We start from the raw sequence: 288,358 nt of genomic DNA on the forward strand, positions 1-288,358 counted from the left end.
CACTTTTAAAGAGGCCCTGCTGTGGAAGTATACCCACTTCTTTTTCAGTCAGCATTGAGTATGCCCACTTCTAAACTCCCTGCGATGCTGCAGGGATGGGATGATTGTAGGGATACAAACATCCCTACACATGTATCCACGTCAAGCAGCAGCTCAGCTAAGGTTACCTCTGCTACTCTGGAGCAGTTAGCCATCAGCTGCGTTAACGTCAGCCTAAACATAGACATAATAAACATTTATGTATATATGTATATGAGCCTGTCTCTCACCACTCTGTGTTCCAGTACTGGTTTAGTCATTTCATAACTCTTCCTCCCTGAAACCGAAGAGCAGAAATGATGTGACATGGAGGAAATATACTGATGTATTTTTTCGGGGTAAACTAAACGGAGTAGTTTTACATGTCACTTTTTCTGAAACAGCGGGTTTTTTAGGGCTGCTTTTTTCTGTTTATTAAAAAAAAGGGCGAAAAATTGAGAGTATACCCTCTTCTTGAGGGTCCACTACACCGCTGACTAAACTGAACTCAGCTCTCGAGGCCGCGTTTCACCAGGTGGCAGAGATGAACTGGAGGACAGTTCACAGATTCACTCACAGAAAGCATACACGCACACACACACACTCTCTGTTGCAGACACACTCTCCTGTTTTTCACCGTTTTTTCCGGACCTTGTCCCTCCCTTCACTCATGGACAGCGAGTTGGTTGGACGCGCCTTTCTCTGCTGCGAACTGACTGGCTGTGCTGGGAGATCCCACCCCGACCACGCCCTTCCATGTGTTTCCCTTATGTTGTGATTGCCTGAATATATGCTTTTTTCTGTTTTTGAGGGGTTTTTTTTTGTTGAATATCTAGAGTGCCCTGTGAGGGCGGTACAGAGAAACTTCTTTTTTCTGTTGTTTCTTTCCACTCTGCCAAAGGCGGCGCCGGATAAGGCTGCCTGAGAGGCCTAAGTACTGCCGGACGTGTGTTCTGTGTAAAAGTTGTAAGTTTGTCTGTAAAATCTTGGAAGGCTTGTATTTGAACCTTGAATTTCGCCTCGAGGATGAATAAATTATTCCTGTATCTTGTTGTAAAAACAAGCATTTTAGAAGGACAAATTAATTATTATCATCTATGTTTGAACCAGTAAGATGGTGTCTATTTATCTATCTCTGCTAATTATACAAGGCTGGGGATTGGGGTAGTAGTTCGAGCAGAGAAGCCTACACTTCTCTTTCCTCAGCCACTTCTTCCAGCTTATTTGTAGGAACCCTAAAGCATTCACTGGTCAATTGAAAGACATAGTCTCTCCAGTATGTCCTGGGTTTCCTCCCACTGGGATGTACCTGGAACCCGATGCCGCAGTCATCTGTTCTCGCAAGATGGTGTTGTATAAGTGTTGCATATGATTATTATTATTTCCATAAATACATGATCAACAATGCAAAGATTGGATCTGATACCCATATACTTCTTGACAAAAAATGCTTTATTTTTCTAGAATGAGCATTGCACAAACTGTCATACATGTAACTAAGAAATTTGGTGATTTTAAAAAGCAAGAAATAGTAGAACCAGATAAATATGTTCTCCATCTTTTGACCAAACATAAAGTCTGATTACTCAGGGTCAAAGTTCTGCGTCATGAGACACGTTGTGGGAAAAACAGATATTTTTTTCTGATGCCTTTGAAGCTTTCAGGGCTTCAGTTCACTCTCTTGCTGGCCTGGATCCACAATCTTCTGCCCCCAGAAAAGGGCTGCGATCCCTTTGGCATACTGAGACATACTGAGCAATTCCTGTCTATTCTTTTTGCTGGTTGGCACAGTTAACTGCCTCGTCATCTCCGCTTGGCAGCTCGACTCTGCCAAAGAAACAAGGATGAGCAGTGCTTTCTTTCTCTTTCTTTCTTTCTGTATTTGCGCAAATCTCCTCCCCAATGGGACATACTCATAATGCAGGAAGCATGTAAATTAGTGAATACATTTGTGTGTTAGTTTGTTTGAATGAAGCCCCCCCTTTAACCAATGAAAGCCCCTCTCTTCTCAGCTTGTCACTACACACACTATGCTGACAACATGCATGGAAAATAACTGACTCAGCTGTGCTGCTATTAAAAGACCTCAAATCCCAAAGTATTGCTGTGGCAGGCTGGCCGACTGTTATGTTGGAGGATCTCTGCTGAGGTGAGCAGCTACAGCTTCACCGGAGAGGATTCAAACCCGACTACCCGCAGAAGCCTGAGAAGCAGTAAGTGGTGGCTGCCAGTCCCTTCATTTTAAATGTCAAGGTTGAATCGTTTACTCATCCAGGAATAATCTCTTTTCTTTTCTTAAGCAGCAACTTATTTGAAATGCAAAAATGAAACAGTGAAAGTGATCATTTTCATGTTATATTCTGAGCATATAATGCAGAAGGGAATATAAAGTGCTGTGTTATTTCTTGGCTGTGCTGTGAAATAATGTGTTGAGTGCTCTGTGACACAGAGCTGCTGTTTCTATTTTAGTGGCAGTTTATATTTAGATGCCTCTTCTTTGACAAACAGCAGCTGTTTGACATGTAAGCCTAAACCAGAAGGTTATAGTTAGTTGGATGTTGGTGAGACACTTGGATTTTACAGTCAGATGGCAGAAAACTGGCACAGGACAGGAAGACTGTTGGAAGACTGACCCTGACCCTCAGACATGTAAACTGACCCCAATTATTATATATCAGCATCACCACATCAGTGAATGACTCTTTGTCAACGGGGGAGGGTGGTGCATTCCATGACAAAATGAAGCAACACCACATAGGTTTCCAACCCCCTCATGCTTCTGACGTTTTTTGATGGCACACTGTCTTTCATTCTGTACATTCCTTGAGCCTTGTACTGTCCCGAAGCTGAGAAACCACAGTTTACAACAACACTGCATGCTAGCAATTGGCTATCAACATACCTGGCATTTTTAATGCACACCATGGCTAATTCCGCAAAGAAACACAATGAAATGCAAACGGAGGTTACCACAGCACATGAGAAAAAGAAAGAAAATGACAAAGCAAGAGATAAAACAAGAGTCAACATCAGATTGACTTTTACTGGCTGGAGAGAGCTCATAGAGGAGAGAGGATACAAGATGGATGCTGAATGTTGGGGGAAACCCAACGTGGAAATTTGCCAATGTTCAGAGATGTTTCAAAGAGTTAAAAAATGGGTTTTCTACTCTGTTTAAACCTTTAATAACCTTCTCTACTGTTTGGTAGGCTATAATTTTATTAGATTTTTTTTTAAGTTAAACCTATTATAGAGTTAAATTTATTATATATATATATATATATATATATATATATATATATATATATATATATATATATATATATATATATATATAATACATATGTACATATATATATATATACATATGTACTCATGTATACACTCATAGCTGCACAGTGCAAACTGAATAGTCACAGGGAACATATCAGGAAAAATATGACCCTTGAGAGACCAAAGCCATTTAGTGACTATTTGTTGTTGCTTTGAGTATCATTTTAAGCCAAATTAGTCTTTTTCCTGTGTCCAGTCCTGAGGTTGAGGGTTCAATCAGTAGACTACATCCCCAAAAGACTGAGAAAAATGATAATCATAAAAAAAAAAATCATAAAAACAGTTTACAACTTACTAAAACATAAGCAGTGCTTTTGAGAATGCAAAAAGTTGCATCAATGAATATGTTTCAAATTAAAATGATCCCAGTGGGACATGAACTGGAGGAAGTAAGTAGATTTCATTATCTATATGTGTTTTGATTGTGTATGGATTCTGGTAAAGGAAGATGTTTAAAATGCCTTTTCTGTCTTTTGTTTCAGAACCATAAGAACTCATAGTTAGATATAGAAATGAATGTACAGGATGAGATGGAATCCAATGTAACAGAGCAGGAGAGCCCCCGGGTATGAGATACTTGTTCAGGAAAATCCAATGTTTGACATCTCATACCATCCCATGCCTTTGATGCAGATGGGGTATCATCTGCATTGTTAAAATTAAATAATTTCTCATTTTAAAAGGATGTTTACATCCTGAAACATGCTTTAACCCAACAACCTGTTGACTAACCTTGACTTTCATGAGAATATTGTCAACACTGACCATTTATCAATTATCATTTTAACTTCAGTAGTGTTTCGTAATTAAAAATGGGGACTTTTCTTTCTGGTGTCTGCAAAGCTTAACACAAAGACAAGAAGCAGCTAAAAATATTCCACGTAATACTTTATAAGCCATGTTTACATTAGCCTGTTTTTTTTTTTTTTTTTTTTTAAAGAAAGTTTAAGCTATTTGCCAGTCTTTATGTTAAACTAAGCTCAATTAAGCTCATTCAAACTATTCTAACTAGCTATGTATTGGCCTGTTTTCTCAAGAAAGTTTAAGCCAGGGGTGTCCAACTTCAGTCCTGGAGGGCCGGTATCCTGCATGTTTTTGTTGTCTCTGTGCTCCAACACACACCTGACCGACACTCAAACAGGTTGACAAGAAGCTGCTGGATCCATTGATTTGAATCAGCTGTGTTGGTGGAGGGAAACAACAAAAACCTGCCGGATTCCGGCCCTTGAGGACTGGATTCTGACACCCCTGGTTTAAGCTATGTAACTACCTATGTATAACGCTAAGCTCAGTTAATCAGCTATGTGTTTCTATCAACCCGTTTTCTAAAGAATGTCTGAACTGTTTCACCTTCTACAGTCTTTGTGTTAAGTAAAGCTAATTTTAAAAAAAGCAGATATATCTATTTGCTTGTTTTGTCAAGAAAGTCTGTTTGATTCTGTCTTCAATATTTGTTAAGCTAAGCTAAGCTAACTTAAGCTAAGCAAAGCTAACCATGACTGTCTTCAAATGTGCACCCTATTCCCTACATAGTGCCCTATATGGTACTCACAGCATTATGTAGGGCTGTCCGAATGTCCAAAGAGAAAAAAGTAGTGCATTTTAAAAAGTATCGATGGTCACTAAATGGGTCAATATAGACCACAATCCATTGCAGGCAGAAGCTCAAAATGGCGCAAGGGACTCGAACATCAAAGTAGGTTAAGAAAAAATGATAGATAATTAATTTTATAACCTTATTTGTTGAATAAATATGCAACAAATAAAGAATAAAATACAATATAAGAAAATAAAAATTTTTCACAAGTTTGGATTGAATTTGGAATGCTACGAGGTGGTTGCTATGGTGACAGGCCGTAGTCACGTAATCTGTGATGAGGCGTGTACAAATTGCCACTAGAATGAGTGCACTATTACTGTATAGAGTAGCCCTATGTAGTGAATGAGGGGTTAGAGGTGAGGATGGACATCCGGACACAGCCCATCTCTGTTTTTCATTAGTTTGTTTTCTCAAAAATGCTAAATTTTTCATTTAAAATTTTCATCGAGTATCACCAGGTTATCACCCCCTATCTTTATTTCTGTATATCAAAATGTAATAAAAGCTTTCTTCAACATATCATTCAGGCAATGGATCCCTCATGGACCACCACCGTCCTCCTGGTGCCCTGTGTGGTTGTCCTAACAGCTGGATTTTTCTATATCTATGGCAAAATTATGGGTCTGTTGTCCAAAACATCAGTACGCAACAAGGTGGTGGTCATAACTGATGCTCTGTCTGGGTTGGGAAAAGGTAGGTCACCTTTGGAAGAAAAAAAATTATGTTAGCCAACATAAATGTGATGCAATATTTTCACTACTGTGTCTCGTGAAGAATGTGCAGGCGTGTTTCATAAAGGAGGAGCAAGGCTGATCCTCTGTGGGAAAAGCTGGGAGAAACTTGAGGAGCTTGCTGATGATTTGGCGAATGTTTCCGATCCCACTGCAGTAAGTATACACCACCCAAAGCAAGATGAGAGAAGATATCAGCAACAAGGGCTCTGTGAAGTTGTGAGATAAAAATTACTACGTAACTTTAAAAAGAAGGGCTTGAGTCAAAATAATAAAAGTTGCAGGCCCCTCCTCTATCCCTCTCTGCTGTGCTTCAGCTCTGTGTGCGAAGCTCTTCCTTGAACAGGAGACGACCACCACTCCTCCTGGCTGTGCCTTATTCTTTTACTCATTGACAAATCTGGTTTAAATCAATCAATCAATCAATCAATCAACGTTTATAAATATAGCAATTTTCATACAAAAGTAGCCCAAAGGCCTTTACTAAATAAAAAGCAAAAATAAATCAAGGTTAAAAACACGCCTTCACATACAAAATTATAGAATTTACCCAAAGTCTAACACATATAGTCACTTTTCACACACACTCACATAGATAAAACACATAAAACACTCTCATCAAACCAGTCTTAAGGATCCACATTGGGACACTAATCATGACTATAAAGGCCACTGCCTAAAAAAAAACAAAACACAAAAAACAAACATAAAATTCAATAAGAAAGGTAAATAATTTAAATGACAATCATAAAAGAGTGTAAAAATAGAACTAACTAAAAGCCTGATTAAAAAGATGGGTCTTGAGCCGACTTTTAAAAACTTCAACAGTATCCACCATCCTCAGGTTCTTCAACAGACTGTTCCCCAAATTCATTCATTCATTCACTTTCCAAACCGCTTAATCCAATTTAGGGTTGCGGGGAAGCTGGAGCCTGTCCCAGCTGTCTTTTGGGCAAAAGGAGGGTACACCCTGGACAGCTCGCCAGTCCATCGCAGGGCCTGTTCCACAAATGTGGAGCATAAAAGCTCTAGATTGTCACAGCATGTTTGACAAGATATGAGAAACTGTTGTTTTTAACCAAGTTCTTAATAATCTAAGCCAGTCGCATCACTTCTGCTAGGAATCACTATAGCAACTGCATCCATTAAAAAATATTTAATCAGTGGCCTGTACAATCCCATGTCAAACTTATGTTTGACTTACTTACATCTCTTCACCTTCATTGTCTTGCTTTCTCAGACCTTTCCCCCTAAACTGGTGCTAGTGGACTTTGAAGATATGGACAGCATGCCTGAGGCCATCGCAGAGATCTTGGAGTGTTACGGCTGCTTGGATATCCTCATCTTCAATGGTAGCATGAAAGTCAAAGCTCCTGCACAGAGTCTTTCTCTGGAGATGGACAAGCTTCTGATGGATAACAACTACTTTGGTCCCATCACACTGGCTAAAGGTAAACAACTAGAACTCCTTCATACTTTTGACTGTGAAAATATGATCTCATTCTGGTATCTATTTAAGGTGTGCTGCCCTCTATGATCTTGAGGAGAAGTGGTCACTTGATACTGGTGAACAGCATCCAAGGGAAAATAGCTGTGCCTTTTCGCACTACATGTAAGTTCAGAAATTTATGAAAGAAATCACTCAAGAATTTTATTTTGGAAGCAAACAATCCCTTACAGAGAAGCCTGAGGTTTCATAGTAACTCCTAACCTGTTTTTTTCAGATGCAGCTTCCAAACATGCAGTTCAGGCTTTCTTTGATTGCCTGAGAGCTGAAGTGGAGGAGTACGGCATATCGGTCAGCACCATCAACCACACCTTCATCAGTTGCTCTGCTTCTGACATGCAAACTTCCAAATCCCTATGGTCATGTGAGTAAAACCTGAAGAAACAAGACACAAACATGGTTTTGTTTTACCCACACTGGCATTGACCAGCTCTCAATATCAGTCAGACCTTTTTTATTTTTAAAGTGGTCTTTAGAGGAAAGTCTGGTGTGCTTGTGAAAGGTACCATGTTTTACATTTTTACAACAATTGCATGTGGATGCATCCAACAATATGGTTTTCAAGGTGTTTTACCAAATTCAGCCTTGTTCTTTAATTTCAGTCATCGTAAAAATGCCTCTATGATCTCTACTGAGAACTGGCTGCTCCTGTATCCTTTAAATGTTAATGAGTTGTGTCTTTCCACACCCGTCAAGGGAAGGGGATGCAGCTTTTACTTGACATGTAAGCTGCTAGAGTTGATGCAAGGTCATGTGTTGTATGCATGAGTCGCATTATTGACATGCATGCTAGAAGCGCTCATGCGAACAACAGAGATCAGAGGTAAACACAATGGCAGATAGTTTTGAAGAGCTTCTCTCAGACCTCGTACTCCACCAAAAGTATCTTTATTACTTTTCGTCCTTGTTGCACAGTGACAAACATGACAGTTAGCAGCTGACTGGTTAAATGTTTACAAAATTACCCAGAAATAAAAATCTGACCAGCAGAACGGGCTTTTAACCATTTCGGAATTCTGTGTACTGCCCCCTGGTGTTGACCTCCAGTATTGAACCCTTTGAACAGCATCATTCTTCCATTGTTTGCTCCAAGAAGATAAAGAAACCTAGTGAAACATTTTGCAAATATTGAAGTATATCCCATCCGTAAGAGGGTTCATTTTAAGTGGTTCAGACAATTTGACTTTCAAGCTCTTAAAAATCTCTGGTTTTGTCCATATTTACTGTGTTTTCATTTAAAGGAAGGGGAAGAGATCCTGGAAAACTGGTTGGAGCAGGCTACATTTTGAAAACACACAATTCAAAAGTCCAAACCCCTTTCTTTAGACTTCCCTCTGTGGCCACACCAAAGCACATAAACACCCAATGCTTGCTCCTGAGCGGTGAGGGAGGAGGGACAAATGGCAGTTGAGTTTGATTGACACACCATTATCCAATCCATGAGAATGGGCCAGTTAAAATAATTGGATGGTGTTCTGTTTTTGTTTTGTTTTGTTTTTTCTGTGGAAGCTGCGTGTTCCACAGGCGATTAAATATTTATTTTTGTGTCGGAGCGTTTGATGAACTTGCGGCAGTCGTGTGAGAAAGGGATTACAAGGAGTATAGTTAAAAAAAAATACTCCAGAAAAACATCTCCTACCCCACCTTCACTGTTGCAGTTTTCAACCAATTGATGCAGCTTTTTCCAGTTTTTCTGACAATAAATAACTAAGAGCTTTCCCAGATGTGAAATGGTGTCTCCTCTCTCTGCAGTGTTGTACACTAAGAAACCACTTGGCGTTACTCCGGACGAGGCGGCCACTGAAATCGTAAAGACTTTAAACAACAAAAACAAAGAGGTGCTTATTGCACCGTCCCTCCCCAAGATGGCCATCTACGCCCGGTCCTTCTTCCCCAACGTGTTCTTCGCTGTGATGGCTGCAGGAGTGAAGAGCTCTACTTCTGCAGAGAAGATATAAAGATGCTGCTGATGCTGGGATATCATGAGAGCTGTAAAACAACTTTTTTCTTTAGTTATTATCAGACATTAAGGTCACAGAAAACTTTTTGCATCCATGCAAGAGGTCAAACCATTTTACTGATACTCTGTCAGGCTGCTTGAAGCTGCCAGTCTGGAAAAGTAGGACCCAAAAGCCCAGATGTCATTTTGGTCCTCAAAATCATGAGTTTGTTCGGAATTTGCTGCTCTGGATGTCAGCTTTGAAAAGACTTTCATCTGAAGTCACTGACTTTGTGGTTGAACATTATTTAAATGATTCTTGTTTGAGACATGTTGAATGAAAATGCTTCATGTGGACTGAAACTGCAGTTTGTCTTCATTTAGACCCCCTCAGCAGATTTATTTGGTTGATTAAACATAAAGTGGGAGAACTTTTGAAGTTGTTTTGGTTTCAGACAGTTTCCAGACATGAAGAGTAAGTTTCCAACTTGAAATTTGTCGGAATCGCAACAACACCTGGACTTCCAGAGGCTGAAGCTGCAAATGAGCCAAAAGCTTTGACTGGCTTAAACTCTGGGATGGTCCCACCTCTGAACCCAATGGACACAAACAATACTGAACATCAGAAAGGTTCCTCCTTCAGCCTGGAACCATCACTATGATAGTCTGCAGATGTGATCCAGACCTTCCCCTTGAATCCATCTGGAAAATAAGTTCCAGACATTGTGCACGGTTTGCAACTCATCTATCAACAAAGAAGAAGCAGAGAGCAGTAAAACAGTTCAGACCAGTCAGAACCAGTTTCATTCACACGTTGTCTAAGTAGGCGATCACTGACCATCTTCATGTGCAATATCACTGATGGCCTCTAGGGACTGCATGTTCCATTTCCCTCATAAAATCTGTCACTGTAAACCATAGACTGTATATAAAGAGATGGGCGGAGTCTCCATGACGTCACCCATAGGTTTCTGAAGAGCTGAATTGAAGCTCAGTGGGCGGTTCCTACCGTCGCCATGTTGGCAGCGTCATGCACGTAGTCTCGCACGGAAATTACAAATATGGGCAAAGAGGTGGAGCTGAGAGGGCAGACGTGAGCGTCATAGCGGATGATTGACATCGAGCGAACTCTGAGCTTTCTGTAGCTAAAAGCTAACCGAGCTAACCCCGAGATAACGGGAGCTAACCAGCTAATGGAGGTAAGCGGGCTAAAGCTAAGTCACGTTGTTAACCGGCTAAAAAACGCGGTTGTTCTATGTTCTTCTTACTTGAAGCCAGAGATTGGTACCTGTCAATCAAAAGGACACGCCCCTAAATTTGCTGAACTTCTAGATTAAATTACTTTTTAACAGGTGAGTTAGAAAAAAATTCACTCTCCCCCACAGTTGTCATGAAGGTAAACCTGACCTATAAACCTAAAATAGATTTTTGAACCAGGCTGTAAACATGTTTATTTCTGCTGTGAAGTTGGTCTTTTTAACATGGGAGTCTATGGGGATTTGCTCTGTTTTGCAGCCAGATGAAGGGGGACTGCAGTTTTATGCACTTCCGCATAGGCTTCACTTTTAACCACCGGAGGTTGCTGCTTGCTGTAAACTCGCCGAGGTGTCAAAGGTCGACTCATCATTGCAGTGCTCTCCGAGGCTGTGTGGAGTTAAAAGACAGCTGATCCCATAGTCCATTCCAGATGTAAAGACCAGATGTCTCTTAATAATCCGGTATCTTCCCTCATTGATGATGAGTTCTTCTTGATCAACAGGACCAGTCACAAGCTGCTACTCTACTGCCTCTTATATCTGGTTCTGATGTACTTACAATGTTGGCAGACCTTCCACAGGAGAAGAGCGGAGAACCCTGCAGCCTCCAGGTAGTCCAGGTAGATCAGTTCTTCAGCATAAACCTGATATTAAAGACAGATTTACCTGTTCGTCACCAGGATTATAGTTTCTACCTCCTGATGACAAACCCAGGACACATCTAACAGCTCTGTATGTATTTTCCGATCTTGGAGGCATTATATTCAACTATCCAGAAAGATTAAATTAAATACATTCAAATTGTTGAGTCGCATTTGTCATGATAAAACTATATTTTTGAGCCAATATCCTCCAATAAATGATACTCGAAGGCTAACCATGTTGCAAAGTTTAGTTCCCTTTTAAGATAAGCTTTTGATGTCAACTACTATGATAAAAACAAATCTGGCAAATCTTAAATAGGATCAAGACAGAGAAGACAGGACAGACTAGAAAGGTTAAATAAAATGCATTTTTAATTGCATTTGTTCACAGAAGTGCCTCTGCGAAGTTGTGGGCTCAGCCCCTAATGTTCCCAGGTCCAGGAAACACCCCTGGAATCACATGTTGTTGAAACACAGATGCTTCAGGATGTTCCCTGTAAGACTTGCACTTATTTTATTTATACATTTTTATTGATCTGATATTTGCTACATTTTAAAATGAAGTTTGAGACACACTGGTCCGTTTTCTTCTGGCTGAGCCTTCATTAATTATACCATCATCTTCCTCACTCTGTGACACAGTTAGACTATAATAACTGCGGGCAAATATTAATATGTGACATATGAAGTCATACTAATAAGTTTTTTTTTTCATAGATTTTGCTTTTAGGAAGGAAATGAACAACGCTTGGTTTTGTTTTCTGTCTGTCGGCACAAAACTCTCGAGGTTTTTCTTTTAGAGGTCAAAGTTACGGAAAATGAATTATTATGTCGCCCTCTAGCGGACAGAGTAGAAAACACCACCTCGTCCACATGCAGCTGCTTGTCGTGTTAAATGGCTTTTAAAATAACTTCGAGACTCTCTGAACTAACCCACCGGATAAAGTTCTCCCAGACCGCCTTCAGTTCGTTAAGCTGCGGAGGGAAACTGAAGGTGGAGCACGACCGACACAACCAGCGCTTCACCGTCGCTCCAGGCAGCGGCGCCGGTAAGCACAGAGCCGGGGTTGCTCGTCCGGGGGAGGGTGACTCTCCAAGAGAGCCCGGCGTCTTCTTGCGGCCTGATCAAACTGTTATTTCATTTTATATTATTTTATTTTAGCGTTTGATTGTCCAATTTCCATTTAGGACATTGAAATACTTTATGTTTTAGCTTTTTATATCCGTCTCAGCCATAATTAGAAATCCTCCCTGTTTGTCAGAACGATCAGCGGAATCCAATGTTAAAAATGAGTCATTTTTTACATTTCCTTAAATAAAGATCAAGTAGTCCTTAATACTTTTATTGACATACTTATTTAGAAATCTGACAACCTGATTAAGCATTAGGCATGCATTATATAAGCAGATATATCACATTTTAAGACATTTTTTGACAAAAATAATGAGGATAAAAGCAAGTAAGCCTATTTTTCTGGAGTTCGTATTTCCGTCAGATACAAGTTTAATGCGTAAAAGCTGGTGTTTAGCCTCTGATTTACTCCATTAATGACTGCTTTACAATAAGCAGCTATTTTACTTTTTTCTTTGTCATTTATAAGTTGTTTTAAAATAAATAATAAAAACAAAAGCTTAAGCGCAGCTTACATATTTAGGGTCCCTTTCATGTTAAAAATGATGTGAAGTGCTTTGGTCCTGTGTCCTGTGTCAGGGGCCCATGAATGTGCCGTGCTGCATTACAGATTCATCGGAGTGAAGGAGGTGGACCTGATGTCCACGTTTGTCCCAGAGACGTTTAGAGGCCAAGGTGTTGCAGCAGTGCTTTCACAGGTAAGAGCTGCAAGCATCAGTAAAGGCTTCTACGAAGTCATTAAGTTTATTAAATACATTTAATTCTCCTTTTACAGGCTGCCATGGACTTTTTGGTGGAGGAGAACCTGAAGGCTTATGTTTCCTGTTGGTACATAAAGAAATACATTGAAGAGCACCCTCAGCAGCTCTATAAAGACCTTGTTATCTCCTGACTGCTGTTTGCTTTTCCACAACAAGCCAGACGGCTACATCACAACCTGTAAAGGGACTTTAATAAAGTCCTAATATGTCAATAGATATATTTTAAGGATATTTCATATAATTGTTTTTTTTTTTTTTTTTTTTTTTTTTTTTATAATTAAAAATGTAATTAAAAGATGGCAAATATTTATTTTATTTACATGAAACTACAGATATAATTATTTTTGTTTCAGATTTGACTTTTTTAATGTCTCTATGTTAATTAAGTTTTAATTTATGAATATTGATGGCACTTTGATTTTTTTTATTTAATCAATAAAGCATTTAATTTGCTGTCAGAGTTTGATGTCTGTAGAAACAATATGTTAGATTCTGGCATTCCCTGGAAAAGACGCAGTTTTACACGTTGAAAGTAAGAACTGCACGCTTGTTAATGTTTAATTATTTTATGGGGATAATAAATTAACGTGGAAGGAGTGCAGTGACTCAGGTGGCAGAGCAGCTTGTCTTGTGACCTAATGGTCTGCGCTTCGACTCCTGCTCCCCTACGATGCGGCAGCTCTGAGGGGGAAATTATCGTTCCAAACCTGGATAAATGCAGAGGATTGTGTCAGGAAGGGCATGCGGTGTAAAACTTGCCAATTCACCCATGTGATGGTTTGCTGTGACGACCCCTTCAGAGGGACAAGCCGAAAGGGAAACATTATGTTAACATAAAATCTTCAAAACCACAAACTTTCTCCAGCAGTGAGATAACCTTAACAGTAAATGATAGGTTTGTCCGTTCGTATGAGGGTCAGGTAAATACATTGGAGGTGCCTGGGGAGTCTTTCATGAAGGGTGACAAACATCCTCACAAACAGAGACGGGCCTGATGGTGCTGATGTTTGCTCTTACCACATCTGGCTCCTGAGATGATGTTCCACTGTCCAGTAAATGTAGGCTGGGCTGCTGAAAATGCTCAAAAGAATAAAAACACACAGTTACAAATGCAGTTTTTGTTCATGTATTAATTAATCATCTTGTAGATTCATAAACGGACCACATTTACTTCAGTAAGTCTCGATCCTCCATATATGTAAAAATATCTGAAAGGGAAGTTATTTGTGAGTAAATGTCAAAATACATTAAATTTTATGACAATACATTCAACAACCAACCTTATTGCTTGTAGAAAATCCTGAAGATCACTGGAGGAAAGTTGGTTTTGCCTCTGGGCTTCATAAAGACCTGCCACATTTAAAGGTGCAGTGTTTGGGAATGACTGACATCTAGTGGTAAAGATGAGCATAGCAATAGTTGCATTTCCTTTACGGTTTTTACAAAATAAAAGCATTTTTGTAAAAGTTTTGACAAAATGATTTACAGGTGTTTAAACTAAGTGGCGTTTTAACTTATAAGCTGTAATTCTTGTAAAATCTCATCATGAGGACAAGATTTGCAGTTTATGCTAGGTAGCGGTTTTACTGAGTTTTCCACTTGCAACAACTTTTAAAAACACTTCTCACTCATTTCTGTTTCTAACTCCTTGTAAAATTCTGCATTTTGCTGTTTGAAATCAAATACGGTGTTCATGTTTTTGTCTTTAATTATTTATAAAAAGATTTCCATTTCCTCCTCCGTATGTACTGTGCTATCTTTACTTAAAATTAATATAGCCACATGACCCCCTACATGTCACAGTGGTGGAGGTGTGGACCCAAATGCAGGGACATAGGCAGACTGGTCAGTGGGTTCTGGAAAATCAAGCTTAATTAATTAAACTGAGGCAGATGACTAACCTTAGACACACAAAGCAAACACAATGAACCAGCAATGGGAACAGAAACCAAGGGTTAGAAATACAGGGACACAGAACGAGACACAGATGTCATGAATATGCTAATTAAGTCCAGGTGAACTTAATGAACAGGAAGGTAAAACAGGAAACATGAAATGAGGGAACTAAATAAGGAAAACTACAAAATAAAACAGGACATCAGAACTAAAGACATATAAAGTCCAAACCATGACAGTACATCTCATCTGGTGATGAGTAAATGTGAAGAAAGTCTTTCATCACACTCTTGCAATAAACTTCTGCACTGAGACATCTAAAAAAAAAACTCCTGACAAGAGTGCAGAAACATTTTAGCATATTTGGAAGCTTTTGGAAATTAAAAGCTTCCATTACCAGTTTTTATTGCGATATTCAGGCTTTGCAGAACTCTAGGAGAGACGGAAATGCAGGTAATGAATTCGAAAGCCAAGAATGGTTGGGACTCAACGGCAACTATCAATCACAAAATTACTTCCAGACATAAACATGTTTTTTTCTGTTTGTAGATCCATGTTTCTTAGTTGGAGGGATGACTGCACTACAGGAAACTACTGTCCTAAACAGTGCTCTAGCACCTTTTAAATGAAGGTGCTAGAGCACCTTTAAAGAAAGCCGAGTTTTCCATTCAGAGACACTGTAGTAAAAATGGTGGCACAAACATGGCAGCTGTCATGAATGTGGACCCACAGTGACAAGATATAAATGGCTCACATAGGACAAAAAAGAAAAGAGTATTTCTTTGAATAAAGTGATTATATGTTAAAAGTTTTAATAGAATGATTTTTTCTGTCACTGACCTTAAAAAAGAGAAAGAAAAAAGCAACTTCCAATGGAAATCTTGTATTTATTTCAATTTAACAACAACAAAGATGTTGAAAGTAATTGTTTTGAGAAGTTATCTTCCTGTTTTTCATACTGAAGATAGCAACACAATCCAGGTGAGTTGGACAAAAAGCAGCAGGACGATATCAATGGTGCACGGCAATAAAATAAGCACTGAATCAAACATACAGTGAGCAACACAAATTTCCAGCTTTAAAGTGGAAGGTATCATGCAAGCTGCTCTGTCTGATATTTTTCCTGGTCTTCCAGATCTTGCTTTAACTTCTACTGTTCCCAGGGACTGCCCTTTCTTGATTACATTTGGAACAGAGGATATTAGCATCTGAAAACACTTTGCTATTTTCTTACAACCTTCTCCCGCTTTGCGATCATCAACTATTTTCAGTTTCAGTGTTCTTGACAGCTGTTTAGAGGAACCCATAGTGCTGATTGTTGAGGCAAGGTCAGATGAGTCTGGGCATTAAAAACCTTTGACATTGACATCACCTGGTCTTTCCAGACACTAATTTGCAAACAATCCAGGACACTGTCAGGTGCTCAGCTGTCCAAATGTGGGAGTACAAGGTAACTCTGCAGGGTGCCCAAACTTTTACAGGCACCATTTTTTGTTTTCTATTATTTTGAAAGTTTATATGATGGAAATAAGATCAAACCTTTTTTGACATGTTAGAAGAATGTCTCATCTGTAATTTGATGCCTTTTGGAGATTTTCCATCTTTTGTTGGCTCCTTTTTTTTAAACATTAGAATAAATTTTTACCAGTGGTGCCCAAACTTTCAATCCCCACTGTATCTATGTGTGCCTTTTATATTTACGTTTTCCTATTTTTTTTTTTTTTTTATCCAAGCGGCTCCTCTAAATTTCTTGTGCCTGCATAATGACAATAAAGATCTTGAATTTAATTGAGTTCAAATAATTTTAAACAAACAGGCTGATATTTCAGCTAAAAAAATCCTGAAGTCCTAAAGCCTGTTCGAGTAAGAAAAGTATCGTGATTTGGGATAAAACACATTCCTTTTGCAATGTGACCTTCATTCCCATGGAAACCATTATTCATCACATATAGTTGCACTCATGACCACTAGAGGTCAGAAAAGATTAGAATGAAATCACGTCTCACCCGGACAGGGCTTGGAAGAATTACTGTTCACCTCAAATGTAGAAAAATTTGCTTTAATAAACTCAATTAGGAAATCTTTATAGTGATTAGTCAAAGGTTAACATAAAGAATATAACAAGCAGTACAGGTAATGTGGTTGATAAACTCTTGTCCCTAAAATCATAAAAAGATTAAAAGATTCTTGAGAAATCTTTGTACACATGGGGGGAAAAAAAACTACTAAAACTGATTAGAGTTTGTTCTGTGACCTCCGAAGTCTCATCAAACGATTACTCCTGGACCAGCAGGTCTTCCTGGTGGTAATAAGACTGGTTGCTATGGCAACATAACCAAAGTCTTTTAATCCTAATTATACATATTGGTTCATTTCCAAGTTTGATCTTGTAATCTGCTTGTTAACATGAATTTCTAATCAATCACTTGGCAGCAACTCAATATACAGTATATACTTATACCAATAGTAGTGATCTTAACCGTGAACCAGCTTTTTTCAGTGTACTTGAAATATCAAACTCAAAACAGCATCTAAGACTGACAGAAATCATGCAATGAAGCATAAAGTTTAGAGACATCAAATGTGTTATTTTTGATTAAACGAATAAATGAAAATCTTTTCTCCATCTTCCAAGTTTTATTGAAAAAACGAGTACATGTTTCATGAAATGCTGGATTGTCTCTCAGCAACATGCCCATCGTGAGTCTTGAATGAAAGATAAAAACAGAGAGCACCATGTAACTTGGACTGTCTCCACTGAACGGGATTAAATGTTTCCACCACACCATGGTTCACGTGCAGATGAGAAACAGCAGAATGGACGAACCAAAACAGAAACGTTTTGCTATCAATTCAGGCATTTTTATTGTTTTGTTTTTTTTTATTTCATTTTCAGTTTGAAGGCTGAATTGTTTGACAAGCTTACATTCATTTAATCAACATTATATCTCCAGTTACAGACTCACTGTGGGCAAACACAGCATCATGTCGCTGCTTGTTACCGGTTAACTGCATGTTAACAGCGTGTCAGCTTCTGTTACACCATTAACACCCCTCAAGTCAAACCCTTTCAGGCCAAACATTGCTTATGGATCTGTTGTTAAGTTGTGCTCAGTTTTAGCTCAAAACCCATTTTTTCTCTGATGTGGAGTGGAATGGACTTGCCAGGAGATGACAGACCCCCGGATGCATATGAAGCCCCCTGCCATGAGATGCTATAAGAGAAAAGTGACCAGCATTAAAACAGCTTATTGCTGTATTTTATGCTTAACCGCTGCAGGTTTGTGGGTGTTTTTGCACCTCTGTGTTTTTTTTTTTAAATCTTTCTATGGTTTGTTTGCATGACACTATGGTCATTTTTGGTCAGTTTGGGTTCATTTTATGACTTTATTTTTATTTTGTTCATCAATATTTAACATCACATTGAAGTCACTGTCAGAATGTTTTTGTTTGTTTTAGATCACTTAATGTATGTTTGGCTGTTTGTGTCTGTTTTGTGGCTCTGTTGGAGTTTCTATGTTGTCAGGATCATTTTGTCAGCACTTTTTCAGGCATTTTACACTCTTTCTGCAATACACATAGCTCATTTTTGTCTTTGCATTTATTGTTTTGAAACCAAATTTGAATTTTTACATCTTTTGGTTATTTTAGTTACATCTCTGGTCATTTTGATACTTTTTTGTCATGCTTTCCTATTTTTTTTAGATGGATTTGAGCTGCTTTTGCACGACTCAGGGTTATTTTTTTGTGTGTTTTTGATTGTCTTATCTTGCATTTTGTGCCTTTTCATGGTCATTTTGTCCTTTTTTAGGTTCCTTCATGCTCATCTCATCATTTCAGTAATTTCCTCAACACTTTGTTGGTCATTCTACGGACGTTTCGTGTTTTGTCATGGCTGTTTTGTTTCTTTACAGCGTTCCATGGTCAAGTGCATCCAGTTGCTTTAATACAGTCAGGTCTGAGGCCTGACCGTTAGGCTTGACCACGGTTCTGTAAGACATCTGTGATGGTACAACACAGTGAGATTGCATCCAAGTCTGCACTTCCTCTCACCGTGTTACTACCAAGAAATGTCCTCAAAATGAATTCTGATGCATTTTTGGATGAAAGAAGGCAGATTCGACTGAAGCCGAAGCAGAAGGATGTGTGCTGCAGCCTGTTCATCCTACAGTCTGCCTCAGCTTAGTGTGAAAATGCTGGAAACACAGCCCCCTTCTCTGTCACATGGAAAGACTTGATTAAAGCATGTCATATGAAAGCCGACCATGTTAGATTATTGCTATGAAAAGAATCTGGGTCCTGCCCTTGCAGATATAAATAAAATGTGAAGCAAGGAGGAAAATGTTCTCCTGATTCAGATATTTAAATCTAGAAGTCAAGCCAAGTCCAGAATAGGAATGCCTGGTTTATTTTTAACAATAGGCCTCAACGTGTTCCTCTGGTTCATCGTCCATTTCAACCACATACGGCGATCCTGTGGATGGCTTGTGGCCATTGACCAGCAGTTCTGGTGGGGTGTCTGGGTCAGCGGTCAGGTACATGTCCCACATCTGATCTGGGAGGTCCAGGTCTATCATCTTCTGCTTGATGATCAGATTCTTCTCGATGTTCCGCCGCTTGAATTTAAACTCTATGATAGTCTTTGTGTATCTGTTCAGCGCTGTCACCGCAGAGCCCATACAGGTGCCAAAGGAGCTCCACGCTAAGCTGAGAGAAGAAGGAAAAAACTGTTTTATCATAATATAATAACGGTTAAGTTCACCATGGCTGGAGATATAAGAAGTACGTACGCATAAGACCAGCTGTAATCCCAGGTCTTGGGCCGCCAGTCTTCTGGGCCTATAGAAACAGCCAGATGGAATACGGTGGTAAACATCATGTGGGCCACCATCCCACAAAGGCCTGCAATGAAGAAGAAATGTAGTGTTGTGCATTAAAATACATAGTTGCTGCAATTATCAAAACTTCTCAAATGCACCTTTATAAAAACAGAATAATCAGCAAGTACGCTTTAAACATCATAAGTTTTTCAGTCTAAATTGTATACGTAATGAAGTAATATTTTGATGTATTTTAATTGTTTGTTTTTTTCATGGATAATCTTAGTTGAATGATTGAAAATTTTTAAATGTTAACAGCTTAACACCATGTTTAAACATCTGGTAAGAGTTAATCTTAAACTATAAATGCATAACACTGTTGTAAAACAAGATGTTAATTACAACTTTTTATCAATTAGATACAGTAAAAACTGTTGCAGTCCCCTTGGACACTTGGAAAACCTGCAGGACACTAGTCCTCAAGGACCAGGATTGGGGATTCCTGCTCTGTACTGTGAACTGAATGAGTCGTCAACCTCAACAAAACCCAATTACCTCCGGCTCCAGCCTGGAGAATGGGTCGGGGCTGGATATTGGGCGTGGTTGGATGTCAAATGGGTGTGGTTAGATGGGCAATGGGTGTTAGGGGTTAGGGTTAAGGTTAGCAATGGCCACCAATCAAAACGTTAAGGGGGCAGGGTTTCAATATCCAGCCCTGCCTCATTCTCCAGTCTGCATCCAAGACCTTTTAAAAAACCTGCTTTATTGGTTAGCTTGCGCAACTTGCTAGTTAGCGAATTGAAAACCAGTGAAGCACGCAGCAACTTGAAACACACAGTATTTACTTCATAATTGTATAAACAAAAATATTTTTAGCTGACAGATTAGTAGTTTAGTTTTGGTCCAGTATTACTCATGCTAATGTTTCTTTTAGCAAGCTAGCCATGCTAGCATAACTTAAACATAACTTTTGCTATGCTTGTTCTTCAAATATCATTAGGTTTTAGTTGTACATAATTTGAGGATTGCCAAATTTCAGCTAACATCTCTCCATGTTTCAATTAACTGGTTTGAAGTGTATAAACTGGTTTGTATGGTGGAACCACAGGGTGATAGTACAGGCTACAGAATATGTTTTCTAGACCACAAACAAAGACATTTCACTTGTAGACTTCCTCTTTTACAACATCTAAAAAGATGTTGATTGGTGTTAGTCATATATAATTATTACACATAGTTATTTATATAGTTTTTTATATATATATATAAATATAAAAAAAAAAAAAATATATATATATATATATATATATATATATATATATATATATATATATATATATATATATATATATATATATATATGTATATATATATATATATATATATAGTTATAAATAGTTATTCACTTTTTCTCAGTCAAAAATGGTGATGCCCATGGACAAGAAGAAGTATGACTAGTTCTGGTGATTTTTTTTTTTTCTTTTACTTCAAATGCAAATGTTTTCTGCATTTTAGCTGGATAAAGACAAAAATGTAATACAAAGATGTTTAATGTGAAGGAAAATGAATTGTTTCTAGCAGCTTTTCATAGAAAAGGAATCACTAGCTGGGTATTGCCCTGAGACTGTTTTTATATGGGAACCCCCCCTCACATCACTATTACAAAACCATGGATTATATCTGCTATAGAGGCCGGGAATGTTACTTAATCTACAATGGGTGAAAGCAAAGTGAGACAGAGGTGAGGTGGGCTGATTCTGGCCCTCCCTCAGTCAACATTCAGCCTCAGTATTGCTGCTTGCGTTGGGATTAACTGGTAACAACAGAGGGGGATGGGAGGGAGCTCCTCTGGGCAGGTCTTGGCACATCCCAAAACCACTGCCCTGGTTCCAATCGGATTAGTCCAAAAACCAGCAAATCCTCCAAGGCAATGAGTGGGTAGAGTGCAGTTAGCTGCTCTGAATGCTTTGACTGTCATCCTCAGCCTCATGACCTGCTGCCCTGCTCAGACTCTCCAGCGCGGTGGGCACACGAGTGTAATAACACCGGGGAAAAAAACATAACTGATAGACTACATCCTCAATTTCCGACAACTTTGACCCGTTTCACTCATAGGTCTTACCCAACAGCCCTCTAAAAGAAAATCATTATTTAAAAGCTTTGTAACATGTAGATTATAATCAGAAAAGGATGTTGTCAAAGCTTAACATGGAAGCTACCTGAGAGGGCAGTGCACATGGCAGCGAAGGCACTGATTTTCAGTTTATTCATGATGCTAAAGCACGGACACTGCTCCAGAATCATCAGAACCCCGCCCATGAGGAGAAGGCTGAGGTACAGGCTCTCTCCCACAACGCATAACCACAGCACACCTGGGGACACACAAAACAGGACAAAAAAGAGACGGAAATTAGTTTTACTGTACCGAGTCACTGATGCGTAATCCCATTTGTTTTAAGGCAGACGTGGATCAGAGTAGGACAGGTCTGAATGAAGATGTTAGCTGAGAAAGGATCATCATTGCACAACCATTCATGAAGTCTTTAAAAAAAAAAAACTGAACCTTCATGAAATGTTTTAGAGAAGACTGGAGAAAGAATCTATCACACAGACATGAACATAAACAGATCATTGTTTGGAAACCTGAAAAAGATGTGTTTGTTTAGACTTTACCCCCATTTCCAATGAGTCTGGCTCTGGATGGGATGCTTTTGTGTTGTTTAGTTTGAAAAACTTTGATCAACTGTATGTTGTGTTTGCATAGTCTACCATGACATTAACTGGTTGGTTTATCAGCCAGATAGCGACAAATGCATCAACTACCTGATAGTGTGACATATAGGAGTGTGGTCCTCTCCTTATATTATGACAAAGAAGAACCTGAGACAAAAGCATAAGATGGGAATGGCAGCCATCCAGCTGCATATATTCTTTCCTCTTGGAAACAAAAAAAAATCCACAATATGGCACAGATAACACACCACTGTTCCTGCTTTGTTTTCATTGCAGAAGTTGCATGCAAAGTGATGATTCTTGCAGCGAGTCAAACTCCACTCATCATGGTCAGATTGGTATTTCTGGAACCCCAATCCAATGGAAGGGTCTCAAGAAAATAAGACAACTCAGATATTTTGGCACCCATCCTTTGTTTTTGCCTGTGGAACTGTGGATCTGTTAAAAAATACATCCTGTCTTGTCCTGAGCCTGACTGTCAGTGGGATTACAAGAAAACAATGCTGTTTAACTTTAACCCTTTGATGTTGTACATATCAAATTTGACACATGGATTTTCTGACACCTTTTGCATCCTTCTATGCTAAAAAAAACTATGCGGAACTATGCCTCAGTCTATAGTTCCGTAGCCTCAAAAAACAACAACAACAACAACAACAACAACAACAACAACAACAACAACAACAACAGGACAAGTGTATGTTTCATTTGGAAGATGTTAAAGTAGTTCCCAACCATTTAAAAAAAAAAAGAAAAAAAGATTGACCTTTATTTATCCCTCCTTGGGGAACTTGAGTATTGCTACATCATATATGACTGTAAATACACAGTAATCACAAAACCAAACTACAAACACACACACAGTCATCTGTATTTACATATACAAACAAAAGATAATCATGCAAATGAGCAAAAGAATACTTTTAAAACTGTGCAAGAAAATGACATGTGTGAAAGCATTGCAAAGTAACAGTTTCTGTCCAAATAAGTAAGTATGAATGCGAAAATATATATTTAAATTGCAGCCATATTTAAGGTGTCACACATTTTCTATATCCTGCAAACACACCTTGAGATGATTAGTGATACATTCACTGAAAACACATTTCTTCATGAAAAATCCAAGATGTTCCAGCACCCCCTGCTGATGTTTAATGCCAACAAGATGAGTTGCGAAAATATCACAATCAAATTAAAAACAGTCAAAATAATGCAGCTATTGTTAAGTTAAGCAGTGTCTATGATTGACGCTCAACAATTACATAAATAAAAAATATATTTTTTATGACTGTAAACTATACAGAGGAGGGTAGGGGGCTATTAGCCAACGCCGGTTCAAAACAGTCAAAATTGACCTTATTCTGGCTTAAATCTTTTTACAGACTCTGTAATGTTGTAGCCTTGAAATGTATCAGTATGAATATTTTGATGACCATTTAGCATGATTTTCCCATTCAAATCTCAAAAGTGGACAAAACTCAATCAGGAAGTCTTGCTCTGTTTTGGTTTTATATCTTTTTACTTTGGCTATATAGACATTTTACTTTGGTTTTATATCTTGCATGGTTTTTGTGGTGGTTTTAACTTTATGGGTAAGGACACTGATTAGCTGATTAGCCAGAGCTGGCATTCCCCCTCCCTGCCATGAGATTAGCTAGAATACAGAATAAAAGGGAGCAGGTGTGGAATTACAAGAGGGAACTGGTACTGGCCTCAAGTAAGGATGGCACTGAGACCGATGGGGACTACTCAAAAGAACAAGGACATGGAGAAGACTCGTTGTTGGACCGGGGAGGTGCAGCAGGGATCACCAGCCTAATACAATGCGACTTGAACAGCTCAGTAAAGGAAAGTTGATCCACCTAGCTGCTTTGAATGAGTGGGCTGGCTCCCCAAGATGGAAGTGTGTCTAAGCCCCTTCTGTGTTTTCCCAACAGCCAACGGCCGCACCGCTGAGACCAAGGAAAGCAGCGGCGAGACTACCGGGTCTCTACGAGGACGAAACGCCCCCAGGATCCCCCTCCAAGTACTTGAACACCTAAGGCTACCCCACTTCTTGGCCTGTGTATGGGATTTTTAAGTATGGAGATGAAGCAGAACGGCCATCTTTGTCCAAGGACTTTTAATAAAGAACTTTCCCCCCCTTTGACACTTGTCTGGCACTCTATGCCTTTAGCAGTGGGGATTAGCTGGAATCACAAGAACCTATGTGACACAAACACTGTATTTAAGTAAAAGTATACTTAAACAGGCAAAAATGTACGAGTAAAGGTACCACATTGACCTTTTACTTAAGTGGACTTAAGTAAGAACTTGTTTTTGATTATACTTGTATAATTGAATGTATTGGCTGATGCAATGGTGTATTATTACAAATGCTACTACTGGGAACACTGGAAAACCCTCTGTGACTCAGTTCACACTTGTCCTTTTAAGATGTAATCTGAAGAGGAACATGTAACTTACAAAGTCTCAAAGAAAACTGACTCCACTTTGGATGTTTTACTACCAGTCAGTGCAGCTACTGCTGGTTCTGATGGTGAGAATACCACTGCCCCATGACAGATGTGCCCAGCTGTTGTTGATGGAAGGTCTAACATTACCTGCCCGCTAGGATTGGTTTAGTAGACTAATCCCCAGTCACAAGGTTACTCACTCTGGTCCTATGAGAGCTGCAATCCAGCTGGTTTTCATGTATTCCTGCTTTAACACCCCGGATCTAATTAAAAAGACCTAACAGAATATCAAGTGCTGCACTATGTCTCTTTTATTTAAGTGTTGTAGCAGGAAAGCATGGAAAACCTGCCTGCCGGTGGTTTCTTGCAGGACTGGAGGGGGTTATTCTACCCTATCAGATACCCTGCAATGTGAAAGTAGCTGCGTTTGCACAACAAATTTTCACTAGAAATAACTAATATTTCTTCATATTTAAATAAATTACAAATGCAATTAGCTTGTTTTTCCATTAAATGGTGTTCAGAGCGTAAACTACAGTCCTCGTGAAGTAAACCTTTTTTTTTTTTTAACAAGAATTGCGTTTTTTGACACGTAGCCGTGTTTCGGGGTTGCTACTACTTGCTGTAGAGCAGAGGTAGGCAACTTCGGTCCTCGAGTGCCGCAGTCCTGCAAATGTCAGGAGTTTCCCTGCTGCAACACACTTGATACAAATCAATGGCTAATTAGCAGACTTGTGCATAGTTTGATGTCAAGCTCTGCACAAGTCTGCTAAAGAGATCTGATGTGTGCCAGGTGTGTTGCAGGGAGAAACTCCTAACATTTGCAGGACTGCGGCACTCGAGGACCAGAGTTGCCCCTGCTGTAGAGAATTTTTACGGGTTTTTTAAGCTCTTCTTCCTCATTTACCTTTCTAATTTCTTACAAAACTCTGCTTTTGGCTGTTCTTTGCTGTCAAGGATGACATTTATATTCGTCTTAAATAATTTGAACAAAATATTTACTTCCACTTCTCTGTCTATCGATACTGCACCATCTTTTCCTAAAATAAACTGGTCATGTGACCCCGTACGTCTGTCCTGGATGTGTAAATGCAAAAGAAGGGTTTCCATCACACTTTTGTGATGTACTTCTACATGGAAACATCTGAAAATGATATTTGAGAGGCTTTTCTAAATGTGGGTGTTCCCGTTACCAGTTTTTTGTTGCAATATTTAGGTTTTACGAGGTTGGAACGGAAACGAAGCTTGTGATACTTTGTAGAAATGCTGTTAAATAGAAAGAAGAGGTATTTAAAATGTAGCGAAGTAGGGCTTCAAGGTATCCACAGGTAGATCTACTTAAGTAAAGTAAAGATACTTGAAAAACATACTTAACCTTGAAACTAAACCCTTTTTCAGTAACTTTAATTAACTTGAAAAAATTGTGGAAATTAAGCTGCCTGAGCGTCTGTAACACTGGATTTGGGTATGTGATGCTAAAAATACATGTTTGTTATCCCATTAGAGTTTAAATGTTCACTCACTATTTCACTGTTGTTACTCTATCATTAACTGTTTTCTCAACCACCCCTTAAACAAAATTCAATAATAATATCATTGTCTAAAAGAAAAGAAAAAAAGCAGTGTAAACGTTGAAGTACAGCTACAAAGTACTTTGATTATTCGTGTTCAGACAGGTAGGGCACTGACCTCGCTCATGTTCAGGCGCAATCTCAGCAAAATGTCGACAGGTGAACCCTGTAGAAAGGAAGAAGCAGAATAAATTTCCTCCAAGAAAATGAGAATGTTTTGATTGTCCATCCATCCATCCATTTTCTAAACCGCTTAATCCAATTCAGGGTCGCGGGGAAGCTGGAGCCTATCCCAGCTGGCATTGGGCGACAGGCAGGGTACACCCTGGACAGCTTGCCAGTCCATCGCAGTGTTTTGATTGTAAATGTGTCAAATAACTTTTTAAAAAACAACCAATATTTTTTAATTACATTTTATGCAAATATCAGGTTGTAGGGACAGGTGTATTGATACTTTGAAATAAATCCATAAAATATCAGTTTCAACACTTTTTTTAAATAACAAAACATTGCATTTATGTTTGTTTCCGAGTTTTGCCACAGAAAGAAAAATACTTGAACACAGTAAAGTACAATTTCAAAATAAATCAATTCATAACAACAGAGATGAAAATTAGCATTACATGTATCATGTATAAATAATATATAAATTAGAATGAATAAAATCCATTGAATGAATAATAGAGAATAACTAGATATAAAAAACTACAATTTTAGTTAAGACTATGTCCTAAAGCAGGAAGTTATCTGACGCAATTTTGAGACATCAGATGTTAATGAAGGCATGAACGAATAAATGAGAGAATTAGTGAACTATATAGGACATGTAAAGGCAAATGAGTAACACACAGATATTACTGGGAGATAAACTAACTCACAGGTTGACTTAATATTTGGTCAGATGCCACAAAAAGCAGCCACTGCTGCGACACATAGAGAATCAGAGGGTTGACAAACTGAGATAACATTAAAAGATATGGACTTAGGCTTTTCAGTACCCTAAAAAATACAAATCAATTATCTATGAGTTACTTTATTGATATAAAACTGATAATGAGAGATGATGCAGTGATTCTACGGCATTATGTAATGCAGATTCATAATCTGGTTATATTAGTTAGAAATAAAAGTTTGTTGGATTATCGTTCAAGTTGATGCCAAGCAGGATGAGCGTAGCGACGCTTTGGAGTCATAAATTGTTTAAAATAACAGATTAGATCATTTTGTGATTATTTCGATATTACTGTATACAAAACATGTTTTGTTTGTTTGTTTCTCTTCTTTCCTTCTGGGAATTTTAAACAATACAATTATGTGTGAATCACAGCTACAGTTTATTCCTTCTGTCACATGATCATTACAACTTATTAGATGTCATGATGACGATGCTAGTACTAGTGAGTATGAGGTTTTATCCTGATGTTTTACTGGTTAAATGCAGTGCATGGTTTACGAACAGCTTTATTTAATTTATCCTGTTAATTCTACACATAATGTATATTTTCTATTTAAAAATTTGAATAATCTTATATCATCTGGTTTAAATTATGTTAAAATAATTTATTTTCTTTTTTTTTTCAAATTTATTTATCAGTTTACAATTTACTGTTCGTATCTTTTGTTGTCTGCAAAACCGGCAGTTCAGTCCAATGAGTGGTGAGTGCAGGTATTTGCTCCAACACATTTGCCTCATTGTCATTGTGCAAAACATTATAAGTCAGAGCTACTAAATTTAGTCTGACCTGCAAATTTTCAGTGTCGCCTGCTCCAACATACCTGACTCAGACTAAATGTCTCCAACAGCCTATTAAGTTCCGCACGATAACTAATCAATTTGTGTCAGGTGGGTTTGGACTAGGGAGACATTAAAAACCTGTAGGACTAATCTATCAACCTCCCTTTAACCTGTGTGTCTTGTGTTTCCTTGCTCCAACACATATGACTCAGTTTAATGAGTCATTGTACAGAAAATCATAGTCCAGGGCTTCTGAAATCGGCTCTACAGTGGCTGAGGTCCAGCAGATTTTCTATGTTTCCCTGCTCCAACATACCTGACTTAAATTAAAAAGATCCAAAAGCTCATGAAGTTCTGCACAATGACTCATTAATTTGAGCCAGTTATGTTGGAGCATGATAACATTGAAAACCTGCAGGACTAGCATAACTGTCTTTTCAACAACGTGACCAAAATGTTCAGCTGCATGATACATAGATTTTGGGACAAATTGTTGCAGGAGTCTGTATGACCAGACATATGCAGATAACATACTTCTGTTGTGGGAAATAAATTGTAAATACTTGTTTGCCTGTACAGTTAATTTATGCCATCTTGTTTAGTTTGGCTCTAAATCCTCTAAAATAATATTTAACAAACTTTCATCAGCAGCGCTTTCATCGGCTATCATTAACATTTGCTACAATAACCATCACAGATTTATATTTTTGTTTCTTTCCCCAACATCACTTGCTGCTGAACATTTCACCTTCGTCTTACCATTCATATCAGCAGCCTGTTCACAGGAGAAAAATATTCCCGTGTGAAACTTCCTCATGATAAACTTCTCCTCTCCCGTCTCAAAGATGTACTGCACCTGTCGGCTGTCGTTGAGGTTGGAGCTGTTGAAGCGGATGCAGAACCACTGCTTCACCTTCAACGGTGGCCCAGTACAGAAGGGCTTGGGTACCTTCCTGGTCCCTTCGCACCAGTAGCTGGTGCTCACTGCTGATATGGCAAAAGCAAATGCTATAAAGTTAAGGGTAATCGCCAGGGATGCCCGCTGCCCGCGCTCTAGCCTCATGATCGAGGCCAGGCCAGAGGAGAGGGAATGAAAAGGGCAACTAATCCTGGCTTTCAGTTTGTAGCCCCGATGTTTTGCCTCCCAGCAGATATGTCAAATCTTCATAATCTTGTTGCATTTGGGTCTCCTTTGGTGAGAATTGCGAACATCCATCCACCAGATCTTTGGAAGTGCTGCTACCTTGTTCATACGGCTCCTTCGCTGTACCTCTACAGAAACCCATGGCAGCCTTCGTCTTCCTCTGCTTCATTTGAACTCCTCCACTCTTTGGTCTGTGCTGTTTGTACAACCTCATTGCTCCTCCCCTTCGATAAATCTTTTCATGTAATATCATACATTACAAATGGCGAATTATGCTCCAGACTTCCGTTGAGAATACGGTGAAGTGGGATTAAAATTCCAAACACAGCTCTCGCTGCTTCCATTCCCCCGTTTTTCTCTGCGTTGGCAAATTGATTGCAGAAGATCAAGAGCCTGTTTTATTGAGACCAGTGACATAATGTTCAAAGGCTGATATGAAAATCCACCCATAATAGTGTGTATGTGTGTGCAGGACAAATCTCTTCATAGCTGTACGCGGCGGAGACGACTGATGTTCAGAGGAAACATCTGATCCATTTATCTACCAATTTTCTGCAGCTCCCATCTGTCACATTTAGTTTAAGCATTGGTAAACTGATAATTTTGAAACCTGAAACATAAATTAAATGCATAATCTTCCAAGCTGACTGACATCAGGTCAGTTTTATCTGAATTCTTTACACTGCAAAAAATCCAACTTGTATTGGTTGGCCTGAAACAGTCATTTAAGTAGGTAAGACTTGAAAATATGTATTAATGGCATTTAAAGCAATAATGTTAGTAATCACAACAAAACAAGCAAGTTGTTTGCCCCAAAACAATTAGGTGAGTCGTTAAAAATGATAACTTTAAGTTGGAGTTCAATACAAGGGACAACAGTTCTGCTAACTTTAATTTCTTTGTTGTAAAATGCAGGAAAACCAACTTTATGAGTTTGCTATTTTCACTTGAAGTCTCACTTGGCTGTGCTGCCTCGAGCTGGACTCCACGCCGGTAAGTTTTTATTTAAATTAAGTTTAAATGGTATGGGAAGTGGTGACTAGTGTTGTGTAGTATGTTGTAGATTTATGGTGGAGGCAACCTACACATTTTCAACATTTAAACACAAACAGCTTTTCACTCAGCAGCCGTTAGCAGAACGGCTGCATGAGTTAGCAGCTAGCTTATCTGGGCTGATACTGTTCAAACAGGACAAGACATGTTAGCTTCTGATGGTTAGTATTCAGTTAATTCATGCTCGACTACTAGCTGCAGCTAAGGGAGTAGCCATTAGAGTTTTAATGCTAACACATTAGCTGATATTTCATGTATTACGTATCAGGACAACATGGAGCAGTTTGTGTAACACTTTTTTGTAGTAACATTTACATCATTGTAAGTTCAATAAAACACTTCATGGTACTACCATTTAAATATTAGAATGATAAGATATAAGTCATGTCCGAGTTGATCAAATTATTATAGTGTAATGGTAGGAAAGGCCAATCTACCTATTTAAAATATTGTGTTGGTCATAATATTGGCCTGCCCTGAATTTACTACATTGCTTTTGATTAAAAAAAGGTTTAAATATTTGTCCTATGACCCACTGTGGGCTGCCAGGCCTGGATATATTTTCCCTCTGTTTAAAAACATTGAAATACATTTAATTGACTGCCCTGTTTTATACTGACTGCTGACTTTCTTAACCTAAACTGATGTAGGTGTTGGGTTTAGGTATAGATATAGGTTGATAACCTTAAATAATATATGTTATTTGTAATTAATGTTTACTGCAGCAAAATTTATTTAAAATAAAAACACTGAATGTGTACTCTGTTCAGCTCAAGGGTCTAGTCTAGTCTTTGCATTGTCATTAAATTTATAAAATGTTATGTGTAATGTATAACATTTCTGCTGACACCCTTAGTAATTCCCTGCAAATTGTCATCTTTGTTTTCCAGATTGAAATGAACGCAGTTCAAGTTCTGCAAGTTTACCAACGCCACTGAAGCTGTTCAGCTGAAACATTATCGGCCACATCACAGAGGTTCAACATGGCTTTGCAAACACAGGGACTGCTGCACTTTCAGAACCATCAGTGCTTTGAAATCACATCTTTCAAGCTTGCATAGGACTGTCCAACTGTCCTTTTTTTATGAGCACAAGTTGTCTCTCATTTTTCTTATATTGATAAAAGCACAAGCTGTTTTTTTATTTGCCTTTTTATTTGATTAAGTGCTGCTAGTTTAAATAAAACTAAGGTTTTGAGGATGAATGTTGCATCTGTAATTATTTATGAATTTGATTAGAAGTGATTGAAATTAAGTTATGAAGTTGAGTTACATTAACAGTGTGCAATTTTAAATTACTCTTAAATTATTCTGCTATTCTAACTTAATCAAATTCAAGTGGATTTTGTGAAAGAATGAGTTATTACAGTGTAAAATGATACATTATTACAACTTATGAAAAAGTTAGAGCAAGAAAGGATTGAAAGTTAGAACCATGTAGATTTTTAAATTAGTACAACTTGTGGAACAGTTACCAGAAGTAAAGATGAAAAGTTATTACAACATAAAATTATAATTTAGTGGAACTTACAATTGAGTTGTAAAAATCCTAATTTAGAGTTGAGCAAACTCAAAAGCTCACTTAAAATATTTAGTTTAGCTGTTCAACTTAAAATTTTATCGAAGTTTGTTGCCTTGAAATTTTAAGTTCACCCAACTTTTTCTTTTTTTACAGTGCACAGGACACTTAATTACAACATCAGATGTCATCACGTAACTTTATCAAGCATGTTGATTTGTAAAGATCAGTTTGAATCTACCTCCGGCGGTAAAAAGTGAAGCCCATGCGGAAGTGCATAAAACTGCAGTTCCCCCTTCATCCACTAGGGGCTGCAAAACAGAGCAAATCCCCATAGACTCCCATGTTAAAAAGACCAACTTCACGGCAGAAATAAACATGTTTACAGCCTGGTTCAAAAATCCATTTTCGGTTTATAGGTCAGGTTTACCTTCATGACAACTGTGGGGGGGATGAATTCTTTTCTAACTCGCCCATTTTAAAGTAATTTAATCTCGAAGTTTGGCAAATTTAGGGGCGTGTCCTTTTGATTGACAGGTTCCAATCTCCGGCTTCAAGTCAGAAGAACGTAGAACAATGGCACCTGCTTACCTCCGTTAGCGGGTTAGCTCCTGTTATCTCGGGGTTAGCTCGGTTAGCTCTTAGCTACAGAAAGCTCGGAGTTCGCTCGATGTCAATCATCCACTATGATGCTAACAGCCCCCCTCTCAGCTCCACCTCTTTGCCCATATTTGTATTTACCAGGCGAGACTACGCGCATGACGCTGCCAACATGGCGACGGTAGGAACCGCCCACCTAGCTTCAATTCAGCTCTTCAGAAACCTATGGATGACGTCACAGAGATTCTGTCCATCTCTTTATATACAGTCTATGGTTTGAATGTAGTGTTACTGAAATATAAAATGTATAGACCACTCTCAGTGACGTCACATTGTTTATTACGCCGCCATGTTGTGGTGGAAAAAAGCTGTCTGTCATTATCGAGTGACTGTTAATTTGCTAGCGCTCACAGATGGCGCTAACAGACTTCTAACTTCTAACAGATGCTTTTTTAAACCATGCTGTTGCAAAACTACAAATCTGAGTTAAAAATGAAGAATGAAAAAAGATGCTAAATCACAGAAGTCTTTCACTTTATAACTTACAGCTTTTTCTCAGTGAATGCCTTCAAGTGTTAAAGAACAGAATAGACAAATCCTCAGTAAAATCCCTTAGATTTTTATTTTACAAATATTCAGGGGTGACGCTAGGCAGTAGCTTGGGGTTGCTAGAGCAACACCCAGATTTGGCGAAGCAACTGCTAAGCAACCCCAATAATGTTATGAAAAAGATTGAGAAATTAAATCAAATAAATAAATGTGGTTGTTTAGAATAAGTATTATTTTGTTGGCATGAAGTATAAATAGAAAGTGCTAGCACTAAGCCTCACTCGTAAAGGCAGGAGTCGCTATCACGGCACTTAACTGATCTCATTCATTTAGTTCAGTTGTACCGCAGTGAACTTGTTAGAGTGGCTAGCAGTGCGCTTATGTGATCCGAAGCTTAAAATGGAGAAGTTTCTCATATATCAACAAAAACGACCGCGACTACCTATGGAAACAGATGAACCAGCTACACTTGACCTGGAAGTGGACCACAGCAAGGATCGTAGCAGCATTGAGGCTCAGCAGATCCATGCTAAGGACAACAAAGGGGATGGTGAAGGACAGGTGCCCACGCTGTGTGATGAGATGCAGCACAATCCTGAGCAGGACCCCAACCCTGTTGCTCCCCTCTCAGGCTGCAGTGGAGCTAGCAATGACTCCCGCCTTGCTTTATCTGATATCAGCCAGACCCCTTGTGAAGGACCACGTCGACCGGTATTGACTAAATACCGGGCTAAGAAGTGCTGATTGGAAATGCAGTCTTTCAACCGACGGTGGTACAAACAATATACAGTAGTTATACTGGAGTACTCGGTCACCAAGGACTGTGTGTTTTGCTTTACATGCAGACATTTTGTTCACGGAGGCCACCAATTTTGTAAAGAGACCGTGTTTACCCAGGATGGATTCAGCACATGGGTCAAAGCTGCGTAGTAATTCTGCCCACATGATGCAAGTGCTGTCCAATAATATGCAGTGGATGCATGGACTGAATTCAAGCTGAGGAAAGAGAGTGGTTCAAATATAAGTAATGCACTCAGTGAGGGACATTCTAAAATGGTACGTTAAAACCGGGAACATATGCGGGCAGTTGTGGAGGCATTACAATAAACTGCTTGTCAAACTATTGCACAGAGAGGACACAGGGAAACGGAAACATCAAACACAATCAATTTTTTTAAAACTTTTACATGTCATTGGGAAATTTGACAAAACTGTTGAAAAAAAAGATTGCCTCTAATCCCAAAAATGCCAAATACACTCATCATGACATACAAGATGAACGGATTGTCATTGTGGAAAACATGGTCAGGGAACAAATAAGTGGGAAGTACAGGAAGCCGGAGTGTTTGCACTGACAGTGGATAAGAGCAAAGATGTGCGTAAGAAGCAGCAGGTGTCTGTGGCAGTGCAATACTTACATAATGATGACATGTGTGAGGAGTTTCTTCACTTTACTCCAGCTGATGGCAGAGATGTCGACTCACTTCTGACAACCATCAAGCAGACTCTTAGTAAATGCAACATCGATCACAACACTTGCATTGGCCAGTGCTTTGGCGGTGCAGCTGTCATGTCAGGGTGTAACAATGGTGTCCAGGAGAAATTTAGATAGGAGGTCCCACAAGCTCTTTATTTTCATTATCATGCCCACCGTCTAAATCTGGTAATAGTGGACTGTGCCAGCAATGTTGAACCAGCTGGAGAATTCTTTAAAATTGTGCAGATGCTGTATAATTTTTTCTGGCTCTCTTGTGCGTCATATTTTAAGAAATATGACCCCTTAAGAAACAAAAGGAACTTCAATCTGCAGATAAACTGTTTGAACTGGAAAAAGTTGTCAGAAACTAGATGGGTTTCTGCAGTATTCTGCACTGTTGGCCATTCAGAAAACTGTGCCAACAATCTGTGCAACACTTGATGATGTGATGCTGCAGCCAAATGCCCGAAGGAAGACAGAAGCAAGGTCATTAAAGGCACTGATTGACTGTCAGTTTGTTGTGCTCTGTTTGAAGAATTCTTTTGTACAACCAAATTCTTGTCTGATCATCTGCAATCCCCAGATCTGCAACTTGCATCTGCTATAGATCTCGTTGAGTCCACAGTTACATCCTTCTATCAAAAGAGAAATGAAAAGTTCTGGTGTGAAATTTGGGACATAGCTCAAATCTTGGCAACCAAAGCTGGAATCCTTACCCAGTTGAGACCAGAGAGACGACATGTGCAAACTGCAGGGCACTTAGAAGGCTTCGTAGTTGATGCTCAAACAGGAAGGTGTCCAGCCCTCAACTTTCCTGATGCCATTCGACAGAACTGCCACTACCCTGTCATTGATAGACTTGTTAGTGAACTGAAAAGATGGTTTTCACCTGAGGCTTGTGTGGTTCTGCAAGGGGCACCTGCCTTGAATCCAAAACACCAGTGATTTCTTCAAATGGACCTCTTATCACCCATGGTTCAGCATTATGGGGTAACCAAAAACAACCTTTTTGCAGAACTGCACCAAGTTGGACGGCTATTTAACCAGAAAACACAGCAGGGACAAGCTGTGAGCACCACACAAGTTTTTTTCTCCCTTCTCCATCCATACAAAGATGCATTTATTGATCTGCACAGACTTGTGTGCATTTCACTCAGACTGCCCATCACATCGGCAACCTGCTTTTCTTGTTTACAATGCGTCGAAACATTCATGAGGAGCAACAGCGGGGACTCAAGAAACAGCAACCTGGCTTCCTTGTCAATCAATGCAGAGCGTGCAAGAGCCCTTGATGAGCAAGAGACCATCAATGCTTTTGCCATGAATCATCAACAACAGGTGCATTGTTCTGCTCTGACATAATCGGTGAGTAAGCTCCACCCTCTCTGACCACAGTGGAAATGTGTTTTTTGTGGGACACCAATTTCAGAGTTAATACAGTCAAAGTTTTTCACTGTGTAGTGAAATGACAATAACTGTCACATATGTGATATTCAATATAACAGTTTGAATAGTTTTTCCTGTGGCTTTCCTCCTTGGAAATGTAATTTGGTCTTTTATTTGAAAAACTTATTAGAAACCTCTTACAGTCATAAAGCTACTATTAAGGTACTGCAGAGAAAAAATCCTGGTGTCGCCCATGCAAATGTTTCTGTGTGGATTTGAGACATGTAATAGAGGACACAGTTGTGATTTGGAAAACCACACACTAATCTTGGTAACATGATTATTCTGACTCAATAAAAAAATAATTACATCAAATTTCAGGGGCAAAATCAACACATTTTAATGGGACTCTATTGATATGTCCCTTTTACCTGAAGCCATTTCTGCATCATTATTCTCATGAGCGTGTTCTGCATGCAAAACAAAACCTTCTAGTCATTTTTGGATGAGCATGGATTACTTTTTAACATGCACTGTAAATCCGAATAAAGTCCCCAATAACATCTCCTCAGTGTCTGCTCTCTGCAACAATAACCTTGTCAATCAAAACTGGATACAAGGGGTCAAACTCTCATAAATCACAACTAAGATAAAACAATCATTTGAGGATTATTTTGATTTAAGTCTCCAAAAAAACAGTGTTAAACTCATGTAGGCACAATTTGATTTTTGTGAGACAACTGTGCTCCAAAGGAGATTTAAAAGGTTGCAAACCCTCATAACATTGAAGAGGAACTTTATTTGCATGATATATTCCAGTTAAAGAAAACAACCGCTTAACCTTCTGTGTCTTCTGTACATGTTTTAAAAATGTTTTTAATTTAATTGAAATGAATTAGACTTTTGCAGAAACAGATGCAGACACGTTTTCCCTTTTACTCCAGTAAAACACACATTGCATCATAAATTTCTATTCAAACTTGGCTGTATGTGCACAAGTTGCTGCATCTGAGCAATTCCCATGAAAGTAAGGAGATTATTCTGAACATTAGCTTCCATGTAATAAAGGATATAAACACAAGATAAGTAAGTCCAGTGTTACATCTGATGAAGAATTAAGCCGGCTGCTTGGTGAATGTTACATAATGCTACCTACGGGGGTATACGACTGACAGATGTGAGGCTTGAATGACCGCCTTTACCTCCGAAATAGCAATGTTCAAAGTTTTGTGCTCGGAATTAGTAATCTTGAACGATTATGTAAAAGTACGTGATTGGGGTTTCTTAATTGGATTTTGTAAAGGTAGAAATGCAGGTTTGCAGGAAAATCCTGGCAGATTATGTACAACTGTTACGCAAACACAGAATTAGTTTCCTAGCTTTCATTTTTTGTAAAGAAAAATGAATTTGAATGGTATTTATTGTTCATTTAATCACCTAGCTGTTGGCTTTACTTGGCATTGGATGCTGCGGGATTATAACCAGCCGAGGGCCTCTTTGTTTACTGCTGTGTCAGACATGAGCAGCAACCTCTTGGTCCCTGACGCATACAGTAAAAGAGATTAACGTAGATTAATGTCCAAAACCTTACACAGTGCATCCAGATCTATATATCATATACTGATCAATGCATTCAAACAAACAAACAAACAAATTACATCATAGCTTTATGATCTTGTAGTTCATGGAAAGATTAGTTCTTTTAAAGTGAAGGAAATTCTCTGCATGGAAGTGAAACGTCATTTAAAGCAAAAGGTAAACTTTTTGGACTGACTAACACTTTAAAATCAGTTTAAAGTGATCTTTAAACTCATCACCCATCCCTCTGTTTTAAGAGGAATACCAAAATATTTCCCATCATTAAAATACCACAAGCTTACCATTGCCGATACTCATACTTCTTGCCACTTAAAAAAAAAAGCCAATTTTTCAATGTACAACTGCTTTTAGAATATAAATCAAACCCAACAACAACAATATTTAAAAGAAATGCTTTTAAAACAATAAGTATACTGATGAGCAAAATGGACAAAAATTAAATACAGGTTTTTAAAACTGTTACAATAATTAAACTACATACTAAAATATGATTATTCACATTTATTTTATGACAAAACATAAATAGGCTATTGCCCAGTAATGTCACGGTGTGGTGGAGGTGTGGACCCAAATGCATAAGAAATGCGTAAGAAGATGTGCGTAAGAAGCAGCAGGTGTCTGTGGCAGTGCCGTATTTACATAATGATGACATGTGTGAGGAGTTTCTTCACTTTACTCCAGCTGATGGCAGAGATGTCGACTCACTTCTGACAACCATCAAGCAGACTCTTAGTAAATGCAACATCGATCACAACACTTGCATTGGCCAGTGCTTTGGCGGTGCAGCTGTCATGTCAGGGTGTAACAGTGGTGTCCAGGAGAAATTTAGATAGGAGGTCCCACAAGCTCTTTATGTTCATTATCATCCCCACCGTCTAAATCTGGTAATAGTGGTCCAGTAATGTCATGGTGTGGTGGAGGTGTGGACCCAAATGCAGGATGGGAGGCAGGAATGCAGAATCATGATGTTTTACTCCAAACAATCAAGGCAGATGACTAACTCAAACACAGAAGACTGAGGAGCAACTAACATAGAGAAGCAAACTCACAATGAACCAGCCACAAATAACAGAAACCTAATCATATACACACAAACAGAAAAAGACACAGGTGGAATGACTTAACTAATGAGTCCAGGTAAATCTAATGAAAGTAAAAGTAAAACAGGAAACAAGACACATGGGAACAAAAGAAAGAAAACTACAAAATAAAACCCAAATTCGGAACTAAAAAGACAACAAAAGTCCACTACCTGCCAAGTAACCTGCATTAAATCAGTAAAATTTCAAAACAGAACCTCAAGATCACCAAAAGCTGTAGCATCATCATGACATCAGGACATCTAATTGGTTCCCATAATCATGTGACACAAGAGGAAAACCACTTGGCTTCACACGCAGCTACATTTCCTAAAACTCTCAGAAGAGAAATAGCCTGCAGAGTGGTATCTCCATACTAATATATATATATATATATATATATATATATATATATATATGTATATATATATATATATATATATATATATATATATATATATATATATATACACATATATATATATATATATATATATATATATATATATATGAGATATATATATATATATATATAAGATATTTTGACTGGCTGATATGGAAGTATTGATTTCAGAGTATTGATACGTAGAGCATAATAATATTCTCATGTTTACAGCTTGTTCAGAACATAACTGTCTTTGTAACTAGAAGTTACAAGTCCTGTTTGGAGAATCGGAAACAAACCAAAATTTAATTTTTTGCCTTTAAATATTTATGTTTTAGCTCACAAACAACAGCTGTGGAAGTAGATGCAGGTTTGTCACCCAGTATTCTGTGTAAACGGTGTGTAGACACTATTCTTTTGACGTAGTAACAGTGCAAACCTGTGATGATGTGACATTCCCATTGACTCTGCTGCAAAACCAGTTTATTACACATTTTATTTAAACAGGGGTCTATTTATAGATGTAACTACGTCTTTCATGTAAAATCATGTTCAAGGTTTTACAGTCTTTAACAGTTTATCCAGTTAGATTTGTGGTAAAACCTCTGAAAAAGACATGAAAGAATTCAGCAGAAATCTGCGTTTAAAGTCTAATCCTGTATCATATATGGAAGTAGGCCTGCCAGCTTTTCCCATCTTTATCCCGCCATTTTTTCCCCCAACAGTCAAACTCATCTGTCATCTTGTTTAATTAACTTTGCTCGCTTTGGATTTAGAACCAGCGCAACAGATGGTCTTGTCATCTGGCCAGAGATTATTACAGTGAAGATGCAGATAATCTCATCTCATTGTGTATGAGCAGTCATCGCTACGCGGTGCTGCACGACCCCCCAACCTCTGGTCAGTATCACCCCTCACCACCGTGTTGGCTCTGGCCAGTGTCCCAGTCTTCTTTTCAACGCATCGGTCTGCTGAATCTGGAAACCAAGTTATATTATTCTGTTAAATAACCCCGAACAACGTAATAGTTTTGCCTATGTTTAACTAAGTTAGCATTAGATATTAGCCATAAAACCCAAGATAACAATTAATTCTCTGACTCAGGTTGTTGTAGGACAATGTAGGACAAAATTATCCAGCTATGCTATTACTCTTGATGACATTAACTTGGCTTTGAGTACTACAGTTAGGTCCATTGGAGTTTTTTTTTTTTTACCACAGCTTGCTCTTTAGCTTGCAAACAAGTTAGCACCACCTTTTCTTTCTACTTATTATTGCTAAATAACATTATAAGCAAGTCTCTAGCTGATCCAAGATGCTGCAGCGAAGGTTCTGATGAGAAGAGATTATATTTTTCCTGTCCTTGCTTCTTTTCATCAGCTTCTTGTTAAATTCAGAACACGTTAAAATTTCTTCTTCTCGCATAATATAAAGCTCTCCATGATCAGAATCCGTTGAACATAAAAGATCTCCCTTTTTCGAGGGACTTACCTTGAAAGAAACTTGCTTGAAAACCAGGACTCTTGGTTCACTTGTGCAGTTCGCAGAAAGCAAACAGAAGATTAGTATGACACATTGAAGAGCAACATATCACTGCTGCTCGTACTGGACACATTCTGGTGAAAACCGCATTAGGCTTAGACACCAAATATAAAACAGAAAGTCCAAAGACTGATTCAATTGATTGTTGCTTTAATGTATACTTGCAATAAACAAACCGATTTTGGTTTGTTACTTAAGTAAATAAGCAAACAAATAATCAAAAATTTCTTCTTTGTAAATGGTTGTTTCTGGGAATATCACCCCCTAGTGAGCAGTTGTTGCAACTGCACGATGTTCAGCCAGTTTGTTCTGCTTAAAGATAAATTACAGAGCTTTTCAGACTTTCTCAGTGACATGCCCCCTGTTGTCGGACAACTCAGCATCCATCTTGCATCCTGCTGAGTACTCTCCAGCCAGTAAAAGGCAGTAATATCTTGACTCTGATCTAATTTCCTGCTTCCTGTTTTTTTTTTTACTTTCTTCCTCTGAAAATATCTTAATGTATTTCTTTGCTGAATCAGTGTTCAAAACAGCCAGTGTGTTTTTATCCGCTTGCTCTCTAAAAGACTTTAAAGTTTAGATACAAAGTGTTATTAAATTTCTACTTAAACCTTCTGCTTTTAAACATGTCTTTTAAAAAGGTGCCATAATACTGTGACAAGGTTATCCTCTTAAAGACAGCTGTCTGGATTTAGTTAGTGATGACCATAATCTCATTTAGCAGCGAGGCAGAGAATCGCCATCGAGCTCTGCAGAAGTTTATCCCTCAAACACAGGAGAGGAGAAGGAAGGGTAAAGGTTTCCACCTTTTTGAGCAGGATGGGGAATACAAAGAGCAGTGCTCTGTCAAAGGAGCTCCTGGAAGAACTCAAGTCCAACACCAAATACACTGAGGTGGAGCTCTGCACCTGGTACCAGTCATTCCTGAAAGAGTGCCCCACGGGGAAGATCACCAAGGAGCAGTTTGAGGGCATCTACGCCAGCTTTTTCCCAGGCGCAGACCCCACAGCGTATGCTCGGCATGTATTCAGGAGTTTTGACACCAATGCAGATGGCACTTTGGACTTTAAGGAGTACATCGTTGCACTGCATCTCACCTCTGGGGGAAAGACTCTGCAGAAGCTGGAGTGGGCCTTTGCTCTCTATGACGTCGACGGCAATGGAACCATCAGCAAAAATGAAATCCAAGAGATTGTCAGGGTATGCATCCTTTATTCTTAGTATTGGAGAAGTACATCTACTTCTTTAAACGTATATTTGACCAAAAATCCCATCTTTTGATCAATAATGATGGAATTTTTCGTCCCTCCATTGGGCCTTTATTCAAAACCCTTCCACAACAAGTCAAAGAAAAACTAAATGTGGTGCTTAAATTGGGTTGATCTGATGCTTAAGTTTGGGAAATCACTCATTTCCTGAAAAAATGGCTTTACCCCCTAAAAGGTTATCTGAAATGAAAGGAAAATGGCTGTCTTTGAGTTGTTGAACTGTCGTCATTACATGGAAGCTAAACAAAAAATCCAGCCGCTAATCATTTTGTCATATTTTTGCAAAGTGCTCATCTCAACTTTCCACTTTTGAAACTATTTAACAACCCAGAAGTTCACATCTTTAACAAATGCTGATACAAGACAAGAAAAAGCAAGTGGTTATCACATCTGAGCTGCTGGAACCAACACATGCCATACTTCATTCATTCCTTAAAAATTAAAATGTAGAATTTGATTGAGCACAACTGAAGGAATCTTAAAACCATACTCCTCTCCTGCAGTCAATATTCAACATGATTCCTGCTGAAGACCAGAAGAATCTCCCCGAAGATGAAAACACGCCAGAGAAAAGGGCCGAAAAGATCTGGACATTTTTTGGGAAGAAGGAAAATGGTACTTTCAGACAAATTCACAAGAGTTTGCAAAAAAAATGCTAAAGCAGCAGCATTTGTTCATGTATTTCTTCTTTTGTTATCTTTGCAGATAAAATCTCAGAGGGAGAATTCATTCAGGGTGTGATGGACAACAAGGACATCCTGCGCTTGATACAATACGACGAACCACAGAAAATTAAAGACAAACTGAAAGAGAAGAAGCAATAATACCTAAAAAAAAAAAAAAAACGCGACAAAATCTGTCTCTGCATGGTTCTAAGACTTTCATTTTTTGTTTACATTGTAACATCTGTTTGAGTTACATTTCTCTCCCTGGGATGCTGCCACAGCAGTGTTTTACTTGACTTTGTACCCAGAAGGCAACAGAACTGTCTGATGTGATGGTAGGACCTTTAAGATCTTTGGAGAATGTTTTTGTAGCTGCACAGTTTAGATGTTACACTTTGGGCTAGCTATGTTTGCTAGCTGTGTTTTTTTCTGAAATCTGTGACAGCGGTAAAATTCTTGCATCCTGATTCCTTCTTTGGCCACCACCAGCATTTGACCACCATTCTGGCAGCGTCCCAGCATGTTTTTTTTTCTACGTGGATTCACCCATTAGGTTAATTGAGAAAAAGTCATAACAAGAGCTTCTTATGAAGGGAATTAGGCTCAGATTAACAATCCACCTGAATCAGTCAATCCTCTTAGGAGCTGAAGGTCAGTTGAAACAAACAACTCCTTACTCGGGTATCCAGTTAGGGTAATAAGGGCTTGACACCGGAGACAATACACTGCTTGGATTTGCTCCATTAGCTCTGTGTAAATGTCACACAGTAAAACTCAAATCTTTTTCATTGCCACTTTTTTTTCATAGTGTAAACTGTTCTTAGGAAAATATCATGGAGAATGACTGTATCAGGACAACATGTTAAATGAAATATTCAAGCATAGAGTATGCAATGACAGTGCATATTCCTGAAATTTTTTTGCCTTCAGTGATGAGTAATAAATGACAAAGAATGAAAAATATAATACTTAAGTGTATTCTGATTATCTAGTTTTTAGAGAAACTTCAACATGATTTTGGATTCATTATCTTTACTTATACTTGTACTTTCTTCTAGTTTTATGTTCCCTTAATGCTAATATCTTGCCAAAAGTAGATTACCGCTCATAAATGGCTCTCAAACCCTGTTTGAAACTTCTTGTGGCTTAAAGAGTGTTTTAAAATTATTTTATTAGTTTAGTAAATTTTAGTCCAATTTCCTTTCCCATTTATTAATATTGAGCAAAACTTAGGAGGGAAGTTTGTAAACTTGAGAAATTTGAATGAATACAACTTACAAGCCCCTCCCACTCCCTCTGTGCTGTGCTACAGCTCACCTCCTCTCAAGCCCCTCCCACTCTTTCTCTGTTGCGCTACAGCCCTCCTCTTCTCAAGCCTCTCCCTTTAGATGGAAACCACAGAAATTGTAGATGTGGGGATGGGTGATACCAAAGATTTTCCTGTCAATACATAAACCTTTTCATAGATACTAGTTGCGTTTCCATTGCCACTAGTAGTGTGGAAAAGCCTAAACATCACAATGAAAAACGGGTCATGGAAACATCTACATTTAGAACATCACTAAACTTCTTTTATGCTGTCATGAGGTAGTTTTTCAGACATGTCAATATAGAAATTTATCACAAAAGTGGAATGGAATACTTTGGTCCAATTTTTCACATCACCGGATGTGGCGTAGGAGGTCACATGATGAGTTCATTTCAAGGGAAGATGGCATGGTATTTATTGATGGAGGAGAATTACAGCTCACGCACTAAACACCATTCAATGGAAACCCCTACAAATTGAAATTTTACTTTATTAAAATTTTGAAAAAATGCTTTTATTTTGAGGAAAACTACAATGGAAACGTTGCTAATGATACTTTTCACCACTTAAGGGAAAATCATGTGACTGTATTGTATGAATGAATATTTTCATTGTAAAGAGTGATATAAATATTAATAAAACTCATAAACATAAACACTTGAAAAATGCTTAAAATCATAAGATATATTTGTCAAAATTTAATAAAAATAATGGAAAGTAAATCTTTTAGAAATTATATCATTACAACACAAATTATTATATACTGATCAATAATATAAAGGGAACACTTAAACATAACAATGTAACTCCAAGTCAACCACACTTCTGTGAAATGGAACTGTCCACTTATGAAGCAACACTGATTGCCAATCAATATCACATGCTGTTGTGCAAATGGAATAGACAACCGGTGGAAATTATGAGCAACTGGCAAGACACACCCAATAAAGGAGTGGTTCTGCAGGTGGTGACCACAGACCACTTCTCAGTTCCGATGCTTTCTGGCTGATGTTTTGGTCACTTTTGAATGCTGGCGGTGCTTTCACTCTAGTGGTAGCATGAGACAGAGTCTACAACCCACACAAGTGGCTCAGGTAGTGCAGCTCATCCAGGATGGCACATCAATGCCAGCTGTGGTAAGAAGGTTTGCTGTGTCTGTCAGCGTAGTGTCCAGAGCATGGAGGCACTACCAGGAGACAGGCCAGTACATCAGGAGATGTGGAGGAGGCTGTGGGAGGGCAACAGCCCAGCAGCAGGACTGCTACCTCCTTCTTTGTGCAAGGAGGAACAGGAGGAGCAGATACATGCCACAAATGTGCATGTGTCTGCTCAAACAGTCAGAAACAGACTCCATGAGGTGGTATGAGGGCCCAACGTCCACAGGTGGGGGTTGTGCCTACAGCCCAACACCGTGCAGGATGTTTGGCATTTGACAGAGAACACCAAGATTGACAAATTCGCCACTGGCGCCCTGTGTTCTTCACAGATGAAAGCAGGTTCACACTGAGCACATGTGACAGACGTGACAGAGTCTGGAGTGGAGAACGTTCTGCTGCCTGCAACATCTTCCAGCATGACTGGTTTGGCAGTGGGTCAGTAATGGTGTGGGGTGGCATTTCTCTGGAGGGCCGCACAGCCCTCCATGTGCTCACCAGAGGTAGCCTGACTGCCATTTTGTACCAGATGAGATCCTCAGACCCCCTGTGGGACCATATGCTGTTGCAGTTGGCCCTGGGTTCCTCCTAATGCAAGACAATGCCAGACCTCATGTGGCTGGAGTGTGTCAGCAGTTCCTGCAACTCAAAGGCATTGATGTTATGGACTGGCCCGCCCGTTCCCCAGACCTGAATCCAACTGAGCACATCTGGGACATCCAAGTTACACTATAGACTGTCCAGGAGTTGGCGGATGCTTTAGTCCAGGTCTGGGAGGAGATCCCTCAGGAGAACATCCGCTGCCTCATCAGGAACATACCCAGGCGTTGTAGGGAGGTCATACAGGCACGCGGAGGCCACACACACTACTGAGCCTCATTTTGACTTGTTTAAAGGACATTATATCAAAGTTGGATCAGCCTGTAGTGTGTTTTTCCACTTTCATTTTGAGTATAACTCCAAATCCAGACCTCCATGGGTTGATACATTTAATTTTCATTGATAATTTTTGTGTGATTTTGTTGTCAGCACATTCAACAATGGAAAGAACAAAGTATTTAATAAAAAATATTTCATTCATTCATTTAGATCTACACTGTGTTATTATAGAGTTCCCTTTATTTTTTGAGCAGTGTATGATCTAACTTTCTGTGGGATACTCCACAGCTGGGTTTCACATGTAATTTTATTGCCTTAAACTCAATCACTTAAAGTTATTGATCTCTGATTGGTTATTTTCTTAGAGCTCTAACTTGTGTTCAAAAATCATTTAGAAAAATACCAATAAGTGATGCTGATGCATAGTTTTTAAGCCTGTCAATTAAACCCCACAGAAACAACAGTTAAAGTGAAATATTTACTTAATTGATTCTGATTAGAAAATTGGGTTAATTAGTGGTTAACCCCCGGGTGTGAATGGATGGGAGGGGTTAACCCTGCAGGTTCACGAATAAAAGTAGCAACTCGAGCCAATCAGTTTTCCCACCAGGCTGCGTTTCTCAGTGCTTCACCTCTGTCGCCACCAACGACTCGAACCCAGGTCCTTTACACTGCAGCAACCCCATGAGGCTTCCACTTCCTCATTTGACAAAGGTGTTTACCATTTCTTAGATTGCAAGATACAAGCAAGCAGACAGGTAGTTTACTCAGTGTTTGTTTTTTAACACATTATGTCAATGACTTCATGTCTATGGGGAGAAAAATAACATGCCGAATGGATTGTAGATAGGAAAATCCATAAAGGTACACCAAAGTAAGGATCAAATCCTTAGTTTTGGTACTAATTACTGCAATTAGACTGACAGATCTTCTCTGATTTTGACAAGCATCTACATCCATCCATCTCTGCATCAATCCATCAATCATCCATCCATGCATCCATCCAACTTCAAATTCAGTCACAGGCAGATTCAAGCTTCTTCCAGACGCTATCAGGCATTAACAATCTATTTAACAATAATTAGTTAAAGAGGAAAAGATCAAGTTATTGAAAGCTCTCTGTCATATTGATAAAAAGATGATCTGACTACCATCCAAATTAGTGAACATACAGAAAATGCGTAGCTGATCTCACGTCCTCTTGTTTGTTAATGCAATTCTTTAAGTCAAAAAAATAATTCTTATTTTTTTTAAATACTTTAGGAAACCAAAAAATTCCTCATGAATCATTTTCATGCAGATGCTGCAGAATGGAGGCTTCTGTCCATTCCTGACTTCAATGTAAATGCTCATTTTTATGGCACATTACTGCCACCTACTGTCAGTCCGTGGAACAGCTCAAACATCAACAGAGTTCATCTTTACTTGATTTATGACGTTCAAAGACTGAAAGTCTAGTTTGTTGTTACTCATATTATTTCATTTGTTTCATTAGTTTTATTTTATTTCATTTTTTAATTTTTAATTTTTTCCGACATAGCTTGTTTTTAATATCTTACAACACTTCAATGCAACTGTTTTAGTAACTGTGTACATATTTATTTTAACATTAGTCGGCTGTAATTTCACCTCACTTTGAATAAACCAACAACTGTCATCCCCAGGTGGTTGCACAACCATTCACAGCTTGAGTCTGGTTTGAAACATGTAGGTGAGTCAGGTGGGAGATGACCTGCACGACCCACAGAAGAATTCCGTCTGCACATTTACATAAAAAACACCAAAAATACACTTTATAAATGCATGTAAACAAGTCAGATCCAAAAACCAGGTGAGAAGAAATCCTGCACATACACACACAGGTACAGTAAGCTTAAATGAACCTGCATGCCTTGATCCAAAGTGCATCCAGACATACATGTTCTTTAGAAATTGTTGACTGGCTGTTTCTTAAAACAGTTGTTGCTTTACTAATGGTTTAAAATGTTTAAGGCTACGTACTGATTTGAAAAAGTCTGTCGGTTCTGACCCTTGTGCACACATAGCCAAGTTTATGTAAAACAGAATAACCCCCCTGCAAAAAAAACATGAGCCCCCACCACTTTGTCTTTTTAAAGAAATCTGTCCACACCTAAGGGCATCCATGCCGTTTCTGAGTGTAAACACAGGCTGTGAATGTGATGTGGAGCATTTTTTGTCGCAGGCAGAGACGTTTTGAAACCTAAAACCCTGGTTATGTACATCCACATACAGATGCACAACTGTAGTGGTTGGAAGTCTTCACCTGGGTTTGGGGTTTTTGAAAGATTTGCTTTTAATGGCGTAAATTTGACTTTTTGTGTTGACGGGTCAAATCATTAAAAAATATTTTCATTTTGTGAGACACCCTGCTCCGTGTGGACAAGGTCTTCATTTCTGGTTTTAGGAACTATTAAGAGGAACTTTTATTTTTTTTTATCTCAGTCCTTTGACAGAAGCAGCGATAATCAGGCTCTGCTAGGTAACCATCTGCTTCAAGGTTGGACATGTGAGTTCAGAGATGATGTTCTGTATATCTTGGTTGGAACCAAGTGGCAACCTCCGGCGGTTAAAAGTGAAGCCTTTGCGGAAATGCATAAAACTGCAGTTCCCCTTTCATCCACTAGGGGCTGTAAAACAGAGCAAATCCCCATAGACTCCCATGTTAAACAGACCAACTTCACGGCAGAAATAAATATGGTTACAGTCTGGTTCAAAAATCCATTTTCGGTTTATAGGTCAGGTTTACCTTCATGACAACTGTGGGGGGAGTGAATTCTTTTCTAACTCGCCCGTTTTAAAGTAATTTAATCTCGGAGTTTGCTAAATTTAAGGCCGTGTCCTTTTGACTGACAGGTACCAATCTCTGGCTTCAAGTAAGAACGTAGAACCGCGATTTTTAGCCGGTTAACAACGTGACTTAGCTTTAGCTCGCTTACCTCCGTTAGCTGGTCAGCTCCCGTTATCTCGGGGTTAGCTCGGTTAGCTCTTAGCTACAGAAAGCTCGCAGTTCACTCGATGTCAATCATCCACCATGACGCTCACGGCTCCGCTCTCAGCTCCACCTCTTTGCCCATATTTGTATTTTCCAGGTGAGACAACGCGCATGACGCTGCCAACATGGCGACGGTAGGAACCGCCCACCGAGCTTCAATTCAGCTCTTCAGAAACCTATGGGTGACGTCACAGAGACGACGTCCATCTCTTTATATATTTTATATATGGTTGGAACCAGTATTTCTATAATCTCAAACTAGTCTGACCATTCTCCTATGACCTCTGACATTCTGGTCCAGACGACGGCTGCTCGCTGGGTATCTTCTCTTCTTCAGACCTTGTCTGTAAAACTAGAGATGTGTGTGAAAATAAACACTCAAACATGCCACATTCAGTTTCTCTTTCCGTGCTCGTTTTGATGCTCAGTTTCAGCGTCAGCAAGTCGTCTTCACCATGTCGACATGACTAAATGCATCAAGATGCTGCCATATGATAGGCTGATGAGATATGTGTGACGAAGTTAAACAGGTGGATGTGAGAGAGTGGCTGGTGGGTGTTTACAGCTTTCTTATTGCAAGAATCCTGAAAACTTTGCAGGTTAATGCTCAGATCTTTAAAAGGATGCTTTTTAAAGAAAATAAAACATATCTTTTAAATCCTGTTGGAGGTTGCGAGGGGGAGGAGGGCTGGGAAGGGATCACATTACAGAAACAATCATGTATTTGAGGATAACATCCATATAAAAAAAAAAAACAACAGTAAATTAAAAGTAAATTGGAGTCTTACTTTAATTCTTTAAACCGAACATCCTGCAGCTGTAAGAAACAATCCCAACTTCCCAGTATAGTTACATAATGACACACAGTGACATTTCATTTTCAAAGAGGAGATTTATTTTGGATGCTGCATTCCCCAGTACACCGTCTGGACAGAGGTCACGCATGATCAAACATTCTTAAAACATCGGCGTTAATGGAAACGTTCACCACATGGAGGGGGGGATGTGAAAGGGCGTTCACCTCAACCGTTACGTCATCGGGACTTCTTACCAAGAGCATTTAGCTGGAACATAATGACACTTAATGCACCACATCGACACACCAATAAAACCTCTACAGATACACTACTTAATACGTGTGCATGAAGCAAGTTTGGGCTTAAAGCAAGAAAACTTCCTGCTGCATCTGTCATTCAGTTCTCAGTTTGGAAACCTGAACAGAACAGCAAGCGAAAGATAAACAAAAATCTGAGCACAAATAATTAGTAAAAAGACGACAGACAGACGGACGGACACACGTGTAAACACAGACACGGACTGTACATGCAGTCTCTGATCAAACTGACTTTTATCGGATTTTTTTCTTTTAAACAGGATTTTGCGAATCTTGGTGAATTTAGCTGCATGTCGACTCTTTTACCGAACACCACCGTAAAGATATTCCCTGCACGTTTACGAGTAAACAAACATAAACAACATCGTACAGTGCAAACACCTCGTCGGCCCCTACATCTGCGGCCTGTTAAAACGTTTCCACAGCAAAATACATCTAGCCGGTATGTACAAATGTACACTAATGCAGAGAAGAATATATCAAGGACATTCCAGGTATTTAACCGTTAGGCACTAAAAGGTGTTTCAGTGTAACTTGGACCACCTTTTCTTTCCAGACTGATCCAGAACAGACCCTGGCCTAAATCTGATCGACCACGCGTTGGGACTCGTGGCCTTCCAAAACACTGTTAACAATTGAGGTTACTGGAGATTAATGCTGTACATGTTTTTTTTTTTCCTGTGAGAAAGCTTCTAAACTAAAACGACAAGATACAGACGACCTTGTGCAAATTCAACAAAACAAACAGCCATCGTCGTTCCACAAACTGCACAGCTCTCCGTCTGGTAAAAGCAAAATATGCAAAACATGCAGTTCCACCAAAGAGCCAGCAAAATATGAAAATATATCATATTCACTCTGAAATCTCCATGAAAGCTTCAGTTTCTGTATCTAAAATAAAGATAATATCAATAATCTGCTTTCCTTTTTTTCACCGTTTGTGTTTCTCAAACTGGAAAAGTGTTTGATTGAAGCGAAACTAAAGAGTTAAAAATACAGAGAGGTTTTTTTTTTTTTTATATATATAATCTCAACTTTACAACAGGTAAACAGCATAGTACGTTAAATGGCATTCAAGAAGCTAATGTTGATTATGACAGGGTTAAAATTTCGAAGGAACATGCTGGTTCTTGGATCCATTTCTGCTTCCTGGACTTGGATTGTGGTTTTCCTCTGTATGATTCCAGCCAGAGAGGAGGATCAGACCCGGTGAGTCTGAACACGCAACGTCTGCGGATCAGTGGAATCAGAAATGTTCTGGGACTGTAGACGTGTCGTAATACTGAAAACAGGACGGCCGATCCCGGGTCTGGACGGCTTATATGTCCATGTCCACAGGCCGAACCTCGCTGGTCTTGTTCTCCTTCACCCACAGCTCTCTGTCTTTGGCTGGATCCACGTTCTGCAGCAGCTGGTCCACCGGCTCCGCTGTCTGGAAACACATCAACAATAATAAAACCTCATCAGGTTTTAGCGGTCGTGGGATGTCATGCAGGTCGCTTCAGGAACACAGGAAGAGCTGGAGAGATCAGATAAGGTCTGATTGACAAGATGTCATCAAATTTCATTGGTAATCATCTTATTTGAAACTATTTCTCTCAGGAGAGCGAGCTTGATGTTTCTTTTAGAAACATAATAAAGCTCCAGCTGAGTTCAGCCTCATATAAGCTCCCTGTACGTACGGAAATCAGCGCCACACATCACTGCTTGCATACTTCCATACATCCTTTATAGGGGATCCAAATGTATCCAGAATGTTGTTCCTGTTCTGGATGGTAGTATCCAGGATGCCTCCAGGAACCACATCTATCTTGGATTTCTAGTAAAACCTGTTTGGAACTTCTCCTGGATTTTCTCACCATTTATTCTGGAGTTGTATGCAGATATACTGAAAACGGTCCGATCTCACGGTGAAGAGGATTACTTCACAACATTCCTTCATCCAGATGCTGATCCGGATCACTCCCAACATTTAATGGAGTCTAAGTTAGACCCAGAACTGGTCTCAGAAACACATCATGAAAATTCTTCCAGTAGCTTTTGAGTGAATTTGCTGACAAACAAATGCTGGCAAAAAACACGACCACCTAAACTAAATTAAAAAAAAAAAAAAGGTGAAGAACCCGGTAATGACGTTTTCCTGATCAGACCGAAGGAAACTGACTCACACTCTGGTTGAACATGTCGGTTTCATGCCGCAGAGTCGTGTACTGACGTAGATGCTGCTGGATCCACTCGATCCGCTCAACCTCCAGTTTCTCCAGCTCCTGCAGGGAAACGGACGAAACAAGCATGAATTCACAGGAAAAAAAACCCTACAACTTCACCTAAAGTATATTTAATAAATAAAAGTAGCATTTTATAAGAGTTACAAGAATAATTTAAGATTTTATATGGATACAAAATGGAATCCCCACAGAAGATTTTAGATAAGTTTTACAGCTCAGATCCTGAGCAGAAGTAAACCAGCAAACAAACAGCAGCTTTACCATGCTGGTGGTGACCATTTCCTCAAACCACTTGGACTGGGTTTGATTGTAGAGGTCCACACATCGCATCAGGTCATCACCTGGAGAAAACACACACAGTTTAACAAGGGGTCAGCATTGAACAGAAGTGAGGCCCTGCTGTGCTCCAGGAGTTTCAAATGCTAATATCTTCCAGCTGTGCATGCAGCGCTCACACTGGCCACCAGAGGGCGCTCAGGAACCACCACTCTGTGTTTGCTGCATGCTGTGAAGTCAAACTATTTCCCATTTGTTTCACCATGAATTTTCATCAATATGTGTACTATTCTACTTTTGTTTTCTTTGTTTTTTTTAAATTTTAAGTCTGAAATACAAAGAGTTTTTTTTCTAACTCACATTGGACATATTTTAATCTTTATATGAGAATATATATGATTTTTTTGCATTTATCATGCATGTACATCTCTTTTTTTATCTTCTTTGTCTACTTTTGTGTTTGATGTATATAGAAACCGAATAAAGAGCTAATTATAATGAAGGTGAAGAGCTGCTTAACCCTTAAAAGTCCAAGCCATTTTGTCTGGCTGGTATATTTCATGTAAAACTGCATGTGGAACCTGTCAATCCCAGTCAACATCCAGATGTCATGTGTTCACGACAGCCTCAGTTGTCTGATTATGAGGCTAAAATTATGTTAAATCAATGTATCAGTAGATATAGCAGCATAAAGGCCAATCAGGACAGAATGTGTTCCTAACAGTACCTGGCAGAATTGACACAAAGATCAACAGTGACCACCTTTTCCTCATTTACAGGTATTTATGGGACTATTTACTGACTATCGTCACAAAACCACCTCCAGTTCAGGGTGTTTTCTGGGCAATGTGCATCAAAAGCATAATTTTGGCTTTATTCCTGCCATAAAAGACATTATTTTTCTTCTTTTCTGCTAACATATTGATCTTTGGCTGGTCCAGATTGAACATTACCATCAATTCAAGTTCTCTGATTGGTGAAAGTTTGACAGGAAGCGCCTTCATTATAATTTCTGAGTCAGACTGGAGGTTTCTTAGCAACATAGCTGCGATACTGATCTTACTTTAGGAAGAAAATGTGATAAATAATGGTGTTATCATGGATAGCTGCTTATTGGGGATTTACTACACAGAGTCTCTGAATAAATGGATTGTAAACCTCCTGGACAGGATTTAAATAGCTGGAAAACCTCTGTAGATCACTGGAAGGGTAAACTGTTCATCACAATTTATCCCACAGAGTTACACACTGCATGAACTGCATGTGAAGCTTTAAGGGTTAAAGTTTCTTTTCGTTTTCTTCTACAGGCGTCTCACAATGGAGCACGTTTACTTCCAAAAGATTTAACTTGAACAATCTGTCTCTGCTTCCAGGTCTCTGCTGCGCTCTGCTCCCTTCAACAGATACAGCCGCTTCCTGAACCTCATTCAGAGCAGATAAAACACACACCCGTCTTCGCCAGCGAGCCGCTCTGACACCTCGCCCAACCTGGAGGCGGCAGTGGCGCGGCGCTGACATCATCTAACCATGCCTTATGAGTGCGATTGATTAGCGTTGTGAAGTGTGACTAATCTACTGAGCGCAACAGAGAAAGATTAGTTCCTGCTGAGCTGGTCCTGAAACAGAGAACGATTAGACCGAGACTTTTCTGATTAAAATGTCAAATGTAGCGAAGGTCACGCAGGATTCTTTTTCCTTTTGAGCTTCTCTTTTAGTTTCTTTTCACCTTTATCAATAAAGTATCTGTAAAACCTTAATAGTCTTGTTGTGTTAATAAAATAGCGTCCACACAGTCAGAGGGGCGTCATAGGAAATGTCAAACAATTCCTTAAATAAACTTAATCTTGAGTTTTGTCTTTCCCGATGAGCTTCCATTCCTCGCTGACCGCCCGCTTTGACCTCTGACCTGCTTGTGTGGATTTCCGTCGGGCTTTTTTAATGTCCTCCTCCGTCTTGTTGCTGAGTTTGATCTCCAGCTGCTGAGTTTTCACCTCCAGGTCCTTCTGCCGGTCGGCCAGCGCTTTACGCGCCTGCAACAACACACACACACACACACACACACACACACACACACACACACACACACACACACACACAAAACAATGAGGCGCTTGTTGTAATCCTCAGATTTACTGTACCTTGGTCTGTTACAAGAGTCATTACAGCCTTTTCATGTCGGCTACTGGCATCTGCTCTGTTTCATCCTTTAATCTGGTTTTAATCCGTATCATTGAGTGTTTCCTCTGGTTTCACGCAGAGGCGCCTCTTCAAGGTTGTGTTATAATATAGTTTTAAGCTAAACATAGGTTTATTTCTCCAGATGATGATCTGCTTTAACAGAAAACTGAGAGCACAAGCTTCAGTATATTTGAGGTAAATATGATGATTTTAAGCCCAAATATGGTCATTTTTCCTTATCTAAACTCGTATTATACACAATTTATTCAAAGGTTTCCAGAATATTGAATATTCTGCTACATTTTGCCTTGTTTTCAGGCTTTTTCTTAAAAAAATAACATAACTCTGACAAATGCATAAAAAATATTACATGTAAATTTAATCTGCTGGTAACTGGTTGTGAAAACTGACATGAAATAGATAGATTTTGTTAAACCTTGAAATAAAAACCCATTCTTTTTGAATGGCAATTAGAGGCGGCAAGTTAAAAAAAAAATCCCTCAATACGACAATAGTGTTGCTTTTGCTTCTCTGCAGGGTTTGTCCATGTCTGCGATTGATCTATACTACAAAATCCACCATTTTTATATGAGCACGCACTGATGGAGATGGAAAAACCCTGGGTTTGATTGTTGAGTTGTTAACCAGCTTCATCATGCAGCTTATCCAGATCCTGAATGTGTGGCTGAGTCAACCCAGCTTACAGAGAGATTTCTGGGTTGTTAATGCCGCTTCCTTGTACAGGCCTCTGGTCTTCCAAGACACTTAGGACACATTTCTCTCCAGAAAGCGAATTAATGTAGAAATGTGTGTTGGACTACCTCTGAGGGCAGCACGAGAGATCACATCCAATCACTAGAAAATCTGTCCTGAGTGCATTCTCGTCTGTGTTCAGCGCTGCCACTTTGGATAGGATCACCCGGGACAGATGTTAACACCAGGTCTACAATCATCCCTGCTTCAGTCACAGCTGCTGGCAAAGAAACTGCTTTGCAATTTGCTTCTGTTGTGTTTCACGTGTGTGCTGCACATAGACCAGGGATGCCCAGCTCTTGTGCTCGAGGGCTGCAATCCTGCAGGTTCTTCTATATATCCCTGCTCCAACACACCTGACTCAAACTGATCAGTCTTTGCGAGGAACTAAATTGGCTGTTGGATCCATTTCATAGAAGCCAGGTGTGTTTGAACAGGGATACATGGAAAACCTGCAGGACAGCGGCCCTTGAGGACCGACTTTGGGCAACCCTGACGTAGACTGTGTGTGAAAAGATGGACGGAGCCACTGTGACGTCACTCGCAGGTTTCTGAAGAGCTGAACTAAAGCTCGGTGGGTGATTCCCACCGTTGTCATGGCAGCTTCAGGCATTGATGGGGGCTGTGAGCATGGGAGTGGATGACTGACACCCATCACACTCCGAGCTGCCTGTAGCAAAGAGCTAACCGAGATAACTGGAGCTAACTGGAGGTAACTGGAGCTAATGGGAGCTAACCAGCTAACGGAGGTAGCAATGCTACAGCTAGCAGCACGGTTAGCTTGCTAAAAACTGTGGTTGTGCTACATTTTCCCTTCTTGCAGCTAGATATCAGACACCTGTCAATCAAAAGGACATACCCCTAATTATGTTACATTTTTAGATTAAATTACTTCTAAACAGAGGACAAAATTCACTCCCCCCACAGTTGTCATGAAGGTAAACCTGACCTATTAAACCTAAAATGAATTTTGTATCCGGCTGTAAAGATGTTTATTTCTGCTGTATAGTTGGTCTTTTTAAAGGAGTCATCACCCGGAAATTGTACTTTTTTCGAGTTAAAACGTGCGTTTTAGTGTTGGGCGGAAGTGCTAACATCCCCGGAAGCCTTTCTGTTGAAGACGGACGGGTTTTTACGTCTGGATGCTTTATTCGCAGCAAAACTGGTCGCAACACTGAAGTCTCGCAAACGCATTTTTTTATTTAAAATTTAAGATATTTGCATTAACCAGCCCCTTTTCCACCCTAAATACACCTGCTGGACCTGCCTCAGTTGCTATTAGCAACAAGCTGTGTGAAGACGTGCGAGCAGCGATCATGTCAACTGCTCGGTTGTCTGTTAGCAAAACCAACATTGGAAGGTTTTTTTTCTCTCCCTTCATCAGTGGACCAAACTACCAGGGACAGATGGATTACATTATTTTTTACTGATAATGCACCTGCATCTCTGCTGACTGCGGCCTGTTTGTGCCAAACATTTTGCTAACATTTGGGAAAATACCAGGCGAAGACGGCAGCAACCCAGTTGGAAAGAGAGACAATTGCAACTTTAAGAGGCTCAGCATCAATGCACTAGGAAGTGTCACTACGACTATAAAGTTCTGCTTTGTTGCGATAATGCTAATGCTAACGGCTATGCTAACGGGAATGACTCCTTTCTGGAGCCTCTAGTATACGAGAGGAACTGCACTTTTGGGCACTTCTGCATAGGCTTCACCTTTACCCAGCAGAGGCTGCTGCTTGTTGCTGCAGCAGAAAAATGTTCAAGTTTTTCATCCTCACTGGATCTGAATTTCTTTCACTCTGTCCGAGGTGCAACGATCAGTTCAAGGATGTCCTGTTGTCATGAAATTAGATACATCTGATAAAACAGAATAAAATTAGACACAGTATTTACTTTCAAATTTCCCCAGAATACTTGGTGAAATTTCACTCAGGTTTCTTAGAAAATCTCAAATGAAAAATCCTCAGTTACTGTCATCGGTGCATAAAAAGCCATCACTCTCTACATCTACTTTCCCTTCTTCTCTTAGTGAAAATACAACATTCACATATTGCTGCCGCCCACCACAACATGTTACTCAAATAAAAGTGAAAAACAAAACCAACATGAGAGGACAGAGGCGGCATCCATTCATGAACTGATTCAGCAGGTGGGAGGCAGCAACAGAACACTGGGCCGTGATGGACCAAGCGGAGGAGTTTCTGGAGCTCTCATCATTATGTCATCTCTCTGATGCAAACAAGCACATAACACGTGTGTGTTATGTGTTGCTAGGTTCAGTTCTGGGAAGTTTTACACTCTTGAGAAACCTTAGTTTGTACCTTTTCCACACTGGCGAACCGGCTTGCCAGCTGCTTCCTGAGGTCAGCGATGTGGTGGTCATACTTCTTCAGGTCTTTCTTGAAGTTGTCGCCTCTGAATGTCAGCAAGGGTTTCTCTACCTCTGTGTGTAGCTATGGAAACAAAACATCCAGCTGCTGATTATTCTTGATTGATTGATTGAAACCCCCCAAAAGAGCAAAGCCAAAATGTGAAAAGGAGTGCGTGGAAGCTTGAGCTGATCGAATCCCTCTCCAGCAAATTGCTCTTTACTGCTCCTTCATCAGGAAGAGTAAGAAATGGTGGTCATGCTTTTTCCATAGAGGCTTCAAAACTTCGGAGAAATCATCCTAAAACAGTCAGACTTACCTTTCATAGATACCTTCAAGGCTAATTAAAAAAATATTGTTGGATCTTCTTCACCCTTTTACAAATTAATTTTTAAAAATATATTTGCAGTACCTGGTTTTGAAAATAATTTTGGTGTTGTTTTCTTCCGAAAACTTTTCAGCACTTTGGTAAACCCATTTGTGCACTTTTACGTACATAAATGAGGGCTACCATGCATCCTTTACATTGGTTAAGTCAGTGCATCCACTAGGGGGCAGTGCTGAGCTCAGAGTTCACGTCCACGTTTTGACACCAGTTGGTAGCGGTAATGAACCGCTATAAAGTTGTTTACAACCATCCAAAACACCACAAAAAGTAGAGGAATGAAAGCACAAAGACTTTTGCTATTATTCTAAATATCTGCATCTTTTTTGGCCTCAGGAATTCTCAGGCAGTACAATAGTTCAACATAGGAGGAACAAAAACATGGACTATTTTCTGTATTTTTCTGGGGATGTCTGTATTTTAGCAGTTTTATCTAGGTGGAAAAACACAAAACTGCTTGCATCAAGCATGAATGGCCTTGAGGCCATTTTAATGTCTATGCAAATAAATTTGATTTGATCCGTCTGACTGCCAACGTTTTGCTGAAACATGAGTCATAGAACAAGGATCCCAGTTTCAATAGTCCAGTCAAAGTCTGGACCTCAATCTGATTTAGATGCCGTGGTGGGGCTTTACGAGAGCTGTGCATTAATAAAAACATACGTGGTTTTGACTGATTATTCCTTTCCTCTGCATCTAAAGTTGCAGCATGGGAGCTGTCAGCGTTTTTGCAGATTGCAGTTTCTGTCTGTTGATGATAAACAGAAACTGTAAAGTGGAAATGCCAAATATGATTGAACAGCTTTTATTCTCACTGTGTTCTACAAGACGTCTGTATTTCTGATCTGAATTTATCTGAAAAGTTGCTCAAATTCTAGTTGGACTTCAACCAGGCAATGCTGGTTACAAACCCAGCTCCTTCGTTTTACTTCGGTTGCTTTTTCATTATTTGTTTGTGCTGCCACTTTGTTCAAAAATCAATACAGCTGGAAAAGTGGAGCTAAATAGTGTTTTACGATGACTAACAGTCCTGTTTCCTGTTGTGCAAAGACAGATGCATCATCATAGAGAAAACAATAACATCGTTAGTCACTGCTCCTCTTCATGCATTAGAGTGAAAAGGTGATTTTTTTCTTTATTTTGTTCAATAAATGCTCAAAAAGCCTGTCAGCAGAGTTGTTTCTTAACACAGAAACTTATTGTGTGCTGATGGCAAAGCTGAAATGCAGCTTTTATATATATATATATATATATATATATATATATATATATATATATATATATATATATATATATATATATATATATATATATAAAAGCTGCATTTCAGCTTTTATATGTGTATATATATATATATATATATATATATATATATATATATATATATATATATATATATATATATATATATAAAAGCTGCATTTCAGCTTTTATATGTGTATATATATATATATATATATATATATATACACATACATATACACACACACACACACACACACACACACACACACACACACACACACACACACATATATATATATATATATACACACACACACACATATGTATACACACACACATACATATATATATATATATATATATATATATATATATATATATATATATATATATATATATATATATATATATATATATATATATATATATATATATACATATATATACATATATATATATATATATATATATATATATATATATATATATATATAAAGCTCAAACCAAAAGGAGCTTCTGCAGGGTCAATAAGACTTCATTCCCCTGCGTGACCGTGGATTACCTCCACCTACGATAATGTGGCACACGGCCTGGTGGAGCAAGCCCATACTGCCCCGGGTGGGGGGTCATCAGAACACGGAGCTAATTAATTAGACAACAGAGGGCTATGAAAAGCTCTGAGGCTACCTCTACTTTTGAAGTTAGTGTGTGCTTTCTGCATCGCTGGTAATCAGAGGGTCAGGACGAAGCAGGAAAAGGTAAACAAGACCCACCACCTTAGGATGTGGAAGGATGGAGTATCTGTTACTCCAGCTGGCTAAGAGTACCGAGAACTGAAGCTCAAGGTGCAGAAAATATAGAGGCTCAGAAAATACTCCTCTAAAGTAACATTTAAAAGCCACCTGGGAAATTTTACCTGCAGTTTGATAAGTTGTTTTGTCTTTTATCATAATCCCCAAAACTTAAATAAATTAATTTTCCATTGGCATTGGGTTCTAGAAAAAGACAGAAAAAGAAATTACTTTGTTGGAGAACTTGAGGTGGACTTCAGCTTCATCGTGGAGACTCTTCTTTAGCTGAGTCCAGGCCTCTCCAAGAGTCCTGAGAAGTATGAAATAAATTCATCTTTTTGCACTCAGATGCTACAAGCAAATTCAGCAAGTCTGATGAAACTTTTGAAGTCTGTTGTGTTTTTTTTCCCTAGAGATGAAAAGTAAGCCAAACGTATTAAAAATACTCAGCAGTAAAGTAATTCAGGTGGGAAAAAGATTAATTATGTGAGTATGTAACAAATGTTGGCACAGGAAAACAAATAACGTACACAACCCATGTCTGGCTCCAACAGACTCCCAGTCAAAGTGCAAAGCTTCTCTCATGAAATAACAGTCTAATAAATGATCCCCCCAAAAAACTTATGATGTAATTTGCTAGGCTCCCTCCTTCTGATACACTTTTGGTCACTTTGAAAATGACTGCATCAAGCTGGTCCTCGTAGAGTTTTCAGGATTTCTGTTTTACTTTTTATTTTCTGTTCAGTGCTTTCAAATTTAATGTGTAATCTTAGGATTGGTTTGTTTTCACCTAACTTCCACCAAATAGAAATGATTGTAAGCAGGAAGGAAAAAGATGAACCTGAAAGTTAAACCTATCAAATGTTGAGGGGTCTATGTGACTGATCAAACAAAAGAATGAATAATATTGGCAAGGTTTATCTAATAAAACAAAACTCAAAACCAGAAAATCACTCAGACAGAAAAACATGACCTTTAAATGCTCGGTGAACTAAAGCAGCTAGCAGCTAGCAGCTAGCAGCTAGCAGCTAGCAACTAGCAACGCGTCGGCTAGCTAAAAATGAGATGCAGTTCATGAAAAGCTAGTTAAGCAAAAACAAATACTTTTATTAAGCACTATGAAACAAAAAGGTAAATAAAAATTATTTAGAATAAGCATTTGACACATTAAAATGTATAATCATTAAAAAAAATACAATAAATTATTCTTGGAGACGAAATTTTACTACATAGCGAGCTAAATTGGGAAGCTAATTAAACACTACAAAACCCGATTTTTGTATGAAACAAGTCATTTTAAATTGATCTAATCTGTAACATAAATATAAATTAAACAACGAGGTACTGTAAATTGTTTCATCGGATACATTTTACACATTAAAATGTATCAACAATACAATGAAAAAGAGAAATGCCTTAAAGGTTAAGTATTAAACCACTTAGCTAGCTAAATGGCAAGCTAATCACATAAAAACTCAAAAAAAGATTTTTGTTTTTACAATTTAATTTAGTGTATAAATATAAATGATTAAATAGTGAGGTCATTGAAATTGTTTTGAAGAAAACATTTAATACATTAAAATGTGTACAATAAGAGAAATACTAAGATTTAGCTTTGAACTTCTGAGCTAATTAGATATTAAGGAATAAAACTATCCATCAAAGCACCTAAAACAGCAAGCTAGATGCTTTAAAAAAGAAAGAAAAAATTAAAAAAATCTCATTCAGAGCTTATCCTTATAATGCTGAACAACATTTCGATGCCTTTTAAAAAGTTTTCAGTGGATTGTCAAACTATATGTTTCAAACCAAATATCAAACTCTCAGGTTATCATCTGTGGAATTCAGCAGACTTTTAATCAATCAGGCTGCTCTTCAGGTCATTTAACAGTCCACAATATGTTTTAAGGAATTCATGGAGATGTGGTTTATACATTTAATTTTAGCACTTAAAGCACTAGAAATGCTTTGAAAATTATATTTCAAGTCTAGAGCAAACACATCCTTCCTCTTCCCATTTACTCCCCTTTCTGTCTCCCAACTTCGAGGACTGTAAAAAAAAGATATTTGTGCTACTTTTCTGACAGGCAAACATGATGATCGGGTTGCTTTTTGAGAGCAGCATCACACAGTAAGAGAAGTTTGGGAATAAATCTATTTTAGAAAGGCCTATCTTTAGGATTTCTGGTAATTACTGACACCGTTTTGCAGAGGGAGCTTTTTGAGCTGTGCTCGCTGATTCATCCGCCGGCTTCTGTTTACAGCACTCACCCTTCCTCCTGCGCTGCCAGAGGGCTCAGAGACAACTTGGACAGGTTCTTAGCATATTCCTCTTCAATCTTTATCCTGAAACACAGAAATGTGAAGCAGTCAGTTGTCTTAGGGAGGAATGTGAATTAAAAGAAAAAGCTCCAAAAACCATCAATATAGTGACTTTCAACCTCCTGAACCATTCATCAGTAACGCTATTCCCCTCAGAATTTTATAGGCAGCTATTTTCGCCTCCATCTCCATTTTGGAGACAGAAATGAGACATGTGTTCACACATACCCTGAGGGACATTCAGCAGGGTTGCCATGTCTGTGCCCTCTGTGACATTCACTTTCTTCACCAGCCTCACATTTACCATCCACACCTGAGTAAATCTGCCACCTGAAGAAGGTCACAAGGCTCATTCTTTGACTTAATGTTCGGATTCTCGCTGGCACCAAACAACTTCATGAAACACAGCAGGAAAGGTCAGAGCTGAATAAAAAAAAAAAACTGCTTTAAGGGTCTGCAGAAGTTGAAGTATATTCAGAGGATGTTCTTTACCAACTTCCAGCGACTCAGAGAGGATTTTTAATAGAACTTTCCTCTTTTCTGTTCTATTATGGAGACAATTAAGAGGCATAAGATCGAATGTAAAAGTTAATTAGTGGCATTCTTGGCATTCTTCTGTGGATTAAGATAGAGTTTCTGTGCTTGATTTGAATCCAGGGTGCAGGGATAGAAAGGACAGGAAGGTTGGGCCACTTCTGCCAATTGTAATTACATGATACGTGCATGTCATGCCTCTTATCCTATAAGGTAGGAAGGTGACAAATTTGCAATCACCTTCTTCTCAACGTCTGGCATGTTTGCTATGAGTAGGTAAAATAAAATATATCCTGATTCTGAGTTGTGTGTGCTGTTGATGTGCCAGTGCTATTACTGTCCATGGAGTGAAGTTAAAACAGGGGCGGAGCTAGAGGGGTGGCCAGGGGGCCACTTTTTCAAATAATTGTCTGCAAATTAATAGAGTACATTTTGTCCCTGTTTTAAAACTATTGTTATGTAAGACTTAACTTAATGTTAGCATGAAGCTACAAAGCAGTGCTAAGCTAGTAGGGGTGTAACATTCCATCAATCTACATCGATCTATATCAATCATGTGGTCAATGACCCAATGACACTGATCCGAAATGCAAACATCATTCAAAAAGTGATACAAAAATCATTTATCAAACACACTTTTATTTTGAAAATTGTTATATTTTGAGTTTTCCACCCTTTACTAGTTTGTGTGCTTACAAGAACATTACTTTAAATATAATAAATTAATTTAAATATATTAGCTGAGATATAAAATGTTAAACAATATTCTAGTGGCTTTTTGTTTTATTGATGTGAACAGAAATGATTGTGTTCAAATGCCTTTTGTATAATTTCATATCAATCTGTGGATCCTAAATTGAATCCAGCCAAAATCAGATTATGACTTAATTTGAAATATTGGCAAACATTGAATCAGTAGCTCCATTTCCATTACAGTTTTTTGCAAAATACAAGGGATAGTTCTGAAATTTTGGACAAAGTACAATTGAAGTTTGCAGGTATTTCCAGTGGGGTCCAGTGTATCAGCCGCGAGGATTACGACTTATACCAGGTAGCTTGTTTCTGGGATTTCCACTGCTTTTTAAACCCTTCTGCCTCAATGTTGTTTGCTATCAAGGATAGCGGTCATGTTCTTTTCTTTAATTATTTGTAAAAAGATTTCCAGCCCCTCCTCTATCTGTACACAACGTGCCATCTCTACATAAAAATGACCATTTAGATTACGTGTAAATGTAAAAAAAGTGTTTCCATTACACTTCTGCGATATAGTTCGACATTAAAAAAAATCTGAAAAACCTCCTCATGAGAGCATAAAAACCATTAACAATATTTGAGAGGTTTGTGAAAATGTACAGTAGGTGGGTTTTTTGTGATATTTATGTTTTGTTGAAGTCTAAATCGAAAAATTGAAAATCAGGATTTTTTTGCTTCACAATTTTAAAATCGATTTTTTGTTAAAAAAAAAAAAAAAAAAAATTAATTTCAAATAAATAAATATAATCCATGATGAAATTTTAGTAATTTTTCTTGTTTTTACTGATCTTTTTACTCGTCTTCTTGGGCATTATAGCAGCAGAATGATGGTCTGGCCGCTGGGTAGTTTTTTCCTTTTTTTTGATTATTGAAGATTAAATATATATATATATACACACACATACATATATATATATATATATATATACATATATATATATATATATATATATATATATATATATATACATATATATATATATATATATATATATATATATATATATACATATATACATATATATATATATATATATATATATATACATATATACATATATATATATATATATATATATATATATATATATATATATATATATACATATATATATACATATATATATATATATATATATATATATATATATATACATATATATATACATATATATATATATATATATATATACATATATATATATATACATATATATATATATATATATATATATACATATATATATATATATACATATATATATATATATATATATATATATATATATATATATATATATATATATATATATATATATATATATATATATATATATATTTAATCTTCAATAATCAGCAATATCAAAGAATTTTGAGAAATGAATTTTAAATCGCATCAGTGCCCAAAAAATCTGAATAAAATTGAATCGGGACAAAAGCATTTTGTTACAGCCCTATAAATTTTGCATCTTTGTTGATGGGACTAACATCCGTGTTTTTATTTCTCAGGTTTATACTTTAAACATCTTTAGCTACAATTGATCTATCTCCACAAAGAGTTTAAAGCTCCCTGCTGAGAATAACAATCACCTTTACTCAGCCCTCCTGTTCTCCCCCCCCCCCACCATGATGCAATTTAGACAGGAATGTTGTAGTGGAAACTCGAGGCCATGCAACACACAGTAGGATGATGCAGCTAAAAAAAGCCCCAAATGAGTTGACTCAAAGAAACCTTTTGTGTCAAGGAAATCTAAGCTTTTGTTCAAAGAAGGTTTAATTTTCAAAGCTACTCATTCGCTACGGCTGCAGAAGTTTTCCACTTTTATGTTTTACTCTTCAGAAGTAATTTATCTTAGTGACAGCTGGTAACTTCAGTTTGTAGTTAATCTTACTCAAACAGAAGGAAATAATGCATTTCTCTGGGGACTATTTTCTGGATAAATTAGCATTCAGTGCTGCAGCAGAGAGGCCAGTGATGGAAATATGGGTTTCAGGTTTTATTAATCTTATTTTATGCTAATTCAACTCTTCCAGCTCAGTACAGGAAACAAAAACCTGCTTAACCCAGTTGTAATGATTTCATTTTTTGACCTGAAATCTATGTAAAATTGTGGATCAAACCTAGTTTTTCTTATTTTCCCTCCCATTAATCAGGATCTAGCCTGCTTGTAAATAAAACCATGAATAAAACAGTTGAATCTCGCTCCACTGCCAGCAGCTGGAACATTAGCATGCAGCTGGAACACTCATGTCTCAGTATAAATAACCTAAAACTTCCACATTTCATAACATATGAATCAAAGGGCCCAAACCAGAGCTTTGTTTCTATTATTATTATTATTGTGTTTTATCTGTTTTATTTATTGATTGTTGTTATTCTGATGTATGTTATTGTTATTCTGATGTATTTTTTATTAAGATGAATATTTTATGGTGGACTTTTGTCCCAACTCGTGTATTCTTATGCTGGAGTCTCTTGCAAACCTGAATATTTTCACCTCTGCTCAGAAACAAATCACAAAGCTCCACTTTGTTTTTAGTGGCGATAGAGTTCTACGATACATCAGAGTTTAAACACACATTTTTTTCAGCTACTCTTCGTACCAGTATCAGTGCACAGTATCCACAGTCACTATTGCTTTCAGATGCACATGGCACTCCTCTACTGCAGGGGGAAAATTAGAATAGTTTTGATGCTTTTACTCTACCTATAACATTAGGTATTAAAAGTATTTGGTTAAGTCAGGAAAATTGATTAGATGTGTTGAAAAAAAGTTGCCATTTTTAAAAATGAAACAGTGGTCCTGATGCTGTACTAAAAATATGCTTTTTAATCTGTAAACAACAACATTGTATTACCTAACCACCTATAATGTTGTTAAAATGAGTATTTTATTTTATTTCTTAAAAAATGGTGGGTCAACAGTTCAGACTGGTGCAGTTCAGGACCAGCTTGTTCTTCCACCACTGCGGTTTGCAGCTGACGAGATTCTACAGGGAAAAGTCTTCCACCTCGAAGACAGCTCTGCGTCGCCTTATTGGGAATCTGTATCTTTTTATATTAATCTCTGCCTGTGCATCAACAACCAGCACACTCTCCACCCCGTGTCCCGCCCAGACCTCGCACCCTCACACCTCCAGTTTCTGGAATTTGAAAAAACAATTTGGCATTGGTTGGAGTTACGCTAATAGAACGGATGTGTACGAGGGCTGTGACAATGTGCTTTTGTCCCAATTCGATTCTGATTTTTTGGGTGCCGATTCAATTTAAACTGCGATTCTCACAATTCTTTGACATTTTTTTTGTAGATTCAAAACAAAATAAATGTATAAAACTTTTTTTTTTGTTTTTTTTGCTCGTCATTTTTCTTGATTTCAATGAAGAAAAACAACACAATAAGCCAGACCATCATTCTGCTGCTATAAAGCCCAAGAAGAAAGTCAAAAGATCAATAAAAATTATAAAAATGACAAAAGTTTTATAATAGATTATTATTTATTTATTTTCAAGAGCAAGCTGAAGACTCAGCTCCTCAAGGAGCACATCAACACTTAGTATAGCTATACTTATTGGAAAGTTGGAAAACCTAGCCCAGCTCTTTGCAACAAACTTTATGGTATTATTTCTTTGTATTATAACATAGGTGACATTATGGGGTGGGAAGGGAGTAAACAAAACAAAACAAAACAAAACAAAAAAAAAAACACAAAAAAACACACACACACAAAAAAAGGTTTTAAAATTGTGAAGCAAAAAAATCTCGATTTATTGATTTTTCGATTCTCCCATCCCTAATGTGAACGTACACTCTCAGTGGCAGCTCAGGAAACACTGCATGTGCAAACACACACGCCTGACCACATGCAAGTAAAATACAGCACAAAAGCTAAATATAACGTCAAAACTCTGCAATATGTTGTTTTGAAAATGAGGTGTTGGTTCTGTGGATGTCTGCAAAATGCTAATCAATGGCACAGCATTGGGTTGCAACAGGACAAGCACAGAATATAATCACTTCTTTCCTTTAGGAGAGGAGGTAGTCGATCACCAAGCCTAATGACCCGCACTGCTTCATGCTACTTGTTTCTAAAGAAAAGTAATTTCCTTCTCATCTTGTGGAGGTTTTAATTCCTCCAGAGCAGCTCTGTGTCTGACACTTGAGTCAGTTAATTAAATCTGCCGGCAACAAACGGATTTCCTTGAGTGGAGCTTCTTCTTTAAGGCTTTTACCTCTCGTGGATGAACTCGGCCATCTCTTTCTGCATCTGTTTCCCCTTCAGCTGCTTCTGAAGGAGAACCTCGAAGCCGGCCACCGAGGTGGCCCCCTGCGGGTCCTTCTTGTCGGCCTGAGGAAGAGGAGCGCATGGTTCAGGTACACTGAGCAGAAAGTCGTGTTGTTTACATGTGAGGCTCTGCGGGGGTTTGTGAGAATGAGCTCATCGTCGTGAATCAGAAGCTTCATGGATGTATGAGTCAGCTGCTTGGAGTTCATGCGTCAATCACTGATGTGTGGACATGCGTATGTGTGTGTTTTCCAGCACATGAATGTCAAACATGGTTGGATCTTGGGTCTGACAGGAAGGGTGGGACAGAAGAGTTGGATTTGTGCAACACAGCAGCTTCCAGCGTGCTGGTCAACGACTGGCGGCGGTGCATGAGGAGGAAGCGTGGATCATATTTCAGGCAATTACAGAGACTGAAGAGCTTTTCGACGCTAATCTAATTTGGGATGGACGTGTATGGAAAATGAGAATTCCAGGAGCCACTGGGGAGACGTTAAACCAGACATTAAACGACATTAAACACCAAATCTTTGTGTTTACATGAATTAAAGTACATCAAGCGATTTTCCACTGCTGGTAATCCAACATAGACAGATTTTCCTGTAAAAACTTCTTCTGAACGTAAACACAAGCTGGAAATGTTTTGGTTCAGTTTGCAGCAAAGCATTTCCAGTTTTGCTCACGCTGATATAGATTTGATGTAAGAAGCTTGAGATGAGCTGCAGTCATTCATCAAGTTTTAAAAGATTTCATAAAAAAGAATTGTTTTGGTGACTTTTGAATAAAAATCAACTAGAAATGGGACGGTTCCAGGTTATGACCATTAAAAGGTCTTTTCTGGGTCTTCGATGATAAAATCAACACTTGTGGAAGAGTTTGTCAGCATGTCCTTACTGAATAGCATTTATTACAGTTATTTAGTAGCAAAAACAGGTCGTTGTCTGCCTCCCATCGTGTAGAAAAAACTGGAAAAGTCAGAGTGTTTTGTCCCTTTTAGGCTACTGTAGCCACATGATGACGCAACATAAAAAAAATGAGTCATGGCGACTTCGGGTATAGACTTCTTCCTTAAAAACTATCACAGTTAAACATGAATAAAAGAACAATAATGAATAATTTATTCCATCATTAATGCAAAGTTATAACTTTACTCTGCAGCATCTGCTTTGGGGGTTCCTAACGTGTTGCTAACGTGTGTTTACATGTTAAAGGTATCCTGCAGCTTTTCAAACTAAACTTTTGTCTTCTTTGAGTGCAAGGAAATGCTGCAATCAGTGTACGTCGGATACCAAACTTTAAATGATGTTGATTTTTACTTTTCTGTATTTCGTGAAAAAAAAAAAAAAAAACTAAACCCAAAGTTACTTTGTTTTGTTAGTCCTTCATTTATATTTTTTATTTATTTGATAGTTTTTATGTTTATTATATATTCAAAAGACTTTTAATTTGATGTTATTTTAAATATCATGCATTTTTATGTTTTAATTATTTTATTTATTCAATATTTTAATGCATTTTTATTTATTTTATTCAGATTAATTTTTATTTGACACTTTATGTATTTATTATTTATTCATATGCATGTCCTTTTTAACATTTTTTATTTATAGTTATGTAGTCAATATTTTAATGCATTCATATTTCTTTCTTTATTTACTTATTTATTTCTTTCATGTTTAATTTATTTTGTTGTATTTTATTATGATTTTAAATCTATCAGTAAAATTTAGGTAAAAATGGTCATAAACAATAAAATGTAAAATTTAATAAATGCAGTTTTCCATCCAGAATGACAACGTATCCTTTGTATAACAGGGTTTTGTTTTGTACTTTTTTTTTAAACAAAAAAATGAATCAGTCTACTCCTTTTGGCACAACCCTGGAAGCTGCTGCATCGTGGAGTTTCATATGAATGTCTCTGAGAGGACTGATGCTGTGTTTAAGTGAACTCACCCAGAAGTAATCGCAGTAGCTCCATTCGTCGGGCTTGAGGAGCTGCTGCTCTGGACCTTCTCCAGGAAGAGGGAAAGTCACACAGTTGATCTGAAGAAACAACAAATCAGAAGAAAGAATGGTAAATGTTAAAACTAGCAGGGCTGCAGGCCTCAGCTTTGTCTAGATCATGCAGATGAGAGCAAAAAGGTCGGATGTGAGTAAACACATGAATGTGGTGATGCAGAAGGTGACCCATGAGGCTTGAGGGGAGAGAAAGCAGCCAACACTGTCCACTCAGAAACAAAGACGAACCTTTTCACCATAATGTCCCTCAGATTAAACACATCACACGATGTGCTGCAGCAGATAAAGACCACCAGCACTCAGCCTGAATACAGACTCCACGCTCCGCGGCGTCTTCAATTGTTCCCATGGCCTCAATTATGTAATGTTCACCATCTGTGAGCCCTCCCTGTTGGCATGGCGAGGGCCCCTCTGTGCCATGTCATCTGCATGGGCATCCAGACTGGATGCTTCACCCACAAACACACAGAAGCTCTCTGACTCACAGTGTTTACAGCAGGAGCTGGGCACAGCGCTGCTGCCACAGAGACTGACGACAAACATCTACCAGCTGACTCAGCCGAGCTGCTTCTCTCACGTTTCAAATCAAAACAACACGGGGCGATTTTAAACATCTTACATCATCATTTACACCGAACAGCAAGAAGTTTGGGTGCTTTACTGGAAAACTGGCTGCAAATATGTGCTCACTTTAAACTCAAAGCATAAACAGGGAAATCATTTTTCCACTAATGTGTCAGTGAACAGGTCAAGTCCAAGCTGAAGGCATCATCTGCCCTGCAGAAACCCTCTCAGCCTGGAGAGAAATGCTCTTCTCTTCACACTACGTATAGATTTTACATTCAACACGTATTGATTCGCCTCAAGTCACTGTAGGGGCAACACATTGGCAAGCCAGCTCTGAAATAAACCATCATTTCTTCATTTGCAAATGATGTAAAACTTTACAAACACGATGCTGAACGTTTCTCCTCAGTCTGAATTTGGTGCAGGACTCTGCTTGGTGAGGGTTTATATTTAACTCAGGACTGTAAACGTTGCAGAGAGCAGCTACTGCAGCGCTGAAATACAACGTTTCTCATTGTTGCTTAAGAGTTGCAGCAGATCTTAGTTGTGTCGCATGTTTCATATTGCTTTAAATGTTTTCTCCAGGTTGCAGGTCTGGACTGCAGGCAGCTCGATTCAGCATCCATGCTGGTGCAGTACCTGCAGACCGAGGTTGGTCTTGTTTAAATAAGCAATGAATGAAAGAACATGTTGCTCCTAAACTGTTACATATTAAACAGCTTTAATGGTTCTTTCACAGAGAGTATATAAAAACACCGCTCTCTGAAATTTTGTAGATTTTATCTAATTTTGATGATTAAAATCCAGAACTTCTGAGAATTATTTTACATTTATGTACATAAAATAAAATAAAATAAAATAAAATAAAATTATTGGAAGTAAAATAAAGTAAAACCATATTTATGGTATGTTTTATTTAACATATTTAAAAGGTTTTCATGCCAAACTGACATTAAAAACAGGATGAAGAAAAACAAAAGTGATGATATATTGGTCTTTTTCTTTGTTTGGCATCCACCAGTTCTTGCATTAAAATTTATCTCTGATATGGATTTCCCATTTCTTCTTCTTTCTCTTTTGTTTATTAATTTTAGCGTGGGGTCGCTCTAAATGGTTAAAATCATTCAGGGCATTAAACAGCAGCTCACTCTGCAGGAAAAAGCTCTGAAAACAACCTCAAATGAGGCCACAAGAAGAAGAACTTTCCCCATCTAAAACAACTTAAATAAAAGTCTCAATGTAGGACCATAATATTGCATTAGGGATTTTTACACTTTATAATATGTGCATCAGACAGTTCCAAACACTGTGTCCATGCAGTGTGGTGCACACTGTTACACAGTGCTAGAAAACACACAGTTTGTTGCTCCCTTTGCCTCAGAATATGCAGCAACAACTAACTGATGAAATAAGGTGTAAAAATCCCACAGTATAACTGTCATTATCAGATTTTTGTTGATTTATTTGGCAGGAAATGAACTTTTCTCCTGTTCTGAGTGTTAGCTTAAGACCCCCAGGAGAATCCCCTCCCTGTTTCAAGACATGAGCACTCTGAAGGCTGTTTGCTGCATTTAAGACCCCTGGCGATGTATAAGTGCTTCATAAAAGCCCACTTAAAACACACACAAACAAAAAGAAATGCTGAGAAATGTACATCCCCCTGATTTGTTTATGGTTAAATGATGCTGTTTGTTGTGCGCAGATAGTTTAATATCATGCTACAAGCTAATTAGATTTCACACAAGCCTAGTTAAAACAGTAAATGTTACTGCATCCAGCACAAATGAACTGTGTTTGCTTCATCTAAAAGAATGTGTGCGCAGCAGCTCTGCAGGGATTCTCCCTTTGGCTTCTACGTCCCGCTTTGTGGAGCGTTAAACATCACTAACACTGGGCATGAATACTTCCAGTGGACGCTCGAGGCTGACCTCATCATCTTCCGCTCTGCTGCAGCAACGCTTCATCAGAACATCTTCAAAAGGCTCCTTCAAAAAACAGATGAGTAACACTTTTCTGTTGCATCAGAAGCCAGAAGAAGCCCGGCTAGCTGCGGGTAAAGTTCAGCGATAGCAAAGCATTTTGCACGGAGGACGCGTGCATTAAGCGAAAGCAGCATGTTGTAACCCGCAGTAGCGGCGGTGTGATTTACTCTGTGTCCTGACCAGTCACTTTGTTCATTTTCTGCCTCAGAGATCGCACTGATTGTCATGGGCACCAGATTTTCCATTACAGTGGCTTCACATCTATCATGACTGTTGTTTATCTGCCTCTCACATCCCGTGCGGAATGAGACCATTCATCTACAGGAAGCCTGTCTGGCGAACTTACTCCTCCTTTATGGCAATTTAGTGAGCTTCTCCAGGGTTGAGAATTAAATATTAATAGAGATTACCTTTGTGACACAGCATGGAATAAATCTCTCTCTGAGGGATCTGAGGCCATTCTGGGGAATGTCTGAAGTCGTGCCATCACACCCTGGATGCTGCAGGGCCTTTCAATGTTTGAAATGAGCACAAAAACAAAGCTGAGAGCAACATATAACAAGAAGATTTGTTGAGTGAATTGGGACATTTTGTCAACACTCAGCCTTCATAAACATTCCCCTCCTGCGGGTTTGTATCCAGGCTACAGCCGAGCGCTTATGTCATTACACATTTTGCTGTTTATATTTTCATTCTGCTCCGACTTCCATGCTGAATAAAAAAAAACCAAACAAACAAAAAAAAAAAACATGACACATTTGGAGATCAAACAGCTCATGAGAGATGCAAAAAATAATAGCTTGGCAGTCAAACAACCAACATCCATTTGTGAGCAGCATATTTCAGCAGATGAAACTGTAGGATGCTGTGCCACTGTTGCTAAGCAACAAATTACTTTTGCTGTAAAGAAGAAAAAGAACCCTCCTCCTCCCTTCCGCCACACATACACTTTGGAATGACAAAACAATCTCATACTTCCTCTTTATTCTCTTCATGCTTCCCTTCATGGACCAATGAAAACTCTCAACAACAAAGCCGGATGACGCTGCGCTGAGCGCACGCAGCATAGCAACAAGTCCGAGCCGCACGTGAGGTGCGTTTGATTAAAAAAAAAAAAGAAAAAAAAAAAGGGGGAAATTTGATCAGATTGGTCACGAACACACTGAAGCTGAAAACAAGGTTGTACAGCAGCTGTTTCCATCTGATGTGTGAAGAATCGGCATCCTGGATGGGTCCATTTTGCCTACAGTCATGGATACGTGCGTCTCCATGACAACTGTGGAGGGGTTGTGTAATGTAAGGTACACGGTGGATGAGACGCCGACGTCAGTCGCTCTCACCTGTGTTTTTCCAGCAGCAGGGAGGACGTTTGGTTGCTGTGTGGATCTTGTTTATGTTGCTGCAACTCAAAACTTCTCTGCAATCCAGTTTCCACATCTTAAAAACGCTAAAACTTCCTCAGATCTACAAGGGAATCAGTGGGTTCGAGTGAAGCCAAAGCATAACAACAGATCAATGAGTTGTGGAAACCGTTCAAAGGCAGGAAAAACCAAGAAATCCGCTCTTTTTTTGTTTGGCTGAGTGTTTTCAGAGAATATATGAATGGCTTTCCCCTTTCTCCAGTGGCTGTTTTCCATTTCAACACCCATTAATCAGTGCTATTGCCTTTGTCACCATGGAAACTGGACTTGCTGCATCTCTCCAGGTCTGGTGGGATTTTCTTTTAACAATAGCCGGACTGATGGCTCCCGTGGTTGCAGCAGGTCAGCGAGCCCACCGAGTGTGAGACACAAATGCGCTTCTGTTTGTCTTCCCCATCATCATCCCACCTCCAACCCTTCCAAGCCAGCCCCCCCCACAAAACCTTCCACACCTCCCACTGCCATCATTATGGTCTCAGAGGTTACATAGCCGCAGCTACTGTCTGGGCATCTTGACAGAAAGCTACAGTATATTTCACAGAGATGAAGCCGAGTGTATTCATCCTCCAGCTTCACGAGCAGATAGAAATCTGGGGGGGGGGGGACTCAAGCCCCAATTTCTGTTTGACCCGCGCTGCTCCAGCAGATTTCATCTTGAGGAGGAAAAACAAGGGAGATGCAGTTCCAGGCTGAACAACAACTGGATGACAGAAACACTCAGATCTCTCCATCTGACTGGCAGACGGTTCTAAAAATACCGACAGGAGTCTGCAGCTTCCAGATCTGCTCCTCAGAATTCAGTCACTTCCACCAAAGAAGCTTCTGAAAACATAAATTTGTCTGACAAGCGTTAATTCAATAGTATTGATGGAGACGTCAGGGAGACATAAATGAGTGCTGGATGGCTTTTTCATTCAGGATAATGTGGCAGCAGATATGCAGGGATACCCCCCCCCTCCCCATGCTACTCCACGAGGACCCATCATGACTTGAGCTGCAAGCTTGAACATTGTCAACAGATGGGAGAAGACAAAGAGGAAAAACAGGAGATTTGAGCTCCCGTCACTCGTTAGAAGAGAAGGAAGGAGAAAGAGGAAGATGACGATGAGGAGGAAGTTTTGGGGTACTCACAGTGGTTTTAGTCTCCTTGACCTCCTTGATCTGCCTTTTGGCTGGCGACACGGAGCCGGGGGGCTGCGGGGCGAGACAGGAGGGATCGTCAAAACTCTCCTCAGTGTCAAAGCTGGCTTCCATCATCATCCCTCTCACCTCCGCCTGCTGCTTCGCTATTCTGGGAAAGCCTCTCTCCTCTCTTTCCCTCCACACACTGAGGCTGCCTTCAGTCTGGCAAGCTGCGGCGTGAGTGGAGAGGAGTCGCGTTGCGGGAGGGGGAGGGAGGGAAGGTAGCGTAGGGGTGAGGAAGATGAAGAGGAGAAAGAGGAGGGAGGGGGGCGGGGTGCAGAGGGAAATCAGCGGTGGCTGTGGGAGCGTGACGAAGTCTAGCCTCCGGTTAAGCTGCTGTCATATGAGTTTAAAGGTTGGAGGCTGCGAGAAAGCCGGCTGCCCCCACAACCTCCATACCTTCACCCCCCTCCCCCCTCAGAGGCAGTAAGACCACTGAGCCAGCTGATGGGGGGGAGATACTGTAGGTTGTGATTGAAAACAAGTGGGGAAAAAAAAAAAGGACAGGTTTAAGAGTGAGTGAGAAGAAAAGGAGGGGGGGGGGGGGGGGATTTACATGAGGCTTGCCACACCTCCTTCCCCAGCGAGCAAGATAGTAAGGGAGGAGGGAGCAGCAGTGGTGTAGGTGTTGGGTGGGGGTTGGGTCACCATGAGAAGATCTTTAAAAAGACTAATTACAAAAACAATGCTGGAAAACGGGGGAGGAGGCAGCCAATCAGGTGCAACCTCTCAGATCGTTTGCATGTACGTGTAAAATGTGTCTCGAGGGAGCAGAAATTTACGCCATGGTGTTTACAACGGCATCGTCTTCCTCACGTGGCACCTTCACACATAACCATCAGGCAGAGCAGAGCGGTGACTTCACGTGATCAACTCACACCTTTTCACACCTGCGCTGGTCTGAAAACATCCCAGCCGGAACACGAAGGAGTGCACGAGTTCTCACCTTTGCTGTGCAAAACATGGCGGCGAGCAGCTCCAACCCCGACTATCCACCGTCCAGGTTTGGTGATCTTTCGCCCGGCGCTCCCCTGCGTGAGTTGTGACTTTTCTGGCCTCTTTTCTGACAAACTGACATGTGGAGTCGGAGCATCAGCCGCCAACATGGCCCACCTGTCCCTCCATCGATTCGCTCCTTTGTGATCATGACTCGGTTTGCTCTCATCCGACTCGTAACTAGTCACGTGGGTTGGCGAGGGACCGGTGTTGGCCCAGGTCCATCGGAGCTGCGGGAGCGGCCCTGCTTGCACTCAGAAGAGATGCTACTGTGATCTGAATGCTTGTGTTTAATGAAGCGCTGCTCTGATGGTTTTTACAACGCAGCAAAATGATTTTGGTTTCAAAGATTTTAGATTTACTTTTTTTCTTTTTTTAGATGAAATTCGTGGAAAAAAATTCTCCGAACAAATTTTTGCTTGTATGAATAGAAAACTTCTGTTCCACAAGTTTGTCCTCCATTGGTTGTTTGTTCATGCAAAACCTGAGACATCATCATGTTCAGAGTGTGAGACCAACTGCATGCCAAGTCTCAAACTGGCATCTTTTACTGGGTAGCATGGTACAAAGAATGTATTTTTGTCCTGACTGTGATGTTTTACCTTCAGCAAGTAATGTTATTACCTAAAGTCAACCAGGAGGCGACTGAATGTCTCCAAAAAGGCCCATTTACACAACAGAGTGACCTGCAAAAGCATCATAATGTATAACTCTTGCATTCAACCTTTGTCATCATTACTTTGTTACAAATCTTGCAGAGTATAATAACCTTCATGCTTGTGTGATTTACCAGGTTGTCTATAAACTGTGCGTCACCATTCTAGTCTTCCTTCCTCTGCACACGGATACTACCAGGAATTAAATCGAATTACTGAGGAAAGAAAGTGCAGTCCAACACGTACCAGCTTTAGTTTTGAGAGGACCAAAGATTTGGAGCTTGATTAGCAAGTAAAAATAGCCCGGTCAGGGTGTTTTATTTTGTAGTTTCTCACTGGTGTATTTGGTTTGTTCATTTTCATGCGATGGTTCATTGTCTGTAGTCCCCATGTCGTCCCTTCGTCTCACCATTCTACCTGCCTCATACTTTATGCCTTTTGTCTCCGGTCTGCGTTTGGGTCTTCACCTCCACCGCTTCTTGACAATCCTGTTCTATAAAAATGCAATTCCTATTATTGTAGAGCTGGGCTAATTATTGATTATATGAATAACTTTGCCTATTTGAGTTGATTTTTACCTTATTTCCATTTCAATCTGGGGATTTTTCTCATTGCATAAGTGTTTTATTATGTCTTAAACATTTAAATTTATCTGAATGTATTATTATTTGTCTGTTATGTTTGTTTTCATGCTTTTGTATGTTAAGAATAACTAACCCTTATTCTGTCCATTATCATTTTTATCTATAAAAAAACGTGGGTCACAAATAATAAGCTTTAACTATCTCCTTCTTTGGGTTACCTTTTCACACCCGTCACTATGAAAATACTTGCTGTAAATGTTGTATTTCTTTGGGTGTGTGACTAAACTGAAAAAAACTAAGTCTATATACAGAATTATATATAGTGCTTTCTGTGCCTGTTTCCATGCCTCTGCAGATACCAAACCAAATGGTGGAAACAGAACAGCAGCAGTGTTGCTGATGTGGGACCGGCAAAAGGAATAAAAAAGAAAGTGAGACTGATACATTTGATGGCTGCACAGACGGTGACGTTTGACAATGCTTGAAACAAAGGAAAGTAGAGAATAAATGAGCTTTAAGGTGTTTGATGTATCACCAAGACAACCATCAAAATGGCATCTACTGAGATGAATGTGGCCTTGCAGAAATAATGTATTTCAGCTCAAATCATTTTACTGCCACATCCAAGCAGGAGGTGAAGGAAACATACAGCTGTCAGATCTTTTAAAAAGAGTTTTGGGCATTGGTGGGCTTTTATTTGACTGTAGCTAGACAGGAAAGGAGATCAGAGAGAGCGGGGAACGACATGGCGAAACAAGCTCCAGACTGGGACTTAAACTGGGAACTGGGATGGGAAAGAAGTGGGCAATGACGGCTCCACGATAAATGTCACTGTGGCATTAAAACAAGTCAGAATGAAGGAGTTTTATATTGATAAAATTGTGTATTGTAACTTTAAAGGGAAGAGTTGTGAATGATGTTTACTACTCATACTGTTGCTGTTGTCCAGGCAGGGAGGAGCTGAGGTGGATAGATTGCTAAGTAAAACTGATCTTTATACTTTATTTCCACCAAACAACGTTTATCTACTTTTACTGCAACAACAGCCATTACCATGACAACTTCCTGCATCCTGGACTCCTGGCAGGACTAAAGGTAATGAACACTAGAATAAAATATGACAGTACGTTTAACATTAAGACTATTCAGCTAAATCATCACAGTCCACATGCTGTAACCTGCAGCCTGAAACAGCTAACAGAGGAGTAAACAGGAGTCTGTGGTGCTCAGAGGATGAAGAACGACGCTCATCGTTATAAATAACTAAATCAGATTTATGTCTGATGCTGAAGCATCTGCAGCCACCGGACATCACTGATGTCCAGGTCATTCATTTTAAGATGTTCTACAAGCCACTGCATGAGAGTTACACAGCAGGTGTCTGGTAAAGGGAATCTACAGGCACAATTAAACTCACCCGGACCGCGGCATAATTCTTATTCACCAGTTATGTAAACTTTACAAAACCAGAGCAGTTAATGGCTTAAACTCTGTAAGATGCACTGCTAAATCAGCAAGGATGATTATATATTACTTGCAGGCCTTTCAGGCATAACACATGATTAAAAACTGTTGTACTGAAGACAGAAAATGTTTATTTTCAATTACAATGATGACATAAGTTTCACTTATAAGCTCGTTTTAGGCTGCAGGGAGCACTAACCCCCCCTGAAAAACTCTTATCAAATCTTATCTTATCAAGTTAACATCCATCCATCTAGCCATCCATCCAGCCATCCATCCATCATCCATCCATCCGCCCATCCATCCGTCTGCTTTCCATCTATCCATCCATTTGTGCATCTATCCATCCATCCATCCATCCATCAATCCAACCATCTATCCCAGAGGTGTCCAGCTCCGGTCCTCGAGGGCCAGAATCCTGCAGGTTTTCTATGTATCCCTGCTCAGACACACCTGATTCAAATTAACTAGTAGTAGAGCTTAATCAGTTGTGCACATCATTGGCTGTTTGATCCATTTAGTGGAAGCTAGATGTGTTGGAACAGGAATACATGGGAAACCTGCAGGACAGCGGCCCTCGAGGACCGACTTTGGACACCCCTGATCTATCCTTTCATCAGTCCGTCCATCTGCCCATCCATCCGTCTGCTGTCCATCTATCCATCCATCCATTTGTCCATCTATTTATCCATCCATCCATCCATCCGTCCGTCCGTTCATCCATCCATCCGTCCGTCCATTTGTCCATCCATCCACCCATCCATCCGTCTGTCTATCCATCCACCCATCCATCCACTTGTCTGTCCGTCCGTCCGTTCATCCATCCACCCATCCATCCGTCTGTCTGTCTGTCTGTCTGTCTATCCATCCATCCATCCATCCATCTATTTGTCCATCTATCTATCCATCCATCCATTTGACAATGCATTTGTCCAGCCGTCCATCCATCCTCTGCCGGGTCATGGGGGCACAGGGCTAAAAAGGAAAGCCCAGACTTTCCTCTCCACACCCACATTTACCAGCTCGTTCTGGGCCCAGATGAACATATGTTGTGACTGAATTTTAAAGGTTTGACAGTTGTTGAACAAAAAGGATTAAAGGTTTCTTTTTTTGTGGCCTTAAAATGGAAACTGTGACAGCAAAACATAAAAATTTTCACTTTTCTTTTCACTTACCCGCTTGTACATTAAAGGTTTCCTCAGAGAAACTTTATCAGTCTCTGACGGCTGACTGGTTTTTGTGCTGCTGATGCATCCATTGGCTGCAAGAAAAAAAGACAATTAACCAAACGTTGCAGATGAAAATAACAGCTGGAGTCTTACTTTACAGCAGCAGCAGGAAAAGTGAGCAGATGGTGAGTTAATAAATGACAATAGAACATGTAAAAACTGCCCTATCACAAAAAAAGACTTGATAAAGTGTCAACATTACATTTAGAGATGAGACAGTTTGATCTTCTTGCTTTAAAAAAGTAAGTTTATCTTTAGATTATTCCATCTTTAACACCTTTTCTTACATATTTTAAAGCTACAAAGATTATTATTTGAAGCTCCTTCCTGCTTTGTCTGCATATCACAGCATTTTTATTGATTCGTCCATAATTCTATTACTTCTCAAACTTTCCTTGTTATGGATTCCTCCATTCATCACAGATTGGATATTCATGGAGCTAAATGAAGACTCATATGCAGATAAAAAAACCCCCAACATGTTTTATGCGTTAATTGGTCTTGTTATCTTGACAGGAAAGCATGTTTTATGAGAAAAACCTGTAACTGTGACCTATCAAGAGGTAACAACCTTTGTTTTTTTTTTAAGATCACAAAGTATTCAACAATCAAAAGATGTCTAATTTTATTACAGTTTTATGAACTTTAAAAAGCAGTGTGAGAGGTCAGACATCCGCCATGAAACTTATTTCCACCATCGAGTGATTTCCAGCCGATGTTATGGTCCTACATTCATTTTGTTTGGATCCACGATCAGATTCAAGTTCCATTGATAATACACAGTGTCTCGGCTATATTGTGGGTTTGTTTCAGGCTTGTTCTCTTGCAGTGATGAAAAGTTGGTGCTGTGCTACGTTGCCAGGATCCAGATCTATCTTTGATCTCTTGTAAAACCTGTTGGGGAACTTCTCCTGGATTTTTTTCAAGATTTATTGTGGAGATATTATGCAGATATACTGAAAATGGAAACAACAGTTTAGCACCAGTTTAAATAAAGGAAACCTTCATGTATATGTCCTGAGGGAAATTATGTGCAACAACGTAGATGTTCTCACCACATCTTGATTAATGGTAGGGTTCTTGTTCTCTTGTTGTGTCCTCTTTGGGAGGATTAGCGTCTAAAGGAGACCAAAACTGTGAGACGGAGTTGCCGTTTCTACCGCTACGCTGCTGTCATTCTGGGTTTTTTACAATGTACTTCCTGTCCTTACTTCCACATAACAGCCCATACTGAGAAATGTTATTAATAACCCTGACCCTCAAGGGTTCATAGCTCTGTGCTAACATCTCTGGCTCCATCCAACAGGCCTCTATAATGGTTCCTCATGGCCTGTGATTCATGAGCTGTCTGCTCCTTGCATATCAAACCGGCCCATCTTCAGCTGAAGGTAAACACGTGAGCCCAGCAGAGCGCGACCCCGAAGGCCACGCGTCCCAGCCGGGGACGCCTGTCGGAGCTCAAGCAGACCACTCCAAAAATAGATGATAGTTTCACTAACAGGAAGCATTAAGAAATTTATCACCCCTGTTAACCTCTGTCAACAGCACTGAATATTGATGGATTTCTGACACATGCAGTGAGATACTTCTGCAGAAAAGACGGAGGGAGGCCTACGGGGATCTCTGTTGTCAGCTTTGGGATGAAAATAGACCCTTTCAGGCTTTCTGGATTACCTGAAATGTGAATTTCTAACAAACTGGTTCGCTGAGCACAGCAGAAGTAAAACTTAGCAGCTTAGATCTGTCAATATATATATATATATATATATATATATATATATATATATATATATATATATATATATATATATATATATATATATATATACACACACATATATAAAATCAGAATCCCCCATTAAGATGGTGAAAACTCAGCATTTGTTTAGATGTTTTTGAAGGAAAACATCTGTTTTTCTACCTTTAAGGCCTGATTTCAGTCTCACAGTGTCAATTAAACATGTGCAATTATTTTTCTTGTAGGAATAAATTGATAAAGACTAATTAAGTCCCAATACAATCTGAATCATTCATTCATTTATTGATTTTCTGAACCACTTAGTGTAATTATGGGTTGTGGGATTCTATCCCAGCAATTATATGTCGAGAGGCAGGTACACCCTGAACATGTCGCCAGCTCATCACAGGGCCACACAGAGAGACAAACAACCATTCACAAATACTCCTACGGACAATTTAGAGTAACTAGTTAACATAACATGGATGTCTTTACATATGTACATATATTTCTAAAATCATGTTTGCAGCTTTATCAAAGAAATAAAAAGTTTTTAGTGGACAAGCTGTTGTGTGGTTTATTCTAAGCAAAGCCTTTGGGTTAATGAGGTTTATGGGTTATTATTAAACATTTATTCATTTATTTAGCTCCAAAGTGATATTAACAAAATTTCATGTGAGTTTAGGTCATTTTTTAGAGTTGTATATAAAAGTCTCCAGGAGAAATGGGGATGCAGTTGTAGAGAAAAACTTAGCTGCGCATATAACCTGCAAATACAAAGTAAAAAAGTGCAACACAGTTTAAAAGGCTGTTTTAGATCAGATCACTTGACTTCAGGGAACTGATCACCCCCTTCTCCTCTTACAAGAAAATAAAATAAAGTCTTTTCAGCCAAAGATGATGTTATTTTCCTGTCCTCTAATCTTTGTAACTAAGGATTATGTGTGTTTCAGTGGAGGAAACACCTAATAAAGAGGAAATATGAAAGATGTTGCTTTGGCAACAGCATCCGTCTCTTCACTGAGCATGTGTTTGGTCACAGATGCGACAAAGATCTTCAAAATATCTCAGCCTGGATTTTTATAATGAAAATGAATCTATGCTGTCGTGTTACCAGAAAAACTAGTCCATGTGTTTGTTACTTCCATGTTGGATTTCTGCAATTCTTTATTATCGTTCTGTCCTGAATCTGTCCTGAAAAGCTCCCAGCTGATCCAAAATGCTGCAGGGAGGGTTCTGAGAGTTAATTTTCCTGCAGGTTTAGCTGCTCTTCATCGGCTCCATGCTAAATCCAGAAGACCATTTAAACCTCTAAGGCACAGGTGTCAAGGGCCGGTATCCTGCAGGTTTTTGCTGTCTCCATGCTCCAACACACCTGACCGAAATTCACAAATAGATTGACAAGAAGCTGCTGGATCCATTTGATTTGAATCAGCTGTGTTGGTGCAGGGATCATCAAAAACCTGCTGGATATCAGCCCTCGAGGACTGGAGTTTGACACCCCTGCTCTAAGCCTTCCGGACTCATTTGGAAATTTAAATTTCTAATCAGAGAAAAAAGGTGTTTTTAAAATACTGAAGGATATTACAATATTTTAAAAGTTGGATATGTTTTTTTAAATAAAAATGTTTACAGTAATTAACCATCAATACAAACAGTTTTTTCAAATTTGACACGAAAGACAGATCTCAGTGATGTAGCTGGGACACCAACTGGAACAAAAACTGAACTAATGTGAATCATGATGGATTTTCCCGTCACGTGCTCCCTATCGACGGCCAATTTGGCATCCATCTTGCATCCAACCTGACCTGTTAGCTCTCTCCAGCCAGCAGAAGACGATCTTACGATTATTCTTTTTTGTCTCTTTCCATCTTTCAGTTTTCTTGCATTTCTTTGCTTAATCAGAGACGTTGTATCTTGAAAACAGTCAGTGTTTTTTCTAGCGTGAAACGTCATGCAGCATCCAGGATGTAAAAGCTGTAACGTGTCGGTTTCTCAGCCTCGGGACGCTGCAGCTACAGCTCCAGAAATACACATGATGGATGTCACTGTGTCGTCAAACAAGTCCGGGACACAAAGTTTTAAAATCAGAAAGTTATGTAATGTCTTTAAGACCTTTTTGTGAACTGACGTGGTACGAATGAAGCTGAATTGAAACAAATCAGCAGGAGTGAAACATATTAGCTACAGGATGTGAAATGCTTAGTGGTCGGCCATCTTGCCTGTTTCCTCTGACCTACATTCGCTGTGATAAAGAAGCGAATCAGATCTGTACTCCCAGGACCACTGGGGTCTTAACTGCTAAATAACAACAAGCAACTAAAATCAAAGAAAGAACAAGTTTATTTCTGGAGCTTGGTGTAACCGGACTCCATGACTCTGGAAAATGCCGTTTTGAAGGGAAAACAACAGGCAGTAAACAGACTTTAGCAGGTAAGCAGGCTGTTCCACCAGCAGCTGCATGTTTGTGCATCTCTGCTGTTACAGCATTTGCTCAGCAACTCAGTCCAACTGCGTCCACGTTCCTTCTGTCCCTACCAGCCGGTCAGATCCCACGTTTCCTGTTCGGAGGTTGAACCACGCATGCGGGCAGCTCTTGTCTGAACCTGGCCCACATCAAAACCTCTTCCTCTCTGAGGAGGACTGCACTTGTCTGGTTAAATGCTGACAAACCCCCTGCAGCTGACTGCCTCCCTGCTCATTCTTCCTCCAAGTGTGTTTGGGCCGCATGCCAGCAGGAAGAGGAAAACCATCTGCTATCTGCCTGGATGGCGACGAGTCAGTGAGGACGCTGGCAGTGATGAAGCATAATAAGCCTCTCATTAAGAAAGTAGGATTTCCTCCTTGGTAATTATGTAGCAGAGAAATGTATTAGGGGGGATTTGTGGAAGGTTTTGTTTGGGAAAACTGAGGTGAATCTCATGGAAATGCAGAATGAAGGCTGTTGTGTCACATTGAGCTGAAGGAAGCTGGTCGCAGCGTAATAAGCAGATTAGTGCTGATGATGAATGATTGCTATAAAAGCCTGAATCTGACTGACTGCATTAATGTGGAAAATTTAAGTCCTGGCTTGAAGCTCCAAAGAAAACAGCCGTCATGAATGGAAATACTTCTAAACTAACTGCAGAAATAACATAAAATAGCAGCGCTGCTGTTTTTTTTGTTTTTTCTTTAGTTATTCTTTATCTGAAAATCCCAATAAAACTGCTTTTCTTGCTCTTTTCATTTTGTGCATTTTTGTGTTGCTGTTTAGTTCACATTTCTGCCTCTGAAATCTGTGTCCAAAAATGGGCGGCTGAGAAGTAAGGCCGGGGTTTTACCATATGGTGAGGAGATGCGTGGTGCCAGCGGTCTCTGCGGGGCCTCGGCTGACGAGGAGGGACGCTGCCATGTTGTTTCTAGAAGGATATAAACAGGAATGATGACAGCAATAAAAGAAAATGTGGCAGACTTTCACAGAGCATCGGTAACAGATATACTGTAGCTGCGTGGGCAAGTTTTACATGCAGACTTTCATCTAAAATAAACTTAGACTAGAGATGGTTAACACTGGCTTTTTCTTTGTTTTTACAAATATTTGATGTATCAGTTTTGCCCATCTCTTAATTAACGATATGGATATCAACCAAGGCAGACATATGCCAAGTCCCCTATCAAAAGATAAATAAATAGAAAATTAACCACAAAATATTAATTATGTTATGAAACTAAGACATCAATGTTCTACGCCAGGTTGGACGTCTTGGTTCTTCTTCGTATATAACTGATTCACAGTCACTCCAAACGGCAAAATTTCATGTCTGGAGACATAATTAAGCAATTCCAAATCTCTTTCAATACCAACACTACAACACTAGTGCCCATGGAAAGCGTGTTTGTGTTGAAGGGTTTGAGTATGGCCCAAGAAAGCAGCAACCTCCGGCGGTAATAGGTGAAGCTTATGTGGAAGTGCCAAAATTGCAGTCCCCCCCCCCCCTCATCCACTAGGGGCTCCAAAACAGAGCAAATCCCCATAGAGTCCCATGTTAAAAAGACCAATTTTACAGTAGAAATAAACATGTTTACAACCTGGTACAAGAAACCATTTTAGGTTTAATAGGTCATGTTCATGACAACTGTGAGGGGAGTGAATTTTTTCTAACTCTTCTGCTTAGAAGTAATTTAATCTCAAAATTCAACATATTTAGGGGCGTGTCCTTTTGATTGACAGGTACCCGATCTCCCGCTTCAAGTAAGAAGATTGTAGAACAACCGCAGTTTTTAGCCGGTTAACAACATGACTTTAGCCTGCTAACCTCTGTTAGCTGGTTAGCTCCCATTATCTCCAGGTTAGCTCGGTTAGCTCTTAGCTACAGAAGGCTTGGAGTTCGCTCGATGTCAATCATCCACCATGATGCTCACAGCCGCCCTTTGTGCTCCACCTCTTTGCCCATATTTGTATTTCCGGGTGAGACGACACGCATGCCCCTACAAATATGGCGATGGTAGGAACCGCCCACCGAGCTTTAATTTATTTTTTTCAGAAACCCATGGGTGACGTCACGGAGGCTCCGTCTATCTCTTGTTATACAGTCTATACTGCATACATGTGGAAAAGACCATAGTAGGCATGTGCCTACAAAACACACAAAAGGTTTTTAATAATTTTGCTGTGTATCAGTAAACACACCATAGCAACGGTTTCTAGACTTCTCCCTTCTCGTTATTCAAAATCCCACTGTTGCATCTGCAGCTTCAACAGGATTAAGAACAAATATTTCTATCAGCTGCTTTTATGCACCTTCTCTGTTAAATAAAAGAAGCAGCTTTCTAATAAACACACTGATATCTTTATCCACCGCATGCACACGCTGAGCTGCAGCTTTTTGAAGCTCCGTACACTGACATGACACAACAACATGAAAAGTAACTGCTGCAGCATGTGGCTTCTGAATGTAAAAATAGCTCAGCGTGCGTTTGATGTGTTTGTGTTTCTGCTGTGAGGCAAAGTGTGATCAGTGCCAGAGTTGTTGTTGTTGTTGCAGCCTCGGTTCCTCTCATGGGAGTCTGTCCTTTCCTCTCCAGATTCCTTCTTAAATGAGGTGTAAAACACACACAGGCCGCAGCAGATGTTTGTAAAAGGTCGCCTGCCTTTGACGCTCTGCAGATATTCGAGGTCTTGTAAGAGAGCAGCGCATTAGAGCGCAGGATGAACAACAGAAACATCCCTCCACTGCTGAGGTGCCGGCAGAGCCGGTCGGCCCTCAAGTGCTTGCACATTTAAGATAATCAGATTAAAGTGGATCGAATCTACAGGCTTGATGAGACGCGATGATGGGGCAGGAATGATAATGAGTCCTCAGTTCAGTGTGCTAAGGTGCTGAGAGCTGAACGAATGCAGTAAACCAACCAAATCAGCACTTTGGAAATAAAGCCACTCAGAACAGCCCGGGGGCACAAGTAGTCTACTTTAACTAAACTGATTTTTACTGTGTTGACTAAAAACACTGTGTTCTGTCATATTTTGGACGTTTTACTGGAGATTGATTGTTGATTTTCATGGTTAGCTTTGTTCAGATGGAGATCCTGTTACCAGTCTGAAACACTCTGCTTCTAAATGGATCCTTCTGCGTTTATTCTGAGTCCCACTGAAACCGCAAGCTTAACGTTTAATACACCCCCGCCCCCCACTTTGCACAAACATAAGCTATAACCTCTCGACTCTGCCTCTTTAACTGGAACAACAATATAAAAACATAATTGGAGATAAACATCAGAGGTAAAACGTCTGGAGTGACGCTGAGGTGAGGACATCTCGGTAATCTCTCCACACCAGAAGTTGCCTCACCAAGGGCCACAGAGGGCGTAACCACAGGAACCGCCCAGATCAGGGCAGGCAGTAGTCCACACTACAGCCAGGGCTGCAGTGCAGGACCCCACCAACTGCGCCAAGTGGGACAATCCCGCAGAGGGAGCTATGCCGAAGAAGGTAACACTGCACTTAAAAAGTTTAAAAAAAAAAAAAAAAAAAAAAAAAAATTATATATATATATATATATATATATATATATATATATATATATATATATAATGTTCATAAAAAGTTCAGCCGTACGCTGCTTTTAGAAGACATTAACAGTAACTGCAGTCCTGAACTTCTCATGTAGTGGTGTAGTGGTGACTGAGGAGCAGGGCCCCCAGGTAGGGCAGCAAGGCTAAATAAAACTAAAAGCACCAATGAGAAATGATGATGTATCAACAAGAGAGACTTCAAGTAGTAAAAAAAAAAAAAAAGTAAAAAAAAGAGAGATGAACATATGATGGAGCATTTTTGCCCTTGCTTGACCAGGTAATGGTACATCATCAGTGTTGTATACCAGGTTCATTGGGTGTTTCGGGTCTCACAACAGACACCGTTGCTGAGGTGACCCAACCAGGGTTGATCAAACCCAAGCTGTGTCTAAGTAGCCTGTAACCACGGGTCCCCCCGCTTCATACACAGTCCTCTCGATGCTTTCTCTGCTGCATCTGTGATGTTTTCGATGGCTTTCCCCTTTTAAAGCCCATTTACTCCTAACATCTTAAGGGCCCTCATGAGGAACAGGCCAGCAAACCCTCTGTACCCAACCTCGATGGGATTACGCCAGCTCTCCCATTCCCCACTCTGGCATTCGCTTGCCAGCTCCTCATATTAGTCACAAGGTTCTGTGCTCTTTACCAAAGATGATGGTGAAGTCATGGCTTTTTTAAGGAGGTTTGTGGTTTCTCCTCCACAGTGCAGTAATATATACAGTGACCCAGCCAAATATGTATATTATATACAATATATACAATGTTATGCCACCAATGGTTTTCTAAATACCAGCTTTGCAATCTCAATCCAACTCCTACTCTCCACATTGTTTAGCTCAGAATGAGTTCCTTATAAATCTAAAGCTCCTCCCACTACAGGAAGCTTCCCAATTACCCTGGATAATAGGGTATTTTTAAGTTCCATTTGTCCATCCATTCATTCATTCATCCATCCATCCATACATCAATCCATCTTCTGCCGGGTTGCGGGAGCAGCAGCCTAAGCTGGGAAGCCCGGACTTCCCTTTCCCCGAGATATACAATCCCTCCAGCATGTCCTGGGTCTTCCCCGGGGTCTCCTTCCAGAGGGACGTGCCTGGAACACCTCACCAGGGAGGTCCAGGAGGCATCCTGACCAGATGCCCGAGCCACCTCAACTAGTTCCTCTCGATGCGGAGGAGCAGCGGCTCTACTCTGAGCCCCTCCAGATGACCAAGCTCCTCACCTTATCTCTAAGGGCGAGCCCTGCCACCCTGCGGAGGAAACTCATATCAGCCGATACATCCCATAAATTATGTACATTTAAACAAACCCAACATCATAATATTCTGCATTTCACAGGAAAAAATAAACAGGATAATTAGAAGGGATGCAGCATTCCATAACGTCCCATGACATCACTGCAGCATTGTGACACACATCTGTGCCTTAAGCGCGACATGAACGTTGCCTCGGTTTACCCCAACTACCAAAGGACATTGCGACACATGGTAAGAAAGCAACCTATTCTTTATATTGGTAGGAAGACGACTAAGTGTGCACCCCTAATAATCTGCTAGCAATGGGTAGAATGTGGGGATGGGGCTGCTAGCGTTATTGTGGGTGTGTTGTGGGTGGCGTGCTGGTCCTGGAGGCAGCAGTCAGGTAAGCACAGAGGTGTGTACGTGGGAGCATATGTGAGGCGTTGGTCAGCAGTGTGCGTGAAAGGGCCCTCTGTCACAGCTCTCTTCCTCTCAAAGGCTTCTACCATCCTGTTTCCAAAGGTACAGTCAGCTTCAGCAGGACCACTTCCTTTGTTGTTTTAGACACCAGAACTATGTCTGGCCTGAGTGTGTTCTCAGTGATGTTCTCTGGGAACTTAAGCTGTCTCTCCAGGTTGATCGTCAGCTGCCAGTCCCGAGCTGATGCCAGCAGTCCCCCTGATTGGCTCCAGTACTGCTGTGGCTTCTCCCCAGCCCTAACAAAGGCAATGACTTGCTTGTTGGGTGTTGGCGTTTGCTGGTGGAAATACCTGCACTGATGACCTCAGTTGGCCAGCGGTATCGCCCCTCTCCAAGAGCTCGTGGGCAACAGCACAGAAGTCAAGTAAGAATAATAATCAATGGTGGGTAATGAAGAGACCACAGTGTGTTTTATGAATGAAAATATCATCATCTAATTTTGTAAAGTATGAAGCCAAACAAGTTACAAACGCCCTTTGTAGAGTTTTCATCCTGAACAAAAAAAAAACCCTGTTGGCTGCTTTAGAAATAAACTACCCAACTATCACATATAGATATAGAAATGCTTTACCAAAGCAGCATCTGTCTCATTAAAAAGTTGGCTCACCTGAAGTAGTTAGCAAAGATTCCTGGTTTAAAACGTTTCACACTAAAACAGAAGGGATAATAATACTGACTGGATTTTAACTGTAGTTACCTACAATGCAGCCAATAAACTAATGTTGCTTTTCTTAGGACACATTCAAATCCACCTTTTTTTATTCAAATTAAAGTCTGTTTGGTTGGAAAGTCCGCTTCGTTTGGGGAAATGCAAATGCGCCAAACAAATTCTGATTTGGACTCAGTCCGCCAACAAACACAGATCTCATTCTGCTGCAAGAGGACCAAATGCAGGAAGTGGATGACAAAAAAGGTCACTTCCTGCATTTGACGTAGCATTGCATTGTGGGTATATATTAACAACCCTCTGCCTCGTCTGTTGTTCACACTGCATCCATTGTTGCAGTGTATTTCTGCAGTATACCGTGGCGGTGAAGGTGTGGACCCAAACACAGAGATGGGAAAACTGGGATGCAGATTTAAGACTGATTTAATATGAACAGAAGAACACAGGGGACTAACGCAATAATCTAGCAACTCAAGACAAAAACTGAGGTGTATAAATACACAGAACACAATGAGTCACAGGTGAAACAGGTTAACTGAACGAACCCAGGTGAACTACTGAACACAGACAAAGGCAAAACAGGAACAACAAAAAAAAAACAAAAAAAAAAAACAGGAAACCAGGAACAAAGGACACAGGAAAAATGTGCAATTAAGAGATGACATGTTTTACTATAGAGGAACATACTGAAAAGTATTTATCTTCTCATCTAATATGAACACCAGCAGTGAGCCTCACCTTTACTGGAGCTGTTGACGTAGTACTTCAGACCCTCAGGGGAGGTGTAGCTGCTCCATCCCGAGGGAAGAGGAGGCCCATCAGTTTCCTCCGTGGGTTTAGGAGAGCTCACAGCTGCTGGCTTCTGTCATTAGAAGAATATGAAAATATCATTTGTATATAAATTGGTATCCATCACAGACATCGTGTCCAATGGTTTCCTGAGATATATACCTGTGTATTAAACATGTGGAGAACTACTCAGCTTTACTTTTGTAGCTTTCAGACGCATTCCAGAATAAAATTGGGCTCCAATCCTCTTGCAAAGACTTATCTATCATGGCTATGGTGAATGAGCCTTGTGATGAAGAGGTCAAAAAAAAGTCTTGGATTTTACAAAAATTCTTTATTTTCCTTATGATCAGTGCTGTTTGTCCTCACAGCTCACTGCATCTCCAACCTGTTAATTTCACAAAGTTCGTGATTAATAGTTTCGCACTTTCTCTAAAGTGTGATAACGCTATCAGAGCCCTGTAAGGATGTTGCATGGCAACAATCTGTTATCAGTGATTCAGCCACAGCACATGGAGCTACATCCATTTGGGGTAAAGATAGAGAGATAAACAGTTGAGGATCCAAAAGACTGAGCGAAGTGAGAGCTTTGTTTCTCCTTGATAAAGGGAACACTGAGTAGAGAGGTCTATAATAAGATATTGCTGCAGTGTCATTAAAGTTTATATAAAGCCAGAGCAGCTCCACAAGTTTGCAGATCCAGTAATATATCAATAATGTAAATCCTGGATTCATGACGGCTCATGCAGGAGGGAACGCTATTGCCATCAAATTCTCATTTTGCTTTTCAGCAGTTCTCACCTCCCAAATAATGGTGTTATTCATCTGGTGAAATATGATCTACTAAATGGATAAATACAGATAAATGCTCACTCCACCTTATCAGCAAACCCCAGGAGCCTCCACCACTATAAAACCATTTAATTCAGGCACTGCTCTGAGCACACAAATGACTGCAGTGTGCTTTACAAGGGAAAAGTCGTTTTTAATCTGCAGGGATCGCTGGCTGTTCATCTTTAGATGCAGCAGAGCGTAGCCTGCTCACATCTGCAGGCTTGAATCTGACAGAAGGATTGTCAAACTCGTGGACGGTGCTCTCCAATCACACATCTGAGGGGCGGAGGGCGGGTAGGACGGGACAGATATATAAAAGGGGAGATTATTGGCAGAATGATAAAAGAGTCGTATCATGTTCCAGTGCATCAGGGCAGAGTGGGTGGAAAGAGGCGATTGATGTGGAACATTAAAGGGGCTCGCTGCTTCTTTGCTATCTCTGCTCCTGACTCCGGTTTGCAGCAAGAGCAGCAGAAGCTGCAGTGGTGGTTTTCTGCAGGATGTTTACTGCACAGACAAGATATGACTCTCTTGACAGTTGACCCGTGTATTGTAGACACTGCCGTCTTCTATAAACCACCAGCAGAGGTCAATTTGTTCTGCGATTTATTACCGCTCCTGTTTACAAATTTATTACCAAGTAACCTCCTGCAGTCATGTAAGACATAAACATACAGCACTGGCCCAGAAGTAATATATGCTTACAGTCAACATTACCCAACAGTGCCTGCAGTGCTCATTAGAGGTGCATAAGAAGTTAGGTGTTGTTATGAAAGACTGGGTGTACTGGCCACTTTGGGGTGCATGCACAGCCTTGTTTCTTGTTCAGCAGCCCCATGACTGAGACTCTTATAGCCAGCTGGCTTCCTTGACCTGCAGAACTCGTCACAGGGTTAAAGTAAAACCATTCTCATGATCTAGAAGGTCATTTGACATTTATGATGTTCAAGAAAACATGATGGTGTACAAGAGACCCTAAGTCCGTACTGCGAGTTAATGGGGGCGGATGGATACCCCAGTTAAACCAAACCGTAACCAGAACCTTTTATTTTCAGTCTCTTGCTGCTGTAACACTTTTATGATTTATATCATGAGGTAGTTAAATTTGTTAACTTGATTTGTGCTCAACACAACGAACAGGCCGCAGTTGTGCCACTTGCTGTAAAAATGAATCATTACTTCTGTCAGACGGTTATCGCCTCAGTGAAGCAACTTATTGTTCTTGTTTAAACCAAATTCAATTTTTTCTTGAATCAAAGTAGTTTCATGGTCAAAGCGGTTTCTTTACCAGCAAACACAAGCTGGACATGCCACATTTGCTGTAGTTGTCTTATAAGTAGAGATGCTGCTACATGATGCGTGTTGTTTTATATCAAAGTGTAAATGAAGAAAAAAACATTACTGATTCCAACATTCTGTAAAAGACCATTGAACATGTTTTTGGCATCAAGAAAGCTGCATTAGACTGGTTTAAGTTATATTTATCTGATAGATTTAAGGGTGGTAATGAAAAGAAATCCACTTTACTCACCAGAGTAAGTCATGGAGTTGCTCAGGGTTCTGTACTTGGACCAAGTCTTTTTACTGTACATGCTTCCTTCAGGTTGTGTGTGTGTGTGTGTGTGTGTGTGTGTGTGTGTGTGTGTGTGTGTGTGTGTGTGTGTGTATGGGGGGGGGGGGGGGGGGGGGGGGGTAAACTCTGGTCCTGGGGAGCCGCAGTCCTGCAAGTGTTTGGAGTTTCCCTGCTGCTCCCTGCTTGCCTGCTGGAATTAATTAGCAGACTGGTGCAGAGCTTGACATTCAACTCTGTGCTAGCTAGATGCTAATTAGCCATCGATTTGAGTCAGGTGTGTTGCAGCAGGCAAACTCCAAACACCTGCAGGATTTAGACCAGGGGTGTCAAACTCCAGTCCTGGAGGGCCGGTATCCAGCAGATTTTTGTTGTTTCCCTCTTTCAACACAGCTGATTCAAATCAAATGGACCCAGCAGCTTCTTGTCAACATAATTATGAACTTGTGAGGTGTGTTGGAGCATGGAGACAACAAAAACCTGCAGGATACTGGCCCTCGAGGACTGGAGTTTGACACCTGTGATTTAGACCCTCACAGTTGCCCACCCATGTTTAAATCAAATCAAATCAAAGATACTTTATTTATCTCCGAGGGGAAACTCAGAGTTCCAGAAACAACCCGCCCCAGGTTTTTTAAAGACGTACAGAGAATATTGAAAACACAGGTCATTAACTGAGGCCCCGCTGCCGGCTTTATCTGGCGCCGTCTTTAACAGAGGAGAACAGAGGTACTTTAGAGTTGAGGGTGAAGGGCAAAAAACAGGTATGACCAGACTGTACCTCATGGGGGCGCAGTCTGGAGAGACAAAAAAACACCTCACATACATATAAGCACAAATTCAGACAATAGGCACAAAGTGGGAGTGGGAGGGGTGGGGTCTCCCAGACAGCCAGGTGAGGTCACAGTCAGCCCAGCAGCGCGTCCATCCAACTCGCCATCCGTGAGTGGAGGGAGGGGCAAGGTCCGGAGAAGGCGGTGAAAGATAGAAGAGTGTGTCTGTAACAGTGAGTGTGAGTGTGTGTAAGTGTGTGCGTTCAGTGAGTGTGTGAACTTTCCCCAGTTCATCTCTGCCACCCGATGTAAACGTGGCCTTGAGAGCTGAGTTCAGCTTAAGGTAACATCATTACACATATTATGACATGAACTTTCATTGCTGTGTGAATTATACTCTGATTCATTAAGCCTGATGAAACCAATCAGCTTTTCATTTTACAAAGATGTCTTTAAGGCACCTGACAGAATTTTCACAGATTTTGTCATTGATTTAGCTTCCACCGAGCATCCTACCTGTACTCTGAGCTTTCCACAGCCAGTAAAATAGTGTTATCTTGACTCTCTCTGTATTCCTCTGCAACTTTCTCTTTTTAGTTTCCTCTCTTCCTCTGATCATGTTAGCTTGTTTTTTTTTTTTTGTTTTGTTTTTTTTTGTTATTGGAACATCTAAAACAGCGCCCTGCGATGGACTGGCGAGCTGTCCAGGGTGTACCCTGCCCAGCTTCCCCGCGACCCTGAATTGGAATAAGCGGTTTGGAAAATGAATGAATGAATGAATTTAAAACAGCCAGTGCGCAAAATGAAACTTGGATGCAATATCTCACAGGGTCTCAGAAAAAAAAGTTGTGTGGTGTGAAACTGTTGGGCAGCAAATAATCCCAAAATGTCCAACCTGTTACCCTGCCATTCCTGATAATGCCACTTTTATGAAAGCTCCAGAAATCGAACATGCACAAAGTGCCTCTTGGCTTATAAGCAGGGGTGATTCTAGAGTCTTTTGGGATTCTTGGGCAAATTTTACAGCCCCCCCCCCCCAAGTAGTGTTCTTCACCATTGTGTTATGTTGTATATTTACAAAAATAACAGGTAAATAATACAGTCTTTAAAGGATTTAATGTTGTCAAAATAAATTACTCAAATGTAAGTTTTAGATGTTTCTTTTTGGCAACTTTCACTATTTTCCTAACTAGTTATATTTCATTTTTCCTATTTTCATTAAACAGGAGGCGATATGAATTGGCATGGTTATCAAACAGAAGTGAGAGGACAAAATATTGTTAAACATTCTCTCCAATCTTCAACTGATTTAAAAATGTATGATGGGATGGGAGTTGTCTGAAAAATAAGAAACATACAAAGCTAAGGACACTAACCATGTGCAACTCCTTCAAAAATGAATGGAAATGCTTTTTCAATTTACTCTCATCTTTATCATTAATTTACTTTTCTTTATTTGTGCTCTTAGTATATTAGACATGTAAACTCAGATTTATATCTAAGCCCATCTCTAACATGTTGGTGTTGTGTTTACAGCTTTGCTTCATTGCCCACGGGAAGCCAAAAGATATCTAATGATGCTGCTGTGACTGTCTGCAGCCAGAAGCTACAGCATGGTTGATTTTATAGTGAAGACCATTAGCTGATGCCTTTCAGTCATTTATCAGTACTGCCTAAAAAATATGAGTATTTGAGGTGTTTACTTTGGACTGTGGGCTGCTATAGTGGATATCATTTTCATCTTCTTATGGATTTTACAATGAACCAGTTTCTGAAAATGCATGTATTGACTTTTGGACAATGAATGTAGCAATTATCTGAAGCCTCCTGATGTATTCTCATGTTTAGACAACTTGACCCTCCTTGGAAGGTAAAAAAAAACCAAAAAAAACCAAACAAACTATGTGGTCATGGTAAACATTGTTTATTTGAAAATATTTTATATTAAAAAATTCAGCAGCAGCAGTCTGATCAACTTCAGGCTCAATGTTGATGAGAAAAACTCAAGAAATGTTTGAAAAATTCTCACTGAGTCTCCATCACAGCGGAGTAGTGGAAGCTATTTGTTATCCAGTGAAGTAACCATGAAAACTGGAATCAAACTGCAGACAGGGTTTCACTATATATGCTACAAAATGGATGTACACACACTGGCTGTTTTTTTTTATCCACACCGTTGGTGATTCACCAAAGAAATACAAGAAGAGTGAAAGGGACAAAGCAGTAATCATTGTAATATTGTCTTTCGCTGGCTGGAAGAACTCACAGTACAGCCAGGATGCAAGATGGATGCTAAATTAGCTGTTGATAAGGGGTGTGTCACTGGGGAAATGGCACATGTTCAGCTCTGCCAGGTAAGATAGCGCATCATGAGTAAAACTATGCAGGGAAGTGAGAGAAAAGTATCCAACAGAAAGTCAATCTACTAATTAGAAGTAGGTGGTTAGCGTTAACACCTATCATCATCGTAGATAGCAGACATGTTTGTGCTGAATCTTTTGGTACTTATAGTTCAGTTACAGCACTGGAAAGTTTGTGTGGGCCAAAATTGGACTAGATGTGAATTTCCAGCCTGGCTTAGATAATAGTGAGTCTCTTGTGGGCCACATGTGGTCCAGATATCAGTTGTGAGCGTGGACGTGGTTTCTGGCAAATATTTTCTGGGCCAGAAGTAGTTCTGATATAGAAAGCCATCTTGATGGTCATGTGATTGAGTTTTGGCAGCTATACTCACATTTAGGGCCCATTGTTGCTTGACACAGAGGAAGGATACTGCTTTTCTGATGTGAAGAACAAATAGTGGAAATAAACTCTTAATAATCACAATAATCACACAGTGATTATCTAAAAATCAAAGCCTCCTGTCAGAGGAAGGTGAAGGTTTTTAAAGTTTGATGGAACCTGAATTTACAGTCCCCTCAAGAAAAACCATCAACACTGACGAAACTAACACTGTTGGTGAGCTAGCTGAGTTAGCAAGTGTTGAAAAGCAGTCATACACATTCAAGAGCCACGCTAACAATGAAGCCATAACCGTCCCTTGTCATCATGTATTCAACTGTGAAATGCTAAATCAAATAATTCTGAATATCCTTTCCATTGCTGCAGATCATTTGGGCACTAAATGGAAAGGTAGGTACACATCACAATGCTAACAACATAGTAGCTGCGATTCCATTACATTTTTCACAAAATAAAAGCTATATTTGTCAGTTTCGATAAACAACAATTACGATTTGCACCCCCCACATTATGTCAGGTGACACATAAATGCAAAAAAAGTGTTTCCATAACACTTTTGTGATATATTTCTCAAAACTTCTGAAAAACCACCTCATGAGCGCGTAAAAACTTTTCAGCGATATTTCAGTCTTTTTTCTAAATGTAGGTGTTTCAGTGAGCTTTTTTTTTTATTGCAATATTTCATTTTTGCACAATTCTAGGTGTAATGGAAAAGCACCTAATGGTTGCTTGTTTAATACATCATGTTTAAACAGTAAACACATTCATGCCCCCGTACGTTGTGCATGTTGCAGAATGTAAAGAAAACTCTTGTATTTGTCTGAAAAGAGGTATGATACGATTTCATTTTTCATTGAAAAGACAAAAAAGTGGAAGCTATAAAATAAAAAGTGTGACCGTACAGGCGAGCCAAAGCAGAAAATTCCAGTTCTGTAGCTGAATGATCTCAACATGGAAGGATAAGATCTTATCTTGAGATTTTAATCATAAATTTCCTCCAAGCAATGATTTCATACATCCTCTGGCTTGAGAGGAGAAGCCCAATAACTTCCTAATTTTTCATGGAAACTCTTACACACACAGATCTGTAGGAAATTCCTGACCAAACCTTAAAATCCTCCTGGGTGCTGCTCTCACTGCAATCCTCAAATCAGGTTCTGTGATCTGCTCTTTTTAGCTCTGTAAACTCTGCAATAGATGTCTTGCTGCTCTCGAGAGCTTCAGCCAAGCAGCAACCTCTGGCAATTAATAGTGGAAAAATTGTAGTTCTTCCCTCATCCACTTGGGGCTCCAAAACAGGGCAAATCCCTATAGGCTCCCATGTTAAAAAGACCAACTTCACAGCAAAAATAAACATTTACAGCCTGGTACAAAAAAAAAAAAAAATGTTAGCTTTAATAGCTCAGGCTTACCTTCTTGACATCTGTGGGGGATGTGAATTTTTTTTAATAACTTATCTGTTTAGACATTATTTCCCGTTATAAGTCTGCATAATATTTTTTGATTGACAGGTAGATGATATCCCACTGCAAGAAGGCAGGATGTAAAGCAACCACAGTTTTTAGCCGGTTCCTTGCATGATTTAGCTTTAGCCCACCTATCCCCATTAGCTGGCTAGCTTCTGTTAGCTCAGTTAGCGCTTACCTACGGGCTGATCGGAGTTTAATAGGTGTCAATCATCCACCCCACCCTCACACCCCCCTCTCTCAGCTCTAACTCTCAGGTAGAGACAACACACGTTATGCTGCCAAGAGGGCGACTGTGGGAACCGCCCAACAAGCTTCAGTTCACGTTTTTAGAAACCTACAGGTCACATCACAGACCGTCCATCCATCTTTTAAATACAGTCTATGGCTTCAGCTGGTTCTTGAGGACTTACAGAGAAAGAAGGAATTCAGATTCTCTAAATGGCAAACAGGATTCAATGACATCATAATCTGAAACTTGGGATTTCACCTTGTATATCATTTCTTTTTAAAAATAGACTGTAAAAAGCAGCTACATTTGGAAAACCTCCCAATTCTTTGTAATTTCCTCATCCAGTTTGATTCTTTAACCAAGCTTAAATCATCAATGGGGAAAAGTGCCTGACAAAAGCTAAGAACACAATTTCTCACATGGTTTGTTTCAGTGCCCCGAGGCAGAAACCGAGAGTTCAAAACAGCAGCAATTACAAAAAACAAGAGGAAGCCTCTGAGAGGAACGCACAACCACTCCACACAGGATGTTGATGTTGAGGGGCATGGGAAAAGAGAATGAGCCCTTTATTTTCTCTGGGCTAAATATATATAGCCATGCAGGTTGGCTTTTGCTCCGGCTTGACCGAGGAAGCTGCAGCTGATCATCTGGCCTCTTCAAAGTGAAACGGTTGCAGTTTAACTGAGGCTGCAGCGTTTTATAAGCAAAGGAGAAATGTTAGATTAAAATATTATCACACATAGTGTGGCTTCCCATTTCTTAGGGGAACATTTTCACCACTTGACACTTACCCCTCTACTGGGGGGCCGAGGGATAGGACTAGGGCTAGGGCTAGGGGTAAAAGATAGAATTGAGACTTAGCCAAAGTCTTACCATGGCGTGCACCCAAAATGCTGAGACAGGAGCCAGAAATGCAGAAACTAGAAGTTTTATTCCAAAAGGTAACTTTACTGGAGGCAAGCAGACACAGGAGGCTAACAGTAAACACAATGGACCAGCCAACAGAAGTGAAACCGAGGGGGATAAATACAGACAAAAACCAAACACGGTGTAATGAACAAACTAACAAAACCAGGTGAAACTAACTAACAGGAGCAAAGGCTACACAGGAAACAACACAAGGGAGCTAAACAGGGAAAAACTACAAAAGAAAACAGGAATCTGGAACAGACAACACATGAAACAAGACATGACACAAAGATTAATGTTTGCAGCTTTGTGATGCTGTTTTTAGGCTCAAAGGTTCTTTAAGCTAAAGGCTAGTCGTGCTTCTTCAGTTAGTGCAAGTGCATCTGACCAATGAGTAAATAGGCTTGTTGTTTGTCGAGTTGTGACAGTCATTTGGCCAAACCTATAAACTCCACCAACATGTGCTAGCTCAAAATGGCACATTTATTACTTATTTTGAACATCTTTTTTTTTTTTTTTTTGGTAAATTCATTATTAAAAGCACAGCCTTTGGTCAAAGAAAGAGAATTTCCCCTTAACCAGACTTTTTATCTTTCTATTCTACTACTACTCTTCCTCTATGGAATTTGTGTTACTGCTTCAGTCTTCTACACTCGGGATGGGCGATTCCAAAATGTTTCCCATCAACACAATACCATTAGTCTATAGTAATATTTCAGCAATATTGATACCGATATTGATATTAGTACGTTTTGCCCTTAAAGGAAAAATTTGTTTGTAAAGTGTAAATTAATATCTTTAGTGCAAGGGCAGTATAGAATATAAATAAAACTCAAGAACATCCAGACGTGAAAGAAATACTTTTAAAACAAATTATACTGATGAGTACATTTTAAAAAACATTTTGAAATGGTCAAAATAATTAAACTACAAATTAATATAAGATAACTCACATTTTATCAATGGAAACTTTTAGAATCTTATGTACATATAGTACAATAAATATAACATAATATGGAATAACTTGCATTAAACCAGTAAAATATCAAAACAAAAATCTCATCATCATTAATAGTGTCATTATGACATTGTAGTCATGGTTACAGTCATGTGGTAGCTGAGATTCTGGTGCAATTTATTGCCTAAAACTCTCAGAGTAAAACAAATTTACATGTTTTAGAGTTGTATGTAAATACTGAAAAGTTCTGAATTTAATATTTTGACAGGCAAGTATCCAAGTATCAACTTCAGAGTATCGATACAGCCATCTCTATCCTATGATATTTCAATTGAGAATATAACTGCTTCTGTAACTGCACCAATCATTGTCCCATTTGGAAACTTCTCTGAATTGACCTGACAATCTACCGCCAGGCTGCTGGCGGTAGATTCTTGGCAGCCTTGTTTCTCCCAGAATTCACTTCTTATAACACTGTGGTGAATGAACAGCAGTTCGCTACATTTTACTTGATTTGTACAACTTAAATGTGACAAAGCCAAATACATTGATGACATTGAAATTGTGAAATATTTGATATTTGCAGATTTTATTTGGCTAATAAAGTCTCTACCAGCTAGAAAGTAATGTTTTTAGTTTCATGGAACAGTTATATTTTTGGCTCCATTTAGGTTTCAAAACACAAATTTAACTAAATCTTTAGAAGAATTGAAATGAATTGATTGTTGAGCTTTTGACAACTCTTCAGTTGCTAGGCAACAGGGATGTTGGAGCACAATGGGATAGCTAGGTAGGTTGGTAGCTCATCAGAGCCAGGCTGAGATTAGAGTGAAGGAACTAAATGCAGTCCAGATCGCAAAGGTGGACCTTAAATCCAAGATGGAGGTCAGAAATACATAAGAGATGTGGGCAAAATGAAAAGCCTGTCTGTATTTTTGTTTCCTCAAACAGGGAATTTTTTTAAAATTTATTTTATTTAAAATTTAAACTTGGTTCTTGAAATTGAAATGATTTTTTATATATTGTAAATTTATTTTCAAAATATAATTTGTTCTTAGATTTTGAAATGTGTTTTTTGACATTTTTTTTTTGTTTTGTACTTCCCAGCCACCGTACTTTTCCCTAAAATCCTGGAGAAAAGTTTATAGAATGAATAAAACACAGATGGGCCATTTTGCAACAGAAAACCAAAGATTTAACAGTGATAAACACAGCCAGTTAAACCAGTAAACCCAGTTCAACCAGTTACCCCCCCTTCTATTGTTAATGCGTAACATTACAGTTACAGTTACAAAAAGCTACATAAATACAGAAAAAACAGATAGAAATAACAACAATGAAATATTATGTACAATTAAAAATTCCAATAAATGCAGATAAATAATAAATGATGTATAACTAAATAAATTAAATAAAAAGTGAATAAAGCAAATCAATAAAATAAATGTAAATAAATACATAAATGCAAATAAATAGAATGGATGAAGACTAGGAGTGGTTTCAGAAACAACTGGCATTAAAGAGTTAAACATAACACATTCAGACTGAAGATCAGGTCAAAGTAGAGGCTGAAAAAATAAAATATATTGCATTTAATCTTTGCTTTTCTTTATTGGAATTTTCTGAAATGTATCCAGCAATGAAGCATGCTTCTTTATTAATATTTACTCATAAGCATGAAACCCAAATAAGCAGCACCAATCACTTTCTTTTCATTCATTTAAAGTCTATCTGGAAAAAAAGAAGCCCCCTTCCTTCCTCTCAGTCCCTTCTAACACACGAGGAAATTAAAATAAAGTTCCTACCATGTTGTTACGCCGAGAAGCTACTGGAAGCGTGAACCAGAAGACAGACAGGATCATAAAATCTCATTACTTTCCACAATGATCCAACGCCTGGAGTCACATGTGAGGACAGAGAGAAACTGGATATGTGTCTGTCTGAGTGCATTTTGTCTCACTTGCAGCAGTAAAATGTCTGACGGGGGGGCTGTGCTGCAATTTTGATCAATGCAAGACTTTTCTATGAGGCTTTGTTTGGCAGAAAAGTCCAGCGGTTATCAGTCTGTGTGGGGGAAAAACACAAAACAGACACTGTCAGGCAGAGCATTAGCATACCGGGACACAACAAGGACTTTTCTGTTCTGCCAGCTTGTCGTGTTCTGTTAATCCAATTGACTGTGCATATACTGAGTGTCAGCCTCTCATACTCAGTGTAGACAGATGAGGTTTGTCCCTGGAGAATGGAGACACTTGTGGCTGAAGCAGATGTGACTGAAGCACATGTTTTCTATGCAAAAAGTCAAAGTTAAACATGATCAAACATGAGATCTGAAGGCTTAAATTTACAGCAACTGATTGGAGACAGCGGAAACAGATCGTTCATGCTGTTATTTTATGTGTCGTATCTTTTGTTAATGTCATTTTATTGCAGATTGCAAATTTCCCGTTAAAGCCTCATCTTTAGGCCTGTCAGTCATTCAGAATATTTATGATTGTGATTAATTGCATGAGTGTCCTGAATTAATTTGCTCTCAATGTCAAGAAAATATCCTTCCCACACAGTAGCAGCCTGAAGCGTTGACCAACGGCAGGATGGATCCATGTTGTCATGATGTTTCCAGCAGATTCTGATCCTACCATGTGAATGTGGAGCTGAACTGGAGACTCATCAGACCAGCTACGTTTCTCCAACTTCTATTGTCCAGTTCTGGTGAGTCTGTGTGAATTGTAGCCTCAGTTCCCTGTTCTCAGCTGACAGGAGGGAACCCGCTGTGGTCTTCTGCTGCTGGAGAAGGTTGGACATGTTGGAATTGGTGCATATTTGACTTCCTGTTGCTTTTTAGTCCATTTCCTCTGATCTATGGCATCATGTTGGTCCAGAAAACTGCTGCCTCTCTTCTTCTGAAACCCTAGAGATGGTTGTGTGTAAAAATCCCAGTAAATACTCAGACCAACAACATGCCATGCAGTCAGTAAACGGGGCAACAAACAGAAATTTAAAATGTCTGGATTGAAGGCATTAAAAAAGTCCTTATGCTGGGAACTAGAGGTGTAATTTCATCTGGATTATCGCATGATGTTTCAAACCGTGTTTATCAGCCAGTCTGGCCATGTGTTCACGTGAATCGCCACCTCCCTCTCCATAAAAAGCTCCGGGAAGCAACCATAAGATAACCACAATCTGACATTACCTGTGAACACAGCTACAGTTGTTGGTGAGGAAGTTGTCGAACGAAGAAAGGGACAGAACCAGATCAACACTGGTCTTGTGTTTCCAGTGCCAGAACTAGAAATCTACAGGTTGACTTGGAGCTAGCAGCTCTTTTACTCTAAGTAAAAGCATAAATGTTATAAGTTACTTCAAGATGTCCCACAAAAAGCAGATATTGTGTTTGTACTTTGTAAAGGAGGTGTTGCTCATGAAACACTTGTTTTAGTTTAGCGAAAAACAGCAAACCTGCAGTGAAACGATTTCACTTATTGCCCCTTTAAATCTTCCTCATTCTGATCCTCAGTTTGACCTTCAGCAAGTTGTCTTCACCATGACTAAAAGCACCGAGATGCTGCCATGTGATTGGCTGATTAGATACTTGTGTTGAAAATCAGTGGACCTTATGAAGGGACTGGTGAGTATCACGCTAACTTTGTAGCTCATATTTTTTTTTTACAATTACTCCCAAAATATCATCGCACTGCTCTGTAACAAAAGGAAGTTCACTCACACAAACAACTTAACACACACACACACACACACACACTCAGAGGGTCACCATAGCTTTACAAAATGACTGATAACTGCTTAATCCTACTACTGTGGAGGAGATACCAAAACAACGCAGAGGGGAATCAAGTAGAATCAAATGGTAGAACTATTTTTTTTTTTCTTTTTTTGTAAGAACAATAAAATTTTGACTTTTTTAGTTTTTAATTTAGCACATTTTGGGACGTTTTGGCAATGAGAGGTCCTCGTCATCTGATGAGTAATCCAAGACGCACAACTCTGATCAACTGTCTTTAAAATCATCTGAAGAACATACTCTTTGTGTAGCATTTCTTTGGGAATGTCATGGTTATGAAAATGGGTGAAAACATTGCAAACAGTGTTGAATCGATGCATATGTTAATCCCTGCATCATCATGGAAATACAGAGTATGCTCCCTGCAAGTCTCTACCGACCAATCTGAACAATCGACCCATTTTTCTTTTAATTGTGACATCTGATATAAATACACAGATGTCACTATGTTCACAGCACTCTGAGGTTTCAAGTCCCATTTTTGCTCCCTAATGCGGGCGTTTGTTTCAAATGTTGTCGTGCATTACCGCCCTCATACTTCTAAGCTTCTTCTACGCTGCCATAAATGTTAAATCAGTTCATCCTCTAGTGCTGAGTTCAGAGTTTACTTCCACATTTTGACACTACTTGGTAGCGGTAATGCACAAACATAAAGTTGTTTACAACTGTCCAAAAAAGAAAGTAGAAGAATAAAACTACAAAGTTTTTTGCTATTATCAGCTTCTCCATCTTCTTCTGGTGTTTTTTATTCGGCGGTTTATGCGGCGTCCTGTTCGTCTTTCTCTCATTCGCTGGTTGTTCTTTTTGCTGGCTGTGTGTCAGCTATATAACTCAAAACTCCCCCCTGGTATTGCTCCATTTTCTGCTTCAAGCTAAGCCTCTTGACAATGGACCAAATTACGTGCATAACCGACGCAGAAGATGGAAAATACGGTCAGTCTTTTGAGCAAAAAATGGGCCTGAAGGCCTGAAGAGATCAGCTCAGACTTTAAAAATTTAATGAGTGACCTATCTGTTTTTATTCTCATCCAAACTGAATACAAACCTACCTCTTTTTGTACTGATCTCTACCTGTACAAGTATGCAACAGTCTGCTCTCAGATCTTTAAGGAATGGACTAAATTGACTAAAGAAAGTCAAAATGTCTTTATTTTTCCTTTGCAAACCATCTTTCTCTGCACACCATGTAATATAATCACAGTGGTCTGTTTTGGCACGTAAAAACCAGGATTAAAGAAAGGATTTCAACTCATAAAGTGTTCCATTAAGACATCTCATGTCAGATCTCACATCCTTTAAATAGCTTATAATGACCACAAAGCAAAGCAGAAAGAATAGAAGTTCACTCACTCGACCTTCTTTACTGTCACCTCAAAAATTCCTGAATAAAGCATCCATACAGGATGTTTTAACAAATCTAAACCAGTTGAAGATTTGTTTGTGACGTATAAAAGTATTATTTAGACTGAAATCTGACTGTTATCAGCTGATATCAACGCCAGTGTAAGGAAAATTAAACCAGACACTAAAGTCCCGTCCCTTACTTCACCTTGCTGTGACATTACAGCTACAGGACTCAACCAACAAAAGCTTCCCTTGAAACGTTAGCCACCAACAACTGACAGGGTCATTCCCTGCCAGCTGTGATTGGTCGGTTCTTAAGCTCACCGAGCGCCCTCCCAAAGCCGGCGATGCACAATGCTGTCCTCACGCTGCACTGTTTGCTTTGGACCGCTGCCTCAGTCTCATTGTTAAAACAACTGTATCCCACTCAGGCTTTGATGGCCTTTATTTCCGCAGCAGCTGCCAGCAATAATCCTCTAAAAGGAATATAATCAATCCTCTTCAAATCCACTTTTAAAGGTTGTCTGCCCATTCGTGTCCGGGCAGTAATCGCCTCCGTCTGCTATGAACATGCTGCTCAATCAAGACGAATACTTAGTTTATTTCTCATAAATAACCTGCAGCTTCGTGTCAGCTCTGCTGCTTACTCTGCGGTGGTGACGGAGCTGCTTTAAGTTGTGGCATGTGGCTGAAAATAGGCCTTCATTCATGTTTACGTGTGAATAGAAGATGCGAGTTGTAGAAGGACGTGGTGAAACATGCTAATTTTAAAATATGAAATTTCTTAATGAGCTCGCAGGACTTATCCTAATTTTTTTCAAAGTTTTGCAATATAATTAAATTCAATTTATAATTTTAATAATTTATTATTATAAATGATGTAAGTAGAAGCATTAAGAGAACGCAGAACTCCACCAAGTCATTGTCTTTTTGTTGGTGATTGTTGGCACCATTTTATAGTTTGAAGCTCTAATTGCAAAAATCTTCCCTATCTTGCCATGGGAATGCTTAAAACTACGCCAAAACCAGGTGGTCATGTGACCATAATGAACAGCTCCATAGTGAAAACAAACCCAACATCAAACTAGCATTCTTGTTGAAATGCACAACTTTTCTCATGGTTTAAGTGTTTTCCACCAGTTTTTGATGAAAATGATCCATAATGTCATACTGTTAGAGTGATCCCCTCAGTATTAATCTTTAATTACTCCTTAATTAACCCTTAATTAATTAATCCTTAGGGATTAATAAAGTATTTTTAATTTCATTTCATTTAATTTCATTAAGGCTACAAAAAATAACATGAGGCGAAGTGGGTGGCAGGAGGACTGAATGAATGTCTTCACGTCCAGCTAGCAGGAAAGATGGTGAACCAACATTGTTATTGTTACTGTAAGCAGACATTTCATGGTATTTTTGGCATCTATACAAAATCAGAAGTTTTAAAACATTACATAATAAGTAGCTTACTCATAAGTCACAAAATTAACTGAACAAATTGTCAAATATTTTAAAGGGCTTCAAGGTGTCTCACCAGCACTGACATGCCTTATAGCCAGTTATCACATTTTCCTGGGATTTTGTGTCTTCTCTGTAGTTCGAAGAACATTTCCTGAAAATGTAACGAAATTTGTCCATAACTTCATGAGTTATGTTGCTAACAGACAGACGGATAAACCATCACCCCCAAAAAGTGGAGGTGACAATAATATTTTTTAAAATACGATAATTTTACAAATTGTTTAGAAAATGTTTCTTTTTTTTCTCGACACGAAAACATTTCAGAAAATTTCCTTATAAGGCACAGAAATGGTTCTTAAACGGGGCCAGAAGGTGGCGAAACTTTGCCGGGAAGATTATATACTCACGAAAATGTTATGTTTTCTCCCCAACACACACTCGCATTGCCATACGATGAATAATCAGGAACCCTCCTAAAAAATGTACTTTAAACTGGTAAAGTGATGCTTTGTCCAGTCAGATATCAGAGGTGGGCAGGGCCACCCCAGTCACCTCTTCAGCTCCGCCCCTGGTTTAACCTCACATTAGATTTTCCATCATAGCTACTCCACATTTTATTGTTTTTTTCTTTTAAATAAGAACTCTTTTCACATTAATTGAAATTAACATCATTTTTCAGTTGTATTTTTTTTTTTATATTTGACATTTTAAGATGTCCCAATCTAAATATAACAGGGCCACATCTTGTGCTTAATCCATAATCCATCCTTGTTGGTGCCAAGCAGCAGGTTCCTGTAACTCTACCGGTGCATGTCCATGTAAAGAAGGAAGGCTTTCTCCAAGGACAATGGACGGATATATAAGGGGGCAACAGGTTTGTTGGGGCAGGGTGATGATCCTGCAGCGTGGAACGGCTACAGAGCAGAGTTTCTGGAAAACTTTTGGCATTTTGTACTCGTTCTCTTAAAAAAAAAAAAGATAAAACTCCTCTTTTTGTTCTGGTGCAGTGAAGTGGGTGAGTATAATGTTGCTTTTTATGCCTTTCAACAAATATGGAAGAAGTATTGTGATGCTGATGGAGCTCTGTCTCTGATTTAGAAGCAGAAAATGAGTGCTGATGGGGAAATGGCAGTTTTTGGGCAGGCAGCCCAGTTCCTCCGTAAGTCTGAGAAGGAAAGAGTCGAGGCTCAGAACCGCCCTTTTGACAGCAAGACGGCGTGCTTTGTCAGTGATGATAAAGAGCTCTATGTCAAGGCTGAGATCCAGGACCGGGCAGACGGCAAAGTCACTGTGAAGACCATAGATGACAGAGTGGGTGGACTGAAGGGTTGAAAATGGAATATATTATGTCTGAGACCCATAAGAACCCAAACAAATACATATATGATACATACAGTTTCAGAAATATTTGGCATCACCTTATGGTACAAAATTTGCTCAAAATCCTTTGGAACAACATCAAATTTTTGTTTTCTGACCTTTAATGGACACCAGAAAGCAGAAGATTACACTATGAAAATCTTGACGTATCACTTGGTAATAAATGGTAAATATTCCTTTTTATTTCACATTTTTATAAAGGGATAAATAAAGACCTCATATACAAAAAAACTGGATTTATCTTAACATTTTTTAATGGGTTGGGTCTTTATGGATTAATCATGCCGAACTTAAGATGCAGCTTCTGTTTAAACCACAGAAACAGACATCCTCATCCTGCTGCCTTTTAGCCAAACCCTTCTAATCTTTGAAAATCATCAAGTTTCACTCTGTAAATATGGATGTTTATGTCTGAAACTTTTCAGGTTTTAACTTTAAAGGAGGACCAGGTGTTTCCAATGAACCCCCCTAAGTTTGATAAGATTGAAGACATGGTGATGATGACGCACCTGCATGAGCCTGCAGTCCTGTTCAACCTGAAGGAGCGATATGCAGCATGGATGATCTATGTAAGTCAACAAAATACCTGACCATGATGCTCTCAGTGAGCATTACTAATTCCTTCAATTTCATGTATGTTTTAGCTCTATTATGGAAAAACAATGTTATGTTTTGTTGTTTTTTAATTCAATATTTACAGTAAAATGGAAAAACCATTAGGGAACTGGTTCCAATCCAAAACTACGATGCCTCTTAAAGCTTTAAAGTCAAGATCAGCTTCATTTACCTACCTGTGGAAATTCATGTGGTCATTGCACATTTAAAGACCAATTTCTGCTCCCCTTATAAAACAGAGACGCAGACGGACAGACAATCTCAAAGGAGCTGAGCTATCCATCATTTGATCCAGAAAATGAAGCAATACGATCGGAAATTGCGGGAGTAGTGTTGAGCTGTATAGCTGACATGTAACCAACAAAAGGAACAAACCAGAGAAAAAAATAAGAACAGGAAAAACATGATGCAGAAACCTCCAAATTAAAAGCACCTGAAGAAGATGCAGAAGAAATTGAGAACAGTAAAAACAAAAACAAAAACAAAAACAAAAAAATCTTTTTTTTTCTTCTTCTTCCAGTACTTTTGCACAGTTATAAACAACTTTATAGCGGTGCATTACCGCTAACAACTGGTGTCAAAACTTAGAAGTGAACTCTGAACTCAACACTGGTGGATGAAATAACAGACCAACCCAAAAATTACCAAGAAGTTACGCAGATTTGTTCCAAAGGATACTTAAAAGTATAAATGTTTTACAAATCTAGAAAGAAGCACTGAAAAAAGCTGCAAAGAGGCAAAAAAAAGTAAAGAGACACAAAATAACTAAACAGGTGCAACATGCAAACCTGATGATGAGAGATGTTTCCACAGAGAAGTCGGCAGAATGAAAAGCAAAATAAGTTAAAGAAAAAGAGACGGAAAAAAATACACAAGAAGGCCACAACATAGAGAAAGTGATTTCGGAAAGGAAAAGCTTGAAAAGGAAGAGGTTAAAATGTCTGTAGAGACACAAAACTACATCAAAAAGCTGAAATAACAGAAAGAAAAACTGTAACTAAGTGTAACGGATAACAGTAAAGCTGGTTTCAGTCTGAATGTCACCATTTGAAAACCGTTTCATCTTCCCTACGTCGGCTGCTAAGTCACATTTTCAGATCGGTATTAAAACATCTGTTGCATTTTCATGCAGACCTACTCCGGGCTCTTCTGCGTGACTGTCAACCCTTACAAATGGCTCCCGGTCTACAACCCAGAGGTGGTCAAGGCCTACAGAGGGAAGAAGAGGATGGAGGTCCCCCCCCATATCTTCGCTCTCTCTGACAACGCCTACCAGTCCATGCTCACTGGTACAGTAGCAGCAAAACCCCGAGCAAACCCAGACATACTTCCCGACATTTCATCTCCATGTATTGTCCCGTTTGTGTCCTCAGATCGTGAGAATCAGTCCATCCTCATCACGTAAGTCTGACGGTGTGTGTGGGTCTGTGAGGGCATCAGACTTATGATAAAATCTGAAGTGCATTGTTTTCCACAGTGGAGAATCTGGTGCTGGGAAGACTGTCAACACCAAGCGTGTCATCCAGTACTTTGCGACAATCGCCGTGGCAACAGACAAGAAAAAGGAAGCAAACAACAAAATGAAGGTGATATCACCAACAATTGGTCCTATTTTAGGAGAGTAGATGGTATCACATTTACACCTTCGCTCCTCAACAGGGGACTCTGGAGGATCAAATCATCCAGGCCAACCCGCTTCTGGAAGCTTTTGGAAATGCTAAGACTGTGAGGAACGACAACTCGTCCCGCTTTGTGAGTGAATGTCAACAACTTTGATTAGATTTCACTGTGAATCACATTAAGAAAGAAGCTTTTTCTGCCTGCAGGGCAAATTCATCCGAATACACTTCGGCACCACCGGTAAACTGGCGTCTGCAGACATCGAAACATGTGAGTTTATGCTGATAAACATCTTATTAAATAATGTTACCTAAAAAAAAAAAAGTAAAACTTATTTATTTTACTGTTTGTCTGCTTCCAGATCTGCTGGAGAAATCCAGGGTGACGTTTCAGCTGGCAGCCGAGAGAAGTTATCACATCTTTTATCAGCTTACTTGCAACAAGAAACCTGAACTTATTGGTAAAATGTTCCTTTTTTTTTTGTCTAAAAGCAGAATTTTCAGTTAACTCAGCTCCACTCAACTTTTTTGTACTCAACTCAGTACAAAAAAAGATTAAATCTTTGGTTGGTTATTTCTTCCCTTTAATAATACAAGGTGTTTATTAAACATCAATAGTAAGTCTGACTAGTTGAAATGGTGTTTCTCCGTCCAGGTCCTCAGGACCTCCTGCCCTGTTCCTCCTCCAAAACACCTCAGTCTCATTATTAAACCAACTTCTTTGTTTATTTTTTTATAATTCATTTCCTGAAATATATTTGTGGGTTGACTTTGTAAAGTAACCAAATGTCCACACAAGGCTTTTGATTAATGTGAAAAGGCTTTACTGCAGGCTTTGTGTCAGTACACGCCATTCGCAGAAGCAACAACATGCGCGCGTTACCATAGTGACGCCAGACAGTTAAACTTTACGGCACGTAAATCAGTTGTCGTCAAATCACGTAACTCTATACTTATATGACAGACTTTGTGTTTATAATTGTAAATAAACAAAGGTGTTAAGGGGGTATAGCAGGGGATTTTAAAATTTTGACAGCTTTTTGGGGCATTATCCACTTGTTTGTCATTTATCCTTATTAGTTATAAATTGTTGTAAAGTTGACTAATCATGCTTTTCAAGAATGTACAATACAAGACCTTTTGGTTTTAATAAAGGGGAGAAACAGTCGACTTTATCCTTACTGCTCTGCGTTTTATTTATTGCCACATAATGCTTAATGCAGTGCATTAATATACGTTTTATATTCACCTCTTTCAGATTTGCTTCTCATCACGACCAACCCCTACGATTTTGCCTTCATAAGTCAGGGTGAAATCAGCGTCAAAAGCATCAATGATGCCGAGGAGTTAATGGCCACTGATGTGAGCTGATGCCACAAAATCCGTGAGTTTGTTCTGTTGAATTTCTACTGTTTCATGTGGGATTTAGCTTCTTTTTCACACACAGGAAGCTTTTGATATTCTGGGCTTCTCTGCTGAAGAAAAAGCATCAGCCTACAAGCTGACAGGAGCTGTGATGCATTACGGCAACATGAAGTTCAAGCAGAAGCAGCGGGAGGAGCAGGCTGAGCCCGACGGTACTGAGGGTGAGGACAGCCATCATCGCTTTGATTCACAGGCATAAAAACACGGAACAAGCCAATTATAAAAAGATGGATTTTTATTGGATTGCAGAAGCAGATAAAGCTGCATATCTGATGGGTCTGAACTCAGCTGATCTGCTGAAAAACTTGTGTTATCCTCGAGTAAAGGTTGGAAATGAGTATGTCACCAAAGGCCAAAATGTCCAGCAGGTGAGACAACCAATCAGAAAGCTTCATTTCGTCATGTTTTTTTGTTAACAGCAGAACATGGTCCATAAATATTAATTAGCTTTTATTTTTACATGACACGTCTTTATTTTGTACAGGATGACAAAACATTATTTGCAAATACAAACTCTGAGATTATTTATTATCAGCTGCAAAATCTTTATGGGGATTTTATGTATTTTCATATATTTAGTCTACAGCCTCCGTGATTGTTCTTTTTTAACCAATCATCATGACACAAACCAGCCCTGTAAGTATTTTATCTCATGGTCACTGGTCTAGGAGCATCCAGAGCTCAGCGCCATACATGCAAGAAAATCCTTCCCTCAACTGCATAAAGGCGAGAAGGCCTACCTGTGTCTCAAACACTGTTGTAGTAAGTGCCCTCTTTGGACGGTCAGCCCCCAGAAATCCAACCCTGGGACACCGGATCCCTTCGAGTTGCGTTTGGCCCGCTCTCATAGCCTCTCCTGGCCCATTCTGTAATCAGTTCATTTATTTAGATGAAGACAATAACAAAAACAAGAAATACATTGAGGATTAGGGAAAGTACCAACACAGCCCCCTCACACCTGGGGGCTGTTTCAGTTTCCCTTCTGTCACACCTGAATCTCAACCACACCTGGCCCCGCCCACCACAGCATGACAGCCATGACAACATTTTGTTTCCATTTATTTAACCTAATAAACTCTGGACCATGGTTATCTCATCTCTTTGGGTACATGAGCCTGATGGACAATCCTTTCATCACTGCCTGCGTTTTCTTTCTAGGTGTACAACTCCATTGGTGCTCTTGCCAAGTCTGTCTACGAGAAGATGTTTCTGTGGATGGTTGTGCGAATCAACCAGCAACTCGACACCAAGCAGTCCCGACAACATTTCATTGGCGTTCTCGACATCGCAGGCTTTGAGATTTTTGATGTAAATCTTTAAAATCATATCTCTGAAAGAAGTCTTTTTATTTGAATGTTTGATCAGTATATTTATCGTTTAGTACAACAGCATGGAGCAACTCTGCATTAATTTCACCAATGAGAAGCTCCAACAGTTTTTCAACCACCACATGTTTGTTCTGGAGCAAGAGGAATACAAAAAAGAAGGCATCGACTGGGAGTTTATCGACTTTGGTATGGATCTGGCTGCCTGCATTGAGCTGATTGAAAAGGTACAGCTGAATATTACATAATAGCCTACATGACGCAGCAGATATCTCAATGTCACTAATAAGAAGGGTTTGCTTCCAAGCCGATGGGCATATTCTCCATCCTGGAGGAGGAGTGCATGTTCCCAAAGTCATCGGACACGTCTTTTAAGAACAAACTCTATGACCAGCATCTTGGCAAGAACAACTGCTTCTTGAAGCCCAAGGTGGTGAAAGGCAAGCCTGAAGCTCACTTCACTTTGGTGCACTACGCCGGCACTGTGGACTACAACATCACTGGCTGGCTGGAGAAGAACAAAGACCCCCTGAACGAGTCGGTGGTGCAGCTTTACCAGAAGTCATCAAACAAAACACTGGCCATGTTGTATGCAAGCTTCTCTGGAGCAGAAGGTAAATAGATTAAATACAATTGGATGCATGTATTTTTATTCTTTGTCTCAAGAGCAGCCATCCAGAAGCTTCCATGTTCCAGTATTACAGTGCACACAGCTTTTTACTGGGTGTTTATAAGTCTAAAAATGTCAAAACTTTAAATTGAAAGCTGTAAAAATTCTTATGAACAACCAGATTTTTTATCAAAGGTCTTATGTTTAATTTAGTCAAGTCTTAATGTCACGATGCAAACACCCGCCAAATCAGGGGATGATGATAAATAAACTATACATACTGAAGAGATATTTTCAGAAAGAACCCCACTGCAACAACAAACTATCGATAAGAACAACTTGTTATTTATACTAAAGGCTTAAGAGACACAAAATATACTATAAAGAATTGTAATAAAAACAACTGACTACAAGTGGTCCTGAGTGCAGCCATCTTTAAATCTAGAATCTCTACATCCACTGTGAATTCCAAGTTTCCAACTCTTCTATTCAGTGATATTCCAACAAAAATTTCACTGGATTTTGTTTTGCAAGGACAACTGGAACACACAATCAGATAGCTAAGGGTGTTCGTACGCAGTGTTTAAACTCCAAAAACTACAAATCCTGTGATATCTGTAAGCATGAAATGGCCCAGTTTGTGGCCTGTTTTCAGCTGGTAATGCGATTTGATGGTCTAAAATATCATTTTAATGGTTCTTAAAGGTCTTAAATTTAAAGGGGTCCTATTATGGTATTTGGAGTTTTCTGAGCTTTCTACAGTGTTACAGTGTTGAATCCTCATCAGACATGTGAACGGCACCATTTATCACCTAAACGCATGTTTGAGTTTGAGTTTGAGTTCCAACACTCTCTCCGTTCGGTTTCCATGGCAATGAAAAACGCGTCGTTTTAGAGAGTTTTTTCTACTTGGAAATCCTTGTGACGTCCCGGGGGGTAAGGTTCGGTGATTGGTTACCTTCTACTGGTTAACAAGGGCATGTACAAATACATCAGGCGGGTGGAAAACGTGGGATAAAGTTATTTCCAACGATGGCTGGTGAGTTTACCAAAGAGAGACATCCTGCTGCATTCGTTGCTGTGGGTTGCTGTTTTCCACTTCGTTTTCAGGCTCTGATTCAGGTTCCAACATGTAGGGCTGTATGCTATGTGTTGACACTGTATTTTGTTTTTTTATTGAGTTCATATTAGCCTAATCTTTCTGTTTATGAGATGTTACAATGACGGCGAAAGCAGTTGCGGTGCGCATTCCCGACGTTGTGCAGTGGCGGGAGGCGGGGCTTAATGCGGAAGAGTCTCAATCCACTCGTTTTGCCCGCAGGCTGATCTGACAGCCTACGGAGAGGGTCGGTCTGAAGTAAATAAAGTCATTTGTGACAATAACTCGATCAATCCCAGCCCTTCTGGGCTCAGAAATAAAAATAAATTAGCCTGAAATGCACATAATAGTTCCACTTTAACTTACTGAAACCTGCAATAATGCCATGCTCAAAGTTGACAGGTAATTTCTAATCAATGCAGAGGCTGCAGGGGGTGGAAGCAAAAAAGGCTCAAAGAAGAAGGGAGCATCTTTCCAAACAGTATCGGCTCTATTCAGAGTGAGACACATCCATTCCCAATCAATCTGACAATCTAGCCAGAAATTTCCAAACTAAAATTGTGCTGTTTTTACACCTGAAACAACAGGAGAATCTTGGGAAGCTCATGACTAATCTGAGAACCACCCATCCTCACTTTGTGCGATGCTTGATACCAAATGAGACCAAAACACCAGGTGAGTCTCTCATAATTGCCATTTTTTTAACTTACCAACATACCAAATCAGCAGGAAATAATTATCAACTCATTACAGGTGTCATGGAAAACCAACTAGTGATTCACCAGTTGCGCTGCAACGGTGTACTGGAAGGCATTCGGATCTGCAGGAAAGGATTTCCAAGCAGAATCATCTATGGGGACTTCAAACAAAGGTACAATAAGCTTTGCCTTTTAATGTTTACTCTCATAAAATTAAATGAAATTCCTCTTTTAGGTACAGGATTCTTAATGCAAGTGCTGTTCCTGAGGGACAGTTCATGGATAATAAAAAAGCAGCAGAGAAGCTGTTGGGCTCCATCGATGTGGATCATACCCAGTACAAGTTTGGACACACTAAGGTTTGTATTTGACTGGTTGGAATGCAGATAAATTAATCATTAATGGCAGTAGACAAATAAAGAAGAAATGTAATTGTGTGTACCTTCAGGTGTTTTTTAAAGCCGGTCTGCTGGGCGCTTTGGAGGAGATGAGGGACGAACGTTTAGCCCAGGTTGTGATGTCCACTCAGGCCCTGTGTCGTGGTTATCTCATCCGGCTGGAGTATCAGAAGATGATGGCCAGAAAGTAAACATCTCTACGTCTTTTAGGCATGAAGGGGCAAAGTAAATGTCTGAAAGATGGGCACTCCTAAAAATAATTGCATACTAAAATATCAACACAGCCATCATTCATGCATGTGGATTCTTTTTTCTACATCAATACACACTGTGCATGTTATAAGAGGGTTAAAAAAAAAAAAATCACGTATAAATTGGTGAAGTTATTGTTGTGATTGGGGTTACACCTTACAAATAAATGCATTGGAGGCACATGGAAGACCCATCCAAGATGGCGGCGCAATGAGACATCAGACATCGTGATACGATGTGGAGTTTATGTATATATGATGTCAATAGGGTACACCCTGGACAAGTCGCCAGTCCATCACAGGGCCAACACAAAGAGACAAACAACCACTCACACTCACACCTTTGGGCAACTTCAAGAAACCAATAAACTGAACGTGCTTGTCTTTGGATGGTGGGAGGAAGCCGGAGTACCTGGAGAGAACCCACGCATACACGTGGAGAACATGCAAACTCCACGGGCATTGTTCAAGCCTCCCCGATTTTGTTATTTAGATAAAAAATTTTAAGAATAAAATAAAAAAGCCTCTTTTTGTGGCACATTTACCTCATATTCTAGAGGAGTAAAAAATACAAAAGAAATATTAATAGAAGTGTCCCTAAAGCAAACATTTTACTCCAACAGGGAGGCCATCTACACCATCCAGTACAATTTCCGTTCTTTCATGAACGTAAAACACTGGCCGTGGATGAAGCTATATTTCAAGCTTAAACCTCTTTTAAAGAGTGCGGAGGCTGAGAAGGAAATGGCCCAAATGAAGGTGGATTTCACCAAACTCAAGGAGGATTTGGCAAAGTCAGAAAATCGGCGCAAGGAGCTGGAGGAGAAGATGGTCTCCATAGTTCAAGAGAAGAACGATCTCCTGCTTCAAGTGCAGGCAGTAAGTTAAGCCAAAAAGAGATTGAAAACATTCAAAGTTATTGCTATTTTGCTCCAACAGTTGGACATAATGTCACTTTTAGGAAGCTGACCACCTTGTGGATGCAGAGGAAAGATGTGAAGGGCTCATCAAAAGTAAGATCCAGCTGGAGGCCAAGCTGAAGGAGGTGACGGAGAGACTTGAAGATGAGGAGGAGGTGAACGCCGAGTTGACAGCCAAGAAGAGGAAGCTGGAAGACGAGTGCTCAGAGCTGAAGAGAGACATTGACGACTTGGAGCTCACGCTAGCCAAAGTGGAAAAGGAGAAGCATGCTGTGGAAAACAAGGTAAGCCACCAAATCACAGATGTACTTTGTGAGGGGAGTCCCATTATATTGTCTTTCTAGGTGAAAAACCTGACAGAAGAACTCATGAGCCAAGATGAAAACATCGCCAAACTATCTAAAGAGAAGAAAGCTCTGCAGGAAGCACATCAGCAAACGCTGGACGACCTGCAATCAGAGGAGGACAAAATGAACACGCTGACGAAAGCCAAAACCAAACTGGAACAGCAAGTCGATGACGTGAGTTACTCAGAATCTAGTAACGACTAAAGAGGTAGAGTGAAGTTTGTTGTGTTAAAATGTCAACTGAAGTCTCACTTTTAGCTGGAAGGTTCATTGGAACAAGAGAAGAAGGTTCGAATGGACCTGGAGAGAGCCAAGAGGAAGCTGGAGGGTGATCTGAAACTTGCTCAGGAGTCCATCATGGATCTGGAAAATGAAAAACAACAGCTAGATGAAAAGCTAAAGAAGTAAGGAGTGAATGCTCAAAGAAAACCAGCTTTAATTGTACAAACATTTAATGAACCGAGGTGGAAAATACTTGTTAATCATTTACTTTTAGTTGATGAACTTGTTACACAAGTAAACACATTATTGCTTACTACCTTAGTTTTATGTCCCAAATAAGTTCCTTTTTATTATCATTAACTACAAAAAAGTTGACCAAACAGAAGATTAGGAAGTAGCTGCTGAAAACAGCGACGCACTGAGCAGCAGTTCGGGTCCATATCAAAACCAAAGGAAAGAAAAACAAAATCCTAACTACTGAGAAGATGCAGAGGGTTTATACTGTCTGAAGTCAGCATCTAATCAGGCCAGTTATAAGCATCTGCAACTGAAAGCAAATTGTGGGAAGTCTGAAGGCAACTCATGAATTGAATTACGTTATTCGTTTCTATTCCAGTAATCTGATGGATAAACTGAGTTTGTTATGAGCTCAGTGAGACTGACGACTGATAAACCAGCAAAAGTTCATCTTTATAATCCAACCAGCCATTCCTACATGTGTGACTCAGCATTGTTACCATATTCCAGGGGTAGGCAACTCTGGTCCTGAGATGCCACAGTCCTGCAACTGTTAGGCGTTTCCCTGCTGCAACACACCTGATTCAAATCAATGGGTAATCAGCAGACTTGACATCAAACTCTGCACAAGTCTGTTAATTAGGTCTGATGTGTGGACAGGACAGCAGCAGCTCAAGAAATACATGATAGATGTCACAAGTTTTGTTTTAGCTTCTTAAGAATTTGTTTGCCGTTTTGCATTACACTTGGTGCGCATGAACACAAACGTCAATATGTAACTGATGCTTCAGCGTTGCATCAGTCCTGGTGTGTTAACCTCGTATTTCCTGTCTGTAACAAACACCAGCTTATTGTTGGCTGAACCAGCAGCTGCAGCTTCAGGGATAAAACCTGCTCTGGCTTCACAGCAGTCTGAATGTCTATTTTACTGCACTATAAAAACTGCTGAAGCACAACTGTAAATACACAATGATATCCGTCTACATCTGTTGGACAAACAAATACAAACTAAACAGCTTTTGTGACATTATATGAACATTTAGAGCTTGTTACTCTCATTTAATCAGAGGGCATTAGTATTACTTTCTATCAAGTCATCAAGTTATCACCATCAGAGGTAATCACCCTGACCATTAGGTTTGATTTCCAACCCAAAGGAGGTCATATAACATTTGGTTTATTTGTCATATTTCATTCATTAGTATCCTAACCACCTAATCCAAGGAAGGTTCCCAGCAGTCTTTAGGCGAAGGGTGGGGAACACCCTTCCAGACAGTCTATTGCAGGACCACACAGAGACAAACAACCATTCACGCTCACACTCACTCCATAGGGCAAGTCCCAACCATGTCCTTGCTAAGGATTGAACCAGTGACCTTTCTGTGAAGCCACAGTGCTAACCATTATGCCACTGTGCAGCCCATAACTGATACATGTCACTGAGTGTTGAGTGTTTTTACCAGGGAAAATGTGCATTCAGGCAATTTTCTTGGACTAATAAGTTGATGCTCTCTTTGTAGCTTTAAGAGGTAAATCTTCTGGGATCAATGTTTTGTGGTTTGAAACACAAAGCAGCCACTGCTGGGACTCTTGGGACCTCAGTTAGTTTGTTTACTGGCTCTCATCCAGAGTTTTCTCCTGCTCTTGGCAAAGGCCTGCAATTCCCCTGGAGTTCTGCACAATTATCATTCATCTTGTAAGGCAGTTTGTAAAGTTAACAGCTTTGAAAATTACATCTGCTGCAATGGGGAAACATTGATATGAGGATCTGAGAGAAACTATTTGTGTGAGTGCTGCTATTTTCATGTCAGGTTGGAAGTATACAGGGTGCTCGCAGGCTGTATTTAAGGCACGATTAAAAGACTTTTATTAGTTTTGATTTAATACACTCAACTGTGGATACAAACCTAAAGACTTAACAGTCCGCGCCATGAAGTGTGATATAAGATGGATGTTTGTCCGTCAATCATGGATAAACAGCACAAACTTAGCGGCTGGCCAGGAAGAAAGGAAACAAAAAACAAAACAAAGCTAGAAAGAGAAAAGGAAGAGGCTGCTTTCTAAAGAAAACAAGAGGAAAATACTGCGAGAAAGGGGTGATATGAGGACTTAAGTTTAATGCAGCCAGAGAAAGACTTCAGGTTTATCAGCCTCATCCTGACCAGTGACTTGTATTGCCTAAATTGATCAAATAGTTTAAAGTAAAACCATTAATACAGAGATAAATCTGTAAAATCATATTTTTTAACATATTGACACATAAACAACAGTTTAGTACAAATCTGGATTAAAAATCTAAATTTTTGGGACCATCTCTGCAAAGAAGGTGATTTAGGGCATGTTGGCAGTTCTGACCGTTTTCCAGCCTTACATGTAGAGACAATGGCTGCTCAATGACATATTAGATGTAAAACAAATCCCTGAGTTGTCCCAAAGGGGTGGGTGGGGGGATCACAAACACCAATGTATGTTATTATGGGGGTTGCAGCTCAAAAGGTATAGGAACCAGTGCTTGAAGGCTCATTTATCCTCCCGTCCGTACATATATGGGGGCATCGTGTCAAATAATGTCATAGTTGTTAAGTCAGTTCATCCACTAGTGGGCAGTGTTGAGGTCAGAGTTCACTTCCATGTTTTGACACCTGATGGTAGCAGTAATGCACAGATGATCCAAAAACACCAGCAGAAGAAAAAAACGAAATAAAACCACAACGTTTTAATTTCTTCTCTACTTTATCTGCGTCTTCTTCAGGTGATTTTTATTTGGCGGTTTCTGATTTGTCTTGTTCCTGTTTCTCTTCTTCTCAGGTTTCTTTTGCTGGTTGTGCGTCAGCTACACAACTCATTACTCCTGTGATTTCCAGTGGTATTGCTACGTATTCGACATCATGTTACGAACCAAATCACAGGGCTTACAGACTGCATATTTGTCTTCTACATCAAGCATAAATGGGCCTATAAGGTGCTCAACCACAGTCAAACCTTTATACCCTCTAAGCAACACTAAGTTACTTTTTTCTCAACCATTGACAAAATTTTCTAACTTCTTAATTATATGGGACGGCCACTCAGGTGTGAAAAAACCTGTTTCAGTGCATATTATCTTCCAAGAACGTGTAAACAAAGAAAAACAAGTAGATGTCCAACAGAAAATGCATGATTGGTTCCCACCGGAGCTTATTACATAAACCGTTATCAAAATAAATCGCATCAGTAATTTTAATGATACGGAAGGAGGTTATTGCAAAAAAATACATTTCTTTCTTCTGTTTTCTGTAAAACCAGCAGCAAACGGTCACTCTTTGTGGTCATTCTAACAGATGGTCCAATTAAAATCCTGTTTTCACTTCACTTGACAGGAAAGACTTTGAGTTGTCACAACTTCAGACAAAGATAGAAGATGAGCAGGCGCTCGGTGCCCAGCTACAGAAGAAAATCAAAGAACTTCAGGTGACAAAGATCTTATAAAACTGTAGCAGTGAGAGAGAAATGCTGCCATTTTATATGTCTTAAGGTTTTAGTGTCTTTGTAGTTGAACTGGAACCACAATGTCAAATGCTCCAAGCCAGAAATCCATCTTTAGTTCCTTTATTTTCCCATTTCTCCAACACACACAACCACAAGACGCCACTGGTAAAAACATGTGCAGGAACTTTGTCTGGCTTTTCAATGTAAGCTTTTGTCTCTTTGGTTTGAACTCAGTGTTGAAGGAGCTAAGTCTATACAAAGCCACTGAGATTGCTTGGCCCAGGAGTCGGTTGACATGCCGCTTCACTGTGCAATCTCCATGTATAATTTATTTTCCACTTGGATTATTTTGTTGCAGATTCAGTAATCTTTATTCCTTGGTACATAATCTTAGTGGCAAACAAAATGAGAGTGTCTTGGCTGCAGACTGGAGAATGAGGTGGGGCTGGATGTCCAACCCCGCCTCAACATTTTGATTGGTGGCCATTGCTAACCCTAACCCTAACCCCTAACACCCCATCTAACCACGCCCATTTGACATCCAACTCCGCCCAATATCCAGCCCCGCCCTATTCTCCAGGCTGCAGCCAGGGGCTTTTGAACAAAACAGCATCAACTTGCACCCTTGCAGTTAAAACCCTTTGCCCTTCCAGGCCAAACATCTGACGTATCCCACTGACGTATTCCCCTTATATACATGTCACCCACCCAGGTAGCAATACAGCACCTCATAAGAGCAACAAGTTGAATAACAGTTAAACTACTGGCTCTTATACAAAGTGAAAATCACTAAACGGATGTACGAACACCATCCAGGCACGAATTGAGGAGCTGGAGGAGGAAATGGAGGCCGAGCGCTCGGCTCGGGCCAAAGTGGAGAAGCAGAGGTCAGATCTGTCCAGAGAACTGGAGGAGATCATGGAGAGGCTGGAGGAGGCCGGAGGAGCCACCGCCGCTCAGGTGGAGATGAACAAAAAACGTGAAGTCGAGTTCCTGAAACTGCGCAGAGAGCTGGAGGAGTTTTCGCTGCAGCACGAAGCTACGTCCGCTGCTCTGCGCAAGAAACACGCTGACAGCGTAGCAGAGATGGGAGACCAGCTGGATAACATCCAGAGAGTCCGGCAGAAACTGGAGAAGGAGAAAAGCGAGCTGAGGCTGGAGTTGGATGATGTGTCAAGCAACATGGAAACCATGGCCAAAGCTAAGGTTGGTTAGAAAACGCAAACATCATTTCTCTTTGAACAGATTAGCAACTTCTCTTTTTTATCCAAATGTGAAGACAAACTTGGAGAAAATGTGCCGCTCACTTGAAGATCAGCTGAGTGAAGTAAAAACTAAAGAGGAGGAACATCTGAGATTCATAAATGACCTTTCAAGCCAGAAAGCTCGTCTGACAACAGAAAATGGTGAGTACAGCAATGTGTTTCAGTAACTTAACTTTATCACTAAAACCCAGTTTCTATGTACCTTGACTATCTAGTGCTTTATCCCATCATGACCACATGAAAAAACCCTCTGATGCCTTTTAATACTGTTCTCCAGCGGAGATGGCTCGCCAACTTGAGGAAAAGGAGTCTTTAATGTCACAGCTGACCAGAGGAAAACAAGCCTTCATTCAGCAGATCGAGGAGCTAAAGCGACTTCATGAAGAGGAGGTGAAGGTAAAGTCTGACAAGGCATACGAGTGTGTTGGAAAGTTAAGGTGCTTAAAGCAGTTTCTTTCATGCTGTTCAGGCTAAAAATGTGCTGGCACACAGTTTGCAGTCATCCCGTCACGACTGTGAGCTTCTGAGGGAGCAGTACGAGGAGGAGCAGGAGGCCAAAGCCGAGCTGCACCGCTGCTTGTCCAAGGCCAACAGCGAGGTGGCTCAGTGGAGAACCAAATACGAGACGGACGCCATCCAGCGCACCGAGGAGCTGGAGGAGGCCAAGTAAGAATAAAGTGTAAATCAGCTGGAGACAGACGGGATTGTCGTGGAATCTTACATTCAGATAAATGTTCTCCTCCAGGAAGAAGCTGGCTCTCCGTCTGCAGGATGCGGAAGAAGCTGTAGAGGCTGTCAACTCCAAGTGTTCCTCTCTTGAGAAGACCAAGCAGCGGCTGCAGGGAGAGGTGGAGGACTTAATGATGGACGTGGAGAGGTCGAATGCAGCTGCAGCTGCTTTGGACAAGAAGCAGAGGAATTTTGACAAGGTTAAAAAAAAACATAAAGCAACAATGAAGCTGATTTACTGAAAAGCTGAAACTGAGGAAAATACTGATCTACTTCGTCTGTCAGAGGAAGTTTCCATGTAATTATGAAATTTGGGAGCAAACATTTGAACCTAAATAGAAAATGCAGTTCAGGTGAGTTTCTATTAACTGGTTTAGAGTGAAACCAAAGCAGGAAACAAAACCTCTGAAGAAAGAAGACAATGTACAAAATGCAACGTACAAAACGTAAACGTAAAAACTGAAATATTCTGTCACAGAAACTGATGATACATGCGATCATTAATGTAATGGGCATGTTTCATACCTCAGAGTTTGTCTAAATCAGGGGTGGGCAACTTCAATACTGGAGGGCTGCTGCCCTGGAAGTGTTAGGAGTTTCCCTGCTACAACACACCTGACACAAACCAATGGATAATTAGCAGATCTGTGCAGTGCTTGACGTCAAGCTCTGCACTGATCTTCTAATCAAGTCGGTTCATCTGTTAAAAGGGGATTTAACTTGTATTTGGAAATAAAATTCTCATGCAAACGTGGCCAGGGTGCCACCAAAATGATGTAGCAGCACAGCCCCATTAAGTTAGCTTTAACATATCTTACTTAAAACAGACTGAATAATCTACATTAATGAAAAAACTAATTTACCCTTTTGCAAAACAACACAAATAAATACAGTTATTAACATTGCAGTGCATTTCTAGCAAGAAATCTCTCTAAATGCTGGACTGTGGATCCATAAATCCAGCTGAAAACAGATGCCTAAACTCAGTCACCGACACCGTCATAAAGCTGAACAAAACAACCTCAGGCTCTGTGGATATGAGACCCAGCAGACAGCCTCATACCTGAAATTCAATCATGTCTCGAGCGTTTGACTGTGAAGTCTCTGCCTGCAGGTTTTGGCTGAGTGGAAACAGAAATATGAGGAGAGTCAAGCAGAGCTGGAGTCATCTCTGAAAGAGGTGCGATCTTTGGGAACAGAGAACTTCAAGATGAAGAATGCCTTCGAGGAATGCTTGGATCAGCTGGAAACCCTCAAGCGAGAGAATAAAAATCTGCAACGTGTGTTAAAGCCTTTTAATAATCCAAAACAATGCGGCAGTCAGTGTTTTAATTTGTTTGCAGAGTAGACGATCAGCATCTTTTCTTTTTATGACAGAGGAGATAATGGATCTGACTGAGCAGCTGGGCGAGACAGGAAAAACCATCCATGAGCTCGAGAAATCAAAGAAACAGGCTGAGCAGGAGAAGCTAGAGGCTCAGACAGGTCTGGAAGAAGCAGAGGTAAGAAAATGTCAACAAACATACATAAAACCTCTCCCAACTGTGGCTGCATGACCCTGTCTGTGCTTAGGCCTCGCTTGAACACGAAGAATCCAAGATCCTGCGGGTCCAGCTGGAGCTCAACCAGCTGAAGTCTGAGGTGGACAAGAAGGTAGCTGAGAAGGACGAAGAGATCGATCAGCTGAAGAGAAACAGCCAGCGAGTCATCGACACGATGCAGGGGAATCTGGACGCTGAGATCCGGAGCCGGAACGATGCGCTGAGAGTGAGGAAGAAGATGGAGGGTGACCTGAATGAGATGGAGATCCAGCTGAGCCACGCCAACAGGCAGGCGGCCGAGGCCCAGAAACAGCTGAGGAACATCCAAGTTCAGCTCAAGGTGGGCTAGGTAGTCAGCAAGCATAATGAGCCATGCTGGATTTATGGAATCAAGTCAAGACCTGCTTCTTTTCCTAATTTAACTGTGTAGGAGGTACAGATTCACCTTGAAGATGCCCTGAGAAGCAGCGACGACATGAAAGAGCAGGTCGCCATGTCCGAGCGCAGGAATAACCTGATGCAGGCTGAGATGGAGGAGATCCGATCGGCGCTGGAGCAGACAGAGAGGAGCCGCAGGCTGGCCGAGCAGGAGCTGCTGGACGCCAGCGAGAGAGTTCAGCTGCTTCACTCGCAGGTTCTGATACGCAGCACATTCACAGCAGCCTCTCTCATTCAAACCCTAGCCCATGTGCTCAGAACATCCGCTTCGTTTGGCGCTTTGTGAATGCGCAAATGCATTCTGATTCAGATCAATCACATTCGAGATTGCGCTGTCTGATGGCAGCAAATTGTAGAAGCTCTGACTTGCCATTTTGATTTTTTTTACAGTTCAAACTCTTCTCATATAGATATTAGCTCAAATTAGGTCTTTTTTTCAGAGGATTTCATGCCGGTTCGGAGGGTGTGCTGCAAGGGAGATTTTTCTGCATATTTTTGGCTTTCTCAAGACTTGTTATGATGAGTCTCCATGGCAACGAAAGACTTGTTTACAATCGGGATCAATTGATTAAACTCTCCCAAGTCAGGATTATCAGAGAAACAACACATCAAGTCTCAATGGAGTTGAAAAGAAAGAGAAGAGGATGCAGAGCGGGAGTGAGGCAGAGGAGAAAGCAATGGAGATTTAAACTACTTCTTCCAACTGTCGTGATGGGCAACATGAGATCGCTAACTAACAAAACGGACGAGCTTGAGATGCTAACAAGGTCTCAGAAAGAATACAGAGAATGAAGTATTATGTGCTTCACCGAGACATGGTTGCATGAACACATGCCTGACTGTAATGTGTCAGATCCCGGTCTGTAGGCTGCACTTTGTTGTAGTTGTAATCTGCAGGAAGCAAACTACAATAACAAAGTGCATTTTGAGTTCAGCAAACAGCATTGTAGGTAAATTCAACCAAAACATAAGCATGTGCGAAGACAGGCGGTTCCGGACGGGAGAAAACGCTCACAATCAGACGTGGAAGAATTTGGTCAAAGTTCTGATACACATGATAATCATGTGTATCCATAACTAACAGCTGCAACCTTAATCCCACTGGGTTCAGCCATCCAGGCATGATAAAGTTAGAGACTTGCGAGCTTTTCCATGATTTCCTCTGCCCGTCGGTGTCGAAGCTCTCCTGAAGCAGCTGATAGTTTGAGATATCTTGAAATTAAAATGATTTCCCAGATATTTTAGGTACTTCTCCATTTATTTAGGTATTTAAAATAAGGTACTTACAGATCACTGTCATCATGTACCTCAATGTGAGTTTATTTCTGCACTTAAAAAATACAATGTACGTGTGTTTGGCTGCGACCATTTACTGATCCCGCCAAAGTCCCATGGTTGAATCCACAGGCAGCTTGGCCTTCAGTCAGATGTCTTGCGTTGCAAACAGTCATTGCAAAGTCTATTCACCTGATTTTTGTAGTTTGTTGCATTTCAAGGTAATGTACTATTTTCCATCACACAGCATCTGGATTAATTTGATGTTTCTACATTTGCCTACAGAACACCAGCCTGCTCAACAGCCGGAAGAAGCTGGAGGCCGATCTGTCCCAGATCCAGGGTGAGATGGACGACAGTGTCCAAGCAGCCAGGAACGCTGAAGAGAAAGCCAAGAAAGCCATCACTGATGTAACTGGACCAACCTCTTGTCTTGTCCTTAGACAAGCTGCACGGTAGCTGACACTTGACTGCATGTTTTCAGGCTGCCATGATGGCTGAGGAGTTGAAGAAGGAGCAGGACACCAGCGCTCACCTGGAAAGGATGAAGAAGAACCTGGAGGTGATGGTGAAAGACCTGCAGCAACGTCTGGATGAGGCTGAGAACCTAGCCATGAAAGGAGGGAAGAAGCAGCTCCAGAAGCTTGAAACCAGGGTCAGTCGTGTTTGGGCGAAAGTTAAAAATCAAAGTGGTTGCTGGTAAAAGCTGAGACTGGAACAACTGAGCTTTCTTAATATTCTTTTGCAGGTCAGGGAGCTTGAAAACGAGCTGGAAGCAGAGCAAAGACATGGGTCCGATTGTGTGAAGAGCGTACGCAAACTTGAACGAAGGATCAAGGAGCTCACCTATCAGGTAATAAAGACTTGTTTCTGCACATTGTTTGCTTTTATTACCAAAAGACTAAAAATGTAAGGACGATTGTTTCCTGCAACTACAAACCAGTCTGATGAGGACAAGAAAAACATGATGAGGCTGCAGGACCTGGTGGACAAACTCCAACTGAAAGTCAAAGCGTACAAGAGGCAGGCTGAAGAGGCTGTGAGTGGCTGTCTCTCTCTTTTCTGTCAAATATCACTTAAAATGACAATTTTATTGAAAATGTATTTAATGTCTGTCAGGAAGAACAAGCCAACACTCATTTGACTAAACTGAGGAAGGTGCAGCATGAGCTGGAGGAGGCTGAAGAGCGAGCAGACATCGCCGAGTCCCAGATCAATAAGATGAAAGTGAAGAGCCGTGACATGAGCAAGGTGAGACCGTCAGTTATTACCCTCATCAGACACTTTATCAGGTTCAATTCCTTTTTAACATAAATATCTAATCAGCCAATCGTATGGCAACAACTCAAAGCATTTATTCATGTAGACATGGCGAAGTTGATGAAGTTCAAACTGAGCATCAGAGGAAGGAAAAAGTGGGAAAGGAAGGAGATTTAAGGAAGTTTTAACGTGGCATGGTTGTTGGTATTTCCACACACAACCATCTCCAGGGTTTACAGGGAAGGTCTGAAGAAGGGAAAATATCCAGCAAGCAGCAGTTGTCTGGACCAGAATGTCTGGTTGATGTCAGAGGCCGGAGGAGAATGGACTGGTTGGAGATACGGCCGGGAGATAAGAACAAAACCTCATATCACAATTTAGCTCATTTTATATCCCCATAACGATATACATAATGGGATAAAATTGTTTCTGTAATGTTGTGTCAGTCATCAGTTATGTGCCAGATGTGCTTGACGACGACAGCAGTGATCTCCTTCCATCAGGGGGAACTATGGCTGTGTGATGTTTCACAGGTAAAAGCCTGTTGGAGCGTTTGTGTCTGGAGTTTATTTTGAGCTTTCTCCTCTACTTGACGCTGCTTTTACAGCTTTTGCACATTGACTCTATTCTTTATTCTTATTCTTTATCCCGATTCTTGCACAGGTGATAAAATGAGTTAGTTTTGTCTGAGTTATATATAACACATAATAAGTTACACACTTTCTCCTGTGATCAGTTTTTTTTATTTTTTAAAAACTATTTTTCAAGTTTTGTCCAAATTTCAGGTGGTTGTTTTTTTTCTGATATGTTCTCTGTCCGCTGGCAGGTTTGTGTGTGTGCACGTGTCTATGCATGTAACATCAGAGCTGAGCTCACACAGAGCAGCTATGACATGCTGTCATGTCATAAAAGAAAATGTAAACCTGCTCCAGAAGAAGTGGAAACTAAAGACCTCCGCGACTTGCTGCTGGGGAGGGCAGAGTGCCCCCATCGATATAATGACAACACTGGAGTCCAATGTGGCTAATGGCTTCCACAGCAACCAGATCACAGTTCAACAAAGCACTGGTTCCTCATCTAACTTCCTTGAAGACCCCTGAGCGGTCTCGGCTCAGGTGGAAGAGCGGGTCATCCAATTACCAGAATGTTGCTGGTTCGACTGGTGTATGAATGCTTCGGTGGTGGTCAGAAAGGCCTCAGGCGCACATTGGCTGCCATGTTTCCGTCAGTGCTCCCTCTGGGCAGCTGTAGCTACATATGTAGCTTACCATTACCAAGTATGAATGTGGAGCGCATAAGGAATGGAAACGTCAACAGTCTGAGTGCCGTCTGCAATTAAAGCACAATAGAAATCTGATCCATTATTATTATTATTATCATTATTAGTCCCTTCGAACAAATACTAAAAATGAGGTGAACGCCCTGCTCCACCCCGTCTTTAAACCATGCTGGCTTTTAGTCTTCATCACCATAAATTCTGGCTTCAGGCAGAGTCCTGACCTTTGATAAAGCCAAAATTAAGCAACATATAACATTACTTTCCCCAAAAGCCCAGTTCCATGTGAACTAAATGCCCAGGTGATTTTAAAAAAAAAAACTTTAAAGCCTGATAAGGGTGGAATTCATCACATTTGGGATGTGGTCGATGAAGAGATTTTTATCATGAATATGCAGCAACTGTGATGCCTCATGTTGACATGGAGATAAATCTCAGAGGAATGAATCTACACGTCCAAGAATGAAAGCATTTCTGATGGAAAAGAGGGTCCAGCATAAAACTAGCAAGCCAGACCTAATCAAGTGCAGTTTTATAGGTATTTATGGTAATAACTTGAATTTTTATTTTTATTTTTCAGGCAAAAGATACTGGAGAGTAGTCAAGACTGCCATGAAGACGATTTCATCTGCTTTATCTATTAAGCTAGTTTGCAACATACTCTTAAAATAATAAATATATTCTATTTAATTTCACTTTGTGTACAAGTCCACGTGCTAGCTGTATCTCAAATTTTACAGAATTTTACATCTCAAAGGTTATCTTATTTGATTTTATTGCTGTATCACAGATTTCCACTAGAGGGCTGCGAAGAGATTTTGTCATGTTTTACACATCGTGACTTTTGTTTGCTAGTAGAGGTTGTATGTTGCCTTAATTGCAATAAACATAAAAAACATCAAATAAAACTGCAGCCTTTAATTCACTGCATCAATGTGAAACTAGTCTTTACAACCCAAGATCATAAAGAAGTTAAAGCGACACTGAAATAATTACATTTACTTTCATTTCTTTTATTTTACTCCTCACAATGTGAACTTAACATATAATTGGAGCATTTTAGAGCTTAAAGATAAAAAAAAAAAAAATAATAAATAAATAAATTAATAATGAAGATGATAAAAGATCATAATTGTGTTCAAAAGCAGCATCCCTGAAAGGCTGAGAAAATTGAATATTTTGCATAAGAAACTTGTTCAGTTTAGGCCCATGTAACTGAAAGCTGCAAAATGTGCTCAGTTCAAGCCCATGCCCACTCAGTACCACATTGCTCAATTCTGACCCTTATGGGCCCCACACGGAGATAGCCATGCCCTTTTTCTCCCAATAGATAATATGAAAGACATTCTACTTTCACCTCAGATGGATGCTCTGAGGAATATCAAGGTACTGCAGTCCTGACCTGTTGCCAATGCAGAATGTGGAACATATTTCATTCAATATCTATGACAGCGATGATTCTTTTCTCTCGCACATCTCGGGATGTATTTCTAGGAAAAATTAGGCAAAAGAAAGAATTGAAACTCTTCATTTTCTACATGTCTGAGAAGGAACTAAAGTTTCTAATAATAAAGATTATGTTGTTGGTCTGAATGCAAACCTGGATTTTATTCACAAATTAATAAAGTTAAGAAAAGAAAGTATCGTAAATATATTCGGTTCATTTTGTCTGCAGTCAAATAAAATGTACGAATAAAAAATTAATAGCAGAAAAAGATTTTCTGATTTAGGCCTGCAGCACTGATCGCTTATTGATCAGAACAGAGTCGGTTTGTGATCAACAAACAGTAAAACATTGTGAATTCTGAAAGCTTTTAATAACTCTACAACAAAAACATTCAGGCCAAAAACAACTGAAGCTGGCAGTAAAGACAGCTGCAAAATGCAAAATAATGACCAACGTTGATGATATGGACAGTAAACATCTGCTGGGAGCATCAGGAAGAATCAAGACAGCATTTATTTATTTATTCAAATATTTGTGATTGTTTCAGTTTAAAAAGGGCTGATTTAGCAGCAGATTCATGAAAGCTTGTGACAAAAACTGCTGGGGGTTTTTTGCATTGCAATCTTAAATATATTTAAAATTAGTCATTTTATTTTCCAATTTTATTTTATGTTAGCACAGAAGGAGAGTATTTCACTGTTCTGCAGAGCTGCAGCTAAATGTTCAAACAGAAAGCACAAAAACAAGCAGAAAGAAATAAACATACTCAGATTCCTTTTAGTGTCTGCATCAGATCTGGAAGTTATCGGCTCCATCGTGATGACTTTTCTCTGCAAATTTGTCTTCTTCTTCTTTGGTTTGAGCAGGCTAGATGGCTTTCACACCTGCATGGTCATGGATGAGGCAACACTCAACAGCAGCATCAAGCCTGCTTTTGGTGACTGGAATGGTGGGAGGAAGCCGGAGTACGCAGAGAGAACCCACACATACACTGGGAGAACATGCAAACTCCACACAGAAAGGCCACTGACCAAACCCCTCCCCAGCCAAGGATCAAACCAATGACCCTCTTGCTGTGAGGCCACTGTGCCACCGTGCAGCCCGTGACTGGAGTTTGTTTATGTAAAATGGGATTGATGGGTGGGTTTGGTTAAAAGCTTGGATAGGTGAAAACTTATTTTAATTTGATGTTGAATCCTTATTGTTAGGTAAAGCACTTTGCGTTGCTCTTCAGTATGAAAAGTGCTTTAATACATACATTTTTTTGTTTTTATATTACCGTTCTATATTATCAAGATCTGCTGTCTAAAATCTGAAATATAGTCGTAACGGAAGTAAAAGTGATGCATACCAGGTAACATGGAGAAGCGCTGTGCTTCATCAAAGATGCATTAAAATCTCTGTGATTGGTCTAAATTCTGAGGAGGATCTGCAGAACTGATGGCTGATTTTTGGTTGTTGATATTCCTGGAGGGGCTGGATTACTGCAGGATTTCCACCATTTTCATTGCAACGTTCATGTAGAAATAATGATAATTCATTCATCTGTTTTGATTACTTAAAAACTAACTTTCCAACAGTCTTTCTACTTGCACTCAGTGTGGAGAAGTCTGAGTATTTTATTTTACTAGCAAAAGAATGATCACCTAACAACCTGTATTTTCATGCAGATACATAAAGTAAATCATATGTCTAATGGCAAAAATATTTTCTTTAATTTAATGCTTAAATCATTAATATCCCACCACCAACACAGTCTTCATGCTACTCAGCTGGTCCCTCTGGAGCCTGGAAAACATACAGATTGATGATAACAATGTTTTATTCAGCTATTTATATCTGATCTCTCAGTTTTCAGAACATAAACTGTGGAGATCGCTACCTTCGTCCCCATTTCTCGGCTCTTGGCTCGCATCTTGTTAGCTAGCGACTCAGCTACGTCAGCTCTTTCCTCTGCCTCCTCCAGCTCGTGCTGGGCCTTCCTGAACCTAGCCATGTGCACGTTGCACTGCTCCTCCTGGAAATAAAAGGTGTTTCTCAGTGAACTTATCCGAGGCATACATGAGTGTCTGGATTGTGTTTGACTCACGGCATCCTCTGCGTGGCGTTTGTAGGCTTTCATTTTAATCTGGAGCTTGTCCACCAAGTCCTGCAGACGAATGTTGTTCTTCTTGTCTTCCTCAGACTGAATGAAACAAACATTTCTCAGTCAAAATATCCAAAAGTAAAATCTCTGTTTGCAACTTAGCTTTACCTGATAGGTTAACTCTTTGACCCTCCTCTCGTATTTACGGACTCCTTTGATGGCCTCAGAGGAGCGTTTCTGCTCGGCTTCTAGCTCGTTCTCCAACTCACGGACCTGAAGACAGGTTTCAGACAGGTTGGACAGGAACGTCTGTATGTTAACACAGCCAGAAGTTCATCATCATTGTCACCATTATGATCATGATTATCATCATCATCTCCCTCAATCCAGTTTTCAGTCAAAAGAAATATTTTTTCAAGTGGCTGAATGTTGCATTGTTTTTCTCTGACGTATTGCTGCTGTACAGAAAACAGAAATATTCCTATAAGAAAGAAAATAGTGAAATATTGAAGTAGAAGGCAGCTGCTCTGCTTTTCGGTCATAACTTTCGCCGTTATTTTGATAATAATTTTGAAGCAGCAGCTCAACACGAGCGTACTACTTCACTTTTTTTTTCAGCAGCTGAAAAGGAGAAGGGAGATAGACTACCGGGGAAGGGAAGCAAAACAATATGTGGAATATGCGCGTCATCGGGACGGGACAAGGCAGTGAGTATACGCAGAATGATCGGAATTAACTTAGAGCCAAATTAGGTTTACATGACAAACAAACTAATCAGTTCAGATTTAAAATGCGAATAAATCAGCCACTTACTTCGAAATTAAGTTCATTCTAAATTTTACTTTTTCATTGGGAATTAGCTATTTACATGCTCATTTTTCACCAGTTTAAAGTGGATTTAACTTTTATTTGAAATTAAAAATCCTAAGTTCACGTAGCCAATGACTCATTTATGAGGACCAGGACCAGGTGTGCTAGAGGAGGGACATATGGAAAACTGCAGGATGATGGCCAAGGTTCGCCACTATTGTGCTAAATGATTTCAGCATCTAATTGTCATAATCAAGCTGGTACGGTTGTAATGGACGCTACTGTGGAGAAGAATATTAATAATATGACACCCTAATAAAAGGTACCTTCTTTCACATCAATCTCCAAAAGCCAATAACACCAGAAAGTTGCTACATTTGTGGCTAGTTTGAAAACTATAGCGACAGAGTCGCCAAGTTGGCAATGGTGTCTCTGGGTACGTCGGCTTCCTCCCACCATCCAATGACATGCATGTTAGGTTAAATGGTCACTCTGATGTGTGAGTAAGTACTTTGTCTCTTTCTTAGCCCTGCCACAGACCAGAGACTAAGCAGTGTAGAAAGACAGCTGTAAGACAGATTTTCCATCTGTCGCTTTCCAAACTGCAAATCATCACAGAATCTTTCAGTTTTTTACTACATTGCAGCCCAGAGCGAAACGCCAGAGCAGATGTGACTCCACATGCAGTTTCCATCATGACATCTACCTATTAAACATGTAAAAGCTTGCTCATGCTGTGTAAACATCTAAACCCAGTGTACACACCCTGGCCTCCAGTTTCTGCAGCTGTTTCTTGCCCCCCTTCATGGCCAAGTTCTCGGCTTCGTCCAAGCGGTGTTGCAGGTCTTTCACCGTGACCTCCAGGTTCTTCTTCATCCTCTCCAGATGAGCGCTTGTGTCCTGCTCCTTCCTCAACTCTTCAGCCATCATGGCAGCCTGGAGAAGCCCAAATATGAGTCATCAAGCCTTGACAACAGAACAGAGGTCTAGCTGATTCGAAGCAAGCCTCACATCATTAATGGCTTTCTTGGCCTTCTCCTCTGCGTTCCTGGCCTCTTGAACTGCTTCTTCTATTTCACCGTGAAGCTGAGTCGTATCTGCTTCAAGCTTCCTTCTGGAGTTCAGCAGACTGATGTTCTGCAGTACAGCAAACGCAATCAGTAAATTTAGCAGATGAGAAAGGATCGTTTGACAAGCTGCAAGTGGGAATCGGACAACCTGAGAGTGCAGAAGTCCTGCACGCTCGCTTGCATCCACAAGCTCTTGTTCAGCGATTTTACGGCTGCGCTCTGTCTGCTCCACGGCCGCTCTAAGCTCCTCAATCTCAGCCTGCATCAAGGTTGTTCTGCGCTCCATCGTGGCCACCTGCTCCTTCATGTCATCTTGTGCTCTGACAGAGTCGTCCAGGTGGATTTGGGCATCCTGGAAATCAATTGACTTGGAGTTTGATATCTGCTGTTTGCCAATATCTCTATACAGGTATGTGCTGGATATAAGTAATGCAATGTTGTACCTTGAGTTGCCCCTGAACGTTCCTCAGTTGTTTCTGAGCCTCGGATGCCACCCTATTAGCGTGGCTGAGCTGGATCTCCATCTCGTTCAGGTCTCCCTCCATCTTCTTCTTCACTCTCAGAGCGTCGTTACGGCTCCGGACCTCAGCATCCAGGGTGGTCTGCATGGACTCCATCACTCTCTGGTTGTTCCTCCTCAGCTGTTCAATCTCCTCGTCTTTTTCTGCAAGTTTCCGGTCAATTTCAGCCTTGACCTGGTTCAGGTCCAACTGTGCTCGCAGGATCTTCGACTCTTCTTGCTCCAAAGAGGCCTGAAACACATTTGTTCCAATCGAATAGATAAATTAAATACAACTGAAGACATGACTATCCAGTAATAAGCTCTACCTCAGCTTCCTCCAGCGCAGTTTGCATGTCGTATTTCTCCGTCTCCACCTGCTTCCTGAACTTCTCCAGCTCGTGAAAAGTCTTTCCGGTCTCTCCAAGTTGTTCTGTCAGATCTGAGATCTCCTCTGCCATTTAACACACCAGATTACAGGAAGGTCTCAGAAAAAGGAAGGTTTTAATGACAGGAAGACACCACTTACGTTGCAGGTTCTTATTTTCTCTCTTCATCGTTTCCAGATGATCCAGGACTTCCTCGTACGAGTTCTTTAGTTTGAACAGCTCGGTGCTCAAAGATCGAGATTCTTTCTGTGTTCCTTCGAGCTCCGCCTGAGACTCATCGTACTTCTGTTTCCACTCGGCCAAAATCTGAATTCATTCACATGTTAGCGAGCAGCAGTTGACTTTCATGTGGTACGATAACTGAAGGAAGTTACCTTGTCAAAGCTTCTCTGCTTCTTGTCAAGCGTAGCAGCCAAGTTGTTGGACTTTTCCATGTCAACCATCAGGTCCTCCATTTCGTTCTGAAGGCGTTGTTTGGTTTTCTCCAGCGAGGCGCACTTTGAGTTCACCGCTTCGATTTGTTCCTCTGCCTCCTGGAGGCGCTGGGCGAGTTTTTTCCTGTTGAAAATTTACATATAATTCCTATAAGTTATGGAGCTAAATATCCTAATATGGAAAAATATACAAGACACCAGAAATATTCCAACTTTTTAATCTTTGTTCAAGCAAGCAACTAGCTCTAGTCGAGGAAAGTCTCCATTCGTGTCTAAATATTACATCCGTTACCAGAAGATTAATCTAAACAACAATTACTCTTTACAGAACTGGTGGATGTATAAAATATAAATAATTAACATGAGACATAAACACGGCTGGCATTTGTTTGATGCTAATGACACAGAAGAGAAACCAAATGCTGCTTAATCAGCAACATTGGATAGTTGAACATTTATGACCCCTACACTGCCTTCTAGTGGTCACTTTCTCATTGCATCTTGTGTGCAAAATCCAATAATCTCAGACGATGTGCATTTCAGGGCAGCCGTCTTAATTATCTAAACACAATGTACAGACGAAGGACAAGGCAGAAATGTTTTCACAAATAATCAAGGTGAAAAATATAACCTCTAACCATTCACTGCAAATAATAGCAAAATGCAGAGTTTTACATAGAATTAGAAAGAGAAATGAGAGAGAAAGGCTTCAAAAAGCCATGTAAAATGGTTTGCAGTAAGTAGAAACTCTGCCAAGGCTGCCCTTTATCACCAATTCTATTCATAACTTTTATGGACAGAATTTCTAGGTGCAGCCAAGGTGTTGAAGGGATCCGGTTTGGTGGTCTCAGGATTGGGTCTCTGCTTTTAGCAGATGACGTGGTCCTGTTGGCTTCATCTGGTCTCGTTTGAGCGATTGGTTGCTGAGTGTGAAGCAGCTGGGATCAGAATCAGCACTTCCAAATCTGAGACCATGGTCCTAAGTCGGAGTAGGGTGGATTGTCCTCTCCAGGTCGGGAGTCAGGTCCTGCCCCAAGTGGAGGAGTTTAAATGTCTCGGGGTCTTGTACACGTGTGAGGGAAGGATTGAGCATGAGATCGACAGTAATGTGGACTCTTCGCCAGTCTGTCGTGGTGAAGAAGGAACTGAGCCAGAAGGCGAAGTTCTCGATTTACCAGTCGATCTACGTTCCTACCCTCACCTACGGTCATAAGCTGTGAGTCGTGACCGAAAGAACCAGATCTCGTATACAGGCGGCTGAAATGAGTTTCCTCCGCAGGGTGGCCGGGCTCTCCCTTAGAGGTAGGATGAGGAGCTCGGTCATCCGTGAGGGGCTCAGAGTAGAGCCGCTGCTCCTCCGCATCGAGAGGAACCAGTTGAGGTGGTTCGGGCATCTGGTCAGGATGCCTCCTGGACCTCCCTGGTGAGGTGTTCCAGGCACGTCCCTCTGGGAGGAGACCCCGGGGAAGACCCAGGACACACTGGAGGGATTATATCTCTTGGCTGGCCTGGGAACGCCTCGGTATCCCCCCTGCAGGGTTGGCAAATATGGCTGGGGAGAGGGAAGTCTGAGCTTCCCTGCTTAGGCTGCTGCCCCCCCCTGACCTGACCCCGGACAAGTGGCAGAAAATGGATGGATGGATGGAAAGCTTTACAAAAGCTTGTATTTATGAGATGAAAATTCTTTTTATTGCTTCCCATTGGTTAAATATTGGTAAAACCCACTTTGATGCTTAAATGCCCATACGTAGCTGTGAATTTAAGTTAATTGTTTAAGATTTCAAACGTTGCCACTTTTTAAGCTAATACTGATCTTACTGGTGATTTCCTAATTATTTCTTTTGAAGTTTCTTCTAAATGACAAATAAATGGAAATATAATAAAAACAGCTGCTTTAGTACTATGATGTAAACTCTTGTATTTAGTCTGCAGTGAATGAATAAATCATCTGTAGAAGTATCTCTTTCAGGTTTAGTCGAGTTATTAAACTCGCTCAGTAAACATGTAAATAAACTTCCTCTTTCTCATTAATGACACCCTATAAAAAACTATTTTGTGTTTTTATAAAATATGAACTAAAAATAAGTTCTGATAAACAATTTGAAAACACTCACTGTACATATAAAAATATGAAGTGTTTCACTATGTGATTACTTTGCCTCTTCGAGCTCCTCGGTGCGTTGAATAGCATCTGTCTCGTATTTGTTCCTCCAGAGAGACACCTCGGTGTTTGCCTTTGAGAAACAGCGTTGCAGCTCAGCTTTGGCCTCTTGCTCCTCTTCGTACTGCTCCCGAAGGAGATCACAGTCGTGGCGAGCGGACTGCAGACTGTGTGCCAGGGCGTTCTTAGCCTGTAGAAGATACAGATATCAGGCAGGAGACTGAAAATTCTACAATTAATTCAATACAAAGTAAATACATGGCAAGTATCACTGATACTGATGTCCACACAGGTACTAATACCAATTACAATACAGATACTATTTCTGATACTAATACCAATACCGATACCAAACCCAAAACCGAAACCGAAACTTCTTGCTTTAAAATTTCACAATCATTAAATAATTTTGCCTTTAATTAGTAATAATAATTTATGGTCATGATAAAATACAGTACAGTCATTTTTTGTCAAGTGGAACATTTTTATGGCAGAATTGATTAATTTATATTTAAACTTTATTGGTTGGCAATCAATATAACACAACAAATGATGTAACAAAATAATTAAATAAATCTGTTTATTTTATCAAACAAAACTGAGAAAACTAAAGTCAACTCTAAATTAGCAAAACAAGTGCCAAACCTACTACTGGTTAGTTCTTAGTCATTTCATTCCACCAAAGCCCTCTGCAAGATCAGTACTATCAATATTCAGATCGTCCGTCCAGCCCTAACATACATGAAATGACAGATCAGACATGACATGTTTGTTATCGGAGGCTTTGTTCACCTTTGTTTCCTCCTCGATCAGCCGTTTTAGCTCGTCAATGTGAGTTGTGAATCCCTGCTTTCCTCTGGTCAGCTGGGAGATGAGACTTTCTCTTTCTTCCATTTGTCTGGACAATTCAGCTGCAACCAGCAACACATGAATTTAGTTTTGGTGTATAACATATTAAGACGTAATTCCTTTTATTTTGGTTTAATCCGCTGCTAACTGGAATTATTAAGTGCTTCTACACAGTGAAGCAGATTAAAACATGGGAAACCTTGCACATGTAAAAAATCTTTGTTTGTGGCTGGATGAAAGTGGCTGGGATACCCTTCTATGACTAACCCTGTGTTGTTTCTGCACCTGTAAGTATGATTTTTGAGGGGTTCTTTTGCGTCGTTACTCTGTGTTTTTAGTTATTCAACTCTATCTTTCACTAGATTCTTTAGGAACTCGATCAAAGTCATCTTCCTCTGTTAGCTATTAGCTAACTATTAGCCCCAAGTTAAAAGTGAGCTTATTTTATATGCTAAGCAACTGCAATGACTAATGACTTTATTTGTGTTTGCTCATTTGTTACTTTTAATAAATAAACTCTGAAATGTTTAAATTCTAATGTGTGAATTGATCGGTCATAACAGGAGGAGAACATGTCTTGGGGGAAGCAGAGAAAGGAGGGAATGGATCTCAACATAACACCTGTTGTGTAGACATGCTAATATAGCATGGAAACTGTTGTTTCAGGGTCAAATCTGCAGACTCAGTGTTAGGACCTTTGTTTTTAACATAATTTTTAGCAATTTTCACGAGTCTTATTTAGATATTTTTACCATTTGCCATGTAATGTCACATTGTTAATGGGTCTAAAAGGGTTAGGTAAGGCTGAAAGGCCAGTGTGGGGTCATTCTCTTGAAGTTTATTGTGTAAGCTCTTTAGTTTGTACTGAACCCGCTGCTTCAAGTACTGAAGGAATCCCACACGCAAACTGACCTTAAAGGGACATTGTGTAAGCTTTTTTGTTGTTAACTGACCAAAATTGATTTCTGTATTTATATGTGCGTTATCTTTGGTGTATTGTGACCTCCGTTAGAAGCCCGACACATTCATATAAAACAAAATATTTTAGATTTGTTTCTCCATTCAATGGGTAAGCCAGCAGGGTGCCCCACGACAGTCTGCAATCGTGAAATTATACAGCCTCTAGGAAGGGACAAACGTCCCCAACGGCAGGATAAATTATCTCCAGTTCTTGGAATAAAGCTCCAGATGTGTTCCACTTGTTTAGTTAATCTAAGAACTGCATTAAAAACTTTAGATCAAATTATTTTTTTTCAATTACCTAAATTAGGCATTTTACTGGGCTGAAAATTGTCAGTGAATTTGCCATTTTAAAACGGCTAAAGCTGCTAGAACCAACAGCTTGCCGTCAGCGGGGAAAATCGTGTTAAATTGTTATAAACAAAGATGGAGGACCACGGATAGCCCCGTTTGCCATCGCCAGCACAAAAGGACACTTAAAAGGCAGCGTGACCAGGAAATAATAAAACTCAAGTATCAACATCCGACTAGCTTTCTCCAGGTGGAAGGAGCTGAAGGGTTTTAAAAGGATGCCGAAGTTGCCAACTTTCTTCTCGACCAGTAAGTCAAATGCGCTGCCTAAATTGGCCTAAAGAAACGTTTTTCATTCGGTTGTGTTTACCATAGTCATAATATATATTTTTATTTCTCTGTGTTGCCGAGACTTTTTGATACACGTTGGCTACCGTCGTTACGATGCCTGTTTTTCTGAAAGTGAGGTGCCAGAACGCGCATGCATTAGAATTGTAGCGAAGATTCCGATGTCAGGCGGATGTAAATGTTACACGATGTCCCTTTAATTGACCAACAATTCACAACTAATGAGGCAGATGTAAAACAAAGCAATAAAAGAGAATGGAAATACCGTTCTCTGTCTGAAAACGAGCTCTCTGATTGGTCAGATCTGAGATTTGCCTCGTGTTTTCATCGTTTTTGGTCTTTAGCTCCATGAGCTGATCTTCAAGCGTACGACACGTCTTCTCCAGGTTTACCTAAAAGTGTGTAAATGACTGTAAATTCATCAGTTAAATGACTCAAGTCCCTTCAGATACAGAAATTCAGTCTGAACAAATCTCACCTTTGCTTTTGCAACGGTTTCCATGTTAGTGGCCAAATCATCGATCTCCATCTTCAGTTCACTTTTTTCTTTCTCCAGCTTCTGCTTGATCCGCTGGAGGTTGTCGACCTGCTCGCCCAGCTCGGCCATGCTGTCCGCCTGCTTCTTGCGCAGCGCGACAGTTGTGGCCTCGTGGTGCAGCGTGGACTCCTCCAGGTCGCGACGCAGCTTTAGAAACTCAGCCTCGCGCTTCTTGCTCATCTCAATCTGAGCGGTGGTGGCTCCTCCGGCCTCTTCCAGCCTCTCACTGATCTCCTCAATCTCCCTGGTGAGGTCGGACCTCTGCTTCTCGATTTTGGCTCTGACTGCTCGTTCAGCCTCAACTTCCTCCTCCAGCTCCTCGATACGAGCCTGAAACCAGAAAAAACAACATGAATATCATCAAGAAAAGGCGATTGATTGCAGTCGCTTTAATTTTTCTTACATGAAGCTCCTTCATCTTCTTCTGGAGCTGGTTGTTTATCGTTTGCTCGTCCGCGATCTTGCTGAGCAGCTGGTTGTTTTCGAATTCTTTTCTGCAAAGACGAGAAGACATACAGCATCCGGTTAAACTCAGCTGACTCCATGTCCTGAAAGAATAACCGTCTTACTTCTTGATTTTCTCCTCAGATTGTTGTTTGTCATTTTCCAGATCCATCAGGGATTCCTGCGCTAGCTTCAGATCGCCCTCCAGCTTCCTCTTGGCTCTCTCCAGATCCATGCGGATCTTCTTTTCCTGCTCCAATGAGCCCTCAAGCTATAAAAGCATATCAATGAACAAAAGTTAATGATGAAGTGAAGTCAACAGAGTTTTTTTTTTTTTTTTAACATATTACAGAAACTCACATCATCCACTTGCTGTTCGAGCTTGGACTTGGCTTTGGTCAGCAAGCTGACTTTGTCTTCCTCTGCCTGGAGATCGTCCAGTGTTTGCTGATGAGCCTCTTGAAGGGCTTTTTTCTCCTTGGTCAGCTTGGCAATGTTTTCATCCTGACCAGCCAGTTCCTCCACAAGGTTTTTAACCTGCAAACACCAGTAATATAGTATATACAATATATTTGTAAAAAAAAAAAAAAAAAAAAAAAAAAAGATAAAAAAAACAAATATTATGTTTGTTGTCTAGAAATTAAAATATCAAACATTACAAGTAAAGATAAATAAATATATTACGAAATAAAATAATGTGAATTATTTGTAAATGTGTTAAACTTTGTTTTCCACAAGTTTCAGGATGGGTTAGGGTTTGGTAGATAGTTCATTAAACATAAATATCTTGGTAATGTAATAGTATTTGTTACACATTTTTTATTTTTTAGAGACTACGAAGTAAAATGTTAACTGGTACCACTGGTTTAAGTTGTCACTGCCTTTGATGTGTTAAAGTGTGTGACTGTTTCTCATATCTTATTTTGTTCAGATTTCCTGTATCGCTGCTACAATCCCATAAATTACTGAGTTGATGGACTAACAAGGGTTATTTTCTTATGTTTTTAATACAATCACATTGTGCTGTCTTCAAAACCAAACATGCTATTACCTGATCAAACAGCAAAAATGTGACTAAAGTAAATATCATGTCTGTTATATCCTAGTTTCTGTCACTTTGCCCAGTGATCTCCTTAAACCAGTTTCTGCCCAAAAGTCCATTTTCCATCACAAACCTTGTTTTCCGTTGCATGTTTCTCCTTCTCAACTTTTGCCAAAGTAATCTCTAGGTCATCAATGTCTTTCTTCAGCTCGGAGCATTCGTCTTCCAGCTTCCGCTTCTTGGCCGTCAGCTCCGCATTGAGCTCCTCCTCGTCCTCCAGCCTCTCGGTCACCTCTTTGAGTTTGGCCTCAAGCTGGATCTTGCTTTTGATCAATCCTTCACATCTCTCCTCTGCGTCGCAGAGATTCTCTGAATCCTGTGGAGGGGAAACAAGCTTTAATGCACGACAACATGGACCCAGATTTGACTTCCATCTCTGGTTTTCTCAAGCGGATACTCACAGCTTGTACTTGCAGGAGGAGGTTATTTTTCTCCTGCAGCAGAGAAACCATTTTCTCCTCGAGCTCCTTCCTCTTGGCTTCTGACTTTGCCAGATCGTCCTTACATTTGATGAAGTCCTCCTTCATGGTGGCCATCTCCTTCTCAGTTTCTGCACTCTTCAGGAGAGGCTTTATCTTAAAGAAGAGTTTCATCCATGGCCAGTGCTTGACATTCATGAATGAGCGGAGATTGTACTGCAGGATCCAGATGCAGTCCCTGAAAAAGAACCATCAGCAGGTTTTGGTCCGAGTTTTTATGGATTAGCAAGGAGCCTTTTGATGACGTCCTCACCTTTGAGTGACCAGCTTAGAGAACTCTTTCCTCATCAGAAAACCACGACAAACCGCCTGAGTCTGGGTCACGAGAGAAGCTAGCTTTTCATCTCGCAGCTCCTCTAGAGTTCCCAGCAGGCCAGCTTTGAAAAACACCTGCAACAAAAAGATACAAAACCAGCACAGAGTCAGCTTTAAGCATCTGATCCCACTCGGGGATGGATTGAGGTCCCTACTTTTGTTGAGCCAAATCGGTACTGTGTGTGGTCGATGTCAATCGAACCAAGAAGCTTCTCGGAAGCTTTCTTCCCATCGATGAACTGACCCTCTGGGATGGCGCTTGCATTCAGGATTCTGTATCTGATTGGATGCAGATAAACAGAAGTAATCACACTAGAATGATCTGGATACATCTAAATGATCAGTTGTCTGTTAATGGCGTTTCAGTGGTGACCTCTGCTTGAAGTCAGCGTACAGAATCCTGCTGGGGAACCCCTTCCTGCAGATCCTAATACCTTCCAGCACACCATTGCAGCGCAGCTGGTGGATGACCAGGTGGTTGTCCATGATGCCTGTGTTCAGGTTAACACATAATTACTGAGATGTCTTGCATCATGTGTAACTGCAGCTGGACTGATGTGTGTACCTGGTGTTTTAACCTCATTTGGAATCAGGCACCGGACAAAGTGAGGATGAGTGCTCCTCAGGTTGGTCATCAGCTTCCCAAGATTTTCCTGTGAAATTTGATAAGTCAGTTTTTTTTTATAAAAAGAATAACAAATGATGCAGTGTATTGAAAATTAGTACAGTTCAGTTTGGTTGAGTCACTGGCTGCCTAAGACGTCTTTTGAGCTATCTGTATATGGAAAGCTGATTTGGCCGGGGTACGCTCATCAAAACGTCCCCAAGATGCCCTCTCAGAGTGTGCAACCAGAGTGCACCCAACATGTTGTAAATGCGTTTCAAGTGCACACCCCAAAGATGCCCCGACGCACACATCCAGGAAAATTGGCCATCCGCATCTACAACATTCCACGTCCCTGAAACTCCAAAACTCCAAAATGCCTGCAGTATGGGGCTTCCTGTTATAGCTGGCAGACAAGGAGTTAATGGAAAATTTCTCTAAATATTGAACTTTTATTTATATAAAAATAATTTTTTTTTTTTTATGTGAAAATGGAAGACAAAAGGTTTGTTCTTTTATCAGTTTTTTCCAGAAAAGTGTTTTATAAACTCGTAATTCTCAGTAAAGACACGAATTGGCTTTTCTGCTTCAGGTGCTGCAGATATTCACTTCAAGTTAGAGAAAAATGTGCATCTGGCTTGTTTCCATGACCTGCTTTGGAGTTTGGAAACTAGTCCGTGTAGCATCGGAAGTAGGTCAGGATGTAGAAGTGTCACTGCAGTGTCTGGTCATCAACCTCTCACAGGCATGATGACCAAACTTGGACATGATAAGCTGGGCTACTCTATCTATACATGAACAACGCTATATGTCTAATGAATGTAAGTCTCATGATTGGTCCAGATGTGAACTTAGCAAACGTCTTTATTCACCTTGTCACCTCCCCTGCCCAACATACTTTGAAAATCCTAATAATATTTTAGTTTTTAACCAAATCATGAAACTTAAGATGGCACACCTCTATATAACATAGCGTCTTTAGACTTTATCAGCCTGTAATGTGATAGGACCAATAAATGAGGTGAGTCCCAGGGGAAAATGAAAAGGGAAACTGAACCTCGGACAATCACTATATGCAGTAATCGCAATCATCATCTCATACCCTAAAAACAGCAGACACGGTTTGAAACGAGCCACCCTTCTTCTTCCCTCCTTTCTTCCCACCTTTCCCGCCTCCAGCATCCCCGCCAGACTCTATAAAAAACAGGACATTTGCAGAGTTTGAGTCCTTGCAGAGGCTCCGCTTTAACTCCCCCACTTTTCAGGCATTGTACCTGGATCTCCTCCAGAAAACGAGGCATACAGGTAGGCCAACAGTTTCATCGATGACTTCTGATAAAGCTGCACCACCGACTCGTTCAGCGGGTCCTTGTTCTTTTCCAGCCAGCCGGAGATGTTGTAGTCCACGGTGCCAGCGTAGTGCACCAGGGAGAAGTGAGCCTCAGGCTTGCCTTTGACAACCTTTGGCTTTTGGAAAGCATTATTTTTTCCAAGATGTTGGTCGTAGAGTTTGTTCTTAAAGGAGGTATCTGTAGCCTTGGGGAACATGCACTCCTCTTCAAGGATGGAGAAGATGCCCATTGGCTGTTGAGCATATTATGAAACATATAGTTTATGGAGTTCATGATAAAGTTTGAAAACTGGTGGCTCAGTAGACTTACTTTACCTTTTCAATGAGCTCAATACAGGCAGCCAGGTCCATCCCAAAGTCAATAAACTCCCAGTCAATCCCTTCCTTTTTGTACTCTTCTTGCTCCAGTACAAACATGTGATGGTTGAAAAACTGTTGCAGCTTTTCATTGGTGAAGTTGATGCAAAGTTGCTCCATGCTGTTAAACTTGAAAAATAAATCATCATGAATGTTTGACTTAAACATGAAAAAGTCAATTTGGTCTGCCTTAAAATCATCCACAGAACAACAAAACTTACATCAAATATTTCAAATCCAGCAATGTCCAACACGCCAATGAAGAACTGCCTCGGCTGCTTTGTATCCAGCATCTCATTGATCCGGATGACCATCCACAAGAACATCTTTTCATACACGGATTTGGCCAGAGCACTAACGGAATTGGTGACCTGAGAAGGTAAAATGATATAGTTCTGTTTAATATCATTTTCTGCTGCATAAAGACCCAGCCCTCCACCCCTCCTTGGCCCAACTACTTGGCCCTGTTTTAGGAAGTGGTCATTTAACCTTTCGACAGGGACCTGAGGCGGCACTGAGATAACCAAACTTAGTGATCCCCAAAAGAAAAGATGCATTTTATCCCTACAAAACAGAGGGCATTAGAAGGACCTGGGGTTGAGTTTTATTCAGTCTGATAGTATTCAACCAAAAGTATTTCAGACCAGACATTATCTTCATTTCTGTTTTAATTTTTTGTAAAGCTCTGCATTTTGTTGTTGTTTTTTCTCAAGTATATATATTTCTTTAATTGTCTGTAAAAAGATTTTCGTCTCCTCTTCTGTCCATAAGCAACATGGTGTCTTTATTTCAAACGTACTGGTCACGTGACCCTCTATGTCACGTCCAGTGACGTGTAAATGTATAAAAAGTGTTTCCATTATATTTTTACAATATACTCCTCAATGTACACATCTGAAAAACCATCAACATTTTTTAGTGATATCCAAGAAGTTTTTTAAAATGTAAATGTTTTGATTACCAGTTTTTTTTATTATGATCTTTTATGTTTTGCACAATTCTAGGGTGATAACAAATTTTTGATGATAGTGAGAGAAACTTGAGACCTGTTATGAATAACAACCTGGACAGCAGGACCATGTTTCAGTTTCTTGTAATGTTCCAGCTGCCGTTTTCATGAACTTACCTTTGTGTTGAGCAGCAGTTCAGAATGATATCTACAATTTTAGTTTCATCTGGTGTCCTGATCTTTTCTGGCACATTTACATCAGGATAGTCTGGAGGACTTGGTTTATAATGGGCAATAAAGTCCAAAAATTTCACTTTGGTTTGCATTGCCTTTATCTGGACAACATTGTGCAGTAACAACAGTTGCTCACTAGGGGGCAATATTCACCAAAACAGTCACTATGCAAGAAGAAACAAGAAGAAAATTTGGTTCATTAGCAACCCAGTTTTCATCTTTCTTTGGTCTACGCCAGAGCCTAAATACTTGTTCACATCTCTCCGAATGGACTGAACTATCCTTGGGGACAGTCCGGGGTTTGTTTAAACTGAACTAAAAGTGCCAGTGTGAATGCGACTAAAGAAGCGAACTCTGGTGCACATGAAAACTGAGGTCTTCAGTCAAACAGCAGTGCAATCCAGTTTGGATTACACATCTTGCAACCCAACTGCTGCTTATATTGCACAGTGAAATTTGGGCACAAGGAAAATAATATCCCAAGACTGCTTCAATTTATTGCTACCTCCTTGTTTACTTGCGGTGAACAAGCCACTTTTGGCCCTGACCAGTGTTCCATAAATTTGTTTCAGGTTATGTGAACGCAATCAGCTTAACACAGCCTTTTCCCAATTTAACCCAGTTCAAAAACCCCAAAATGAAAAAAAAAAAGCATTTTAAAATGGAAACTGTGAATACAGCTCTCTGCATGCAACAGAGATCCAAGCTGAAGCTCAGAATTTTACTTTCTTGCTTGAATCAAGCTGATTAGATGCTGGTTTTAGACCATTAATCATGGCTATTAGAACATTTTAGCAGAACTGGTCTCTATGATCCCCCCGTCTCTGATGTAGGAAGCTCTTTACTCTGGCCAAGAAAGGGTTGGTACTGGTGTCGAGCCAGTTTTACTGGTTTGGATATTTTAGATGTTGTTTAAAAGTCAGAAATTGGCTCCAAACCAGCATATTTAGGTGGAAAAGATTCTGTGATTAATCTATTATTAAATTACTCACCTTTTTTTAAAAATGTACATATTAACACTTTTAATAATGGTTAAAATAAGATCCGTAAATTTTGTGATGTTTGATATTGGCTTTTTAAATTATATCTGATTTAGCAATTTTGTCAAACTGTCAATTTCCAATGCCAGAATCAACTGATAATGATATATGCGGAGTTCCCCACCACACAAACACACAAATATAAAAAAAACTAAATCATCTCAGGTAACTAAGACGTCAATGATTCATGTCAGTTTGGACTACCTGGTTCCTCCTAACAAAAATATCTCAAAAACTACACAACATTTATCATGTTTTGACATTGTGAGTGAGAGACATTGCTTAAAACTATAATGTATAATATGTGCATTTTGTGTAAAAAGATAAAACCAATATCATTTCCAATGATAAAATGCCGATAATATCAGACATCTCATCAATATAACTGCATTTCAATTGGAAACATGTAAATATTTACATTGTTTCCCTTTTAAACGTTTCCTGATTGACTGTACATGCAATGAAACAGATAAATAAATCAAACATTTTTTTCCTGAACCTGAGGGACTGTTTGGCCCTTGGTGACGTATTCATTCCCCACTTTCACTCGAGGGTAGCACAGGCCTTTCAGGAGGTCAGCAGAGTTCAGCCCCATGAGGAAAGCCACTTTGTCCGCCACTAAAACAAAAGCAGGATGTTTCACCACATGCAGCTTCAGCCTCCTTTCTGACTAGAAAATATAAAGCTAAAGGTCTCACCCTCAGTGCCGTCAGGCTCAGCCTGCTCTTCCCGCTGCTTCTGCTTGAACTTCATGTTCCCATAATGCATCACAGCTCCTGTCAGCTTGTAGATGGAGACTTTTTCTTCACTGGTGAAGCCCAGGATATCAGTGGCGGTCTGTTAGACAAGAAACAGTCAGCTGATGTACATGCATGTCTGCAAGAAGTGCCCAGAAATGGAGTTTGAGCTCACATCTGTAGCCACCAACTCCTCCTTGTCGTCGATGCTGGCCACAGAGATCTGTCCCTGACTTATCATGGGGAAGTCATACGGGTTTGTTGAAATGAGGAGCATTTCTGCAGAGATGAGCAAACAGAACAGTTGTTGATTAGCATTCAATCTTCAGACAACATTCTTATTTAAGGTGGGACATGCTTACTGTACCTATGAGCTCTGGCTTGTGCCCAGTCAGTATCTGGTAGAAGATGTGGTAGCTCCTCTCTTCAGATAACTGGAAAGTAACTCTTGACTTTTCCAGCAAATCTGTGATTTACAAGCAATGATTAATGGCATGCAGGACATACTGTTGCTATATATTGAAGTCAAGAGAGAGGAACTCACAGGTTTCGATATCAGCAGAGGACAGTTTACCTGTCGTTCCAAAGTGAATTCTGATGAATTTACCCTTTGAAACATAAAATATTCAGTCAAATAAGCAAAATACTAAAGCAAACCATTTGAAGTTAAAGTAAAGTATACCTTAATTTGTTATTTTTGTTATTTTTCTGCATAAAAACTTACAAATCTTGAGGAATTGTCATTTCTCACAGTCTTGGCATTGCCAAAAGCCTCCAGCAGGGGGTTGGCAGAAATGATTTGATCCTCCAGCGTCCCCTGAGCAAAGAAATTAAAATCCATCAACATAGTTTTGTTAAAGGAAGAACCATGAGCTGGTTTACTGTCCTTGCACCATTACCTGCATTTTGCCAGATGCTTGCTCCTTCTTGTCGCCTCCAGACACCGCGATTGTCGCAAAGTACTGGATGACGCGCTTAGTGTTGACGGTCTTTCCTGCACCAGATTCTCCACTGTGAACACATCAGACAAAACATGTAAAGAAAACCCTGAAAACACACTGAAAAGTTTTTTAATGGCTTAAATAAGGAGGCAGATTTTTAAAAAATACAAATGCAAGAAACTCACGTGATCAGGACAGACTGATTCTCACGATCTGTTGGAAGCAACGACATTTTAAAAAAGTTTAATCTGTTTGAAGGAAAATGTTTTTTTGGTGAACTATTTGTTTTAATAGTGCTTCTTGGCAATAAATATTATACCAAGTTTTCCCATCAAGAACAGTACATTGTGAAAAACTACTTGTATTTAAAGTCACAGTAGAAACTTGGTTGTCGGCAGACCAGACAAGTGCTGTGTCAACCCTCAGCAGATCTAAAAGACACGATCCCTGTGCACGCTAACACTGTGTTTATGTTTGAGCACAGACACAAGTTTGAATTGGTGTTAGTCTATAAATAAATATAAATTTCTACATGTTCAAGTGCACATTTACATGTGCTGAAACAAATGTGTTGGATGTGGCTATATGTCCCTGTTTGGTGTTAGCAACATGACAACAAACTTCATCATAAGTAAACTTATGTTTCTTTTCCTCCGATGATGAACTCATTCATGTCGATGTTTTAACATTTAAGGGGGTGTGCTGTAATAAAATAAGTAAAGCACACTTGAGTGGTGGGAATGAGAAATTCTTTGAAAATACCCATTTTGCTCATACTGCGCCTGTGAATCCATCCAGCTTCTGACTAAATCTCATTTTTTTTACAAAATTCACTAAATATGCTAAAGTATAGAGACTATGTTATGTCGGCCTTGATATAGCTTTTATGCTAAATAACTGTTGTCACGCTACAGAGAGTTTCTCTCTCTGATCTGAACCAGCTGATTAAGGCGTTGCTATGGTGACGGCCACAACAGTGTGAGACAACAGTGATTTAACTTGCGTATAGGTGAAAATGATCACATTAGAATTCTCACTGACCATGGTATAAATGGCTCTAACAGCTAAAAGACAGTAATGTGAGTCAGCTGTGTTGGAGCAGGGAAACATGGAAAAGCTGCTGGATTGTGCAGCGCGTAGGACCGAAGTATCAAATCCAACTAAATGTATTGTACATCTGGCAACATCTGCCCTTGTTTTAACAGTCTCACTATTTGTTACCTGTAAGCATATTCTGATATGCGTTATCAGAAACAGAGAAAATGTGTGGGGGGGCCTCCATGCGCTTCTTCCCTCTGTAGGCCGCCACCACCTGCGGGTCGTATACTGGCAGCCATTTGTAAGGATTCACGGTCACACAGAAGAGACCGGAGTAGGTCTGCAGAGGAGAACATCTGTGAGATACGAGCCAGAATAACTCAGCTAAAAGAGAAGGCCCTTCTTATGACTGACGTAAATCATCCATGCGGCGTAACGGTCCTTCAGGTTAAACAGCACGGAGGGCTCGTTGAGGTGCGTCATCATGGCCATGTCCTCGATCTTGTCGTACTTTGGGGGATTCATGGGATGGCAGTCCTCCTCCTTGACTGTTACAGTCTAGATGGACAATGACAGAAACGGAGGAGAGAATGGAAGATGAGTAGAGTTGTGATTTTTTTTATTAAAACTGGTGTTTGCATTAAAACAAAGCAACTGATTGATGTTTTCTTAATATTTTTCAGCTCCTGAGTTGTCTATTATTCTCCTGTACACAAACAGCTGCGATGGGTTTATTGAAACTCTGGAGTCAATACTTTGATATTGGCCAGTTAAAATATCAGATTTGATTTGTTTCTAAATATCAACATGCCACTCAGCTGAAACAAAACCTGCAAATTGTTTTCACTTGTTAGAGTTTTAGGCAATAAGTTGTGTGAAAAGTCCAACATCACTGTATTCCTTCTGATTTTGCCACGTTTTTTAAATTAAAATGAAAATAAAAATGTATAAATGAGTCAAAATGATCATTTACAGATTTTCTCTTTCATAATAAAAACAGAATGTATGGATGATGATGTACGTATTGGTTTATCGTAATGTTTGCAATTTAAATTTGTCATGGGCACAATATTCTTCCTCCTGTATTCACTTTAACCGAACAAATACCTTCTCGTCAATCACTGAATAGAATTTTTTTTTTTATAAATGTCCGCTTGCTCAGATGTCCTTTCCACTCAGTAACATCAAACTGCAAATTAACGTCTATCTTGTCTTCTGAGGACCTTCATAGAAGACGTTTATGTCTCTACATGTCAAAATCAAACCTGCGTCCTTGTGTTGTATAAAGTGTTCACCTCGTCAGCCTCAGTCTTCACAATAACTTGGCTGCCTTCCCTCTTCTGGATCAGACCCTTGATATACAGCTCCTTGGGGTGGGGCACAAAGCAGGCTGTTCTGGCATCGAACGGTCGGTTCTGAGCCTCGACTCGCTCCTTCTCGGGTTTGCGGAGAAAGATGGCCGCGGGCCCATACTGGGCCATCTCGGCATCTGAGCTCATGTTGATACCTAGAGAGAGAAGCTCAAATTTTTCTAGTTAAAAGTCGTATTGTTTGTCTGGTAAATGATGACTATATTTGGATGTGACTCACCTGGTCTGCCGACCGCAGGTCAGGTGACTTAAAGAAAAAGCTTTTCTGCAGGTAAGCAGAGAAAAAGCAGCTCCAAACCACTTTTATAGACGAGACAAGTAGACCACAGACCTTCAAATGAACACCTGCTGGAGACTCTGGCTCCTTTTTATCCAGATGAAGGTGCTGCTGAAGCAAGCCGGATGCTCCAAACTTGGCAAAGTCACTCGTGTCACTCAAATGTCAAATCAAGCTTCATAATCGATCCTTCCCTGACACTTAAATATGACACAGGATCTAGCAGTGGTAATAAGACCATGTCAGCAGCAACAGGTGATGATCCTCAAGCACTATTTTTACATGCCTTTCATGCTGTGAAGAAGTGTCTTCAGCTGCTTAACGTTCATGCTGGATGTTCAGCAGTTTAAGAAGGATGAATCACTGTCAGTGCACCCAGTGAGAAGGTTGATTTAGGGAGAATAAACGATCATGTGCATTAATTTCTGAAAAAAAATCACATATAAACCAAGACTTCATGATGTATCATGACCTTCAGGACCACCTGCCACATTCGCCTTCAAGGCACCTTGGTCAGATTAACTGGCTTAAAGTCAGACATGTGAGGGCAATGTAAACATCACAACTTAAAGAAAATATGGGGGGCGGGGGGCAAATACTGATGTTGACGCCGGCCAATCACTGATACAGTTTTTGTAAATTAATTCCCACCCCCTTTTTTAATCAGAGAACTTAACTAAATTCAATACACCTTTATTTATGCTGCATTTTTAAAACAAATCTTTAACCCAAGATGTTCCACAGAGCAATACAAAGGCTTATAAGTAGTCAATGAAGAAACAAAATAAATACTTATCCTCCAGGGGAAAAGCGCTTTTGTACAAGCTAACTTGGACTAGTTTCCTGTTACGATTGGACTCCGCCAAGGCTTCCCTTTGTCACAATTCTGTTCAGAACATTTAGAGCAGAGTTTCTGGGCGCAGCCGAGGTGTTGATGGGATCCAGTTTTGTGACCTCAGGATTGGATCGCTGCTTTTTGCAGAGATTGTTTGCTATTGTTTTTTTTCTCTGCCGGTTTTTTAATGTACAGTGACCTTGAATGACCTGAAAGGCACTTTTAAATAATAACTAATAAATTCATTATTATTATTATTATTATTATTATTATTATTATTATGTGGTTCTGTTTGCTTCATCTAGTAGTTATATCCAACGCTTGCTGGGACGATTTGGAGCAGAGTGTGAAGCAGCTGCATGGGATGACAATCCGCATCTCCAAATCTGAGACCATGGACAACATAGAGGCACTACGAATGGCAGCACAGGAGCAAGCCTTCAGTACCAGGGTCATCAAGGTCCAGATCTTCCACACAAAGCAGGACCCAAGCTGCAGATTGTGGAAAGAGACCCCTGAAACAATCCGGCACCTCACAGCAGGACGCAAGTTACTGGCAGGCAGGGAATACATGGAGGTCCATTACCAAGTAGCCGGCAGAGTGTACAGAAATATCTGTGTGGAATATGGACTAGAGGCCCCCAAGCCTCGATGGGAAACACCTCCAAAGGTGGTGGAGAATTAAAGGGCTAATATCCTGTGGGTCTTCCAGATTCAGACCAACAAGAAACATCAGACATCCCCAGCCAAAAGAGCCCAGTCTGTATACATATGTATTTATGCAAACACCAGAGAATGATATTACATATCATGTTGGAAACATTTAGATATATTGTATGTCCCTGCATGCAGAGATTTTTGTGGTGCAAATGGAGAAAAACCAAAAGGACAAAAATCTAAACAACTTTATTGAAACGTAAGCAAAAGTGCTGAAAAATCAGGGTGTCCAGAAACAACAATTCCAACATTAAGCAGGAACAAAACTTGGAAAAACACAGATGCAAACTAACTTTATGAACTGGTAATAAGCAAAGAAAAACCTACGAGTATGAATACCGAGGAAGGTGATTGCAAACACGACACAGCCGTGTGACAAATGAAAGTCAGCAGGATAAATTAAAAAGGGGATTCACTCAATAAGGTGTAGACGGATTAAAAATAAAACAGTATTTATTTAGAATATAACAAAGACTTTCAAAGAACAAGTTAAAGCCACACTAGAAAATCTCTGAAAGAATCTAACTACTGAGGTACGTGCTTACATGACTGCCAAAACACTTCTTTTATGGGGGCAGCCATGATGGGGTCTACCATTTAGAAAACGAGGAGCAGCTGTAGTACTGGTTGCTATGGCGATACCAGCAGGTTATGTGAAGGGTGCTGTTTCTGTCTGATACAGATGTACACAGGATAAACCAAGAATAACAATACATCACTTCAGCATCCAAAAAGTCTACTGAACACACAGATGTGACATCAGTAATTCTTCTATTAATTATAGTTTTTTTTTTTTTTTTTAATTATTGTAGGATAAAAAACATCCATTTTCTTTTGACTTGAAGAGTAAAATCATAAGTCCAACGTAGTAGATGTCAATGTGAGTTGGCGTTGGCCTACTTTGTCTCTGACATGTTTTGAGAGAAAACGATGAGGACTATCGTAATGATAGTCACATTGTATAAGAGAATACAAAAATACCTACATTTTATGTGGACAATCATTAGGAATTAACAAAGCTTGTTTAGATTTCTTGTCATTTTCAGGGCTGAAATTTGATGTATGGCATCAAAATCATAAATTAAAAAAAAAAAAAACTCAAACTGTGACTGGCTTACAACCATAAATTATATCAAAATACCGTCTAGGACACTGAAAGTTAAACCTTTGGTGAGAATTTTGAAATTTGAATGTGAAAGTCTGCCTGAGTAATAGGGCTCCAATTTTCTTTTTTTTCTTTGGTAGGATCTTATTCAGCTGTTTCGGACAAATATCACACTCGTTTAGGTTTCTCCTCGGGTTTAAATTGTGGAATAGCTAAGAGCTAACTATGCTAACGGAGCTAACTGAGCTAACCAGCTAATAGAGCTAACCAGCTAACAAGGCTAACTGTGGTAACGGAGGTGGGCGGGCAAAAGCAAAGTCATGCTGTTAGCCAGCTAAAAACTGCAGTTGTGCTACACTCTGCCTTCTTGCCAGCAGATATAACACACCTATCAACCTAATATTGCCAGATTTCATGATTAAATAACATCTAAACAGATGAGTTATAATCCCATACACACACACACAACCACACACAGACGGTTGTCATGAAGGTAAACAACCTATTAAACGTAAATGTTTTGTAGCAGACTGTAAACACGTTTGTTTCTGCTGTAAAGTTGCCCTTTTAAACATTAGACTCAATGGAGATTGACTCCCTTTTAGAGCCCCTGGTGGATATGTGGTGAACTGCAATTTTTGACAATTTTAACCGCCAGAGGTTGCCGCTTCGTTTTCAGCCACCTCAGGTTGTCTGCTTTGTTTACAAGTTAACACGCAGCTATGTACGGTGTGTTTCATCTGTGGCTGAGTGAACATCGAAGGCAGGTGGAAACGCATGGCAACCAGTTTGTGCCACATTTAGAATAAGCATGGGAAAGTGGCTGTAACTTAATATGTCATCATGTTAGAGGAACAAGTGCGCGGAAGCAAGTGTGAATAGCAGCTTGTCAGCTTGGAAGTGCATCACCTCATCTCTTAATTTCCAACAGTAGGAGGGGTGATGGTTAAGAAGCTTTGGGGTATGGATAATAATTACACTGATCAATGAAGTCAGCCTGAAACACTGAAAGAAGTCCAACTCCACCAGCATGTTTTCACTACTTTGAAGTAAAATGTTTCTTTTTTAGGACTTCATTTACATGAATAATTTCCAGGAGTTGGAGTGTCAGACTGGGCCGTTTTATGTCACCATACTGGTTCTGCTCCTGGTCATTTTCTGTAGTTTGCTGGTAATCTGAAATGTTTTGTTTTTTTTATTTTGGAAATAATAGTTTTTGTCTGTAGTTTCTTCACTCCTCTCTTGAAAGTCACTTTAAGTTTGTTTGTTTTCAGTTTTATCTTTTAATCTTAAATTAAATGAATCTCAATTAATATTCATCAAATTTGGTGTTTTTTTATGATCATCACTGTTTGTTTTTTTTCTGCATCAATGGTCTTGAAGGTGTTTTTAATATTTTGTCTTTTCTATCCAAAGTTTTTTTCTTTGTTGTCTCTTTTCAGTCATCTGGTTTTGCTGATTTTTGGTTGTTTTGCCTGTTTTCTCCATGTTGTTGATGTTTTTTTCTTTTCATGTATTTATTTGATTTGGCAACAACGTCATTCTTGTGCTTTCTGAAGTTTTTTTTGTCTTGTAGTTGTTGGTTTTGTCTCTCGTTTTATGTCTGTGTAGAAATTTGTGTATTGTTTTTTTGTGGATTTGCCTTTTATGGACCATCTGGTTCACATTGTATTTATCCCTTTTGTTGTCTTTTATGACGTCATTTGTGTGTCTCAGTCATTTTTTTATCTTATTTTTCCTCTTCTTGATTTTTTTTGTCTCTATATTAATCTTGTACTTATCTAAAGACAACTGTTGTCTGTTTATATTTTCCTGTTGTATTTTTATGCATCCTTGCATTATTGCTGCATAATGTATTTGTAGTATGTATTACATGTTAAATGTATATTTGTCTCTTTATCGACAATATTATGATTATGTACCTTTGTGTGTTCTCTGTATTCTTACGATCTCCTTATGGTTTATTTAGTCTTTTTCTATGTGTCGTGTCTTTTTAATGTCTCTGTACAATCATTGTGGGACACTAAATTAAAAAAACTGGTTTAAATTAACACAATTATTACTATTAAATTGGACTACTGTGGATTATCTAATAAATCTGATTTAGCTGGATGATAATTAAATTAATTAGTTATGAATTGGCACTAATTGAAATGAAGCCAAACTGAATCTTGGTCTTCCTATCCATCTATATGATACATTAGATGATAAAGGACTTCCCGCTGCCGGTCCCTGCTCGTCCACTTAGTGTCCTGTTTCTGCTAACGACCTATCAGCTCCTGAGTCCTCCTCCATGTGCACGTGGAGGTTACCTTCACCGCACGTACGTAACTCTCCAGCTGAAAGTCACATGCACAGCGGTAACTCTAACCCTGCTTCACAGGGATTTTCTACAAATGTCATGAACATACCAGCTGCTGCTGATGACTGCAGTGCTGACAGGAGAGAAAAGCTGGATTTTTATAAGGTCCGTTTAAAAGACATGCTTCCCTCCAAAGCCTGTTATGACATGATCATGAGGAAATGAACATTTTTACCTAAATAAACTCAACGAAAGCAAGAAAATGAAAGCTGTGATTATGTAACTGATGTTTTACAGTTAATGTAGCATGTAAATCCTGCAGATGGTTGAACTGCAGGTCATCTTTTAATTTAAGCAAAAACCAGTCAGATAATTAGGGTCTTTTGCTGGAGCTTGGAGTTCATACTTAATCTTGACTAATTTATGCATGGCAGTCATTTTGGCAAGAGGAAGACAAAATGAGACATTTTTACCACGAAACAAAACAAGTCAACCTTAATATTCTGTTACAGTGGCTGGAGGGAGGTGGACCCAAATGCAGGAGTCGGGGCGCCAGTCTACAGAACTCAGGTTTATTCCCAGGGCAGAGCAACAAAATGACAACTAACAGAATGACAATGAACCAACAAACAACTGAAACCGAGGGGTATAAATACACAGAAAAACCAAACAAGAAACAGGTGAAGCAAATTAACTAAGTGAACGCAGGTGAACTCAATGACCGGGAAATCAATAAAGCTAAACAAAACAAGGGAACCAAACAGGAAATACTACCAAAATAAAACAGGAACCCAGAACCAAGGAAAAAGCAAACCACCACATCATAACAGTACCACATCATAACATATTCAGCATAAAATTTGTTTGGCCATTGTCTTGCGTTCACCTTTAGTTTGTGTTTCTTTTTTTCTCTCCTGTATCTCCATACCAAAAGTTGGTTGCTGCAGGTAAGCCCCATTTAACCAGTTATTGCAGCACACTGGCTCTTTCTATCAGCGTTTTTTCTTTATTTGATTAAAAATCAATCCTTTTTCTTAGCTTATCATAAAAAGCTAAGCCAGAATCCACTGTAACAGAACCACTGCAGCTACACACTTAAGCAGTATGTCTCTTCAACCCTTTGATAGCTCTAATTGTTGGTGCACTATATGTCATGTGATCAGTGGCCTTTCCAATGAGCCATGACTTGTAAGGATCATCCATCTCAGAAATGAGCAACGCAACCAAGCATATGAGTCGTGCATGTGACAATATTCCCTGATACTCAACTGCTGAGTGCCACATTAAATTTTATTTCTTATCTCTTATACTAAACCTGGCAGCAAAACTATTGTTGTGCTCCAAAAAATCAGACAGCTTTGACCAGGCTGGAATAATTCAGCTCACTTTGTCCTGGTTTTATACTGGACGATAAAGTAGTTTTAAATATTTTTCATTATTTTATTACCTCCACCAACAAGGTTATATTGTTTTTGGCGCTTGTCTGTGTGCTTGTTATCAAATTTACGCAAAAACTACTGGAGGGATTTTCAGAATTTTTTATTTTCTGAAAATGGTCATCAGTGGTTATCCTAGATTCCATTAAATGCTGGGAGGGATCTGGATCAGCATCTGGATCCAGGAATGTTTTGAAGGATTCTTCTTCATTGTGAGATGGGCCCATTTTCAGTATATCGGCTTGTAACTCCACAAAAAACTGTGAGAAAATCCAGGAGAAGTTCCCAACAGGTTTTACAAGATATCAAAGATAGATCTGGATCCTGGCAACGTTCTGGATACTACCATCCAGAACAGGAACAACATTATGGATACTACCATCCAGAACAGGAACAACATTATGGATACTACCATCCAGAACAGGAACAACATTATGGATACTACCATCCAGAACAGGAACAACATTATGGATACTACCATGCAGAACAGGAAAAACATTTCACTGCAAGAGAACAAACACGCATCAAACACCCCAATATAGCCGCGACACTGTGGATTCATTATCAATGGATCTGTAATCTGATCGATGAAGGACCAGAACATTGGCTGGAAATCACTGTGTGGTGGAAACGAGCTGCTTGGTGGAGGTCTGACCTTTCTTTTCTAGCTGCCTGTATTTTCATAAAATCAAAAATCACATCAAAACTTAACAAGCCGCACAATAATTAACTGTTTTGTGACATATTGATGTTATTTGGACTTTTTTCATACTGCAGACTTTTTTCTCTGTTTCTCTAAACAATTTTACATTTTATGAGAAAAAAATATCACGGCAACACTTGTAACTAACCCAGGAAAACTGTTCAAAGTATATTTAACTCCATAACAAAGTTGACCTCATATATCTATTCCCCTTTACCAACAACATCCCGACTCCTGGCTCTTAGTTTATTCAACTGGGACTCTGCAATGTCAGCTCGCTCCTCAGCTTCCTCCAGTTCATGTTGCACCTTGCGAAATTTCGCCATCTGGACGCTTGTTTGTTCCTCCTATGTGTTGTAGACGACAATATAAAAACACAAACTTTAGTGGAACAACACGCCTGATGTTCCGACAGTATTTAGGTCATTGTGCACTCACCGCCTCCTCGCTTTGCCGCTTGTATGCTTTCACTTTCAGCTGAAGTTTGTTGACCAGATCCTGCAGTCTCGCTGAATTCTTCTTCTCCTCCTCAAGCTGAATCAAATATTTTCGAGGGAATCTCTCACATTTCAGATGAACAGAAACTATTCTAACTAAATTTCCTACAATACAAGAAGATACTCTCCTTACCTGATAGGTGAACTCTTTCATTTTTCTCTCATACTTCCTGACACCTTTCATGGCCTCACCGCTGCGTTTCTGCTCAGCCTCCATGTCGTTTTCCAGCTCACGGACCTTAAAAGGTGTAAAACTGCTGTTCAGTCGTTACTCTACAGAGAGCTAACGCTTGCAGTCAAATCGTACCCTGCTCTCCAGTTTCTGCAGCTCCTTCCTTCCTCCCCTCAGCGCCATCTGCTCGGCTTCATCCAGGCGCTGCTGCAGGTCTTTCACCGTGGCTTCCATGTTCTTTTTCATCCTCTCCAGGTGGGAACTGGTGTCCTGCTCCTTCTTCAGCTCCTCAGCCATCATGGCAGCCTGTAATGTGAACTGGGGATGAAATCATAATCCAGACTGGGATTGGAGGAGCTCTTTGATGGAAGCTTACATCTGTGATGGCTTTCTTGGCCTTCTCGTCTGCATTCCTCGCCTCCTGGATGGTTTCCTCCATTTCTGACTGCAGCTGAGCCAAATCTGCCTCCGTCTTCTTTTTAGAATTCATGAGGCCCGTGTTCTGATCATCAAGACATTTGGATACAACTTAAGAAGCATTTAATTTTTTTTTTTTTTAATCTAAAGACATTTCTTTCAGGCATATCTTGTCCTCACCTGCGAGTGCAGCAGCTGAATCCTCTCGCTGACCTCCACCAGCTCCTGCTCAACAAGCTTCCTAACTCTCTCTGACTGCTCCAGCGCCGCCTTGACCTCGTCGTTCTCAGACATCATCAGATTGTTGCGGCGCTCCGCTATAGCCATCTCCTCCTTTAGGGCCTCCTTCATATGAAGGGTTTCATCCAGATGGAGCTGAGTCTCCTGAGGGACATGGTTAAATGTGGGACTTATGGTAAGGCAAATTTATAACTGCAGAACATTTCATATATTAGGAAACCAAATGTGTTGTATGATAATAAATACATTTGAAAATAAATAATAAATTAATAAAAATAAAAAGAACCAATGGTTTAAATGACCTTTAAACAGTTCAGACTGTCATGGTTTGCAGGGCTAAAAGGAACATAGAGACCACTTTGTAGAACGACCCACATTGATCTTGTCCTTCGTGACCCGTTCTGCCTGTTATTGAACAAGTATGAATCTGTTGTGTTTCCTCCAGGCCAGTGTGTCCTGTTTCATTTCAAAATTGTTAAAGTAAAAGTATAAAACTAAAAAAACAGGAAGAAATAAAAGTTTTGGAGCTAACTTTACTGTTTCTGGTAGTTTGTTGGAGATATAGGGAGCACAAATAACAAATAATAATTCTTTTTTTTTTTTTTTTTTTTTTTTTTTTGTCTTGTCCAGCATTTAAGCAAGCAGACTGTTCTGGATGCTGTGTTCTGCTGAGCAAATAATAATTCTAGAGGTAGAGCTAAGTGTCATCAGCATGATTTTCATCCCACATTCTGTTTGTTTCCATGATATGAGCTCGAGGGAACATGTAGATGCTGAACATTTAGGGGCCCAAACTAGAGCCTTGGGGAACTCTGCATGTCATCATTGTTTGAGTAGAGCTATAGTTACTAACTGATATGATGCAATTGTTGCCTTTGACGTAGGATTCAAACCAACTCAAAGCCAGACTGGAGTTGCACTGGGATCTGAGTTATGTTTTACTGGATGCAGTTCCAGACTAATAAGGGTCGTTTCAGTAGTGTGGAATGGTCGAAGCCCTGACTGAAAGAAATCAACATAACTGTTCAATGTCAAGAATTTATGAAGCTGTTAAAAAAAGGTTTAATTATTTTATTAAAAACTGGCAGGTTTGAAATAAGCCTGTTTGAGGACTAAACAGAGCAGCTCCCATTAACCAAGCCAAACTCTCTCGCTGTACCAGCATAGAGTCCGGGGACTCACTTGCATCAAGGCGGGACAAACAAGCACGGAGTAAAGCAATCAGAAAAATGATGGACATGACGTCAGTAAAGCGGCAGCCTACAGCGTCTGGAAATGTTCAGAAGATCTAACGCAACAGAAGAAAATAAACATGGCGTGCAGAACAGAAGACATGAATGTCCTGTGTAGTAAGGATTTGACATGTTCCTGGTAATTTAAAACAGCATTTACGGCAAGAAGAAAGGAACTCCTGCAACGTCCATGCACCATCTTGAATATTTTGAAAAATACATTGTGACGCAAGTGTCTCCTCAGATCAGCCAATCAGAGTGGCCGGTTTGTTTGAGACCGATGCAAATCTCTGTGAAGGGGAGGGACTCCAGACTGAGTCACTCTGTATTGAATATATAGAGCTCTCCAGTCTGGCGTGCCATGCTGCTAACCTTAAGTTGCATTTGAAGGTTTCTCAGCTGCTTGGTGGCCTCGGCTGCCTGCCGGTTAGCATGACCCAGCTGGATCTCCATCTCATTTAGATCCCCTTCCATCTTTTTTTTCATCCTGATGGTGTCGTTTCTGCTGCGTGTCTCTGCATCCAGCGCGCTCTGCAGGGAGTCCACGGTTCTCTGGTGGTTCCTCTTGAGCTGGTTGATTTCCTCGTCTTTCTCCACCACCTTCCGGTCCACCTCCGATTTGATCTGGCTCAGCTCCAGTTGAAGGTGCAGGATTTTTGCCTCTTCGTGCTCCAGAGAGGACTTCAGAGAGACATCGACACTTCAGGATGTGGCGTTCATTTAAAATATGCTAATGTTAATGGAGAAATAACTAACCTCGGCTTCCTCCAGAGCTGCCTGGGTGTCTCGCTTCTCTTGCTCGGCTTGCTTCGCAGCTTTCTCCAGCTCACTTATAATTTTAGCAGACTGTCCAGCTTGCTCAGAGATATCTGTGATGTCCTCTGATAAGAAGCAGAAACACATCTTTTACAAATAACTGATGATCTTTACAGTGTTTCAGACACAAAACGAGGATTTCTTTTCTGCATTTGCTTACGTTGAAGATTTTTATTTTCTCTTCTCATGTTTTCGAGGTGATCCAGGGCTTCTTCATTTGAGTTTTTCAGCTTGAACAGCTCTGTGCTCAGCCCCCTGGACTCTCTCTGAGAGGTTTCCAGTTCTGACTGACTCTCCTCGTATTTCTGTTTCCATTCAGCCAGAAGCTACAGGAAACAACACATGACAGTGCAGTCAAGCGTAACGGTAACGAGGCTAGTAAAGCCAAGTAAAAGATGAAGCTTGACCTTGTCAAAGTTCCTCTGTTTCTTGTCCAAGATGGCGTTGGCTGCGTTCGACCTTTCCAGCTCCACCATCAGATCCTCCACCTCTGCTTGCAGCTTCTGCTTGGTCTTCTCTAGTGATGCACACTTGATATTTGCTGCCTCTGTCATCTCCTCCGAGTCCTGCAGCCGCTGGGCGAGCCTCTTTCTTTAATAGAAAAACATTTCAGATGTGTTAAATCAGAATAAGAATGTGGACTCTGACTGTAATTATACACAGATTTGGCTTTAACTTGGCCTCCTCCCGCTCCTCGGTGCGCTGGATGGCGTCTGTCTCGTATTTGGTTCTCCACTGAGCCACGTCGCCGTTGGCCTTGGACAGGCAGCGCTGCAGCTCGGCTTTGGCCTCCAGCTCCTCCTCGTACTGCTCCCTCAGCAGGTCGCAGTCATGGCGAGATGACTGCAAACTGTGCGCCAGGGCGTTTTTGGTCTGAGAAAGTAAAACCATGAATGAAATATATTGTGACTTATTCATGAATTAAAAGTGATTTTGTAGAGAAACAGCAGTATGTGTTATTAAGTTTCTTCTCTCACTGGTCCTTCCAGGAAACATTTCTCAGATCTGGACCAAAATATTCTACTATTCACAAATCCGCTTTCTGGCCAGATCACTGCTTTCTTTTACCTTTTAGTTTTGTATAAAATGAAAATAAAAATAACGCTCTTCACTTAACAGTTTCATCAGTAGGTTCAATGATTCATTTTTCAGATCTATTTAACTCTGAGCAGCTGACAGCACTGCACTGAAATAAACTGAAATAATGCCAAACATCTCAGAGTCTGGATTTTCTCTTCGATCTCCAATTTTCCTCTTTATTTGTATCAAAAACAATTAATTAGACTGGATTACTGGAACCGTCTTTTAATTAAACATCTGCAGCACATCCAGATGTTCCTGCTGGAGTTTTAACCAGAACAAAGAGGTCTGAACACATCAGACCAGTTTTACCATCTTTCCACTGGTTTCCAGTCAGTCACAGGATAGACTTTCAAATCCTGCTGATGTTTACAAAACCAGAAAACATCTGTGATACCCTCAGAGAATATAAATCAAGACCAGGCCAGAGTCCAGATCAGAGACTAGACCAGAGTCCAGATCAGAGACCAGACCAGAGTCCAGATCAGAGACCAGACCAGAGTCCAGATCAGAGTCCAGACCAGAGACCAGATCAGAGTCCAGACCAGAGACCAGATCAGAGTCCAGACCAGAGTCCAAACCAGAGACCAGTCCAGAGACCAGATCAGAGACCAGATCATAGTCCAGATTAGAGACCAGACCAGAGTCCAGATCATAGTCCAGATCAGAGACCTGACCAGAAACCAGACCAGAGTCCAGACTAAACATGGAGAAGCAGCATCTAGCTGTTTGCGGAGATTAAACTCACCAGACGTTGACACTTTTAGTTCCATGTTAAAACATTTCCTTATCTCGTGCATCTATGCATGAAATCTTATTTTATTCATAATTTTATTGTGATTTGTTTTATTTGTTGTCGTCTTTTGCTTTTTTACACCATCTGTGATGCTTTTAATGTTTTATGTAAAGCAGTTTGAATGGTCTTGTATGAAAGTTGCTGTACAAATAAACCTGCTTTGACATAAAATCAGTTTTTTGGGGTTTTTTTTGTTTTTTTTTAGCAAACTTTCTGGAATCAAATACTAAAATTAAAAAAAATAAATTAAAATCTGGATTGTAAGTTTGCATCTTTTCCTTTATTTGTAAAGACAAAGAAATCTAAATAAATCCGAACTTTGTTTAGCAAAATAGTTTTGATGGAACAATAAGATTAGAATTATGGATTATATAATTTATTCTGTCATTTATTAAGAAAATCTTAGTAAAACTGAAAGATAATCCTGTTTGTTGTGCACGGACCATAAAGTGGAACATCTTCATGGCGATTCACTGATCCCAAACACCTGAATTTTTATGCATCAAGTAATCTGTGTTTTGAAATAATGAGAGCACCTGTCGTGAAGTTTCCAGCTGCTACAGACTAGCACACCTCTTTGGGGCAAAATTAAACGATTGCATCATTTAATCTGTGCCTTTCGGACCTTAACTTCCTCATCCAGAAGTCTCTTCAGCTCCTCTATTTGCTGGCTTCCCACAGATTTCACTCTACTCATCTGGGACAGAGCCATCTCCTTCTCTTCCAGCTGTCGTGCGAGTTCACCTGTTCAGGACAAAAGAAACTCAAGCCGACACAATTGTGGAGGGGGAAAAAAAGTTCTTTTCTGGCTTTTCTTATGAGAACACAAATACCGTTTTCGGTTTGCAGACGAGCGGTGAGGGTGGTGTAATCACTGAGAGACCTCTGGGCTTCATCTGCTTTGGTCTTATGTTCGCTCACATGATCTTCAAAGTTCCTGCATGTTTTTTCCAAACTGGCCTAAAAATATTGAGCACCTGTAATGGAAGATGCTGCCAGTCAACAGGTAGCATTTTGAGACGCATCAACCCCTACCTTGCTTTTCAGAACGCTCTCCACATTGCTCGCCATGTCATTGATTTCCATCTTCAGCTCGCTCTTCTCCTTCTCCAGTTTCTGCTTGACCTTTTGCAGGTTTTCGATCTGCTCGCTGAGCTCTGCAACGCTGTCTGCCTGCTTCTTGCGTAGAGCGGCGGTGACGGATTCATGCTGCAGGATAGCTTCTTCCAGATCGTGACGCAGCTTCTGGTAATCGGCTTCTCGCTTCCTGTTGAGCTCAGCCTGGGCGGCGGTGGCTCCTCCGGCCTCCTCCAGCCTCTCAGTGATCTCCTCCAGCTCTCTGGTCAGATCTGACCTCTGCTTCTCTACTTTGGCCCGAACAGCACGCTCAGCATCCATTTCCTCTTCTAACTCTTCCACGCGAGCCTGAAGTGAAATTGGGTGAAAGTGTTTGTTATATAATAAATTAAAATGTGCTGAAACTGTTGCTGAATGACGTACCTGAAGCTCTTTAATCCTCTTCTGTGTCTGAGTGCTGAGGGATTGTTCATCCTCAATTCTGCACTGAAGGTTGCTAATTTCAAAGTCTTTTCTGGAGAAAAGAAACATGTTTGCAGATGCTGATATTTCTTTCATCTGATGAGTATGATCAAGTTATTGCAAACAAAATTTTGTTTAAAAAAAACAAAACAAAAACAAACAAAACATTTTGTTTGTTTTGTTTTGTTGTTTATTTATATAACAGTTTTTAGACATTAATGTTTACAATAAATGGCATGCAACATATTTGATTCAGAGTGAAGTTTCTGAGACCTTTTACATCACTGAATGGTAAAACATTTAGCTGGAAATCCCATTGAGCACAATGTAATATAGTCTTCTGCCCCCTGGTGACAAAATTTTAGAAAAATATATAATATAACACAGTAGTTAAAAGTTAAATATAAAAAAAAATTGGTTCTATTTTTTTATTTGCGAGACAAATGACTAGAATTTAAAAATTAGAATTTTCTCCATGTTTTATTTTGGGTTGGGCTTTTATGAGTTCATTGTTTCTTTTAAATTACGGTGTTTTCTGTTTTGTATTTGTTTCTTGTAAAGCACTTGCTCATGCTTATTTTCCTTTTTATAATTTACTAATTCTTTTTAAGCATATCTATATATTTTCTTTTCCAAACATATCTATATTGTAATATAAATATAGAAAGGATTAATGTTTATTTAATTCAGTGGTTTATTTATATCAATCTGAAGTGGATAAAATTAAGACCTTCATTCCTTTGCTGTGAATGTTAGCATACAGCTAGCAGCTAGCTTAGCCCAGCATTAAGAGATAATTCGAAGCTAAACTTGGGCTTGGTTCCTCTTGGCAGTCGGAGTACCACACCTAGTTTTCTCCTGAAATCTGTTTTGTAGAATATATAAAAATTTGTCATAGAAAATGGGGAAAGTCGATTTTTCATGTTTTGAAGAACGAGCTTGGCCTTTTCCCATCTGTTTTCAGTCTATATGCTAAGCTAATTGTATCAGTAACTGCTGCTTAATTTTACAGCACTTTACATTGGAAATATAGCTATTATCTTGGCTAAAATTTGGAAGAATTAAGTGTAAATTAATGAATATTAGAAGGTAAGTTTTTTTTAAAATCATCATTGCATTTTATGCTGGTAAGGATAGTCTTGACTGCTAACATACTTTAGAGTTTATTAGCCTACTTTTTCAGCCTCTCTTCTGCCTGCTGTCGTTCATTCTCCATGTCCATGATGCTTTCCTGGGACAGCTTCAGATCTCCTTCCAGCTTCCTTTTGGATCGTTCCAAGTCGGCACGCAGCTTCTTCTCCTGCTCCAGTGAGCCCTCCAGCTGCAACGGGAGTTCATGTCAAACCACCAAATCAATGGTTATTATCTATTCCCTTTTCATGAGGCATTCATTGTCTCCACACTTACATCATCCACCTGTTGCTCCAGCTTGGCTTTTATCTTCATGAGAGAATTTGCTTTGTCCTCCTCGGCCTGGAGGTCGTCTAACGTCTGACGGTGCACCTCCTGCAAAGATTTAATCTCCTTCGAAGACTTCAACAGGTTTTCTTCAAGAGTGGTCAACTCCTCCATTAAATTTTTAACCTGAGAAGAAAATCATTTCATCAATGTCCCTCTTAAATGAGAAACCTTTTCATGAAGCTTCAAGTGATAAATGATGTCTGGTACTTTATTTTCTGTGGCATATTTCTCCTTCTCCACTTTAGCAATGGTCAATTCCAGGTCGTCGATGTCTCTTTTCAGCTCTGAACATTCGTCCTCTAGCTTCCTCTTCTTTGCAGTGATTTCAGCATTGATCTCCTCTTCCTCCTCCAACCTTTCCGAGATATCTTTGACTTTAGCTTCCAGGTGGATCTTGCTCTTGATCAAGCCTTCGCACCTCTCCTCAGCATCACACAGGTTCTCCCTCTCCTTCACAACAGAAACAGTTAACATTATAGTTTGATTGTTCTTTTCATTGATCATTCTTGTTTCTTCCAGACAAAAAATAATAATAATTAAAGTCAGTATGTTGAATACTTATTCCGTTTCTTCTTGCAGTTCTTGATGCAGTTTATCAGAAACCAACTCAAAGTGGGGCCTGCCAAGCTCATGTAGTGCTCCAACAATCCATTTTCTTTATTTCTCGGTTTTTAACAGTCTCCCCGGGCATATAAGTGTCTTTTGGCTCATTATTTTTTGAAAAACTAATTAAGGTGCAACTTAGCTTTAACCAGTTGGCAATATACATCGGCCCAGCATGCTGTGGTAGAAAGTGTTTCCTTTTATTTTGCAGTCTGAGTGAAAACGTCTTTCATTCTTTTTTCTGGTATCAGATTTATGTCAAAAGTGCAATAAAGCAAATGCTCATGAAGCAGTTTAATTATTCTGACATGCATATTTATCACTTGCAAAGAGAAGCAACGTTTTTGCCCAAAGCATGAAGCAAAGTGTAATAGTTCAACATCACGGTGCATTTTAGGCCCCATTTACTTTAGACAGTTAAACACAAAGGTTTTGTCAAGTTTTGGCCTTTCATTTACACAGTGACAATTTTTGGTGAATGAAATTGCAAAGGTTTAAGAACGGAGTGAAATTTTTTTCGAACGCAAGGCGAATCCTGTCAATATTACAAACAAGGACTGCAAATGTCTGGACAAACTGATCAGGAAGGCTAGTTCTGTCCTCGGCATGGATAATAAAAAAAAACATCTCCTCCATAATACCATGACAGGACAGAAGAGCAGCTGCAGTGGGAGACTGATCTCTCTTCGATGCAGGACTGAGAGGTTCAGAAGGTCCTTCAATCCAGCCGCAATTAGACTGTTTAATATTAATCTTTAATTTAATCAATTTATCTTCTTTTTTTTTAAATAAAAAGGAACTGTTGGAACACCCTGAATTTTCCCCCTGGGGATGAATAAAGTATCTATCTATCTATCTATCTATCTATCTATCTATATAAACAGGAACATGAATCTTTTGATGATCATGGCGTCTTGCACAGAAACAGGCCCTGTTTATACCCGCAAACATGAGAAATACGGCGACAACAACATTGTAATGGCTTCGTGTTCTGTTTGTGCTGCTGAAACTTTGAACATTATTTGGGATTTCTAAGAGCAAAAACTTGCTTTTTTGTGCAAAACGTATGTGAAGACACATGAAGTACACATGCAAGTCGTCATGTCGTGTCTGATGACAACGTAGCACTTTGTCATTCCAAAGTTTCACTCACCACTACTGGCCCAGCATGTACGCGACATGGTTTCCAGTCCTATTTATGTTTTCTGTCTCCATCGAGGTCATTTTTATCACACCGTTGTGTAAATACAACTTTTTTCTTGTATGCAAAGGGAAAAATTTAGGGTTTGGCATAGAAACTAAACAGAACCTTAGAGGTGAATTTTACTGCCTGACACCTGACAGTAAAACACGTTTAGTCTACACATTCACACTGCAGGTCCTAATGCTCAAACAATCATTATTTTGCAGAAAGTTTTTTTGTTCTTTGCAAAGTTGTTCACGTAATCATTTTAATGCAACTACCATCATACTTTAGGGTGAACTGAACGCTGCATGCACAGAGGAAGACAAGACATCACACGCAGTGCGCTGCGCTTACTGAAGTAAACATGGATGCATGGAAACATGGATAAACATAAAATTGAGACCAATAATAATAGAGAAAAGGAGATTGAGAAAAGAGAGTACAAATCTTAACATTGGCCATTTGACCTCTGTATTCTGTGGATACAGTCAGAACCTGGTGCACGTTTCTGATGTCTGTAAAAGTCAGATGATCTCAGATTGAGGTCTGTCAGATTTAATACCTCATGTGAAAGTGGCCTGGTTCTGATTTGTGCTGTTCAGACTGATAAAATGATCAGATAAGGGTCATATTTGGACGATAAAATAGGATTACAACGACTTCTGTCTGCAGTGTGAACAGAGCCTACTTTCCTCTTTTCTTACCTCGTTATTGACCGCGTACCTTTCCTAATCTGATTTTTATCTCAGACAGAGGAAAATCAACAGTAATGTACCAATTTGTTCATGTTCTGGCTGAGCGTTTGCATACTGCCTGGATTTGAAGGTAAAGGTCGTTTTTCTCCTGGACCAGAACAACCATCTTTTCCTCCAGCTCCTTCCTCTTGGCCTCCGACTTCTCAAACTCTGCTTTGATCCGAGAGAACTCTTCTTTCATGTTCTGCATCTCTTTTTCAGCTTCTGCACTTCGCAGCAGAGGCTTTATCTTGAAGAAAAGCTTCATCCAAGGCCAGTTCTTCACATTCATGAACGAGCGGATATTGTACTGGATGATGTAAATCGACTCTCTACAGAGCAAAAAACAAGAAAGGAAAATGTGATGGCCTTTAGGATCCCTCATTTTAATTTGTTACATTTTCCATTCCTCTTCCACTTTTAAACACACCTGGAGAGGTCACGGTGCCTTGCAGCTGTCTCATAATTTTGAGCAGCTGAGACTTGGTTACATCATTATTGTAATTGTAAAAATGTGGAAGCATCTAAAACTATTCCATATGAAAGAATAAAATCACAAAGTCATAAAAATGTGCACCATATGAACAGCACCCCGATTGGATGATAATAATTAACAAACTAAACATAATGATTCGATATTACACCTAGAATCCTGTAATTATCAATAAAAATCATTGATGTTTACACTAGAAACTTTGTGAACACGAAACAAATTAAAAAAATATTTAATGAAAACAACAATGGACTGTAGGTGGTACTGAGGGTGGCCATCTGTAAATCTGGAATCTTTCAAACGAACAAGTTTGCCAATTGGAAAACCAGTTTTACATCCTCATTTTAAGCAAAAATTCCTTCGGAAAACTAATTCTAAAGAAAACAGAAACGCACGATAAATCACTGTAACATGAAACCTTAATGTTAGCATCAATGCTAGCAATAGGCCTAGCTTGCGCAACAAGAGCATTAACGTTAGCTTCTTACTACATTTGTACTAAAATAAAGTTACTCCATTAAATCAGCTTCCCTGAATATGTTCAAAGGAAGAATATCATATTGAGTAAAAACCTTTAGTTTTTTGGAAAACTGCTGGCTATGCTAACGACAACAATGGCCCATTTAACTTTAATCTGAGAACGTCAGATCCACTGGAAAAAATACAGTTTTACTGGGTCATTTTTTATTAGAAAAACAGCTAACAGATGCTGTTGATTTAGTAATTTTAGCTGTATTATTAATCCTATAAGAATCTAAATAAATTTAAATACTGCTGAAAACTTTTAATTTAATTTTTAAAAGTTTAATGATCATTTTTTGTATAAGTCAAACTAGTCATGTTAATTAATGGGTTATGTATAAAATAGATACTGTATTAACATAAATCAAATTAAGATAAATAACATTCAGGTGCAAAAATAATGTAAACTTCAGCATTAGATTAGTTTTTCCCTCAACTCATGGATGGATGTCAGTGAATGTTAAAAACTCTTATTCAATTTATATTTTATAAATATCTGTACAAATAAGAGCAAATTTCCACGTTTCAGAATTCGGTAAAACAAAAAAATTTTCCTGCAGAGAGAAATATAACTTGTCAGTTCAAGCTGATCAGTGCTGCTACAAAACGCTGTAAAAGGTGAAAGATGGATTTTAAATTTCTTGCATATTACAAAAATCTAAGCAGAGTAAAGTAAGTAGAGTAAGTAGTAGTAAATGAATTAAAAAAATCATGAATTCCATATATTTCTTATTGAATTTCTATTAATTCCCAGTCTGAAACTCATTAAATCAGCAGTGCATCTCAGACCTTTTCTTCAGCATCTCCTTAAACCTCAGCCTGGTGACGTAACCTCTGGCCACAGCTTGGATTCGTGTCATCAACACAACAAGACGCTCGTCCCTCATCTCCTCTAGAAGACCCAAAAGTCCGGCTTTGAAAAACACCTGCGGGTTACATATTTAACAGCATTTCCTTATCATTACAGGTCAGATTCCTTTAGACTTAAATAAACATGATGAACTGTATTCTACGCTAAGTTTCTGATTTTATCTAATTTCGTTCGCAGACTGCAGGCTTACTTGTGGTTCCTAGAGTCTCAAAGAGCCGAGCAGGAGGCAGAGCCTTTGGTTAGCAGGCCCTTCTCTTATGGAATAAGCTCCCAGTTAGTGTTAGGGAAGCAGACACCCTCCCCACCTTTAAGACTAGGCTGAAGACTTATCTTTTTGATAAGTCCTATAGCTAGGGATGGTTAGCATCCCTTAGTTATGCTGCTATAGGTTTAGACTGCTGAGGGACATTTCCTGATACACTGAGCTTCTTTTTTTTTCTCTTTATCTCTCTCTTTTATTCCCCCCCTCGAGGACGCGAGTTGGCCTCGCGTCCTCTGTTGCTCTACCAGTCCTATCAAGCGGGACAATCTTTTTTTTTTAACACAAGCTTGACACCGATTACAGCAAATATAAGCAAACAGGGAGTTTTTTCCTTCCCACTGTGTGCTTGCTCAGGATGGGAGATTGAGTTGGACTCAACTCAATCTGTTGGTTTCCTTATATAGGCTATTATGAATTGGCCTTCATTATGTTTTCCCCTCTGTCTGTAAAGCGTCTTGAGATGGCATTGCAGTGATTTGACGCTATATAAAGTTGAATTGAATTGAATAATTTGGAAAAGACAATTCCATCATACCAACACCTAAAACTACCTTTGTGCATCCAAATCTATACTGAGTGTGATCCACATCAATGGAGGACAACAGTTTCTCAGAGGCCTTCTTGCTGTCGATAAACTGCCCCTCTGGGATCACGCTGGCATTCAAAATCCTGTATCTGCAACACAAATGATGAAATTTGGTTTCAAAATTGAGTTAATTGTTAAACTAATGGAGCAGGAAATGTACTAAAGTGCATTTGTGTTACCTCTGCCTGAAATCTCCGTAAAGAATCCTGCTGGGAAACCCCTTCCTGCAGATCCGGATACCTTCCAAGACGCCATTACAACGCAGCTGGTGGAGGACCAGATGATGATCCATGGATCCTACGGCACATAGAAGAACAATTAAACGACAGATAAGGTTTATTCATATTATTGTACTTAATTTTTTTTACCTGGAGTCTTGGTCTCATTTGGGATGATGCATCTCACAAAGTGCGGATGTGTGGACCTGAGGTTGGCCATCAGTTTATTCAGATTCTCCTGCAGCAGATAAACAGGTTATGTTCTCACTCAGATACTCTCATCCAGTCTCATCTATAGTTCAAATATGAAACCAAACGTAGCAGCTGGTTAGCTTGTCTTATCTTAAATACTAGAAGGAAGGCTTAAGAGTCTAGAATAAAACCTACAACAAAATTAAACTAACTATAGCTTAAAAAGATGTTTAATAAAATATAAAAGAAGACTAAAGCTTTAAAAGAGAAGCATTGGATGTCAACTAGACTGTCAAAAATAAGTTAACTGAGTCAGAAATGAGTGATTGAAATAAAACAAAAAATTGTTGTTTAGCTTCAAATGTTTCTAGGTTTTTCCTTTCATTATACTTATTTATGTCTGGAGAATAGCTTAGCTGCTAATGCGTCAATAATGAGCTGCAATACGGTTTGGAACACAGCATAATCTCTTTTTTTCTATAAATTTGGGATTTAATTTACTTAAAAACACAGGGAAAAATAAAGTAGAACGGCAAAAATTTTAATTTTCATAACCTGCAAATTTAACATTGTGGTGTTTATTCTATTGTACTTTTTACTAGGTGCTCATGCTAATCAAAGCAGACTTAATTAGATAATGCCACATTAGCTTATTTTACAGCAAAAGGGGGAAAAAAAGGATGTCTAAATAATAATAATAATTATAATAATAATAATAATAAAAGATAACTCTGTTTATCCTCACTGTAAGTAGTCAGAAATCAAGGTTTGTGGTAAAATTTCTTAATTAAAAATAGAGACTTTAGTCATTTTGCCACGTTACGAAGAAACAAAATTCCAATTCATATTAGTCTATTTGTAAAACCAAGTGGTTACATCGTACACACACATATTATCGATCTTTATATATACATATATATATATATATACATATATATATATATATATACATATATATATATACACATATATATACATATACATGTATATATTTATATATATATATATATATATATATATATATATATATATATATATATATATATATATATACATACATATATATATATATATATATATGTTATATGTTATACATATGTTTTATATATTTTACACTATACAGACTCATTTTGGGTTTAGAGAGCAATATTTTGCATGTAGTGGCATCTGTCACCAGGACGCCAACGCCATATGGCTAGCTTAACCCTCTTCACCTCCTACTGTTGGAAAACATGAAAAGCCTGCTCTAGAAATTGTTTGGTTTGTCTCTTCTAAGCGAGATTAGAAAAAGAAATGGCGATCGACAAAAAGAAATCAAGATATAACTTGATATGATATACCATTACTGAAGCAATCTGTCAAATTGGTGTTTTAAATTATTTTTAAGGCCAGAAAAGAAGTGACTTTAATGGCATCAAGATCCATCTGAGTAAAATTTTTACCACTCTTTTTAGTAAATCTATTTTAGAAGATTAAAAAAAAACAGTCTTGGTTTTTACCCTAAAAAGAGCAGAAACCGTCTGGAAGGATGATCCTTTTTTCTTAGACGTTCTCTTACTTTCATCAGAAGCTGTTAAGAAAACGCGAGCCAAACAACATTAATAGAAAGGTAAAATATAAAACACATAATCTTATCATAACATTTCCTTCATCTGCATTGCTATGAGTGAACTAACCAACAGGAGATGCGTATGCAGCAAAGAGCTGTGAAAGCAGCTTGAGAGAAGCTTTTTGGTAAAGCTGCACCACAGTGTTGTTCAGTGGGTCCTTGTTTTTTTCCAGCCAGCCGCTGATGTTGTAGTCTACAGTTCCAGCATAGTGCATCAGCGAAAAGTGAGACTCCGTCTTTCCTTTGGACAGTTTGGGCTTCTGAAAGATGCTGGTTTTGCCCAGGTGCTGGTCGTAGAGCTTGTTTTTAAAGGATCCATCAGTCGCCTTTGGGAACATACATTCCTCTTCAAGAATGGAGAAAATACCCATCGGCTGCAGGGAAACAGGGTGATTAGTGTTTGTTTCAGCGTTGATATTTGTATTGAGGATAATCAGAGAAAATGAACCTTCTCAATGAGCTCGATACACGCTGCCAAGTCCATGCCAAAGTCAATAAACTCCCAAGCGATCCCTTCTTTTTTGTATTCTTCTTGTTCCAGTACAAACATGTGGTGGTTGAAAAACTGCTGCAGTTTTTCATTTGTGAAGTTGATGCACAGCTGCTCCAGGCTGTTCATCTGACAGAAACACAGGCATTGAACTCATCAAACCATTCAAAAAGTCATTTTTTTACTAGGCTTTGTTTTTACACCAGCTCCATTCACCTCAAATATCTCAAACCCTGCGATGTCCAGGACACCGATAAAATGCTGCCTGGGAAGTTTAGTGTCCAGCTGCTGGTTGATCCTCGTCACCATCCACAGAAACAGCTTCTCGTACACCGCTTTGGACAGGGCACCCACCGCGTTGTTCACCTGATCAACAGTGTTGTTTTCCGTAAAGTTATTTGAAGTTATTTCATTTGCAGAACGAGGCGTTTACATACCTGCTGCGGAGTCTGACCCTTGGTGACGTACTCATTCCCAACCTTCACTCGAGGGTAACACAGTGCCTTCAGCAAATCAGCAGAGTTCAGCCCCATCAGATAGGCCACTTTGTCTGCCACTATAACACAAATACAGTGGGGTTAAAAACTCTGAGATCACTTGAAAAGTCTTTTCAATTTTCATTCAAATCTCAAAATAAGGGATTAGTAAACTTTTAAAGTAAAAAGGTTTTGACCTATAAATTAAAACATCACTGATTATAAAATTAAATTTTGTCAAAAGTTCCTCAGGGAGCAGTGCTTGGAGACCTGTGGTTTTGAACATATCCTCCTCGTGTATAGAATTAGAATAGAATAGGTATGCTAGGTATTTAAGACAATCGGTGAGGAGACATGTAAAAAGACAATGACAATGAAAATGTAGACAGAACAAATAAGGATGTACATAAATACATAAATAGAGACTAAAGGAAACTGTACTGCTGAATTTTAATGATTTATATCAGCTACTTTATCTGTCGAATGGTCACACGTAAAAACTGTCTGTTAATACACAAATTCAAGCTTTTAATCTCTTAAAGAATTAGTATTATATTGAGTTTTTGCTAAATAAGTATTTATGTTGTGAAGGCCAAACATAACAATCATGCCTCAGCACAACCCTGCAGGAATGTGCCCCGTTGGTGGTTTGGGAGACTGGATGAACTTCAGTCAACATTACTGATGCTTTACAGAGGAATTACTGGTCTGATCTGAATAAAGTACTTTGCACCTGCAGCTAACAGTACTGTGTTTGATTAAATGTGACTGAAACACAATAAGACATAATAGAAATTGTTATTTAAAATGATTTAAGGGGAGGACTGAAGTAGAAAAAGGAAGGAATAATCAGTTGAGGTACTGTTTTTAAGATGTTTTGTAGCCTACATTTTAAAACATGGACCACTTACTTATGATGTAAAGACAGAAGAATTGATTAGTAAAATATATCTTAATACCAAAGTTGCCTGGTTTATCTTCCATCCTACTGAAATATATCTTTTTTTTTATTTTTTTTATTTTAAACAAATTCAATGTGGGCTGCACGGTGGCGCAGTGGTTAGCACTGTGGCCTCACAGCAAGAAGGTTGCTGGTTCGATCCTTGGCTGGTTTGGACAGTGGCCTTTCTGTGTGGAGTTTGCATGTTCTCCCCGTGTATGCGTGGGTTCTCTCCGGGTACTCCGGCTTCCTCCCACCATCCAAAGACATGCATGATAGGTTAATTGGTCACTCTACATTGCCCCTAGGAGTGAGTGTGAGCGTGAGTGTGGTTGTTCGTCTCTCTGTGTGGCCCTGCGATGGACTGGCGAGCTGTCCAGGGTGTACCCTGCCTGTCGCCCAAAGCCAGCTGGGATAGGCTCCAGCTTCCCCGCGACCCTGAATTGGAATAAGCGGTTCGGAAAATGAATGAATGAATGAATGAATGAATGAAATTCAATGTGGCTTGTTGCCAGTTTGTGGGTGGACAAAATGTGAGATGGTTGCTATCTCCAGCTTGACCAGTAGATGTCAGTAGTTTACAGACTGTGAAGCTGTGCTGGTGTCAGACTGAACCCTGATCTGGTTAAATGTGGGTCTTCGTCATCTCACCTTCAGTCCCGTCAGGCTCCGCCTGCTCCTCCCGCTGCTTCTGTTTGAACTTCATGTTCCCGTTGTGCATCACTGCACCTGTCAGCTTGTAGATGCCGAGCTTTTCCTCCATGTTAAAGCCCAGGATGTCAATAGCGCTCTGCAGTGTATGCATGTGGAAATAATCACATTACCACCATAATTTACACAGTCACTTGGTAGCTTGTTAAATCATTTTATTGTCATGTTGATAATTTTGTACATGATATAATCTTGTACCGTTAACATAAATATAACTTTTAATTTAATTTGAATTAATTTCACATATGATGTAGATCCAAATTCATGGTGAACAAAGTTTCAGGGCCAATTCAATTATTCAACAAATACTTTTAATTTTATGCCAACTGTTGCTTATATTTGCTGTAATCGGTGTCAAGCTTGTGTTAAAAAAAAATTATTGTCCCGCTTGATAGGACTGGTAGAGCAACAGAGGATGCGAGGCCAACTCAGCTTCTTTGAAAACTTTATTTTGAAGTTTCAGCAGGTTGAAAACCTTAAAGAAAAGAAATTAAATAGGAAAAATTAGAAAATAGTTTTTACCTCATTGTTTTTACCTCATATTTATATATTTCTATTTATATTTTTAACTGTGTATTTATTTCTGTATGTGTTTTTATAAACTTTTTAAATAATAGAAAGCAAAAAAATTTTAGTCATGAAATCAGATTGATTTTAATTCTGTCTTAATATATAATCTTAATGTTTTTATCTAATTTAAATTTTTAATTGTTTAACATTTCTTCTTTGCCATGACAATCGGACATAAGCCCATACTGAAAGAGGACACTTAGCAGAAAGTCAGTATTTTTGCAGATATTCTGACCCAAATTCACTCACATCTGTAGCCATAAGCTCCTCTGCATCATTGATGCTCAACACTGTGATTTCACCCTGGCTGATGAATGGGTAATCATAAGGATTGGTGGTGATCAGCAGCATCTCTGAAAGAAGACACAGAACTCACTGACAGCTCTGCAGGCCCAGAACTGCATCATATTTAATTTGAACAACTGATCTGTTGTACTCACCAATTAAATCGGGTTTCTTGTTTGATAAGATCTGATAGAAGATGTGATAGCTCCTCTCAGCCGGAAGCTGAAAAGTCACTCTGGATTTTTCCAGAAGGTCTGAGGAACATAAAAAATAATAATAAAATCAACTGTGAAAACATTTATTAAACTTTGTCAATGAGAAATTTAACTAAGTCCTTGATGGAAGCATAAAAACTTGTCTGATGTCTGAAAAACAGATCAGTTTCGTTTATGCATACTTCGCATGTGCATGTTTGAGACTATGTACAAAGGTCAGAAATCTTGGATTTGAATAAAAAACTTCCATGAAGAGTTGTCTTTATAGGGAAATTTAGAACAATGCCAGAGTTTGACTTTTCCAGTCGAAGAGGAGAGAAGTTATGTAAATGGGAAATAAGTTTTCATCAGTGAGCTACTGAGTTTTATGAACCAGTAAGACCAATAATTACACTGTTGGTCCGACATATCAGACCACAAGGAAAATGGCTGCTATGCAAGATGACCAGTTTGTTTGGGATAAAACAGGTCGATTTTGGCCAAAGTGACAAGTATCTTTTTATTTAGTCCAAGTTCACCTTTGGTGCTTTTATACCAGACGTTCCATGAGCTGAACACAACAAATGAATAAGTGTTTTCCTCAGTCCACATCAAAGGTATAGAAAAATATTTAGTCTGTCGGTATCAGAAAAAGCCAAGGCTGGTTACAGAGGAGAGCTGTCGGCCTCCGACATCCCTGCTGAGACCTGTGTGACAGCTGTCCCCCTGCTTCACAGCATCAGACTTTTTGCCAGCAACATGAGCTGGTTTAGCCGACAAAACTGTGACTAAAGATGTTTTAACCATTTTCTGGGGCGGGTTAGAACAACCTTCAGTGTTCTCTAATTTTCTTCATCTTCTTCAAATATGCTTCTGTGAAAGAAATTTTACTGCAATTTAAAAATAATCCGCATTCAATGGGAAAATATTCTTCTGACCTTCTTGGGTAGTTACGAGCATGTGCAAGTGACATATGCATACATTACAGAAATGTGTTTCTGAACTTACAGGTTTCAATGTCAGCCGATGCCAACTTCCCCTTTGTTCCAAAGTGGATACGAATAAATTTTCCCTGGGAAGTTTTAAGAATATAATTCTCAGTTCAACACAACCATTTCATCACTCTTATTTACAGAAAAGCTTTTGTAAATCATACAATCGCAGTCTATGCTGATGACTTCTTGTTCTATAAAACAGCTTTTGATTGAAAATGTTCAAAGAAATTTCAGCCCCTTTGAAAAGTGCCTATTAAAGATCAATAATATGACAAAAATTACATCAGTGCTAAATTATTTCCAAATTCAGATTTTTAGAAACAAAAAAGGGGAAATTGCTGTTAACAGTTTAATATACTATATGTGTAACAATGTTTTGTTCATCCTTTGTTTGTACACAGATCAGATTTTATGGAAACACAGACTAACAGATATTTCGTAAGTCTCCTACGTTGGTTACACTGGTTGAGTTGACACCCAACCAGTGAAAGGAACAAACCAGAGAAGACGAGGGACAGAAAAAAGACAAGGGAGAAAACGCCAAATAAAAAAACCCAAAGAAAAAGCAGTTCAAGAGAACAGCAAAAACTTTTTGACTTTAACCTATTTTTTCTGGTGTTTTTGGATATTTGTACATAAAGATTATAGCGGCGCATTATCGCTAACATCCAGTGTGAAAACACAGACGTGAACTCTGAACTCAGCGCTGCCCACTGTTGGATGAACTGATTTCACACCCATAGCAACTCACAAATCGAGAGGAGTTGTCGTTCCTCACAGTCTTGGCATTCCCAAACGCTTCCAGCAGAGGGTTGGCCTGAATGATCTGATCTTCCAGAGTCCCCTGAAGAGAGAAAAAAAGACATTTTTTGTAACACATGAAATCAGCTCATGTCTCATTATTGTTAGAACAGAAGTAAACTGGACTAAACCTGCATTTTCCCAGCAGGTTGCTCCTTCTTGCTGGAGTCTCCCATTGCTGCAACTGTTGCAAAGTACTGAATGACCCGCTTTGTGTTGACCGTCTTCCCAGCACCAGATTCTCCGCTAAGGAAAATGCAGCATCCGATAAAGGACAGGAAATGAAAAAAGCATGGTATATCTGAAGAAACAGCGCTTGGTATCTTACTTACGTGATCAGGATGGACTGGTTTTCACGATCTACTGACAGGAGACAAACTGGGTGAATTTCAGTCGACAGCATCATCAGTTTGTTTTTGAATCTTTTGCTGGTTCAAAGAAAAATCCAACAAATCCAACACACCCAAATCAAATGAATGAGTCACTTTTCAGAACATCATCAGCTGTTGGAGCTGTTTAATTAGAGTCAGGTGTGTTGGAGCAGGAAAACATAGAAGACCTGCAGGATCTCGTAGGGCTGAGCTGAGAAGCCCTGATTTATACTGTTGAAATTGTACAGTATTTATCTGTTCAGCTGCTCTGGAACCACAGATGGAAAATTACCAGCGGCTAAATCTGGTGCAATCCTCTGAAATAAACTAATGAATAAATAAAAGGAATTAGTTTACTTTTAAATAAAAAAAAAAAAAGAGGGTAGCACTCAGAGTTGGAATTTTAAAGCTCTGCAGTTTATTCTGTCAATAAATGTATGTATTTAATGTCAACTAATTCGTTGTTTTTCCAAGATGATATTGAAAAGACTAAGAGCCAAACTAAAATATTAACAGACGGGGTCCTGCAGTCACCCAGTAAAACCATATAAAGAAAAGTAAACCTGACCAGTGAGCATGTACTGGTAAGCATTGTCTGAAATGGAGAAGATGTGAGGAGGGGCCTCCTGGCGTTTCTTCCCTCGGTACCCAGCCACCACCTCTGGATTGTAGACTGGAAGCCACTTGTAAGGATTCACAGTCACACAGAAGAGCCCGGAGTAAGTCTGCCAATGAACCGGTGGAGGAAAGACAAATGAGACAAACTTTTCCCATAAACGTGCGTTCTGTTGCAGTTTTTAATGAAATGATTGAGATATGCTCCTTCACAGGTGTCCTCACATAGATCATCCAAGCAGAGTAGCGATCTTTCAGGTTGAAAAGCACTGCTGGTTCATGGAGATGGGTCAGCAGGGACATGTCCTCGATCTTGTCAAACTTAGGCGGGTTCATGGGACGAATGTCGTCCACATGCACCGTGACGACCTGAAGTATGATTTTAAAACGTTGAAGATACTAAATGCAGAATAAAGACAAAATAAAAAGGCAAAGCTACACCCACCTTTCCATCTTCAGTCTCCACAGTCACCTCTGAGCCTTCTTGGCCTTTAATTTTCCCTTTGACGTATTCCTGCTTCGGGTGAGGAACAAAGACGGCCGTTTTGGCGTCAAACGGCATATTCTGGGCCGCAATCCTTTCCCGCTCTGATTTGCGGAGATATGGAGCTGCCACCCCAAACTCTGCCATCTCTGCATCACTCATCCTGTCAAACCTCATTTCAGGACAAACTAACACATAAAATGTGAAACTTAACTGAAGATGGAGGGAAGGGAGACATGAACTGCAGCATCATACTTACCTGAAGAGACCCGAAGACCAAGTTAAAAAGTCACAGGGTGTTTGAATCAAGCCACGTAAAGTATCCAGAGTCTGCTTCCTCTGAAGAGACTTTGAAAGCTTTTATAAGTGATGTACTGTCTGCTCCTCCTAAATTTGGAGACGTGGGTCCAACGCCACCTTGAGCAAGTCAACTATTTCCGTCTCGTATTTTGAACCATCTATGTTTAGCTGTATTGTGTCACTTTTATCGGTTTCGATTGTAATCCTTCAGACTGTCCAATAAAAAGCAATGAATGCTAAAGAAGACAGCTTAGAGGGCTTACAGGCCCCGACACGGCAGGCCTCATTTTCTGGGATCAGGAGAGATTAGATCGGTTCGAGCATCGCTGAAATTTTGGCGTTGGCTGTCTGGTGAGCAGAGAGTTAGGGTTCATGTTGGGAGCAGCCAGAGTTAATGAGAAACATTTAGAAAAGTCCAGACAGACATCAGCTTCTTTAAACTCACATTTATCAAATATCTGGCAGTATTTGTCATAAAAAAAAAACACATTTTTATTCAGTCCATCCAGTCATCGGATGAATGTCTGTGGCTTTCGTCATTTACTGGCAGGAAGTTAGAACTGTTTAATTTTCTTGAGGTTGTTTGCCATCCGTCACATTTCTTACAGCTTCAAATGTAAATTTGGCTGAATAACAATGAATTTATCTCTAAAAAGGGGGCTGGCTCAGCGGCCATATTTATCAAACGTCTTAGAGCGCCATTTCAGTCCTTAAGTCCTGAGAACTTGGTTTCCTACTCGCATAAAAGCTGTTTATCAACTATCTCAAGACTAAGAAGCTCACCGTACTCCTCCAGATATTGAAGAAGTGTCCTCCAGAAGTGTCCTAAGTGATGAGGAGTTCCTGTAGGGGTGTCCCACTCCAGTCCTCAAGGGCCACAATCCTACAGTTCTCCATGTATCCCTGCTCCAACACACCTGACTCAAACTAATCACTCATAATGCAGAAATTCATTGGCTGTTGGATCCATTCAGTGGAAGCCAGGTGTGTTGGAGCAGGGATACATGGAAACCCTGCAGGACAGCGGCCCTCAAGGACCGACTTTGGACACCCCTTCTGTAGAGGACGGTACTGGGGCTAGAGGGACATGCATGGACGTTCCAGGAGCAGAAGGACGTTTTAGGGTGGCTTGATGATGGGCAGCTGATTAAATCATATCATTTGGACAAAACAAGTAAAATCTACAGTTGCAGGAAAAATTTTCCAACCACTTTTGTTTTTGAAACAAAAACTTTTCGGTGTACCAGGCATTAGAAATTAAGGTAAAATTTTGGTAAACGACTCTTTTTTTCTCTGACTGTATGTTTCAGATTGAATAACGGACGTTATCTCACCAGAAAAATCACCAGAAAAATCCGGTCAGATGCATTTGGAAAAAAGGAAGAAGTGAAATATTATCTCTCTCTTACAAGATAGGGTTTCTTCTTTATTCCATAGTAATCTAAATGTTTTCAAATGGTGGCTCGTTTGAATCGTAGGCGGACCAGTTTAACACTAGACTCACTTTTGACAGAGCTACATTGTTTTAATATATCTAAAATGCGGTTTGTATTCCTGAAATAAGCAAAAACATCCCTGAACATCCCACTCTGGACTGCAGTCTAAGTTTCTGTATATATAATCATAATGGACCTTTTGACCAACCAAATGCAGCCCATAAAGTCTTTTTTAATTACTGTTGCATTGAACCTGATGCTTTTCATGTGTCTTCCTCCTTAAATGAGACAAGTAACAGAGGAAGACAACTCTGTGAGTGACATGGACACTTTGACTGGCAGTCTGTCACAGACAGCCTAATTGGTGCAGATTAAAAAGCCTTGAAATATCGCTCGAAGGTTTGGTGACAGCTGTGATTATAATTGCCTCTGTTGAGGCATATGTGGTCCAGGCCCAGTGTCATACCCCCACCACCCCTCCACATGTCCACAAATACCCATGAACAATAAGTTAGACTGTGAGGAGGCCACCAGATGTGAACCGTACAATTCCTGGACTAGGAATGAGCCTCTTGTGTTCCACCAAGACCAGCAGAACAGGCAGGAAACATGTAGAAAAAGCCAGACATTTCCTCTGACATCATGTCACAAAGCAGATGGGAGCATCCTTATACACTGCTCAAAAATATAAAGGGAACACTCAAGCAACACAATGTAGACCTGAATGAATGAAATATTTCTATCAAATATTTTGTTCTTTCCACAGTTGATTGCGCCGACAACAAAATCACACAAAAAACTATCAATGAAAATCAAACTTATCAACCCATGGAGGTCTGGATTTGGAGTTATACTCTAAATGAAAGTGGAAAAACACACGACAGGCTGATCCAACTTTGATATAATGTCCTTTAAACAAGTCAAGATGAGGCTCAGTAGTGTGTGTGTGGCCTTAACGTGCCTGTATGACCTCCCTACAACGCCTGGGCATGCTCCTGATGAGGTGGTGGATGTTCTCCTGAGGGATCTCCTCCCAGACCTGGACTAAAGCATCCGCCAACTCCTGGACAGTCTGTGGTGCAACTTGGCGTTGGTGGATGGAGCGAGACATGATGTCCCAGATGTGCTCAGTTGGATTCAGGTCTGGGGAATGGGCGGGCCAGTCCATAACATCAATGCCTTTGAGTTGCAGGAACTGCTGACACACTCCAGCCACATGAGGTCTAGCATTGTCTTGCATTAGGAGGAACCCAGGGCCAACCACACCAGCATATGGTCCCACAAGGGGTCTGAGGATCACGTCTAGGTACCTAATGGCAGTCAGGCTACCTCTGGCGAGCACATGGAGGGCTGTGCGGCCCTCCAGAGAAATGCCACCCCACACCATTACTGACCCACTGCCAAACTGGTCATGCTGGAGGATGTTGCAGGCAGCAGAACGTTCTCCACTCCAGACTCTGTCACGTCTGTCACATGTGCTCAGTGTGAACCTGCTTTCATATGTGAAGAGCACAGGGCGCCAGTGGTGAATTTGCCAATCTTGGTGTTCTCTGGCAAATGCCAAATGTCCTGCACGGTGTTAGGTTGTAAACACAGCCTGCTGGAGCTCATTTTGCAGGGCTCTGGCAGTGTTTCAATGTCAGCCTTGCACAGAAGGAGGTAGCGGTCCTGCTGCTGGGTTGTTGCTCTCCCATGCCCTCCTCCACGTCTCCTGGTAGCGCCTCCATGCTCTGGACACTACGCTGACAGACACAGCAAACCTTCTTGCCACAGCTGGCATTGATGTGCCATCCTGGATGAGCTGCACTACCTGAGCCACTTGTGTGGGTTGTAGGCTCCGTCTCATGCTACCACTAGAGTGAAAGCACCGCCAGCATTCAAAAGTGACCAAACCATCAGCCAGAAAGCATCGGAACTGAGAAGTGGTCTGTGGTCACCACCTGCAGAACCACTCCTTTATTGGGTGTGTCTTGCCAGTTGCTTATAATTTCCACCGGTTGTCTATTCCATTTGCACAACAGCACGTGATATTGATTGTCAATCAGTGTTGCTTCCTAAGTGGACAGTTGCATTTCATAGAAGTGTGGTTGACTTGGAGTTACATTGTGTTGTTTTAGTGTTCCCTTTATTTTTTTGAGCAGCGTATATGATACGTTAGTGACGTTTGGGTCAACAAATTCTGCTGTAAACTGCAGCTGATGAAGCCTGAAAGCATCGCAGACCATCAATCCAATCAGTCATTTTCCCTTTCACAGTATTTATAGATGAAACAGTCTGAAACTGAGGCTTACTGGCGTCTGACAGCATGTTTAGGGTGAAATAATGAGCGAAATGACATGTACAGTGCCGTTTAGTGAGCTAAAAAAAGTTTTAAAAGTGTCAAATGGATCATAAAACTCCTATCTGGCATCTAAAAGGCTTGGAAGTAAACACCAGAAAGAAACACTGAAGGGGTTTTAAACATAATCTATTGAACCGCAAATCAATTTGTTCCACTTTGGGAGCTCAATAGGACCCGATCAAATCCAGACCCCTCTTCTCTGAGAGTGAACGTGATGTCTGGGCAGGGAGAGCTGAACAACTGCTGTGTTTGTCTTTCTAATCCCATTTCTAAAGCAGGAAAGCAACAGGTGTGCAGGCGGAAAAGATATTAATAAATCAATACTGGCTGGTGGTGAGATCACAGTGCCTCTTTGTAGTCTGTTAAATATAAACGTATAATAATAACAGATTATTTTCCAAATGGAAAAGATTTTAAATGATACTGGAGGCCATCAGCATCCTCCAGTGAGTGGTGAGGTTTTTAATGATATTATCAATCTGCGGTTAACGTCTGTCTGAAAGCACTTGCCCATTATGGAGACAGCCTCGGTCTCACTGGGCTCGGATGAGATTGATGAGCCAGAAGAGAAACATTTTTAATTCATCAGCGGTCAAACAGAAAGGGATTTCTTTCCAAGGTCTGGCCCTAAGGTCTAGGTCAGTGTGATTTGTGTGAAAAGTTTTTTTTTTTTTTTTTTTTAAATGAATATTTTCAGACTGAAACTGGAGCTTTGAATATAAATGCAGCATTTCCCAAATAATTTGATTCCTAAATAAAGTTCTTTTTGTTGTAATTTCAGCTTTTCTGGACAGAAAACCCTGATAAATCCTCATATCATTAAAACTTACAATACATGATTACATTCCTGCCGGTTTTCTGTTTCAGCTTCTGGTTATTTATTTATTTAAACTTTGTACTCAGAAAAGTTTCCTTTTTCCATTAAAGCAGCTCACACAGTGCAGTTAAGCCATCCATTAAAACCAGTTGCCGCACCACATGATCTCCAGTTTAGTGCCGATGGCAGACAACATAAAAAGGTGACATGACTGTATTTTCTTTTTTTTCCCCCCCATGCTTCCACAGGCCTGGAAAATATTCCAAGCTGAGTTGGTAACAGGTTAACAGGCTAAAAGGTACTTTGTTGGTTTTTGTTTCTTTTACATGGAAGAATTTGTACAACAAACCCTACAGCAGGGGTGCCCAAGTCCAGTCCTGCAGATCTACCATCCTGCAGCTTTTAGATGCAACAAACCTGAATCATACAGCTGGATTCCCACTTCTGCACGTCATCCAGCTCTGCAGACGCCTGGTAGCGAGCCATTTATTTGATTCAGGTGTGTTGGAGAAAACCCCCATCTAAAAGCTGCAGGATGATAGGTCTCATGGACCAAACTTGGGCACCCCTGTCCTGGTGGTTTGGTTTAAAGCAGTGTTTTTGTTGGTCCTGGTCCTCAGGGCCCACAACCCTGCATGTTTTAGTTCCTACCAACTCCAGCACACCTGATGCAGGTTAACTTAACTGCTTGCCGAGTTCTATGAAAACCTGATAATGAGTCATTGATTTGAATCAGGTGTGTTAAAGTATGGCTACCCATAACACATGCAGGGAAGTGGGTCCCCGAGGACCAGGATACAGAAACACTGGTTCTTATACAACAAATTACTACAAGTAAAATCCCTGTTTTAAGTACTCCTGTTAAGAATAATTACATATCACTTTGCTGCTCTTTAAACTCTTATTTTATGAGTTTCTCGTGTAACTTAGTGAAGGATGTCATCCATGTCGAGACGGCTGGAGTCATCCAGGGAATGACTTTTACTTTACGCTTTTCTCCCAGTTTTCCCTGTGTATTATGAGCAAAACGCACAAGACAAATCAAGGTTTTAATATTTTAATCCAAAATTTATACTGTTTTAACCCATTTAGCACACCTTTCACTTTGGCTAGATTTAAAACACACAATCACTGATATTTTAAAGATGAACTTGGGATAAATTCATTTTTATTAAAAGCAGGTGGTTTACCCTCCTATAGTTTTTATTTTACAATTCAATTTATTTCAAATGCTTATAAAGATGTTAATAGATTAAGAAAATTCTGTTTTCTGAGAATCTTCTCGTAACAAGAGGCTGGTTTTAAACACTAACTTCTATTTTTCCTCAATTGGGCCTTTGGTTCTACGGAGTTAAGCCATTTCAGCAAGGGGGGGGGTCTAAGTCCAATCCTCCAGATCTACCATCCTGCAACATTCCGACACAACCCTGAATCACACAGCTAATTCCCTCTTCTGCATGTCATCCAGCTCTGCAGATGCCTGGTAACGCGCAATTCATTTGATTCAGGTGTGTTGGAGAAGAGACACATCTAAAAGCTGCAGGGTGGTAGGTCTGGAGGTCCCAATTTGGAGAGTTCTGAATTACACCTTAAAACAGTGTTTCTCAATCCAGATCCTCAGGTCCCACTGCCATGCTTGTCTTCGATGTTATCATGCTCCAACACACCTGATTCACATTAACAAACCTCCTCATCAAGCAAGCCCACTAACGAGGTGTGTTCAAGTGAGGTTACCTCTAAAAACCTGCAGGGAAGTAGACTTGGTCTGAAAGAAGCGATTTATCAGTGCTCTACTGTGGTGTAATTCATAACCTTACCACTGGAGGTCTCCAGAGTCTCTTCCTCATCTTCCCAAACACGCATGTGGATGGAAACACGAAGCACTTCTCAGCTCATCATTATTTCTCCTGATTTTTCAGTCTGTGCATCATCGTGTCTCAAGCCTGCAATTTCTGATGCAAACTGAGCTAAGAGAGATTTTTCTGCTTTGGTTTTGTCTTGTATACGGTGAAAGTTGATGTGTGACACTTTATTTTATGGCTTCTGATGAGGAATAAATGTGGAATCAGAGCGAGACAGATGCTGGGAAGACCCCTGCAGAAGGTAGGCCAGTGCATCCTCCTGCAGCCTGCAGGAACTCAGACCAAGATGCTTTCCTGAGACCAGTTTCCAGGTGACAGATTCAAACAGGAGAAGCAGGAGATGAATCAGAAAAGCGAGAGGAGTCTGACATCATCAGACAGAAATGTGACTGCATACAAAAAGCTTGTCTTTTCATGATAGTGTATTAAAATGAAATCAAGGCCAGTATTTAACAGCAGCTGCACAGGCTATCTGTCGGTCCACATCGCTCACTTCGCCTTTTTGTACTTCCTCATGTGAGCTGCTATGGAGGAGGTGATCTCCATGCTTTTTTTGTTTTGTCCAAAATACTCCATAAACTCTCCGTCGGGTCCCACGAGGTACATGATGATCGTGTGGTCCACCTACAGACGACGGGAGGCCAAGTTAACAAACACAATCCTGTATTTATTTCATTCTTACTGAGTACTGGAGCCAGTTTGAACTCACGATGTAGTCATTGTCTTCATCCTTTGGGCCCTGACTGTAGTACACTCTGTAGGCTCTGGAAACCTCTTCGACCTGGGCCGTCGTCCCCGTCAGACCAATCAGCTTTGGAGAAAACTCTGCGAAACAGAAGGAAACAGGATCAACGCAGGAAAAGTAGAATTTCCATTTCTGGTTTCTTTTCCGTCTGCAGCACACTGCAGACTTTAGTTCCCAGACTTTGGTTAAAGCTTTTTTATTTTTACTTAACCTTTTCGACCTCACGTCCTCCTGGCTGGACCCCCGTGTACAGAGGCTGCATGAAATACATGCAGTACAGGAGCTCCTTGAACACACAAGGAAGTAGCAATGCTAACCGAAGCATCACAACATTACGAGGAGAAACGCTCCAGATTGCGCCATCTAGAGGCGCAGTCTGGAGTTACATGTTTTTTTTTTCCCTTGACCCCCTTTGATCCTAATGTATCTAATTCTTATCTGTTATAAGGCGGCCCCAGTAAATCTGGCTGCGTGCCCTAAGCTTCAGTTCGGTTCTGTAAACTTGTCATAAATGTTAAATGTCTGTATGTCAAACCTTGGACGAGCCGGCTTGAACCTTGAATTTCAAATATACTTTTTGAATAAAGTATGTTTGAATGATTTGATTGAATGAAAAAGCAGCAGCATCCAAACCAAACAGTTCAAACCCAAAGCGATTATATGAGAACATCGCTGTCGAGCTTCTAATCATTTCTCCACACTAACAATGTGTAGCAGAGACTCTGCTGATAACAAAACGTCCGTCTCATCGCTGTGGGACAGAAAGGCAAGCTAGCAGCGAGCTAGCAGCCAGACTCACACATCATGTCTCACTTTTGCCGTTTTGTTGTGAAAAGTTTGATTCCAGCTCTAAAAAAAACCTCTGCTAATGTGTCTCCTGTCACTCTGCCTTTAAAACAGATCACAAAGGTCATACTAGTTTCCATAGAGATGAAGGTCAAACTAGTATCCATGGAGATGTCCAAGTTATGCTCTTATAGTTGAGGGTAGTGTAGCCAACTATGGGGTGTAACCATGGGGACGTCACCTGATGCACTGAGTGGTACCTCGCTCCTTTTTTAATTTTTCTTTGATGAATAAAGTATTTTTCATTTAATTTTCCTTCATGTCTAAATACATGCGAATATTGCCGTCTCTAACTTATTTCTCCTTTTTTCCGCAGGTCTTCCTGAATAAGTACAGTTGTACATGTTGATCTGTCTTTCCTGTCCTCTCCACCCCAACCAGTCGAGGCAGATGGCTGCCCTCCCTGAGCTGGGTTCTGCCGGAGGTTTTCTTCCTGTTAAAGGGGAGTTTTTTCCTTCCCACTGTCGCCGCATGCAGCTCAGGATGGGGGATTGGATCAAAGTTCAGATTTGATGCAGTCAGTTGGTTTCTATTTGCCAGGCTATATATGGATTGGCCTGAACTGATGTGTCTGTAAAGTGCCCTGAGACAACATTGTTGTGAAGTGGCGCAATACGGATAAAGCTGAATTAAATTTAATTAAATAGATTAAGTGTCCTGCTAGTTTCCATGGAGACAAATGGGGGTTTCATAGTTAAGTAACAGGAAAACTTTATCGATCCCAAAAGCGAAACTTTTTTGTAGCCAACAGTCATTCAAGGAACAACCAAGACAAAGCAGCTTCCTTGATAAGAAACTTCTCCTCCTCCTGACCACAGACTCAGTGTTAACGTCAAATTTCAACAAAAAACCAAACAGGGCACCCAAGGTATTTACAAGACCTGGATGTCTTCACCATGACTGACGTGATCACCGCTGTGTCTGATATCAATGATCACATCTTTTTAAATTCGTGTTAATGTCCAGACAGCTATTAACAGCAGCTAACAAACTCATTCCTAGCAGAACTACGATCAGAGCGAAGACAGCAGGACGGAAAATTCAAGCAAACATCTGCAGCTGCTTGTGAACATAATAAGGTGAACGTGAGTCTATTCCTGGACTCTACTGACTCTGATCATTGATAGAGATGTCCATTATCATCAGCCTATGGCTTCCTGAGAAATTTACCTGCATAACAGCCTCACTGGAAACAAATCTGACTTACTGCCAGCAAAGCAGATAAAGCTCCAGCAGCAGTCGTACAGAGATCAAACGGCTCTGAAGCAGAAATTAATCATTTAATAGAAGAGAAACGTCATTTATGTACCTTTGACATACGCCGCCATGGCCTCCGGTGTGTCCCTGTCAGGATCAATGGTGATGAGGATGGGCGTCAGGTTGGGAAGAGACTTGATTTTATCTGCAGAATCAAATACGAACCACACGTTGATTAATTCACCTGAACTGACTGTAAGTAGTGTGTGGGAAAATAAGGCTTTTTCACCTATTTCATCCACCACTTCAATCATTTTCTCCAGTTCGTCGGGGCAGATGTCGGGGCAGTGGGTGAACCCGAAGTAGATGAGGATCCACTGACCAAAGTAGTCCTCGCTCTTAGTGGGCTTGTTGTTGTGATCCACCAGCGAGAACGGACCGCCGAGCGCCGGCCGGCCGATCGATTTGTTCCGCTCCTTTTCAATCACTGCCAATAAAAACACGATTTCACACCTTTTGCGCGTTTCTTACTTGTTATAACAAAAGAATTATAAACACCAGCCAGAAAAACACTCACGTTCCTCCTTTTCCTTCTTGAAATATTTCATCGCTCCCAGCAAAGACCCTCCGATAGCAAACGTTATTGCTAACGACTTCCACGTCACAGGCTTTAACAGCAGGGAAACAAAGCAGAGATCAGATATACTGACATATTTCATTTCAACTTCCTCATTAATACTTCATATAAAACCATATGAACACCAGCCCATAAAATGTTTCATTTTATGGAACATTTTTCCTTCACATGTCAGTTTTACATCTGTTCAATGTGAAGCTGAGCGTTAAAAGTCAGAGCCTGAGGGCCTTCACACACCAGACCGATACAAATTACACAAAATGGGAAATAATTCAGAGGTGAAATATCCAGATTTCTGTCTGTGCACACAGAGTGCAATGCAAAACTGTGTTATACAATTATAAATATTGTAAAACAAACTCGCAAGGTGGCAAAAACCAATGTTTCTACCAATTCCACCATGCAAAGAGAGGAAACCTCTGGGAGTTTAACAGGACCTGAAGCTGGACCACGGCTGCTTCAGGACGTCCGTGGGACAATCTGAGGATCTGCTTCTGCAGCTAGCTGTTGGCTTGGAAAATAAAGACTTTCGGCCATACTTGTGTTTTAAATCTGAGAATAACCTGATTAAATGGACACGACTTTCATGCCTGTGTGGCAAATGTTAACATACAGCTAGCTAAGCCTAGCATAAAGAGCTGAAATGGAGCCAACTTATGTGGTTCAGCTGCTGGTTAGCAGTCTGAAGGCCTTGATATACCAGAACCACTGCAAAAAAACTGAAATGGGAATAATTCAGATTAATTTTCCCCATTGATTCAGGGTTTTATCTGTTGAGTTAAAAGATTTAATGGTGAAATTTCCCTTTCTCCCAATAGTAAAAAAAACTCCAGGTGGTGACGTGGATCACCTCAAAAGTCTAATTTGTTGGGGTTTTTTTATTCCATTTCTGACATTTCATGAAAATTTAATCAAAATCTGTCTGTAACTTTCTGAGGTCTGTTTCAAACAGACAGACGAACCAATGCTGCTGAATATACGTACCAAACAAATATAGTGTCTACTTCCAAACTCCTGTTGTGTGTGAACAGTTTTTTTCCACATTAAATGCAGCTTTTATTTCAGATTATTTCTGTTAGGGGTGGGGAAATCAAATCGAAAAATCGGAAATTGGGATTTTTTTTCTTCAGTTTTAAAATAGATATTTTTGTTAAAATATTGATTTTTTTCAAATAAATAAAAGGAATGCACTATAAAATTTTTGTCATTTTGATTGTTTTTATACTTGTCTTCTTGAGCATTATAGCAGCAGAATGATGGTATGGCTACTGCGTTGTTTTTTCCTGATTGCAATGAAGAAAAATGTTGAGCATAAAAAAAGTTTTATACATTTTTTTCTTTTGTTTTTAATCTACAAAAATCAGCAATATCGGAGAATTGTGAGAATTGAAATATAAATCAAATCGGCACCCAAAAAATCCGAATCTAATCGAATCGGGACAAAAGCATATCGTCACAGCCCTAATTTCTGTTGCAATAAAATTTCACCTTTCAATCCTCTAAATGAATCATACCTGCTAGTCTGAACAACATGACCCTGAAATGAAAGGATGTCAAATGGAAATAAAAGTGAAATATACGTCTTGCTTTTGAAAATTTAGCAGCTTAGAGAGACCTGTAGCGTTATTGCTTATGATTAGCATTAATAAATATTTTAATCATAAGGACTTTGACTATTATAACGAAAAAGAACCACCTATAAACTCGGTAGCAAGTAGCACAATGGTCATAACTATGATGATGTCACTAGGACCACTAACTATTATAATATCAGTATTATTATAATATCAGTAACAGAGAATATTTTGAATTGATCACACTGGTACAGGAAACTTGTAGAGTGCAAATATTAGTATACATCATGATGGGAATGTAAGATTATTGCCTGTCTTGGGACCAAATGTGGAAATCACCCACTGGCTTTAATCTTACATATTTATATGTAAATGTTGATTAATGTCAAATATTTATCGTCTTAAATAAATTTACACAAATTTCAAAGGTTAAAATTTGCACAATTTTAGTGGTGATGTCAATGTTTATTTCTTCTATGATTTTTTTTTTTTTATATATATATCAAAAAGTATATATTGATCCTTACAGACCCTTCAAGGTTTAAAGGGTGTAAGTTACCAAATCTGAGAGAAACCACATACTTACCCCTGCCTTCTTTGTCTTATCTCTTGATGATGGAGGAGGTAAAGAGGAAAAAGCTCGTGAGTAGTGTTGATTCAGCCATTGTATGGATCTGCAGGTGTGTGGCTCAGTTGCATTCACCTGTTTGCAGGAAAAAGTCACGTGATCACAATAAAGACATTCAAACTCAAAAGGAGATATTGCCATTCAAGCATGTCAAATGATATGGCTACAATAAAATATTTAAACATCAATCTCATTAAATATGACGCGGAATATTACCGAAGCATTTGTAGATATAGTTAACATGTAATAACTGCGTAAAAGTATCTGAATGCACGTCAAACCAAAGAAAAAAAGCTTAATTACCTCTTTTCTAAACGGAGTTCTGAACGCACCTGACATGGGCTTTGACCTACCAGGTAGCAGATATCACTCCGCGGTGTCGGCGCGTGCCTCGGTCCACTTCGTCTCTGAAAAGTCGTGTGTGTGAGTCTGATGGTTTGGTTCTGTAAGACTTTACTGTTCAACAACCGGCATCCCAGGCTGTGACATAAAACACTCAGAGCCATGTTTGTTTGGACCTTGACAGAAGCGCTGCCGCAACAAGGAAGCGGCTGCAAGTTTCATATAACGTGATAAGTAAGCGGCGCACTAGTATCTGTTCTCCGGTCAGTTGCTTTGAAAAGCGGTCGGGTTAAAACGATGGTGAAAACCGAAGAGACTGATCTGAGATCAGCTGCCAAGAATACGTTATTTAACAAGGAAATGACGTAACGAATACCTTCTTCTTTTGTTTTAATTAGTATGTGTGCTCTCTGCTGCCATCTACAGCGCCAAAACGTTTATTAAAAATAGTGTTGCTTTTTATCATTCAGATTGTTTATTATATTTTACAATATTTACATTCTTTTTACTTCATTGAGAAAAGGGTTCTCGTTATAAAATCACTTTAACACTGAAAAATACAGTTTGAAATGATCATTTTCATACATGGAATTACAAAAGTAGAATTATTAATTTAAGCAAAAAAACAAAAGACAAAATAGTTTTTTTAAGCAGACACAAGAGGGACAGATGTTTAAATAGCAGTTTTACAATGTGAAGGCCAGTTTGCTCTTAGTTCCTTGTTGATGTAGTAGTAAAGCCAGGCGACAAAAGGGAAAACTGTGATCGCAGCAGCCGTGACAACTCGCAGCACCCCGACAGGAGCTCTAAAAGACAACAGTGAGATGAAAAAACAAATTTTCATAGATCTATTTAATCAACGAGATAAATGTGAAAGTTGTGCTTAATTTGGAAGATAAGTTACCTTCCTGAGTGGCGACACAGCAGAAGCCAAACAGCTGTCAACATGAGACCAGAAAACTCTCTGAAAGTGGAAAAATATTTGGTTAAATTGTCCTTTCACCTCCGACATTTCAGCATTGTCTTGCTGAAATCTGCAAGGCCTTCCCTTAAAGAGATGTCTGGATAGGAGCAGATGTTGTTATAAAACTTACACTAATTTTTCAGCATTGATGGGGCTTCAGAGATGTGAAAGCTGGCCACAACACAGGCACTAATGCAACCCCAAACCATCAGAGATGCAGGCTTTTCAACTACCCACTAATAGCAAGATGGATGCTCCCTCTCCGCTTTGGTCTGGTAGGACATTGCATCCATGCTTTCCAAAAGAAAAAAAAGCCAAATTTTGACACAACTGACCCCTGAACAGTTTTCTACTTCATCTCAGACCATTTTAATGTGCTTTTGTCCACAGAAGATGACAGTGTTTTAGGACAAGTTTTCTTCTCTCAGACATACAGAGATTCCTTCAGATTCTCTGAATCTTTTCATGAGATTAAACACTGTTGGTAGTAGGGCTGTGACGATATGCTTTAGTCCCGATTCGATCCCGGTTCGATTTAAATTGCGATTCACATGATTCCTTGATATTGCTGATTTTTGTAGACTAAAAACGAACAAAATAAAAATGTAAAAAACTTTTTTTGCTCGTCATTTTTCTTGATTTCAATAAGGAAAAAAACATATTAGCCAGACCATCATTGTGCTGATATAATGCCCAAGAAGACAAATAAAAAGATCAATAAAAACAATAAAAATGACAAGAATTTTATAATAATTATTTTTATTAATTTGAAATAAAAAAAATTTTTAAAAAAAAACTATTTTTTTGTTTAAAATTGTGTAGCAAAAAATCCCAGTTATTAATTTTTTGTTGTATTTTCCCAGCCCTAGTAGGTAGTAGCAGCCTTTGCACTTTCATCTTCAGGAATTTTCACAGCTTTTTATTTAATTGTTCCACAATTTTTAGATACGATTTTTGAACAATTGGCGAACATCTGCCCATCTTTACATGAGAGTCTCTGCCTCTCTGAAATGCTCGTTTTATACCCAGTTGTGCTACACAGCTGTTGCCAACTATTTAGTTGTACAAATTCTCCTCCAGCTGTTTTGATTCGTACCAATTACCTGTTCCATCAGTTTAAAAATTAGCTAATATTTTCCAATAAATTATAAAATATCTCAGTTTCAACATTAGGAACATGAACTCTGGATTGCCAAAAGTAAATATCATATAACAGGTTTTTCCACAGTTGTAAAACTGTTTTTGTAAAACGACATTAGATGCGGTGTACCTGCCCTCCTCCTGCTGGAAGATGTGTGTGACTCTCTGTGTGTAAAGTTTCCATCCCAACATGGATATAACTGCAGTGGAAATCATGACATGGAGATCAGCTATACGCCTCCAGGGTAAAGTCTCTGCAATGAAAAGGCAAACAATGCAACAACAACAACAAAAAAGGTCAAAAGTGTAAGCCGTGGACTGGGCTGTACTGTCTCAGTTACTGCCGCTAGATGGCGCCAGTAATGAAGGAAAAGAGTGCAGAGTTCAGTAGAGGTTCAAGTATGAGCAAAACAGGAAAGAGCTCGATCAGTAAATTCCTATGTTCATTATACCTTCTAAGGAGATTCATGTGCAAAACACCCACTGTATGAAGGTGGCTGTCTCCCACTATACACCCACATTCCTCAGCTTACCTGTCACATGAGCTTTCCAGCCAATTAATGCACACAGGACTGCAGGAACACCGTAGCCCACCTGGAATATTAACATAAAATAAATAACAAAAGCCACTGAAAATGTCAAAGTAAACTATTCTGCAAAAATGTGTATTCTTACAATCCATAATCCCGCGTCTGGATCGTTGATCTGAGGTGGGGACGGTCAATGCACAGTTATTGATCTCAACTCAAAGGGCTGCAAAACAAACACTTTAAATATATATATATATATATATATATATATATATATATATATATATATATATATATATATATATATATATATATATATATAAACGCTCACCTGCACGTAGGAAGCAAGTACGAAAAACAAAGACATTAAAACATTGCAGATTTTCCATGTAACAAAGAGCCACGCCGATGTCTTGTTACAAACTTTTCCCATCGTGGCTGAGAGGCTGTCACTTCCCCGCCCGGGTGTTCGGGACATTCAGGCATGGGGAAGCAGACGCACATAGCCGGTCCTGCTAGCGTGGTAAAACCTGGGTAAAACAGCAAGGGTTCGCTCGATATCAATCTCGTCAGCCGAATAAAAATGCAGGGAGGTGGGTGGACACCAATCTCATTATTAAAGCATGCCAGAACATTTGTGGAGTCATACACCGGCTTATTTAATGTTATATCACTGTCGACTTTGAAGCATACCCTGTGCTACATAATTTAAATATAATGAACTAAACGTTCAAGTACGTCTTTCCTGGACGCCTCAATCAACAAAACGAACACACATTCACAGAAACTGAAGCCAAAAAGCTCGGATATTATTTCCGGTAGTGCTTGTCAAATTAATTAGATTATTATTATTATTATTATTATTATTATTATTATTATATAAATTAATTTGTCTGCCAACCAGCTTGTGTCTGACAGTCCTTGCTAACTGAAATGTGACTTTCTCTGTAGAGATTTCTCTAAATAATGCCCATGCTTGGCTTGGCTGAACATCAGTAAACTGAATTATTTGTAAATCTAAGAAACATAAACAACATAGACGCTGAAAGTATATATATCTGGCCAGGTACTAAAATCTGTAACAAATTGCATGTAAAATTTGTGTCACACTATCAATGCAATGTTTCTATAAAATTGCAAAGATTTCGAAGATCTCACCATCAACATAACATCATAAAATAGGAAGGAGAAAAAGAACAGATTTAGAGAAATTGGTGGGAATCTCTGAGTGCATGGGAAGAAAAATAACAGCAATTGTAACATATGAACCTTTGGGATCTCAGGCAGCACTGCATTAAAAACAGGCATGGAAATGTTTGAGGCAAAGACTTTGAAAATTGCTGCATAGGCCCAGGAACAATACAGAAATCATCCACTTTGAACACAAGTGTCCAGAAATTAACAAATGCAGGTTAAAGCTCTGTCATGCAAAGAAGAACCCATATGTAAATCCAGTCCAGAAGCACTGATATCTTCTAGAAAATTAATTTAAAATGGTCTCAGGCCAAGTGGAAAACGTCTCTGTGGTCATGGACATTGTGTCCTGCAGACAAAAGTAAAGAGGTACCGCCAAGCATTATTAGTGGACGGCTAAAAAGCCTGAATCTCTGATGGTATGGAGTTGCTTTCGCACCCATGTCATGGGAAACTTCTACATCCTGCTCCCATCCAGACTACATCTCTTTCTGGGAAGACTTTCCGGAGTTCAGCAACTCAAAGCACATCCTCCACAAGAAGCGAGAACTTTTTTCTTGTTCTCGAGGCTCCAAGAAGAAAATTACGTCATTTTATTATCACGGACGTGTTTGAAGACAGTTCTCGACACAGAAGTATCCCAGAAGTATCATGTGATTGGTCGGACGTTTGAGGTGGGCGTAGTTAACACGGAGAAAGCATAAAGCGGAGTACCTGCTACTACGTTTTTGCTGTTGCAGGTAAAACGGATTGTTTTGATAAAACTGATCGAGGTGGTGAGAAAGTACGAACATTTTTACATGTGGCATTGAAACACTCGGACCCAGCTGCGTGCACAACCCGCCCTGCTGCGGACGAAGTTGCTCGTTATAAAACTAGAAAAGCACTCGGAGAGCGGAAACCTCCACCAAGCGCAATATTAAAGAATCCTTTTAAACAATTCCTGGATCCAAACGGTGATCCGGATCACCACCAACATTTAATCAGTTCTTCATTTTCACATTTCCAACAACTTTGCTCTGTTTTGGAGCCCCTAGTGGATGAAGGGGGAACTGCAGTTTTACGCACTTCCGCATAGGCATCACTTTTTACCGCCGGAGCCTCTGTCCATCTTTCATAAACTGTCTATGGTATGGACCTGACAAAAAATTAATTTTTTCTTGTTCTTACAGACTCGAGAGCAAGAACTCAGCTCTTGCTTCTAGTGAAGTATTCAATTCAATTCAACTTTATTTGTATAGCGCCACTATATTGTCACAGGGCACTTTACATACACAAATCAACATACACGTGATTTCAAGCCAATTCTTACATATCTTATAATAGAAACCAACTGATTGCATCGAGTCAAGACTTCGATCCAATCCCCCATCCTGAGCATGCACAAGGCGACAGTGGGAAGGAAAAAACTCCCCTCTAACAGGAAGAGAACCTCCGGCAGAACCCGGCTCAGGGAGGGCAGCCATCTGCCTCGACTGGTTGGGGTGGAGACGACAGGAAAGACAGATCAACATGTACAACTGTACTTATTAAGGAAGACCTGCAGAAAAAAGGAGAAATGAGTTAGAGACGGCAATGTTGGCATAATTTACACATTAATATATTAGAGAAATAGAGTGAGGTACTTCTCCGTGCACCAGGTAACATCCCCATTGCTACACAAGTAATGGATGGCTAGACTATCCATAACTATAAGAGCAATGAGCATAACCTGGATAGTTAGGTCCCGTACATGCAGACTCCAACTCAGGAGATGCTCATATCCTAACTATAAGAATCATGAAAATGGAAGGTTTTCAGCTCAATCTTAAAGGTGTGGAGGGAGTCTGCCTCCCGAACCCACGGTGGGAGCTGGTTCCATAAGAGAGGAGCCTGATAGCTAAAGGCCCTTCCTCCCATAGTACTCTTTGAGACTCTGGGAACCACAAGTAAACCTGCAGTCTGAGAGCTAAGTGCTCTATTTGTAACAAGCTTAAAACATCTGAAGCAAAGCAACCTCGGTGTCGTTTTATTTTGAAAGAAAGGCTGCCTCCCTTCCGGCTCCAGCTTACAGCTGCCAGCACGTCGCGGCGTGGGACGTGGTGGGTGTTGACATGTCAGTGTCACTCGGTCAGCTGATTGCGGGTCGGAAAGGCTCTTCTTGCCTAGCCAGTCTAGTTAGCTTAGCTTAGCTGGATGTTTGTTTTTGTTATTACGCAGGTGGCCTTTAACGTAGCCTCAAAGTTCGCCATATATTTATCAGTCTGACGCATTTAAAGCGCTCCGCGGTGTCCAGCTGCTTGCTTTACGTGCTGAAGTTGCAGGTTGTGACGCTGTAATAATTTTGGGGTTTTTTTTGTGGCTGGGAGGGAAGCAGTGAAGTTGCTCTCCGTGTCTCTGCATTGCAGCCCGGCGCTGCTGATGGAATTCAGACACACAACAATGGCGACTCCTAGTCCTAACAACTCAACAACACCCAGCAGCAACAACGCAGGATCCGCAACACACCTCCACCTCCAGCAGTCGCAGCAGTCCCAGCACATCACGACCATGAGCAGCATGCAGGGTAGGAGAGGCAGCCTGAAGCCCCCATTCTGCTGCAGTGAAGGTTAATGTTAGCGGGGCTAGCCGTGGGAGGCGCAGACTACTCCCTGGACTGACAAACATCCCCAAAGGCAATGGGGGCTACAATCCTCTTAGTTCCTCTCATGAATAATCAGATTATTATCCGAGTTAACCAAGTGAAATGTATACATTTCTTGTTATTTTTCCTAGCAGAAAAGAGCTTAACCCCATTCATGGTGATCATGTGTTTAGATTGCATTGCAGCATCTTTGACATTCAAGACGATTTTTAACACAAACTCTGATATTTGGTTAAACAAATATGCCGAATTCACACCGTTATGAAGTCATGTTGTAATTGAGTTTTCTTCCATAAGCAATTTAAAGATGAAAATATCTTCTCTAAGTTCGGTTAATTCTTTACATTGGCAGCAGACAAAGGCTAAAATAATGATCCTTTTTAATCGTGTATTTCTGTCCAAACACTTTGTCATTTTAACTTTCAGAGTCCAACACCTGCTGGAGATGTCAGAGTGAAACAGGTAGCCACACACTTCACTGGTTTCATGTTCTGGGAAAAGTTATTTTTTTTAAAATGGAGAAATCTTTTTCTTTTTTTTATTTAAATAGGAAAAATGAATGTGCTTTTTTTTTTTTTTTTTTTCAAAGTCCTGAACGCAGATATTTATTTATAACTTGCATAGTTTGTAAAAAAGGCTGATTATTTTGTTAGTTTTTTTTCCCTTTTTGTCCGGATAAAAATATCTACTTGTATGTTTACAATACATTAACTATTATATATGCAGCACTGTACAAAAGTCTTGATCCAGCCGCTGGGGGCTTGATCCAGGGGGGGGGGATCCTAAATTAAGACAAACCTCTCAAATATAGTTAAATGGTTTTTCAACTTTCATAAGGTGGTTTTCAGACATGCCGATGTTCGCAAGAATCTGGTGATATGTGTCACACTGCAGGGGCCGTGATGATATATACCGATACTATAAACACAATGATATACTGCTATTTTTCTTTACTATAATTTAATGATAAGAAAACATAGTAAACAGTCCCAGCTGCTGCATGCTGAATAAGAACAGAGATCTGCGTTTCACTACAGAATACATAAAAAGTTGCTCTTTATGCAGAAGAAAAATCTGTCTGATCAATAAAATCTGTTGTTTTATAAAAAAAAATTCAATACAGTGCTTTTGAGTATATTTGCAAAAGTGTACTGGAAACACTTTTTTTCCCACATTTCCACGTCATCAGTAGGCGTTGTTGTGACCAGTTTGTTAAAAGTAAAGTACGGTGTGGAATTCAGAGGAGGAGACGGAAATCTTTTTATAAGTAATTATAAAGTAAGTATAAAGCGTCCTTTGGTGGCAACCCTCTCCAAGAAACTCCTTGTCCGCTCCCGTTCTCCTGAACTTTGCGTCAGAAGTGTTGCCCTCTGCTTTTGTCTTCGGATGAAGACAGCAGCAACGGTATCAGAAGCAACTGGAATAGCTGCTCCAAAACGCTGAATGTCTTGCACCTTCATCCTTCCCAAAGTGGAGAGTCGCGCGGCGAGATCGGACAGAGCGAAACAAAAGATACAGAAAACTTCAGAAGAAGAAATGCAGTTCTCCTGGAAGTCTGGAAAACTGCTTCTATTTCCTATTTTTCTGGCCAAATATGAAGAAATGAGCGATGGGTCAAGACTTTTTCACCTTCCTGATAACTCAGCTGTTCCATGTTTAGATCTTTCTTCATGGTTGATTATCTGACATTTAGCCCTGTTACGTAAACTTGTTTTCATCTTCTGCCTTAATGCTGCTTACTAATGACTCCTAACTCCTGACATGATGCTGACTGATGGTGAGCTGTCCCAATAATAAGTCTTTTACCATTTCATAATGGTTTTTCATTCTCCCCCCTCCATCCTTGTCCTTTTTGTTTAACCAGCAGGCCTTAAAATTTTTTTTTTTTTAATTTACCACTTCATCCTTCTCAAAGTGCTCCTGGCTCTCTTGTAAGCGCATGCTAATACATTACCCTCCAGAAATGTATTGAAGCTGCTATAGGATGCCCCAGAACGAGTGGCAACTCTTCGAAGAGAAGCCCGTTTCTCTTATTTCAGCCTTTTTGGGTTTGTTGAAAGAGAAAAACTTGCAGGTGTTCAAAGCAAAAAGAAGAACCAGAAAGCAGTCTTTTAAGGAAGAACGAAAATTAAAGCTGTCTTTCCACCTCTAGGGTTTCAGATAAACCTGTCTGGAGCTCCCCCAAGTAAGCCAAATCTCTTTTGCTTCAGCACCAACAGTTCACATCCCTTTGTTTCCGCCTGACAGTCTGGTATGGGGGAGTCTGTCCTGCTGTTCTCCACTAATCCAAGTCAAAAATTCTGATGGTTCAAGTAGGCTTGTGCTGGAACCTGATGCTTTTAAAAGAAAAGGAAAAAAAAAAAAAAAAAAGAGACAGACCTCATTTTGCATCCAAGGAATTTTTATTACCTAGAGCCAAACACCTACTGCAGAACTTCTGAGCTGCACAACAATTGGTTTGCACGTAACATGCAAAGCTTCCACTGATATTTTGGCACAAGATCCTCTCCTCAGATTTCTCCACGTCGTCCTTTCTCAGTATGATTCCAGGAACTTTGGCTACTAGAGAAAGTTTGGAAGCACTGACTCACTGGTTTTCAGTGTGCAACTAACAATCAAAAGTAGTGCCTGTCATGTTGTCACATCACTTTATCCCCCCATGTTTTTCTTTTTCTGTTTTCTTTTTTTTTTTTTTTGGGCATGGGTGCACTTTAGCATTGCACTTACATGTTGAGACAAGGTATGCTAACGTTGTCGTTTCAAGCAGTGCTTCTTATTGGAGTGCATTGGAGCTCCTGTACACACATTCTTGTGGTGTTTTTGGGTGGAGGGGGTGAAAATCATCAGCTTGAGACGCATGTTTTTATCCTGCTGTAGATTTTTTTTTGTTTTCACCACCTTTTGGGTTTGTGTGTGTTTGTGCATTTTGGACGTAGGTGTTGTGTTTTTTCTTTTCAGCAGCATGCTACATTTCTGTTTTCCTGCGTTAAAATGCGACAGTTAAGGTATAATGAGGCTTCAAAAGCTGCACAAATTCAATTTACTGATTAAAATTGGGACAATTGCAAATAAAATGACTTGAAATATCACATTATGCTGCAGGTAAAGCTGTGACACGTCTATAAATCAGGCCAGATGATAAAGGAAGTTTGGGGAAAGAAATATGTCAACTAGAAGGAACATTCCTGCGTTATTTTTTCCTTTCTTGCCATTTTTCTAGTTGGGTTATAACAGATTTACATGAAGACATTACCTCAGGGTGCGATGAGCAGAAAAAATAGATTTTAACTAAAGTATAGCCTTGAATTTCTTTGTAAAATGACAAGTAAACATTTAACACAGAGTCTAAAGGTCTTAAAAATACTAGACCAAAGAAATCAGATTTTTATAATTTCTTTTACATTTCTGTAAAGAACTGGCTGAATTTCTAATTACTTTTTTGCATTTTTGTACAAGAGGTGGAACAAATGAAACCACCAGAAGCTTTTTTTTTTTTTTTTGTCTACACACATTAGCAGTTTGTTCTTTATTAGCCAGTGAGGGAAAGTTTGGTGTTAACTGGATGGATAATCCCACATTTCCAGCAAGTTGGAACCAGTTCCAGGTAAGAGCTACCGCTGTACAGTAGTGGTTAGTGGATTGATCCAAATATTGCTAATAAAAGATGTTTAGAAAGATTAGGTGGAATTATTTACATTTGCTTCGATCTGATAACCAAACATGATTTGAATTAAAATCACATTCCGTGCGTTTACACGGGAGTCTTAATTCCTCTTTAATTACGAATAAAAGTTAATTCCGCTTTAAACTGATGAAAAACGACCATGTAAACATTTTATTCCTAATGCAAATTTCTATTAAGAATTAAACTTAATTCCGATGTAAGTGGCTGGTTTATTCGCGTTTTAATCCTAAACTATTTAATTACTCTGTCATGTAAACCTTCATTCCGCTCTAAGTTAATTCCATTCGTTCTGCACATGCTCGTTACCTTGTCCTGCCCCGGTGACGCGTGTTTTATGCCAACCGTGTTCGGTGGTCTAGCTTTCTTCTCCTTCTCAGTTGCTGCAGAAAGTGAAGTCGTATGCTCGTGTTGAGCTGCTACTTCACATTTATAATAGAAATAGTGACAAAACTGGTACTTATTTTGTAGTTTTTACAAGTTACGACTGAAAAAACGAGAAGCAAGGAGCCAACTTTACTGATATACGCCGTGCACCCTTTTGTCCAATCAGAACCCTTCCCAACCCGCTGCTCTCAAGAGGAATTAAGTGAGGACCTGTTTCATGTAAACCTCCATTAGAAATGATTATTTTCATGTAAAGTCGTCGGAGAATATGTTAATTCCGAATTATTTAATTCCGAGTTATTAATTCCGAATTAAAAAACATCATGTAACCTAGTTATCCATTGAATAGATTTATCATGTCGCAATTCAACATGTGATTTATATCATTTGGTATTTAGATCCTTGAAGGTAAAACTGTTCTAGTCTATTCTGATAAATCTGCACAACATGCCATTATGAATCTTGTGATTCAGCTCAATCTATTTAAAAACGGACTTAAAAACAGTTTATATCAGTAATCACAGGTCACAGAATAACTGCTGTCTAATGCCAGCTAGCGTTGTGCGCTGAGAAGATTAAGCCATACATTGATTTACTGTGTTTTCTCTTCGCACAATCATTCAAGAAGTTCTGGGTTTGTTTTTCTGTTCTCCCACTGAATCATCTTTAGGTCAGGATTTTTGAAGCCTTGAAAGACTTTTCAACCAACCAGTGCTGGTTAGTTCGAGCTGTAGATCTGCTCATGCTGAAGTACAGGTAGCAGAATTATCTGAGCAAGAATTCCAACGATTACCAGCATGAGGGGACATGCTACACCAATAAAACTCTACTGGAACTGCTGCTGAACCAGTTTTCCGTTGGTCATATGCCAGCTTCCACAATCCAGCTGTTTCAACCAGTTGTAACTGGGGGTTTTAACTGGTTCCTCTTAAATCTAGATGTAATTTGACACACCTACTAATGTTACTGTTTTTGGGGGATCAGACATGTTTGTTGTTGGTGGAAAAAGGATAAGATTGAAATCTGCAGAGCTGAAGCACAGCAGAGAGGGAGGGGGAGGGGCCTATAAGTGATATTCATGTAAATATTCACACTAAGTCAAAAAGTGTGCTTTATTATCCTACTACTAACAGAATATTCAAATCTAAGCCTGTAAATAGTTTAAATTAAATTTAGTTTAAAAAGAAAGTAGTATTTCCTCAAACAGATCAACAAAACTAATGTTCAAAACATTGTAGGTGAGTATCTATAAGACAGGGAATTATTTAGATTTTATCCGTTCTGAACCCCTCCTTTCCCCTTTCCTCCATGAAAAGCATGACATCCATGAATTTTGGTGAATTTATTGACACTTTCACTCTTTCCTTTCTGCGTCTTTTCATTTTATGTTTTTCTTTCACTCACTCAACATTCAGCCCTTAAAGTTTGGGTTTGCTCGCTCCTCCGTCTTTTGCGCTTCAGTCAACACCTGATTCATGTTTCTTTCACCGCTCAGGTAAACGCAAAGCCCTGAAGCTGAACTTTGCCAACCCTTCGATCAAACCCACAACTAGATTCTCGCTGAACACGGCCGGGCCTCCGTTCCAAAATCCACACATGTGAGTGAGCTTTGGGCCGGTTGGGCCGCGACCTGCTCTGTTTTTGGCTTTTTGTTCATGTGTGTGTTTGTTTTTGTCAGAGAGAGGCTGAGAACGCACAGCATCGAGTCATCTGGAAAGTTGAAGATCTCTCCGGAGCAACACTGGGACTTCACGGCTGAAGATCTGAAGGATCTGGGCGAGATCGGCCGGGGGGCTTACGGCTCCGTCAACAAGATGGTGCACAAGCCCAGCAACCAGATCATGGCAGTCAAGGTGAGCTGCCCCATATGGGGTCCAGGCCACAAGCGAGAACGGTATCTGCTTCTCTTCTGGATTCAGGTTGAGACATTCTGTGCGACTTTTTGCAGAGGATCCGATCAACCGTTGATGAAAAGGAGCAGAAGCAGCTGCTGATGGACTTGGATGTGGTCATGAGAAGTAGCGACTGTCCTTACATCGTGCAGTTTTACGGCGCTCTGTTCAGGGAGGTAAAACCAATCTTTTTTTCTGCCACAAGCACACCCGACTTTTGCATTTAGTGTAGATTTTCCTGCAACTGACTGAATTTCTCGTGTTTCAGGGCGACTGTTGGATTTGTATGGAACTTATGGCTACCTCGTTAGACAAATTTTACAAGTTTGTGTATTGCTCGTTAGACGACGTGATTCCAGAAGAAATATTAGGAAAAATAACTTTAGCTGTGAGTTTTCCTGGGGTCTAACTTCCCTTTTTCACAATTTTCTTCAATTCTTATCAGTCTACATCAAGCTAACTCTTTATTTGTGTCCTACAGACTGTGAAGGCACTTAACCACTTAAAAGAGAACTTGAAAATAATACACCGAGGTAATTAGCTCCTAAGAACGGTATTTTCTTCTCTAGTTTGTGTCTTGCGTCATGTTCTATTGGTTTGTGACCTCCTCTTCTCTGCACAGACATAAAGCCTTCAAACATCCTCCTGGACAGGAACGGCAACATAAAGCTGTGCGACTTTGGCATCAGCGGACAGCTGGTGGACTCCATCGCCAAAACCAGAGATGCAGGCTGCAGGCCCTACATGGCAGTGAGTGACAAAATAACAAAACATTCTTCTTATGAAATTTTTCCTGCTTGAACTGCTGAAAATTTTGACAAATCCCTTCATCATTGGAGAGCTGACCATTATGTCTTTCTTGGATGATGTTTTGGTGACTGTAAGAGTCGCCTCTTTAGGTGGTTTATCTTGGATTTTGTGTGTGTTTAGAACCAATATCCAGCAGTAAATATTAATTTCCACCACTTAAATAAAGCTTGAGGAACCAGCTGCAACTCAAGCCCAAAGCATGAGGCATCCATCTGCGTGTGTCACCATTGGAGATGCATTCATTTCTTGATATTCTTGATATTTTGAGTCCCATATTCTTACAAACATACCTTTTACTCACACGTCGGAACTTAACCAAGCCTTTTTCGGTGAATAGGCGGTAGTTGTTGGAGGATTTTAGTGGTGATGTCTTACAGTCCTTGTATGTAAAGCAACTCAAAACAAGTTTCCAACATTAAAACCATTGTCAGCACACTGACAGTCATTATCCACATTCCTGGAACTGTCAGTGCAACGCAGCATCTTGACATTTTACAACTTTTATTTTCACTTTCCAGCACCGTTTTACTTAGCAACACACTTGCTGTTCCCAAAGTTCACTTCATCTGATGGAGGAAAGAAATCTAAGAGGACTTTATGAGAGCATATCAGGCAGAGTGAAAGGGACCGGGTGAGAGATAAAACAGGTTCAGTATCAGACTGACTTTTACTGGCTGGAGAGAGCTCAGAGAAGAGACAGGATGCAAGATGTTTCTGTTTTTATTTCTCATATGGTCATACAGGTTAAAGGTTAAACAAGACTTTACAGTACTAAACAAAACAATACAGAGCACCATGCTCGAAAAGAAGCAGGGAAAAAAAATTTCTTGTTATATCTGCCCTTTTTATATATAAAAAAAAAAAAACCAAACATAGCGCACCCAATAGATAGTTCTTAGATTTTCTTAACGATACTCAATGAAAAGAAAAAGAGAAAAAGATAATCATTATCATAGCATGGCACGCCATATGTCTTAAGTCGTTCTCTTAATAGATAGATCATTTCCCACATTTTAACTGTTTGTGATAATTTCCACAAATTAAGTTAAATTTCTCATACATATAATTATGTACCTTCACATTTACATGTACATAGATGTATAAACATACATACATGTATATGTATAAATATGTACACATGAAATACGTACATATACAGACAAACATGTACTTGTACATACATTATACATAAATCAAAGTTATTCTGTCCTGTATGTTTGTAATATATGGTTTTTCAGCATATGTTTAAATTTGATAAGAGTAGGACATAACTTCATATTCTTACTCAGTTCAACTCCAGGGGTTGTGATACTATGCAATTTAGTTTGTGTGTTTACTTTGTCTGTGTTTAGGATGCTTGTAAGACAGAAGCTGAATTTGCTCTCTTTATGCCTTGAGTGAGAAAATCAGATAAAGTTAAGTGGAGGGGATTTAAAAACAAAAATTGAAGGAATTTTAATACAAAGGAATCCTTAAAAACATATGAAAACGATGGAGTCAGGGTCAAACCAAAGAATAGCAGGACCAGACCAGACCATGAATGAGACGTGCAGCCACCTAAACTCAAAACCCACCACATTAAACATCCATCGAAACGATAAAACAAGCTGGTAGCTCCAAACCTGACTGCTCATTATTGACAAAGAGAAATGAAAGACGTTGTTAGAGCGCAGCTGCCCCCTCTGAATCTCACTGACGCTTGGATGTATCTTTCCAGCGGATGGTTCTCTGAGGCTTTTTCAACACCAATCAGACCGTAACCCTTCCTGTTAAATCTCCTATACACCAGACTGAATAAAGGCCCCCTGCTGCGTCTCCCCGCATTGCCAGCATCTCCAAACACAAACAAAAAACCCCAAACTGATTAAATGAAAAGGAAAAAATGGACTTGAACACAGCATGAAGGCCAGATCCAAGTGCCAGTTCGGACCTACAGTCTACACCAGGACATGAAGACGGCTGTCTGGTCCTGGAGGTGGTGCTGTGGTTCTTATTCAGCGATAGAAACCTTTACATGTGTGGTTTTTGTGTTCTGTTGTGTCATTATAAAGAAAGAATTGGGAATGCAGGATATTCCAGCGTTAATATCTGGATCTGCTGATATTCCTAATCCTTTCAAATATGGGCAACAGGAGTAAAACTGGGTCAAAGTAAACAGCCGAAATTCATTTCTGGTGGTTTTCTGGCTGTTTGTGTGTGAGTGTCGGGAGGAGGAGGGGTGTGTGGCCGTGCTGCGTTTGTTTGAGCACGTAACGGTGAAAGTGATGCTTTATGGGGCGTCTAATGCAGAAACTCGAAAAGCAGTCTGCCGAGTTGATGCCATCTGAAAAGCCCCCATCCAGAGCGGCGGTTCTCAGACTGGGGGTCGGGACCCCCATGGAGGGTTCAGAGACCACTTCAGGGGATCGCCAGATAATTATAATAAATATATAGTTCACATTTAAAAGCCAAAGACCTAAAAAGGAAGTTAGAGTCCAAGACCTTTGGAAAAGTTTGGGCTCATTTCCTGTTTTCCATGTCGATTCTGTCAACTTGAAGCTTTTTTATTGGCTAATCTTGGTTTGATCAAAGCTTTTCGGATTGGTTAACTGGTCAGATATTTGTTGCCTCCTTTGGATCTTCCAGCCTGCTGGGTGTCATTTCCAGCTGTTCTCTCTGCTTTGACACTAAATTCAGCCCAAAAAGATGCAGATATGCATCACCTCAGGTTATTTTCTGTCGCAGGGTTACGTCAGCATGCAGGGGTGGGGGGGTGGGGTGCCTTCCTCTCTCCCAGCAGTTTCCATTCTAAATTTGGTGAAGCGCAATCGCAATCCAGCTGCACGACACATCAGACTGCACGCCGCTCCCTCTGAAGGCTCCGCGCTTCATTCATGACTCGAAGCTAGACGCTGGGGGGGGGGGGGGAATCCCAGGAATCCCAGCACCCGTTTCTTGTTTCCAGCTGGCACACACACCTGGTGGCTCAGTGACGTGGAGCGGCTGACTTATTGTTCAGATAATCGCGCGCTACCTACGCTTTACCTCAGGCTGCAGCGAGGGGTTGACTCGCTGTTAAACTCACCATGAGGTTTGTTTGTTTTTCTTGTCCTGTTTACAAACGTTTTTCATGAAGATGATTTTATGCAAGCTGAGATTATATAATCCAGCAATTTACCACCAATACGTACATTTACGTCCTTTCATGTTGTTTAAAAGGTGTTTTATGAGGCCAATAGGTGTTTAAATTTCAAACATCCAACCATGAAGATGCGTCAGGACCAACGTGTACCACAAGCTCGGCTCTTTAAAGTCATTTATTTTGCAAAAATATCTGCAAAATTGATCGTAAAGTTGTCTCTAGTTGTGTTTTAATGACCCTGACTGGTAGAAATGATGCAGTTTGTTGACTTTGCTTTCTGCTGTGAGCTTTAAAGAAGTGATGTGTGAGTTACGGTGAAGCTCGGACCTTAAAGGTCGTATGAGCTGAAAAGACTGGACTTTCTCTGTTCATATGTGATGACGTGGAATAATCTGTGTGGTATATGGATGCTGATGGGATGAAAAAAGGTGTAAAAGGAATTAATGAAAAGAAATCCAACCTGGCTGCCTGCTGTAGGACAGCTGTCTCCATCCTGGTCCTCAGAACCCTCTGCCCTGCATGTTTTAGAGGCCCGAGCTGCGACACACCCGGTTCAGATGAACTCAACTGCTTTCTGACTTCTTTGCAAGCCTGTTGGTGATGGATTCATTAAAACGGGGAAACCTCTAAAACATGCAGGATCCAAGTGCTGAGAAACTACTAAAACCCACCAAAAAAACCAGATTAAAACCAACCAATAATTCTGTCTGCACGTAACCTTGAGAAGAATAAAAGAGTTGTTGCTTCTCACAGAGTAACGAGCGCTTTGGTGGTTAGACTTTGATGGGGTTTGATGGGACATAAAACAGGAGAGACTGGAAGTGTCGGTGCTGATGAGGACGATGAAGCTCCATGTGGGAAGTTGGAGAAGAGACGGGATGTTCAGTCTGAAGATGACAGCAGATATGAGCTTTATAAAGGACGGGAGATGGGCTGATTGACAGGATGGGAACTGGAACAGGAACGTCATGTGTGGACGCTTTGAAGGACTCGAGGAAGAGAGACCAAAGAAGACAGAAAGGCCAGGGCGGGCCAGTCTGTCCGGTAGATAAAGGCTTCTTCAAGTGGCACGAGCTGATCGTCTCATCTGGCAGCAGCTGTTCCAGTGTCCAGGAACAGCTGCTAGATGACGTTGATGTTTTAACCGGTGATAAAAGGAGCTGAAAGATGAGTCGGTGACTCAGAGCTGAAAGTTGCTCTGAGTCCTGCGCAGTGGTTTGCAGGTCCAGTCTCGCCGACAGAAGCAGGTTCTTTGCAGCAGTCGGCCGTGTAAATCTGCAGCTCAGACTGTCGCACTCTGCTGGGTGACATCAGCATCTAATACCGGCCTGTAAGTGGGCCAGCGAGGTGCTTCCCCCCCCCGCAGCACTGCAGCCTCTCTGACACATTTCATCCCTGCGTCGGCTCTGCGGTTGGGGGAGGAAGCACGCAAACGTGTGCAAGCTTCAGGGCCGATGGCATCCTGCTGGGCAGGTGAAAACATGTCCAGAGGTGACGAAGAGCAGCTTCGGTATTCTGACAGGAGGTGTTTTCTGGCTTTGGGAACATCTGTGTTTGTTTCCTCACTGAAAACATTCAAGACAAAGTTTGTTTCAACCAGAAAAGCATTTTTTCTCTTGTTCCCAACATTTAAACTCCTCTTTCTCTTTTAAGCCGGAGAGGATAGACCCCAGTGCGTCCAGGCAAGGCTACGACGTGCGCTCAGATGTTTGGAGTCTGGGCATCACACTGGTGAGTTTTACCTGTGTAAACTGGAGTTACTGGAGCTGTTTTGCTCCCTGAAGTCATTAGAAAACAGAAACATCATCATGCATACGTCACTCACACATGTTCGGAACTACAGAAGGAGGCCAGGAGAGTTTTTTTTTTTTTACTATATTTTCTGACTTAAAGCAGATTTTTTTTTTAAATTCCAGCTAAATGTCTCACAAGGAAACAGATCTGAGAAGAAAAGGGAAACTTTCTAGATTGCTTAATTTGATTCTAACCTGCTGAAGAAGCCTGGAAAACACCTTCATCACTGAAGAAGTGGATCTGTGATGTTTTAAATGTGGTAAACACAGTGGAAGCCAGGGCTTACCTGGAGGTAGACTCCTACTGGACAGACGGACGATAGTCGATGTCTGCGGACTCATCAGCACGGTGTAACCGGTGCCAGGGTGCATTCATGTCTTCATTGCAAGAGCAAAATGGAATATAAATAAAACTCAACAACATTAATACTTGAAGAAATTATTTTAAAACAATAATAAGTGATGCTGACGAGTAAATAAAACAAAAATGAGAGCAAATTAATCTGTTTTTTAAAATGATAAAATGATGAAACTCCAGATTATTATGATTATTATTGTTTATTAAATGGAGAAGTAAAAAATAAAACCATGTAAAAATAATATGATGAATATATTACAACATAATGTGCAGTACCCTGCACTACCTCATCATCGGTAACAGCAGCGTCGTCATGACAACATGACATCGGATGGGCTGCATGGATCATGTGACGCGGAGAGAACACAGTTTCTGGACTTCACACACACTTTTATAGCTGAAAACTCTCAGGATTGAAAGCAAATGGTGTGTTTTTTATCAGCAGTGATACAATCCGATACGAAAGTATCGTTACATCCATCCCAAACATCCGGCGTTCCTCGGTTTTTCCTCCAACATGTCATCCCTGTATGTTTCAGTATGAACTGGCTACCGGGCGTTTTCCTTACCCAAAATGGAACAGCGTGTTTGACCAGTTGACCCAGGTGGTGAGAGGAGACCCTCCACAGCTCAGCAACTCGGATGAGAGGTGCTTCTCCCCCAAATTCATCTCCTTTGTCAACGTGTGGTGAGGAAACGTCTCCAAATGCTTCATTTCAGTGTGTTATGCTGCCCCCCAGTGGACGGAAACATGAACTGCATCTTCTAATGACTTGATGCTTTTTCTGTCTGTTCTGCAGCCTTACCAAGGATGAATCAAAGAGGCCAAAGTACAAAGAGCTACTGGTGAGTTGACATGAAGCTAATACTTATGCTTTACTTACAGTTTTTGCTGATGTTTCTTTTGCCTTCATCTATCCACTCCAGCGAGATCCGTTCATTCAGATGTACGAGGAGCGCTCGGTTGACGTTGCCGGTTATGTCTGCAGGATCCTGGATCAGATGCCAGCCTCTCCAAGTTCCCCCATGTATATGGACTGATAGCAGTGCAAACCAAAAACACACCAGTCAGTCTACACTCTGCTACAACAAAGAAAAAAAAAGAAAAAAGAGAAAAAAAAAAAGTAATCAAAAACAAATCCTCTGTAAATTTGCTTGGTTCCTTTATTGCTGTGTTGAATAAGAATTGTAAAACCTAAAAGAAAAAACTCCACTTGGACTAGAAGTGGATCTCATTTCAGTCTGTATGATATATAAACACACTTCTGATTCTCTTTTCTTCACATGCACACAGACACTCAAGTAAAAAAACAGCTGAATCAATCAGTCATGACTCATCGTGGCGAGAACACATCTCAGTGATTTAGTCAGAAAAATAACCTGGAACTTGTATTTATAGAACCAAAATGAAAGTGGAGTGTTTGTTCTGGAGGCTGCTCGTACTGGAATCATCCTCTCTGTGAATCGTTCCACCTCTTCCATGTGCGTTGATGAAAGCATTGTGTTTGGTATCTTCATGGAAATGTGCTTCTCTGGCTGTAAAGGGGTTTTAAAATGTCGCTGGAGAAAGTGTGTTGGAGCTGCAGTCCAGCCACTGCAGTGGAATGAATAAAGAAAGGGAGAAAGAGGGAAACGGTTGTCCTGTTTATTCTGTTTCTGGCAGTCTGAAGACAGAAACGGATTTAAAGGTACTTTGATCCACAGAGAAAAGACTTTTTTGTGATTAGATATGAATGGAAACATTTTAAGGTTCCCGATCAATGATTCCTGAATCAGAAGATTTGAAATCATGTAGTGGCTGAATTTCTGATGTCCAAAACATTAAATCTTTGTCTTTATCTCCAACAAAGAGGTTGTGTTTTTGCTGCCGTGTTTCTTTGTTCACAACTTTATGTGAAAACCCCTGGATGGAATTTCAGGACTTCTTTTCTGAGACCAGGTCTGGGTCTAACTTAGATTCCTATAAATGTTGGGAGGGATCCAGATCAGCAACTGGATCCAGGAATGTTGTGAAGGATTCTTCCTAGTAGAGATATTGGACCATTTTCAGTAGATATACATATAACACCACAATAAATGGTGAGGAAAATTCCAAGTTTTCCAAGATGTCAAGGATAAATGTAGATCCAAGTGACATTCTGGATGCTACCACCCAGAACAGGAAAGACATCCTGGATACGAGCATCCATAACACCTAAAGTTAAGAATGGAATTCATGCCGATGTAATCGAGATTTTTTCACCCGATGTAGGATTTAATTAAACCCATCTGAGAATCTAGATATTTCTTAAGGTGTAAGACCAAACCTCGATGTGCATCCATGTTGAAGTCTTCCTTTTATTTTGCCGTATAACATTCATCATAAACAGGTTTATTACAGAGATCAAGGTACCAATCCCGTAAACACAAAACAGAGTGGAGCATTCAGAGAAACTGCAGACAATATAAGCGCTACATCTCAGACTCTCTAGGTTTCAGTTCAGAAAGTCATGACTTTCCAGTTTGAAAATGGCTGAAAAAGTATGACTTGAAAGAAAAGGTTTCTCCTTCTAAAGAAAAAAAGGAACCATGGCTTAGATTGGTAAAGCTGCACGTGAGGAAAAACACAAGCCTTCTGAAGCTATGTCTTATAGACATACCGGACATCAGAGTGCACAGCAGATTGGACAGTATCACAGAATCTAATATGTATCCATTTGTCCAACAGTGAAAGCTTGTCTGAAATGATTTCATTCAAACTGACAATGATCCCAAATGCAGCAGCAGGTCTGAAAAGAGAAGACCCAAGGTGTTCCTACAAGCCACTGAGTTATGGGACGTACTTTCACGATACTTCTGCAACAATTTTTAATTTTTAAATTTCCTGTATGACATTAATGTAACAAATACTGTGCTTCTGAAGACTACACATCAAACCTTTATAATAGCTTGTATCGGTAGTTAGATCAAAATATAGCATTTACAATATAAAGATTATTGATGATGTACACCATCTAAGAATTATTATTATTATTATTATTATTATTATATACAGCAATAATAATAATAATAACAATAATAATGAATAAATAAAAAATAAATAGTCCAATAATGTTAGGAGTGGTATTCGAGGTAATATTACATTTCAGTCATTAATCCAATTTTAGGTAATTATTTTTTCCATAAACATACTTTTTTGTCACTAAATATCAGTTTTGGTATAATTTTGCTGTTTGTTTTGTTTTGTTTCTGGAGTAGTTTGTTTACGTAGAGACTGTCGCAGAACACCCCGCCTCCTTTTCATAAAACCCTGCTGTGATTGGCCAATTTATTTGACAAACAATCATGGTCACCAATAAGCGTTGAGGGTCTGTAACGTCATCATTAGATGCCGGAAAGAAGTGTCACATGTGTCAACCAAACCTCAGATGTCCTGTGGGTTGAACAGACAGCGACTATTAGGTAATTAATGGATGGAAATCCGTTAAAAAAAAAAGTCCTAGAATCGTTAAATGAGCTCGCTTTCTTGTAATGACCGTGTGACGTATTTATAATGAACCCGGTCCACGTGCGGCTCCGGGTCTTCTCATTGCTGGGTGTAAAAGCTCGAGCTCTCTCAGCTGCTCCTGCGGCTGTCGCACGCTGTGATTCTGCTTTCCAGTTTCTCCGGACGATGGCGACCAGTAGCGGTCATTTCTCAGAGACGAGGCCGCAGAAGAAAGCCAAGCAGAAGGAGCCGCTGCGCCGAGTGAAAACCAAGGAGGTCCGTAGCAGGAGGGGAGACCTGCAGGGACCCTCCACCGTGTTCCTGCAGGTGGTCGGTGCTGGGAGCAGAGACAGTCCTGCGTCACTTTACGTCTTCTCTGAGTATAACAGGTACTCTGTTACACATCTAATAGATTTATAGGTACAGTTGTGCTCGTATGTATTCATACCATTTCATTAAAGAAGGAAAAACACAGCTGCCTGTAAAATAAGCTGAAATTGTCTAAAGTAATATTAAATACAATTTTTAATAAAAATCATTACATTATTTTCTAATTATGGTTCAATAGAAATATTTTTTTTAAAAAAAGCAAACAAACAAGATAATTTATTACATATTACATCACTCAAACTAATATTTAGTTGAACAATCCTTTAATGTTTCCGCTCCAGTCAGGTGTTTTCTGTTCCTCTCAGTCAGACTTCTGCACCTGTTTTGTCCCACTGTTCAACAGAAAAGTACTCTCATTTGTTCAGGACCAATTTGTTTTTTTTTGTTTTTTTCTTCAACTCAATGAAATGAAAAAAACAGTGTCTTATATTACTAAACTATATTTTTGCAAATTTTTAGTTATTGTTCATTTTTTAAGTCTCCAGTTATTTGAGTGCCTGTTGTAAATTCAGCCTTTTCTTTAATGAAAGGGGATGAATACATATAAGCACAACTGTAGGTGTCTATGCTGTATAACATGAAAAAGCTACAGTTTAAGGCAAGGGTGTCTAATTCCAGTCCTCAAGGGCCGGTATCCAGTAGGGGCAGGAAAATTGAATCGAAAATCAGGATTTTTTGTTTCACAATTTTAAACATTTTTTTTTGTTTAAAATAAAAAAAAAAAAAAAAAAAAATCAATTAAATAAAACTAATCCACTATAAAATTTGTCATTTTTATTGGTTTTATTGATCTTTTTATTTGTTTTCTTGGGCATTATAGCAGCAGAATGATGGTCTGGTCACTGGCTTGTTTTTTTTCCCCCAATTGAAATGAAGAAAAATGACGAGCAAAAAAAGTTTTATACTTTTTTTCTTTGTTTTTAATCTACAACAATCAGCAATATTGAAGAATTGTGAGAAACGCAATTTAAATCGAATTGGCACCCAAGAAATTGGAGTTGAATCAAATCGGGACAAAAGCATATCATCACAGCCCTAGTATCCTGCAGGTTTTTGTTGTCTCCATGCTCCAACACACTTGACCGAAATCCATAAATATGTTGACAAGAAGCTGCTGGATCCATTTGATTTGAATCAGCCGTGTTGGTAGAAGGAAACTACGAAAACCTGCTGGATACTGGCCCTATAGGAATGGAGTTTGACACCCCTGGTTTAAGGAAAACAGGCCTCATTCAGAAAGACTCAAAACCTCTTCACCTGTCTGCTGCAGGTACCTGTTCAACTGTGGAGAAGGAACCCAGAGACTCATGCAGGAACACAAGTAAGCTTCTTCACACACTGTCACCATCTGAGTCTGCTGGACAGAGGAACGGTAACATGAACGTGTTTGAACGTGGCAGGTTGAAAGCTGCTCGACTGGACAACATCTTCCTGACCAGACTGAGCTGGGAGAACGTGGGAGGTTTATCAGGTCAGAAGCATCAGTGGGTTCTATGTCTCACACACACCCCTCTTTTACTTTCTTATGTTTCTAAAAATCGTTGACCGTCACAATAACCGTCACCAGAGGCGTACCTCAGGGTCTGTCCTGGGTCCCCTGCTGGGGTTTCCTCTGGGTGGCAGGGGCTGAGCTGGTAGAGCTGCTTGTCTGCTGTCCTACGCTGCAGGGTCGGTCCCCCAGCCCAGATAAATGCAAAGTGTTGTGTCAGGAAAGCAGTAAAACATCTTCACAAAACAACTCACCTGATGGATGATTTGCTGTGGCGGCCCAGAGGGACGAGCCGAAACAGAAACAACAACAACAACAACATACAAGGTTTCCTCAGCTTACTTTCATCTCGGCAGCATGAAGCATCAGTGTCTCTCCCTCACACCTCACACTGCTGCCATGCTGGGTCCCAGTTTAGTGTCTTGTTGACTTGACTTGTAATGTCCATCTATACGCCATCCCACAGAAAACATGCCACTAACTACAACTTAGGGCCGGGCGGTATGAAACAAATCTCATATCCTGATATAGCTAATTTTATATCCCCATAATGATATACTAAATAATATAAAAGTGTTTGTGTAATTTTCTGTCAGTCATCAGTTATGTGTCAGATGTTGTCTTGGCAACGGCAGCAGTGATCTCCTTCCATCTGAGGGAACTATGGCCGTATGACGTTCCACAGGTAAATACCTGCTGCAGTGTTTACGTCTGGAGTTTATTCTGAGCTTTCGCCTCCACTTGACGCTGCTTTTCCTCGTTGACTCTATTCTTTATTCTTTATCCTGATTCTTGGCAGGTGATAAAATGAGTTAGTTGTGTCGGAGTCCGTTGTTGGGACTGTGAGCTAGTCTGTTGTCTGTTCCACATCGGTCTTTTTATATCAAACTGCATCCATGAGACAGAAAGTTCCCCTCATAGCTCATCGGTTTGGGTTGGCTGGTCATCTTTAGTGAATTATCCTGCGACCATCTTCCTCCAGGTTTGTTTATATATTGCAGTGTTATTGCTGTAAAACGCATCTTGACATGAAAAACTGCAGTAAAGCATCTTATTGTGGCGTAAACGATATACATTTTCTATTGTTCTAACGACGTATATCGTCATATCACCCAGCTCTAACTAGTACAAAACACCAGGCCTGGACGGGTTGATCCAAATGCTGATGGTATCGATACCAAGGCATCCACTCTGAGGCTGATGTTTGGGTCAAAAGTGACACAATGTCCTTTTAAAATGGAGAAATAATCAGCCAAAAGCAAAATTTCTTACATTCTGTGATCCTTTTAGTTAAATATGAAACTTTCCTTTATTTTAGCTCAGATAACTCCGACCTGTTATTGCTTCTCTTCAGCATTTGCTCTTCTCTCTGTTGTCTCCGTAACAGGGATGATATTAACCTTAAAGGACACAGGCGTCCCTGAGTGTGTCCTCTCCGGACCTCCACAGCTGGTGAGAATCTCACATCTGTAACATCTGCTTTAGTCTCACACGGACTCACCGTGAATCTGCTGTCGTTTCTCGTCCAAGGAGAACTATCTGAACGCCATCAAGTCCTTTTCTGGACCTCTGGAAGACATCAAGTTGTGTATGTTGATCGCTGAATCAGCGTTTTCTCTGCTCCGCCTGTTTGAGCGATGCCTAACCGTGTCGTGTTCTCGCAGCGGTTCGACCGTACACTGAAGAGACGCACAAGGACGAAACCATGACAGTGTTTCAGGTTCCACTGTTCGGTCAGTTAGAACGATCACTTCCTGCGTTTTTCTTCTCGTACCTGCTCCGCAGCTGACTTTTTCTTTCTCCAGCCAAGTCGAGGAACAGTGGAGGAAAAAACTCTCCCAGATCCAGGAGCAGCAGCCCGTCTCAGGGCCCTCCGGATAACTTCCCCATGAACAGCAGAGGAGAAAGTCCAGGTGAGAAGATCTGGTCTAGACTGAGAGGCTGAAATGAAAAAAAGCAACAAAACCTGCAACTCGAGTTGGGGAGATACCAATGCTAGCACCGGAAGGACTGCCGATAGTAAGGGGATCCGGATCAGTGAGGATAAAACACAAAACACATGTTCAGACACTGACTTATCACTTGGCTGTCTGAGTGGGTTTCTGTGGAGGAGGTTTCATCAGCCTGAGCCGTAAACATGCAGACGTGCTCCGTTAATCTGTTTCCTTTCAGGTGGAAGACGGACAGTCATCAGAGACACGTCTCTGGTGGTCGCCTTCGTCTGCAAGGTGAGTTTCTGAGAATTCAGTCGGTTCTTTATTTATCCCTGGCGTGTAATTTAGTTTGGCTATTTTTCTATGAAAATAAAGATAGATAAAGCATTCAGCGTTAAGATCAGGGGCCTCATGAACGGATGTATTTTCCAAACACACACCTAGATGCACAAAAAGCAACTTTGCGTGGGTGTGTGTGCGCCGTCACTATAGGCTGTGACAATATGCTTTTGTCCGATTCAATTCCGATTTTTTTTTTTTTTTTTTTTTTTTTTTTTTGAGTGCCATTTTGATTTAAATTGCGAACCTCACAATTCTGCAATACTACTGATTTTATTTTAGATTAAAAACAAAAAAAACTTTTTTTGACAAAACTTTTATAATAGATTATTTTTATTTATTTTAAAAAAAAATTTTTAACAAAAAAAAAATCGATTTTAAAATTGTTAAGCAAAACCAGATTTTCGATTTTTTTTTTTTTTTTTTTTTTTTTTTTTTTCCCGCCTCGAGTCGCCACCCAAATTTTCCACCTGCCGTGCGTGCGTGCGTGCGTGCGTGCGTGCCATGCAAACTTTTCTCATTTAAAAGTGACTAAAATGCTTCTTTATTCACTGAAATGTGTTTCTGGAAACTTACCGAGTCAAAATGAACTGGACAAATAAAAACGAATCGCATTTTAGCGCTAAACAGATCACAGACTCCCTTTCTGCAGTTGTGATGATCAACATGAGTTAATTAGTTTCCCAACATTATAAATGTGTAACATAAGATGAACTCGTCTTTTAGGTTCTGTAGATTGTAATTGTAGCTGCTGAATCCGTCGTTCTTAACCCAGTTCAGGTGGTTTCTGCATCTCCTCAGCGGTTTTCTCTGCCAGTGCTTTAACAGGATGCGACTTTCCACCTGGCTGTGTCGCAGCTCGTTGGGGTTCAATAAGTTCCTGCAGCTGGAAGACAGTCGATGCAGGAACTGTCCAACAGGACGCCCCCGCCTGTTGGCGTGTTTACATCCAGGTGGAGGCTGGACATGAGTTGGTTTTTTTTTTTTATACTTTATATTTATTAAAGTTATTAGGTATTTTACAAAAGAAAAAAAATATACAAAAAAAACCCCACAAATAAACAAACTGGAGTTTAAGAGGAGTACTTAAATCAAGTCAGAAAAGTATGAACAAGTGTTACAATTAAAAACTGTCCCCGGTTTAACAATGAGTGATGGCCACGCAAACCTGGATTTATCTGATTTATCACCCAAATTCTGCTTCTACGATAAACCAAAAGCACGTTTTCTCACAACAACAGAGGGAGAGCAAAACCAAATAGATTAATAAAAAAGAAAAAAAGAGAGCAGGTATAATACTTTCATCAAGGGTTTCCCCTATCTCTTAAATATGTTTCCCATTTTTCACCTTTTTCTTTTTGGAGTCTCAAGTTAAAAGTCAAACGTTCCATATTATAAATATTATTGACGATGGCCATATACTGTTTTATTCTATGTAGCGAAGCCAAAGCTTAGTTATGGCTTCTTTGCTCGCTGTCATAAAGACTTTTAAGAGATATTTATCTGCTGTGGACAACGTTTGATCCATATTTCCTAAATAATAAGATACACATGTACATTTTATGTCAAAACAAAGGACATGAGTTTGTTCTCGGTTTCTTTTCCAGCTTCATCCTAAGAAAGGCAACTTCCTGGTGGCTGAAGCGCAGCGGCTGGGACTTCCAGTGTAAGTTGACTCAGCGGGTCACTGCAGTGACTCGTCCCTTCAGCTCATTGTTTTGTCATTGTTGGCTTTGCAGAAACTTCCCGTTTGGGAAGCTCTAGGTTTGTCTGATGCTTCTTTGTGACGCTGCAGCTGTTGTTTTGATCTTTTCACCGGCATTTTCCCTCCGCAGAGGCACAGCGGCGATCGGTCCTCTCATTGCAGCTCTGAAAGACGGAAGGAGCGTCACGCATGAAGGCAAAGAGGTGCCGTACGATGCTGGCGCCGCTGCTCGCGCTCAGGCTGCTTTCAGCTGATTGTTGCTGTCGTCCCACAGATTCGACCCGAGCAGGTCTGCACCCCCACCGACCCGGGACCGGTTTTCATCATCGTGGAGTGTCCGGCGGAAGAGTTTGTTGAAGCCATTTGTGCCAACCAGCAGCTCAGAAAGTAAAAACTTAACAGTCAGAGGACATTGTTTTTAGAGAAATGAGTCATTTTAACGCGTTTAACTCGATTCTGTCGTGTTGCTCAGATACCAGACGGGAGGGGCTGAAGACCCTGCTGTCCTGGTGGTCCACATGACCCCGGAGTCTGTCCTGGAGATGGACCAGTACAAGCAGTGGATGGAGAGGTTTGGACTGAAGCGACACTTCGTGGATAATTTAATGTTGCCTTCGAGGTCTGAGTGTGAGACCTGCGTTTCTGCAGGTTTCCGTCGACGACAGAACACCTGATCCTGAACGAACAGGCGGCTTCAGTCCACAACGTCAGGAGTCACAAGCTTCAGACGCAGCTCAACATGATCCACCCGGAGATCTTTCCAGAACTCCGAACCTGCAGAGCAAAGGTAACACGGCTGCTCTCTTACAACCCCCTCATCGTCAGATTCATTATGATCAATCCCATTAAAATCCAGCTCACGCAGAACCTGGAATCAGAATAATCAGAACGTAACGCATTTGTTTCTGTGGGTCGAGCAGGCGGTCGTCTGTCCATCCAAACAAACCCCAGATTCACTTAATTTGCTGTGTTTGGATAAACAAACGAGGGGTTCGGTGGAAAGTTGCTCTCCTTGTTCGCACAATGAAAACTTAAATAAGCAGAGAATAAGCAAAAAAAAAGTTCTAATAAATAACTATAAATGGAACCGCCTGAGAAACCAGAAAGTAACCTTCATTAGGAGGACGAAGGTACGGAAGCAGAGAGCGGCCGTTTTTGACACACCAGTAAAGGTCTGGTGACTTCCTTGTTTTTAAGTTACACAAACATTTTTAAATCTGAGCTCTTTATGTTTTTTTTTTTTTTTTAGATTTCGTGTTTTTATTAACTGGGTTGACTGGGAGTTAACTGACTGGGTGCACACATTTAGTTCACTTATATTGTCATCTTGTTTAGTTGGTTTGCTTTCAGTTAATATACTTTCCTTTTTAAGTTACCAGTTCCTGTATTTGAGTTTCCCAGTCTGCCAAAGAAAAGAGTCCCAGTTTCACTGGAGTTCCTTCAATCAGGCTGGGGCCTAACTGGGCTGTGTCACTTGTTTAGAAGGGAAGTGGAGGATGGGTTTTTCTATTGTTGTTTTTGCATTATTTGGACATTTCAGACTCTTTAGATCACTTTCTTCATAGGTTACCTTTAACACTGCACTTATTAGTTATGTTGTAGTTTGTTTAGAGTAGTGTGTCCAAAAGGCCGGACCAGTGTATATATGTGTCCCTGGCGCGTCAGTTAGTGTTTCTGTTATGTTAATGTCTATGTTGAAGTTTGTTTCTTTGACCTCTTTTATGGCCCAAAGTTATGCTCACCACCAGATTTATTTTGTATAATAAATATAGAGCGCTTGTTTTTCTACAACTCCCTGTGCCTCTTTGGTTTTTCAGCTCGGTCCCTCACACATGACATAACCAACTTTGTTTTCTTGAGATGAGATGATTTTCTCCTTTCCACGACAAAACAAAGTTTGTTATTCCATGATCTTGAGATAACGGTGTTCATAAAATCACGCGACCACGACCACTCTCGGCTTCCGTACAAAGGCCCCCAGTTTGGGAATGAATCACCCAGTAATTAGACGGTTCCTGAATGCCTTCATTCCTGTTTCTGAATGGGAGTCCGTGCGTCTAAAAGCAGGATTTATGTTGTGTCTTCTCCCCCCTCCAGGAGCCTCAGGCTGCCTTACACACCCCGAACATCAGGGCTGAGTGTCTGCTGAAGTTCCAGCTCAGACCCGTAATGGAGTGGCAAAGGTTAGTTTGTCCTTCATTCCTCAAACGCAGCTGACGCATCAGAGCGCTGCCTCGTCACACCAAACAATCTGGAAAGCTCCAAGCCGCCGCTTTCTTTTTTAACCTCATCTTTGAAGTGTCAGTTCCCCCCCAGTGTTGCGAGTCTTTCTGACCCCGTGTCTCATCTGTTAGAGATGCCGTCCCCTCCTGCAACGCGGACGAGTTTGTGAAAGAAGCTTCTGAGGTCCCAAACTTTCTGGCAGAGGTGGAAAAATGTGGGAAAATCTGCTCCACAGAGGCTGCAAAGCTTTCTGGTCAGTTCTGTAAACTCTTAAAAAAAATGACATCTTATTTTATTTGATTTGATTTGAATTGTTAATGTCTCTGCTGGAAGAACTAGGAAGTAAATACCCGGAGGTGGTTTTCCTGGGAACAGGATCCGCTCTTCCCATGAAGATCCGAAATGTCAGCGGCACTCTGGTCAACATCAGGTACAGGCTTTTCCATCTTGCTGTTGCCATGACAACATTTTGCTTGGTATCTAAAGATGTGTAATCCAGTTGTGTTTGAAAAAGTCTGAATTTGGCATGACGACGGGACGAGATGCTGAATTTGCGCCTGTAGGTGCCGTTTCAGGCCCTGTGATTGGATGACAACCTGTCCAGTGTGTATCCCGCCTCTCACCCAGTGAGAGCTGGGATAGACTTCAGCCTCCCAGCGACCCTTAATTGGACCAAGCAGGAGAGAAAATGAATGAATGAAAGAGCCCTTTCACTGCTGTGAGCATAATCCACCAAAAACTATCTATCTGGCCGAGTTATGAAGTTTCTATTTAGGGGCGTGTCCTTTTGATTGACAGGTACCCAATCTCCTGCTTCAAGTTAGAAGAACGTAGAACAACTGTGGTTTTTAGCCGGTTAACAATGTGACTTAGCTTTAACCCGCTTGCCTTCGTTAGCTGGTTAGCTCCTGTTATCTCCGAGTTAGCTCTTAGCTACAAGTAGGTCAGAGTTCGCCAGATGTCAATCATCCATCCCATACTCACAACCCCCCTCTCAGCTCCACTTCTTAGTCAGTTTTTGAATTTTCTGGGAGAGACGACATTTGTGATGCTGCCAAGATGGCAACTATGGGAACCGCCCTCTGAGCTTCAATTCAGCTCTTCAGAAACCTACAGGTGACGTCACGGAGGCTCTGTCAATGTTTTGTCTCCAGCCCATGGTTCTCGCTGAGCATCGGCAAGTCACATGAGAGTAGGGTCCCCATTTCCTCCAGAAAAACTCGTCAAATTTCTTATAAAGCAAATTTAAAAACAACCTTGTTGAACAAAACCCTGAAGATGTGATAAAAATAAACAAATATATCTAAAAAAACATAAAACGACAAGAAAAGGAAGCATAAATTAATAGGGGTGGGAAAATGGAATCGAAAAATCGGAAATCAGGATTTTTTTCTTCACAACTTTAAAATCGATTTTTTATTTTTTATTTTTTTTAAATTTTTTAGATAAATAAAATTAATGCACTATAAAATTTTTGTCATTTTTACTGTTTTTATTGAACTTTTTACTTGTGTTCTTGGGCATTATAGCATCAAAATGATGGTCTGGCTACTGGGTTGTTTTTTCCTCATTAAAATTAAGAAAAATAACGAGCAAAAAAAAAGTTTTAGACATTTTTTTTTTTTTAATCTACAAAAATCTGCAATATTGGAGAATTGTGAGAATCACAATTTAAATCGAATCGGCACCCAAAAAATCGGAATCGAATCGAGACAAAAGTTTATCGTCACACCCCTATAAATTAAGATATTTTTGCATTTTATTCATTGATATTGGACTAATGAAATCCATATTAAACGCAGCTGTGTTCCTCACTGCAGAGTTCGAACAGCTGGACTCAGCAGGGAGGTTGGACTGAGCTGAAGAACTCGGAAGTTCCACGTTTGTGTAAATGCGTTGGAAGCGTCAGAATCACACGGTGGATCTAAAAGACGGACGAGTCGGTTCTTGCCTCAGGAATCATCAGAACCGTCTGCATCTCTGGCAGTAGGAGGAAAGGAGCCGTCAGAGATGCAGTCAGCCTCTCTGTGGGTTGTTTCCTCCTCGTCAGGCTGGATTTAATGACCTGTTTGTGTGTTTGCTTTCTGCCTGCAGTGCGAGTCAGTCTTTGCTGTTGGACTGCGGGGAGGGAACCTTTGGCCAGCTCTGCAGACACTACGGGGACGATGTGGATGAAGCTCTGTCCAGGATCTCCACCGTCTTCATCTCACACCTGCATGCTGACCATCACACAGTAAGCAGCTGGACACCATGAAGCTGGGAAACAGCCAGCTGACTCGCGCTAACTCTGACGTTTAATCCTGCTTCAGGGGCTGCTGAAGCTGCTCTACCAGAGGGAACGGGCACTGGTATGTCAGGAAAGAAGGTTTTTAAAGGCCTGATTGGGGTTTGATTTGCTGTTGGATCAATCTTTAGTGCCAGACATTTTGCTCCACCAAGTATCCTCATTTGTCGCTCAGTTTTTCGCCCGTGTGCTTTGCGGTTGTTTCTAGGAAAGTCTGGGAAAGGCTTTTAGCCCCATCTACCTGGTTGCTCCGGTTCAGATCATGACGTGGCTCGGTCAGTATCACGACCACTGCGAGGAGATTCTCAGTCATTTCAAGTAAGTGGACACACAGACTCGAAGGGCGACGTGCTTTTCAGTCGTCATACGTCGCCGTAGTTAAGTCAGCCATCAGCTGGTGGTCAGCACTGAATCCAGCTCAGTGTTTAGTTTTGGGTTTTAACGCAGGTTGGTAGCAGTAATGCGCTGCTTTAAAGTCATTTACAAATACCCGGGTTCTAATGCAGGTGCAGTGTAGTTGAATCAATCCATAAACACCTTTCACCTGCAAAGACACCAGTATAGTCTGGGAGGACTGTGTGTGATTGGGTGGGGGATGCTAAGATATGTCACACCTTTGCTTTAAGGCTGCACTGCAGCCAAGGATCCTGGACGTCAGGTCATGTGGGGCGCTGTTGCCCCTGACAACCACTGATCTAAAGTAACAAAGATCAGGAGGCTCATTGACTGGTTTCTGTGTGATAACAAGACTTTTATGTTTCAGCCTCATCCCGAACAGATCTCTGTGTGACGGTGCTGAGGTGCCCAAACCCAAGACCAAGTCTTTGATCCAAGCATTGCTGAAAAAGAACAACCTTCAGAAGGTGTGCAGCTGTTGGAACCGCAGGTCTTTAAGCAGTAAATCTTTCAAGGGTTCTTGATCACTAATCAATGCTTTGCTTTGAATGTTTCAGTTGCGGACGTGCACAGTCCGCCACTGCAAGAACGCCTTCGCGTGCAGCTTGACGCACCAGTCTGGCTGGAAGCTGGCCTTCTCTGGGGACACCATGCCCTGCGACGCGTTGGTAAACATCGGTAAGCACCGCTCTGGACGGAGGTCCACACATCACTGGAGTTTGTCCATAACAGCGGCTTGTACTGACAATAATTCAGGGATTCATAAGAGATCCGGTAGCTTCAGAGCAGGCCTTGTTCTGAATAATTTACCAGATATTGCTTAATGCTTTCGATCACTCTTGTGCCTTCAGCGTCCGCTAATGTTTCCCCAGAGGCCTTTATTTATTGACTCTTATAAAATTGCCTGACTGGGTTCTATCCAAGCAAAGCCAGGCAGAGGCAGCGAGTGCATCCCACAGTCATCATGGATGCTCCGGCTCTCCAAACAGGCCGCCCTGACTCTTGATTACAAACCCATTGATTTCCCGAGGGACAGACGGAAGCTCCGAGTGTGCACCTGCAATTTAGACCGAGTGTTGTTTGTTTTTTTTCTTCTCTCAGGGAAGAATGCAACCTTGCTAATCCACGAGGCTACGCTGGAAGATGAGCTGGAGGAGGAAGCGCTGGAGAAAAGACACAGGTAAGTGGTTATTCTCTGGCAACAAGCTGGAGTTTAAAATGCGAGAAAGCTTTCGGCCATGGTGTGTGCTTAAAGCTCCTCACAAGCATCAACCTGCCGTTGATTCTCACAAAGCAATCTTCCTTCAGATCGCCTCTGAACAGCAAAGTGCTGCTTTTTGTTTGTTTTTGTGACAGCACGACTTCACAGGCCATCGGCATCGGGATGAAGATGAACGCTGACTTCATCATGTTGAACCACTTCAGCCAGCGTTACGCTAAGATTCCTCTTTTCAGCGAAGACTTCAACGACAGAGTGGGAATATCGTTCGACCACATGAAAGTAAGATGGATTTCTTTCTCATCAGCAGGCACGAGAAAATGCTTTTATTTTTCATCGCTTGAAGCAAAACTAACCTTTAATTTAACTCGAATTCAACATGTAAGAAAGTGGTGGGAAACGTAGCTCATTGCAGGCCAGGGAACATGCAGCCAATGACAGACAGACATACTCTGTGGTTCCATCACCCCGAGAACTGCGCTAAATGTAAACGTCGCAATAAAAAACTCCTAATAGAAACGTACGTTTTTGTTTTTTTTTTTAAAAACCTCTCAGATGGCACTGAAAAGTTTTACGCCGTCCAGAGGTGGTTTTTCAGCCATGACATCATACAGCTCAGTGTAAACTCAGCTGAAGCTGGAACCCTGTGATCCACTGAACGTGGAAGCGCCGCGCCGCGCCTTCGCAGCTGATTGCAGCAACACCAGTAACAAGGACTGGTTCTACAAGGAGCGCTGTGGTGCATTTTGAAGCATCCTAGAAGTAACATCACTTTCCGCTTCTCTAAAACACTCTTTGGTTCTATTTTTGCTGCTTTGAAACGTCGTCAATCCAGAGCAGAGCGGGTCGTTCAGGCAGGATATCAGCTGATCAAACCCAAAGTGGATCCGGTGGATTTTGCCAGCAAAAGACTACATGTCCACTTTGGATGAATTTTATTCTGAAAATCTAAACTTCTTCAATACCGATAGCCCCATGCCGTTAGAGGAGGGACGGTTTCACTTTATAAATGACAGTGTGGAAAACACGCATTTATCTCAGAGGAGGAAAGCTGCACCGTTTTGTAACTTCTTGTTTTGACACCACATATTCCGACTATAAAGAAATAAAGAGCAGCACATGAGACACGGTCGCACTGTGCCTGTTCATTTATTTACTGGTTTATTGTTCACTTTAAAGCATTTTTAAAAAGTATTTTTAGCACGTCTACACCCAATATGGCACAATAACACGACCCTCATGTGAACCGCGACACAGACGTTCCACTCTGACACTCTGCTGGTGGAACAGCGGGCCGGGCGGAAAGCTCGGCACAGCCGCTCCGCAGCGCTTCAGTGGATCCCCAGGGCTAAACTGTATCAACTCAATAAAAACTCCACATCATTTACAACTTATCACTTAGACCAGGGGTCTCCAACTCTGATCCTCCAGAACTACCATCCTGCAGGTTTTAGTTTCCCTGCTGCAACGCACCTGACCCAAATCAATGGCTCATTGACAGGCAGGAGATGACTACAAGACGTTGGAGAACTTTTCACTTGAATCAAGTGCGTTGTAGCAGGGAAACACTCAAACCTGCTGGCTGGTAGCTCAGGACCAGAGTTGACGACCTGATTCAGATACTCAAACACAAGAATTGATACTTGACTTTGTTTATGTTTACATAAAACCAACTAAACAATGTTGTAAATCCTCTCAGAGCTCCATGTTCAGCTGTTTATCCTTGTTAGATCGTTTCTTTTCCCTGAACGGTATCCAGTTTTCCTCATATGATGTGATGGAACCGCTCTTCTTCCAGATTCGCTTTGGAGACTTTAAAATTCTCCCCAGACTCATCCCCGCGCTGAAGACCCTCTTTGCCGAGGAGCTCGGTGAGATGGAGGAGAGACGGGAAAAAAGGGAGCTGAGAAATCCAAAAGGAAGTGGCGCCGAGGCGTTAAGCGAGGAGAAGATGTCCGAGGAGGGACGAGGAGCCAAGAGAGACCAGGAGGAGGCGGCGACGCGCGATGTCGACGCCAAGAGGCTGAAAACCAGCTGATCCGACAGAATTACACGTAACATTAGAGCAGAGAATCCTGAGTTCTTTTTATTTAAATGAAGCTGCTAATTTTATTTGGCTTGAAAAGATGTTTTTCCTGAATTGAGTGTGAAATTATGAAATTTGTTTTTCATAAAATGAAATAAATAAGTTCCACACTGTTGTTTCATGTGTTTGGCTGTGGGAAGAGAGGAGATGTAAAGGCTTCATAAACACAATAAATGGGAGATTAGCTCACTTAATTGAAAAACAATAGTAATACAAGAGTAATTAGGTCAAGTTTGAATTAATTGAGGGTTTTAGTAGAAGATAAAAATAGTTTTTCACACAGCTGGACCATTAAAGGTGCAAACGCAAACTAATGATGACATGACTTCTGCTGGGAAAGCAGTTCAGTTGGAGGGTTTTTACGTTTCTTGTCCCAAAATATAAAGAAAAATCAGCGGTTCTACTGGGAAGGGTTGACATGAAACTGGCAAAAGAGTTTTGATGGTTTTCACAACTGGAAATAAATGTTTAGTGTGTTTTTCAGCAAATGCTCCGATCAGAGTAGCGCTAAAGTTTGACTGTAAAGAAAAGCGCTTCAGCTGGACGGTTGGGATGACCTGCTAGTTACTGTGGAAATAGTTGTATATTTGTAGAAATGTGAAGTTGTCATCATTTGTTGACTGAAATCATTAATTCTCTCATATTTTCTTGTTTATTCACTGTTTAAAATCCACCCGAAGTCTATAATATTTCCCACCGAGGTGGGTCGGTTTAGCCAACAAAGTTGTGATAAAAGATGATTAAGAGGGGGGGTGGACAACTCTGGTCGTTTAGGGCCACAGTTCTCCAAATGTTTCCCTGCTGCAACACGGCTGACTCAGACCAATGGCTGATTAACAGACTGGTGCAGAGCTGGATGCCAGCAGAGAAACTCCTAACGTTTGCAGGACTGCGGCCCCCGAGGTTTGAAGTTGCCCACCCGTGTATAGGAGGCTTCTTGAGCAGATTAGAAAGATTCAAGGAACCTTAATTCAAATCAAATCAAACTTAATTTGTATCACACTTTTCAAACAAAACCATATCAAAGTGCTTAACAACATAAAAATGAAAAAAAAAAAAACAGTTTCACACTTAAAAAACACACATGCACATTTTGTCATACAGCGCGCATTACTCTTTACTGGCATGAAAATAGGGCTCAGGTACCAGTATAGGAGCCTAAGCTGTTCCGAGGACAGATCTCTTCTGGACGGAGATGTCTGATGTTTCACCAGGTATCTGTTGGAGCCACTTGTCCAGTGTGGGGGACACGGCCCCCAGTGCTCCGATCACTACGGGTACTACTGCTGCTTTCACCCTCCAGTTCTTCCTTTTCCTTGAGGCCTTGGGACTTCTCCAGTTTCTCATGCTCTTTTTTTCTCCTGATATTTCCATCATTGGGGATGGATATATTGATTATTAATTGGTGAGAGGCAAATATATATGGAATAGAAGATTTTTTTTTTAAAGTACAAAAAAAGTGACTCCTTCAGACTCTACATATGTTGATAATTAGCAGAAACATTTTCAGGTTCTGAACCTGAAACTAAAGACAAAGATTGGAGGAAACCATGGCGTCCTGCTCAAGTGCAACATTGATTTAAAAACAAAAATGAAAAATCCTGAAGCTGCTCTGAGTGCATGAACACTTCCCCTTGTGGCAATGTCTCTGGAGATGTAAAGAAACACTCGACTTGGACACACAAGCGTCCACATGGAGAACCGGGTGGTTTAAGAGTTTCCAATGAAAGATTCATTTCCTCGAGGTTTTGCAGTCAGGAAACAATTTTTTTTTGGAAACTTTTAAGGATTGGATTTTAGTTCTGTGCTTGAAATATTCATATGTTTTCTTAAATCTGGCCGTTTTAATGAAAATACAATGAATTTCTTCATATATAAAATGATGTAACGTGTGTGTGGATCTCCTCTTGCTGCACAAAATAAGATGTTATTAAAGGGAACAGTTTAAGTAAAATGGCTTGGTTGTGTTAAAAGCTATTTCATTACCTTCCACCTGAAGAAAATTCTATTAGACTTGCAGAAAATATTTTTATTGAAAAGTCCATATTTGCAATAAAATATATTCCCGCTGGTCCATGGTGCTGGAAGTCCAGCCCAGTAGAGGGCGCCCTTGTCTCACAGAGAAAAACACTATTCAGACACTCCTCTGGTCTGACATGTGAAGAAGGCACACAGACTAAATCTGATCTTCTGTTCTGCTTTATTTAATGAAAGTGATGAGGAAAACAGTTGAAGGGCTGTTTTGTGCTCACTGCTGCAGCAGGAATGATACTTTAGCTCCCTTTTTCACCTGCAGTCACATTGTTTAAAATGAAAAACCAAAACTTTATTGAAGCATATTTACAAGGACATGTTTCTCAGAACTGAAAGGTTTGTTATAAAGGAAGAGAAGAGTTCGATGTTTATCTAACTGACTAAATTACACAGAACCATGTTGGACTCACACAAGCACAGTAAGCATCATAACGCCACTTTATCAGGCCCACCTGCTGCTGTTGGAGCCTCTTCTTCCTTCAGAACTGCCTTCACTCTTAGTGCCATCCATTCAACAAAGTCTTGGAAACATTCTTCAGAGATGTTCTCCACGTTGACATGAAGCATCACACAGCTGCTGCACATCATGATGAGAACCTCCCGTTGCACCACATCCCAAAGCTGCTCTGTTGGATGTAGATCTGTGGAGGCCGTTGGAGGGCAGTGAAGTCATCGTCATGGTGGAGATGATGTGAGCTTTGTGACATGGTGCATCATCCTGCTGGAAGTTTCCATCAGAAGATGCTACACTGTGCTCAGAAAGGGATGGACATGGTCAGCAGCAACACTCGGATAGGCTGTGCTGGTTAAACCATGTCATGTTGGTACTGGATCTAAGTCAGGATGGATCCATGTTGTCATGATGTTTCCAGCAGATTCTGATCCTACCATGTGAATGTGGAGCTGAACTGGAGACTCATCAGACCAGCAACATTTCTCCATCTTCTATTGTCCAGTTCTGGTGAGTCTGTGTGAATTGTAGCCTCAGTTTCCTGTTCTTAGCTGACAGAAGGTCTTCTGCTGCTGGAGACCGTCTGCTTGGAAAGGTCGGACAGTGGTTGGAACCAGTGCTGCTTTGACTTCCTGTTGCTTTTCTACCATCTTCAACCAGTCTTCATGATGTCTGCATGACTAAAGACATGGCTTAAATAGTTTAAAGCAAGCAACTGGTGGTTTTCCATCCAGAACTGAGTTGTTTAGAGCTTGAATCCATGTATCAGGCTCAGGTTGCCAGTATTATGTTGACTCTCCACAGTCCTGAGTCACAGTTTCTAACTCATATTTATGTATTTATCTGTGTTTTATCTCTTGTTGAAGCTGGAAAGAACTTGCTGATGTTTTGCTTGAGGTATTTTTGTGTCAGTGTACATGGAAAAAAAAAAAATGGAGAGAAAGGAATTTGTGTTCTTGGACATGAATCAATAGATTGCATTTCAAAGAAAACATGTTGCTGTTTTGGGGCTCGAGCTGAAATAACTGATTTTATATTTTGTCATTTGCTTTGACTGAGTCCACACAGGTTCTTGTAGATATGAGACTGACAAGCTCAGTCTGTCTTTTGATCCACATCTGGTGTTTGGATGTGCTCAGTGATTTTACATGACATTTATTCCTCATTTTACACATTTCACAGGATGTGTAAATGTCCAGATGTGAAATAATTGGGAAATAATTGGACGTGCATAGTGTCATATGCCATGTTTTAAAGTGAAGGACTCCTGATTAAAACTAGTAAGCTGTCTGAGTGCATGTGTATATGAGAATAAGACCATCTTCCAGCAGAATCCAGAGATAAACAACCAAAGTAAATCACCTCAGCAACAAATTTCCTCTTCTCAGCCTCCTCCATCAGCAGCTCGGTGCATGCGGAGTATTGCCTGTCCGGTGTAATCACAAAGCCGAGTCACAGCACAGGAAGCCCAGATGTGCACTGAAGGCTGAGGATAACAGATGGACTCCAAAGAAGATGCAGTGACGAGCATTCCCTTGCAGTTAGGTGTGCAACACTCATTAATCCGACAAACTACGCAACCTTTATGGCCGAATCTTTCCAATGATGCATCTTGATATTTCTCTAATTTTCTGTAAAATGTCTTAATATTTATGTCCTAAAACAAGGAAGGTTTTTGACTTTACATTCAGAATTTAACATGTAGACAAGGAACACTACTAAACACAAAGGAGAAAAACAATAAGAACGTTCAATACGTGGTAGTCAGAAACTGAAGGCAGGTGTGAATGACAAACAGGAAGAAGCTAAACTGTGAGCTGTAAAGGTAATCAGGAGGAAGGAGGAAAATTATTTTGAGATAAAACAGAAATAGAGAGACTTTAATACTGAGCATGGACATCCACACAAGGAAACAACATGCTACTAAAACCCAGATTATGATGATATACTTTTTGTAGCATTAGTGGAAATACTGAAGTAGGAACTTTTGGTGAGGGCCAATGTTCTGAGGGGGAAACTCTAAAGTAAAGCACCAAATTCACTGCAGTTGTGTCGTCTTTCACTGACCTGAGCTGAATGAATTATGTCTTCTCCATTTTAGCAAACTGAACACTTGTGAGAATAAAAAATGCTTTCCATAATGGAGCCCAATGGTGTGTTTCTAAAATTGCAGCTCATGGCATCTTTTGATGTATAAAAGCCTCAAATGTGTCTCTTCTCAGGATTTTAAAATTATAAGGCATAAAGTTTCAGAAGTGATGAAGACATGTAATCAATGGACATGGCATATCGTTTCCTTGGTTGTGTATAAACAGTGGATTTATTTTTCCATGTGTGTCTCGGTGTCTTTGTAGCAGGGTTAAAAATTTCTAATCAGTCTTTTCATCCATTAACTTTTCAGAAAGCACACAAAATAACCAAACATTATATATTTAAGCAGGATATGCATAAGCACGAGCGCAAGGCTTCAGTGCTAACACATGCCGAGCCTGACGCTACCAATGAACTGTAGTCTGCTTAAAAAATGTTCTCAACTTTCCACTGCAAGTTAAGCTCGTAAAGCAATGGACCTATAATTAATTTAGACTGTACAAGACATTAAATCAAGCAGGATGAGCGTAAGCACGAGTGTGAGGCCACAGTGCTGCCAACTTTGGGCTAGCTTGACAGTAGCAGTGAACTGTAGTCTACATGAAAATGTTCTCAACTTTCCGCTGCAAGTTGAGCTAGTAAAGCAACAGACCTATCATTAATTTAGTACAAGACATTCAATCAAGCAAGATGAGCATATTCACGAGTGTGCGGCCTCAGTGCTAACGTTTGGCTAGCCTGACGCTAGCAGTGAGCTGTAGTCTGCTTGAAAATGTTCTCAACTTTCTGCTGCAATTTAAGCTAGTAATTCAATTCAATTCAACTTTATTTATATAGCATCAAATCACAGCAATGCCATCTCAAGACGCTTTACAGACAGAGAAGAGAACATAATGAAAGCCAGTTCATAATAGCCTATAGAGTTAGGGTTAGTAAAGCAATGGACCTGGAATTCAATTAGACAGAACCAGACATTAGACGTGTCGTGTGGCAATGACGTAGCTCTTAAAGTTGACTCTTTGTAGTGAATCTCAGGTTTTTTTTTTATCCTTTCGCCGCTTCGTTCTCAGTTCTCAGTGACGAGTTATTCATGAACGGACATGCTCTAAGAGCCGATTCTTTTTAACAAATGAGAAGAACTGATTCCTGTCTAAAGGAGCTGAATCTTTAGATGGAGCAGGACTTTTAATGGGCACGTTTGAAGCAGTCCATTTAAGGAAAGATGAAGATCATACCACGATGAAAAGAAGGGAGGCTTCTTAGAAGTATAGTGTAGTGTAGTGGTACAGACCAAGTAGAGAGCTGAAAGCTACAAGTGTTGTGAAAAAAATGGAGTTTTCCTTATAAAATAAGGACTACATAGTGACGCAGTAGATGATTTAGTGGAAAAACTGAACACAGCCAAATTTCGACATTTAAACTGGTGGATCCATCTCCATTTGTGATATAATCTTATTTAGTAATGACAATTAAACCTCATTACCATAACTTATAGATGTTGCTTTGAAATCTATATCACAGAAGGTTTACATGTAACACTTTCCATGCTTGCTTGTCCATTTTGTCTGCAGTAAATTAAAGGAAAAACTGCTGCAATGCAATTTGTTTGCTTTTAAGTTTAGATATTAACATAACTTGGTGTTTGAGTCCGAAATGGCCTTTCTCAGTCAGCTTAATAACCTTGCAAAATCACTTACTTCACATTACAGAGCAAACAGACCTGGGCAGCCATGTTGTAAAAGGTCTATTCCAAAGCTATTACTGAAGCTCGGGCATGCTCAGGAGTGTCATTTTGCATCCTCTGTAACTCGCTGTTTCTCTGGTGTCCTAATTTGCGGTGTGGGGATATTGCCTGTTTTCTCGGTATAATAGGGCATGCAGAGGAGTAATAGCTGAGCTGCCGTGATGCTGCATTCTTCCTCTCCTCATCCCTAACTTATTACTCCTCCTCTCGTATGCGTGGCAGCAGTAAGGGTTAGGCCTCTGCTCATTGCCGGTCAAATGACTGATCTTTTTCTTTCCTCTTTGTCGCTTTCTCATTGTGGGAGTTGGGGAAAGAGGGCGAATCTCCCGGGGAAACAGAATCTAGACCACGGCCTTCCTGTGCGCTGGCCTCATAATTAAATTGGCAGATTAAATTCTCGCTTATTGTGGAGGATTTAATGAATATTCACTCGGCTTTGGATCGTCTGGGTGATGTGAGCTCTGCTTTAGTTATCACATTGACCCCATCAGACTCCAGGATTCCCTCTGCTCATCAGCTCAGCACACACCGAAGACCTTTTGACTTAATTGATCTGCACTGTAGTGACACTTTCCTTTTGATGAATATGGATTTTTAAAGGCCATCAGGCAGTAACTTTGCCTTTAAGATGACAGTGATTGATACTTAAGCGTCAATGCCTTTCAATCAGTCAGTTCTCACAATAAAAAAAGAATTTTCACTAAAGCCTCAGCTGGAAAAATGTTTGAAAATAGAAAAATACCTTAAAAGAAATAAAATAAAAAAAGGAACTTCTTGCCACATTCAAAGTACCTGTTGTACATCATTACCAGAGGCAGAAGTATTCGCATAGTATTCATTATCAAAGTATCTCAAAAGAACACTTTAATTCTCTTTTGTCTTTATCTTTCTTTGATTTGCTGTGTGTGTAAGGACATGTTTCTCTTTTCCACGGATAGTATGGTTCATTTGGCGCAGTGTGAAACCAGCACCAACTGGTCTCTTGCTGCATTTCCATCACCATTAGAATTGTGCAAAACCTTAATGTCACAATAGAAGAAAATGACGGTAATGGAAACACCTACATTTAGAAAAACCTCTTAAATATCGCTAAAAGGTTTTGACACTGTCATGCAGTGGTTTTTCAGACATTTTGATGTAGGAGTATATAGCAAAAATGGACTGAAAATACTTTTTTTTTGCATTTATCTGAATGTTGGATGGATCAGTCCCCAGATACGTAACATGCGTAATGCGTCACGAGATTATATTTGAGATCTCCCATCTAAAACCTGCTGCAGTGAACAGAGCTGTAAAGACATGCCTGAGAAGGGAGCTGTTGTACTCTGTGGTATTTTCACCAAAGCACATCAGAAAATTTGGATTTTTTTTTTGTTTTCTTTTTCCTAAAAAAAAAGCTAAATATGTCATTTTTGAGTGTTCATGGTGTATCTTATAATTCAATTCAACTTTATTTGTATAGCACCACTTCACAACAATGTTGTCACAGGTCACTTTACACACACGAATCAACATACACATCATTTCAAACCAGTTCATACATGTCCTATAATCGAAACCAACTGATTGCATCGAGTCATGACTTCAATCCAATCCCCCATCCTGAGCATCCATGCGGCGACAGTGGGAAGGAAAAAACTCCCCTCTAACAGAAAGAAAACCTCCGGCAGAACCCGGCTCAGGGAGGGCAGCCATCTGCCTCGACTGGTTGGGGTGGAGAGGACAGGAAGACCTGCAGAAAAAAGGAGAAATAAGTTAGAGACGGCAATATTAGCATATATTTATACAAAAAAAAAAAAAAAGAAGCATGTATTTATACATTAATATATTAGAGAAATAGAGCGAGGTATTTCTCAGTGCATCAGGTAACATCCCCATTGCTACATAAGTAATGGATGGCTAGACTACCCATAACTATAAGAGCAATGAGCAGAACCTGAACCCAAAGCTAAAACATTTATGTAACAAAGGTTGATCATTTGGTTTGTACCAAAACAGATAGAATCTCAACATGTGTTCGGTCAGACTCAAACATCCAAATAAAAAGAGAAGCAGTCAATCCTTACATTTATAAGGTGGAACCATTCCAATACATGCGTAAACTTGAAGTGTGAGTGTCTTAAATACTGAAAGTCTGTTTGAATTGAAGTCTAAACTTTGCACTTCTTCTCATTGTCAGGCTTAATAGCCGTGTTAATTCATTTCAGAGGTGGAAAACAGTGATAGACAGACATATAATTGTGATTTTCCTTGACTTTGGACACACAAACACGTGAATTAGTCTCTAAGTGTGTGTGCTATCTACTACCTAGAGGGAGCTGAAGAAGAACGAGGACAGGTGGAGGAGAACTGGGGATATTTTGGGTAACTCCTTTCATGCCATTATCACTGTCATTTTGATAGTTAGGCTTTCATTAGGCCTGCCCTGAACCCTTCCACAGTAGCAGCTAAAACGTAATGTGATTTCTCCTGTCTGAATATGATTATACTGTGTGACAGACAGAAGAGGGCAGGATGCAAGGGCAGGTGCACACAAACAGGGAGGAGGTCATACATAATGAGGAGGAGAACTGGCTTCTCATCCCGCCAAAGAGAACATCGATGCTGACACTAACAAGATTTGAAGAGTTGGGGCAAAACACAAAAAATGCCACAAGGAGCCAGTTTCTGCATCACGAGGGAGAATCTGTTTGTGTGTCCTGTCTGGTCTGGACATGAAGTCCGAGCTCTGACGTCTGGAATTAGCTTCTGGTTTAACAGTAGACGGCGACGTTTTGGCTAAACCCGGGAAGAATGATGCTTCCTGCGGAGTTGGAACGTAGGAAGTTAAAACTATGAAGGATGGGAGGAATATTTGAGCAGCAGTGTTGTTGCTGACACCAGCAGCTCACTTCTGATGATTGCACAAAGCATTGTTTGCAGAGCCTTTTGGTGTTCAGCCACAAAAACTGTAGCTCAGCAAGTTTGCAAAAAGACTTTTAAAGGAAAAAAGTGAAGTTGACATACAGTCAGAAAATACCTGTGAACATATTTGTACTTTGTCACATTTCGTCTTGAAAAATGTCAATCATTTCACAGAAAAGTCTAAATATACCAGAATCAGAATATTCTATTCATCCGCAGAGGGAAGTTTACTTTTCATAACTGCAAGAAGAATGGAGCAACAAATAAAAGTGCAATTAATAATACAGGTGAAGAACAATAAACACTGGAAATGAAACTATACAATATAGACTAAAACCATCATTTTATAAATCATGTGCATTTACAGCTGTATGTGGCAGCTAGGTGACGTCGTAGTCACATCAATATGGGATTTATTACAGAATATATCTTAATTTCCAGGTTATAAAGCTCACCTGAATGTAATCTGCACCTTGACCGAGCATGCAGCAGCTCTGTTTACTTCTGCAGCAGTCACACTGATTGCATTTAACTCAAAGGCTGCGTCATATGCATTTCTTTGTGGGTTTTCCACGATGAGGGTGTGTGCACGGAGCGCAGTCTGACTCCTTAGCCTGTAAAAATCCATACATCAGCCGCATTGTGTGAACAATCATGTGAATGAAGTCACGGCTTACAGTCTGGATATTACAATACACAAAACACGTCTGTATCTGAGCCATTTATTTGGGTTAAGGAGCACCGAGTGCAGAGTTCAAAAGTCCAGTTCTGTGAGTGTGTGTTGGTCTCTGTTAAGGAAGTCTTGACTTACTTGGATTCATCTGAAGTTAATGTAGGACAACAACATGGGTGGAGATGAGCTTTTTCTAGATTTATATGCAATAATAATTAAGATCAAAGATCCATTGATAATGAATCCACAATATCTCGGCTATATTGTGGTGTTTGTTGCATGTTTGTTCTCTTTCAGTGATGAAAACTTGTTCCTGTTCTGGATGGTAGTATCCAGAATGTTTCCAGGATCTATCTGATATCTTGTAAAACCTTTTGGGAACTACTTCATGATTTTTCTCACCGTTTATTGTGGATTTATATGCAGATACACTGAAAATGGTCCTATCTCACAGTGAGGAAGAATCCTTCACAACATTTCTGCATCCTGATGCTGATCCGGATCACTCCCTACATCTAAGTTAAACCAAGACCTAGTTCTCAGAAACACATCATGAAGATCCCTCCAGGAGTTTTTGTGTGAAGTTGCTGACAAACATACAAATAAAAAGTAAAAAAAAAAAAAAGTAGCTTCTTTGGCAAAGGTAAAAAATTGGTTTTATACCATCCCAAACCTGCAAACGGTCTTTTTTCTTCCTTTGCTCACATATGGACTTTCCACAGGTGAACTCCTGCTTATAAGTGCATTACTTACCTATATGTGAAACACCCCCCCACTCCCCTACCCCTCACCTCCCTGGACCTGTGACTGTTGCAGAATGCTAAACCTATACTTATTCATTTCTATTACTTTGCCTACAAAAGGCATTTAAAAAAAAAACTTGTGTGCGAGACTTTGTCAGACTCTACCTGAATTATACAATGACACCAAATTCCACTTCATCTGATCTGATCTGATCTGGGCTTAGTTTATCGTAGTTCATCGTATCTTAGCTTTGCTTCTTAGCTGATTTAATTATTTTCATTTGCTTTTGAATCACGTTTCAGGCATATGAACGACAGCAGCATCATTAATGGCCTTATGTACCATCATGTGTTGGGGGATTTATACGTTTTAATCCTTTGACAGAATATTTTCTATCGACTCTAAACCTGTTTTATCTTTGAGGATTCACTGAGGAATCATCTTATCTGATATTTCGGAAAAACATTAACGTCGGCACAAAGGGATATTTATCAATCTGATAAACAAAACTGATTTTCTTCATGCAGGGCTTGTTTGATTGGCTCGCTTGAGGAAAACTGCATTATTCATGTGGACAGCATCCTCACTGTAACCTTGTTTATTGGTACTGATTTTTTTTTTCCAGATTTATTGCACAGCATCCAGTCCAGTTCACACAGCAGCGTATTAAAGAAAAGCCAAAGTTGGAGCGTTGAATGTTCCCACATAAATCACGCCGCGATATGAGTGGGAGCAGCTCGGGCAAAGTTGAGCAACTGTGGTGAACGCTGAAGAAAATAAATCATTTATCACGTCTAACTGCACCACTGAAGCATGCAGTGTGGAAATAGAGGAGGAGGGCCCAGGAGTGCTTTGTCACAAAAACAACTCCAGTCTTTCGCCGCCGCACTGAAACGCTCGACATGGAGGTGCACGGCGAGCTGCAGTTCAAATTGAGGTTGTGAGTCATGTGTGAGGGCGATAGGGTAGCCGTGGCTGCCCTCGCACTGTAATTTCCAGAAGTAGTTGTTAGCTGATTGTAGTGTTAAAGGGAATCAATTGCATTTCCCGAGTGGTATGTTATTCTACTCCACCAGCAACTTGTCTGAAAACATTGTATCCCAGATAACACCTCCGTCCCGTCACTGCTCCCGAAAAGAAGCCAATTCGCTGCAGCGACTCCGTGGGATTGATTTCATTTACGGTGCAACCTGAAGGTATTAAAAATATGTTTCGTGGAGATCATCAGCTTTTTTTATTCCTGGTGCATTTTGTGATCTCTGCAACCTCTCGTCCGTACTCCAGGAGAAAACAGTAACAAGTCAGCAGCTTCTCTGCTGTGCTTATTTCCCCGGGATGTATCTGTGAGATCAGAAGGTCCTGCAGATTAATGGCTCCTTCGACTGGTGACCAGTCTGATTCAGCAGATAATTGCTGAGGATGAGCTGTTATCAACCGGACAAGCAAGGTGCCTTGATTTATTACCCAGATTCCCAGGTTAACTTCATCTGGCAAGCTGTCAGAGGAGGTGAGCATAAAGGCAGGAGAAGAAGGGAGTGTGGTGGAGAGGAGCAAGGACCGGGGTGAAGCAAGATTAATCCCGAGACGAGGGAAGTTAATCAGCTCTCATTGGTTGGAAAAAAATAACATACAAGTATGGTTTTATCTGAAAGAGAGACAAATGTGGAAGAAAGTAGAACTGTTATAGTTTGGACTTTTATGCATCTTTTGTATTATTTTGTAGTCTCCCCCCCTGTGTACTGCAGGCCATTTTCGCTTGCTGTTCATGAGCTCACCTGGTTTGATTTACTGATTTATGTCACCTGTTCCCTGCTACGCCCTCAGTGTATTAATACTCCTTGGTTCTAAGGCCTTGTCCTGCACGTAGCAGGTATTTTTTTCTGATTTAGCCTGTCATCCACACCAAACGCAAATTTTTTAACTCAAAAACGATGGTTTTAAAAACCTCCACCCAAAGGGAAGATTTGCAAATACTCGGTTTGCTTGTCTGCATATGAACGTACTGTATATAACCGGGGGTTTTAGGTTTATAAACGTCACCGTCTGCAACAGAAAATGCCATGACGTCACATGTGCAACCTTTGTTTATGTAATTATTCACGCATTCATTATTTTATAAGATATAAAACAAAAAAATGAAGAAGTTTGGCGGAACTGGCACAGCCGTCATATTTTATTTGCTGTCAGCGCCGTTAAACTTTCACCAACAACACAACGCAGACTTCCGGTCAGGCCTTTTCAAAATAAAACCTGTCGGCCCACCGCTTACTGAACACATGAACTCTTTTACATTTACAGCAGCATGGACACCCTGGAAACTGATGCCGTTATCTGTTGTCCAGGTGCTTGCGTTTGTTTTCACAAGCTGCAATACCGCTCCACATAAACTAAGACTTCATTAAGGACAATTATTTTCCGTCACATAATCCGATCATGTTGGAGACACGTTTCCTGTTTTGTGGAAGTGACGTCGCGAGATGGAAGGTTATTCTGATTGGATAGGATTAGGGGCGCTACCGCCGCCTAAAGGTTTGATATGCTGATGGTTGTGCTGAACAACGTGGTTTTGCAGATATGTGTGGATGAATTTGTTCCAATCCATCCAACATTCAGACCGATCCATCCAACGTCCAGGCCGACCCTAGACATCCAACATTCAGACCGAGCCATCCGACATTCAGACCGAGCCATCCAACATTCAGACCGATCCATCCAACATTCAGATTAGCTTTGTAGCCTGCTCGTCTCATTAAATATGTGGAGTTAAAGAGGTTTAGTTCATTATAAAAACCTCTGTTAGACCAGTTTGCTGGTCATCAGGGTGGTGAAACTAGTCAGGTGGCTTTAACCCAACAATCCTTATCAAAGTGTTCATATAAATCCGGCTGCTCAATGTAATGTTGCTCCTTGTGCATCAGAAGCGATGGAAAATGGTTTCCTGGGCAACAAAAACCGATGTGAGGAGTCTATAAGAAGCACCAGATTGTAATGAGTTGGAAGTGACTGTGTTGAAACGAAAGGTGGAAAAGAAGAAGCTCTGTGTTTGTTTGTGTTTGATTGTATTGAGATAAAAATCTTGGTTCAGTTATCAAAAATAAAAGGATAAAGAAGACCGAAGAGGAAGAGGGAGGTCTGTTTCTTAGAGCTTGTGTGACAAAGTTTCACTGAAAAGAAGAGTTGGGAATAAATAAGCTTATTTTATGTTCTCCACAGGAGATTCAGGCTGTTTCTACTCGTTAGTTCATCTACGTCTGCATCATTAAAAAGCCCCCTCTTTTTTTTTTTTTTTTTAACATTTTTTACAACTTTAACCGAGTACTGTGTATGGTAAAGTAGGTGTTGCAAATTATATTTACATATGGTGACTGTTTATTCGTATTTCAGGCTCAATAAGATGAAGCTCAGAGATACAAATTTGTACCAACATTAATTAATGTTTGTTGCTGGAAAAGCTGCTTGTCCACCAAAATGAATGAAAACTGTTTTTATTTTAGAGCTCCTGCGGCTTTAACCTGCTGTGAGTGGTCTTAGTCTGCTTGTAGAAGTCACAGAAAGTTAAGCATAGGGAAGTTTTTCTCTCTGCGTGGGTACAATGCAACTCATTCTGCAACAAGGAATGCGTCTAAAGGGAACTGATGTTATGTGGGCAGACAATGACATCAATGGTCTTTTCAAGGACTTCTCAAGGTAGCCCAGGAGCTCCCGCTCGGCTGTACATCACTGCTCCATTTGCCACAGGCCACATCCAAGTGCTCTCACACCATTATCCCTCTCCTTCCACTGTGACGACAGGCTCTTTAAAATGCCACCCACAAGGGCCAAAAGACGATTGCTGCATTGTGATTGGCTCTGCCGGCCTGCCTGGTTGCTATGGAACACTTTGGTTTTCAAAAAGTTGATTTTCATCCATCTCAAGAGGATGTAGTGACGCCTACTGTACAGAGCAGGTGATTTGTCATAAGTGTCTTAAATTAGAGGCAGATCAGATTAAAGTTTAATGAATTATAATGATCGCTGTGAGGAAAATGGGTCACTTTGGCTGCAAATAGTCAAAGGATACAGCAAAGGGAAAAGATATTTATAGCAAATAGAGCTCATGTGCTGTTAAGATATGTTTACAACATGCATGCTTAGATTACTTTGGGGGTGAAGGATGCAGCTTTTTCAGCGGTTTGCAGACTAAACAAGCCATTACAATGAAATGATATAATGCTCATAGAATCTGCAAGATCAACAAAACCAAATTTTATTAAACTTAGTGGAGTTAAAAAAAAAAAAAACAAAAAAAAAAAAACAATTGGGAACTTTTTGATGAATATGTGCAATAAGGCACAAACCTTAGTGGAGGATTTTCTCTAGAGTCCCCCTTCACGTTTAAAAATGTCTGGTTTTAGGTAGAAATAAAGTCATCTCTGCTGATTTCCATTTGATAATTTGCACATTAATGGCCAGTGCATTTCTTTTCAGGTTCTTTTTCCAGTTGCTAACAAATATCAGGTAGTGCAAGGATGTAAATATTAGCACAAGATCACTTTAAAGATGGTTGGTGTGCAAACCCCTGAATTATGATGTGTTGCAGATTGTTTGACAGCTTGAGTCACCAAACACCAGTTAAATAAGGTTTAGATACTGCAGCTTCGAAGCAAAACTTCAGTGTCAGAGCATCCGCTCGACTACCAGCGCCCCACCCCGCCCCGCCTCCCAGCTGGTATTGTCAACAGTTTGTTTGGACTGGTTGTGTGTAACTCTCTGGTATTAATTATGATTAATAACTTACTCTTAAAAGTTATCTATAGAAGTTTTCCAAGCATTTAAATTACATCCAGGAGGTTTATGATCCAGCTGCAAAATGTCACATTTACTCACCGTAAATCCACTGTAATGAGTTACCCTGAGGATCCGTAATTCAGCCACACACAGGGAGTTCTGGACAAATGACCAGTTTATTGGTGAAGGAGTATGAACAGAAGATCAGTCCAGGGGAGTGGTCTGCAGAAGAAACCAGGCAACAGCTGGGAGGTAAACAGGATGGCAAAATACTCATCCAGGCAAAGACAAGGCTCAGAGATCCAAAGACAGGCAGGGTCGGTAACCAGAAGATCCGAAAGGTAGCGGTGTCCGTCGAGGGCAAGGCAAGGAGGGTAATCCAGGGGCATGAAGCAGAGGGTCGGCAACTGAGGAACAATCCGTAGAACGCTGGAACAAATCTAGACATAGGTCTGATTATTATCTGGCAGAAAAGGAGGGATTGGAGGGAGCTTAAGTAGGCAGTGAGAGAAAAGGAAACCAGGTGAACTGAATGAGGTAGCAGAGGCAATTAGGAAGCCAGCAGGTGGATCGAGTAATCAATGATGAGCGCCAGGAGATCAGGGTGGCAAAAACATGACATCCACAACAAGTGATCCATGATAACTCCATTATTTCACACATTTTCATAGTAAAGATCACGGCTGTGTTGCTAAGAACAGGCCTGAGTGATGCAGCAAATTAAGGTATAGATCTGATACCAAGTAAAGCCAATACTTCCTGTTTTTATAATCTCCTGTTTTGGAAGCACTGGAATGATGTGTCTTTATGGATGTTTTTATAATTATGTGTGCATATATATAGGCCATGTGTCCATACATGAATGTGTGTTATTTTTTCTTATTATTAATAGCTGATATAGACCGATGTGTCTGGAATAAAGAATAAAGTAACACCGAGTCGATACTGATATGATACCGATACTCTGCTTGAACTTTCGCAACCATTTAATGACTTCTCCTTTAATTACTGATCCTCATTATGATCATGGTAAAACACAATTCTAAGAATTTTGTCTTTTAAAACATTTTTCATTAAAAAAACTAACAGGAATAACGGAGAAGTTTACATTTAAGATTTTGTTTGTAATAATATGAAACTACATCAAACGTTTAACAAAATAATAAAAAATCTGTCATTCTCTTTTATCAGGTAATTGAGTAAAAATAGTCATCAATGCAAATTAGACAAACAAAAGAAAAACATACTATTAGTTCGTGCTCATTCACATTCTTTGTTTTTTTGCACACCGTGCCTTCTGCAAGAAAAATATCACTGTCATCATGTTGGTATCGACCGATACTGATATTAGTCTTGGTATAGATATTATGATCAGTCTACATAACCTCAGGTAACAGATGTGTATTTTAACCCAGAAGTTATGATGAAGCCGCTTTATGGCAAATGTTTTGACCAATCAGAGATCTTTAATTGACGGTAATGTCCAATCAGGAGATCCAAAGATCAACAAATGACAAGAAAGTTCCCTGTGATCGTCTTTGGCCAACATGTTGTTTTTGAAGCACGCTGATGCAAAATTAGAGTTGAGTTGGATAGCAGCTAAACGGTAGAATAAATAACTGTAAACAAACAAACAAACAAAAAAAGGTAAATAGTTTCTGTTGTGTGTTTGTTGCAACGCTGATATTTTTTCTCCTTAAAAACAAGAATGATGTGCAGATGAGAAAAGGCTTGACTATCTGTGTTAATCTGTGTGTTTTTCTACAAAGTTCTGCTAGTAATACATCCTGTTTTCTTCTTCTGGTTGCTCTTTATACTGCTTAATCCACTGATACAACATTTTACACAACTTTAGCCTCATAATCTGAAAGCTGAAGCTGTCATGGAAAACTAATGTCTAGATGTTGCTTTTCTACAAAAAAAAAAAAAAAAAAAAAGGCAAGAAAAAAGCCTTTTATGAGTTAAACATGTTGTCAGCAGGTGGAAATCACTCATCTCCACACTCACCGCAATCCGATCCTCCACCTTGTAAAATCCATTATACTTGTTGATTATCTTCTAATTATAAAGGAAGACGGAGAGGCAGCAGTGCCATGCATGTGAAATTGATTACCTGCTCTCAATTTCCAAAGGATAACAGTGAAGATGAATTATTCATAAAGTCCAGCCCTCTCTGTGGATGGCTGACCTTTAAGGAGGACTTTAGCCACGCTTGTTAGTCGCTGACTGATAAACTTGGAGCCGCCCAACCGTCGTGGAGTGAAATGTGAACGTGTGGGATCATTTCTGAAGGAAGACTCTCCACTCTTCGCAGATTCACTTCGCAGGTTGCGGAAAACTCAATTTGCCGTGAAAATCTGCACCACTACAAGAGAGTCGTCGCATTAGATCGTAAAGTCATTACATGGATGCAAATGGAATGAAGTGATCGTTTTGGTTCCAGCAGGAGGTTTACACCGTACGAGTGTTTTCCTGGATAAAGCAGCGGCTCTTTCATCCCGTCAGGGAGTCATTTACTGCAGAAGATGGAGGTTTAGAGGAAGACTACAGCAGCACCTCATTTTTAGTTATTTGTGTCCTTTGGCGTGGAGGATGCGGGTCAGCGTGAGCTTTATTGCTCTGTTGCCCCTCCATTGGTAGCTTTATCCTGTATGAAGAAGTATGTCTCTCTAGGCAGTGATGATTTGCAGCATCACGCTTTCACTCTGAAAGAGAATAAAACATTTGCCCACAACATATATAGTCACGTTTCCAAGTGTAATTCCCAGACTGTATGTAAAAAAAAAAAACAAAAAACAAAAAAACAGCAAGACGATCTTCTTTTCATGCATTTTTAAGGAAGGGATCCAAAGGCCAGTGATACTTTGATCGCTCAATGGTTGGCTGGTTCGTTTGCTTGTTTTCTTTTCTGAAGGCAGCTTCTCTGTTTTTCCCTCTTTTGCTTTGAATTGATAAACCATCTGCTCCCGTGACAGTTCAGAGCAGCGTGTCATCAACTGCAGCGCTCGGATTCTCGCAGATGCTGCTGTCAGGCTGCCAGCCGGAGAGCAGAAACATGTCCTGCTGCACACTTGATCAGTGTGTGTGTGTGTGTGTGTGTGTTTGTCTGCTTGGAAAACAGTCGCTGGTATCCTCTGTGTTTCTTATGACAGCAGAAGTTTGGTTGAGTTAGAGGTAGTGTGTTGCTGTCTACAGTCTGCATGAACAACAAGAACAATGAGAATTGATTCAGAAATGCAAAATAACCATTTAAAGAACATGCAAAGTATGCGATACCATGTAAATCCAGCACAAGTATTGCAGAGAATTATATAAGCTTGAAATTTCACAAATAAATCATGTTTTATTATCAAACTAAAGGCAGAATTGAGAAATTTAAACTTAAACTTCTTGTTTGTAAACAGGATAAAAATAACAAAAATGTAACCAAATAATAAAATAACATTATTGTTTCCTTTTATCAAACAACTGTTTGTGAAAAATAAACTAAACAGTTCTGTCAGGTCGGGCGGTGGGGATGTGGACCCAAATGCAGAGAAGAGCCACAGGGATGCAAATTCGAGTAGATTTATTTTAACCCAAGGAACTAAAGGACTAAAACAACAAAATGATCCAGCAACTGGGAACAGAAAACAGCAGAATATATACAGCCGACATCAGGAGACACAGGTGTAATGACTTAACTGAAGACCAGGTGATCTAATGAACAGAAACAAAGGTCAAACAAGAAACAAGAAAAGTGAACTAAACAGGAAAACTACAAAATAAAACAGGAAACCAGAAATGAAGACACACTAAACACCACATCATGACAAGTTCAAATTAACTAAAGAAAATAAAAACCTGCTTATGGTTGATTCCTATTCACATTCTTTGGCTTTTTGTCCCCAAAAGTCTTCTGATAGAAAAATATCAATTTTATCACACTAGTAACGATACCAGTCCTGGTATTCATAGTATCCATATTAGTATCTGCCTGGCGTGTCCAGTTCTTATGGAGACAAAATGAGATAAAAAGGTGTTTTTTTGTTATTTAGATGTTGTGGAGAAGAAGGAACTGAACCACGAGGCAAAGCTCGGTCAACCTACGTTCCAACTCTCACGTATGGTCACGAGATGTGTCACCGAAAGAACGACATCATGACGAGCAGCTGAAATAAGTTTCCCCCGCAGGGTGGGCGAGGCCGGTAGGGGCTCGGAGCCAGCTGAGGTGGCTCTGGCATCTGGTCAGGATGCCTCCTGGATGGTGATGTGCTCAAGGCACATCCCTCTGGGAGGAGACACAGGACATGCTGGAGGGATTACATCTCTCATCTGGCTGGAAAGACTGGAATTTCCTGCTAAGGCAGCTGTCCCGGCAACGCAGCCCTGGATAAGCGGCAGAAAATCAAGTGGAAATACCTGCAACAGTTTGAAAAAGGTCCATAAAGAGGAAGTTAGCGGCGCAGTTTTCCCTGCAGGCGGCGGTCTGATCGTCGTAAAACGCCAGATGTAAAATGTAAATGAAACTAGAATGCAATCATTTGTAAATCCTTTTAAACCCACATTTAACTGAATCAGCTAGAAATGGACCAGGGGTGGGCGTTGAAACTTAGCCTTGGCTAAAATGCAGTAGTATGTGCCATCATTCATGAAGCACACTTCTACCTATCCAATAAAAATAAAATAAAATAAAAGACAACATCTTTAATGTTGAAACTTTCCTGTCATTTGAATGTAAAGCTTGCAGCATGTTCCTAAAGAGCAGAGACAGGCGAAAACATCCAACATATAATGAGCTGGAATGTTGTTGCTGTTTCCATTAGCAGGTAAGTCGCTGCTTTCTGTAGCTGCAGACACACTTTCTGTTCTGATTTAGTTTATTTATGTTGTCAGGCTGAAAGAACCCTTTGCTTCTTTTTTTAAAAATTTTTTTTCTTATTACTTTAAGTGACTTGAAGGCAGCGGTGGGGGCGTGAGACGCAGCGAAGAAAGAAAAGAGAATTTCTAGCATGCAAACAGTGGATCAGGAGACTAATTTACTTGCATTATTTGCAACACGGGGAAGCATCCGGCTTGTTTTTCCACTCAGCTCTGAGCTGATCCCAATAAACATGCATGAAAACAGAGGAAATAGAAGTCAGATGATCAGACATGTTGTCATAATTAATGAAAAAAAAAATCTGTTTTCTTGAAGCAGTCAAAGAACCGCCGTGGTTTTTGCTTCAGGATGGAAAGTAATAGGAAAAAAATATGAAAAGCAATTCTTTTCATATATTGGAGGTCTAATTCAGGATGTCAGGATCGGCCGTCACAGATTTGATGTTTATTTAATCTGAGTGTAGCGACTGACTCCATCCTCAGTTCATTATATAACCTGACACAGAGGCTTGAATGTGGACGGCGGCTTGTTAGAACTCAACATGCAAAAAGACAAAAGTCAACATAAAGGGAACGTAACTGCACCCCCAGCTTACAGTGCTGTGCTGTAAATTATGTTTTGAAATGAGCTGCCAAGACAGACTTACGGGTTGAGACACGCTGCCAGCAGAAAGAGAGCGGAAGAAGCTGCTAAGTCAGAGCATGTAAATACAATAGCAGCATGGAGGAGTCTCCATTTTCTTCCAGGCTGCCCTCATTTGGAATCTGGCTTATGTATGATTGAAGGGGACTTAATTTTAGATAGGGCTTTCTGAGAGGAGGACTTGCTATTTTAAGCCCTAACTTCTGTCATTTAGGCACGAGAGCAGCCAGTGAACAGCAGGGTTAATATACAGACACCTTGAAAAGAGTTGGTGAAGCAGCAACGGCGGAGCTGCAGGAGAAAATATCGATCCAGCAATGAAGCATCTGTTAATATTCATGTCAACAAAGTGAACGGCTGTAGCAGCGGCTCTGTGATCCATACTGAAACGTTTGATGCTACTTGTCTATTGATTGTCACTGAGAGTGCATTGGAAGGAAATATCCACGTTGTCCGAATCAAAAGTGCACCTCTGAGGATAAAAGAAATACTTTTTTTTCCTCAAGCCATTTTCCTCCAAGAAATGCATTTACAAGGACTGATGAGACCCAGCACTTGATAGAGCCTCTGAGTTATAATGCAGAGCCTTGTGAATGCACAAAACAAGCTCCTACAGTAGATCAGATGTGGAGCAGTGCAGTGTAAAAGCAGGATGAGGGCTTAAAGTAAAGGTTCAATATGTTCAAAGTGGTTCTTTTAATGCACTGCACTTAAGAGAGAAAAGAGTGAGATTTCCTCCACTGAATAATCCCCACAGGGATGATTCAACATGAGCTTTTCTGCCGTGTGTCTTGCGTGAAGAAGGCCACAAACACACTACTTGTGTTTAAAAGTTCATGGATTTTAGAGGAAAAAATGTTTTTGTAGTTTAGTGAAGCATAAAGGTGGTGTTAAATCACTGTTAACCACTAACAGGAAGCAGGGAACAGCAACAACACGACTTCTGGACCAGTGGTTCTCAGACTGGAGGGGGTCACAAGATCATTTCAGGAGGTCGCCAGACAACTGTAAGAACATAAAATCTCCATTTATCAAATAAATTTGAGATTTTTTACCAAAGCTGTCATAATAAATGCAGAGATAAATCAAAGCATTTGGTATAAATTTAGCAGAAACAACTAAAAGTTCACAGAACACATTGAAAATCAGAATGTGGAATTCTTTTTTATCAGCGATGGAAACCCTAACCCCCTCCCTCGACACACACACACACACACACACACACACACACACACACACACACACACACACACACACACACACACACACACACACACACACATTTGTCTAAACTAAACCCAAGCAATGCACCGCTCTTATAACATGGAAATGCAGGCCTCAGGTGGGAGAACATACAGCAGTAAAGTGATCAAACTTGGCTTTTTAAATTCTGATTGTGAGGAGAAGTTGCATATCTTATGTGCAACTGAAGCCTCGTCCACACGTAGCAGGTATCTCACTAAACGGATTGTTCCCTGGTTTAGCCTGTCATCCACACAAAAACACAGATTTATGCTTAAAAATCATTCATTCATTCATTATCCTGACCGCTTAGTCCGATTAAGGGTCACGTGGAAGCTGTTTGGGTGAAAGGCAGGGTACACAGGGTAACTTCTTTTAACTGTTACAGGGCAAATAGGGCATGGGTGAGGGTGGTTGTGGGTGGGTGAAAGGGGATGTGTATGTGTGTTAGTGTTTTATCTATTTTTATCTATTTTGATGTAAATTGTTTTATAATGTAAAGCACTTTGTATTGTTTTTAAGCACGAAAAGTGCTATACAAATAAAGTTTGATTTGATTTGATTTGATTTGATTCACCTTGGACAGCTCGCCAGTTTATCGCAGCGGCATCAAAAACAATTCTTTAAAAATCCTCTGACCAAAAAAAAAAAAAAAAATCCTCTGACCAAAGTAAAGATGTGCACATGCTCCGTTTGCATGTCTGCATGTAGACATACTGTATATAACCGATGTTTGACATTTTGAAATGTCCCCATCTGCAACAAAAAGTACCATGACATCACTGACGCACATGTGTTTGTTGACCATCTTGAAGCAGATGAGTCTCTATATCAGCTCCACATTCACATGGTAGGATCAGAATCTGCTGGAAACATCATGACAACATGGATCCATCCTGCCGTCAGGATCAAGTACCAACATGACATGGTTTAACCAGCACAGCCTACCCGAGTGTTGCTGCTGACCATGTCCGTACCTTAATGAGCACAGTGTAGCATCTTCTGATGTCTGAGATATCACGTCACAGCTCTTTCTTTTCCACCCCAGGGCATCACGAGACAGCTGCTTTTTGCTTTACGGAACTACATCACATGCCAGGAACTGGATATCAACACACTGGCCATTTCCAACATTCACTGTGGCTGATTTATTAAAGAAACTTGAGAAGAAATTGCAAGAAGAAAAGAAAAGAAAGAGAGTACGAGACAGAGCAAGAGAGAAGACAAGTGTAAAGATCTGACTGACTTTTACTGGCTGGAGAGATCTCAGAGAAGAGACAGGATGCAAGACCTGGATTTGTCTTTGTTAAGGCTCAAAGCAGTCCTGCTTTAAGACACACACACTTTGACTTCTTTTATCACCTTTGCATGTGTTCGGACAGTATGATGATGCAACCTGTTGGACTGTCGCAGATGCTAACGTGTGAAGAGCGTCACAGTAATATAACATCAGTTTAATGAGCTGCCATCTTGAAAAATGACCACGGTATTTACTGCAATGTTAGTTCACCCTGGAGATGCTCTTCCTCCTCCTTGGTGTGCTTATGGCATGAGCTGACACAACATACAGACATTTCTTTTACGTAACAGTGCTATTTTTGCATTCATTAACTTGTCATTTGAAGTGGCATTCCTCTTGGCTAATTAGCAGATGTAATGTTTAGCTGCAGAATTCATGCGAAATATCTGGCACCATCAGAAATGTGTCCATGGCTAGCTTTGGTCACAACATGACAGTGACAGCAGTCGGCTTCCATCTGAGACAGCCACGTTTAGACGAACCCGTGTGACAAAGTGGGTGAGGTGCCACCATTTATCACTGTTGCTCAACACAAAAACAGCTAACCATACTGTGTTTGAGTTACTAATACTTTGCTTTATCCTCTCAGTGGTCAGCAGAAACCAACTATCCTGGGTTTGTTTGTGTTTTGTTTTGTATTTGAGGAAAGTTAAAATATACAACAACTTGATAAAATAAAGATGCAGACCAATAGAAATATATAATTAGTTTATCTTTTACAGGTGTGACGGCCTGGCCTTAACTATGTTTTTCTATATCAGTAGGTAGATGTGCTCTGGGTGGTTCCAGTCATCAGAGCACCTGGCTGTAGCGCACCTGCCTATATAAGGCTGTGGGCTGTTTGCTCTCTTGCTCTCTCAGCCCAAAGCTTGGTTTGTTGGTTTGTTCAGATACTGACTTGCAACCACTTTACACCACTGAATTCCACGTTTACAAGCTGCATACACATAACTTAATTTTTTTCATTAATAAAATACATCTCTGTGTATAAACAGCCTGGCCTTCCCTCATTGTTGTCACAGCCTTTCACACCCGGTCGTGACACTGAATTTGTATTGTGTCTGCTGTTAGTGGATGGGGAAACAGCTCAGGTTACGGGGAATGGATGACTATGGCTTTTAGTGCACGTACCTGGAAGGTGGTGGGTGCTGGGGATGGCCATGTTGGGATTCAGGTGTAAGGGTATTTAAGGCTGGCATTTTGTTTGTCCGTGAGAGCCGAGATTGATGTAGCAGGGTGCGAGTTAGATTACTTTAGGTTTCTTTGGTTTTAGTTATGTTTAGTGGGTAGAATGTAATTTTTTAGTGATGTTAATTTTCCGTTGTGGTTTTCTATGTATTTTATGGCAACACGTGCCATTGCACAATAAATTCTCAACTTGTTGGAGGACTTCTGTCGACTGCCATCTGTTAGCCACTCTGTCTACCCAACCTACAACACCTTCATTTTATGTGCAACATTAGAAGCGTCTAACTCATTGGCTGACAGCCATTGTTACAGCAGAGCGCCCCAAACTGCTGACTTTTTGGAGCCTTTGGGCTCATCTTTCAGGACCCACAGAGAATTGAGTTCTGGGACTACAGATTTGGCCGGGTGCATATATTGGGGCATCTTTGGGGTGTGCACTCTGAGCGTGCATTTTGAGGATGTATTGATGCACTCACCTGGACAAATCAGCTTTAAATATACAGAAAAACCACAATCTGCACCTTTTAGCCTCTTTTGACAGTCAGCGTTTGGATTTGATAAGATGTCTTTTGCAGCCAGTGGACGCTTTTATATTTTGGTTCATCTCTAAGAGTAATTATTTCATTTGAACTGAATAATTGTGAAGCTTTTTCATTGATCAAATAAGGAAGAAGTGTTTCTTCATGTTTGGCCTCTTTATCTGATGTTTTTCATTCTTAATCCTGTCATCAGAGCCAATCAGCCCCACCCACCGTCTCTACCTACCTCCAGACTGACTTTTAGCCAACTCTTCTACCCCCCATCTCCACCTCCCTGTGGTGCCTGATGAGTTTCGTCCACTGTTCTGTCCAGTCCCCGCTCGGCAGAGATAAAGCACCAGACAAGCACCATCAAACAGAAATGTCTTTAATTCATCCTTCGTACATAGGAAGTTTTGTTCCTTCCTTTCAGCTACATTGTTCTCACTGAAAATCATATAGATGGAAAAAACACTCGCTGGAATTATTCACATCTGGTAACATTTAGCAGCTTTAGTAGGCTCATTTTTTGAGAAAAAAAAAAGTGTTTATATGACTTTTACATTTAAAACCTGCTGCAAGACATTCAACAAGGCTGTACTTTGGTTGCAGGAATGATGACATTGCTTACTGTTTTAATTTAAGAATTGATTGCAAATAAAAAGGAAGGATATTCACGCCACACGTTGCCTTTTTGGTGAGAAATCCTCCCACGTTTTCAGTTTTTGCCTTTACAAAATGACTGATTCAACAGCAGAATGTTTCTTGAGGTGACTGCCATGAAGAAAAGAAGCAATTTTCATCTGTCTGAGGTGAGTTGAGAAATACTGACATCAATTATTTAGACCGACCACGGAGATTCTTATATTACCAAAAGATTCCTTCAAACATCTTCTTCTTTATATAATAACCTTATTTTTTCAAGGCGAAAGTGGCTCCACTTACCTGTTGGATAAAGGGTGAGCGTCATTGTCGTCATGCAGCGAAGACACACACTTCACACCATTCTGTTCATAATGCAAAAGCATTATTGTGTTTTTTTGAAGCTATACATCTGTAATTTCATGAAATCTCAGTGGGAGACTTGTAATGATTTGACCAAAGAGAGAAAAGACAATGAGAGCACGTCTGACTGTGGAGAGAAAAACAGCTTTAATGCCTCAGCCTGCACAAGGCTCAGAAATAACAGGATATTATGTTGTATTCCTGGAAAACATCCAACAGATCCAAGACCAGACATGTGATGGCAGGACCGAAGGTATAATTAAGCACCAAATTGATCATTTTCCGATTAGAAATTACCAATAATATTTAACAGAAACGAGGCAAATGAGATATTTTCTGTAGAAATAAGTGAATGAAAAGCTAATTGCAGTTGTGGGGAATGTTCTCACCGTTCTTGGCTTCAATCAATCAATCAATCTTTATTTCAGACTTTAGAAGTAAAATACATAAAAAAAGACAAAACAGTAAGTAAGCAGTTATAGTCCATTTTATTTATAAAGCGCTTTAAAGACACATGACAAAACTTCTGCCATTTTGCCGCCATGCGCCCCCTACCGACGGCTGCATCCATCTTGCATCCTACCTGACCTGCTAGCTCTCTACGCAAAGACGATCTGCCAACGACTCTTGTTTTGTTCCTTCCTTTCTTTCTTTCTTTTAATATTCTTGTGTTTTTTGCTGAATCAGTGATGCTGCGTGTTTAAAACAGTGTGTTTTCTAGCTTGAAGCAAAACTCAGATGAAAAAGATGTATAGTCTCGGTTTCTCAGCCTCGAGATGCTGCTCGGGAGTAGCAGCTGCAGAAATGCACATGATAGATGTTACTGTGTAATCGTTAAATTATAACGTAAAGCGTCTTTAAAGGGACATTGTGTGAAATTTCTGTTGTTTACCACAATCAGTGTCTGTATAATGCACTGGTGTATCATGACGCTAATAATCTAAAATGTTTTCGAAAGCAAATAATTTTAGGTTTGTTTATATATATGAATAAGCTGGAAGGGAAAACACATGGTAGTCAGCCATCTTGAAACTACAGGCGCCAGTAAGGGACAAACAGCACCAACATGGAATAAGAAGTGTTTTTCCCTTCAAGCCAGCGCACAGTGAAGCAGACGCCGGAGAAGAAGAAAGATTTTAAAAGTGACGCTGAGGCTGAAGTCAGTTTACTGTACTGACGAAATTAGCCTAAAACTAACTGGTTTCACTGGGTTTAGTTTGACAGTGTTGCTCTTTAGCAGCAAAACAGCAGATCCTCCTGAAATCCACTGCAAGCTTCATTTACCAGTTTCCAATATTTCATTTTGTTTTATATACACACACACACACACACACATACATATATATATATATATATATATATATATATATATATATATATATATATATATATATATATATATATATATATATATATGTACAAATCATGTCTTCATTCATACTTTAAGAAAGAAAATATAAATGTATAAAAATGTATTTTTTTTTTACAAAATGCATAAAATGAATGTGTCAGCTAAATATTTAAAATGTATTTGATAGTTTATTATATATGTCTTCTATTCGATAAGGTTTATTTATATAAATATTTTTACTTATTTAAATTTTTGTTTTATTTTATTTTATTAGTTTATTTCACATATTTATACATGCGTTACCAATTAAAAATCACAATGAAGCCATTTAATAACAAAACCTTTAAATTACTGGTATCTTGATCTGATAATCTGGTATTTCACATCATGGTCAGAGGACGTTCTCCAGATCTAAAAGTTTCTTTAAACGTACATATATGTACATTTTCACATGTACGTCATTTTCCTGAGCACCTGAACCGATTTCTCTAGTACATCAAATCAAATGAAACTTTATCGATACAGCATCTTAGATACAAAAGCAGCTCAACACGCTTTACATAAAAAAAACAAATTATAATTCAAACTGGTCAACTAAGAAATAAATAAAATATTTAAAAAAGTTGTTATTTTTCATGTACCCCCTACAGTATCCCCATAGGGATACATGTACCCCCCTTTTGTTTTCTGAGAAACTCTGCTTGAAACGAAGCAGTTTCTGTGAAAAAACCTTCAAACTGAAATAAATCCAATATCTTCCCATTCCGGCTGCTTAGCGGCTGAAAGGGAAACGCAGCAGCAGGTGGTTTTCATTTGAGATAGTCATCTCCTCTCAGCTTTAAGTGGTCATAGATTGTCATCCTCATTCTGTATCCGTCACCTGTCCAACCCTGACAGCGCCCCCCCCCCCCCTGCTGAGAGCAAAGCATGCTGAATGGAGCGAAGTGGGCTTTCATGTGTTAAACCATCAAAAGCACAGCGCTTCCTGCCCGGAAGGTATTGTGTGTTTGTGCACTTATTTAACTGATTTTATTTATTTATTTATTCTTGCAGGTTTGTTTGAGCAGCTCTGTCAAAGTTATGTCTCGACAACCCCCCCCCCCCCCCAACCCTCGAGGATGCTCGGGTGCTTGGCATGTTGACAAGAGCAGCTGCCTCAGTCAACTCTGCGTGCTGATAAGAGGCAGCACATCTAAAGACTGAATAATGGCCTGCTGTCCTCGTGCCTGCAGATCACTCCCGTGCTGCAGGACAGCGGGGGGACAGGCAATCAGCGCTCAATCTCCAGGCACTGAGACGAAGAGGAGGAGGGGAGGGGGGGGGGGGGGGGGGGGGGGGTGCATGGAATCAGCAGGAGACAGGAGGATGATGTGTTTATGCTGACATTGCCACAAATGGGACACGTTTATGACACACATCTATGTGTCTAACTGTCAGGCTTTGCTGTGAGATACTGTTTTATAACATGAGAGCTGATAAGTTGGCATGCATGAGCTCTGCACATGCACCCCCCTTTATGAATTTTTAGGCACTTCACTTGGTGATAAATCCTATATGTTTCATCTTGTTGCACTTTCAGCATTTAAAAAAAAAAAATCCACCTGTACCTTATTTTTTATTTCTTCTTTTGGCAAGAAAGTGTAAACCTCTTATCTCTGTCCTTCAAATGTGTCGTAAACAGGATTTGATGGACTAAAGCTCTGCGGCCCAGGAAGCAGAAGCGTGGCCACGAGCGTCTGAGGAGCAGAACTTCTCAGTGAGACTCAGGCTCTGCACCAGCGCACTCACCTGCTGTCCGTCTGCAAAATTATCAGTGGATGACAGTTTCATAATTCTGCAGGGGATGATGAGATTAGGCTCCACAATCAAAGTTACGGATGGTGTGAATATTGCATTCCAATAAGTTTGGATCTAAGTGTCACATGAAGTTCCAGGAAGTTCTTGCTACTGCTGCAGTTTCTGCAGGCTGGAAACAACGTTTAAAGGCGTTAAAACTTACATGTTATCTACTTCCAGTTACACTACTACAGTTATCTATAAAACATTTATAAACTGTGTATTTAATGGTTTGTTTGGATGGAAAACGCCGGTGATTTCTGACTTCTGTTGCATCTTTATGAGGATTTGGGAAATACTGAGTCCAGCTCAAACTGCTTGAACACTGGAATTACTGTGAGGATCCGGAAATTCAGCCACACACAAGGAGCTGTAAACAAATAACCAGTTTATTGGTGAATGAGGAATGCAAGATGACAACGAGCAGAGGATCAATCCAGGTGACTGGGCAGCTGTTAGAAACCAGGCTCCAGATGGATGGCAGGAGGTAAACGGAATGGCAAATACTCATCTAGGGCAAAGACAAGGCTCGGAGATCCAAAGACAAAGCAAGTGTCTGGGACCAGAAGATCCAAGAAAGTAGAGGTATCCGTTGTGGGCAAGGCAAGGTGGGTAATCCTGGGACGTGAAGCGGTAGGTCGGCAACTGGAGACGATCCGTAGACCGCTGGAACACAACTAGACATGAGTCTGCTGATAATCTGGCAGAGGGGAAGAGATTGGAGGGAGTTTACGTAGGTAGTGAGACATGAAAAGCAGGTGAACTGAATGAAACTGATGAGAAACAGCAGAGGCAGATAGGAAGCCACAGGTGAATAGAGTTTCCACTGATGAGTGCCAGCCGATCAGGAAGGCAAAATATGACAGAACACTCCACCCACTGTGTCATCAGTTTGGTGTGTGGTCCCGGGGAGTTTAACCATGCCATGAGTGGTCTAAAGTAACCTGAAGTGTAACCTGAACCTGAAGGGATCCATGTTATCATGATGTTTCCAGCAGATTCTGATCCTACCATGTGAATGTGGAGCTGAACTGGAGACTCATCAGACCAGCAACGTTTCTCCATCTTCTATTGTCCAGTTCTGGTGAGTCTGTGTGAATTGTAGCCTCAGTTTCCTGTTCTTACTGACAGGAGGGAACCCGCTGTGGTCTTGCTGGAGACCATCTGCTTCCAGGCTGGACGTGTTGTGTGTTCAGACATGATGTTCTGTAGTTCTTGATTGCAATCAGTCAGTTTTGAGCAGAATTCCTTCATAGCTGTGTCTTTTCCTCCTTTAGCCAATGATCATGAAAGGAAAATGACTTGGGTTAAGTTTTTGTGTGTCACCCCGTCAGCTTTTCTGTTTGGGCAGAACAGCCAGAGTTTAAGTTTCTCCTTGTGTGCCATTTGTTGGGTCAGTTTGTTGCATTTGTTTGCTTGACTGAGTCACTTTTGTTAGCAGTTATTTCAGTAAAGTTTTGTTTTATGGGCCTGATCATTCATTTATGTTTAAATTACTTTTACTTTTGTTGGATTAAAATAGTGGCCTCACAGCAAGAAGGTCGCTGGTTCGATCCTCGACTGGGGTGAGGCTTGGACAACTCCTTTCTGTGTGGAGTTTGAATGTTCTCCCCGTGTACGCTTGGGTTCTCTCCAGGTTCTCCGGCTTCCTCCCACCGTCCAAAGACATGCATGTTAGGTGAAGTGGTTACTCTAAATTACCCATAGGAGTGTGTGTGTGTGTGTGTGAGAGTGTTTGTCTCTGTGTGGCCCTGCGATGGACTGGCGAGCTGTCCAGGGTGTACCCTGCCTGTCGCCCAGAGACAGCTGGGATAGGCTCCAGCTTCCCCGCGACCCTAAATTGGATTAAGTGGTTTGGAAAATGAATGAATGAATGAATGAAAGGATTAAAATAAAATTAAACTGCTTGAACCCCGCCGCCCCCCCCCCCCCCAACAGCTTCGCTCATGTCCGCTAATTAAGTCTGAAATACATCAGAAAATGATGTATTTGTGGTGTTCAGCTTGTGGAACGTCAGTACAAAACAGCCAAAGGCGACTTGTAGAGAAAGAAGTTCGGCCCATTTACACAGAGACAGACGGGACATCTGGCACTGCCGCCGTTTTCCTGGTAGTCTGACGGGTTTCTGGGACCAGCACAGCATTTACTGGTCTTACTGGTTCATAAAACTCAATAAAACGCTGCTTTTTCTTCACCTTATTTCGTGTTTACAGGACGTCTCTCCTCTCCGACTGGAACAGTCAACATGTCAGGCGGTGACACCATGGAAATCTCTGCGGAGATTTCCATGGTGTCCGAACATGTACAAGTGACGTGTGAATAAGTTAGATAGATCGTCTATAGAGACATTATGTGATGCTGCACCTTGTTGTAACTCAGGAGAAACACCCAGTTTCCCGCCACATGGCTGCTGGTTTGATCCCCATCTCCCACCGTTTGCATGACGACATACGCTGACCTGCCATGTGCTCCACACTCGCAGCTGCTTGGATAAAATCCTGACTGTAAGCACAGTGAGCACAGCTGTGTGTGTGTGTGTGTGGGTATTATGATGATAGATTACACATCTGTTATTTGTAAACAGAGCGCATTAACTAATCATTTACATGTGAGAAATGTATATTTAAATCTCATTTGCAACTATAATGAAATAAACCGAGAAGCTGCTGCAACGCCTCCATACATTTACAACTCTTTACTGAGAAATCTCTGTATTAATGTAAACCCTGAATAAATGATGAGGATGATGTAAAAACAACAGCCGGAGATTCCTCCACGTGACTGCTAATGCCTCGGCATCATGACTTGCTACACGAGCATAAACATGCTCGTTTACTTTAGCTTAAACACTGTTATTATGGAAATAAATCAAGTCGCAGCAAAGGAAACGGCTGCCAGGCTGAAAGTGTGATTTATTTAAAAGCGCATATGTTGTTTTTAATTGCAGCTTTCAGTGAAATATGAGCCGCCAAAAGCAGAGAATGAAAGTAGAAATAACAACAGCAGAAAACAGGGAGCGTTCTCAGGAATAGATGGGACTGAAAGCAGTCGCTGTTACGTCCAGTCTGATATTATAAACATATCTATCTATCCAGCTGGAAAGGCCGAGACAGAGATCACTCTGGGTCATGATGGTCTCCTGTTTTATATCTTAGTTCTGGTTTCCTGTTATAGTTTGTAGTTTTCTTGTTTAGTCTCTCTTGTCTTGCTTCCGGTTTTGCTTTCCTGTTCATTCGCTCACCCGGTTGGATTTTCTGATTCGTTTCACCGTGCCTAGTTACTTCCTCCGTGTATTTATACCGCTTGGTTTGTGTTCTCAGTTGCTGGTCCATTGTGTTTAGTCTTGTGCTTGTTTGAGTGTTAGTTAGTCAGTCTTCTGCCTGGGTTTAACCCTCTGGATACCAAGGGTATTTTAGAGAAATAAACCTGACTTTTTCTTTGTTTAAATGCTAATAAACACTACCTTTCAATGCCCCATAATGTCCTATACCTTGTTTTTTTTTATTTTGAATTGAAATATCATAAACTGCTATGTAAATGAGGCTCCTTTGCTTATTAGAATTATAAAGTATAATTTCGAAGCATGACTAAAGGTACTGAAGGGCTTTTAGAAATCACTGTCAGCTGCACACGCTGTATCTGTTACCAAGTTATACATCTGTTACGACGCCGTCGTGTCGTTTACTTTGAAATAACCTACTTGAATAATGCAAATGTTTGTTTAAGCAATTATGCATAGTATGCGTGCGTAAAAGCTGTTTTTTATAATTTATCGGCCTTGTAAATACAGAAGGCAGCTATCTGACTGCTAATGACGCCGATGCAGAGTGATTGACACTGTTTGGAGGAGTTTCCTGAGGCATCATCGGCTCTGATTGGACAAACACGTGTCATGCACCAAAGACAAAGGCTCTGATTGGAACACCTATTTTGACACAACACTGTATCACTTATGAATGGGCTACAGTGATGCCGGAACTACCGTCTGAAAGCCCGGAGTCTCCTGATTAAGAGGGGAAAAAGTAAGTTTCTATCTTTTATGGTTCGACAGCTATGCTGGATTAAACCCAACGTGGTCCCTGGCATCGCCGACGATGCCGGCGTCCCCAGAGTGTTAACTAAATAAACCTTCTCAGCAGTCTGCCTCAGTCTCCTGCGTTTGGGTCCACACCTCTACGCCACCGTGACAATTCTGCACTGGACCAGCAGCAGGTCATGAATCATGCGACAGACTTCATTCAGTCCTTGTAACTCTCACTTTTTTAAGTATATTTAACAGAATGTATCTCTGAATATGTTTCTGAGTTTTTAATCATCTTCCTTCATCCCAGTTTCACTCATTTTCACATTTCTGTGTGATAATCATCTGGACCCAGAATGAATCAACCTCACCGTTTTATCTGTATTAAAGAGCAAACGGATTTACAGTCGATATTAAAACCCTGCACTGATATTGGATTAACCTATAGATCCGTTTTCATTTGCAGTGTTACGATGCGTCGTAAAAGCACATTATTTGTGAGATTTATTCAGTGTAGACTGCAGAGGCTGACCCAGACGTTTTAGGATTTTATTTTACGTGCAGGTGAATAACCCAGAAAGTTTCTATCAGGCGGAGGGCTGTTTGCTTCGGGAAGTGTGCAGCTACCTCCTCCGGCGACTGGAAGCTGCTTGACCACCTGTCAGGACATGAAAAATCCCATTTTAAAAGGGTTTAATGGAGCTGGTTTCTACTGAAGGCTCAGGTTTGGGAAGTTACAAAACGTTTGCTATTTATTGACTCCATTTGGTGTGAACAACTCCACCTTCCCACTTCACCATAATGCTTGCTGCCATGGAAACGTCTCTAAGAATCACTCCGGCTGAGATGTTCAAACATTCTCTAAAAAAAAAAAAAAAAAGTGATTTGGCCTCCCAGATGATATGTAGGCTGCTGCTTATTCCTTATGCATAATTCATGGCACATGCACGACCCATGATACAGTCTCCATCCATTAATATGACAAAAGTCATTATTTTCACCCTGCTTATCACAAAACGTCACAACAAAACCAAATCAATCTGCGTCATTGGCTTCTGTTTAGCAGAAGAAGAAAAAAAAAAAAAAAAGGAAAAACGGCCAAATATTGCAGAGCTCCATAATTTCATTGTGTTTAAGGCTCAGAGAGCCCTTTCTGCTTGCAGCACCGAGAAAAAATCCAAGTGATCAATCTGATTTTTAAACAAAGACTGTCTGTATGGTGGGTACGTGGAGACACAGATCTTCTCCACAGGCTGGAATGAGGATTCAGATCAATAGTGGATACAAAGAGACTCCTGCAGCCAAGACAAATGTTGTTTCTGTTGCACAAAGTCCCATGCCCCATTAAATAATGGAGGATAAATAGCTGGGCTTATGTTTCATCTTTGAAAGCTAGAAAGAAAACGAATATTCTTACAAAATTATGAGCCAGCCGTCACAGACATCAAAGTCCTGCCGATGCCGGAGATAGTTGCATCTTCATTTGGAGGGTAAGGGCGGTCATGAAGCCACAAACAGGCCAGACTTCTCTGTTTGCTAAACCAGGTTTTTCAGGGGGATTTATTTGGTTTTAGATGCACACATTTAATCCGAGATGCTGTGTTTCCTGCAGGGACCTGCAAACTGGTCGCTGGTTCCCGCTGCACAGCCCGCCTCTGGCCATGAAATATCTGCTTACAGCAGAACACACACAATCAATAGACAATCAGTTTATCCAGTTGTTTTTCCACACTTTGGTAATTACTGCTTTTAATGCCTTGCAGGGAGGGCTCCAGCATGGGGTTCGTAGTCCGTTTATGTGTCTGAGGACTCGAAATGTGAAGCTTTCCATCTACATGGACAAATGCTGATGTATAACCGTGAGGTTTCATTTTGACCTTCATTTGTGTCTTTTTTCACTCTGTGTGAAGACACCATCCATCCATCTGTAAGTAGGATGCAGGCTTTGAGTGTACAGCTGCATTTATTGATGAGTTAGATGGATGAAGTGGAGTTAAAAGTCAAACCTACGATGGCTTGTGTTGTTGTTGATGCTGTGTGACCAACTTAAAATGAACCTTGCAGGACCAGTAGCTGAGATTTTTTGCATCACTATGGTAAAACATTTGCTGAAAATCATAAGAAAGCTTTTTGAACTACTCTAAACTATGCAGAATTTATATTTTGTACTACATAAAAGAAGCTTAATAAAGGAGTAACATATTAAAACTACACACATAATTTCCACCACAAGCAGCAATACTCTGTGGAGGTTCAACCAGGGCATGTTGGTGATGAGGGGCCCAAAATATCCAAAGAAAATGCCTGAACCACTGACTCAAGGCAGGATGGATCCACAAAACTCTGACTCATACTGTATGATCTGAGATCAGGGTTTTTCTTCCCATTTCCAGGGAAAGTTCTGCTGAATCTATCTGAAACAGGTTGGTAGCTCTTGTTGCCATGGCATTCCTTCAGCCATCTTAAGAAAAGTCTCACTTTTCAAATGTGAGGTCTTTATTTGGTCCTTTAACAAAAAATGAACTTGTTTTTACCATGAAATGATGCTAAATGTCTCTGTAAGACTGTATCATATACGTCACGCTGGGCTTTATGGGGTTCATCCTGCTTCACTGTTTTGTAACTTTTCTCAAGTTTGCTTTAGGATGTGATTGGCTGGTTAGATATTTCCTGACAAAGCACTGAACAGGTGGACTGCTGAGTGTAAATCTACATTTGGGACTGTTGGAGAACCACGATCACGTCTGCAGAATGTTGGGTTGCAAAAGGCGTGGCTGCAGAAGGGAACTCCAACATGTTCTCCAAGCTGATCCTCGGCATCAAGGGTCCAAAAGATCTGAGAACTTTGTAAAAGACAACACATAGAGAAGAGATACAGTCTCAGCGGTCATGACCGTTGAAATGTGGAAAAGTCTGAGCTGGGCAACAGGTGCGAACGCTGGAGGGAATGTCTACCTCTTCTTCTGTCCAGGGACCACCTTGGGGTCCCCTGGGAGGAACTGGGGAGTGTCGCTGGGGAGAGGGATGTCTGGACTTTCCTTCTGGACCTGTTGCTTTTCCAACTCCAGCTGAGAAAAACATGGATAGATAGATGTGTTTATAATATCAAATCGGTTTTAGACTTCCAACCAAGAAAAGAACATTTTAGAAGATAATACAAATGATTATCATTTCCTTACTTTCTTCAGTACAAATAATTAAAAGAAACACCAGATTATTGACTGCTGATAACTAATGACGCCATATTTTTACCCCCTTGACGAAGGAGTCAGATTGTTGGGTCATCTCTGGTTTATAACTGGTTTAACAATCCTGATTTGCATTTAAAAAGACATCATATTTCATCTCACAAACCCAGAGCTGGAGCTTCATACAGTCCAGGAGCTGACCTTGAGTGTTCCTCAAGCAACATGTGTGCCCTAGTCTAGGTGTTAACCCCTGCATGAGCGATCCGTTTGGACCGTGACATCTGCCGTGCCGCGGGCTTCTTCGCAGAGCGGGAGATCATTTCCTCAACACAATGTCCTCCACAAAGTCAAATCACACTCCAGGTTCCAATTTCTCTCTTAATAAACAAAAATCTTCGGTGAAGTGAACACTGTGATGCAAATGCATTCAGATGGGGAGAGCAAGGCAAAGTTAATAGAAAGTCAGAGTGAAGGAGCCCAGATTTCCGTTAAAAGGAGTTTCTTTTCGCGGAACTCAACCTCGCCGGTGCTGCTCAGCCTGAACTCCGCCTTTATTAGGATGCACATTCATTTTGGTGGCAGTCAGCTGGAAAAGCCATCTTCCTTCATTTGCCTCTATGAGCCACTTTTTGTCCTCACAGGTGCCTGTCAAGGACAAAAAACACTTTAAACTAGTTGTAAAGACAATATGCGCTGATTTTTCACTCCAAGCGAGAGGAGGATAAATTAGTCCCATAAAAAACAAAGTATTTTTGCCTAAAGTCTCAGTGACTGCACATGAAGGGCATGAAGAAGTGGTGGAATACTCACTCTCTCTTATGTCATTAAGCTAGCATTAGCAACATGATGTGTTTTATTACCATTCACTGTCCCAACTTTAACCTTTCAAAGTAAAACAAAGCATTGTTGGAGGCAGTTTCTTTTTATTTTTATCACACAGATGGGAAAACTGGAAAGGCTGGGAAATGGAAGAAACTTCAGTGGCTGCTAATCAGGATCTGGATAAAGGATGATTAATGTGGGCGAGCCAAGAGATGTGATATTGATGTGTCCACTTGAGCTTGAAAGTTGTTTTTTTTAAGATTCCCAGGAGAAAAAATGGCTAAAAGGTTTCAGAAGTTGGATTTCATGCTTGCAAGGCTGAAGGAAGCTCACCAGCCTGAAAATGAAAATGCAACAGGGTCATCCTGAGTAGTAAAAGTTGCTGAAAATGCAACAGGGTCATCCTGAGTAGTAAAAGTTGCTGAAAATGCAACAGGGTCATCCTGAGTAGTAAAGGTTGCTGAAAATGCAACAGGGTCATCCTGAGTAGTAAAAGTTGCTGAAAATGCAACAGGATCATCCTGAGTAGTAAAGGTTGCTGAATTCAACATTTTGACATAATTTTTGTCAATTCGTGTCTCATCGAATTTATAATTTTGATGACTGAAGAATAGTGATGTGTCAGATGGTTTATATCTTGAAAGATGGTGAAAGATGGGAGGATGAATGATAGGAGAGGGAAAGAATGAAAGACAAGAGAAGAGGGAGGGTGGAAGGATGAATGGATGAAGGAGAGAGAAAAGTTCTGAAGGATGGATGGACAAAACTGGATGGTGAAGAGATGGAAGATGGCTGAGTGAGGAAAAGGATGAACAGTGAGAGAGGGTGGGAATGATGGAAGAATAAATCAGATATTAAGGGGGGGGGGTGAGGATGAATGGATGAGAGAGGGGAAAAGGTTAAATGATGAAAGGATAAAGGAGGGAAGTGATAGATGGATGAGAGAGGGAAGGATGAAGGAATGACAGAAAAGGGGGAAAGATGGGAGGATGAATAACAAGAGAGGGAAAGAATGAAAGACCAGAAAAGATGGAGGATGAAAGAATGAATGGACGAAAGAGTGCTGATTGGATGGACCAGGCGATGGGGGCGTGGCCTGTCTCTTTAACCTGAGTGACGTGTTGACCTGATGTCGGCGCCACATATCTGGCAGTCAGCTGATCATTCCCAGTAAATCCTCTCCGACTGTGAACGTGTCACTGGACCAGAGGGGTGATATTTCCCAGGAACAAACTGGACTGTCGCCATGAGAACATCAGAACCAGCATCAGTAATTTCTCTCCTCACTCCTCCTGCAATCTGCCGCCTCAGCAGGAGTTCCAGCTGACCCCTTTGCTCCCCAGTTGGAAATTTCTTGGATTCAAATTGGAATTGGTCTGTGAGGCTGTAATGACTGTTCCCAGGTGTTTCATGTAGATCTGCCCGCTACAGCGCTCCTGTGACAGCGCACGTTGAGCATGCAGCTCCGTGATTGAGGCCTCAAATTCTGCTGGGGATGATTACGTCTGAAGCAGGAAGGGACAGCTGCCAGCTGACGGAGCTTTCAGCCACAGAAAGAGAAAATGTGGAGGGAGACGATAACGCCGGCCTTTTTTCCTTCCTATGTGTGCACTTTGCTGTTCGCTCATCACACCTGCGAACACCTTCTGTAACACAAAGCCAACACACAAAAGCCTCTTGGATGAAACGGAAGTTGTTTCCTTCACTTCATTTGGAGGAGTCGCCATAATCCATCCGCACCCGGAAACGTAAAGTATTAAAAGTTATTCAACGACTGGCTCATCTGCAATTTATGGCTTTCAAAAATAACCTTTCTAAACCCATTTGGGAGGATTCTTAAATGTTAACGTGTCTTCTTTTTTGTTATTTGAGGGCCATAAAAATGAATTGTGTGGCGTAGGATCGGGTGCAGGACGAACAGGCGGAAAATCAACCGACTTCACACACAAAAAAGCTGCCAAGTTGAAGAAAGAAAAGCAGTTTGTTTGTGGTATAATTGGATTTTAAACTAAATGTAAACACGTCACATCTTGGCTCACTATGTGACCTTTTTCAAAAGCAGATCTTTTTCTAACATTAAGCAGGTAACACAAACGGATATTTTGCTGTACAGCTCTACAGTTCAGACGAGGTGTGACGATACTGTGGAGTTACTACTGATATCTGTCAGTCAAAATGTTAGATCTGATACTTTAAAAAATTTTTTTCTGTTGATACAAAACATGTAATATGTTTTCACTTTTGTGAGTTTTAAACAAACGGCAACCTTCAAAGTGAAGACTTTCAGAAGTAACAAAAGCTGCAGTTCCTCCCTCATCCACTCCAAAACAGAACAAATCCCCATAGACTCCCATATTTAGGTTTAATAGGTCAGGTTTAACTTCATGACAACTGTTGGTGGGAGTGAATATATTTAACTCCACTGTTTAGTAGTAATTTTTTATCTTGAAATTCAGCATTATTAGGGGTGTGTCCTTTTGATTGACAGGTACCCGACATCCCGCTTCAAGAAGACAGAATGTAGAAACAACCGTGGTTTTCTGTCGGTTAGCAGTTTGATTTAGACCCCTCACATCCGTTAGCTGGTTAGCTATAGCTCTGAGGTAGCTTGGTTAGCTCTTAGCTACAAACAGGTCAGAGTTTGATAGACCCTAATCATCCACCCCCCACACCCACAGCTGTCCATCTTTTATAAACAGGCAATGGTTTGATGGAATTAACTTCCATGTGAAGCCCAGCAACAGTGTTTTTGGTCTTTGTCACATGATCGTTGCAGCCTATGGGTGCTGCTAATGTCATTGATGAGGAGGTTTATTGCTCATATATTACTGGTTTAATGCAAGTTATTGCACATTCTGTTTTGTTGATCACGATACTTTTACATACTATATTTTTAGCTTTTATTTAATAACTATTTATTATTTATTTCAGTTATTGTCTTGCAACTTTCCAAGTGCTTGCTTCACTCTCAAAAGAGACAATGTCATTCACTGACTGATCATGTCGGCGTCCGTCTGCATGCATTTCTTATTGTTTCGATTTTAAATATTTCACTTCAAGACCGTCTTTGTGATTGATGCTGGACTTCAAAGAGCTCCTTTCCAGTCTACTTGAGAAAAAATAAGGCACATACCATTTAACTGTTTATATTGCCAATATGTACAGAGATTCCTCCTGATTCTCTGAATGTTTTGATGACAATATATACTGTAGATGGTGAGATATCTAAAGTTTTCACAACTTTATGTTGAGCTCAGACTGGTGAATCTCAGTCCAGCTTCATACCGAGAGACTCTGCCTCTCTGAAATGCTTCTTTTATACAAAGTCATGTAACTGACCTGGTGTCAGTTAGCCTAATTAGTTGCCAAATGGTCCTCCAGTTGTTTTTCATTTGTGCTTGTTACTTTTCTGGCATTTTGTTACCCTTGGAAGGCCAAACCTGCCTTTTTTTTATTTTTTATTTTTTATTTATTTTTCCATTTATTCACCAAGTTTTTTTTCCTTTTTTTTTACCTACTTTATTTTTATTTCCACATTTATATTTATTTGGTACAATAACTTATTTTTACACTTGTTTTTCCAATTTTTCTTTTATTCTACACATTTTTTTCTCCGCATACAGATTTTTTTTTTTTTTTAAAGAATTCCATATCTATTAATTATAGTCCTTTCTTTATCTATTAATACATTTATTAATAGATCCACATATTTACTTTTATTCACCATATTACTCCCTCAAGTATATGCTAATGAGGTGGGAACCTTGACCGAAAGTGCGATTGGTCAGCTATGAGAATCAGTGTCAACCGATCAGCTCTCAGGCCCACTGAAACAAGCTAACTCTGCTACACAACATATCTAGCTTGGCACGACAATGGCGTCAGATTGGAGACACCTGGCGCATTTGCTAAGGGAAAGCAGCCAACCTTGTTAAAAAATGTAATTCTCAGTTATCTCCTGATGGAAAGCTGTCACTCATGATGAGCTCCCAAAAAGTGTGTGTAAAGCCTTGAAGCTAGATATTTTTTGTGGCAAAGTTAACATATTTGATGATGTTTGATGTGGAAATAATAATAATAAAAAATAGGTAAATTGTAGCAGAAATATATAAAAGTCTGGGTATAAAAATAAAGTAGGTTATAAAAAATAGATGAATAAATAAATGAATGAAAAGAATGCCACATATTTCTGTCAGACCCTGCCTTCCTGGCTCCACTTGCCCTCCCTCTCCAACCACAGCTGCATCTGGTCAACCAGATGAACACACACCTACCCACAATCATCACCATCTCCGTAAGCCCGCTCACCAGTCACCACAGCAGTCACCAGTCTGTTGTCAAACTCTGTTCCTGATTCCTTCCTACACCTTGTTTGGCTCATAAAAACCATTGGATTATCCAAACATTCTTTAGGGTGAGTCCTTCATCAAAAACATGACAAAATCCTTTTTTATTGATTTCTGATGATGGCAGGTTTGGCACTCCATACCCTGTTCCAACTTTTTAGATATAAGTTGTGGTCATTAAATTCAAAATGAGATCAAAATGTGATTTTTGTTGGAAAAAGCTGAAGGTAAAGCCCATTTTCTACAGACCTTAGATTGTGATCATTCAGTCTTCAGTATGATGTTATATTTTATTATTCTCCTTCACTTGCATCAGTTTCTGATAGAAAAATCTGTTTTAGCTAATTTTTCCTCTTTGACTTGTAGTGTATTTCATCATCAATGTACAGCACAAAAAGACAGATTTCATTTCCCATCTGGTATAATGTATGTGTCCTGCATGTCTTGTGATGACAAAGTGAGCTTTGCCTGAAAACGTCATCGTGTGACTATTGCTGATAAAATTTGGTATTCAGATGGACTCAGCACACAAGTGGAGATTTCTTAAAGTTTATTTCTTATCTGACTGACAGATTATGAGCTGAATCTCAGTAGATCCTCCTTGTAAATTGTGACATGTTCCAACTCGCTCTTATCACACAGCGTGTTCGGCCTTGAAGAGATAGAAATATTTAGTCCTGTGAAAAGTGGTGGCAGTCAGGTCTGGGAATTATCCAAAGGTACATGGAGAGGCAGGAACCTGAGAGATAAAGGTTTAAAAAGTCTGTAAAATCCATCTCTTTAAAACCCGTCAGATTTAAATCTGCTCGGGGGGAAAAAAATGGATTTTTCTTATTTCAAGCTTCTAAGACGTTAAAGATAACACGCTTTCCACATGGAAACTTTAAACAGAGAAATACAGAAAATGAGGATGTGTGCCCTCAGCAGGTTAAATCACCTGAGTCTCTGTGCTGGTGGAAAGTAGGTGAAGGACAAACTGTGGATTGTGATGCATTGCTTGACCTCACACGGTCTGATCTGTGAGCTTGCAGAGGAAGTTAAACCTAAAGAAAAAGCTCCACCAGCTTTCAGGAGCTTGTTCTCGCAGCCACGGTGTGTGTGTGTGTGTGTGTGTGTGTGTGTCCTACTTAGGATTAGCTGTCAGCATCGCTGGCGTTGGAGCTCCATGTGCATTCAGCTGCAGGAGCAACAAACACACACTGTGTCGGTCATTAGTGGCACAACGGCTGATGACTCCGCTGAGTTCGGCTTTTCGGAGGAATTTCTACAACTGAGATAGCAGGACTTAGCTGTGTGTGTGTGCGCACATCCACAGTGCCATTTAACTGCTTGACTGGTTGATGCCAAACACCGGTGAGGTGATAGATGATGCTGAGGTGTTTGTGTAAATGTCAAAGGCTTGTTTGTCTCCAGCTAACTGTGATGTGGGAGGAAGATGCTGCACCAAGAACGAGGTGATGAAGGAATGTTATGGACACATGCAGATCCACTGCTGAGCTAAATCTTTAACTTCATATTAATAATTTACATTTACAGTAGATTAAATGCTATGAGCCTCTCCTTGCAGGCTTTCTCGGCGGGCCTTCAGCGCCTTTAAGATTTTAGTCATCCTCTTTCCTCTGTTACCTCAGCTGCCGTTTCACAGCTTTGAGTCCACTGTACGCTACAGCTGCACAGGGAGACCAGCTGTCACAAACTGGGGAGAAAAATCAGAAGTTAAAGAGTCAACATGTTTCCTCATCACTTCCCCTTATGCTAATCTAGCATGCAGATAAAATCCCTTGTTCAGTTTCTTCTTAACACAAATATCTCAGCAGCCAATCACATGCTGGCAAATCAACACATTTGGTCATGGAGACATGATGATGACTGGTTGAAGTTAAAACTGAGCATCAGAATAAGGAAGAAAGGGGATTTAAGTGACTTTCAATGAGGTATGCTGTTGGTCTGAGTGTTGGGATTTTCACACACAACCATCTCCAGGGTTTACAGAGAAGGTCTGAAGAAGAGAAAATATCCAGTGAGCTGCAGATGTCTGGACCACAATGTCTTGTTGATGTCAGAGGAGAATGGACAGACTGGTTGGAGATGATAGACAACAAGAAGTCCAGTAAGCACTGGTTCCAACCAAGATAAGCAGAACATCTTCTCTGAACATACAACACGTCCAGCCTGGAAGCAGATGGTCTCCAGCAGCAGAAGACCACACCGGGTTCCCTCCTGTCAGTAAGAACAGGAAACTGAGGCTACAATTCACACAGACTCACCAGAACTGGACAATAGAAGATGGAGAAACGTTGCTGGTCTGATGAGTCTCCAGTTCAGCTCCACATTCAGACGATAACTTAACATATCAGGACATTTTTGTTCATATTTTCAGCAGGATAATTTCACCAAGCTTAAATGATCTAAAACTTTTTTCCATACCACTGTAGCTGTGTTTCCATTACAGTTTTTTGCTAAATAAAAGTGATCATATTTTAAAATTGTGACAAACTATGACATCGTCCTGCAGCCAAAATTTTAATGAGAATTGACGCTTATGGCATTTTGTCATGTAGCCACATATCATTTAAGGGTTTTCCACTTTCTGTGAGAGATGGAGGTTATATCTTTCTTTTTTCATTATTTGTAAAAGATCTCCGTCTCTTCTGTCCATGCACACCGCATCATCTTTACTTCAAATGCTTATCTGATCTCCATTATCACGTAAGGTGATGTACAAATGGGAAAAAATTCTTTCCAATCCACTTTTGACACTTTTATGTGGTCAGGTCTGAAAAACCACTTTATGAGAGCGTAAAAACATTTTACAATATCAAAAAGTTTTAAATGAAGATGTTTCCATGACCCCTTTTCATTGTGATGTGTTTTAACAGGAGATTCTCATCATGATGTGCAGCTACTGTGTGATGCTTCTTGTCAATATGGAGCAAAATGTCTGAGAAATCTCCAACAACTTGTTGAACCTTTAACCCTAAAAATTTGGGCAGTTCTTAAGGAAAATGGGGTTCCAAGCCAGGATTAGTAAGGTGCATCTTATAAAGTGGCCACTTGGTGTAGTTATCAAACAAATCCAAGATGGCAGGATGGGTTAGAAACATGGAGCAGACTATGGGAGCACTTTGCCAGTTCTGCTTTTATGACAGTTGAATCAATAGCAGGCTGGGCCGTGTTAAACAAGATGCAGAATAAATAAAATATGTTATCTAGACATTTAATACAGCTCGCTGCACTTCAGGCATGCAACATTTTCCAACAGCATCTTACACATTAAGCAGTTTCTTTTAATTAAGGGTGGAAACTTGGCAGCACTTGCAGAATGTGCCCACAAGAGCATCCAATGCTAGCTTGACTATTTATGATATGCTGCAAAAATAGATCAATTTCTAACGAAACCAAAGGGAAAAAACTCTGATTACTGCAAGAACTGTGGAAAAAGCTGACTCTCAACTTGTGACTGAAAACAGATGAGGGGACAAAGGGGCAGATGGAGAGGAAAAAAGTTAAGCACGTGCACTAAAAGATGACCATACTTTAGCTGTTTTTACACTTTACAGTGTATAATGCCTTTATAAACACAAAGGAAGGTTGTTTTTTTTAAATTTCATCTGTCTTTCTGGATTTCCAGGTAATAGTTAGCTGCATGTGGGCCCTTTGGCAGCCATTTATAGGTGATTGTGTTCCTTAGAGAATCAACCAGTATTTAAGAAGCCATCTGCCCCATCCTGTTCGTTCTTCTGGTGCATCATCCACATAACTTGTTAAACCACTGTTTGTCTAGAAGAGGAAGCTAAATCATGCAAGTGGAAGCGTCTGGATGGTTATATATTCATTTTTCTTTCGTTTTTAAAACCCATTAGAAATGCACCGCTTGCCTGCTGGTTGGTGTGTGGTTTTTCTGAGCAAATCGCAGCATGCATGCAGAAACTGAGAATGAGACAGAGACAGAGAGAAAACGCATTAAAAAAATATATTTCCCTGCATGTTCATACCTGCTGTGTCTCTTGGAAGAGAAGCTTGGACATCAGGTTCAGGTGGAAAACCAAGCTGGTTTTAGGTTACATTTCCCAAGCAGGTGGCCAAAAATGGAGCCTGCTTATCTGTTTATTGGATGTTTACAGAGTGTGTCATCTTCACAACAGCAAAGCACAGATAGCAACTCCTCTCCTTTGATTCTGCTGTGTTTGGGCTGTCATATTTCCTTGGTGTCTTCCAGCCCATATTGTTTAGCTGCTGTCCTTCATGCTGAACGTGCAGCTTGCAGGTGATCTGCAGATCTGAGCGGAAATTTGCTGCCGGGTTCCATCATGCAGGGATAACCAACTCTGGTCCTCGAGGGGCCAGTGTCTTGCATGTATTTAATGTTTCCCTACTGCAGTACCTGATTTAAATAAAAATGGATACTCAACAGCTGTTAGCCAAGTTCTGCTCAGGTCTGTTAATGACCAGTTCATTCGAGTCTGTTGTGCTATGCAATCCAGCAAGTTTCCCATGTATCTTTGTTCCAACAAACATGACTTATTGAGTCTTTGTATCAGAATCTATTGACTGTCGGGTCTATTTAATTTGAGGACTCATTCACATCAGTCTTTTGGATTTGAATCCGAATCTGTTTGCCTGGAAAGTCTGCTTTGTTTGGGGAAATGTGAACGCTCTAAACAAATTCTGATTCAGATCAAAGAAGCAAACTGAGTCCACCCACAAACGCAGGTCTCCATCCGTGTCAAGTAGACCAAATACAGATAGTGGACTTCAAAACGAAGTGCATTGTGGGTTCAGTGCACAATCTTTACCCACATTTCGGGTACGAGTGTGATACTAGACAGCTCTGGAGATGAAAAATAACTCACGAGGAAAACAACTAAGAATTTTTTTTATTAGTAGTAATTTCATGTCCTTTTGATTGATTGGTACATGATTCTTGCTTCAAGAGAGGAATGTAGAACAACCGTAGTTTTCAGCCGGGTAACTTAGCTTTAGCCTGCTTACCTCTAATAGCTGGTTAGCTCCTGTTAGCTTGGATAGCGCTTAGATACAGGCAGGTCAGAGTTTGCTCCATGTCAGTCGTCCACCCCCGATGCTCACAGGCCCCTTCTCAGCTCCAACTCTCTGCCAATTTTTGTCTTTTTCAGGAGAGAACACACGTGATGCTGCCAAGATGGTGATGGTAGTAACCGCCCAATGAGCTCTTTAGGGTGATGTCATGGAGGCTCCGCCAATCTTTTATGTAACATCTAAGCTTTTATGTCTCTCTTATGTATTTTATGTCTGTTTTAAACTCACATATGTGAAATAAAATCAACTGAATCTGAATAATCTGAAAAATAGATATCCTTTACCCCTCTGAATCCTGGCCGGCCATCCAAACTCAATGCAGCAGATTTCCAGTTGTGCATGGGCCTCGCCATTTCAGCTGCTTTGGTTTGTGGATAAAAGGCATTTCTGATGAGATTTGCTGGAAGGTTTGTTCCTCACCATGCTCACATTTGCATTTCACACCTTTTTGATTTGAACAGTAGCAACTTTCAAAGCCACTGTGTGACTCCTCAAGCAATGTGCGATGAGTGTTTAGCAACTTTCTACCAATCACACACTGAAAACACATCATTTTGAGACTAGTTAAAAAAATGTAATTTCAAAGATAAATAAGGAGACTTTGCAGCAATGTCATCCCTTAGCATCTCTGCAGGGTTTGTCATATTGTACAACCCTGACTTAATAATGATACGACATTTAAAAAGTGAGGTTCCTCTACCATCATAATGACCCCAACCAAAGACACACACACACACACACACACACACACACACACACACACACACACACACACACAGAGTGTGACATGTAATTAATTCTAACATATATGTAATTAATTAATATAACATATATTTTACATCGTCCAACAGAAAGCAGCGACTTTTTGGGTTGACTGTTTCCATTGGGTAATGCCATGCCGTGCCATGAAGTGTTCACATTTTCAGACCTTTCTGCTGGAGAACTCCCTTCACACAGTGTCAAAAGATTACCCAGCCAAGGCACATTTAAATGAACAAAGTGCTCAGCAACTCCCATTAGCTGAAGAATTTCTTTGAATCTATGACCCTCTGGGAGTCCTGTCTGGAAGAAATAGCTCTCCTAATTAAGTGAAGGGATTGTACGGAAAGTCAAGAGCAGTGAAGCAAGTGGACATAAACTTTGACTGAAAAATAAAAAAAAAATTGTGCTGGAGAAGCAGTTTCTTTTATGAAACCCAGGGGCAGAACAGAGCAGGACGGTTGTGTCGCGTAATGAGTTACGGTCCTTCCACACCGTCACAAACTCACAGCGAAGGGAGTGCACATTTGTTAGCTATACAGAGGACCTTGGGGGGGGGGAAATGCTGAGGCCGCCACTGCGGCACCTCTAGCTGATTAACTCCAATTGGGGGAACTCATTAACATTCCTGCCGGATCATCACATGCAGTTGTTGATGAAAATCAGTACTGACAAGACCATAATTATGGGACACTTCTGAATTGGTCTGGATGACCGACTCCTTTCAGGATGAGGGGGCAATGAGAAATGCACCAGCTCAGAAAGATGAGGACAAAATGACATTTGCAGACTTGGAACCGTTTCCATTGATTGCTTTGTCAACATGTACTCTCGGTGTGGGAAAGGGCGTCCAAGCAGAACGGCCCAGGGGAGAATCTAAATAATGCAGATAGTCTAAGTGAAATATAACGACGGCTATGGAGGAAAGAAACCTATCATGATTCCCCCCCACCTTCTCCTCTTTATGGCCCTGCCCCAGTGCCCTTGTCATCGCCTCTTTTCCCTCTACGCTTCAACATGTCCCACTTTCACAATGGGCAAGATTTACCACTTTGCAGACAAGGGGAACACACTTTCTCAGAGATGAAGGCTATTTATTTTCCCCCTTCAGCATGTGGCAGATTGAGAGCTTGATATGCAGGTTATCACTGGTGTATCTAGGTTTCCTCCGCTGAGAATCTTACTTGCAGCCACATGCTATACTGCAGCCCAGTTCTATCTGGGGGTTGCACCGCCTGGTGCCTTCATTTTGGTGATTATTGCAGTGTGTGGGGGACTGAGAGAGGAAAGATGGCAGATAATAAAAAAAAGCTCATCATAAAGATTAGAGGTAGTATGAGGTGCACTCTGAGTGCTTGCAATTTGTGTTAAGTGGGCAGGGGATGTTGTTCATTTGGAGCTCCATGATGAGCAGATGTCCACACGCAGCTTCCCTGGCACAGGCTGCAGGAGTCGACAGATGCCCTGGACCTTGTTCCACCTTGGACATCGTGATCAACACCACCTGTGTGAATGTTGCAGCTAATTGAACATCTACAGTTTGCTAATGGCCTCCGGTGCTGCTGTTAACCACCTCCTTGTGTCTCCTGATGTTGGTCCGCTGCCAAGCAGAAGACTAATCCAGTGGAGCCCCTCTGGGAGAGGTTGTGGAGAATGTTTTGGCAGTATGATAGCATTTAGACATTTTAGCTTAGCATATTTAGTGCAGGAACATCCAGACTGGCCCTTTGACAATGAACATAAAGGCGTTAGAATGATTAATAGTGGAAAACATTTCTGCTCTTAATTATATAGAAATGTTTTAGTTTTTGTGTGTAAAACACGAGAGTTTCTCTTAAAAATCAAAGGGATACCGAATGTCCACCCAACACCTTCTCAAGGGAATTGTTGGTGAAACTGTCACACTCTGTCATAGACAGAGCTACATGCAGGATTGTATGGATTTGAGGTGTACAAAACAGTTGCTAATAAAGGGAGGGGGGTCCAACACCACAACTGTCCTTTTACAGGCAGTTACAGAGTTACAGAGTTTCCTCTATGTATGTAGCATGTTCAGTCGCTAATGACTGTTTTTAAGTCATTCTAGGAATTTTTCTTCATTGAACAAAACCTAAATGTTGTGGGAGGAAGTTATGAGGAGCAGCTGAGTATAACCAAGGACCCTCCGGCCCACTAGGTGGCAGTAACATGCCTCTATACTGGCTGCTAACCAGCAGGAAAACCAAAAATGAAGAAAAATGAAAAATTTCTTCCCAAACGGACAAAATACATGACAAAAAAAGGTACCAATTATGTCAAATGTATGTAAATTGTCTTAATCAAATTAAAATTATGAAGAAACAGATAAAAACAATTTACAAACTTTGTCAGTGATGTTTGAAAAAAGATAAACATGGCTAATTTGTTTGATTCGGCTCTGTGTGTCCTGTCTACAGGTCTTTCATGTTATGGCACATTGTAAAGTTGTAAAGTACTGCAAGACCACCTCCTTTTTAGCCTTCTACTAATATTATTGTGTTGATCTGCATGTGCAGACCTAAAGCAGCATATAAGACTTTGCTTACGTTGTTCTAGTCATGTTTTGGTGAAACTTGTAATGGTGCATAATCCGTATTTGTTCTGTGTCCTTGTCAGTGCTTTACCCCTTTGATGCATTGTGTCCATATTTAAAGGCTGTTTTCTAGTATATTCACAAGTGAGGATGGTACATTTGCAATTTTGCCTCTTCAGTATCACCCAACACAATGCCACCCACTGAAGAATCAACAAATATAGTAAAAAAATTTCTTATGTACACATACATGTAATTCCCAACTTTACCTCACTGATAAACAGGACAAGACAATGATAGTTATCCATTTTTACAGAATATTGGTAATATTTAAATTTGACAATGAATAATTTTATAAATATTTCTATAGAATAGATAAAAGTCAAGTGTCGCATCAGAGGGTTAAACTCATCAACTTAGCAAATGTTGTGAAATGTCCCATCAAAAGGGTTGGAAGAAATGGCTAGCATTGCCTCGTCTTTTTTCTCCAATCTGCCTTACATCATCGTCATTTCCTCCTCATCTGAGGTATGTATGGTCCTCAAGATCTATTATTCTGTCATTTTTAGATGCATCGCTTCTCCAACATGCCTGAATCAAACGGCTCGTTACCAGATGTTCTCAGAGCTGAATGACATGTGGATAAGGTAGTTTAGCCATTTGATTCAGGTGTGTAGGAGAAGGGATGTGAAGGTGCAGGGTAGTAGGTCTCAGTTATTTGACAACATCCTAATACAGATAGACTTTGTGGGCTTCTCAGTGGCTAAGTTGACATGATTTTTTAAAATTATAATTCGGAATTAAATAATTCCAAGTTAGTAGCTTTCTCCTATGAGTTTACATGGAAATAATAATTCCAAATAGAGGTTTACATGGAACACGTTCTTACTTAATCCTGCTTTACAGCGGTAGGCTGGTAAATGTTCTGATTGGACAGAGAGTGGGCATGGCGAACTGACGTCTACCGGCAGTAAACAAAGTTCCCTTTCTGCTTCTCGTCTTTTCAGTCATAACTTGAAAAACTATATAATAAGTACCAGTTTTGCTGCTTTTTTGATTATAATTTTGGACCAGAACCAGCTTGAAATGAGCATACTACTCCACTTTTTTCATAAACTGAAAAGCAGAAGGAAGCCAGACAACCGAACACAGGAGGCAAAACAATACGTGCATCATGGGGACGTCATCAGGCTGGGAGAAGGTTACGAGAATGCGCAGAAAGATAGGAATGAAATTTGGAGTGGAATGAAGGTTTACATGGCAGAGAAAATTACTCAGTTCAGATTTAAAATGGGAATAAACCAGTCACTTACTTGGGAATTAGGTATAATTCTGAATTGACTTTTGCTTTGGGTGTTTACATGGTCATTTTTCATCAGTTGAAAATGGAATCAATTTTTTATCTGGAATAAAAGAGGAATTAAAACTCACTGCAAAGCGCCCAATGTGAAAGAGGAATGAGCTTGATAAGTGTGTAAGCAACTTATATTGCTTTTGCACTTTAACCTAATAACAATATTTCAATGAAAATGTGGGACTTTACTGTTTGGGCTCCAAAACCTCCATGCAGCTGCAAGATATTTTTCCATTATAATGAGAGAAGCATGCAGTAAGTCTCTGCCCGGCTGCTTATTGTTATCATTCTACAGAAAAAAATCTACCTATAACCTCAAACACTGTAAGCGGGGGATTATTTGTTCAGTTCAGCTGCTCAGAGCCCAATTTTAATAAACTGCCATATTAAAAGGGTTTCAGACATGTATCACCTCTTGCCATTTAAACTTATGAAGCTTCCTGATGCTTCCTGTTGCCATGTTCAGCAGACCAAAAACACTCCTGTTAAATTCTTCTGCAGTTTGTGAGAAATATGGCGAGACACCGAGACCTGATGTGATATATGAGATTTCAGCAGATGATTAGGGAGCCTTTATGGAGGAACCAGGGTGGTTTGACAGAAGTGGTACCTTGGGGTGATCTTGTACCTCTGGCAGGTCGTGCAGAGGTGGCAGGGCAGAAATATGAATGCCGTTGTCGCTGGCTGTGCACCGTATCACATTAATAAACCACCTCAATGCATCATTCTCCGGCCCTCTGGCCTGGACCACAGCCCAGAACAAAGAGATTGAAAGTCATTTGAATCAGGGGTGCAGAGCAGAACCAACACGAAATGAAAGCTACCGACTTCACCGCCGATGAATACAAATCAGGTAGAGAAGGCCGTCGAGCAATTGGCCAAAAGAAATGGCGGAAGGAGGGAACTTTGGCAGGTTTTGAGAATTTGCCTTAAGTAGGTGAGGTTCTTTGTGTTTTGTACATGCATTGGACAAAGTGAGCTTACAGAAGCTTGAACCACTTTAGGGAAGAGTCCTGAAAATCTAATCAAGCTGAAATCTAAAAAAAAGTCCAACAGTGCATCACTGAGACGTTCCTAAATGGGTTATATGTTCTGCTGCAAGGCCACACATTAGGTTTAAATGCCTAGTTAGATAAATATAAAACAACCGACCAAATAAATATAGAAAGACATAAAAGTTCACATTAAATCTTCTTCTCATTTAAACTCTATTAAACGTTAAAACTCTGCTCAATTAGTCCTCTGCTGTTCTACCTAACACCACTGTTTGAAGGCGCTTTGGTTATTGTTTGGGTGCCAAACATTTATTGCCAAGATAGTTACTGAGATTAAAAAGCTGAAGTGGTGCTGTAATTTCTAAATGTGTTTAGCGGCCTCGTAGAGGGTCATTGGCTCCAGTTTAATCTTTCCTTTATTGAGCGAGAATTTTCAAATTGGCTGCCACGACATGGCTGCAAAGCAGTGCTGCTGGGAAATTATACTCGTCCATGAAAAGGTGCTGTTCTTTATTACTGAGGAGGTTATTACTGAAAGGGAAAAGGATAGATGTAGCAAGACATCACCAACTGGGTTGCCATTTTTTCATTATAGACCCAAAAGTCATTACTCAATATAATTTGGATTATTACATTATTTAAAAAATGACCACCATTTCAATAACAATATGATGTGATCTGTCTTGTCTTGTGATCTGAGTCAGTTAGAGCTGGCGTCCAGTCGCAGTTTGTGGTATTGCACTGTAACGTATCCATCGATTTGTCTTGCTCCAGGTGACTATATCAGTCATTTATGGAAAAGTAGGTCATTTCAGTGTGATAAAAGGACATAGTTATAAGTCTGGTCAAGCCAAGAAGATCTCCCCGTATTCAGGAGAATATTTTAGGTACCAAAAAACCTAAATATTGACTTTTTTTTTTTTTTTAAATTCCTCATGTTAAGCAAGTTCTTTACATGGTAAGAGGAGAAATTACAAAAGCAAAGTTAAAAAAGTGATGGAAACATCTTGTGATAATGAAATTGTGAGCTTCTGTCGAGGACAGATGGTCTGAATTCTGGTTGTAGAAGTTCTTGTCTCCTACTTCATTGTGCCTCTGGAAAGCAAACTGCAAAGGATATTATAGCCTCTTGCAGGAGGTTGTCATAGTAAACCTCACTCTGGGGGTCCTATACAAAGAACTGAGATAACAATGTTCCTAGATGGTGTTGGGGGAAGGAGAGTATATCAGGGTGTTATTCTAAGCTGAATTTTTGTTCACTTTGTCCCCAGGCTGAATCACTTGGGGCACTTTTTGATTCAAATCTGAGTCTGTTTGCTTGGAAAGTCCGGTTCGTTTTTGGGAAATGTGATTGCGCCAAATGAATTCTGATTCAGACCAAAGAAGCAGACTCAGTCTGCCTATAAACACAGGTCTCAGCACATTTTAAGCAGACCAAATACAGGAAGCAGTCTACAAAAAAAGTAACTTCCTGCATTGCATTGTGGGTAAATACATAGCGATCATGTTAAGAGTCCTCTGGCTCGTCTGTTGTTCATACTGCATCCATTGTCGCAGAATTTTCTTCTTCATGCGAGTCCTGTCCTCTCTTTTTCTAAATACTAGTGCAGCGCCACCTTTGGTGGGAATGAGGAAATATGATTGTAAAGGTTTGGCTCGTTTGACCAAAGTGCAGCGTGAATGCAATCTCTGTCTGTATGGATACACCCCCCAACTACTGAAGCGAGTCCCCAGTTGGACCGAGTCTAGCGGACTATCCTGATGTCAATTCACCCTTGGTCTGCTGGCTTGAGTGAACTCCTTGCAGCATGGAAAACTATTGTACCTTTTCACTGATCAGAATGTCTGTTCATTGAGAGATTTTTTTTCTCTGACAAAAGAAAAAAGAAAAGTTAAAAAAAAGGGGCAAAGAATTGCCAGCAACAAAATGCACCTAAAGCAAACAGGAAGCATGTTGTAATATCTGGAAGTAGCAACAGAAAATACTAAACTTAGATTTTATAATGGCAACTGGCAAGTTGAGTGATCCACAGTCGTCTTTGCTTGTTTGTCCACAACACACGGGGATTCACAACTAGAACGCGTAAGGCTAACAATTTTGTTCCCAACGTATTTAAAGATGGCGATGCAACATTGCAGCTTTCTGCAGGATGCACCACCACCCACGTATTTATAAATAACTCATTCGTAGCTATGCGAATGCTTTCATTTGGATGTGATTGAGATTTGGCTTTGGTAAAATACATATTTATGAAAGAAACACTTGATTTTTGTGAATAAGAAGCCAAATTAATGATATACTGTACCTTTAAAGAATTTTTCAGTTCAATTATAATTTATTTTTTCATTTTGCCAGTTCTATCAGTCAATTTATTTATTTGTTTTTCTTGTCAAAAGTTCAGACACACCCTTCCATTACTTCCCAATGAGTAGCTGAATCCAGTCCTTTGGCTGGTTCAGCAAATATGACTGCATGTTCTTTTGGAAATGATTGATGCCAACAGAAGGTGTAAACAGATGGGACTTATTTAAAATAAACACAGAATCACTGGTCCTTTAAAAGAGTCTGTCCTTTAAACTGAAAGTAATGACAGTTTTTTCTGAAAAGGCCATTTTTAAGTAAAATAAAATCCTTTAATAAACTGTTTTGTGTAATACAATACAGAAAGAAATACAACAAGCCCTGAGGAGAATTTAGTTTATGTGTAGTTTTCTTCATGATAATTCTCCATAAGGGCTGTGCAGAGAAATAAGCACATCAATGTTTTGCTCTCTGTGTGGTCCAGCAGACAGAAGTTTGGACACATTTTTCCATTTGATTCAATGGGAAAGTGTTCAAACATTTGACTGGTACTGTATAAACGTGTTGCAGCACAATGCAGTCACTGCAGAAACTGGAGGTCACTGGTAGGGGATAGTACACATTACCTGGAAAATTAGTTTTTATCATCTTCGTCTTTTGGCTAAAATTTAATCTTTTCTCTTTCTCTGATTTTGAGTGCATCATGCATGCTTTTATCTCCTTGTGTCTGGACTACTACAACGCACTTTATTCTGGAATTAATCACAGCGCAGTTTATCGACACCAGTTAGTCCAAAATGCCGCTGCACGCCTCTTAACAGGAGGTCAACAGGGCTAGCTCCACCTTATGATCCCAAAGATAAGGCCTTTTCTGTGGCAGGAACTAAACTGTGGAATGGATGTGTGTAGTTGGGATGTGTGGTGTCAAAACGATACAAAACAGTGCAGCTTTCCACCTCCAAGATGAATACCTCATTGTCCACGGTGTGAAATATCAAGTGAGACCTTCTCCCACCTGACGGCTTGGTACCGGTGCTGCTGGTAATGACGAAATATTAATGTTTCAGAGTTCTAGACATGTCAAATTCTAGACATGTCATCTTACCTATAAAATCCACCGGACCCACGTTGCTTTTCATTAACTGGCTTCCTGCCTGAAAATTCCGCCCTGCTCTGGATTGATGTGGTCTCAAAGCAGCAAAAAAAGAACATCCATGTGTTTTAGTAAAGAGGGGAGTAAATGGTTTTCTGGGATGCTTCAGGAACCTGGTGGAACCACTCTGAGCAACTGCAGTTGTCACCATCAGCTGTGAAGTCACACCAGTTTCGTGTTTGGTGGAACCTGTGGGCTAAATGACAATTTCTGTCTTTGTCGTTATTTATGGATGGGTGGACAGATGGATGGATGGATGTACGGATGGACGGACCGATGGAAGGATGGACAAACATATAGATTGATGGACAGCTGGATGGATGGACAATGGATGGATGGATGGATGGATGGACTGATGGATGGATGAACAGATAGATGAACGGATGGACAGATGGACAGACCGATGGATGGATGGACAAACAGTTGGATAGATGGATGGATGAACAGATGGAAGGACAGATGGACAAATGGATGGATGGATGGACTGATGGATGGATCAATGGAATGGATGGACAGATGGATGCTTGGACGATGGATGGATGATGGGTGGATGGATGGACGGACCGATGGATGGATGGACAAACAGATAGATTGATGAACAGACGTTGGATGGACAGATGGATGGATAGACAATGGATGGATGGATGGATGCACGATGGATGCACGATGGATGGATGGATGGATGAACAGATGGATGGACAGATGGATGGATGGACAAACAGCTAGATTGATGAACAGACGGTTGGATGGACAGATGGATGGATGGACGATGGATGGATGGATGGACAGATGGATGGACAATGGATGGACGGATGAACATATAGATGGACAGATGGATGGACAAATGGATGGACGGATGGTCAAATGGATGGATGGATGGATGGACTGATGGCTGGATCAATGGAATGGATGGACAGATGGAGGAATGGATGGATGAATGGATGGACACATGGATGGAGGAATGGATGGACAGATGGATGGACAGATGGAGGAATGGATGGACAATGGATGGATGATGGATGGATGGACATATGGACAAATGGATGGAGTAATGGAGGGACAGATGGATGGACAGATGAATGAATGGATGGACAGATGGACGAGTGGATGGACGATGGATGGATGATGGATGGATGAACAGATGGATGGACATATGGACAAATGGATGGAGTAATGGAGGGACAGATGGATGGACAGATGAATGAATGGATGGACAGATGGACGAGTGGATGGCCGAATGGATGGACAGATGGATAGATCAGGACCATGTACATTAACAAACCTCCCGCCTCTCTGATCCTGTCTGCACTGGTTGTCCATCAAATCTCTTTAACTCATCAACACTTCAAATTTTTCCACCCATTTTTCCTTCGTTCGACACGTCAAATTCAAAAAGGACGGCTCACTGCCTAATATCTCCAGCAGCTTGACAGCTGCCATTTAACCAGATAACAATCCCTCCTCACCTGTCAGTGCTTCTAACGGTCCGG

General features: G+C 40.2%; 11 protein-coding genes and 1 pseudogene across 14 annotated transcripts; 6 read left to right on the forward strand and 6 right to left on the reverse strand.

Moving 5' to 3' along the window:
• The first annotated feature begins 2,111 nt into the window (after nt 1-2,111).
• LOC306765911 (dehydrogenase/reductase SDR family member 7C-B-like) lies at nt 2,112-9,574 on the forward strand. The gene is made up of 7 exons (XM_079253449.1): nt 2,112-2,231; nt 5,479-5,644; nt 5,726-5,838; nt 6,923-7,133; nt 7,202-7,294; nt 7,407-7,553; nt 8,942-9,574. The coding sequence occupies exons 2-7, from the start codon at nt 5,482-5,484 to the stop codon at nt 9,145-9,147; spliced, it is 933 nt and encodes a 310-aa protein (XP_079109575.1). The 5' UTR covers nt 2,112-2,231; nt 5,479-5,481; the 3' UTR covers nt 9,148-9,574.
• Nucleotides 9,575-11,890: 2,316 nt separating this feature from the next.
• On the forward strand, nt 11,891-13,374 carry LOC306765778 (protein NATD1-like). The gene is made up of 3 exons (XM_079253282.1): nt 11,891-12,077; nt 12,740-12,858; nt 12,936-13,374. The coding sequence occupies exons 1-3, from the start codon at nt 11,924-11,926 to the stop codon at nt 13,050-13,052; spliced, it is 390 nt and encodes a 129-aa protein (XP_079109408.1). The 5' UTR covers nt 11,891-11,923; the 3' UTR covers nt 13,053-13,374.
• A 5,855-nt stretch (nt 13,375-19,229) lies between these two features.
• Nucleotides 19,230-29,195, reverse strand: LOC306765770 (germ cell-specific gene 1-like protein; the record flags this gene model as incomplete). Its single annotated transcript, XM_079253274.1, has 5 exons — nt 19,230-19,524; nt 19,608-19,719; nt 21,857-22,009; nt 26,516-26,563; nt 28,892-29,195. The coding sequence occupies 5 exons, from the start codon at nt 29,193-29,195 to the stop codon at nt 19,230-19,232; spliced, it is 912 nt and encodes a 303-aa protein (XP_079109400.1).
• Nucleotides 29,196-41,283: 12,088 nt separating this feature from the next.
• Nucleotides 41,284-42,556, forward strand: rcvrna (recoverin a; the record flags this gene model as incomplete). The annotated part of the gene is made up of 3 exons (XM_079253601.1): nt 41,284-41,664; nt 42,236-42,347; nt 42,438-42,556. 3 exons carry the CDS (start codon nt 41,284-41,286, stop codon nt 42,554-42,556), a joined length of 612 nt encoding a protein of 203 aa, XP_079109727.1.
• A 7,094-nt stretch (nt 42,557-49,650) lies between these two features.
• Nucleotides 49,651-102,470, reverse strand: gas7a (growth arrest-specific 7a). The gene is made up of 14 exons (XM_079252500.1): nt 102,346-102,470; nt 91,006-91,129; nt 85,149-85,226; nt 80,034-80,119; nt 75,108-75,170; nt 69,941-70,030; nt 67,935-68,050; nt 62,366-62,440; nt 60,326-60,404; nt 57,626-57,757; nt 54,277-54,400; nt 52,356-52,435; nt 52,035-52,133; nt 49,651-51,298 (listed from the first exon to the last, which is right to left on the reverse strand). Exons 1-14 carry the CDS (start codon nt 102,400-102,402, stop codon nt 51,185-51,187), a joined length of 1,317 nt encoding a protein of 438 aa, XP_079108626.1. The 5' UTR covers nt 102,403-102,470; the 3' UTR covers nt 49,651-51,184.
• A 5,567-nt stretch (nt 102,471-108,037) lies between these two features.
• LOC306765157 (myosin-4-like) lies at nt 108,038-130,255 on the forward strand (annotated as a pseudogene). The gene is made up of 39 exons (XR_013771846.1): nt 108,038-108,159; nt 108,243-108,455; nt 108,950-109,093; nt 110,272-110,428; nt 110,513-110,540; nt 110,617-110,725; nt 110,799-110,891; nt 110,966-111,029; nt 111,121-111,219; nt 112,017-112,120; nt 112,206-112,344; nt 112,433-112,551; nt 113,342-113,491; nt 113,565-113,735; nt 113,816-114,122; nt 115,640-115,716; nt 115,805-115,892; nt 115,971-116,088; nt 116,151-116,274; nt 116,364-116,500; nt 117,188-117,443; nt 117,526-117,768; nt 117,829-118,005; nt 118,090-118,235; nt 121,650-121,740; nt 122,575-122,964; nt 123,038-123,164; nt 123,301-123,419; nt 123,493-123,689; nt 123,769-123,952; nt 124,867-125,032; nt 125,130-125,254; nt 125,325-125,633; nt 125,724-125,927; nt 127,292-127,417; nt 127,491-127,661; nt 127,755-128,045; nt 128,126-128,257; nt 130,123-130,255. The product of XR_013771846.1 is annotated as a myosin-4-like (transcript).
• Nucleotides 130,256-132,753: 2,498 nt separating this feature from the next.
• On the reverse strand, nt 132,754-152,514 carry LOC306765654 (myosin-4-like; the record flags this gene model as incomplete). Its single annotated transcript, XM_079253138.1, has 39 exons — nt 132,754-132,777; nt 132,872-133,006; nt 133,079-133,174; nt 133,244-133,348; nt 134,651-134,821; nt 134,897-135,022; nt 135,104-135,307; nt 135,399-135,707; nt 135,784-135,908; nt 135,984-136,149; nt 136,218-136,401; nt 138,432-138,628; nt 139,231-139,349; nt 141,152-141,278; nt 141,365-141,754; nt 141,828-141,918; nt 141,994-142,139; nt 142,229-142,405; nt 143,044-143,286; nt 143,372-143,627; nt 143,703-143,839; nt 143,920-144,043; nt 144,138-144,255; nt 144,330-144,417; nt 145,471-145,562; nt 145,643-145,952; nt 146,035-146,205; nt 146,298-146,447; nt 148,799-148,917; nt 148,998-149,136; nt 149,212-149,315; nt 149,404-149,502; nt 149,581-149,644; nt 149,761-149,853; nt 149,936-150,047; nt 150,163-150,190; nt 151,199-151,355; nt 151,430-151,573; nt 152,311-152,514. The coding sequence occupies 39 exons, from the start codon at nt 152,512-152,514 to the stop codon at nt 132,754-132,756; spliced, it is 5,844 nt and encodes a 1,947-aa protein (XP_079109264.1).
• Nucleotides 152,515-159,963: 7,449 nt separating this feature from the next.
• Nucleotides 159,964-182,380, reverse strand: LOC306765310 (myosin heavy chain, skeletal muscle, adult-like; the record flags this gene model as incomplete). The annotated part of the gene is made up of 38 exons (XM_079252725.1): nt 159,964-160,107; nt 160,199-160,294; nt 160,391-160,495; nt 160,565-160,735; nt 160,806-160,931; nt 161,027-161,230; nt 162,691-162,999; nt 163,075-163,199; nt 163,295-163,460; nt 163,542-163,725; nt 163,811-164,007; nt 165,636-165,754; nt 165,844-165,970; nt 166,046-166,435; nt 166,511-166,601; nt 167,725-167,870; nt 167,957-168,133; nt 168,218-168,460; nt 170,610-170,865; nt 172,338-172,474; nt 173,233-173,356; nt 173,447-173,564; nt 173,636-173,723; nt 175,177-175,247; nt 175,354-175,660; nt 175,735-175,905; nt 175,993-176,142; nt 176,214-176,332; nt 177,844-177,982; nt 178,723-178,826; nt 178,914-179,012; nt 179,961-180,024; nt 180,699-180,791; nt 180,880-180,994; nt 181,081-181,108; nt 181,688-181,844; nt 181,960-182,103; nt 182,180-182,380. 38 exons carry the CDS (start codon nt 182,378-182,380, stop codon nt 159,964-159,966), a joined length of 5,805 nt encoding a protein of 1,934 aa, XP_079108851.1.
• A 5,835-nt stretch (nt 182,381-188,215) lies between these two features.
• Nucleotides 188,216-195,129, reverse strand: sco1 (synthesis of cytochrome C oxidase 1). Its single transcript, XM_079253239.1, has 7 exons — nt 194,955-195,129; nt 194,560-194,676; nt 192,340-192,430; nt 192,052-192,249; nt 191,875-191,967; nt 189,684-189,799; nt 188,216-189,598 (listed from the first exon to the last, which is right to left on the reverse strand). Exons 1-7 carry the CDS (start codon nt 195,105-195,107, stop codon nt 189,464-189,466), a joined length of 903 nt encoding a protein of 300 aa, XP_079109365.1. The 5' UTR covers nt 195,108-195,129; the 3' UTR covers nt 188,216-189,463.
• A 471-nt stretch (nt 195,130-195,600) lies between these two features.
• Nucleotides 195,601-198,010, reverse strand: tmem220 (transmembrane protein 220; the record flags this gene model as incomplete). Its single annotated transcript, XM_079253331.1, has 6 exons — nt 195,601-195,749; nt 195,848-195,907; nt 197,178-197,301; nt 197,581-197,641; nt 197,723-197,752; nt 197,909-198,010. The coding sequence occupies 6 exons, from the start codon at nt 198,008-198,010 to the stop codon at nt 195,617-195,619; spliced, it is 510 nt and encodes a 169-aa protein (XP_079109457.1). The 3' UTR covers nt 195,601-195,616.
• Nucleotides 198,011-200,890: 2,880 nt separating this feature from the next.
• map2k4a (mitogen-activated protein kinase kinase 4a) lies at nt 200,891-215,277 on the forward strand. 2 transcript variants are annotated; one of them, XM_079253426.1, is made up of 13 exons: nt 200,891-201,316; nt 201,821-201,856; nt 203,547-203,579; nt 206,959-207,061; nt 207,142-207,316; nt 207,412-207,531; nt 207,624-207,743; nt 207,837-207,888; nt 207,978-208,105; nt 212,940-213,017; nt 213,977-214,125; nt 214,238-214,283; nt 214,365-215,277. In XM_079253426.1, the coding sequence occupies exons 1-13, from the start codon at nt 201,172-201,174 to the stop codon at nt 214,476-214,478; spliced, it is 1,299 nt and encodes a 432-aa protein (XP_079109552.1). In that variant the 5' UTR covers nt 200,891-201,171; the 3' UTR covers nt 214,479-215,277. The 2 variants fall into 2 exon arrangements, with proteins under 2 accessions (XP_079109552.1, XP_079109553.1); XM_079253427.1 differs by lacking the exon at nt 203,547-203,579.
• Nucleotides 215,278-216,817: 1,540 nt separating this feature from the next.
• Nucleotides 216,818-231,069, forward strand: elac2 (elaC ribonuclease Z 2). 2 transcript variants are annotated; one of them, XM_079252863.1, is made up of 25 exons: nt 216,818-216,878; nt 217,037-217,292; nt 218,564-218,614; nt 218,694-218,764; nt 220,170-220,234; nt 220,313-220,370; nt 220,447-220,515; nt 220,588-220,695; nt 220,955-221,010; nt 222,663-222,721; nt 222,891-222,963; nt 223,035-223,147; nt 223,233-223,331; nt 223,409-223,547; nt 224,858-224,943; nt 225,115-225,236; nt 225,317-225,413; nt 227,078-227,216; nt 227,293-227,331; nt 227,476-227,585; nt 228,031-228,130; nt 228,221-228,341; nt 228,765-228,843; nt 229,020-229,164; nt 230,681-231,069. In XM_079252863.1, exons 1-25 carry the CDS (start codon nt 216,845-216,847, stop codon nt 230,918-230,920), a joined length of 2,529 nt encoding a protein of 842 aa, XP_079108989.1. In that variant the 5' UTR covers nt 216,818-216,844; the 3' UTR covers nt 230,921-231,069. The 2 variants fall into 2 exon arrangements, with proteins under 2 accessions (XP_079108989.1, XP_079108988.1); XM_079252862.1 differs by having other exon boundaries at nt 216,838-217,292.
• Nucleotides 231,070-288,358: the final 57,289 nt, after the last annotated feature.

Source organism: Telmatherina bonti, assembly GCF_933228915.1.
Source record: "Telmatherina bonti genome assembly, chromosome: 14".
Lineage (NCBI taxonomy): Eukaryota > Metazoa > Chordata > Actinopteri > Atheriniformes > Telmatherinidae > Telmatherina > Telmatherina bonti.

What these genes read in the sequence shown, in the direction of transcription:
- LOC306765778 (XM_079253282.1), top strand. Translation starts at nt 11,924, where the DNA reads ATGGCTTTTAAAATAACTTCGAGACTCTCTGAACTAACCCACCGGATA. An exon ending in CGCTCCAGGCAGCGGCGCCG is followed by an intron (nt 12,078 to 12,739) that starts GTAAGCACAGAG and finishes GTCCTGTGTCAG; the next exon opens with GGGCCCATGAATGTGCCGTG. An exon ending in TTGCAGCAGTGCTTTCACAG is followed by an intron (nt 12,859 to 12,935) that starts GTAAGAGCTGCA and finishes CTCCTTTTACAG; the next exon opens with GCTGCCATGGACTTTTTGGT.
- LOC306765911 (XM_079253449.1), top strand. Translation starts at nt 5,482, where the DNA reads ATGGATCCCTCATGGACCACCACCGTCCTCCTGGTGCCCTGTGTGGTT. An exon ending in TCCCATCACACTGGCTAAAG is followed by an intron (nt 7,134 to 7,201) that starts GTAAACAACTAG and finishes TATCTATTTAAG; the next exon opens with GTGTGCTGCCCTCTATGATC. An exon ending in TGTGCCTTTTCGCACTACAT is followed by an intron (nt 7,295 to 7,406) that starts GTAAGTTCAGAA and finishes TGTTTTTTTCAG; the next exon opens with ATGCAGCTTCCAAACATGCA.
- gas7a (XM_079252500.1), bottom strand. Translation starts at nt 102,402, where the DNA reads ATGATCCTGTCTGTCTTCTGGTTCACGCTTCCAGTAGCTTCTCGGCGT. An exon ending in CTTCTCGGCGTAACAACATG is followed by an intron (nt 91,130 to 102,345) that starts GTAGGAACTTTA and finishes TTCTAATGACAG; the next exon opens with AAGCCAGCAGCTGTGAGCTC. An exon ending in ACCTCAAGTTCTCCAACAAA is followed by an intron (nt 57,758 to 60,325) that starts GTAATTTCTTTT and finishes TTGTTTCCATAG; the next exon opens with CTACACACAGAGGTAGAGAA.
- elac2 (XM_079252862.1), top strand. Translation starts at nt 216,970, where the DNA reads ATGAACCCGGTCCACGTGCGGCTCCGGGTCTTCTCATTGCTGGGTGTA. An exon ending in TGCATGCTGACCATCACACA is followed by an intron (nt 227,217 to 227,292) that starts GTAAGCAGCTGG and finishes ATCCTGCTTCAG; the next exon opens with GGGCTGCTGAAGCTGCTCTA. An exon ending in CGACGCGTTGGTAAACATCG is followed by an intron (nt 228,342 to 228,764) that starts GTAAGCACCGCT and finishes TTCTTCTCTCAG; the next exon opens with GGAAGAATGCAACCTTGCTA.
- sco1 (XM_079253239.1), bottom strand. Translation starts at nt 195,107, where the DNA reads ATGGCTCTGAGTGTTTTATGTCACAGCCTGGGATGCCGGTTGTTGAAC. An exon ending in GGAGTGATATCTGCTACCTG is followed by an intron (nt 194,677 to 194,954) that starts GTAGGTCAAAGC and finishes TCCTGCAAACAG; the next exon opens with GTGAATGCAACTGAGCCACA. An exon ending in TGAAGTGGTGGATGAAATAG is followed by an intron (nt 191,968 to 192,051) that starts GTGAAAAAGCCT and finishes TTGATTCTGCAG; the next exon opens with ATAAAATCAAGTCTCTTCCC.
- map2k4a (XM_079253426.1), top strand. Translation starts at nt 201,172, where the DNA reads ATGGAATTCAGACACACAACAATGGCGACTCCTAGTCCTAACAACTCA. An exon ending in GGAGTCTGGGCATCACACTG is followed by an intron (nt 213,018 to 213,976) that starts GTGAGTTTTACC and finishes TGTATGTTTCAG; the next exon opens with TATGAACTGGCTACCGGGCG. An exon ending in ATCTCCTTTGTCAACGTGTG is followed by an intron (nt 214,126 to 214,237) that starts GTGAGGAAACGT and finishes TCTGTTCTGCAG; the next exon opens with CCTTACCAAGGATGAATCAA.